Genomic DNA, 245456 nt, shown 5'->3' on the forward strand with positions numbered 1-245456 from the left:
TGTGCTAATTGGAACCACATGTTACGCATCTGCCCTCAAGGAGCCACCAAGTTAGTTAGACAGAGAATGTGTGTGTGTGTGTGTGTGTGTGTGTGTGTGTGTGTGTGTGTGTGTGTGTCTCAAGGAGGGAGGGAGAGTGTGTATGTGACAGCCAGGCTGCATTGGGTCTCACATATGAAGGACAGAAAAAATATAAGTGGGGAAGGAGATGTGAAGTGAAGGGAGTGGACAGAGGGAGGAGAAAAGGAGAGAAAAAGATGAAGGAGGAATGGAGAGATGGGGGAGGAAATTCTCTGTGGTTTGCTTTTGAGCAGGGAAGGGGCGTAGGAGGTGGGTGGGGACCAGGCAGAGATATAAATGCTGTTATGAAAAGAGACTGCCTCTCATAAGGTGTTTTCTAATGGCCGTGCTTATGTGATTAGCTTCCTTTTAGCCAGTGGGAGATGGAGTTTGTGTATTATTAGTTGATGCTTTGGGCTGGCAGCTCACCATTTCCAGCTGGAATTCTTCAGCACACACATTTTGTGGGTATTTTATATTTGTGTGTGGGCGGTATGAGGAGTCTCTGCGCTCATCATGTCTGTGTGTGTTTGTGCACTCACACAAAACCTTGCGTACAAGGAGTTCCCAACCCTCCTCTATTATTTACAATTCTCTTTCCGTCTCTCCTGCAATTACCCCACGTTCTCCCACTGCTGCACTGTTTGTCCCCAGTGATGCTTCTGTGTCCAGCTTACCTATCATGTGTCCATTCTCCTCAACGGTCTCTTATGCTGTATGTCAGTTTCTATGAGTTTCCCCTTTACACGCCCTCCCGCCCTTTATCACATGTCTAGCTGATGTGGATTCGCCTGCTGTCAGAGATTCTGGGGGAATCTTCTTCCCTGGAGGCATCCTGAGCACGCCACAGTAATGTGTATCAGCCTGACACCTGCTGGGGGAACTGGGGCACTGCAGTCTCACACTGGCGTTGAATGGAAGCCAGTTTGGCAGCAGAGAGATTTTTCCTGTGGGTGCCGAGTGAAGAGACCATGTTCTGTCACAAGTATGCAGGTTCTCATCCTGTCTAAATCACGCCTGGAATTTCTGCCTAATGGCGAAATGGTTTTTGCTTTGCGGGAACAACCACCCCCTCCACTGCAGGCCACACTTCATGTTTATAGAGTATCGGGGTGGATTTGTCCATGCATTATCACAAACCTAAATTATCAGAGATGTGCTTTAGAACAGGGAAAAAATCATACTGACTGTATAAAGAACTTTGTTTTTAGGAAATTTTTGCAAATGTTGATTATATTTGAAAGAATATGAACCAAAGTAGTTTAAAAGTAGCTTCATGTGTTGCCAGAAAGTGTAAGTAACGGCATGGAAGTCCAACTTTCCTCTCTCTGCAGCTACAGTAAATGGTTTTCTGAAGGGAACAGCTGTGTTCCCCTTGCAAAGGTCACATTTCAGAAAGGGATATTCCACCCTCTTATACAATATATATTTTTGTTTAATTTTTTTTTTTTTTTTTTTTTTAAAAAGCCTCTGGCTGTAGTTCTTTGTAAGGTCTTTTCCTATTACTGGGAGGCCTGGGGTGGCAAGGGCCTGGAACAGTATGTGTTTATTTGTTTGGTGTATTTTGTTAAAATTTGAAAGCTTGACAATAAAATATTTATAAAATTAATAAACGTGCAACATTTTAAGGTATACTGACAGAGGAAAAGTGTAAATCAATACGAAGTTATAATTTCTAAGTGCCCAGACAGAACGCAAATATACAGCATACTCTGCTGTTGCTCGTGGTCTATGCCTTTGGGTGTGAGCAATTAAAAATATTTACCTTGCATTCAAATGGCTTTCCACTTTTCCTTTGCTGAGAAAATCAGAATGCCCAGAGACGGAGAGAGAGACTGCGCCTCAGTGCAGATCGGAAATGATCCAAGATCAGGATATTAACTCTGAGCACTGAGGTATTATGAGCAGGTACTGACTCACATGAGCAGCGGGAGGCGGAGAGGGTGGTGCGGAAAGAAAGATGGGGAGGGAAATAAGAGGGCATCACATGGAGGGCTGGCGGAGAAATGGAGGGAATGGGGGGAGAAAAGTGGTGAAAAAATGCAGCATGAAAAAGAGAGAGGGAGAGAGAAGTATGGCACTTTAGAGAGGGAGGGGGAGAGGAACTGCTCATTCCAAGGTCTGGCTGCATTCCAGGCTGTCTGGCTCTGATTCTGACGGCCTCCTGTTTTTTTTTTTGTTTTTTTTTTGTCTTACCTCCAGACTGACTAGACCCAAGAGTTGCCTACTTCAAACTTTCCAAACTTCAGTCACCATGGCACCACCCGATGTTTGCAGCTGGCTGAAAAAGCACAGAAGAGCATTTCTCGTGTCATTCCAGCTTCCTTATTCCCCTCGCCGCTCAGAGCGAAAGCAACCTCCTGAAATGGCTCGAATGTGGAACAGCACGTGAACGCTGACCTTTTTTTCCTGCGTGTCACCTGCCTGAGAGCCGGCCACCAGGATGGGGTACGCTTTTTTTTCAGAGCGCAGCACCACAGTCACTGTGGAAATCTCTGAATGGAAATTCAGCAGATTTTTTTCTGTCCCAGTGGAAGTGGGGAGAGACTGGAAACATTCCTTGCGGGACAATAGGCTATCAAAGACCCCAGTGACCACTCCCTGTAGTTCACAGACATGAATCAGGCAGCAACAGGTTACACAACAGCTACTGCAGAGGTCTGATTGCAGGAGAGCCTTGCCTTTGGTTTCACAACCTGAATTAAGTGCAACGGCGCTTTGTTACAAGCTGAATGTCATGTGGTGATCTGTGAGTTGGTGGCAATTTTACGGAGGTGCCATGAGTCAGAGTAAAAAGTGCACGCTCGATGTTCACCGGAAAGACATCCATAGAAAACGTTATTTAGAGTTGAATTCAGCAAATAGCAAAGACATAGAAACCCTTTAGCCAGAAGGGTGACAGATCTGCTGATTATTTTCTCTATTTATAAATTGTATTAGGTGTATAAAATGTCAATTAATAACAATGACTGTCACAGTTCCCATCAACCCAAGGTGACATCATGAAATTGCTTGTTTTGTCAAAACAAGACTTCAAAACCTAAAGATGTTAATTTTTTTTTATCACACAAGATTAAGAAAAGCAGAAAATTCTCACACCCAAGAAGCCAAAACCATCAAATCTTTGGTATTGTTGTTTAAAAGCTGACTTTAATCACTGATCAGACATTAGACGAGTTGATTATCTGTTGAGTAATTAATCAATCAGTCAGTAAACTAATCATTTCAGCTCTAAGCATAGAGTATTGATAATGCAAAAGTGAGACTCTAACTAGTAAAATCTGAAATTCTTGAGTTAACTGTCTCACCCTACTGCCATTTTTACTGTAAAATAATGATAACATTTTCAACATGTTAAAATAAAAAATGTCAGAAAAAAATAAATGTCAGGGTAAGCTGACGTCAAAAGGAGTCAATAATAGACATGAGACTTCATCCTTGGTTCAAGCAATGATGACGCCTGAAAGTGTGATAAGATAAAGGCATGTGCTAGGCGAGTCACCCCGGGTATGTGTGGTGTGTGTGCGTGACACATAAAAGGATATTAAGTCATAGAAGTGGCTGATATGCAGGATGGGAGGTGTCATTTAACACCAGTTTGAGCGCGATCACATCCTCATTGTCAGGATGACGATCAGTCAGACTTGAGGAAGAGCCATAATATGTATTTACTCTCTATAATCAAGCGTACTAATCATGTACAGAGAGGCAGTCTAAGCCTTTGCATGTTTACTGCCTTAGTGCAAGGAAAATAACGATGTGGCAGCACACTTGGCAGACAGAATAATGTCTTTACAATCTGATCATCAGCTTTGCCTGTTGAGGCAAGTGAAGGAAAGGCATAAAACCAGTCTTATTTTGTTCCTGACAGTAAATAAAGCTACAATAGCAAACACTTTTCCACAGCCCAGGCCAGTTTGAAGACACTTTCTTCAGCCGTTATATGCCTCCTTGCGTTTAAAACCCACTTTTAGTGCCTGTATCTAATCAAGCCTCTAGCCCCATTATCTCTTCCTCCCTCTCGCTCCCTCATTCCCTCAGTCTGACCTTACAAGGAGAGGCAACAGGGTTGATGTCATTGACTGAAGAATGCTGCAAGAATCCAGAGAGAAAGGAGAGCAAGAGGAGGAGGAGGAGGAGGAGGAAGAGGAGGGGTATGATTGGACAGTCCTTGAACACACACACACACACACAGAGAGAGAGAGAGAGAGAGAGAGAGAGAGAGAGAGAGAGAGAGGTGCTGTTTACATAGTAATACACAAGTGCTGGGCCAAAGTCAAACGAGAAAGAACTTGTTTGGAAGGATGGTGTCATTCCTTTTCCAGACTGAAAAGCACAGGGGGAGGGTCTAATAGCTGGAGAGGGGAAGAGAGAAAGAGAACTTACCATTACAGTCAACTCTTACTCAGCCCAAACCAAGAGAAAAAGCAGAACAAAAGGAAGAGGGGGAAGGAAAAGAGAGATCCACACTGCAGCTGTGTTAACAGGGTAAGTATTGCTTGTACTTGTGGTGAATCAGGATAATAGTACTTTTTAGGGGGGCTGACTGCTACAGGTTACCTAATAAGGTAAAATCTTTTGTCAATCCAAGTGTCATGATGACACAGATTTACTGCTTACTGCTGCTGTTAACACCTCAGGGAATAGCATCTTTGCGAAGTGACAACTAGTGCAGATATGGCATCTGGCAGCGTTTTATGTGACATATAAAAACTACTGCAGACTGTGGTTGGAAGATACCTCCCGGTGGGTGTTGTTCCGCTGTCCCCCGAGCCGAGTTGTGAATGTGAACAAATCTCCCTGAACGTCGCTACAACAGCTGATGGATACAAACGATAAGGAACGTGCTATGCGGAAGCTCTAACAGGAAGTCCAGCTAAAAGTTGTCCAAGCTAGCTAGCTAGCAAGCTATGTAGCAATGCAGCTGTAAGCGTTTATGCACTTCAGAGAGTGACAAAATTAGCAAACTTAATGACAGCACCGTCGAGAGAAGTCGTATACTTTGCCATATGAGGTAAGAAAAAAATGGGGCGGCGTTTCGCCCCGTAAACTGACCGAAGCTTGTAACGATAGGAGTGGTAGGAGTGTGTGAAGCTACGCTACCGTCGGTGTGATGGATGATAAGGCAGGGAGGTTAACGGTTATCACAAAAGGTGGCTGGTCAGACTAGCAAGCCAGTGGCAGTTCTCATTCAACCACCGGCGAATTTAATGTCTCAGATAATATGTGTTGAAGCTACAACGCTGTCTGATTTAACCTGGAAATTGGACGTAAGACAGGCTAACGTTATGGGACGTCATTCACCTGAATACTATGTTGACTAACGTAACATTAACGTGAAGCTCTGATTTGCTTTCTTAGCCACCTAGCTAGTTTGTTACGTGTAGCTTTAGATATGAACACTGTTTTTTCCCTGTCTGCTAGTTACTGATAAAAGGCAATGTTTTATCAGCCCAAGCTGTTTGCCTTCATTTGGCGTGTTTGTGACCGCACACCCTCTGCTATCAGCTGTCAAAGCATTGCCAAACAGTGGGTTAACACTGCTCAATGGGGTGACATGGTGGGTGGGGCACCATGGTCCAGTATGTTACGGTATTTTATTGATAGTATAAGACAATTAAATATAAATCTGTGATGATATGGCATGTTTTACTGTTCTGTTGTGCCCATGTTGAGGCGGCCTGCAAGTATGGCTCTTTGTCTCATGCCATGAATGAGAGTGAAGAGATGTGCCACAGTTTTTTGCACTAATAAGGGGATGTTGGAGAGTACATGAGAAAATTATGGCAATTTTAGCATAGCATTTCTACAACTTAGAGAATCCTGTGATTATCAGTGTTTGTGCCTTGCCTCCTCAATTTGCCTTTTCATCAGCCAGATAGGAGGGGAGCCTCAACCCAAGCCCGCAGAAAGCTGTGTTTAAGAATAACTTATAACATGAAGGCTCTGGCTTGGGTTAGCTTGAGGTTAATGTGGTGCTCCTGTTTGAAAAGGCCGGGATTGTGGTCACTGACGCCTCAGTAAACCGGTGACGCAAATGAAAATCTGTGAATGAAGATGATCTATGAATGGCTTTATGCTTCCATTTGTGACTGGGGTGACAAGGAGTCCTCCTTAATTGTAGTCTGCATGAGTCTAGACACACAAGCTATTTTAGGGCATCCCTTAGCCCCAAATCACTGCATGTCTAGCTCCTTGATTGTGCCTCTCAGTGTCTTGTGACTCTTATTTGGCCTACATCATTCTACTGTACGTCAGTGCAAGCAGATAAGGTTATTTGGGTGAGAGTTTGACACGGAGGCCAATGGCTGATGCTATTACCAGTTTTGAAATGTTGCCTGTTCAGTCGTCCATCTAACTGTAGTCTGAGAGGGAGTGTAACACTGGTGCTCAATACATGTCCAGTGACCTGTAAGATTGGACTCAAAAGGGTTGTTTGTGCCCGCATTAGTGACCCCCGGCCTAGACACGCTTTCCCAGAAACTGGGTGTGCTATTAACATTAGAACAATAGAGAGTTTCATCAACAACACACTAGTCATGATACAATGACTGACCAAATGTGGAAGGAGTTAGGTACTGTCAGGAATTCAGGTTGTGGTTAACTGTTCGAGTACCTGCCTTTATAAATGCAGAATTAGCTTTCTGGTTTTAGTTTATTTCTTAATTGTTTTAGATGATTATTTTCTAAGATATATAGCAGGCAAAGCAGGAGTGAGCATATTACTAATTTCAGACCTTTACCTCTACTCGCGTTGTTTTCACTGAATTTATGTGGGCATAGTGGTACTTGAAAAAGATTTAACTACGTGACTCTGTACTCACATAATAGCTAGGTGTTTCTAGCAGTGAGTTTGCAGCTTGCGACCAACTGAATACCCCTCACCTGACATGCAAGCATGTAGGAGAACCTGCAGTGGTCACTAAAATTGCAAAAGGTGCTCTCTACAGCCAGTGTTTGGTTTGTCCATTCAGGGCTATTGTAGAAACATGGCCGTGCAACATGGTGGACTATGTGGAAGCTTCCTGTGTAGATATAAAGAACTCATTTTAAGGTAACGAAAACACAACGATTCTTAGTTTCAGGTAATTAATCAGTAAGGAAAACATAATCAGGAAAATTATTTTCCATTTCATTTCCATTTCCAGACACCCCCCCCCCCCCCCCGTAAATCCAACACACTGGACCTTTAAGTTCAGTGGGGCACCATGCTACAGCACTTCCATATATGACCTTTTAAAATGCAGCGGCACAGTATATAAACCAAATTTAGTTCCTCTGTAACCACAAAGTAATAAACCACTGCTGAGTTAAACAGCTTTCCTTTGAAAAGTCAGGTAAAGTCTTCCTCAACAGCTGCTGCATCACATGGTATGAGCCTTGACAGGAAAGAGGGTGTTCATGTGAAATGAGACAAAACACAAAGATAATAGAAAGTGTGCCACAAAAAGAGCTCAGTTTTGCTTTGTCTGTTTGCCTGGCTTAATAGGACTTAAAATGCTGAGTCTCAGGTCCATAGCCATGCTGTTTTTTTATATCCTTCAAGGCAGATAGGCTGATTGTATTCACCCTCTGTCCCATCTGTAAATCAGTCCCTGATAAAATGTAATGGAAACCAACTGGGTACCCAAACTAGGGTTGAGAACCACTTTTTTATCCTGTATAAGCCGTCTTGCTACATTATGTGGAGTTAATACAAAGTTAAGTTCAAAAGCTAAAGAGTGCAGTGTGTCATTTATGCTACACAATGCCATCCTCCATCACAGCTGAAAAGCAGAAATGATTAAATGCAGCCCCAAGTGATGTCATTCAGTTCAAGTGGTGGGTGACAGATGAATGATGAGGCTGAGGAAAGCACAAGAATAAAAGAGATAAAAATGGTCGTGTTTTGCCACAGAACTCGAGTCTATACATCAGATTGAGAGAGTGAGCCGAAACTTAACACAAACACTCGATCCTCATTTAATAAATAAACAATGTCCAAGAGGAAAACAGCAAAGAGAGGCTGAATGGAGAGAGAGAAAAAAAAGAAAAAGGTGATGTCATTGAGTTTTGAGCCCCAAATGTGTTCCTCAGCTGAGGGTTTCTCTCATCTCAAGGATCAGGTTTCAAGATAGATGTGCAGTAGGACGTCTGAAGCTGAGTGTGGAGCTGATCTCATCGTATTAAATCCCCCAGGCCCGTATCAAGGAACATATGGAACCTGACCACAAGTTATCATCACTGTTGAATAATTGAGTGGACTATTGCATATTGTCTCTTAGAAACAAGGTAGTTTAAGTACTCTAATGAAAACACTAAATCACAGTCCATACCTACCCTTGTCAAGTACTCCTTTTAGAAAGCCATTATAGAGCCAAGTGTTCTGCTTTGAGTTCACTGTTCATGTTCATATTTGCAAACCTTAATTAATCCAAGAGCTTTATCTTGACCGTAACCATTCAATCTGTTTTTTAAGTGTCCACTCCCATTCAACTTGAAGTAGGTCTTGATACGTGTTTAATGATTAGCCAGCTATTTTCCTAACACTTGTCCTTTGTTTCTCTCCTTTGGTTTGTTATTTTACTCTTCCATTGGTGCAGACTGCTCTGCCATAAGTTGCCCGTGTGCCTGCAGAAAGTTGGCAACCAGAACAGTTTGCATCTCCATTAGGGCCTCACCACCTCCCCTTATTGATTCATGGAGCAATTTTCTAAATTATTTAAGTGGGATAGTGAAGTGGAGCTAAGATTCTGTAGGTTGATGTTTTTGTAAGTCCACTTAAAGGACAGTGACATTTGAGAGTGAATCTCATGCCATTAGATTGTTTCTTCCACTGATTCTTCAATCAATAATTTTATTAGAGTGAGATCTCATCAGTAGGACTTATTCCCCTCATCAAACTTTTGTCTAGATCACAAAGCTGTAAGAAAATCAGCAACTGTAGCTGTTATTTGTCTAAGACGTATGAAAAATATGCCGTCTTACCTAATTGGACAATAAAACACACGGCGCTGTGTGGTTTAAATGGTGTGTAGCCAAGAGGTGTGATGCATCAGTGATTCTTAATGGGACATCTTAGACTTCACAGGTCAGTATATGGTTAAAAGTGTTCAAGAAGCTGGCTATGTCATGAGCACCAGAAATACTTTCGTGAGCTCTCAGGGTTTCTCGTCTTGTCAGAACTTGAAGTGTTGCGTGTGTGTCCCAACAAAGCGGAATCAGGATGAAACACTTCTATTAGTTTAGCTTTTCAGCTTTTACATAATCATTTTCAAGCCAGTGTCAGGCTTGATCTCTCCATTGAAGGGTTGTTTTCTTAAATGCAAACTGAATTATATCTAAAAGGTGAAAACCACGGAGGGCCTCTACTTTTTAAACCACAGTGCAAACAAAGTGTTTCTGTGGCTTTTGAGGATATCTCACCAATGATTGCTCAGCATAGTGTTCACAGGGGGATGTATGAATGTAACAACTTAAGATACATTAAGTTTAGTTAGGGAGTCCATTTTAAAGCCCTAATGTTAAAAAAAAAAAAAAAAAAGTAAGGCAAGACAATTGGTACTCCTTTACAGTTATTACTTTATCTTATTATTGAGTAGAAGTCCTGACAACATTATTAACACACTAGGACATGTATTTCCATTTTTAAGGAAAAAAAACCCTGTGCCGTGAAAGATACATTAAAGGTAATTCAAGTAAGCTGTATCAAGATGCATCAATGCAACCTTAATTGCTGTTGTGCTTTATTTGTTCTCCAGTCTGACTGACTATAGCAAACAAACAATGAATGAACATTTATTGAAGTACTTTTGAATAATAGATGACTGAGAGAATAGTCCTGCATACTTCTTAGTAGCTTTGACATTTACGGAGGCATCAGTGCTATGCGACCTTCATTAAGATGTAGAGAATAAATGCCACACCACAAAGAGATGGTAATTACATTGGAAAATGTTTTCTCCAATTTGCCTATTTTTTACCTCCTGCAAATCATTGTGTTACAGGTTATGTGTTGTGGCTGCATGACATTTAGCTTTTACAAGCTGTTAAAGGCTGCATAAATAATCCAAACATTGTTGCGTGAATCATTGACGCAGTTGGAATCATTATTATTATTATTGTTAGGAGTATGCAGCTATTTCAGAGAATTGAGGTAGAATAGTTAAACAGATTCAAGACAGCCAGTGTGTGCACAGGTGTGCGTGTCAGTGTATGTTTATGTGTGTTGGTGGAGGGGGTCAGTGTGAACAGCCATGCTTTTGACTAAAGGTCACGTTCAGGGCCGGTAGCCTTCAGGGAAATGTGTTCAGACTTTGCGAGGAATCTCGAATCACTGCAGTAACGTCAACATTTGTTTAACCACGAGCATGTGTGAGGTAAATATTTGAGCATCGCCTCTTTTTGACGCACCTCACATGAAGATGTTATGATAGTTGCTGCATCCTTGCCTCAAACTGATCTCCCTCTTACAGAACTTGCTATGATCGTGTTGTTATGTCGCTGCAAACAAGCATGTCTTAAATATTGTAAATTGTCTCTGGCATCGGGGAGTGCCGCTCTGTCTGCTCTGCATACATGGCCAGAGGAAATTTTCACACACTTTTCTCACAATCCGCTGCAGACTATTTGCCAACGTGTTTGTGTTTAAAGAGTAACACTGGATTTGCAGAATGCCTGCTGGTTATTTTCTTTTCCTTTTTTTTTTTTTTTTACTGCTATTTCACAAAATCCAGAAATAGTCCAAGACAGATTTTAAGAGACACTGTGAGCCACAATAAACCTCAATTTTAATTAGTTCTTTTGAGACTTAAGGGGTCAAGACAGCTGTGTTCCAGATGTAAAGTACACAATAGGTACTGGTCTACACTGTATTTGCAGTTGACAAACAAAAAGTTGGTGTTTTGTACCAACAGGAAATGCTGAACAATATGCACAGATTGAATCAATCAAACTGCAGCTTTCGGAAGCCATTGCCAGTTCTAAAGTTGGAAACAAAAATAAGATTTATTGCTCTTATTTTTTTACTTGTTCCCACCATTTCTAATTTTTAATTAGCTCTTCCCTTTCCATTTGGCAGTACACTGAAGGACAAACTATCCATTCACACAACTCTCATACATCAAATTTAGTCTGTATCCTCGAGTACAGTTAATTTTGTTAGGTTTTCAGTGTAAAGGCACTACATACTGCAAATCTGCTCACAATTAGCTTGTAGTTTGGAATTGTGACTGGCCAAATGTTTTGTTGATGTGTCATCCCCACTAATTCTCCAGAAAAAAGACCCGACATGCTGAGGCTGCCAAGGAATGTGAGCCCTTTGACTTCAGTCAGCTGATTAATGTTGGTTTCATTATGTGGGGTGTGAGAGTGAGACTCCTGGGTCTGCAGTTGTTTCGACTTCACCTGTGTCATACCTTTTGTTATAAGAATGAATATTGTTCTGTTATAGTTTAACTGTTGTCCATAATGTTTCTTGTGTTTAGCCTCAGATAAATACACAAAATGGAGGACTCCAGCAGCAGTAAGCCTTTCGTGATGACATCCTCTCTGAACTTCAAAGTCACCACCCCGTCCTTCTACAACCAGCCCAAAAAGTTTGCCTCTGTGGCACCACCACGGCCCAAAAGTCTGACGCCTCCCTCGGCTCCATCACCGACGCCGGTGGGCACAGCTGTGATAGGTCGAGTGGGAGATCTGCCTCCGCCGCCTCCTTCGCTCTGCGATGGTATTTGCATTATTTATGCTATTTTGTGAACCATTCTTAAGTAATATCCACTCTCAGTCAGCAGCCCTCCCCTATCCCACCCCCTGCTGCTTTTTGCAATACAGCATGCAGAGTGCCGCAGTTTAGTATATAATAAAACACGTCAGGTATGCAGTGCTTTTGTTGTAATGAGTTGTCTCTGAGGCATTGCATTGATGTACTGTAATTCCTGCCTTTTGGACATTACAGTGAAATGTCTCATACCTTTGCCTTTGAGCAAACTTTTTACTTTTCAGTTGTGAATAACTATACCAGTAGTATGACTATGAAGATGTCTGAGCTCTGTGTAAATCATGGACATAGACAGTCTTGATAAATGAAGGGTACCCTGTGGAGTTTTTGACCACTGTAAGTGCTACGGAGTAATGTTTTTACGAGTGGGTCCATGTTTTGTGTGTATTGAACACGTGCATGAGGGCACACATGCACAGGCAAGCAAACATGGATGTAAACAGTGCAGGATTTGAAATATTTAAAAAAAATCTCATTTCCAAATGTTTTCTAAGGGCGGAAATGCAGGAAAATCCACGGGGATGCACACGGGGAGCTTTGGTAACACTGAATCTAAACTAACATTTTCTTTGTTTATAAGGAAACTCCACAGGGCACCTTTAATGCAGGAAAACAGAGAACAGAATCCCACATCTACCAGGCAGGACTTGGCTGTCAAGTTAAGCAGCCACTAGTGGAACAGACCTCACAAACTGGCCAAATCCTCCCCACAGTGCTGTGTTTTATTTTTATTGTCCTGTTTGTTTTTTGCCGTACACTTATGATGTTAAAGCACTCAGTATATCTGAGTCACAGAAACCATGGTGTCGCAGCTTTTAACCAATCAACCCTCCTCATTTCTGTCAGACTTCCCACCCCCCCCTCCTCCTCCACTGGATGATGATTTGCCAGCCCCTCCCCCCGAATGCCAAACCACACCCACTGCCTCTGATGCCCCCCCTCCCGCCTTCCCCGCTCCACCTCCAGTGGCTGATGACCTGCCCCTCCCAGCTCCCCCCGAGGAGAACGCCTGTCTGCCCACCTCCCCCTCTCCCCCTCCTCCCCCACCCCCTCCACCACTCTCTGCCTCCGGTACCAGCATTCCCAGTGCTGCTGGGAACCCACAGGTGAGTCATGATGGAATCTTCACCAAATTAGGCTGAAGTTGCTTTGCCTGTCTGCATGTTTCTTCCTTTCACTGCATGTAAACGCATTTCAGTATAATTTGATCATCAGTTAGGACACTGGAGGACATTGTTGTGAGACCATAGTGGAGTGTTGGCAGGAAATACTGTCTTCCCACAAATTATATTAGCATTAGTCTGGGGTAAATCACCCAGTTTCATGCTTGTAACAGGATTATTGCCCATTTATGTAACTGAAATAGTTTTTAGGCGTGCAACGAAAGGTTTATTGTGGAGATGTTTATTGTAGGACTGCATTAATTGCAGCTTGTTTATTGGGCTACAAAGACGTCCATGTGGGGAATCATGTGTTGTTAGCCACTGTTGAAAAGTACAACAACCAAAGCAAACAATCCAGTGAATCAAAAATTACATAACTGAATAGTCCGTATTCCCTTTCATCCGACCAGGGAAGTGTAATTCAAATATCATTCATTTATTCATCGTCATCATTGATCACTTCATTCTTTCATTCTGGGTTTTCCACACCAGCAACTGCCAGAAGTCTTTGAAACAGTTGTTATATTTCATTCTGCATTTTGAATAGATAAAAGGACCAAACACTCATCTCATAGTCTGTGAACAATTTCTCATCCACCTTTTTATCCTTGTTCATCGTGGCCTCATTCTGTTTTGCTTCATCGGGATCACTTTACGTGTGTAAATAAATTGTGTCTTCCTCTGCCAGAGACTGATGGAGAAGCAGACTAGCTTCGATAAACAGCTTGACTCTCTAACTGACTTGCTGTCTGAGATGGAGACCAGGGGACCTTTCAACCCTAAGGTACAAAGCATTAAGATACTGATAGAAAAACGAGTAGATGAGAGGGAAGATGACAGCAGGCACTGACTCACAGGTGCCTCGCTGTAGAAAAAGAGAATGAGTCACAGAGAGGGAAGAAAGGGGGGAACAAAGCAAGGTAGGTCAGTGGAAATAGTTTGGAGAGATGCCAGGTTGGTTTCATTAGTCTCTCTTCATCTGTTCAGGTTGAAAGCTCACTGATAAGTGAAGTGCACACACAGCACAGCAGACCTGAAAGAGAAAACAAGAAGTGAGGTAGCTGGTGATTCACACTGAGAGAGGAGACACTTGCAGAGAGAGAGAGAGAGAGAGAGTGATGCACACAGAATTGAATGGAGAGCATGAGAGTGTGATGAAGCCAAAGTGTGCTGCCAGAGACCCAGTGAGAGGGCCATAAATGGAGAGTGTTTTTATCCAACTGGGAGGTACTGGATCAGGGCAGAATTACATTGGCTCAAAACCACAAAATAAAAGTCAGAAAGACGAAGCACTTCTGATAAGCTCAAACTGTGGAGCGCTTCCAGTGTTTACTTTAATCAAAGTACCTCATTCAGTATAATAAAAGTGTCTGCTGCAGCATTTCACTGTGCAGTGTAATACAGTAGTTTCTGAACTTCCCTCTGTTGAATTATAGTAAATGATAAATGGATGTTTTATGCTGCTGAACAAACTGAATGCTTGTTTAGAAGAGCCTCGTCTTTTTCTCTGTGCTTTGAGATGGTTTCATTATTGATGCTGTTGTTTTATCCACAGTTACCAAGCCAGTATCCTGCAGCACCAGCACCCAAGCCATCAGCTCCTCCCCCGACTGCTCCTAAACCAGCACTCTCCTTCCTCCCACCCCCCGAGATGGGAGACCGCCCACCTCCAGCACCCTGGGCAGAAGAACTCAAAGCCAGAACGAACCGACAAGCCAATCACAACAACTCTGCACCAAACTCTGCTGCTCAGCCATTTGCTAAGGCCCCGGCTGTGGCTCCCAAGTCTGGTTTCGGAGGAAGATTGGCGACATCATCAGCTACTCTGGCACAAAAACTGAACCAGAACCTGAACCAGACCGGCACCCCAATTAGTGTTGCATCAAAACCTTCCCCTCCCTCTGCGACCAGCTCTTTCCCTCCACCTCCCGCAGCTCCCCCTGCACCTCCTACACCACCAAACAATATGGCAGCTGCCCCGGCCTCTAATCACATAAAGAGTTCTCCCTTTGCCAGTCAGGTGAACGCAAACCAAAACCCTCCAGCTGCTGTGCCTCCTCCTCCTCAACCCAAGACGATGGAGTCACCCCGCTCCTCTTTTAGCCAGCCAATGAAAACTCCCCCTGCATCAACGGTATGTTCCACTTTGTTTTTGTCACTTAGAGACAACTTTTCACATTGTATATACAGTAGAAAAGGACAGGAATTACAAAGAGTTTAGTTTGTGGTCAACAGATGAGAATTATGCATTTTTAGACATGCTCGTGTTTCCAAAGGTAAACTGCTAAATCGGAAATAAATGCTCTGTAAGGCATGTTGTAACTATGTCAGTAATGTATATGCCTGTACTAATGGCTTGTGTGTGTGTGTGTGTGTGTGTGTGTGTGTGTGTGTGTGTGTGTGTGTGTGTGTGTGTACAAGCAGCCCTCACCCCCTGGCCCAGTTCCTATCCCAGGTGGAGGTGTTCCTCTGAATATGAGGGAAGTGGAGGAGCTGGAGAGAATGACCAAGGACTTCATTAAAGACATGGACACACACGCACCTGTCATCACCTCGCCTCCTACAGGTACACACACACACAAAGAGAGTGGTGGCTGTAATGTTGAATGTATTGCAGTAGTCGTTTCTCAATTAAACAGCTTGAAATGTGGGAAAACTCTGGAGATGAGAAAGAAACCATTCAGAGGTTTTCTGGCTGCTTGAGAAATGCAAAACATTTCTGGATGGAAAATGTATTCACAGTTCATTCTTACGTTCAACAATTTATGTGTCGTAGGCTTTTATTTATCTCTGCAGTGGGCCTCTGTTTACTGCTGCGGTCGCTCAAGTTCTTTCCTCCTTATCTGCTGTTTGCTAACAAATGTGTCCTTGTAGACCATTTAGCCACGTGTGTTGTATGAATGTCGTCAAAATAGTCTGTGCAACTGAACCAATACATCAGTTTATCACCTGTGGAAATTACTGTTTCAGTATAAAATTGTCCTCAATAATTAGGGGATTATGGGGGAATTAACACAAGCAGAGATCAGTAGGAAACAGATGCATTTGTGAATAATTTTGTTTATAAATCTTATTTTTTTAAACCCTTTCTCTGATCCACCCCTTCCCATTTTAGAGGTCTGTGGGAAGTGTGGCGAGGCTCTGTCGCGGACCCAGCCAGCAGTGAGGGCCATGGACAAACTCTTCCACTCCAACTGCTTCTGTTGCATGAGCTGCCATCGCCCCCTGCAGGGCATGCAGTTCTATGACAGGGACGGGTCACCTCAGTGTGAGGACTGCTATATGGTGAGGAGACACATGCTGATTGTCTTTTAGTACACAGTGTGCTTACAGGTGATTAACTAGTTCCGTGTCTTTTCCGTTCCTTCTGCTCCTTCTCAGAATTCCCTGGCGGTGTGTTCCCGATGCGGGGAGAAGATCACAGACCGTGTGTTAAAGGCCGTGGGCCAATGTTTCCACGCCCACTGTTTCCGCTGTAGCACCTGCTCCTGCGTACTTGAGGGGGCGCCTTTCATCACTGATGACAACAACAACCCCTACTGTGTCCAGGATTACCACAGGTAGTTACTGGCTGTTGATCCTTCGCAGATTAACCTAATGAAATATTACAGAAGCGATTAGTTTGCAATGCAGTACATGATACCAAACATAGGCTGGGACAAAATGTCTTTACCAGTAATTCCCCTGATTCTTATCTACGCAGTTTCTCAGCACAGGGAAGCATGTGTTTTGAGGATAAAACAAGTTTAGCAGTGTTTGTGTGGCCTCATTCATCCTACCCACCAGGAATACTGATCAAAGAGGTGATGCTGGAGGAAGGAAGCAGCAACAGCAACACTTCTTCCTCACTTCTTCCTTTCCATCTCTGATTAAAAAAACGTTTACGCAGCATGCTAATGTGTGGATAAAATAATTGGGTTTGACTAAGTCGATTAATCCCCTCTATCACGAGTTGACAGGCCCAGATGCAGCAAATTTGGTTGATTTTATGTGAATGTGTGTGAATTTGACTGAAGCCCATCGACTAACAGCCCGCTCTGTATTCCAGACGTTTCTCCCCTCTGTGTGTGAGCTGTAATGAACCCATCATTCCAGCTGCAGGCAGTGAGGAGACAGTCAGAGTGGTGGCTCTCGACAAGAACTTCCACCTCAAGTGTTACCGCTGTGAGGTAAGAAGTTTAAACTCAACACTTTATCAAAGTACACGTCACATAATGTATTCAGTAAACTCTAAAATGTAATTAAATGCAAATAAATAGATGAATTTCTTTGCTCTGTAGGATTGCGCTCGCCCGCTCTCCATAGAAGCGGATGAAAATGGCTGCTATCCATTGGATGGAAAGATCCTGTGTATGAAGTGTCACACCCAGCGAGCCAAGCAAGCTGCGCAGTGATTGGCTGATGCAGCATCACTCAGATAACTATGAACCAAATCCAAAAGCACAGGATTCATTCAGCTGCCGGTTTTGCCTTTGCAACAGGGCTTTATTTAGTATATGTGCGCAGGTGTGAGCGTGAATGTGCCGTGTGAAAAGGTATGTTTGCATGCAGATACAGTGTAGTATTCCCTTGTCTCCGTTCACTTCAGTGCAGAAGTAATGTACTGCATTGAAATACATGTCCCTGCCCTCATCTTTTATTCCCAATCTCCCCACTCTCCAATCTCTCATCTAGCCTTCTTTGTGTGCTAGAGCGTATTTTTTTGTGCCAATTCTGTGTTTACGCTAAAAATTTCCAGCATATCTTGCACAAGAACAGTTTGGTCAAAAGAGCAGTCTGATGAATATAAAGTTGCCTTTCTTTGTCTCTCCTCAGTATCATTAGTAGCACCACGTACTGAGATGTTTCCATCTTTCACTGGCTCGTCTCTCTCCCTGTGAGCATTGTTGCTATATCAATGTTGCTGAGACAGATTATTACCATGGAAAGAGGAGTATCAGGGACCATTCTGCAGATTTCACCACTCTCACTGGCTGTTTGTAGAGCATATTAACACTTTGGCAGTTGTTGTGCCTGCAAGCATGGTTAATGATGCTTTCCTACCTAGAAAGTGCTTCATATCAGCCAATCTACTCTGATAGCATTTTAAAGTCATCTAGGGCTAAACGTTGACTGCAAAAAAAAAAAAAAAGATGAAACCGTGAATGTCGCTCTTAGTTTTTTGTGATGTGAATTTGATCATTTAGTGGCATGCATTGATCACACATACTGTTTAAGGGCAAGATTAGAACAAAAGTCAGCCATTTTCTTCTCAAAAATAGTTCAGAGCTGATTTAACAGCGTATTTTTAGATGCATGCTTTTTGGATGCACAAATTTTGAACAAACGGATGAGCACAGATTTGCCAAGCACAGGTTCCATTCCAGGGATCTCCTAATTTAAAAGACGGTGGAGTTATAAATGCCAGCTGCATGGCTGAAAACAGGACCTACTATGTGATAGTTGCACAGTTCCATAGTGAAATAAAATATCCTTTTAGTGTCACTGTGACTCTAAAGCCCCTGCACATGATCAATTTAGTTAGTTTTTTTAAGTAGAAGCCATCTAGAAACATGATAGTAGCTTTTGATATGCAACCTCTGCTTTAAATAATATAATTTATGGACCTTTTTTAAAAAACTGAGTATTAAGGTTATGTGTGTACCACTACTAAAATAACAGCAGGATAATAAATCAGTAGAGGCATTAGCTTTGAGCTTTAGGTAACAGATGCTAAAAGAAAATAGTGACCAAATATTTCAAAGCTGTTGACAAGATTAAGGTTCATAAAACAGTTATTTGGGATTAAATGTTTGGACATTCATGTGGGGTTTTTTTGTCACCTTTTTGTGTTTGAGCCCAGTTTTTTTGGTCTGGATCGGTTCTAATGTTACAGTAAATACCACTATTCTTTCCACTATTCTTCTTTTGTACTCCAGTCTGTTCGTGTCAGTTATATACTGTTTTATTCTTATCTTACTGTACTGTGTTTCTTTGATAACAGTTATTTGGTTTCATTTTTAACCTGGAGATGTGCCTTCTCCACTATTGTATTCCATTGTTCCTTTTGAATTGAGCCTGGTTTGCAGCCACAGAAATTCATTCCACGACAAGAAAACAGTTGATTCTCGTGCTTGCATTGAACTTGGTGCAGTATAACACCAGAATGACTAACATGGCAATAGCCATTCAGCGTTGCATGCTAGCTGTGTAGGCGGTGGTGGCATTTCTTCTAGTATTATGTCTTGTTTGCACCAACTACTCCACCTATGTGGCCCTGCCTTTGTCATCACTATGTGATATTATACGTATGATGATGCCTTCGCAGTTGCATTTATCTGGCGTTTTGTTGTGTTCTGTCCTATTGTATAACATGTGGATGCCTTGTCTTTTCATATAACTTTTTTTTTTTATAAATTCTTGTTTGTTATTTGTGAATGTGTATATGTTTAAAAACATTATTTAGCCCCACCTCTACCCCTTTGGCTGTATCAAAAGATAAATAAACAAATAAAATGCTATATACCAAGCGTTTTTGTCTGCTTAACTGTCAGCTGTACACCTCTGGACACCTACAACAGAGGCAGTCATTGAGAAGCTGCACACAGTTGGAGTTTGTCATATTTGTTTTTGCCACCGTTCTCTCTCTGGACGGCGTCCATGTGACATCCATGAAACGTGTGTCCTCCCACACTCTCAATGATGTACTGCAATGTTAGAGGAGACGCCAAACCGCTCTATCAGTCGTTAACAGCCATGAGTTGCACTGATAATGACGACAGCCGTCAAATGCGCACGTGCATCTAAGAGTGTTTACGTTCCAGGAAGAGCTTGCCCTCATTCAAAGCAATGTAACAATGTCTACACAAAAGCCGCTTTTGGCCTTAACTTACCCGTCCCGGCCTTCCTGTTCTCAGGCCTTTGACACTGCAGACAGGAGGGATAGATAGTCCTCGTGTTGAGTTTCTCCAAGATTCACTAGCCACAAAACCACATGTATGTCCCCGTGCAGAACCATAGTCTTTGCTTGAGTAACTGTGCCCTGGAGAGGAGAGTGAGATGTGGCCAGCAGAGTTGTTTTTATCAGAGTCAGATGACGAGAGAAGTGAGTGATGAAAAGAGATAGAGAGCTGAGATGACAGTTGTTTGACGGCAGGAGGAGGGAGCACATGTGAAACAGCAAATGTAAAAGACAGAGGATGCAAGACGCTGGAGAAACACAGAGCAAGACGTCCATGTACTAAGAATGAGTGAAACTTCAAGAGAGCTTGAGGTAGGATCTTTCCAAAAACAGAAAGTTGGCTCGGTTGTTATGAACCTGTTATGGTCACATACTAATGAGGCCAGTATGAGTGTTTTAGTTGCTGGAAACTGCAGCAGAGTCATCTATGCTCAACGGAAATTATATTATTTAAATAATGCAGTTTGGTAAGGTGCTCAAATTGTCTTGCCTACAATGTTAATGATATTGATCCATATTTTTTATTAACTTTGGAAACATTAAGAGTGAGACAGAAAACATGCTGTACATAGACAACCTGATAGTTACATGCAGCATGAGTCTACTGAACTGTCATGTTTGAATAGTGAAGTACAAGACATCTAAGTGTAAAAAACAAAAACAAACATGAAATACAGGAATATCCACGTCGTAATGAGTTTGTTTGTCGCTCAAGTGGTGAGAATAGAAATTCCCAAGTAGTTCTCTGAGCAAATATTGAGAGGTCTCTTGGGCAGAGCAGTGGAAATTACTCAAGCTGTGATCAGTTGTGAAGAATTGATGTGTTTTGGGAACAAGTGGATGATCAGAAGTCTCTGGGATACCAGAAATCACTGTAGAGTCTTGTGGAAGTGTTGTGGGTCCAGTTCTACTAAAGACCTGTGACGAGAAACAACCACGTTCATGGACTCAAACTTTTAATATAAACACTTCTTAAGAGGCTTATCAATCAGGATGTTTGCTTGATGGTTTTGTAATTTTGATGCATGACAAATCTAAGGTGTCACCATGTGGTTTATAAGATGGGAAAAAGGGAAGAAAAAAAAAGTCAACCACACAAAAAATTATTTAATTTCTCAAATCTTCGCTTTTTCTTGATGTTTATTTAAATGAAACTGTTTGGTTAAGCTGCCCATAGACATAGCAACCTGTGATGAGGGGTCATGGGCATTGCTTAATTAGTGGGCTACATCATTCTCTCTAACATCTGCACTGGGCTTGTATGAGCACTGATCCTGGATTGTCCACATCAAATCATGTATATTTCTATATTTCTCCAATTAGAAAACAACATTGGAGCAACTACATACAAAATACATTTCCAACCATGTTATGGTCCTTCTGCTGACCCAGTTACACTCTTGTTTCACTTGGTCCCTTCCAGCCTCAGCTATCAGTCCAACCATCGTCACAGCCAGAACCTGAAAGGCAGCTTCAGCCTCCACCTCTATTTCAGCTGCCAGTACCCACCCAAGATCCCTCTGCGCCTCATCAACAAACCCAGCTCCAGCCTGAGCTCCAGCTGTCAGAGTCTGACCCTGAGCACCAAACAAAGCCAGTGTGGATAAACCATCGAAAGCTGCTTCTCTTCCTTTTGGGGTTCTCCTTATGTGCTGCCACTCTGGGACTAACATACTATATGCATCACAATCTTCGAAATCGGAGCAATAACCAGGCAGGCACTGGTAGGCGTTCATAGAAATACAATGACACAACAACGTGATGCAATCAATTCAGAATTTACCATTTTGCTTAATTCTTCTCGCTCTCTTTCCTGTAGAGACTCCATGTCTCTCCCCAGCCTGTCAGAGCGCCTCGGACCGTTTGTCCACGTCTGCTGATCCCTTCACACAGCCCTGTGATTACTTCCTGTTCACATGTGGATCTGACAGACTTTCAACAGACAGTGTGGGGAGACAATTAGGTCAGGGCATCCCTGGACATCCACGGAACAAGAAGGAAAACGCTGTGTGGCCAGAGAGGAGAGGACAAAGAAACGAGAGAGAAGACAGAAGACAAAAAGAGGAGAAAATACTGGACAGAAAAAGTGTGCTGCTGCAGTATCTCAGGGAGATTTTGGGTAGGAGTCTGCGAACAAAATGTCCTCTAACGTACACCACCCTGCATTTTATTGCTTTATCCAATCATATTTCTGTATAAGATTTATATCAGTGGGTTGTCTGAACTGTTTTTTTCTTCATCTGTCAGAATCAAAGGACAGACCAGGTAGCACAGCGGTGCAGAAGGCCAAAGGATTCTACCAGTCCTGTTTGGACACCAAATCCATTGACATCGCTGGAGCAGAGCCCTTCCTCACCCTCATCCAGAAAGTGAGATAATTATATGTCCCCTAGAGCGGCTGCAGAGCCTTGTTTAAATTAGACTGGATGGGCCACAGTGGGTGCAACAATTACATGTATTGATTTGTCACAAGAACTTAGCTGAGTTTTTCCCATCTGACAAAAGTACTCAAAAGCAGAAACTCACATATTTGTTGCTAATTGTCTCAGATCAGCGATGCATTATTTGTAAAAGGCACAATTTAAAGTTCATTTTAACATCTGTGTCCCTCTCTGTCTCTTCTGTTTTTGTGTTTAATCTCTGTCTCCGTCTCTCTGTGTATGCAGCTGGGAGGCTGGGCAGTATCGGGCCAGTGGAATCGGACTGATTTTAACTCCACCCTGAGCCTCCTAATGAGAGACTATGCCACCTTTCCATTTTTCAACCTCTATGTGGGCAAACACCCAAATGAAACTGCCCACGGGACAGCCAAAAGATACATACAGGCCAGTATCCATTAGGATAATTTGCAAGTCCTAACCTGCTCTTGGGAGCGCTGCCATAGCAAAGTAGGCTTTGTGTTATTGCTTTAACTCCAGTCTCCTCTTTGTCAACAGATTGATCAGCCAGAGCTTCTGATCCCGACTGAATGGAACAGCAAGTCGCAGAAGTCTCAAGCGAAAACTCAGGTTGATGACTTGGCCAGACCAATACTGATCCAAGGAAAAACTTTTAATGGAAACAATATTCATCCATCCCGCTAATGCATTCTTTTATCATTCCCCTGTCCCTTTTGGTCCAGACGCTACGTCCCTTCTTGGCATCCTGTCAGAGGTACCTGGCACTGCTGGGGGGCCCACCCAACAGCAGCATGATGCACGTGGGCACGTTCATCTCTCTGTCCTCTGAGCTCGCTGTGGCGGCTGCACCTCTGCGCTATCGTCTGTCAAAAGGGCAGCTCTATCAGCGCATGACCATCAAAGAGCTCCAGGTACTGGATGAGGAAGGTGTGTCGCTGTTCACACATACTGTGTCTGAATCCGCTGCGATGATTGATTTTCTTTATGTAAATATGTCAACAGCGCCAGGCCCCTGCCATTGATTGGTTGGGCTGTCTGCAGGCCGCTTTCCACCCACTGCCCCTCGTTGAAGATGATCATGTCTTTCTGCATAACTTAGCCTACATTGTGCAAATGTCCCGCATCATTGGCAAGTGGCTGAACAAGCATGAGCTGAGAAGCAGGTATTGTAAGTGACTCAAAATAACCCACACTCAAATATGCATTTTCCTTTTTTCTTTGTTGACCTTGTGCTGCCACACTTGATTCCACTCAGCGGCCCCCTTCATACTTACATGGTCTTCTATCTGCTGCACACCCTGATGCCTGCTCTAGACTCCAGATTTTCTGAAACGGCGAAGAATTTGTCTGTGGCTCTGGGTAACAGTGAAGGGGTGAGTCCACACACACATAGCCATCGGTGCTTTTGAAAAAGATGACATCTATGAGTTACATCTTCTTTATGGCCCTCTTCACCAGGAAGCCCCTCGCTGGAAACACTGTGTGTTAGAGACTGAGAGAGGATTTGACGTAGTCCTTTCAGACCTCCTCGCTGAAAGGACAGCACACAGAGAAGTAAGCAGGACACTGGGACGTAATTAATTAAGCAGCGATTGAATTTACAAGGCTGACATGAAGTGTATTTAAAATGTGTATTGTTCAACAGGCAGAGGAGATTATTCAAAATATCTTTTCCTCCTTCAAGTCCAAATTACGTGAACTCACGGGGACAGATCGGAAGTCTCTCCAGTTTGTCAGGAAAAAGGTAACATGCAAAACCTGTTATTGTGCATGTGCTTTTGAAACTGCATTTTGTTGATATTTTGCTGTCAGTAAAAGTCTGTCTTCCTCCAGGTTCAGTCTCTAATTCCTAGACTTTGGACTACAAAAGGGATCTCTAGTCTGGCTGATCTTGACCTGCTTTTTTCCAAGGTACTTTATAGACCTGTAACGGCTCTAACTGATTAAGTGTTTAAAGATTTTAACCTCTGTTTTAACCCCTGTTAACCCCATGTAAACTCACTTAAAGGGATACTTCAGATTATTCCAAGTGGCATTGAATGAGGTACTTTGTGTTGACCACCATCTACTGTAAGTAATACACTGACTATTCATAAGTACCTCATTCAACCCCACTTCAAATCATCTGAACTATCCCTTTAACTCAAAAAACAAAGGACACCGCTGGCCTGACATCCTGTATGATTCCAGGTGACAGTCAGCTCAGACAGCTTCTTCTCCAGCTACGTCCAGCTGCTGTCCTTGTGGCCAAAGAGGCGCAGTCAACTCTTGAGTGAGCAGGCTGAAGCGACTGACATGTAAGTGTCTCCCTTCGTTCTCAGATTTGAGAAACATGTTTGAGCATGTATTTAATGTTTTTGTTTTTGTTTTTTTTTGCTTTCTTTTAGTCTGTCTGTTGCTCCATTTCTCCTGGGTAATGAGCTCCTCTTTCCCATGGGAATGTTTGTCCCTCCTGTCTTCCATCCTACCTATCCTAGGTAAAGTCATACTGATTTTAAAAGCATTATTAATGTTTTTTAACATGAGATGTATTATTAAACATTCTAGTACATTTTTTTTTTTTTAACAGGGCAATGAATTATGGTGCAGTAGGTTTCCTTATGGCCAAAGATCTCCTCCACCTGATCCTGCCTGAAAGTAAGAGAAGCTCCCATTAGTCCACATCATGTTTAGGTTGCATACACAGTTAATTACCTTGGTAATATACTGTTTTTAAGACATCAGATCTGCCTTCTCTATGCTCTGCTTACAGATTGTTCACTGGAATATCATATTAATCTCTGTCGTGCTGTAGTTTATTCTCAGACTGAGGCGGTGCACGCTGTGGGGGAATGTGTGTGGGCTCACTACCTCGCTGTCGCAGAAAAAGCAGGCCGAGGTGGAGCGTTTTCTCTCTCAGCAGCGCAGCAGCAGGAGGTGTGGGTGCAGTATTCTGCACTGCAGATAGCATTGCAGGTTAGCAGCCATTTTCATGCTTTAGTCTCTGTGTGTGTGTACGACACGATTTGGCTCAAGCATCCACATGTTGTCCACGTCCTTCCTCAGGCTTATCAGCAGAGTCTGGAGAAGCACCCGGGTGACACTTCCATCTCAGGACTATCACACACTCGTCTGTTTCTCACATCTTTTTCTCAGGTACTGTGCTTCTATTATTAGGTTTCTTTTTTTCTCAGCTTCTTCTCAACCACTGATCCCATGTCTTTTCATCTATCTTTTCCAGGTTAACTGTGACTCTGACCCATACCATAAATTCATGCCCATGGAGCCCTCCTTTCTGATTACAGTCATTTGTGCCAAATCTAACCTGTGTCCTACAAACCTACAGTGCCACAACAAAACCCAGCAGCACTTGTTACAACCATGCTGAATGCACTCCCCTGACGACCAGCAGGTTTTGTGTTTGTAGTTACTGATTATTATGGATTGTCTGCCATCTATCAACGTGGTGCTGTAGAAATGAAGTGTACACTGTGGATGTTGGCAAACTGTTGTTACAATAAAGATCATTTACATAAGATATTTATGGTGAGAGTACCTGCAGTATGTAAGGTGACATTTTTTGTATCAGTAGGTATTGTTTAAATATGTTTGAATTTCCATATATTGCACAAGCTGTTAAGCATTCATGTAAATAAAATAAACATTTGAAAATTGATTGTCACTTCAGTTTCTCTTTATATTTGGCCATGGTTAAACCGATTACTTTTAAATGAGCTCCTAATTTAGCTGCAGCTTAGACTCCTGGTTTCCTCGTTTTCATATTTCTTTCTGAAGTATGAAGTAGGCTTACAGCAAATATGCAGAGTCTTTGGAGGAAAAGCAGGAGCCAAACTTTTGAACCAACTATTTTGGTAACTGATTAATCATTTTGGTCATTTTTCAAGGAAAATGTTGAACATTTTCTGGCTCCAGCTTCCTAAATGTAATGATGTTCTGCTCCTCTCTGGGCTCGAGGAAATTGTGATAAGCATTTTTCACAAATAATCTTGTTGACTAAATGATTAATTGTTAAAATAATCGTGAGATTAAACAATAATGTTCTCAGAGGGAAACCTGTGCACTTTATCATATTGTAATATTTTGTCTCCACTGTGCATCTTATTTCCTACTTTGAACTCTTCTCAGTTGATATGAAACAAAATCACTCTTCATTTGATTTCATATATTTTAATGTAACTGATAATCCAAAACTCTGTCATTGGTGTGATTGATAATGGTAGAAAACATTTCAAAAAGGGAACCCTGGCTACAGAAACTATGTATATCCCACATCATATTCCAGACACCATTATACAAGTATACACATACAGTGTGTAACAGGATATGTGTCTGTAGTCCACGTGGCATCACTGCTGAAATGGACATTTGGCCCAACGCTTCTGTTCATATCCATTTATAGTCCATTAAAAAAATGTCCATGTGCTCTACTGTCTCTGCCTGATCAACAGCAGTAGTTCAATGTCTGTTTGTCACAGGACACCCCACACTTCCTCAAAGGCAGAGCAAATCTTGGCAGAGGTCAGTGCTGCAGACAGGGGGTAGTTACTGATGGACACAGTCTTCTCTGTGTAGTCCACATTCACCTGGTTAAGACAGAGAGATCAGTAAGACATATATTTGACACTTACGGCAGTGAATCAGCTTCCATCTCGGGCCATTTCTCACCGCTCCGTGTGCAAATGCTCCAATCACCACAGCAGCCGGTCCCTCTGGTACCAAAGACCGAGGACAGACAGCCTCTCCAGCGGAGAAGGAGGTGGATATGCGGGGGCAGCCAGGAGGCAGGTGGTCAGACACTGGGTTTTTAATCATCCTCAGAAGCTTCTGTGGACCATCAGCAGCCCTGACACTCAACTTGTGCAGCAGCTGAACTAAGACATAAGAAGAAGAAGCAGAGAGAGGGATTAGGAGGAGAGGGGTAGTTAAGGATATATAACAATAACACACGTGAGTCAGACTGGCTAGTTTGCACTTAGTCTACAAAAAGATCAACTCCACATGCACAGCTCATACACAGAAAACATTCAACACTGGTAGTTTACCCATAAGGCCGCAGAAGCGAGTGAAGGTTCTTGGGATGCGGGTCTGTGGGTTGATCTCTATTAAGGCGTTTTTCTCTGTGTGGATGTAAACCTGCAACAGGCCTGCCCTGTTCAGTGGACTGTCCATTAACATGAGCAGGCACTGGTAAAAGATAATATGATATTCAAGTTATTTATACAGCGGTTTAGCACAGGCATTGAAGAACATTAGAAAAGGCTGTCAGACAGTATCAGAATCAGAATACTTTATTGATCCCTGAGGGGAAATTAGGAAATTTCAGTACAATAAGCAGGTACACCAGTGGGGCTTTTGATGGTAATTGTCAGATCAGCCAATATGTTTTTAAAGAAAAACCCAGGATGAAAAAACACTTTTGAGAAGGATCCCTTAAATTATGTTATTAAATAAACTTGTTAGTGCTCTCTGGTGGACAAACTATGTCATGGTGACATTGTGTCCAAAGTCTGACAAAGAAGACCATGTATTCAAGTTTTGCCTGACATATTGGCAAAACACCAAAAAGTATGTGTGGAGTTAAAATCAGCCATGATGCCAGTATATTAATCAGGCTCTACAAATTAAGTTTTACTCTTAAGGATGGATGACTAGCCTCTTTCCAGACCTCTGAATCTCTGTTAAATGTCAGATTAGTGGTACTTCCCTCTGACTTTTGTTAAACGATCGTGAAACGAGTTTTTACCTGATGTGTGATGTCCGGTCTTATATTTCCCGGATTCCTTCCACTTTTGACAATCATATTTTTGTGTTGGTCACAGTTTAACAGCTCAAAGGTTTTTCCGACCTGGGAAATACAAAACACACGAACAACAAAAATCGGTTGGAAATTAACTTACTGCATTCGTTACCTCAATTTAAAGGTATGGTTACTGATGTCACTTCCACTCATATCAGGTAGGGGCTGCATCATAACAAGACACAAACACGAGCCTGACGCTTTACCTTCACTGTTTCTAACGATGCTCCCTCCAGAATAACAACTAGTCTCCTCTCGGACATACGGTCGTGCAGGCTGCGGAGGTGTTTGGCTGGTTTTGGTTCATATTCGTCCAAATGTTCAAGACCACGCTTCTTCTCATTTGGAGTCGCCATGTTGCCTTCCTTCGGATGGACTGTCGCATAATGTGTACGTCACGACAAAAGTGCGCGTTCACGAGTGGGTAGCTTGTAACTGGTAAGTGCTCAGATTGTCGCCCTTTAACGTAGCTAACTACATTGTGTGTACTGTAAAAATGTAACAACATCTGATAATTTGTTGTTTTATATTTAAAAAATGGGCATATCCCCTACATCGTTTGTGTGTGCGCGCGATTGCCATTGCGTCACTTGTGTGCGCCGGACGTTCGTCTACAACGTGTTGCAGGAAAATTCACGTGTGGACATTTTTATCTTACGCTGTACAGTCAGAAGTTGGGTCAAAAAAGAGCAGATAAATTGGTGAGTATTTAAAGAATTGTTGTTAAGCTCAGTACTCAAAGACGAAGTCAGGCGGTTCGTGTGAACTGAGGTCATACACGTCACGCGGAGTTAGGTCAACTAATGTTCGTCGTGTAACTGGTCATTGAAGCTTATTCTGTCATTACTTTGTCACTGCAAACGTGCAAAAGCATTTGAGTGCTTTGTAATTTAACGTTTAGGGTAGCTGTGTCTCCAGCAATGTAATTCTGAATCCACATGAGCCACCAAAAAATCAAGTGGAATGTACAAATCCAAAATATGTAGATACGGTGAAATGAGTGTTGTATGAGACTCCTGAGTAAATTCCTCGACATTCCTTAACACTATCACTATTTCACAAAATAAGGTTTACCTGACCACTAACCACAAAACTACGATCAGGTGTTACATTAAGTAAATGCACTGCAGGTTAAAAGTCTTTGAGCATCCTTTTCTGCATCATTTGTTAAATCATAAGCAATGTCATTTAAAGTTATTGTTAAAAAACACAAAAATATTAGAAGTAAAGTATATCTGTAGATAAACTGAAAAAATGTATCAGATGTGACTTAGATTGTAATTGCTGTAATTAGACGCCTATTGAGAAGCATACAGACTGACTTATAATAGTTTTTCTTATCAAAGACAAGTCCTGTGAGGATATAAGAGCATCCCTATAATAGTATTCTTATAGGTGCTCTCTGCAATCTCTGGAGGAAGCAGAATTCAGCTCAGGACAGGAAAAAAAAAATCCTCCAGCAAATCCTCTGTCAAACAGAGGAAATGCTGGTTCACCCAAAACCTCTGTGAAAGTATGTTCTGCAGTTGTCTGCGTCTAGTCCCATTACAGCACAATGTAGTCTAAAGACAGCTCTAACCTGGGTTCATACACACTGACATTGTCATTTTGCACAGGCTTTGCAAAGACAAAACATTACTTCCCTCTGCTTTTCAGGATATTTGTGTAGCTCGGAGTCATGGGTCGGAAATTGGATCCCACCAACAAAGTGAAGAGAGGGCCGGGGAAGAAAGCCAGAAAGCAGCAAGGAGCAGAGACTGAGTTGGCCAAGTTTATAAATGATGGTGATTGTTGTGCTCTTTGTATCAGCTGTTTATAAAGACACACATTTCCTCTGTACCTTAAAGTTTAACAGCAACCATTTTTTCTTGCTGACTGCATCATAGTGGCTTGTTGCTCAAAGTGTTTTTTTTTCTGTTTGCAGAGGAAACAGGACCAAAACGGCTGTCAAGTAGGGGCAGGAAAAGGTAAAAGGCGACTGATTACATCACACAAAATGACACGACTCTGTATGCAAGTGACTCATTCACATTCATTTTACAGAGCTGCAAAAAGAGTCCAGAATACGAAGCCTAAAGATGCCTCTGAGAAACAGCCCAAGAAAGGTAACCACACCAGATGATTACTGTGTACACAAGTGCAGATAATCACTACCCAAAGAGCTGAAGGATGTGTGTGTGTGTCCGTGTGTGTGTCCTTGGCTTACCTGTTGTCACAGATGATACAAATAAAACAAAGATCCAAGGTGAAGTTTTGTGGCTTTTTAAGGGAGCAACAAATTAATTGTTTCTTACCACAGAATATGTTCGTGGCAGTTATTATCTTTTTCTTTTTCTCTGAAGGGTTCACCGATGACAACAGTAAATGGTTGAAACCAGCAAAGAGGAAGCGCAAAATCGATGAACCCGAAAGTGAGGATGACAGTGATGAGCACTGGGAGGAAGAGGAAGATGAGGAGGAAGAGGAGCAGCAGCAGCAGCAGCGGCAGCAGCAGCAGAAAAAGAAGGAAGGAAAAGACCAAGGAAAGAAGGGTGCCAAAATAGGCATGAAAGAAGTGGAGAAGGAGGAGGAGGAGGATGAAGATGATGAAGACGAAGATGATGAGGAAGATGACGACGATGATGATGACGACGATGATGAAATGGTTGATGACTATGGTACACTGGATGATGGCAGTGGTGACGAAGCAGCTGAAGAAGAAAGTGATGGAGAGGAAGTATGTGAAGAGTTCTGCTGTAACTTTTTACAAACCACCACTTTGATGTGTTTTTCTCTGTTTTAAACCAGAAATTTGACTGAAATTGTGAATTAAATGTCAAAATGTGTTTGTTGCCCAAACTGCAAATTTACAGATACAGTTCCTGATTTCTTTTAGAGTTTAGGGGCGTTAATGTGGTAAATATAAAGTTCGTATAATTAATTATTACTTTCTGCCTTTTTTTTTTTTTTTTTGTTCCCACATTTAGCTTCTTCCCATCGAGCGCGCAGCCAAGAAAGAGAAAAAGCTGAAGGAAACCATGGGTCTAGAGAGCGATGATGATGACGATGATGAGGAGGAAGATGATGATGATGAGGAGGAGGAGGAAAATAAATCGGATGCTGACATGGATGAGGAAGACACAATACAAACAAACATGGATGAGATTGATCAATTTAGGCTCCCAGGGGCAGAAGAAAGTGAGAAGGAAGGTGAGTGATTTCATTTTTTCCTCCTTTTTAAAAGCAGCAGATCTCATTGTTTTGCAAGAACTGGAAATACTTTTCTTATTTGCATTTTTTTAGGAGTCCTTCCTCTCGACCTGAAGGCGATCCATCAAAGAATTAAGGACAACATTGATGTCCTTTGTAATTTCTCAACAAAAAGGGAGGAGGGGAAAGAGAGAGCGGAGTACATCTCCCTTCTGAAGAAGGATCTCTGTACTTATTACAGCTACAACAACTTCCTCATTGAGAAATTAATTGACATTTTCCCTCTTTCAGAGGTGAGTGATTTCTTTTAGTTTAGTACCAAAAAAGCACATTGTCGTGACTGAGATTCTGATGTTCTTCTGTGTGTTAAGTTAAATTACAAAAATTAGGAAAAAATTATTATTTAGACCTTTTTTTTTTTTTTGCTTACAGCTGGTTGATTTCCTCGAGGCGAATGAAATTCACAGACCTGTCACTATTCGGACCAACACGCTAAAAACGAGGAGGCGGGACCTTGCACAGGTAAGTGCTCGGAGTGGGAGAACTGGATTAAATGGTCAGTCACAATATTTTAATTTCTTTATTCAAATATCAAAATTCAGTTCAAAGTCAATTCACTCAAAAGACAGACACATATATAATCTTTACAGCATTTAATGACACTATATGTCAAGGATATAACAATCATTACTTTTATATGCACACAAATTTTCTACTAATATTCCCAATATGACAATATTCTGTATTTTATAGGTGACGTTTAAATTGCTAATTCATCTTGGATATTCTAAATTAGGCCTTATTCCTTATGGAACATTTTCCGATTAAGACATGTGGGCTGTGCTGCTGTTACCTGGGCTTTAGGAGTTTTCTTTGGACATGTATGCAGCGCGTTCAGTTGGGTTTCTGTGAGTTCAATAAGTACAGTCAGCAGAACAAAAAGTGTGTTTTTTGTCCTTGTTTAGGCCTTAATCAACAGAGGAGTGAACCTCGATCCGCTGGGGAAATGGTCTAAAGTTGGGTTGGTCATCTATGACTCCTCTGTACCTGTAGGTAAGTTTCCATTGTCACATTCAGCTGTTTAAGCTCTGTTAGGGATCCTCTGTAGCTGCAGGAGCTTTCAAGATAAGAGATAAGACAGCACCTTATTGATCCCACTCCGGGGAAACTTGGTCACTGTCATTCTCTCTGTATTTTAAAACAGGTGCGACCCCAGAGTATCTGTCGGGTCAGTACATGCTGCAAGGAGCCTCCAGTTTCCTTCCGGTCATGGCGCTCTGTCCTCAGGAAGGAGAGTTAGTGTTGGACATGAGCGCAGCTCCAGGAGGCAAGACCACCTATATTGGTAAGATGTGCTGCAGTTATACTTTGTAGTTGACAGTAACTGTATGGGCTGTTTCAGACTGTGCAGTGCAGACTGATGGTAATTTGAATTATTGATTAATCTGCTTATCATTTTCTTGATTAATGGATTTGCTGTTTTTATTGAGTTTGTGAAAAATGTCCATTATAATTCGCCCAGCGTGATGTATTTAAATTCTTTATTTTATCTCACCCACAACCCAAAACCCAAAGCTGCTCAGTTTACTGTTTATTATATGACAAAGATGAGCGTCAGATTATTGCATTTGAGAAACTGGATCCAGTGAATTTTTGGCATTTGAACTTGAAAAATGATTACAACAATTAAGTGAATATTAAAATAGTTGCAGATTAATTTTGTGTGGATCAATGTACTGATTTAACGACTAACTGTTTGAGCTGTAAGGTAGGATCCATGCGAATCTATTTAACAATACATGTGAACACTCCACCTTCAGCTCAGCTGATGAGAAACACAGGAGTGATCGTGGCCAATGACGCCAACGCTGAAAGACTGAAGAGCGTGGTGGGAAACATCCACCGTCTGGGGGTCACCAACACTGTTGTCTGCAACTACGATGGACGGCAGTTCCCAAAGGTGACACTCATACATCTTTAGAGTCTCTGTGATCTGCATTTAGAGTTCGATTTCAGGCACTGACTTGTTAAAAAATACTGCCCACAGGTAATGGGTGGGTTTGACAGAGTGCTGCTCGATGCTCCGTGCTCAGGCACAGGAGTCATCGCTAAAGATCCAGCTGTGAAAACCAGTAAGGTAAAACATGTTCGCTGTGTTCTTTTACATCCATATAAATATATGTAGTTAGTTTTAGATTAGTGCTTAATATTTTTCCTTTGTCCTAACAGGACCAGGCAGACATCCATCGTTCTGCTCACTTGCAGAAAGAACTGATTCTATCTGCCATCGACTCTGTCAACGCCGAGTCCCCGACGGGAGGGTGTCTGATCTACTGCACATGTTCAATAATGGTATGTTTCCTGCATTCGCATCGAATTCCAGATTAGTTTTGTTTCACATCTTCTGCATTCATTCGTAGGGTTACATGTTATTAGCTGAAGGGTTTGGGTATTGATTTAAATGTATTCCACCAGGTGGAGGAGAATGAATGGGTGGTGGACTACGCCTTAAAGAAGAGGAACGTCAAATTAGTTCCCACTGGACTTGACTTTGGCAAGGAAGGCTTCACCAGGTAAATGAAATGACCATATGTGTGTTTTCACTCAGTGGATGAGTTATTTAAAGGCTCTGATCTTCAACTCTGAATTCATTTTTCCGTTATTTCAGGTTCAAAGAGCGTAGATTCCATCCTTCTCTGCGCCTCTCTCGCCGCTTTTACCCTCATTCCCACAATATGGATGGGTTTTTTGTGGCCAAGCTGAAGAAGTTCTCCAATGTAATTCCAACAGCACCAGCAGGAAAAGGTAACACTTCCTCTTATGAGCACAAGCCACCTTTCATCACGGTAGTTTCCTTGTTTAATGTGGACTCATCCTCTGTGTCTGTTATTTGTTTAGAAGAAGAAAATGCAGAAGCCCCTGAGGCCACAGTTGTTACAGACTCTCCTGAAGAGAAGCCATCCAAAAGTGGCAAGACAAAGCAGACCGTCCCCGGCAAGGCAGGCGGCTTGAAAGAGAAAGCCCAAGCCAATGGAACAGCAGCCAAGAAAACAGCAAACATCAAGCCAAAAGGCAAAAAGGACTCACCCGCTGGACCGAAGAAGGCAAAGATCGCCAAGATGGATGGAGGGACTGTGAAAGGGGCAAAGGCCAAGAAGCCTGCAGTGAAAACAGCTGATGATACTCAAGCATCAAAGGCTGAGAAAAAGGACGGGAACAGGTTTGAGAAAAAACAGGGCAAAAAGAGAATAACACCAATGAAAGCAAAGAAAAGAATGGGAAAGAATAAATTCAAAAAGTTGAAGCACATGTTGGAAAAACAAGACAGAGAGTGATGATGTGTCCCAGATTATGTAAGAACGCTGTAGAGTTCCTTATGGATCCAGATCACCGCCCGTCAACCGGTATTTTGCCTGCTGTGCTCTGTCGTCGTTTCAGAGCAGAGATACTGAACGTGTCAGATATGATTGTAAATCATATGTACAAATGAACTGGACTGGTCAATGATGCTGTCCCTCTAGTTTGGTTCTCCCTTTTTTATTTGTATTACAGAGTATTCAATATGTTTGTCTGTTGATTTAATTGCAGATTGTGGCAACTTCCTTAAATCTGTGAAACATAATAAATCTTTTAAGATTTTTCTCATCACTTGTTGGATTCATCATTCATCAGTGGGATTATTTGTCTTTACCATCACTGAGATCATTTGCTTCTTTGATGGATAAACGTTCAAGCCAGCTGTGAAAAACACAGCTTTCACTCAACTGGCTCTGTCACATTTCCAACATCTATAAATCTATTTTGAATGTATTTTTAAACATCCAAATTGACATCTGTGATTGAAATTCTCCATACAAGTCAGTGGTTCATTTTTATTACTCACAATGGAATAGAAAATGTCTTAAATCTGAATTTTGACCATTCAGGATGTAGTTAGATATATCCTGAATTAAAGTTCTGACTGATCATAAAGACGCTGCAGATGTCTTTAATGTCAGTCTTTAATATGTAACAGGGCCTCGCCATGTGCTAGTCAGCATTGATTACAATGATCAGTTTTACTTGAATAATACAAAACAGACTGGATGGGACTCTATACTGGAAAGTCTTTCACCACTGTTGTCAGGAGTGTGGAATCAACCAATCAGATTGGTCCATTTCGGACCGGAAGCTGTGTTGTTTACATTTTCTAAGATGGCGGCGGGGATGTATTTGGAGCATTATTTGGACAGTAAGCTGATTATTATGCGTTAAACATGCTGGAAAATGTTTGTACCTGCTTGGCTCGTTTGTACTTTGTCTTTCATTGTGTTATATAGTTAAAGGTTAACACGCGTGCGGAACAGACTGCTTTAACCGTTTCCTCACGGTCAGAGGGGTTTCGGCTCAGTCTATTTGCTGGGATGTCGTATTGAAGAAAGGATGCTCTTTTGAGATTGTATCGCACACATACTGTTATAGCCGCACATTATAAGCTACTTTAAATAAAGTTAAAGAGCCAAGTCATTTGTCTTTGTGTCCGTGGCTGTTGACTGCAATACTCGTGCATGCTAGCTCACGCGGTATCGTTAACGACAGCCGTAGCATCGTCCAGCGCATACGGTTACGCTTGATGTGGATCTCACTGAAAGTGGGATTAAACTGTTTGTTGTCTCCCCCTCCACCACGCCAGGCATAGAAAACTTGCCCTTCGAGCTGCAGAGAAACTTCAATTTGATGAGGGATCTAGATCAACGCACAGAGGGTGAGAACAATGAACTGCGTGATTGACTTGGATTTGAACCCTGAACTGTCGTCTGAGCTCCATGTAGAGGCAGAGACCTGTTAAAACACACCACTCCACATTTTGTCTCGTCTTTACACAGATTGGTCCAAAGGGATCCCAAGGCAAGTCTGCGGGGTCACAACGTGATTAAGGAATTAATTAAGCAGAAAAAACTGTTGTTTTTGTTTTGTTTTTTTTCTTGTGAAATACTGAATACTTTAACTTCTTCAGGCCACTCAAAGTCTTTGGATGAAACAATCCAAGACTGTGGAATCATTTTTTCATTGAACTGTCCACAGTAATGTCCTAACCTGAGTCACAAGTAGACATTATTCCATTTTCGGCTGTCATGAGCCAAAAGGTTTGGGATTCACTGATCTGCAGTAGTTCATCAGACTCAGTCAGATGTGAGTTTAAATTCACAAAATTTCTAGCCAGTATACTCGCTATTTCCTGTATTTCTCAACACAAGCAGGCATAAATAAAATGATTGCCCCTGCATGTAAAGTAAAACAGACACCTAAGATTTAAAGTACATTGTTGTTGAAATTATTTTCTGTATGTTTAATTGTACACAATCAAGTTATATCACATTTATAACATTGCTATAATGCTTGTACAGCCATTTTAGAAGTTTCACTCTTTGTCTCTTATAGATCTCAAAGGACAAATAGACTCTCTGGCTAAAGAGTACACAGCCAACGCCCGAACTCTTTCCTCTGAGCAAAAGCTGTCCATACTGAGGCAGATTCAGCAGTCTTACAGTAAATGCAAGGAGTTTGGAGATGATAAGGTGCAACTGGCCATGCAGACCTATGAAATGGTGAGTGTCCTAGAAATTACACGCATTTATGGAGAAAATGATAACATCCGCTGTGCTGGATGTACATGAAATATGTCCGTTGTGTTTTCTGCAGGTCGACAAACACATCAGACGTCTCGACACAGACCTGGCTCGGTTTGAGGCTGACCTGAAGGAAAAGCAGATTGAGAGCACAGACTATGATTCCACCTCCAGTAAGGGGAAGAAAGGTGTGCTGTCCATGATATTTGCTTAGAAGATTTTAGATTTTTTGCACCGAGGACTGTCAGGGCAGGCAAAACCAAACGTTGTGGGATTGTATGATTCCAGGTGACTCCAGACAGAAGGAAAAGAAGACGGCTAAAACAAGGTCCAAAGTGAAGAGTTCAGATGAGGATGGCAGTCCCAAGAGTGCACAGAAGAAAGTCAAACTCCTCCAGCCGTATGTTATGTGTTGACTTTTCATCCTTGAAGTCAATCATTTTTGGTTTGTTTTATGATCAGACTTTCATTCTCACTTGCGATGCTTTCTCTCCTTCATCAGAGGAGAATTCAACAGCCCCTCTACCAACTTTGGGAATGTGCACCCATCTGATGTGCTGGACATGCCAGTGGACCCCAACGAACCCACCTACTGTCTGTGCCATCAGGTCTCCTACGGCGAGATGATTGGCTGTGACAACACTGATGTGAGTTTTGTTTTATGGCGCCCTTTCAGCCTCAGTCAGGACTCGCTGAAGTCAGATGTCTCAGTTTACACCCGTCCAGACTACAATGCAATCCTGGAGTTTTCAAAATAAACGGGGTCAACAGCAGCGTTTCCAAAAGTCTCTAAAACGCTGAAGTGGTGTGGAGTTTAGGCATAAAACGTAGCAAAGTTACGCATTTACAATGAATAATTCTAGAACCATGTTTTATTGGAAGGAGTTTTGTAAAACATTCCCATGGGCAAGATCCATCTGCACAGTAATGACGTGTTACAGGAAGAGGAAAGGTGGAATCCCTTTTTGTGACTTGTCCCGTATAAAAACTAAAGAAAAAAATAATAAATGTAAGAACATAAAAGAACACAGAAAAAGTATTTAATTCAAGGGAAGGACCTACGACCAACTTTTGATTTTATGTGTATTTATTTAGATTAATATTAAATGCGAGTCACAACTATCACAAAGGTCAGGCAACAATATAGTTTTACGGTAATAACCTGAAATTGAGAAGATTAGATAACAATAATGATAAAAAGTAGGCTCAGGGTAAGACTAAGTTAACCAGATAAACGCAGCTTATGAAGTTTTGGAGTCCAGCAGTCTCCTCTTCTCTGTATAAGGTCACAGATGACAGCTAGTCATTAATTAGCAGACGCCATACTGCTCGTACTGTCTGTGATGTCTCCCCGTGAAAAGATTTATTGTGCTTTTGATCTGGTCTTTCGAATAGTTTTATCTTGACTAAGTGCTGCATTTGCCGGAATAATTAATGGCACATCATCGTTTTTTGTCTCCTCTCCAGTGCTCCATTGAGTGGTTCCATTTTGCATGCGTGGGTCTGACAACCAAACCAAGAGGCAAATGGTAAGAAAGTCAGTCTGTGAAATGGAGGCTGGACAGTCCTGTTTTCAATACGTGCCCTGAAAGTGTGAATAGTTACCAATTCAAGTCAGTCAGCTGAAGGTTTCTGCTGTGTTTCTATCTGTGCCATGCAGGTATTGTCCACGGTGCTCTCAAGACAGAAAGAGAAAATAAAAACAAGAGGTTGCCCTGGAACAAAATGTGGACACTGATCAGATGGAAATTGAGAAGAATATTTCTTCATTAGTTACTAGATTTTTTGTTTCTCATCTTCTTTAACATTTGGTGCTTTTTTTTTTTCTTTTTTTTTTGGTTTACATAATTTGCCTTGGTCTGATGCAGAGTGTGTGAAGGAGCCAAGTGGTTACAAAAGTATTTAAATATTAATTTTCTTTTTTTAAACGGTTAACAGTATTTTTTTTAATTACCTTTGGTGCTCTTATTGTGACTTCTTTTTTTACATTTTGTTTTACGAGTGAATAATAAACACACTACAACTGCCCCTAATGGTCTAACGGTTCCAAGTTGTCACAATACTTTTTACAGTATTCTCAAGTACAACTACAAAATTGAACACCGAAACACCATAGATCCATGGATCATTTTTTGCTTTGTTGTATAGTTAGTTTCTTGTACTTAGCCTGGAAACACTAGTTTTATGTTTTAAGTATAACAAGAGGGCAAAAGAATACGAAGACAAATGCTGCATCCCGTCAGTATTAGTCATCTGTGGTAGTGAGATAAACCATTTCATTTTAACATTTGATTGAGTGCTGTATAGAAAGTAAGACATTTTGTGAAAAGTATTGTCATTTCTGTAGCTGAAACATTGGTACAGGGGAGAGGGGGTGCTTGTGTTGTCAATCATTTGAATACAGCTACTACCTCAAAAAAAAAACTGCCTTTGTGTCTGTTTTTCATTAGACCGTGTCTGCTTTCCCATCGAAGAAAAAAAAAAGTCTGTTAGGAGGACATTTGGAAAAAGTCCTCTAGACGTCTGTTATTATGTTTATTATCATTATGAGGCAACTAGTGCCAATGGTTGTAGTTTTACTTAAGTAAAATTACCAATACTTTGGAAATACTTGACTCCTACATTCAAAACCTTACTTAACTGAAAGTATGTATAATCAACAAAATGTAAAAGTATCATTATGTAGTAAAATGTCCCTGTTGGTGTTTGGCTCTTATGATGTTATAATATTACTGTTGCATTAATGTGTGTGTTGCATTTTGCTGCTGTCGATGTTTAAAGTTGACCTCATTTTATCTACTTCATATACTGTTCAGTAGTTTAATCTGCAGCAATGCATCGTATTCTGTAATATCACACGTTTGTCGGTGGGTTTTTAAATAGTTAACTGATGTGAAGAAGAATTTTGCTAACTCTTAAAGGAACACTTAATCCTCCAGTATATCAGAAACGTTCAAAATCCCCTTATTTGCATGTACAGTACATGGGTTTCACTGGACAGGAAAGGTGGGATTAATTGTAATCTGAAAACAACAACAACAAAAAAAAAAAGTGAAGCTACTACTACTACTATAATGATAACGTGTTTTATAAGCTTCTTTTTCTCGACAGCTAAAAGAACTTGCAGGTGTAACAAGCCTGTAACACAAAGGGTTAAAAATATGGCACTACAGTGTGTTCACATAACAGTAAAGCCAAAAGGCAAAGGAATTAATCAAAAAAACAAAAAAACAAAAAAAGGAGTTATTAAAAGCAACAATTCCAGATTAATCCGCGTGGTGTCGGTGGCCTCGTGCTGTAATGTTCATCCTTCTCCAGTAGGTGGTAGTGTTGCGTGAAACTACCTGGCAACGAGGGCGCATGTATGTGACGTCAGAGCTTCAGTTCTTTGGCGCGATGTACAAACAAATTTGAAAGTCAGTGGATTCAAACCGCTTGTGGACGGTGGATAAAGCGCACTGTGCTTTTGTCTTCAGGGATTAAAACTGTGGCTAACAGCACCGCAGGCAGCACGGGTAAGCATTATGTTTCTAAGTCAGTAAAATAGAGTTGTTGGTTAAGTTTAGCTGCAGTCTTTGTGTTACAAACTTAAAGTACAGCCAACTACTTCAGTTACACAGTAGCGCTAGCCCAGCTAACGCTAGTTAGCCTGCTCATTTTACGAGGTCAGGGTTGCTGTTATTTTGTTTGATTCGCAACAACAAAGCTGTACTTTTTGGTTAATAGAAAGACTTGTTAAATTTTCCTACGTCGGTCATATCGACTACCTCTTGTTGGTAGGTTAGTGTTATTAACTGTAAGACGTTTTATTGAAGCACTTTAGCTTCCCAGCTAGGATCAGAAATATCTCTCGTTATCGTTAAATCACTTGTTGATATGATGATCAAAGATCCTAACGTTACCATGTATGTAAACACATTTCAACCACACATTGTAGTACAATCTTTAAGTTGTTATCGTTGTAAGTAAACTAATCTAATGTTTTCTCTTATTTTTTTTCCTGACGCAGAGATGTCGTGGGACTTTATTGTGCCTGTGTGTATCGATGACCTGTTGAAGACTGAGGGGATCAACCAGTACGTCGTCCAGGATGTGGTGCCCCCAAAACAGCTGCCATCCTATCTCAGCAGTAAGTAGTGAATTCGTACAAGTTCTGGAGCTGTTTTGTCAGACATTTTCATTTGAGCTTGTGTGTTTGCGACTTAAACTAAGGTGTTTGTCTCTCACACAGAATTCAAGGCAGCACTGAGAAGCCGGGGGCCTTTGTGTATACTGGAACACTTTGACACAGGCTACAGCGTACTACAGTAAGTATTGATCGTATGTAGCTTGCTGTAGTTATTGCTATTAAGAGCTGTATTTGTACAAACTTACTGTGTTTATGTTTTAAGGTGCTGTAACTCAGTGGAGTTGGGTGTGAAAGAGGATACTCTGGAATTACTCGTACAAGGTTAGAGCTTTTTATGTTTCTATATCTAAATCGACAAAAATACAACCTTGATGTGCCGGGGTGATCACACTTTATCTGGATTTTATTTTCCTTTCAGTGGTTAGTGGCCTAGCTGCTTCCCTGCCAGCGCTTCTCGCCTCCACCGCTGTGCCAGCTGCAGAACGCAAAGAGAAGCTTAATGCAGTTAAAATGAGTGTGTACCTGCTCTGCAAACTGACCGAGACCCTTGAGAGTGACTCCCACAGACAGAGCATTATCACAGCACCTGGGAAGGTACGGTTATACAGGGCGTAGCTAAGGAATACTTTAATGGCTGTTGCAGTCAATTGTTCTGTGTTTAACCTTTTTAAATGCCCGCTGATGAGATCACGGCAAGCTTTATGATCCAGTCAAACCAAGAGGTTGTTGTCTCTAGCCTGCTGTTAGATGGGTAGTCTTGGTAGTGTGGTGGAGTTTTATTGCACTGCTGTAAGGGCCCATCCACAGTAAACCTGTCACCTTCTACAACCTCTGTCCCCAAGAACAATGGGTCAGGACACGTGGGAGATGTCAAACAATGTGTGGATGTTTGTTTGTGTGTTGTATGAATGTACATGTATCAGCTGGCAAGAGAATATGGTCTCAATATAGTTGGTTTTGTGGGTATGAACTACTCTTTGGTAATCTGAGGGCATGTATTGTATTTTACTGCTTTGAGTTCAGTGTCTATGAAGCTTAACTGATCGAATTTATCAGCTTTTGCATGTCTTGCACAGGGTGGTAAAAAAGGCAAAGCTGGCGGAGAAGGACTGCTGCAGTGGGACACTGAGAGAGAAAAGGTGCTGCAGGCCCTCGTCCAGCTCCTCCAGCTGGATATCCGTTCTCTCTGGAACCTCTCCCTGGTGGAGGAGGAGTTCATCAGGTACTCTGCTGACTATGGATCTCTGAACAAGAGCACAATATCATTCTTATCTGTCTTAATTCAGTTAGTTGGTGTAGTTTCCCGCCTTTTTCTCTGGATCTCTGCCCAGCATTGATAATAGTGTCGCCTTAATTGGAACTTATTTGAAGATGATCTTTGCTTTTCCATTTATAATGTCACACAAAACCTAATAAGGTTGGGTGATCTTGAAGCTGTGTTAAATTGCTTCATTCGGTGCTTCCATTGTGAACACTTCTTCACAGTGCTAGCTTTTTACCTTCAACAGAAAGGATTTGCAGAGAATGTTTCTTAAAGAAGAGATTATTTTCTCCCCGTTCTTGTGTCAGTATGGCAGCTTTGAGCAGAAGATCACACAAAACAGTGTTCTTTTTTAGTGCTTAGCCTCAAGAACCATCACACATACAGTGTCTGTATGATTCTGCTAAATTTTCTAATTAATACAAAACTTTGTGTGGAAACTGTAGAATTTGATCTTGGCTTTAAGTCGTTTTTCATGCAGGTTTTACCACACCACAGTGTGAACAAGTCTATAATCCTTTTTCTGTCCCTTTTCTCTTTTAGCTGTGTGACCTGCTGCTGCTACAAACTGCTGGAGAACCCAACAATCAGCCACGTCAAGAGTAAACCCACCAGAGATTGTATAATCCATCTACTTGGGGTGCTAATCAGGAAATACAATCACCTCCTGGGTGAGTCTATCAGTCACATTCTGACAACATCACAAGACCTTAGTTATTCAGTTTATATAGCTGAATTTGGATTTCAGTAACATGGATTTTAGTTTATCCTCTCCATGAACAGGTGCAAGTGTAAAGGTGATCCAGTTGCTGCAACACTTCGAGCAGTTGTCATCTGTGTTTGCTCAGGCAGTGTCTGTGTGGAGCACAGAATATGGAGTCAGGGCTATCATAGGAGAAGTAATAAGGTCAGTATGCATAATATGGGTGCTTTGTGATTCTGTTTATGGAAATCGGATTCTTTGGCTGCAAATAACCATGTTTGAATAGAAGTTTATGCCTTGTTATTTTTCTCATTCCTATAGGGAGATTGGTCAGAGGTCCAGTGAGGAGCTTGCTAGAGAGGGGTCAGGAGTCAAGGCTTTTGCTTCCTTTCTTTCGGAGCTCAGTGCCCTGGTACCTGAATTGCTGATCCCCAACATTAGTGTGCTCATCACACACCTGGAAGGAGAGGTACTGCACACGTACTGCATGTTCATCCTGCTGACATCGAATTATTAATTTACAGCTCCTGAATGGTGCCCTGATTAGGCAATGATGTGGCATAAATGTTGATGTGACAATGTAAAGGAGTCATCTTAATATTAATGACTGATTGCTATGGTGGCCTTTATGGTTGAACATGAGTAACAGGGCAAGAGATAAGTCCCTATGAGAACACACACACTGCTTGATTGCGCTGGGAGTTTTCCATTCCCCACAAATCATTGCTCTTTGTGCCCTTCAAGGCTTTCTGTGTCGAGGTTTATGGAGTTTTGCCAGTCTGGGGAGAACTGAGCTGTGAGGTTCATAAATTTGCATTTAGTGCCATTAAGGTCCTATTATTATCTAGGTTGTGATTGGCTTGTGCAAAAATGTCGACACATAAAAAATGATGATGCAAAAGAGAGCACTTTCTTTTTATTGGACACATTTTCTGGCAGCGACTTCACAGCATCCAATAAAATTTAGTCTCCAGGTGTTGGTTATGATGTGAGTCTCAAAAAGGAACTCAAAGTGCAAAAAGTAATGTGTCAGTGCTCAAGTATGAATTTCTGCCTTTTTTTTGTGTTCAGGAAGTTCTGTTGCTCAGGTGCAGGTCACTTATTCCTCTAAGCTTTGCTATGATGATGCAACAATGTATCACTCAACACCAACACAAAAAGATGGAATAAAAAGCACAAACACTGCGATTCTTCATACAAACGTTTCTTCCACACGCGCACTCACATTCACATTCATAATTAAGTGTAGTGGTCTTCCTGTTCAGTTCACATTTTGCCCTGTGATGAGACCAAGGCGAATACGAGCTTACTGAATGAGAGCTGGTGTCTTCTTGCCTTGACTGACAGGTAATCTTGGCAGTGCAGGGGAGGATTCCTGCTCTGCTGTAAGGGCCTGCCTACAGTGACCCAGCTCGACCTATATTATTCTTCTACAGTCACAGTGGAATAATTAAAGGGATGAAGCTGACAGTGTGTGTGTGTGTGTGTGTGTGTGTGTTGTGTGTGTGTGTGAATGTGTGTAAGAGGCAAGGAGTTCACTCAGCTGTCTTTGCTGTTCAGTTAGCAATGAGTTGTGTCTTTGGTAATCTGAGGGCAGATATCAGAAACTCATCGGGACACAAAATAATATGTTTATACTCAAATATTCCATTTTATTTTTGCTCAGGTCACTCGAACACACACATGCGCATTCTGTTATTGCTGTTTTGCCATGAAATACCACAATGCAAAGATCATTGTTAAATAGTCCATGATCATAATTTTACTTACACAAAGACAAGGTTAGATGCAGACTTCACCCTTTCCCACTCTTTTCCAGAGCCATGCAATGCGTGTTGCTGTGTGTGAGGTGCTGGGAGAGATCCTTGTGCGGGTCCTGTGTGGTGATGGCTTAGACGAGTCTGGTAAAGCTGACCGTGACCGCTTCTTTGACACACTGCAGGAACATCTGCACGACACTCACTCCCATGTCAGGGCACGTGTGTTGCAGGTGTACACACGCATCGTCAACAGCAAAGTATGTTTTCATTGACTTATACTGTATCTGTAAATGCGTGTTATTAAAATCTCCGTTGATACTAAAAATTGTCTCTATGTTTAGGCACTGCCTCTGTGTAGGTACAGTGAGGTGATGGAGCTTGCTGTGGGACGACTGATGGACAAATCTATAAATGCAGTGAAGAGTGCCATCCAGTTGTTGGCAGCCTTCATTGCACACAACCCCTATAGCTGCAAGGTAACCAAAAGCAATATAATTTAGACCCAGAACAGCAGATATTATTCTTCAGATTTTACCATCTCAATGCAAAATGTCCTTCAGTTGAGCAGCGCAGATCTGAAGAAACCGCTGGAGAAAGAGACGGCTAAACTCAGAGAGATGAAAGAGAAACTGCAAGGAAAAGCACCAGGTGAGGGTGAACTCTGTCATCTTTCAAAAAATAAAATGTTCATTTTCTTCATGCTCAGTCATGTTTTGCCCCATGATGAGACCAAGGCAAATACGAGCTTACTGAATGAGAGCTGGTGTCTTCTTGCCTTGATTGGCAGGTAATCTTGGTAGTGTAGAGAAGGATTCCTGCTCTGCTGTAAGGGCCTGCCTACAGTGATTTGGCTTGTCCCCAAATTATTCCTTTAAAGTTACAGTGGAGTAATCACTGGGATGAAGCTGACAGTGTGTGTGGTTGTGTGTGTGTGTGTGTGTGTGTGTGTGTGTGTGTGTGTGTGTGTGTGTGTATGGTTGTGGTTGTGTATGTGTTTAAGAGGCAAGGAGTTCACCCAGCTCTCTTTGCCGTTCAGTCAGCCATGAGGTGCTTCTTTGGTAATCTGAGGGCGAAGCTCAGAAACTCATTTAAACCCAGCCGACCACGTCTGTCCCCGAAGAAAGTTGTCTCAAAATTCACACATGTAACTTTCAGCCATTTCACACAGTAAAATTTTGGATTTTTATGCAGTGCTAGGAGGTCATTTTTAGAGTTTGACTTGGTTTTAGTAAAAAGTAACGAGGTACCAAAAGTTTTGGAACGTGCAAAAAACTCAAAATCAAATGCAGGGGGAAGAATTTGATAACAGAAATCACTGCTGGAAAGCATTAGGGTTTTGATTTTGTTTGTCCACAAATGACAAACCAGGAAAACATTTCAAAATATGATCAAATGCTAGCACTCTAGAGCACATTACAATCCAGATTTGTAACCCCACAGTCTTTTTACTGTTCTGCCCTGCTGCTAATTGATTGATCAAAAAACCCTTTCTCTCAGTTGTTCCTCTGAAATTGTCTTTGTAGCTCCAACCTGAGCTGTTGTATTTTATTTTTCCTGTTTTTCTCCTTTCCCTCTCCCCTGGCAGTGGCAGTGATTAAAGCATCTGAGCTGTGGGCCGCCATGGAGCCTGAGCTGCTCGTCACTGTCAGGACGGAGCTCGAGCCCACAAGTGAAGCAGAGAAGGAGAAGCAGCAGCAGCAGCAGCAGCAGCAGGAGGAGGAGGATGAAGACAGGGATGTGGAGGAAGATGAGGAGGAAGGTGACGACAGAGCAACGGCAGTGAAGATTGCTCAGTACCTCCGTGTCAACAAGTACAGGTGATGCTAATCACCAGTGTTGGCCTTGGTAAAGGTTGACTGAAGTGTCACCACCTGAAGGATCTTTTTCTTCTGCCCTGTCCGTTAGCCAACAATTTGGTATGAAAATTTCTTTTTTTCCTCCCCTACAGGAACGCCGTGCGTCTTTGTGTCAGAGCCCACACCTGCTTCCCTGAATCTGAGATGTTCGCTTCTCTGTCCACTCTCACCCCTGAGACTTTAATGTATACACTGGCTCTGATTTTCAAAGGTAAAGCCTGCGCTCAGTTCATCTGGTGACGCTCATCAAAAGTGCTCTCTGATGTGAGCCTTAATGGAAGCCAGACGGAACACAATTAAGACTCCCTTCTTTATATTTCCTCTTGACTGAAAGATAATTTGAAATGAATTTCCTTCGTGTCAGTTCATTAAAACTGACTGGTCTGTAATATTTGCTGTGAGAGTAGAGGACATATTTTAGAGCAAAGAACACTACGCTTCTCAAATCAGCCGTCTCATTCGTAATATATTTCATAACACTAGATGACTGTGTGTGACACAACCTCCACCAACGCTTTGCTGCAGTTGTACAGTTATGCCAGGTACACATGTTGAGTCGCTACGAAAAGTTATATAAAAGAAGTGAACGGCTTGTTTCACATCCGTTGATAAACATGAGATGGACATGTTATGTGCCTTTTTGGATTTAGCCCCTCTGTTAGGACTGCTTTGGCATCCGGCAGTTCAGGTGGGAGAAGCTGTTCATCACAATGAAAAATTATTGATTTGAGCAGCACATAGCTGTATTTATATTATTATTGTTTAAGTTCGTCACTTCTAATTTGCAACACATAAGAAGCCAGTTGTATCATGGGAACGAAGTGCTGTTGAAGAACAAATATAGCAGCAGACAAGTGTGATTTTTGTACTTAAATACTTTTGTATTTAATTATACTTTCTACTATACTATAATTACTACATGTTTAAAACACACTGGCCCTGCAAAAATGAGACTCGTGTGCAAAGGCAGAACTTCATGGCTTACTCCTGCCATTAATGTAAATTTAACATTTGTCCTTACACACATGAAAAGCTTTACAGTGAAGAGAATAGATTAAACTTAATTATTAGATGGCAGCTGCAGCAAGTGTTGCAGTGCAGCAATGGAAAATGGTTTATTGGTTGAATCCCACTTTGATTGAAGGGTTTCAGCAGTACAAGATTTTCACAACACGATCACCATCTGGGAAAAATATCATGGTGAATGTCATTGAACAATTATTATTTTTGTTGTTGTTATTTTTATTGGTTACAAGGAATGAATTAACAAATGCCTGCCCCTCCACTCCCCACTTCAGGCTCTGAGGAGGACGCCGCTGAGATCAGCCAGAACTTACCACCAACCCCACAGAAAGAGGGGGAGAAGGAGGGGGAGGATGGGGAGCTGAAGAAGCAGGAGATGTTGGTGCAGTACCTGAGAGATACAGAAACCTTCGCTTTACAAGTGGAGAGAGCGATCTCTGTCATCAACTCCATGCTCTATTGGAAAACCACTTCAGGTAGAAGGCAGTGTTCACCAGAGGGCAAACTTATTCCAACATGTTCAATATTTTTGCGTTTGTCAGCTGAAGTCTTTGGTTCTAGTGGTCCAGGAGGCCGTGCAGTTTTGTGTGACCGTATGCGAGTTCAGCGTCGCCAATTCTATCAGCGGGGTGAGGAAGATGTTGCCTCTGGTCTGGTCAACCGACGCTGCCATTAAAGATGCTGTGGTTCAGGCCTACAGGCGCCTGTATCTGAACCCTCAGGGAGACACCGTCAGGTCCGTAAGAGTGCTTCACGCACATGAGACAAACATGAAGACCCTATTTTATAGAACAAGTACATCCATCCTCTTCTAGTCTGTCTGATGCCAGCTAATTCTACATTTATTAAACATAACCGACTGGCTGAAAGATGGGTGACCACAGAACATACTGTGAAGTGATTCGATAATCTTGCAGTATGCGTAGATGGTCAGAATTACTGGCAGGCCATGTTGTAATGCAAGCAAACCTAAAAACACTTTTGACAGATTTGTTTTGTGTTCTTAATTAGCCATCTCATCTTTCATTAGGATGAAAGCCCAGACTCTTGTGGACAGTCTGTCTGAGCTGATGGTGGATGCATCCCTGGGAACAATCCAATGTCTTGAGGAAATAGTGAGCAACTGTTATTACTCTCACGTTTCTGAACACAACTATGCAGAATACTGAGGGACATGTTTGCACCAGCCATAAAATCTATAGTGTACATGTATGTTTTCTTTACTTGTTGTGTACTGTATTTTGGATTTAATTGCCTTGTAAAAAAGCAGCTGGGGAGTCGTAACCTTGTAAACATGTTGCTGGTGGTTTCTTCAGGTGCAGGAGTTCTTTGGCAGTAGCAGCAGTCTCCAGTCCACTGTCGTGCAGGTGCTGTGGGAGAGGTTTACTGGCAAACGAGAAACTTCTGGCTTACACAGGCGAGCTGCAGTGTTACTGCTGGGTATGGCTGCACGGTAAGACATAGACTACTTTCAGTTTGCTCCTGAGAAACAATCTTCTTATGCCACGATGAATAAGAGATGTCATGCAAGTTTGCGAAAGGAGAGGTTCTAGCTTTTCCTGCCTTTGACTGGCTGTTAATTTTGGAAAAAGTTTCTTTGCTCTGAAGGAGCGGGCCAAAGTGGCTCATGAGACCAGATTGGCAGAATGACCCTTTCTCATAACACGTTCAGCTGCATTTACGTGTGACTGACTGTCTAAAATCTAATTATATTCCCATAATAAATTGTACTAAACTCTATGGGTGTGAAAATGCATTGTCTTAAAGCGAGAGTATTACTTTACTGAACCTATGAACATATCATGGTCCAATTCTGCAGAACTGAGTAGGAATAAACTCACTTTTACTAATTATCTGGTTTTCAGTCAGGTGGAAGTTGCAATAATCCCAAATAATGTGAAAGTCGCAGTTGAATGGCTAAATCTAAACTATAAACTTTATTTTTGTTGCAAATGGAAAAAAATATATTTTCATTATTTTTATTGCACATTAACATTTTTTATGAAAGAAGTAACAACTGACAGACGGCAGAATACATGCCTGTGTTCAAATGTGAACTTTTTCAGATTCAGGCACAAACTATAGGAACAGGACGTGGTTTCATCTATTGGCAGAAAATAAAACAAACTCCATTCTCATACCTCTCTGTTAGTTTGTTTAACAGGTTTTCAAAACCTTATGTAAAATCTGTGATATTATTGTATGCCGCATAAAGGCGCTTCCTTCTACATTCTGGTCCTGCCTCAGCTACTTGACATTCAGCAAATCCTCTCATTAGTCAGAATACAAGCTCAGCCTCGGCTCCTCGTCATTGTAATCGAAGTCACGACCATATAACTAGGCTCCTTGCCAGTGCATTTCACTGAATATATATATATTTTAGTGTTCCCCCTCAATCTACCTCAAAGACTGCACTGCTGTAGGGAAGAGTGAGCGAGCGAGAGAGTAAAGAGAGACTATCTGCAGTCCACCCACACTGCTGCCTCTCTTCATCCAGCCGACAGCATTCATAACCTATTAAATCTTACGTGCTTCTCCTAACCCATCCTCCTACACGCATTATCTGGGCAGCAGCCTAGCACTGGCAAGGCCAGCACACAGCAGTTGGGGTGATGTAGGTCAGAGATGTTGTTATTTCACTTTGCATAATCACACGATCATTTGAGAATGTAAAACACAGACTTAATGCGTCTTTGTAAAAATGTGTATTTTGAATGTATGTGTCTAACAGGGCCGAGAGGGAGGTGGTCCTCAGTAATCTGGACACTCTTTGTTCTGTGGCTCTCGGAGAGAAAGTGACTGAAGACTTTCTTCTGGCCAGAGACGCAGTTATCACCATCTGCAGCATCACTGATCACGTCAGGGTAAGAAGGCACAAACCATGGTTGACGTCGACCCTCGTCATTTCCCATTGCAGCTAATCCATGTTATGTTTCCATTTTGCTGCTGTATGAATTCTTATTATGGCACATTTTAATTATAGAGGCAGGAAGAACAGACTTTTGGTAGATATTGAGTATGTAGACATGGAGAGGGCTTCAGCACAATGTTAACATCATGGACTGCATTATTTCCACCAGCAATCAAAAGGCGCTCCGTTCAGACTGCCCCAGGAACATCAGCTCTTCACCTGCCTCACACAGGCCATCGCTGAAGGTAAATTCAGACAGATGTGTCCTTTGTTGAGGAATACTCTGTTTGTTCATCTCAGTCATCTCTTTGTTTCTGACTGAGTCTGTTGGTACTTGCTCCAGGTGTGGTGATGGAGGACCCATACTGGCAGAGCTTCATGGAGCAGGCTGTCCGTCTCATCTACTTCCTGGCTGAGTCCCCTGACCAGCTGTGCTCCCGGCTGCTCCAGCGCAGCGCTCGCCTCTTACAAGATCAGATTGCAGAAGGTGTCGAAATCAACAAGGATGCCGGCCAAATGCAAGATGGATCTCAAGAGTCCAATGAGCAGGGTGAACAAGGTGGGTGCCATTGTGTTTGCAGCTCCATGAACACAGTTTAACCTTTGCCGGTGCTCTTTGCTTTCTCAACACGCTCTTAATCACATGTGTCTGTGCGTGTTTCTGTCCTGCAGTGAACTGTGTCTGTCTGGCCCAGCTGTTGGCTCTGTGTGGCTGCGTGGCTTTCTGGCAGGTGTCTCACCTTGAGCGCAGTGTGAGCACTGAACTGCGGAGGAGGAGAGGGGAGACAGAGGAGAGGGAGGAAAAGGAGAAGGGCCCATCCAGCAAAGCCAAGGTAATGAGGTTGCAGAAACCTGTATATGACACCTGTACAGGTGTGTAAAACAGTCCAGCTCAAAGCCCTTGAAATGTAGTACATTAGCTAAAGTTAAACAGTTTTGTTGGAAATTCAGAACAAAAACACTTGACTGGCCATTATTTAGCACCATAACTTAGGAACAGAAGCGGAGATTGTGTCCATATTTCACATTTGGTCAGAAACTGAATTGGTAGCACTAATCTTGGGTGTCCACCTTGAAACTGCTCATTGTACAGATCCTCTGTGCTGCTGCGTTGAAGGTGTGCCTGAAGTACACACAATTTACAATTTGCAGACCTTCTGCAGCATGGTCTATATTTGAGGCATTGTGGTTCTGCTGACATTGAGCTTCAGGTGATTGTTGTTGCATGATGTGATGAAGCTCTCTATCATTCCTCTGTACTCGTCTGTAAAAATAGTCTCTAAGTGAAGACAGCATGTTTCTCACTGGGGATTATTCACTGGAGTCATACCTGTCAATATAGTGATAACTTATATTTTGCTCAAAAATTGACTTTATACCTTTTTAAATCCTGTTTTGTGTTTTTCTGTATTTCCCCTCACTCTGACATCTGTAGAACATGACATTAGTTAATTTTAATACAACTGAGAACATGACTGCAACAAATACTGGTAAAGAAGTCGTAAGATAATTTAATGTAGTTTCACTATTGTTGTGTCTTAATGATTTTAAATAAAGGCAATGGTCAATTACAATTCTTCCTCTGCACTGAGGAGCTGTATAGCGTGCAGCTGAGTATTGCTGCAGCAGGTGGTGCATCGAGCACGAACACCTCTGTGTGTCCTCATAGCTCACGCTCCATCTGCAGACGCTCATACGAGCACGAACAAAGCTTAAGAATGTAGATGTCATGCACTACCCAATTAGACTATCATCTGAGAAATGGCGTTCAACATAGAGCTACATTTGTTAGTTGATTGTCAAAAAATTTCTTCCTTATTTTTCTGTCAGTCGATTAACCGCTTGAGTCATTTTTCAAGCAAATAATCTGATGGTTCCAGCTTGTCGATTGTGAATATTTGCTGCTTTTCTGTCCATTATCGTTCACTGAATCTTTGGTTTTAGACCGTTGGCTTAATAAAAATAACGTGACATTTAACAGACAAAACAATTATTAATCAAGACAATGATCACTCATGAAAATGATCATTAGCTGCAGCCCTATTTCAGTGCTTACTGTAGTTACTGGGTTCTGATCAGGTGTCTCTGCTTGTCAGGCTTAAATGTCAGTTCCCTGTTTTTATAAGTTCTTCTGCAGACTCTTTAATGTTCCACTGAAGCCAAAACAACCCCCCGTGTGCTGAAAATCATCGGTCTCAGCAGGATGACGAGATGAGATTTATTTTAGTGACGCAGTCAGATGAGTGATGGCTCATAATTGTTCAGCCCATCAGGGAACAGGAAGATAAATGTCTCCTTAATTAGCACGAGAAGTTTTTGTTATAGTATTTTTTTCTGATTTTTGTCTTCGCTAAGCAGAAACAGAAAGTGGCACAGAGTAGCATACAACATAATCTGCAGGTTGGACTCAAACCTATGTGACATGTCAAGGATGAGAGGATTTTAGTGAGGATTTAGCTCATCAAATGACATTTCTTGAAATAAACTGGATCGACACTGGAGAGCCTCGAGGTTGCACAATCAGACTGAACTCTGTGTGCAGCAGAAGAGGACGGCCAAGGTGTGTTTCCCTGTTCCACATAGAAACCAATGGAAAAGAAAATCCTTCGTGACCGTGCCATTAGCAGAGTGCTACCAACCAGAAAGCTCTCGTGATGTGTTGGAGAGAAAAGTGTCTGTTTTGTGAAGCTTTTATGTTTTTCCAACAGCAAGCTGCTAATGAAAGTGCTATGGAGGAGGAGCTGGGCTTGATTGGCGCCTCTGCCGAGGATACGGAAGCTGAACTCATCAGAAAGATCTGCGAGACTGAATTGCTCGCTGGTAATAAGAAGCCCTTTGTCTTGTGTTTTTATGAGCTACGTTTAAAACCAACTCTTCGCCAGATTTTACAGTGTTTTCATCTATTTCTTAAACATCTTATCCCCATCCTTGCCGCTCTGCCTCTTTAGAGGAGAACCTGCTGTGTGCATTCCTTCCCCTGCTGGTGAGAGTCTGCAGCTCCCCAGGACGCTATTCCCACCCACAGCTCACCACTGCTGCCTGCCTGGCACTCTCTCAGTACATGATGATAAGGTAAACACATTACCTATTCCCATGTTGTCGCACCAAATGCATTATACTGACGGGTGTTTCTGTTATTTTGTCCACTTATATCAGTGAGGATAGGTTAAATAAAACACAACTCTCTGTATAGGGAAATCATGTTAAGACAAAATGCCAGCAGTACAGCCTCCAACATGATCATGAAGTTGAATCAACACCTCTCCAAAGTCAGTTTCACTTGTATAGCACGTTTCATGCACAGGTAAACTCAATGTGCTTCACAGTAAATTATGGAAAGCATTTAAAAACATTAGAGTCTTAGTCTTAAGATAATAAAAGTCTTAGGACTTTTAAAAGAAGATCCAGTCGCAGCAGATCTCAGAGAACAGCACCGTAGTGACTGAAGGCACCCGCACCGGATTTAATGATAGAGGATTAAAAACATGACCTTCGTAAAGGTAGGATTCACTGCAGGACTGCTGTGTTAGATTGCAGTAGTTTTAGCTAGCTGTACCGAATAAACAGGGTGTACATGTAGAGCTGAAAAAGTTGCGGGTTCATTCTTTGGGTCGATCGACTAATGATCTAAATCAAAATAGTCGATTAATCAGCCTAGGTCGTTCAAATGCCAAACATTTATAGAGACTTATTGTCTTTGTGTTTTGTACTGTTATTTGCCAAACAACAAAGCGCTTCAAGTAAGAAACTCACCCGAAGATTAAACCTGCAGTGTGGAACCTTTGTCTCCCCGTGCTGGCAGTGAGAGTAATTACACAAACACTGTCGATGCACGATAAGCTTCATTTTCACAGCGCCTAATCTGTTGAGCAGAAAAAAGGCTATGCTACTATGTGTTGGTGACACACACACACACACACACACACGTAGAAGAGGTCCTCAGACAGAGAGACAGCGCACTAGCAAGAGCTCATCACTTCAACAAACTCAGAAGTGCAACCACATGAGCAGATGAAGAAGACTTTGCGTGCACGGAGTCAGCTGTTCTGTTGGAAAAAAATGGAAAAGCTACGCTTCATTTCCATTTCAAGCATCGTAAACAAGCGTTTCCCAGAGAGTTGCGTCTGTCAGACACACTTTAACTGGTATGTTAGAGCTGCGTATGGAGACTGTCCAGCAGAAGATACGTTTGATGAAAAACTCGACAAATTGAATGTAACAGTCTTTCATTTGTATGTAAAAGTCCCACTCTGCAGCTCTAATAATAGTGTTGGTCAGTTGCAGCCTTTCATATATGACATTTCTACCTATAACATAACTTAAACAGAATGACCCATGTAGATTTTCAATGCTGTGATTTCTCTGTCCCTTCCATCAGCCCATCAGCGTGTGAGGAAAACATCCGTCTCATGTTCACGGTGCTGGAGCGCTCTGCTCTTCCTGTGGTCAGGGCGAATGCCATCATAGCCCTCGGAGACCTCACCGTCCGTTTTCCAAACATTTTGGAGCCCTGGACACAGAATCTCTATGCCAGGTAATGTCATGACTTATTCAGTTAAATCAGTGCAGCAATCTGAAATAAATTTGTCACAGTGGCAGCTCATGCTCATCATCTCCGCTCCACCGCACCGGTGGTTGTTTTCCAATTAAATGCACATTATCATCATATTCGTAGATTTGTTGTGTTCTGAGGAACAACCTACGCCTGATGGCTCAGCTGAGTGGGTGTACTGTCAATGATGTTTCCCCCTCTGCTCGCACACTTGAGCCATCTTCATCCGGATACCACCATCACCGCCATGTCTCAGTGTGTTGTTCCTCTCAGCCACTGAAGTGTTGCGGCTGTCACAATGCTCCACTGAGCCACATGATGGGAAAAGTTTACTCTTTCCATCATGACTTTTTAATGGGGGGAAACAAACTTTGAGAGGATCCATGTGGGAAAACTCTGATATCTGCCTTTTATTCTGACCTATGCAGTTGCCACAGAAACTGGTCAGAGCTTCATGGCCAGTAGAAAACCACCTCCACTGGTGACCCGGGGTGGAGCCTTGGACCGCCTTAGACGAGGGAACCTTTAGCCAGCGAACAGCTTAATTATTAGTGTGTTACAGATTGTGACTAGAACCAATGACTAGTGTGTAATTACACAGACCCGTTGGGCGAGCAGAAGGGAATCATTCTGAGTCAAGTCAAAGGTTCTACCAGGGTTCACGCTTTCATTTTAAAAAACACTTAATGGTTTCCGTCTGTTTCTCCACAGTCACGCTGTTTCCCTACAGACAACGTAGAAGCTGAAGTTGTTCTGTTTGATAAAGTGTGGTTTTAATTATAATGGTAGATAATGCTCACATTGAGGTGTTCCGCACATGTAAAACATTCTCTTTTTTTATGCGTCAGTGCCTTTCTAATGTTTTCTACCTGATAAGCATTTCATAGAGTTCCCTAATTGTCTCCCACACACCAACACCTCCACTGTTCTCAAGGCTGCTGTCCTGGAGCCTCCTGATAAGCGCATTAAGAATTAATTACCCTGTTCATTGCTGTTGTAAGCTCCTGCATTGGCATGGGGAAGTGCCATGTACCAGTGTCTGATCCTCTGCCAGGAGTCCTGCTCTCTGGCATAAATGAGAAATGGTTAATGAGTTTCTTTTGTTCGGTGGTTTTGGGTGAGGGTAAGTCTAAATTGGTCCCAGAATCCTATCAGATTGTCCTGCCACAGCCTGTCCAATCCCATTGTGTTCAGCCTGAAGCTGTGAGAGTTGTTTGGTTTCAGTAACGTTCTGCCTAATAACCCAGTCTTTACAGAAAGCTTACTTGGCTAGGACTGGGAAATAACAAATGCACAGGTGGCTAAGAATTTCTGGCAAGCGGCTTTAGGACTGGCAATGTCTGTCTGTCCTCCACTTTTGGTCCACTTTGCTTTTTACAGACATTCATGGTGCCCAGAGGCTGAAACCAGCGACATATTTCAATATTCCTCATTATTTATTTAAGACTTAGACACTCAGCTACTTCATCAGAATGTGAGTGTGTTTTGATCACACTTTACTGATCATGCTGGCAACATAAGCAACAGCCTCACAACAGTTTTCACATTTTGATTCACATGTCATTAAGCTCTGATTGGTCGTCTAAAATACCTTTTTGCAAATAAGCCCCACCTACTTAAAAAAAACTGGAGAAAAATACAAATCAGAAATGTGAAATAACCAAAACTTTGGCGGAAGATTGACACAGAGAGGACATTCCCATCAGCCCCAGCTGGACTTTGTGTTTGGTGCTAATAGCCAAATATCAGTATGCTAATGCTAAAATAATACAGTGCACATGGTCAACCTTATACCTGTTTAGTATCCACATTTTAACATTGCCATTGTTATCATGGTAGCTTGCCGATGTTAGCATTTAGCTCAAGCACCACTGTGCCAAAGCACAGCCTCACAGCTGTTGGGATGGCTGCAGACTGTCTTTACAGGAGAGGTAGAAAATTAATTAGCCAGTGATTTCACATCCTCTTCTCCTCTAGGCTCAGTGACGAGGTCCCTTCAGTGAGGCAGACAGCTGTGACAGTTCTTACTCAGTTGGTGCTTAAGGATGTGCTCAAGGTCAAGGGTCAAGTCAGCGAGGTGGCTGTGCTGCTAATTGACCCTGAGCCTCACATTACCAGCCTAGCCCTGAACTTCTTCAATGAGCTGGCCACCAAGGTACACACACACACACACACACACACACACACACACACACACACACACACTCACACTCACACTTGAATTGAGCCTGAATAATTGGGGATTTTTTTTTAACTGACCTCGGTGCTTCCCACCAGGACAACGCAATCTACAACCTGCTCCCAGACATCATCAGTCGCCTGTCCGACCCAGAGAGAGGCATGACCTCAGAGGACTTCAATACCATCATGAAGTGAGTTGATGGCTTTTCAGCATGCGTCTCATCCCATTTGCTGCCTTCGTCCACAGAGGATTTGTCCATACTGAGCAGCACTCAGCAGGCTCGGGACAAGTCGTGACTTGTTTGAGAAGCATTCGAGGAGAAAGTTGTCAGCTTAGCTATTCTGTGAGGGCTGTTTAGATGCTGTACTGTGCTCATGTGTGTGTGTTGTGTGTGTTTTCAGACAGTTATTCTCCTACATCACCAAAGAAAGGCAGACCGAGTCTCTGGTAGAGAAACTGTGTCAGCGCTTTAGAACAGCCAAGTGAGTACATCTCTACCTCCTCCTCCTTCTCATCTTCACACCTTTGACCTGCATCTTTTATGTGTTTTTTTTTTTCCCTTTATGTTTCCTTGCTCATTTCAGAGTCCGTCCTGCAGTATTTCATTTGCGCGAGATGTAGGGGCGGATGCGTGGGTAATTAGTGGGTGTTTTCTGTGTGAGGAGAGATAGACAATTACAGTTCACAGTTCAGTTCACCTATCACACACACTGACATCTTATTCGCTCATTTTGTCATGGAAACTGTCGTCCTATATAGTTGAGGAATGTAGATAGAACAATTGGTCCGGCCAGGCTTCAGTCTGCCTCTGACTCATGCTTCATCCATACTCAAAGGAAGGACGTTTTATATTACACAATGGCAAAGTGAATTTAGATACGAGAGGTTCCTGGAAAATGAGATTTGGTCCAAATGCCAGGGCAAAGCCATATTCATGAGTAATGAGCTCTTATGTTTAGGATCCAGAATTTCTATGCATTTCACATAGCTCCTAATCAGTTTAGTCCCTAATTGCCTTGACTCTCATCCTGCTTCTCTCCTCAGGACAGAGCGTCAGTGGTGCGACTTGGCCATGTCCCTGTCTCTGCTGTCCATGTGTGAGCGTGGATTCAAGAGACTGCAGGAATGCTGGGAGTGTTACAGCGACAAGCTAACGGAGTCTGGAGTCTACCAGCCTCTGCTCTCCATCACCGCCAAGCTCCGTCGCGGGGCCAAACCCCAGTTTAAGGTGCGACATGCGTCTCCACTTCCTGCGAGATGGGTTTTGAATTTTGATGTAATCTTGTGTGTTTACCGATGGCCGCTCCATGTTCCTCCAGGCCCAGGTAGAGGAATTTGAAAAACGGCTGACTGCGGTTCACACGAGAGGGCTGGAGAATGTAGAAAGTCCAGAGATGGACGAGGAGAACCAGAAACAAGGAGAGTCCACTGAGAAGACGGTCATGTGTACGCCTCAGTCCACCAGAGGCCGTCCCAGGACAAAGAGAGGTCAGTACTCATAGGACTTCACTTTGAAGGGTCCTCTGCAAACGTGCATGCAGAGAAACTTGATTTTGGTTCATGGTGAAAAGACGTTTTCCTGGTTTTGTTACAGGTCAAGCGAAGCCCTCCGTCAGCGGCCACAGCAGTGTCAGTTATGTGACGCCTCAGAAATCTCGCAAGTCCAAGAAACCTGTGATCACCTTCAGCAGTGATGAAGAGGAGGATGAAGAGGGTGAGTGCAGACATTTGAATAACATTCTCTTCAGTTGTTTGGAATTTAACATGGTTTTCCTTCATGTAATATAAATTAAAATAACATAAAGCATTTAATTAAGACTGCAACTACCAATTTGTATTATTCTTCTTTAATTGTTTGGTCTATCAAATAAAAAAATGCCTACAAATGCCCGTCATAATTCCTCGTTTATTGTCCAAAACCCAAAGACATTCGGTTTTCTGTCACACAAAACAAAGAAAAGCAACATAAACTCACATTTTAGACGCTGGAACGAGGCACTATTTGGCATTTTTGCCTGAAAATCCTAATTGTCAGAAGCTGCCTCTTGATTATTTTTGTGATTTATTATTTCGATTAACGGGTTCACTTGGTGGTATTACGTGTTACTTTGCCACAAAAGTAATACTGTATATTTTGGATCAATACAACAAAGCTCACAGTGTTGGGAGCACTGAGCGGAACCACGCGAGGAACCTGTCAAAGAAGATTTAGGACTGTTGCACCTCAGTGCGTTGCAGCAGCACTAATCCAAGATCTCCAGATGGGTTCAATAAAAAACAGCATGAAAGAAAGAAATCAATCAAATTGCTAACTTCCAAAAATAATGGCATAAAATGAGATAAGGTGGCGAGTATGTGGAATTTTGAATGTTCTCCTAATTAGATTATTATGATTCTGAAATACGTTGGTTCAGATGTTCAGACTGAACACTTAAACCATCCCTGGTCTTAGAGTCCAGCTTAACGGCCCGTGACTTTTCTTGCTTTTTCAACTTCTAACCTCCATTTGTTTTTTCATCAGATGCTGTCATGGCGGAGAGCGAGACCCCTAAAGTGACGACACCCATCGCCCGCACTTCCCGACGAGCTCGCCTCAGAAACTGATCCGTCGTCTGTTGTTTTGCTTTGTCTTTTTTTCTGTTTCCTTTTTAATCTTTCACCTGAAAAGATACATTTTTTTTTAACATATATTTTACATTTTTAAATCTTTTTATGTATGTTTTTAATGATGTTGGCACCACACTTAAGTAGTCTGATGACGTATCTGATGACATACAATCAAGACGTCTTTAATAAACCTGGTTTTGGTTTTTGACATGAGGTCTACGGCTGTCCATCTCTGTTTGAGCTGCATCACTCATCGGCCTCTCAGGCTGAAGAAAACTCCCGAGCTGACACTAACAAATGTGTGAAGGGTTGGGTGTCCGCTGGGTTATGTCAAGTAAATTTATACCATCATTACAAGCAGCTTTGAGTGTCTGCTTGTGTTATGTGTTTGGACAGCAGTGTTTAATGGCTTGTCACAGCTTGCCCAGACAGTGTTACTACCCCACATGCTTCTCCACTTCATTTTCCCTCTTTTCCTTTCTTCCAACATGTTCCGTCATATCAGATGTCAGTCTTTATCCGATGAGACGCTTTCACGCCGTTCCTCACTAGCGAACGTGGCTGCGTGTTGTTTATTTACAACCATGTTTTTTTTCCCGTCTTGTTCGGTTTGACACATTTGCTGTTGCCTAGTTGGCCGCCTCTGTTCTCCTGTAATCAATCTCTTTTGTAGGTCTCCCTCCGCTCTCTGCCTCCCTCCCATCCTCCTCCTCCTCCTCCTCCTCCTACTCTCCGTTGCCTACTTTTCCTCTTCCAGCTCTCCTCTCTTCACTGACATCTCATGCACGGTAGTTTAACCCCCCCATCCCTCCCTCCCCTCCCCACATTGCTAATCTCTCTCCTTTTCGCCTACTGCCTCTCCCACACGTCCTCTCCTAAAAGATGAGAGGGGTGCATTTCTGTACGTGTGATTGATATGTTATGTAAAGACACTTGCCAGCAACAGGCTAACAGTATGATTGCAGCAGCACTTAGGTTTTATCTGTGGACAAATTTGAGTTAAACGTATCGAGTGGGTGCAAAGTGCGCAAACATGAGTAAATTTGCTGTGTTTAGAACTTTATTCACTGCTGTACAAAGATGAGCTACTTGTTCCTGCTTGCTATGAAAACACATTTTGCTCACAGAGGCTGCCTTAATTTTTTAAAAAAGATATTCCCTGATTGCATGCCCAGTGTCTGACGTACATTTGTAATTGCTGGGGTTTATTTACTTGAAATAATCAGAGGCTGCTGAACTTTGAGGCCGGTGTGTTGGATCGTGCAGTTCCTGCGAGTGTTGTAATTTGGCGGCAGGGGGTACAGGGAGCAGATGGCACTGACAGACTGTAACTTACCCAACAGAGAGGGGAGGTCAGTGCTTGCTGGGAAAGACCACAGAGACAAAGGAGAGAGAGGGAGGCTGATCCGCACAGGGGGCATTGTTACCACATGGGAAATGTATAATTCAGATTAAGTCGTGACATAAAACACGTGAATCTTTCCAGCTAGTTCACTTCATAACTTCCTGGTCTCATTGATGAGGCGTTCGCTGACTGTTGCCCTCTGACCTTGGCTTTGTGCAACAGAGTGGCATCAGTATGGCTCACAGTGCACACAGTCACCTTGGCAATGACAATCGCTCTCTCCGAGGCTATGACATCACTCTAAAGAAAAGGAGATGAAGAGGAGGAAGATGAGGTGGGCGGGGGTGGATGGGTGGGTGTGGGGGGGGGGGGTGTCGTTTCTGACTCTACAAAACCTCTGCAGCATCCCAGCTGATGCCCCAACATTCAGCTCCTGCCAAGAGGACAGACGCAAGAGGAAGAAAATCATCCTTTTCAATTCCATCACGGAGCGAGGAGTAGGAGGAGTCAGCCGAGTGAGATAGTGATGCTCCCAGCAGGTGCCAACAAGTGAGAGGTAGCCGAGAACGAGGGCGATGGAGAAGAGTCTGTGAGAGCAGAAGACACCCAGAGCTCTGAGAGAAAAGCAACAACAGGTGAGCACGCCTCACATTTTCTTTTAGATGCTTAGATGCTCGTGTGTAACTCTTTATTTCGTAGTTATTGTACATTGCAATATTTATCACAATGAATGATACAGCACACACGTACATCTGCAAGCAACTGGAGGTGTAATTATGAAGTTAGAAAATCTAAACTTTGTGTTAAAATGAAAGGAAAACTAGTTATTTTTGAAACACCGACTGGTCCTTAAATTGGGAACTGATCAATGCAGCAAAGTTTTAATCTTGAATTAACGAGGAAATCTTTACATAAAAATTATAATATGTAATGAATTCATCTAGATTTAAAAGCCTAACCGGGGACGGGGGCTGTGAATTGGCTCCGGTTAGACGCCCTGAATGCATCTGTTGGGTCGCTCATCTGTAACAATGTCTGTGTGTGTGGTGCCGGTTAAATATACAAATAAAAATGAGTAGTTCCTTTACAGATTGACACAGATTGAGGGCTGGTGAAACTGTCTGCAAAGATGTTTGACTATTCAAACTACTAATTTATGTCATCAAGAGCACTCGCATCATTTTCCATCAAGGATTTTTCACAACCAGTATTTCATATTGACAGCGTGTATATTTGTGCATTCCTCCACATAACTGTGTCTGTGTTTGGGTGTTTGCAGCCAGTGTATTTTCAGTCCCACTGCTCCAGTTTCTCCTGTCTACCATCTCTGCTGCCATGCTGTGTCCTGTGCTCCTTTGTGCCACTCTGCTCCTCCTGACACCCCTGGAGATCACGGAGGCTCGCGCTCTGCACCCTTCTCCTGATGCTGTGCAGGTATGGGGGGAGGGGGATGCATAGAAAGGGAAGAGAAGAGCGGCTTGAGGGGACGGGGAGGAGGGAGCGAGAGCAGGAAAGAATAGGAGAGAGTAATGAAATGTATGACTGATTGAATTATTCTCCGTCGTACACTCCCTGACAATTAAATTGAATCTTTTTTTTCTCCTCCTGGAGTTTATGGAGCAGTTTCTGGAACGCTACAATGACCTTTTGACCCTGGACGACCTGGAGAACCTGTTGAACAGCCAGCCGGAAGAGCAGTCCACCTTCTCCTCAGGGGTCAAAGCAGCAGAGTACCCCAAATGGGCCGACGCACAAACACAGGCTGAGACCCCCTGGCTGCGCCTGCTGAAGGGGGCTATGGCCAATCAGAAGCGAGCGGAGCCAGACCGGTCAAGGAGGGGATGGAACCGGGGATGCTTTGGGCTGAAACTGGATCGGATCGGGTCCATGAGCGGTCTGGGCTGTTAGTGGAGAGGAACTAAAGACTGGTGGCATCCTTCTTAGGGTACAATAAGAGGAAGAGCGCACATGCAAAGGCGTTGACGTGCAGTGAAGGGTGTTTACATGCGTGTACACTACATGTAGTATGGTGTAAACTTGCAGCATTGCTAATGTGGTTTCATCCAGCGTAGGTACCATAGATCAGACGCTTCACACGATTGTGGCTGTTTTAACACAGCAGCTGTAGTTTATGCCAAGTGTAAGTATTAAACTGAGTATTAGAACATGTGAGCTGTGTTTACATCAAATGATCACCTTTGGTTGTCGGGCTTGTTTTTTAAGTAAACTGCCACTTTACGTGTTTCTAGCCGTGTCTGCGTACAGTAAATGTAAAAGTGTTTTTTTGGTCAGGGGATCGTGTGTAAAATCAGGTGGAATGGACGTGGATATCTAAAAATGATGGCACCTGTAATTCCTGCTGTTTGTTTTTATGTTTACTTATGATTTGCATGAATAAATGGATTTGACATTTGCTGTGTTCTGTTTTTTTTTTTCTAAGTGTGAGATTCACGTCCACTCCTGTCTCACACGTCAGTCCCAGTTTGTAGACTCTCTATTTACACGCGTCGGCTCAATTTGTCCTTCAAAGCGGAGCTTCAAATTCTCCTGACAGATATGTTTTTTTAAACTCTTGATGCTTTATTAAGTCATCCAATGGCCGTTGGAGGAAGTTTTATTTCTTCCCACATCATTCTGGAGTATGGTTGGCCAATCCTAATAAATGAATGCACGAAGACCCTCTGCAGCGTCCAAAACTGATTTCATTCTCACATTACTGCCAATTTCCCAAGGCAAAAATACTGAAACATTGTGCAGGGAAATGGAAATAAATTTATTAGTGCCTTTGACAGATAATCTCATACAATAATCCACTTGATATTTATAACTTATGTATGTATAAATATGATGCAATCGTGCATTTGGCAGTCTTTGTAGCAGCAATGTCCCCAGTTTGAGGACATGAATTCTTTTAAACTTGGAAGCAAAGCACAACGGACCAAATCAAGACACCCTGAACTGACAAATCGACCCCATCTCAGGGTACTTTAAATAGCTGTTCTGGAGCTTTCAATCATATCACACGATCTTCAGCAGATTTGTTCAGTCGTGTTAAGATTTATTTCTTTCACTGCAACATTCAATATTCATGACTGAATCAGAAATCAAAGTTAAAACATTTTTAGGATTTATTTGTAAAGACTTTAACACTCATAAACTGACTGTCTAAATCCTGATTGGTGCACAGAAGTACATGACATCACCTTTTTCTAACTGACCCCCTGACTTCAAACCAGTGAGGAGAGCAGAGACAGAAATTTCTGGAATGTGGGAAAAAAAAACTGTTCTATCTTTGGCAGAAAATTGTGTGTTCATGTTCATAATAAGAAGCTGATTGAGGAAATAAGTCGTCTGGTCCTTCAGCAACTTCCTGTCCATGTCGGCTTAGAAGTCGGAGTACAAAGTTCACTCTCAGCTTTGAACCAGACTACATTATCATGTGTTAGTGCCATTTTATCAGGAATGACGACAAAGCAGACTATCTGCAGATGAAGATCATGTGATATGACTGAACGCTCCAGAACAGCTACCAGATACACCTTGAGGTGTTTTGACAACTGCTGTTTCTGAGATCAAGATGGACCTCAGAACATCAAGACTGTTACAGATTACTGTTACAGGTTACCTGTCGGTGCATCAGTGGGTAAATCTGAATTAAATTTCAAAGATTTTCGTTACAACACTAGATGGCAGTCTCACTCCATCATGTGTTCATTTGCTCCTCAGCACACACAGTCGCCCTGTAGACTTTGCACTGGAGGTAAGTACAGGACACAAGTTGTGTAAATGTAGTTAAAGGCCTCTTTTGCGTGCACACTCACAGGTGCATAGATCACCAAACCTCAGCTCATACATGTTACTGTTCTGGCACTTTCTAAACAAGTAAACTGGAATAGAACCTTTGAGAAATTACACTAATTTACAGAAATGTTGCTGGAATTTTGCTTAAATGATGCTATGATTGCAGATGTAATCTTGTAATCTTACAGTGACCTTTACATTGAGCTAAAGTCATACTTCCCCCAGATATTTTATTCCATGGCCTCTCACTTCCCTCCCTACAGTGGGTAGAATTTGGCTGTTGTAATGTAGAAAGAGCATGTGATCTGTGTGAGGCGGCATTTACAGTACTGAGAGTACAACATGGACCAAGTGTTGACTAGCCAGGCAGCGTCTAATCTTAGCCCGACCTTTACTTCCCCTCTTTGACCTTAAGCTGAAAACCAGAGGCCAACACTGGCATGCACTCAGGATTGTGGTAGTTCAGCTATGCCCGGACGATTGGACTGCAGCCATAAAACACAGCAGCACTGTCCAGTTGTAGTGCAGAGCTACATGTCTGCTAGCCTGCTGCAAAACACACATGACCACATGATCTGCTGAGGCAGAAAATACAAGTCACCGAATGTCACCTTTTGTCAAGTTACACAGCCGATGTCTTGCACCTTCATGGTCTGCTGTGGTGTCAAGATGCCATATCATGGGTACGCTTTCAATTCACTGTCAACAGTGCCCGCTGGTGAAGCCCAGTGTGCAGCCAGGGGGGATATTTCCAACAGGATTCAACCTCCTGGTTTAAATTGACATTCTCATTATTTTGATTTATCATTCACACCATCCTCTGGAGTCACTTCTCTTCAAATGCTCACAAAGGAGTCAGACTCAGAACATGGACACATCCAGGGCTTGTCATTCTGTGCACAATTAAAACTAAAGACACATCGCAGAGTGCAGTACTTTCGTCCAGACAATTCAAACCATCTTTCAATCAAATGGGGTTTTTTTTAGCATTCATTTTCTTTTAGTCTTAGTCATTTCTGAATAAAAACTCGAGCGAGCGCACAAACTCAAGCAGACTGAAGACGCCTCCTCTGCACATGCGTAATGATCATGTGTTCATACTGAACGCTCAAGACTCAATTTTTGTCGTCTGCAGAGGAGATGGAGAGGCGGAGGAGGAAGGGCAGCTTTCCACAGTCACGGAGAGTCTGAAAGTGAAGGGTCATGGTCTTTGGACATGAAATGTCACAGTCAGTAAGACAGAGATTTGATCCCTCGGTTGCTCCCTCTGTCTGTATTTATTGAGAAGGTCAGTGAGGGACCCCTCTCTTTTTTCAGTCCACTATCTGTGGACTTTAATATCTGGGTATCTATATCCAGACCCCTTAAAGGTGAGGGAGGTGGAAACAGGCTTGAACTTCTGCTGAAAAAACATAAATCTGAACAACATATTTCAGAGTTTGATATAATTAGCAGAAGAAAGGAGATGGTAAGAGAGAAGCTTCTAGGCTTCAACTCACATGAAGTTGCAGAAGCCAGGTTGCATGTCTCTTTGCAGGCTGACGACCTTGACATTCAGAGGGGGCGGGCCGAGGAGCGGTGACCTATGAGGGGGGGTGTGGCTTTAAACTCGGGTTAATCATAAAAACACACAGCTTAACTTTGCTCTTCCCCACTCACACCCGGAGTCGCAAGACAAACTGAGGCGTCTCACAAACGGTAAAATACCTTCAATGATGAAATCATTCCAGTTAGACAGGGACAGGAACTGCAGGGCCTCGGCAGCAGGCTGCATGATGGGATAGCTTGATTTAGATCACCTGAGGATAATCTGCATGGACTTGATTGAACCCAATTTTAAAGTAACTGTGGTCATAAAGTTAAAAGAAATTGACTTTGCTTTATAGTCCTGTTTTAAATGTATTTCTCATGAGGACATGGAGATGTTTTTCAGTGTACGTAATCGGAAGATTTCACACTTGCAGGGAAAGTTCTGGTCTGCGGATTTGCATTGAAATTCACTTGGACTGTGGTCACAGCTTATCAGTACAATGCTTTTACGTGTTCACGTAAACTCTTTGCTTATCTCAGCGCACAATCTTAGAAACTGTCATCAAGTAAAGACTAATGTAGATGTAAATGTCGTAAATGTTGCTTTGTCAGTATTAAACAGGATGCATTATTCCTCCTCTTCCTTCTTTTCTCCTCTCATTTCTCCTTCCAGAGGACTAGAACAACCCAGGCAAAATGGTCAAAGTCGGTATCAATGGGTAAGCGCTCATTTCCATCCACTCACTTAACAGAATTAACCAAATCCCCTTAATTAGCACAACTAAATAAGCAAAACACACTCGGGTCAAATCAGTGTGCTCTCTGCACCCTCAATTCCCAATGCCACACCCCTCTCATCTGTGCACGCAGGCTGCATTTAACAGTGATTTACTGCAATGGCTGTCACCGTCTGTGCTTCCTAAAGTTTGTTTTGCAATATTAATATATATGTATCCAAATACTTACATATACACAAATACTTTGAACAACATATACTTGGATATAAAAGTAAAGAAAAGCTGATACAAAGACCTTAAAAACTCAAGACAAGATGATGACAGACAGTGTGTCAGTTTGAATTCCACACAACGGCGCCTCCGTACCTAATGAAAATTAACCACGTTACTGGAACACAGATGTTCAGACTGTCACGTAGGATATGACTAACAGTGAGTACTGAAATAAAACTGTAAAAAAACCCATAAAAGTCTGCAGGTTTTGTTGATACTAAAGACAGCTAAAAGATTAAGCTAATAATGCATGTGACACTTCAAAAGAATCCACAGGCCTCAGTGTGGAGGAAGAGCTCCATAAAAGCTGTCTTACGTCTATCTCTGAATGATTAAACCGGCCCAAAGTGTTGACTGTCTCGACCTCGTGCTCCCTTTTAATAGTGATTCCATGCAGCAGCTGAGGAAGAAGTGTTTCGTAATGGAGGCCATGCACAGATGCACATCCACCAACCTGTGGACAGTCCCCCAGCTTCGAACTTTACCCCCCAGCAGATAACAATGTGGGCTTCGACATGCAGGTCATTCAACAGTTTTTCTGCTGTCTGAAGCAAGCAGAAGAGCACCTGCGTAACACACATAATGTGACCTTAAAGTCTCCTATCTGTTTCATGGATCCGTTCTTTATCTCTCCACCCCTCTTCCTCCACCCCCCCCCCAGTGAGTGAGAACAGGGTGTATTTGTGCCAGGATTTTGGACCCGCGGTTAAAAAGTAACTCAGCTGCTTGATCAAACAACACACTGCCGTCACCAGGATTACCACATTAGAGGTTCATTTTGACTTCAGCCCCCAGAGAGGAGCATGTGAGAGCAACACACACCTCCCTCGGCCCCTCCTCCTGAACTTTGCCCTTCCTTTGGATGTGGTTTCAGGTCTCCTGGAGAGTTGTGTATCTCACATAAAGGAAAGAGCTGCAGCAGTAATGTGACATAGGCGGCGTTCAGGTTGATGTGAAAGTCAAAAACTCAATTTTACATTCACGACTCATTATTCCCCCCTCATAAGCATCTGGAGCTTCAGTCCACTGTGACCCCGAGACATGACCGTGATCATTCAGTGACATGGCATCATACCACCATCTAGAGGCCAAATTAAGAAACAACACTGTTCACTTTTCAGATTCGGCCGCATCGGTCGTCTGGTGACCCGTGCTGCTTTCACCTCCAAGAAGGTGGAGATCGTGGCCATCAATGACCCTTTCATCGACCTGGAGTACATGGTAAGTCAATAAGATTACTTGAAATATAAGACCTATGACATCATTCTTTTATAGGAGCTTGCAGTTTCTGGAAAATGAGAATCAGTCAAGAATCACAAAAGTCAAATGTGTGTTCATGTCATATCCTGACAAATTTACCTTCTATGCACACTGGCTTAATTAAATATGTAATGAAGGCTTTTGCTGTGTTTTATCTTTTATATGTAAACTTCAAATATAATCTTCTGCTTCGGTCAACTGCTGTAAAATGATGAAAACTGTCTCATCTCTTTACTCTTCCTCTTTTAGGTCTACATGTTCAAGTATGACTCCACCCACGGCCGCTTCAAGGGCGAGGTCAAGGTTGAGGGTGACAAGCTGGTCATCGACGGACACAAAATTACCGTTTTCCACGAGTGAGTTCACTTAACACGCTTTTAATGAAGGAAGCATGTTTAATGACAAGTTCACGCACACATCAGCAAACAGAAGAGCAAAGGAAGCATTTATTGACTCCCAACTTTTCTGTTCTCAGGAGGGACCCCGCTAACATCAAATGGGGTGAGGCTGGTGCCCAGTACGTGGTTGAGTCCACTGGTGTGTTCACCACCATCGAGAAGGCCTCCGTACGTGATCAATCCCGTCCCAAACCCTTTACAAAATGATCATGAGAAAAATTATGACATACGATGTGCAACTGGCCAAAAAGGTCATTGATTAAATGCTATTTCAAAACACACTGCAGGCTCACTTGAAGGGTGGCGCCAAGAGAGTCATCATCTCTGCACCCAGCGCTGACGCTCCCATGTTTGTTATGGGTGTCAACCATGAGAAGTACGACAAATCCCTCCCAGTTGTCAGGTAAGAATCAAAGTGTCTGTCTTGTAAATTTGATACTACAATCTGAAGGCTGTAGTTTGAACCCAGTTTTTCAATAATTGTGCGTTTTGCTTTTGGTTGAACTTGCATTCATTGTGCAAAGACATTTTTGAGACGTTGACATTTATTTTGTAAATCCTCAATTAACTAATGCTGTTACTTTGTCCCTTTACAGCAACGCCTCTTGCACAACCAACTGCCTGGCCCCCCTGGCCAAGGTCATCCATGACAACTTCGGCATCATTGAGGGCCTGATGGTGAGGATTAAAACACATCGCCTGCAAACAATCTGGCACAGAGATGTTCAGCAGCCCCTAAAACCAGATTAACAAACGGCCCAAAACGCCAACATGACATTACAAAGTTGCAGGGGTTAAGCCATATTTAATCATCTCCTTTCTCTCCTCTGCCCATCAGAGCACAGTTCATGCCATCACTGCCACCCAGAAGACCGTGGACGGTCCCTCCGGCAAGCTGTGGAGGGACGGACGTGGTGCCAGCCAGAACATCATCCCCGCCTCTACCGGTGCTGCCAAAGCTGTCGGCAAGGTCATCCCTGAGCTCAACGGGTCAGTGCCAACAACACATCACTTGATTGCTGTACAGTGTTGAAAGGAGCTGCACTAAACTTGGTGAATTTAGTTTGTGATATTTACAAACTGAATGTGTTTTACAGCAAGCTGACCGGCATGGCCTTCCGCGTCCCCACCCCCAACGTGTCAGTGGTTGACCTGACAGTCCGTCTGGAGAAACCCGTGAGTGACCACAACCACAAAGCATTCGTAACGTTTAATGGACTTAAATTGATTTGACTGTACCACTCAGCCTCCAAAAAAGCTAAGACACCGTCTACAACATAATGTGATCACTGTAATCCTTTTTGACTACTCTACTCAATCGAATTTAGTCCAAAGACAATATATTTAAAGTATTACCTCATCAACTACATTGATTTTTGTAAATATTTCGGGGTTGTAGGTCTGGTAATGTTTGTTATCTCGCTGTCAAATTCCACAAACAGCCCCAAAACAGGAATTCATTTATTCTAGTAACAAGTATTTCCAGCAGACTACAGTGCTCCTGCTCATGGTGATGGGCACTGTAGTTTAAGTCAGTCCCTTGTGTCCCATCCTTCTGTCATGAATGCTAACAAGTGCACCAAATGTGTATCAATCCATGACTGAAAATAGTCCCCAACAAATGCAAATGCATATTATAATCTTTTTACATGCAAGCTTTCCTTTTTGTGAAAGGATGCCAACCTACATTGTGCTCTTGCTCCACATCCTTTGTCTTTTTAATGTAACACTCACTGCTGTGTGCTTTGTCATGTCTGTCAATGCTTCATCACCCGTTTTGTCTTGCTTATATATTCATGACCTATTTTTTTCAAGGGGGCTTCAGGCTGAGTGTACAGACAAGGCAGGGTAGGCAGAAAGTATTGAGATTATCTGTGGATTTTAAGCTTTTCACAGCATTTGAAGAACAGAGAAATTTTGAACACCAGACTTAATTTTTAATAAGTTAGTAATTTTATGTACCATTAAATGTGATTTTAAGTGATAGCTAAATTCCCCTTGAATGCAAACAGAATCTTTTTTTTCCTCTCAACAGGCCAAATACGATGATATCAAGAAGGTTGTGAAGGCTGCAGCTGATGGACCCATGAAGGGCATTCTGGGATACACAGAGCACCAGGTGTGTGTTCGTCCCTCTCATCTCTGAACCTTAAACTGTTTGTCCATCAGTATCCTCCTTAATGCGGCGTCCTCTCTCTCTCTCTCTCTCCTGCAGGTCGTCTCCACAGACTTCAACGGCGACTGTCACTCCTCCATCTTTGATGCTGGCGCTGGCATCGCCCTCAACGACCACTTTGTCAAGCTGGTCTCATGGTACGCCTTCATCACAGAGTGCTTTCACTTCCTCATGTCTCTTTCCGGTGATGCACAATGACTCATTTTATTTCCTCCTTGCTTTTTAACCAGGTATGACAACGAGTTTGGATACAGCAACCGTGTCTGCGACCTGATGGCCCACATGGCTGCCAAGGAGTAAACCCAACCAGCCAATCCAGCGTCACTGCATTGTGCCACATCACCCACATTCTCCTGATGCCAGAGTTATATGTTTACAATAAGACATTGTATTATCTATGACTCTACCTGGTTCCATCTGATAGTCCACCCCCCGCTAGATGCCTGAGGAAAAGTCCCACAGAGAACAAACAAAGAAGATTTAGATTGGTGACCAATTATCACTTTTTTGTATTTGTTAAAGTCTCTGTTCTGTTCTTGTGTGAGAGATCTTGATGTGAGTCTGTCTGTAGTACTGAGGTACTGCAGGCAGTGGTGGAATAAAGTCCTCTGTTTGTGAGATTCATGTCCTCCTTTTCTCCTTTTGTCACTGCACAGCACAATTTTATAGAAGCGCTCCAGTGGGATTAATGCTCATATCATTAGGTGGATTCTTATGTAGGTCAGTGACTCAAGCAAACCCTCAGAGGTATCTCTCAACATATCCGATCAATGCCCTCCTGTGAGAATACACCAATGGCTCTTAATTGTTTGGTCTCTTGATTATGTGGCACCGTGGAGGATAATTAATGCTGGTTTGGCTGCTCAAATAGATTCTTGCTTTTGTAGAACAGTCACGTCATCCATTTAAAAAAAAATGTTCCCTCTGCAGAACTTTTAGCCCCGTTCAATACCTGGCCCAGCTGAGAGAGTACTGTAGCATGACTAACACCGCCTGACAAAAGCCCACTGCAGTGGCTCAATATGAGGCTTTCATGAATGATGCCTGCAGGTAATTTGGCAAAACCATTCAAACTATTCTAGAAATCTGCCCACTGATCATCTACGTTAGTCACCTTGGCCACGATGGAAGTACTTTTTACGCAAGTATTGTACTTAAATCCAATTTTGAGGTACTTTCTACTTCACTCCATTTATTCAGTACAGTTACTTTAATTTTGCATGATTATAGATTAAATGCGCTCAGGTGTTCTCAGTTATGTTGCTGTTCAGACCTGCTCAGGTTGAAGCTCTGCTGGGATTTTCGTGAGGTATGTGAGCCCTGTTAATGACTTAAATTATTATCTTTGATGCATAAGATAAACATATAAATCATCTTCTGGCCCCTTGAAGATGTTACCAGATGTTATCGTTTAACACTCAGAAAGGGACCATTTAGCATAGTGAGTGCTTTTTACTTCTGATACGTTTTTATGTAACTAAACCTCCTTTGAATTTTCTTGAAAAAGATTTGTGAATCGATTTGGATCCCAAGTGTTATGTGATGTCGATGGCTTTACGGCGTACACATTTATTTCTATCAGATCAAGAAAAAAAAAAGTTAATTTTGCTATTCCTCTAATATATAGCTCTTCAGTCAACCACAGAAATATTAGTAGAAATAGTCTGTTTGTGATCCCATCGGATTAGTTTTACTTCAGTTCGAGTTGAATTGAGGAGCAGATACCAAAGTTCACTTTGTTTATTTGTATGTCGGTGTTTTCTGACACCTTTACCCTAATGCAAAAACACCTGATTAGCTGTATGACATACTGTATGTGTATGTGTGTCATAAAGGACAAATTTATTCTGTGTCCTTGTTCCTTTGTGCACGTTCACAATGACAACAATGAGTATCATAATTAAAATGGTGTGTATCAGGACCCCAGTGACAGATGTGTGGATTCACAGGGATAATATGGATTCAGTGGAAATAAAGAAAGATAGTAGAGAGCTGGAGAGGAGATACAAGGCGGGACAGAGGTTAAACACCCTCAAATAGGCCCACTCCCCCCCACTCTCTCTCTCTCTCCTTCTCTCTCTCTGTCTCTCTCTCGCTCTCTCTCTCTCACACACACACACACACACACACACACACACACACACACACACACACACACACACACACACACACAGAGAGAGCTTCTGCGTGCCTCTCAATGATCATTTCTAAGCCAGATTGTCGACAGCAACTTTTCTCTCGAGCTCTCCAGAGAAATTCCACATGGATTTGCAGAGGGAGGGTTCAGATTAAGATTACACAAAAATATAAGATCATTCCTTTAAAGACCAGCTGGAGCCTACAGAGAGGGACAGACAGACAGACAGACAGACAGACAGGAGGACGGTGAGTAGTGATGCTTGTTTTTATAATGTGTTTTTCTGCAGAATTGGAAAAAAGAGAAATTAGAGAAATTTTGATTCTTTCAGGAAACCTTTGTTCTGACCGCTTGTCTTGTGTGACTGTTCATTTATCTTTTTTTTTTTTTTTTATCACCCTGTTGACCCCCTGTATCACTCACGAGACTCTGCTGGGATCATCATTAAGAGACCTTGTTTTTTCCCTAATGCCATCTGTAAAGGAAGATAATCAACAAGCCTTTATTTATTAAAATTAGTCATTTATTTATTTCAAGATCCTGGATACTGAAAATGTATTCATGACACAGATTGATGCCCCTCTGATTCACACGTTTGCCGGGGTGAGACTGAAACAATTACAATCAATGCTGTATTTGAAGAAATGTCAGATTTTCCCATTAAAGCTGCAAATTATGTTCTAACCAGAGCAGATTTGTCAGAAAGGAGGCAAGATGGAGTCACATGATCAGTTCGACCTGTATTCATTAAGTAATCGTCAGCTTTTTATATCATTATGCAACTAATAATGCTTTGTCAGAAAAAACTCATAGAAAAACAAGCTAAAGGATGCTGAAAAGTGAGGAGAGAGAAATTTGGGATGTGAGGTTTTTTTAGGGAAACAGATGAAAAGTATTGTTTTTTCATGCATTCGTCAATTTTGAGATTTTGGGTTATTTTGCTTCCATAATGTGTCTTCTTTCAGACTGGTGGAAAGAAAACATCCAAAATACACATTTGGGTGTTAATTTCTGTTCTGGACATTTATGCAAATTAATGCACATTTAAATGATAGCGGTAATGAATCGGGAGAGGCTCATGGTGATATCTGCTTCTACCATGTTCAATGTCTTATTTTTTGTCTGAAAATGGATGGAAAGACCTTTTTCTCATACTCTACGTCAGAAATCTCCACCTCAGCAGCACTTACATCCAACAAACCTTTCAGTTTTATTCCTCTCTATATTCTGAATGTTACTATAGAAGGGTTTGCTCATATATTATTCATAGCCTGATTTATATAACAATTTCTTCCCAAAACCAAGGTGAAAATTGATTTTTAAAATTAAAATATTATTTTGAATCTCACAGCTCTCCACTGTGAAATATCCACAGTCCCCCCCCCTCGCTGCCCTGTTTTACTCCATCCTGAGCTTCAGCTGCACATTAAGAGAGGAGCAGAGATTAAAAAAATGGAGTCAGTTAAAGCTGTGCAGAGATCAGGATAGTTTCCAGAATAACTCCTTTTCTCTTTGAAGCGTCAGGAGCTGCCTCTCCTCTCTGCATGCTGCTGTGGGTCAGAGCAGTGCATACATGGGAAAGAATGGCTCACAGAGGGGCTCCTGGTTGGTCCCCTCGTCCATCCACCCGCTGTTCCTCTCCCAGCTGCCCCCCTCTGCAGACCTGGCCGTCGCCGTCTTCCTCACCCTCACAGGTGAGCAAGAGAGCACTTTTATCATTGTGTCAGTCTCAGGTTCATTTTTGTCAGGAGAGGATATCGAGTCCAAAAAAAATGGATTTTAAATTCCAGTCAAGAGCCTGACTGTCTAAGAAACACTGAATCTATCATGCTAGTGTCTGCGACCTGATGGCCCACATGCAAAGTGTTAAGTTGTGATCAGAGGTGCAGCCACAACATTTTGGTTTTGAATTATTATATTCACACAGCACATAGTATGCCTTAGATAGAATGAAAAAGAAATCTGTCTTTAAACTTACTTAAAGGGACATTTTAATGGGAATATTGGTGTTCAAGTGATTAAAAGCCATTTTATCCTGCATATAACAACAGACATACTTCAAAAATCAAAATCCAACACTGTGCTGTGAAAATACTTTCTATGAGCTGTACGACCGGCTTATTAGTTACTCATGATGGGGATGAGAGAAGTTTTTTTTTTGTTCTTTGGTCAACACAAAAGACCAAACTAGACACGCGGTCTCATCAAAAGCTGAATTTAAAAAAAAAACAAAAAACACTTTCATCTAGCTGAGCAGAGAATCTTAAACATTACTTTCACTGCAACAAACCGATGAAGCTGCACATGAACAGATGCTCTCCTGTCACAGTCAAACTTGTTGATCCAAGTTGGGCTTTATCTGGCTCGATCTGCTCCCTGCTGAGTGTTCAGCAGAACGGAGAGCAGCTGGTTAGTGTGTCATAAAAAGGAAAATAGATGAATAATTGTGCACTGTGAAACCTTCTTGAGGCTCACTTCATGTAAGCATGCACAGCTGGTATTTGTGGGATTTAAAGACCACATTTACAGTGATAAGATGGACAAAAATGACATTCTTCAGCTCCTGCTATATGCTCTTCTCTGTACCTGTCTACTTCTTTTCCTGCAGGTGTCATATCAGTGCTGGGGAACAGCACGGTGTTGTTAGTCGGCTGTAGGAAAAGGAAGAAGCTCAGACCTCCAGAGCTCATGACCATCAACCTGGCTCTCTGTGATCTTGGCTTCAGCCTCTTGGGAGCGCCAGTTTTCATCATTTCCAGGTACAGAATACTTCAACCAATAAGCAGCCGGTGATGACAGTGTGAGTACAATACAAATAACATTGAGACCAGCAGCCATTTGTCAGAGACAGAAGGTGATGATCCATTAAGCCCCTCTCTCCCTCTGTCAGCCTGTGTCATGCCTGGGTGTTTGGGGAGACGGGGTGCCTTTGGTACGGCATCCTGGGCTTTGTGTTTGGCATCGGCTCTCTGCTCACCACCTGCCTCATCTCTGTGGACCGTTGCCTGAAGATCTGCTGCCTAAGATATGGCAAGTCTGACATCTTCTAGCACAGACCTAAACTGTACAATCCACACAGGCACTCTAAATCTGTCCGACTTCTGCTGAATACATTTCCAAGCCCATGTAGGTTTTTACAACCTTGCTTACATAACGCACTAATTCTAGTCTGTAAAAGAGTCTCCTTCTCTCTTACAAAAATACTGGTTTAAAGATTGAAATCAGTGAATGCTTAGGTAACACTAAAGCTCAATTAAACGTGATGTTTCAAGAAAATGGTGAGCTGATATGTCAAGAATTCCCATGAGGCTCAGTGCTCATTATGCTGACACATGAACACGCAGCTTCAAAGGGTCATTAAGTGCTCTGTATGCTTTTTGCCTCTCTAGGTCAATGGATTGAGAGGCGCCATGTGTCTCTGTCCATTGCGCTGATGTGGGTTTACACATTATTCTGGGCTCTACTGCCTGCTTTTGGCTTTGGAAGTTATGGACCAGAGCCTTATGGGACCAGCTGCACCATCAACTGGTGATCTCTGATCTCTGAACAGTGCTGTCTGATGTCCTGCTGTTTATGTTGCTGATTTCTACTCTACGCAGATGAACATGTATGTGATAACCAGTCTGCCCGTATCATTATTTCAAGGTGGAGAATGAGGTCGTCTCTAAATGACAGAATCTACATTTTCCTCATCCTGACGTTCTGCTTTGGATTTCCTACCCTCACCATCATCACTTCATATTTGGCCATCCTGCTGACGGTGAGGACTGCTGCTTCATGACATAATGGAGGATCTGGAAACTGTCTGTATTCTGTAATTATTTAGTTTTAATGTATTAGTCACTATTTTAAGCCACAGTGTGGATCATGACAAATTGCAACTCTGGCACCCCCTAGTGACAGTACTGAAAAAGACACTGTGGCAGCCAGCAATGCACACCTCCTCCTCCTCCTCCTCCTCCTCCTCCTCAGAGATCCAGGGGATTACCAAAGACAAAGTGTGAAAAAATGGCCTTTTGGCCCAGCTGCTCAGGGGTCCCAGGAGCCCAACATTCATTATGTGGCAATTAGCTTGTGGCATTTCAATGAATTAAGCCTCTTGTGATGAATGAAGCTATTTCTTTCAGGAGCTGGTTGTTAGACAGACTTAAATTCTGTGTGTATAATCAATAATATAGGTGAGTAACATAACAAGAACGGCCTCGGAGTGTTTTTCAAATCAATAACAAATCTAACAGATCTACCTATGGGTCTAACGCACAGATAAAGGCTCAGCTACCTGGGCTGGCCTGCACCATCCATACATATCACAAGGAAGGCAAACGCCTGTTCTTCCAGGTGTAACCAGAAAATAGTTGACATATGCGTTTGTAGTATGTAAAATATGTAAAAGATACTCAACCTGGACCAGTCTCACTCTGAGTGCCTCCGCTTCACAGTTTACGATTTTTGATCCATCAACACACAAACATAAGACACACAGCTGGACATAACAAATCACTTGAGATGCATGATTTTAGATTTTTGCCAATATCCAATATTTTCCAGCTCACTCCAACTTGATAACAAATACCAATATATGCACATTTTCTTTTACACCTAATTACAGAGGACATCTCCAGCAAAGATGTTCATTTCTGGCCAATATTTCATTTTAAAGTCTTTGCCGGTAACATGCCGATATTATCGTGTATTCCTACAAATCACAGCCAACCAGAATCACAGCCCACAAGATGCATACTGCCAGAGAAGCTGGGAATCATGCAAGGGTAGACCAGACAGGTGTGACGTGGCAAAGATGATCAGCCAACAAAAACCTGACAAAAGCAACACTTATGCTACCAGCTTTCACATATGTGTGTTGTGGTCTAATTATAAAACAGCAGCATTACCTGTTGCTTCTGTCTTCAGGTCTACAGGTCTAATCGCACTCTGGCATCTATACCGTCCTCCTCTGTCAGTCACACCAACAAAGACCTGAGACTTGCAAAGGTAAACTCATGAGGATCATTCTCCTTGGTCCACATCCTGCAGGAAAAATAAACCGTATGTCTATTCCAGATGGCTGCTGTGGTGTGCAGCACCTTCCTCCTGGCCTGGATGCCGTATGCCGCCGTGTCTCTGATGTCTGCACTCATTCCCAGAGATGAAGCACAAGGCACTTTGCAGACGGTGGTGGAGGAGTCCACTGGTGTCTCTCCAAATGCTCTAAAGCTCCTTGACATCCCCTCACTGCTCAACTGGACGGCTGCAGAATATTACAGACAAGTCTACTACAATCCTGAGAGCAAGTGGAGTGATGTGAGCAACATGAGTTCAGTCTCCATCGCTGATCTGAGTGACGCCATGTTCAGGTCCTCCCTGGGAAAACACGGGAAGCCGGTCTCCTCCCTTCCACCTGTGCTCACCTTGATCCCTGCTATGCTTGCCAAGTCCCACTGCATGATCAACCCCTTAATCTACCAGATCATGAACAGGGAGTTCAGGGACGATGTCTATGTGATGTTGTTTGGCCAAGAGATGGCAGAGAGGAGGCGAGTGCAGAGGAGGAACGGAAGCTTATGTGAAAGTAAGGAACACGAGTAAACTCTACCAGCTTCCACTGTTTCTTGGGCTTTGTCTTGTCCCATAAGGCTCTGATCCACATGTTCATCCTCCTTTTCTTCTCTTTTCTTTAAGGGAGCATCACCCTCTCCTACTGTCAGAGCTGGAGGAGGAAAAGGAGCAACCCCATGTCCTTGTCTGTGGGGAGAAAAGGCAGAAGACTGAAGAACTAGGGGAGCAGAAGAGGAACAGACTCCTGAGCAGACAGCATGTCAGTGCAGGCTGCTGCTTTGGACTTGGCCTCCTTGGACACTCAAGGTGACATTGAGAGAAACTGCAGCACCAGTGGACGGAGAGATCTGAGAGAGTCCACACCCAGCACTCTCACTGCCGACCGATTGAGATAGACAGATATATAGATAGATAGCCAAATTTTGTGCTGTGAAAATGTCTTATCCTTGGTCTAATCAGCCAAGATAAAAACCCTGTGTGGGTCTGCCATGGGTGTACCAGGGTCTTTAAGTTGCTAACTGCTCATGGAAGCATTGGATGAGCAACAATAAAAACAAATTATTTATAACTTATCAAACAAAACAACTGGATTTCTTTTCTTGTTGTCTTGTCATCTGCGCACAGTGTTTGAAAGCTCATGGTCACCGGCCTGTTTTTGGCTGTGGCTGTCAGGTTATCCTGCTCGTGGACCCTTACACCCTCCACCCACCTCCTCCTCTCTCATCCTGTGCTTCAGTACTGCTCCAGTGTAGCTGTGAGGTGATTTCATTCAACACATAGTACTTCAAGAATATGTGACACTCGGTATGTGCACAGTGATGTAAGTCCTAAAGGCAAAAGTTCGACATTTTGGGGGAATTTACGATTAGGAAGTTGCTGTTGCCAGACAGAAAATAGCGGGAGGTCACTGAACGCAACACCACGATAAAGAAACTAGTTGTCATTTTCACTCTTCAGCATTTGTACGGGCCCGACAAACGGGACATAACGTGCTAGCTAGTGAGCTTTATATATGTTGGTAATTTCAGCAGTTCTCTTGTTTCCAGTCTTTGTTATGCTAGTTTCAGATAAGGGGGGCGTATCTCTGTTATCAGGACCCGATTCCCCCGCATCACATCGGCACTCCCAACTCGTCACACACGAAGGCTTGGCCAGGACCCCCTGGTGTCACTTTAAAAGTCACTGGAGGACCCTTATGAATCACTTTCAACAAGCGAAGTCCGCGGTTGAGTCAGCAATAATAAAACTACAACTTCCGGTTAGCTATGTTCCGTTGGATTTTCAAAATAAAGCGCACTGAGAACAGTAACAAACACGTGCTGTGAAACAATCGCACATTGGTTAGATTAAAGCACCAAGACGACTTTTTTAGGTTGAGGAAAAGATCATAGTTTGCCTTATCAGAAATATACTAGGTACGTATGTCACTTACATGTGAAAGTACTTATACTGTATTCCTTCACTTACAAATCCCTGCGTCCTGGATGATAGCCCTATGCTACAATCCAGGGAACATAGGACCCTGGAAATGTCGGACCCTGGGAACATGGGACCCTTGTCATGATCCCACTGTGCCACAAAATTAAGGTGAACATATGACCCTTGGAACATATGAATGACTCCAAGCTAAGCTATTTGATCACTGACCAGTTGACACACTGAGGGCCTTTCGTGGCTCCAGACTTCAGTGTTCTGGGACAGGTGGCTGAGTTGTCCAGTTAGAAATGCAGCCTTGGGTTTAGTCCTATTTTAATAGCTTCATTGAGTATTTGAAGCTTTTATTTTAGATTGTGATTATCATTCAGTTTGGCTCATTTTTTTCCCCCAAATGTGGATTTATTTTGTGTATACCAAAGGTGAACACGTTAATACCGCTACGTGTCGTATTCCACAGAAAGCAAAGAGTTAAGGGATAAACGCTGCTTTAGTCGAGTATTTACGGTAGTCGAGCTCTTCCAATCCCGCAGCACTTTCTCCTGCCTGCGGTCACGTCTTGTTGCCAGAACTTCAGTGACGCGGTGACACTGGATTTCATTGTTATTCATTCACGCTCTGCGTCTTTTCCTTCGTTTAATTACGTTTATTTTGCAGAACATCGTACAGAGGCGCAGGTCCAGTGTTGCCGCATTTTCTATCCCTGGTCTCAGCCCTCCTGGAGTCGCTTTTTGATGTTTTGTCGCGCACGGTTAAGGCGCACTGATCCATCAGCCGACGTTAAGACCTCTCAGCTTTAAGGATAAGATTCTTATTTAGACACGGTTATATAATCGGGTAAACACTGGCGTTTTGAGCGCACATCTTTTGGGTACGTTTAACAGCGATTTGTTATTTATCAAGTCATTGTCTTCTGTTGTAGCAAGATATTTCCCGTCCGTGTTCATGCCAGATCTGCAGCGCTTTAGTTTTCCATACCATAGCATGAATCCTTTGTTGGGGGCCAATACGCATCTCCAACAGCATCCGCAGCAGAGCCAGGCTCCCGGACACCCAGACTCTCCCTCAGGCCTCCTGCCCGACACCGTTTTCGGTGGACCGGACCCGGCGTCTCTTCTTCTGGGCGAGCAGCCCGTCCCGGGGCCTGATCAGCCGGGGCCTGACTTCACCGCACCCTCACAGATCTCAGCTTACCTCCACCACAACCCCAGCAGCCACTACCAGCACCGCGCCGTGCCGCATCCTCCCGCAGCCATGGCTCTCAGAAACGACTTGGGTTCCAACATCAGCGTCCTCAAAACTCTCAACCTGAGGTTCAGATGCTTTTTGGCAAAAGTGCATGAATTAGAGCGCAGAAATAAGATTTTAGAGAAGCAGCTGCAGCAGGCGCTGGATGCCAACAAGGGCTGTCAAGGTGGATGCTGTGAGAGCAGGGCTCATACCCAGGAGGCAAGTGTGCAGACCGGATTTGTGGGGACCATATCGCTCAGGCCTGGCTCCCTCCCCTTTCACAACACCAACAACTCAGCCAGGAGGCCTACAACTCTCTTCACATCCCCACTCACAACAACCCTCCCGCCTGCAGCTGCAGAAAACTCCAGTTCAACCCAAACAAATACCACTTGCAACCCCGCCATCATCATCAGCCAGTCCTCTCCCTGTGTGGACTCCCCTGGTTCTAAAACTGCCCCCAACACTAGTGCAGGATTTGGGGGCTCCACCAACCCTCCTCCACGGTTCCTACCGGGCACCATCTGGTCCTACAACCACACCCGCAAGTTCGGCCCCGGTGCGGAACGCCTGACCAGCCCAGGAGTGTCCTGGGTGCACCCTGATGGAGTCGGGGTCCAGATCGACACCATCACCCCTGAGATCAGAGCCCTGTATAATGTCCTGGCCAAAGTGAAGAGGGAGAGAGACGAGTATAAACGCAGGTAAATGGAGTGAAATCCTTTTATTACACTTGTAACAGGCCTGCAGGGCACATGTAGTTTTCTTAAGTGTGTGTGATGCTCTTCTTTGGAGGAGTGAGCAGGGCCGTAAAGCAGCTGCAGACCAGCTGCCTCCAACACAAGCAGAGTCAGCAGAAAGCCTCTCCATCCATCACCTCCAGCCTGACCCTGCATCTGACCACAGAGACAGGTGCTGCTGCTAGAAATACATCCAAAATATTAACTCGTCATGGGCTAAATATAAAGAAGAATGAAAGTCAGAGCTTAATAGAGACATGTGATGATTGGTCTGTGGCACAAATGTTGCACTTCAAAGCTCCCGAGACCTTGACTCACCCGTGGGTGGCTTTAGTTTACAGGAATATTAGGGAAAATCCATCATGGATCAGAGCTCATGCTGATTGTACGGCAGATTTTCCTCTCGGGAAAAGAAGTCTCTCAAGATGAAAGATGATGATGTCATCAAAAGACAAAACCTGGAGGTGATCCAGAAAGGTCGCTTACTGAAACAAACCCTTTGATGCTTTGACAGCACCCATAGTGATGTTAACAGGGCGTAATATGGACATTTGTGATTCACAGCTGCAAGACTTACAAATGAGCTCAGATGATTAGTCTGTTATTGCAGTGCCTTTTGTAATTAATTGCTTTAATCTGAAACAGCCAGTGGTTCTAGTTGCTGGTTGTAGCTTGTTGTTGTTGTTCCAGTTTCCTATGAGAATTGAATATGTTTTGCATTTTGGAACAAAACAAGTAATTTGAAGAGGTCACTTTGGGAAATTCTGATGGCCATTTTACAATACTTTTGATATTTTATGGACAAAACAGCAGTTCATCAAGAAAATAATCTGCAGATTAATAATTCCTAATGAAAATAATCATTCGTTGCTTCCCGAGGATCACATCTCAAACAAAACTTCTCTGAACCCTCCATCACTTATTCATCGTCAGCGTACCAATTAACAACAGCGTGTCAGCCGATGACATCACCAGCTCAAATCTTGATGCTCTGATTTCCACTTTAGTGAGACGCTGTCTGTGTTTGCAGAGCAGAGGGACAGCACACTGTGAGCTTTCTTTTAGGCCTGATTTCCCCTTTATATTCTTGGAGAAAACAGCCCACATCTTGTAAATTCTGTCACGAATTTGAAGGATCCATGACTGTTATGGATTATCTGCCCTGAGTGAACTCCAGTAACCCCCCTGTTCCAGCACATTCATCACTGAGTTCCCTCATATTAGGTCCAAATGAGCAGCCATGCATTCTTCGCAGAGGAGATCCTGAGTGGGCTCTTTGTGAATGAGGGACGAGGACGACACAGACAGCCCAAGAGTGTGTGACATCAGACACAAGCTTTAGCCGTATGTAGAGACCCGCAGAGAGGATGACATTTTTGATTCTCTACCTGTGAATTAAGGTGTGTGACATGCCTCTTCCCACTCAGTGTTCAAACCGGTTTCACATCAGCCTTCTGGAAGGGGTCTGGGCTGTTTCTCTGCCTCTGTGAGCATCAGTTTATCGTGGGACAGTGGAGACATTTAAGCCTGTTTCCCCAAGTGAAAGTCGCTCCTTCATGTGTCATTTTCAGATCTATTTGAAAACCGAAACTCACCCATAAATTCATTTATCTTCAAACTTTTTTTTTTTTTTATCCTTCTCTTCCTCTTTTATCGATTCCAGTTTTGTTCTTTTTCTCAAGGACAACTTTTCTTTCTCCCATCCCCCTTTTCTTTCTCCCATCCCCAGCCTCTTTCCCCTTTACCCCCCCTCATGCCCCACACTCCCCACACTCTACCCACCACACTTTCATGTTCTCTTTCTCCACTTCCTCTCCCTCTCTCATGCTCTCTGCCTGTCTTCGCTCCCACTGCGCACCCCCCTCTCCACGCTCCACACTGTATCTGCAATGCACCATGCCCTGCAAGCTGTAACTGCTTGACGGGGGCTTGGCTTGCAGAAGGAAGCACTTCTCTGCTTTCTGCGTGCTCTCACCTTACCGATCAAACAAGCATCCTCTACGACAACAACACCTCCTGTTTCATGACTCAGTTTCTTTCAGATTTAGCATTCCCTAAAGGTGTCAATGTGCCGCAGCATTCTGCATTTCAAACAGCGTTTATATTGGAGGCTATAGACTCTGCAGTAGGCGGATTTCCCTTGGGCATGTGTGCTGTATGAAGTCACAGAATCTGAGATCACATACCGGGTCTGTGCTCAGGCTTTTAAGTATATTAAAGCTCAGATTCATGGACCAATCATCTGAGCTACAATTCATCAAACAAGCAATTCATCAGTGAGCGAATAAGCAAATCACTCACTCACTCACTCGGTCACACTTTTCCCATTTAAACCTGATGGTTTCATGCAACTTGTATCGCCACGTGTATCCTAATATAATTTAAGGAAACTGCATTTACATTTTATTAGCAGATCTACAGGCAATCAGCCAGCTTGAAATCCAATTTCCATTTCCAGCAGCCAGCGTTTAACCTCATGTCAGTCTTCCTTTTATAAACGATGGTGACTGATCCTGAAATTGCAGTTTTATATGGTGATTTTCTTTAAAGGTGCCCTTTGGAGTTTTCTTGTAAACAAACAAAAGCTCTGTTTACATTCAGTGTTACTCACCAAAATGGATTGTTTGTATCCTTGGCCTCTAACAAATGTGTTGAGTGTGTTTCCTTCCTCATGAAAGATTTACAGGGCAGATTTTTCGAAATCCACCGTTGTTTACATCCATGTTTACTTGCTAGCAGTCCTCTTCTTCCCTGTCTTTGGCGCTGCATTACTGCATATCTTTGCATGTTTCTGCCACATGTCGGCCAGTGGAATAATGTGAAACCATGACCCGTGGTTGTGTGCGCACACTAGATAAAAAGAAGGGGACCCACTCATTGAAAACAGCTCTGTAGCACGACTAGATGCTAAAAACTCCACAGGGAAGCTTTAAGCGAGTTAAGTGTCAAGTCAGATATGTTTTATTATGAGAAGATTCAGCAGTTGAGCCAGATGCCAGCCAGGCTGATTCATGGCCTTGCAGATATATTGGTATTGGTGTATATATGTCAACAGCAGTACAGAGACGCCAAACTCGGTTTGAGGCAGTTTAAAAACTGTGTCACCATTACATAGTTTGCCCACCAGAGTGGTTACTGATGTTAAACCAGTGGTTCCCAACCACTGTTCCACAGTACATAAGTGTGCCGTGAGAAATCATCAGGTGTGCCTTCGAAGATTATCCAATAGCTTTTTGGAATTGTTAACCTCCTCAGGTAGTTCAGTCCATCCTTTTCATCGCAGGTCCAGAAAATGCATAAATAGACCGTTTGTATGTGGGGACGAATAGAGTCAAATGTTTATATATGCACACTAATGAAGCCCATGGCCTGTATGTTCTTTGAAGTTGTTGTTTGTTCTCCGTCTACATTAAAACATGGACTAAAAAGATTGTTTGCTTCTTCTATTCATGTTTCTCTTAGATGGGAAGAAGAATACACTATGAGGATGGATCTGCAACAGAAAATTACAGACCTACAAGAGGTAACATTATGTAGGCCTGTGTGTGTGTGTGTGTGTGTGTGTGTGTGTGTGTGTATGTGTGTGTGTGTGTAGACATGGCTGGAGACAAACAATGCAGTGTGTCTTTGCTGAAGATGTCTTTCGGCCTTTACTTCACATCTGACTCATAAAACAACCAAAATAACACTTGTGTCACTTCACTGTGGCTTGAAAAGCTAACCTAAAAATACCACGAACATGCATGCCTTGTGTGTTTTCCTGGCCTCTCATTGGTTAAACAGCTTAGAAGTTTTCATTAAAGTGATGAGTTTAAATACAGTATTGTGCAGCTGGTACAGTGGGAGGCAGCTCTCTCTCTCTCTGCTGGCACTTGTCGTTTCCTCTGTATCATTACTACAGTAGTTCAGTTCAAGTCCTGACTCATACAAAGCCATTGCACTCTTTTGTAATTGGTTTTCTTTTTTCTTTGACTTCTGACCATCAACTAATTAACGTGCACGGACCATTTAAAAGTTAGATATTTTGAATAGAACAGAATATTTTTTGATCTGACTCTGGCACCGGCTGTCAGGTAGATTGACATACTTGTGCTTCCGACCAAGAAATGGTTTGTTGATTTCCTGTGTGCAAGTGTGTGTATGTGAGAGGGGGTGGGCCGGTAGGTGTGTGAATGTGTTCACACATAGTTGTGTATTTGACCGCACACTTACCATTGCCAGGAACCTGCACCTGATTGTGTTTAGCAGGCAGCACCACATTAAGATGAGACCACACGCAGCAAAACATCACTTGAGACTGAAAAGAGCCAGACCAATGCTGCAGCACATATGAATAAGTGAACAGGGAAAAGAGACAATTATGATGCCGTCAGACAAATCTAGAACTCCCCAGAGGAGATAATGCATTTAGGATTTTCATTGTTTTTGTGCGGTTTGCTGGTTTAGGCTTTTATTTTGTTGATGACTTCTGCTTGCAAAATGTAGCCTGTAATTTCCAATAAAGACAGAGGTGCATCTGCTCCACTGTGCGTGTGTGTGTGTGTGCCTGTTTGCACTTACATATACATGTGTGTTCTTTATGGCTTCCTTTATGTGTACAGGACCTGCAGGAGAGCGAAGGCTGTCAGGATGAGCTGGCTCTCAGAGTTCAGCAGCTGAAGGCAGAACTAGTTCTCTTCAAAGGCCTCATGAGCAATGTGGGTAAACAGTCACATACGCATAGAATTCAACTCATGAAGTGACTAAAGTACAAAACAAAACAAACCTGAATATTGATGGCATTGACTGACCCATAAGGCATTAGTACTTAATGTATTTACATCAATGATTAATTAGCATTTCTAAAGCATTAGATGGAAGTATTTTGCCTAATTTTGTTCTGGTTCCCTCCATCGTCTCTGTAGAACCTGTCGGAGTTGGACAGTAAGATCCAGGAGAAAGCCATGAAGGTGGACATGGACATCTGCCGCAGGATCGATATCACGGCTCGTCTCTGTGACGTAGCCCAGCAGAGGAACTGTGAAGATGTGATCCAGATGTACCAGGTACCATGAAGTTAATGTCTCACCTCTGGTTCTTTTCTAAAATCCTCTGGGTCACTTCCTGTGGTCTGATCCTCATTATTTCCCTGCAGGTTCCAAACAACCAAACATCCCATCCCTGCCGCCGGAAACAGACGCCCCTGTCCTTCAACGGGAGTGAGTGCGACGAACCCGTGAGCACGTCTGAAAGTGATGGGGGCGTCGTCAAAGAGGAAGAGCACTGTGGCTCATCAGCCAATCAGATCAACGAGGAGATGCAGAGGATGCTGAACCACCTGTGAGTGGTCTGACAATGAAATGTGATGAGTGTAAAGTTAGCGTCCATCAGTCCTGCACTTCTGATTATTATTTTTCTACGTTTGTTTTTATTTGAAGGCGGGAATGTGAGTTTGAGGACGACTGCGACAGTCTGGCCTGGGAGGAGACTGAAGAGACGCTGCTTCTTTGGGAGGATTTCCCAGGATGCACTCTGCCTCCTGACCCCACCCACCCGCCTGGAGAGGTAGGCTGTGGTCACATGATTTATTCCAGTGAGATGTCTGAGCTCTGGTTTTAAGGATTGGACCGAGAGCTAAATACATGGACAAACAAAGTGATGCAATCCGATACAGCAGCTGCAACAAATACGGACTTTGTGAAGCTTATAAAGCTTTGACTGTCAGAGAGGTGTTGATTCAACCGAATGAAACGCACCTTTACCTTCAATAGAATTACAGATTTCTCTAAGTTTGAACATTGTTGGACACATTTGAAATAGGTACATAGTAAGTGCTCAACTCAACAAAATATTTAACATTGATTTAGACGTTTTAATGCAAAATTGCATTTAAAAACACATTAAAACAAGTGAAACCAAACACAGGCACATCATGTTTGTTTTTTCTATCATTTCTATAAACCAGACCAATGTCTTCTTCAGTCGGTGCTTTTCTTGACATATTTCTCTGTGAGGACACTGAGAAAGCAGGATTTGTGCGTGTGCGTGTGCGCACATTTTTTTCACTTGCCCTCGTATAGACGCTGCATGTGTGTTGATAGTGTTGGTTCAGATTTCAAGGAAGCTTTTAAATCTCTGACGTCATGAGTGGAGCCGATCTGCAGTCGAATCCAGTGACCTTCGCAGCTCTGCTGTGGCAGGGCCGTCTCAGGACAAAACACTGCGCACACACACACACACACGCACACACTCACACCGATGCAGTGTCTGGTTTGTATTGGTGTACAATCTGTTTGTTTCCAAGAAATGCATGTAGGTGTTTGTTTTCATTCACTGGCTGTGTGCTGTTTGAACAGTCTGCTGTCCCTTTGAAGGGAGCAGCTGCATTAGTCAGTGAAATACGAGCTGATGGGAGCATAAAACCAGCTGCGCTTTAATAGTCGTGTAACTTCACTTAGTGTCTGATCGCGTGACGATTAGCACGCAAACACGTGCTCTGTTTGCTGCAGACGTAGTGAAAAGCTCTCTCCTCTCTCTCTCTCTCCACCAGGAGGACTGTCTGGAAAAGGTGATTAATGACACTGAATGTCTTTTCAAGTCCCGAGAGAAGGAATACCAGGAGACGATTGACCAGATTGAGGTCAGACACTTGCTCCACATTTTTAAATGACAAACCTTTTAATTGAATCAAAGATGCTCCGTGTTACTTGTTTTTTCTCGTGCCATTTGCATTGTGCAGTGAGATCCCAATAGGGCAGCTTGTCGGAGGTTTGTGCAGAGCTCTACACATTCACTAAAGATGATTCATATGATGACTCAGCATTAAGTGACACACAGATTTTGGTTTTTGAAATGTCCATCCTTTTGATGCTGCGGCATGTTGCTCTGATGAATTCCCCTTCACATGCATTTATCCTTCCTGTTTCTTGTTAAACTGCATTGTACTGTGGATTTTCATTTAATCTCTCACATGTGTAGTCAAACATCTCTAGAAATGATTCTTTACTTAGACATGACTTAAAATCCGAGTGAGGCTTAGCAGCAGTAATTTTCTCTGCATGTAGCCAGTAAATAAACATCAGTGAGCATTTTTATGGCAAACACATGTGGAGTATGTCTGACTGCGTGTCTTCTGACTCCAGCTGGAACTGGCCACAGCGAAGAGTGACATGAACCGACATCTGCACGAGTACATGGAGATGTGCTCGATGAAGCGAGGCCTGGATGTTCAGATGGAGACCTGCAGGAGGCTCATCACACAGAGTGGAGACAGGTAACACACACACACACACACACACACACACACACACACATACATTACTGTCTGTCAGTCTTGTGTGTTTATCCAGTGCAGTCCACATCAAAAGGAGATGAGGAGTAACACATGAAGGTCTGTTTTCGCCCGTCTTCGTTCTCTGTCTCTCACAGTAACCCTGCAGCACCTGTGTCCGCTGACGACAGTGACCAGAGAGAGAGCGACAGGTCTTCAGCGTCTCCACCGTCTTCCTCGAGCGCTGGGAGATCTTGACACTTCCTCACCCCGGCAGCAATGGCGGCTGCGGTCATGTGACCTCCACTGCGTCCAGCTACAGTACCACACCTACGCAATACACACCTGTAACCATGTAACCAACACCATGTTTACATATGGACCTGTTCCTTTACTGAGTCACACTGTTTATTCTTCCTGCTGGCCACGCAAATCTGGATTTCTGTCATCACTGCTCCGTGCAGATGTCACTGCCCTGCAGAGGCGAGGGGTCTCCTTGTAGCCGGACCCCATCATCTTGTGTTTGACAGCAGGAGTTAATCTTATGATTGTGCTGTGGAGATTCAGATGGTTGCAGATTCTGAATTTACTGTAAGTCATCGAGCTGATGCCCTTGTTGTGTGGTGAGGCAGCACAGTGCTGTAGGCTACAGGAAAGCATAGCATGACTTATTCACTCCACACACAATAAAGGAACACTTGATGACCCGAGCATCTGAAGCTAATCAATCGAATGCCTGCTGTAAGGTCACCAGAAGCTCATAAAGTCCGCTCCACAGAGATACACAGGCTGATAATTTACCTTCTTCCAGTGAACAAATGAAGCAAACAAAACAGACAGCAGGTCAGTTTGAGTCATGCAACTAAGGTGGAGTTAACTGAGTGTGTTTGACTGGGGAGTTTGATATTGATAATGATGCGCCTGAGTCTTTAAAGTCTAATAAGATGTCATGATTCAGCATTTTACTGCCTTACAGCTGCAGATTCTGAGCTTGCTTTGTATCTGCATACTAACAGATTAAACTGCAGGCAGAGCAAAGCTTAAATCATAAATAAAACATAAAATCTAGGCTTTATTTAGCAAAACTTAAAGTGGAATAATAATAATAAGAAGAAGAAGAAGAAGAAGAAAATTCTGAAAAAACATTAGGTGTGTGTATATTGGAGCAGCAGAGTTGTGTCTCATGCCTCCTCCTTCTTGCCAATATGAATTAGGTACAATACTGAAAACAGTCAACAGAACATTTTGGTCTTGGTGGTCTGTCATAATGATGATATCACTTCTTTATCTGCTGTGAATTAGCTGGATCCAAACAGGATTTTAAGACATGAACTGTGGATTTCCTCGCTCAGTAATCAATGAATAAATGGCCAAAATAGCTCATCGTGTCACATTGTATCCACTACAAGTTAACAATACATTTTAACAGTACTTATAATATTGGCTGTAAGCATCATTTTGGTGGAGATCAAACCACACTGACGGGTGCATCCCTCATACACGGAGAAATCCATCCTAGAATAGAAACCAGTCTCAGTGGGAGCTGTTGAAAATAAATAGCTGAGAAGGAGCAGATGAAGCATTTTCAAGGAAAGTTAGAACACCAACAAGGTTTACAACATTTCATAACTAGAACAAAACAAAAGCAAACATGAAATGCGTTGAACGTCGCGGGTAGAACCGTTGGAGGTGTGTATTTTCTATTATGGTGCTTCATAACAATCCTAAAGGTGTGTGAGAGGGAAGCATGTGTGTTATCAGTTTTAAATGTCGCCAAAGTCTCCATTTGTGTGCGGTTAAGATTCAGTCTGCACCCCCTTGAAGCTGATCTGGAGTCAGTGTTGGCTCTCAGTACTGTATGAATGCTGTAGTATAATGCTTGGATTAGAGTCGGGTTCCGTGTTGTTTGAGCTGAGCGGCGCGGCTGAGCAGAATCCCTGTAAGGATAGTAAAAGTAGAACAAAGGGATGGTCATGAAATAATGTAAGTTAGCCGTTGAGTGCCAAAATAAAATGGTCAGATTATAAATTAACAGGAAATTGCTGGAAAAAAAAGAATGATCAAATATAGCTGCCCAAGCTATTTCACCAAGGTGCTTGATATATATATAACTAAACCTATTTTTGAGCCTGTAAATGTTTGCACATAGAAAGGAAGAGCAAAGCAAAAATGTATATGAAACAATCAGCACTATTACTTGTAAAACAAAAAATGTTGACACGCTGGAAATAGAAAACTATATTTCTTCTATTCATATTTATCATCTTTTACATGTTGCAGGTGGGGTACTAGAATAAGAAGTTAACACAAACACATACCTCATTTTTACTTTGTTTATGTTTTTTTTTTTTCTGTGCACATTTAACCATGAACTTTAACTCCAACCCACTGCTACAGTAAAACATATGTTAGCATACTGCGGGGAATTGTCACATCAGGGGAACGCCCCCTGCCATCACTGCTCTATTATCAGCCACTGTTGTCTAAATATAGCCCTGGCTGTAGTTTCTTCTGTGTGGTTGAACCAGGTGAAATGTATTTCTTCCGCTTCTCCTGCGACTCGCACTTTGTTTCAGTAGTAGAGATGGTTGGAGGACATATTTGAAGCTCGTATAAACTCATGCATGTGTGGCTGTAGGAATCAGCTGAATGCTAATCGCGGCGTTTCACTGCTGTTTGAACACAGAAGGAGGATGTCAGAGATTAATTGCGTGAGACATAAAACACACCATTTCCCTTTGTATAGGTTTACTTTCACGCACTGAGTGAGTCTCTATGTATGCATGTGCCAGTGTGTGTGTTTTTGGGTGTTATGTCCGTATAGTGAGTGTTTTTAAAAAGACTTCCGGGGCAAATGTACAACATGAAGAAGAAGGAAACATTACAAGTTCAATTCGATGTTTATCTGTGCAAGAGAAATCTGAGACTGAGCTGTCTTTCGACAATAATCACCTCGAAAATTGTACATATTTAAATGACAATGGAGCTCTTTTTTCCATTGGTGCTCTTTCTTTATGAGTGTATGGGGTTGCCAAATAAAGTCAATTTAAAAATAACTCAAGTTAAACAAAAAAAGAACAACTGAAATGCAAATGCTTTAGCGAAATGACTGTACGATGGCTTTGATAATATATGTGTAAAGGAACTATAGCTTTGAATACATACTTGTGTTCAAAGACTGCAGCGGGAGAACGTCCACAGTCACACATCTGAAAAGAAACTTCTCAAAGTTTTCAATTAAAATATGACCTGATTGTTCTGTTTGCTTTCCAATGGAAACAATGGCAGTTAATGACAAAAAAAAAACATGTCTTTACAGATGAGAAAGCCTTACCACAAAATACTTTAATTCAATTTGTGTCTCATAACAATTTGCTGACTAGTATTGACTTGAGTTTTCCAGATGTGTGACTTTGCAGCTTTAAACATCAAGACAGTAATCTCGGCTAAAAAAAGCTTCGCTGCAGAGCTACAGTATGTAATGTGTCAAGAGAGACTGAAAGAATAAAAGATGCAACTCAGCAACATGAATGGGTGTGATTATTTGTTATTTCTGAGTATTTCCATTCAGCCTTTTCTGCCTGGAAAGTGAGTAAATGTGAGCACCATGAATGAAACTCTCCATTGTGCTGAGTTTGCGATGGAAATCTCACAGCGGGATATCTCAAAATGCGAGCGAACAAAATTAAAGCGCAGATCTGAAGTAAGTTTCTTCACTGCTTTTACTTTTCAGATTCAGATTTGAATCATACGACGAGTTGATAAAATGAGATGCATTTTAAAAATTAAACCAGTGACTACTGACATTTCTAACAGCAGCGCCTTGTGGAGACACATTTGTCACATTTCAGATGTCTTCGAGTTGTTATCAGTTTCACCAAAGAGGCAGTTCCCCTTAAACTCCTCAGAGGAAAGATTTCAGTAGCTGTCCGAAAGCCCTTAGACATCAAATTATTTAGTACATTACACACATTAAAAGCAAGTTAGAGGAAATCCCCAAACATCTGATAAAAATCATGTAGCAGAACTGTGTTTTTCGTCTTTCCTCTCTCATTAATCATCTCACGGCCTTTTGAGGGGGCCTGACCCTCAAGTTTGGAAGCTAAGCTAATATAATTGTAAAGCAGTAGCAGGGCCCACTCTTGAAGTCCACTTAGCTGATGATACTTCTGCATTACCACCACAGACTGTTTGCATATATACCACTAAGATTTTTTTTATTCCCTTTCTGGGTGAACTGACGCTTAACTTGACCTTCAGGTTCCATTAAGTCTAGGAAATCTAATTAAAAGTACTCACATATGATAAAAAAAAAAAATCCAAACATGTCATCAAATCAGAACCGTAAAGTACAAGATCTGCTCTTCCATCGTGTTGTTGACACGAGTTAACTGCACGGAGAAACAGTTTGTTCTTCGTCAGATCTTACAGTTTGCATGGAAAGTGATGAGGCTTTGATGCAGAAACGTTAGTCAGACTACGGACGGGTTGTGTGCGAGAGCTGAACATGTAAACAGGAGAACGGTAGAGATCAGTGGGCGGGAGAGACAGGAAGATGTCACCTGGTAAGGAAACAGTGACACAGAGGATGGGTAGAGTGAGTGAGAGGATAGAGAAAGAAAGAGTCACACCTTGAGGAAGTTAACAAAACAATCGAAGGAGAAGAAAAGACGCGTCAAACTGAAGGTAAAAATGATTGTTTTTCTGTTAAACTTCCATTGTATTTTAGTGTCACACCATATTTGTGACATGAGGAATTCGGCTGGTGCACTGCAGAAGGCTCCCTGCCTCTCACTGTGGTGTTTTTAGCTGACCGCTGATTATCTGCCATTTATTTGAATCCGCTCTCACCGCTTCTCCACAGGATGGGACTCGTGCAATGTTTTGTGATTGTCTTGATGTTGTCTGCACAGCTGGTGCTCACCGTCCCGATGGTAACGAAATCCTTCCTCTTCAGTTTATCTACCTCATGATTGTATAATCTAAAAAAAAAAATCTAATGTTGCCTTTCAAGTGTAAGATACAACTCAAACTGTTAAATGTATACACTGCGTATGTACACGTAGAAACACCTCAGGCAGGACTTTGCTGTAAAGTAGTGGTTCATGTGTAACTGTATTAACGTGTTAACAGACAGAGCTGCCCCGCTATTACACTATGGATGGCAGGATATGTCTAATGTGTCCTGCAGGTAAGAAAATCACAAGTTTCTTTAACTTCTGTATCTGTTTTTCTGTCTGTTCCTCTTTTAGCTTTGACTCACTGTTCTTAATGAATGAATCAGCAGCAGTTCATATTTGGACATTACTATGAAGCACTGAAGCGTACAGCATTTCTCTGCCTCTCTGCCTGTTTTTTTTTACAAGTTGGTGTCTTTGCCTTGATGAAAAATGACGCGTGCTGCACACTGAGTTGATGCTGTACGACCACATCCTTCATTAATATGCACTTTGGGCCAGCAGTGTCTGTCTGCTCTCCTTGTCATCCGGTTGTTCTCATTTGTTTCTTTCTGTTCTGTCAGGTGAGTTTCAGAAGTCTTGTACAGAGTGCAGGCCCTGTCCTCCTGGTAGATACACAACTAAGCTGAACCGAGAAGACAGCTGCCATTTCTGCTATGGAGACTGCAGACCAGGTAAAGAAACTATGAGTCATTTCTACCGAGTTAACGGTTTCATCCAATCCGTCAGGACTGACAGCGGTGACCTTTGGGGTTCTATAATAAACTGAGAATATATTAATCTCATTCTCTTTGCATTTCTAGAAATGACATATTTTGTGATTAAAATCCCTAAACTCTTCTCTACACTGTCTCAGATTATCATCTGAAGGTGGTTCAGAACTGCACCAGCACGTCCGATGTGAAGTGCATCTGTGAGGCGGGTTACACATGCACTGAGATGGTCCCCTTGTCAGACAACTGCAAATACTGTGCTAAAATCCAGGAAACAACCACAGCTGGTAAATACAAAGCAAGGCTCACTTTCAGTTCTGTCAGATCAGACAGGCATCAACCAGCAGGGGGCCTCATGATAAACTAAATATACTTCAGTTTCCACTGACTGGAGGGGAAGCTACACATGAGCAAGTTATAAAAAAAAGATCAGCTCAGTCTGAGCTCTGGGGTCTCCCCTCGCACTGTAAGAAATATTCTATACGTAGAATAGTAATACTAGTGAAAATACACCATTAAAACTACTGATAGTCCTGCATTGACTCATGCTTGACTAAATATAAGCAGATATTAGAAAGAATCAAGAAGGTCTCATGTACATCTTAAATACAGGTGATAAGAAATACTGAAATACTGCAAATCCACAAATAGATGTAGGTGATTTTGGGGCAGGGGGGTGGGGGGGTGCCATCCTCCTTCTCCATCCCCTGGTATTAGAGCAGAGCAGAGGGCTTGTTTACTTGAATATGTTACTCTTGTCTGTCTGACTCAGTGATCCTTCATCTGACTGAGGTTTGTGTAAGTTAGCACCTACAGCGCCGACCCTGTCTCTCATTAGCCTAACTGTGCTGTGTGTTGATTAATCCATGGTGCTGTCCGTGGTGCTAAAGCAGCAGATGCTTTGCAATTAGGACTTTTTCTCTCAGTCCCGCCCTTCAATCATCTTCATCTTGGATCTATAGTATTTTGTAAACTATACACCATAAGTACTTAATTCTCTATCTGTACTCTTTTGAGTAGTGTCACCTTCATGATCGAAGTGACAAGTTGAAATGTGTAGTCACAGACAAGCAAGAGGATCATAGAGACCCACTGCTACCTGTAGTATACCTGTAATATTCCTGTAACATTTCTATGATCATTCAGTAACATCTGCCATTTATAGCACATCTATGTGCAATTTGCTGCATTTACGCTGCTGCCATTGGTAAAAGAAGTCAGTGGGATTTTGTTGGCTCCTGTGTTTGAAATCTGTAACCGAACCTGTGATGTTTTTGTTCTCCAGCAGCAGCAGTCATTATCTCAGGAAAAGATAAACACACGCCTTCCTCAGCTTCCTCAGGACATAGCAGCACTCCTGCCACACCTTGCCGATTTCCCAAGTGAGTCATGGATTTCCCAAGATACAGTGCATAATAAATACCTCAGACAGTGGACTTCTGAAACTCCAGATTTACATGACACCCAAAGTCTAGATGACTCAGGCCCTCAGACTTACAGTGCGCTACATTAAGATTATTCTAGCATTCAGTACAGACGTTACAGATATTGTGATATATGCTGTCCTTGTTAATGGGCTCACATATTTGAGATACTGGAAATATTCAACACTTCCCCCTTATTTCACACAGCTGTGGCCCTCAGTCAGTCCCTGTGGCAGGAAATGGCACACATCTCAAAACAGGTGAGTGTTCCAGAAAAAGAGTGTGAGAATGTTTTGCTGTGTCGAGGCACAATGATCAATTATTAGCCACGCTAGCTGCATGCCGCTAAGACCAGTTATTCCAGATTGAAATGTCTCAACAAATATTATGTAGATTATCATGAAAGTTTGTATAGACATTCATGATCCCCAGAGGATGAATCCTGCTGACTCAGGTGATCCTGTGATTTTTCCTCTAGTGCCATGAGCAGGTTGACATTTTTAGCTTTTATTCAATTATCTAGATAGCTATTGCATGGAGTTCCTTGGAATTTGGTGCAGATGTGCATGGTGACCAGAGGATAAATCTGTTGATTTAGGTGATTCCATAATGACCAAATATCAGCAAATGAATGGTATTCCCTACAGCCTTAGCTGTGCTTTGTGATTAGTGATCATAAGCCAATAGTAGCAGGCTAACAGGCTAACCTATGTTACACCAGCAGCTTAGCATTGTCACTCTGCCTTTGTACAGCCTCACAGATCCACTTGCATAGCTGTAGTCCCTTAGTCTTGTTTCTTTTTTTCAGATGAGACGAGCAGTCAGCTGGCTGCCATCTTGTGTCCAGTGATTGTCATGGGATGCGTGATTCTTGTCATCCTGTTCTTCATTTGTCGCCCCAGAAATGAATCATGTTTCAAGCAAGGTAAGATGGTGTTTGCACCCAGGACAGGTTCAGTTTCTGGTGTCTCACTTAAATTAATCGAAGCCTTGAACTTCATGATCCCATCACTTCTGGGAAACAATAAACTGTTTGGTGACAGTCGTTAGAAATGACTGTGATAAGAAATGTGTCATTAGCTTTGCAGATACGTTGCAGTTGCTGTGTAAACCATATAGATGTTGATTCATAACTGGTGGACACGTGAAGAAACTGACTTTTCTTAATAATTTATTTGTCTACTGTTTTCCAGCTATTGCATTGCTTGTTCGCAGTGAGGTAAGTACTTCCAAGCTTAATCATGTATCTACATATAGGACATCACTTCTCTTTAAATTGGCCCACTCTGATGCATGTCTTCTTCTTTAGGGAGGTAGAGATGCTTCTCTCAAGTCAAAGGAGTCAACTCATCAGTTCCCCAGAGAGTCATTCAGTTCAAAGCAGCAGCCATCATCCCTTTCAGCAGCCAATCTGGGTACTGATGAGTGAAATGAAACCTCTCATGTGAATACTTGACTCACTTTGTGGGGTCATAAAGAAAATCAAAAATGCAAAAGATGCAGCTGTGTTAATGAGTTGAATTGTGCCTAATGTCCCCACTCTGTATGTTAATGTACTTGTATTAAAACATTCCTTTGAGTGCACTCTTTGTTTGTTTTTGTCTCTGTAGGCCCAGTCCATGTCCATAATCCGGGGACAGTCATCTTTAGCTTGCTCAGTCAGTTTACAGGCCAAGTTGGTCTAACTATTGAAGATGGGAAGACAGCTGAGAGAGGGAGCGGTGAAGAAGAAGAAGAAGACGAGAGAGACTGTCCTGTGTTTCATCCCACATCCTCTCCCAGCATTCATCTCTCTGAGGAGGAGAGGAGCGGAGAGATCGACAGCATTTTCTTTCCCTCCCAGGAGCAGGGGAAGGACTGCCACATGTCCAAAGAGGAGGCGCTATGATGCATCGTAAAAATGATTTGTGTCGGCGGTCATGATGGTGTCCAGACTGATCCTAAAAACATTCTTTTAAAAGGAAGGAACCGTAGCACTGTGAAACCACAGACGAGTGTGGAGAAGATTCTACTTCCTCTGGCAAACTATGAATCACAGCGTTGTACAGAGATAATTTTATCTGCAGGTTCTGGGAAAACTTGTGGTCGCCGCACACCAGAAACTTTAACTCTGGGAAGAGCAGCTGGAGGGTAATCTCCTTTTTAAGTTATAATTTAAAATGTCATGTAAATACTCTTTAATAAGCTCTGTCAGCTCTCTTTAAACTGTTGGACCTGAATGTTTAATGTTCAATGACATTTTTATTACAATAAAATTTTATTTTGAGTTAAGAAAGACTACGTAGAAATGCATCTAAGTTAAAAACATTCACATATATGTATAATACAACTGCGAAATTACAGCAAAAAGAGTATTTCTATATACATATATAAACATGAAGATGTGAAATATCTTTAACCTTTGTGTACCATCGTACATACGACTGCACAATTTCTAACTCATGCGTAACTGTGTCATACTTTTCAGTGTTTTTCAGATGCTTCATCTCCATGCTTTTTCATTTTTTTCCCCTTTATTGTATGTCGATCCGTCATGTTTCCTCTTGGTAACCAGTATCAGTCTTGTCTTGTACCAGTCAAATGTTTTGTCTGGTTCCATTCATCAGCATGGGCTGAGCAACGTTTGCCTCCATTTGTCATAAATGTCCAAAGCAAGGTGACATTTGCACGTCACTAAATGTTCGCTTGCAAATTTTTTGTTAATCCAAGTTCAGGATCTGTTTTGAGGTTGGTCACATTTCCTGCTTCCTGGACAGGCTTCGATACTTCTTCATCCTCGGATTCATGTGCTTTGGGCAAAAAGTAGCCTGAGCAACAAGACAATAGGAGAAATTAATTTCAGGAATTAGACTGAAATCACTTTAGATAATAATAATAATAAAAACATAAATTAATGCACATTATAAAATGATAAAAGTACAATGATCAGTGTAGCTCCTGTACTTGTGTATTGCTGCAGGGCTATCTGCTTCATAATAATAATCTACTAACCGTGCTTGGATTTGATCCAGCGTAGAAAGAGATGGATTTTTGTTCCAACAATGAATGTGATTGCTGCAGACAGGAGGCCAATTATTAACCAGACTGCATCTGAAAGAATGTGTAAGAGAGACATTTTTGAAACATTTAGATGAGCATCCACTGGAGAAAGAGTTAAATCATTTGCTTGTTTTTATTGGCACAGACTGTACCAGTGTCTTACGTTACCTCTGAGTGGTTTATGGGGTGTCCGGGGTGTGGTGAGGGTGACAAGTTTCAGGGCTGGAAGGAAGAGATTAAAAAAAAAAATCAGCTCAATGCAGACATTATTTAATAGTTCAGTGGAATATGAAACTGTTCATGGTTCAGATTAGTCAGTCACTCACTCTGAGGTCTCTTACTTTGAACACTGTGGTCAGGAAGTCAGGATTACTAATCACATAACACCATTTATAATTAACTTGTGTAACCTTGCATGTACGACCTTGGTCCATGGCCACTGCAGAGTAAACCACCAGATGCTTACGGAGATGTGAAGACAGAAACTTTAGAAGCTAAAATTCCTTTGCCAAATTCTTGGTAACTTTCACAAGAGGAGTGACAGAAAGCATCCTGACAGAAAACATCACAAATCGTAATGAGATGCGCACGGCCCAGCACAGGAAGGCTCTGCAGTGGGTGACAAAACCCGCACAGAACAGCGTCGACACCCATCTACTGATCATCAGTGATAACGGTGAGGTGTCTGTGCAGAACTCAAAGACAATAGACAAGAAGACAATACAAGACAATACCCACTCCAGCTGGTCACCCTGCTGCCCTCTGGCAAGCGAAGTATCTGCTGCTGTGCCACCAGACTGCAGAGCCGAGAGACCCCTCAACTCATCCTCCATCCAAAAAATATTCTATGACTTATTCTTTATTCATTCATTTACATCATTTTTGTTTTGTGGGGAGCATAAAGAGACTGCAACTAGTAGTATTTGTTGTAAAATGTTAAACAAGTTGACCTCATACGTTGTACCGAACTATTTCACTCGAACTTGGCGACCACTCCAGAATACTGTACAGTTTCTTGCTATGGTTACAATACTCTTCCATGCTACAACGTGCCACTGCAATAAACAGGGACGTAGCCACAATTCGGAGCCCCTTGAAAGAACAAAGACCCCTAGTGCTGTGCTGGCGTGAGGCGTAAATTCACTTGGAAATGATAATAATAATGTCCAAGAGGTGTGTTGATACTTAATTTATACTTTCACATCATATCATTTCACTTTGTTTAACACTATCAAATGGTGACGTTAGCTCTGAAGTGGCTAACGTTACATGGGTTATCAAATAATTTACCTTGAAATGTGACCTGATGTCCCTCTGAATTTTCACTACCCATTGTCTTTTCAGGTGCTGATCAACCGGGAAGTGGTGAAATGATTAACAATTTGTCAGATTCTCTATGTTTATATAACTTGGAACACAGCAGCACAACATTATCCTTCTTGTAACACCATTTGAGCTTCCCACCCTCGAGTGTGACAACAGGGGGAAATGGCTGCAGTGACAACGCGCTGTCTAAATCTGCAGAGTAGCTGTGACAGCTGAATCTACTGACCTCTACAGCAGCACTCTTAGCAAAACAAGCACAACAGTGACATATCATCATCACATACGTTAGCAAAACAATTGCCTATTTACATAACCAGCAGACACAAAGCAACATTCGCATTCATTTGGAGTTATTTTTCACGTTTCTCACTCTCCTTTTAGCTCTGTTTTGTCTGCTGGGCAGTAGCATAGAATTAATTTATGAGAGATTTTTAAATTGCAAAAAAAAAAAACAGTTTCCTCCTCCTGCTGGAAATTAGGTCAATGGAAATGGAGAGAGTGAACCAAAACAATAAAGTTACAGGTCGTAGAGCCAAAACCATGAACTGAAAGACACTAAAATGCTCTGTAGAGCTGAGGGGAACTGAGCTGATACGTCTTGTGGATTCGTCACTATGAGTGACTTCTTTCTCAAACAAGTAGTTATTTGACCCATCATTAATATAAAAACATTTGCTAGTGCAGCTTTAAAATAGCCAAGAGTTGAGTTCCACTACAGTCGTGACCACACCTCAAACAATAGCAGCAGTGATGAGCAAAAATTCTTGTGTGTGCTCTCATTTAATTCACAGCACTTGAGACACCACCAGCTAAAAGCCCTGTTTATTCTGCCCGCTAGTGGTGATTAGTGCAACCTGTGCACTCTGACATCACAGGCAAATGATGCTCTAAAGACCGCACCTCTGACCACATCCAACACTTTTGGTGCAACAGAAAGAACTGTTGTATGGTAACCTTTCATCCTGGTGTTTAGTTCATTTCCCAGGTGTTCTCCATTGTCTGTGTATTATTTGCTTACTCTGGTGTCCCTTGTCTGTCCACACCCACCCATAACAAAAACACTCATGCAAGCACATTTTAGAAATAGTTGCTGCTATTTCAACATCTATGTGTTAAATTTGGTTGAATGTGTGAAGTTTCCTACCTGTAGTGGATGGAGGGAGTGTGGGTTGGGTGGTGCTTGGTATCGGCACACACTGACTGCAGGGTTGGTCTATGCATTCGTAGCCGGCTTTACATTTGCACACAGCGTTGTGAGTGGGGCTACAGTGTGACTTATACTCCATGTTAGCTGACAAAAACAAAAACAAACAGTTGCTATTAAAGATGAACAATAATCAGAATTCTGAGTGTGTCAGCGTGTGTGTGACGAACACTCATACACCCAAAGTTCATCTTTGAAGTATGACACGAATCAGAAAATGAAAAGTGAGTCATAAACTAGACATGGCAGGTAATGGTTCTGGTTTTAAGTCATGAGGCAGTTATCACTTTTGATGCCTTTTCTTGAGAGGCAGCTGTTATTTCTCAGTGAAAGCTGTATTTCACTTTGATGAAACGTTTCTTTCTTACCACATGCGTCAACATGCGTGCTTCAATGAATTCATAAATTAGCAAAGAGAGTACTACTTATTTGAGCCCCATGAAACCTTCACAGTCATCACAGAACATGCAGGTTAGCAACCAGCCATGACATGACACTACAATCATATCTAGCTCTAATTTTGTGTCATTTAGGGTCATAGTTTAGAGAGAACTTCAGATCTTTACTCATGAACTGAAGTACCTACATGTGTTTAGTGCCTACAGCTAAAACTTAAAACCTCAATTACAGATGCATTTTCACTATGTTTGTTGGATGTAATTCCTTTATTACTGCATCGTTACCTTAAGTAACCCAGACAGCAAAATGTCTGCACAAGCACAATTTAAACTGAACATGTAGAGCAGATTGTCAAAAACTCAGCAGGTGAGGAATGAAGTCTTACATTTGACAATGCATGGTGTTATTGTTTTTGCTTGTCCTCCTCACTGTGCGGTCACATTTCACATAGAGCACTGACTCTGGAGATTTTGGAGCTGGCAAGGATTCTTAACCAAGGGTGGCTCTTTATCCCACTCAGTACACTCACACAAACGACTTCAGAAGTCTTCAGTTGGCTATTATTCTAAGATTCCTTTGTCGATCATCAAAGGATCTGCATGTAAATGAAGACGTCAGAAACAAGCATAAAAGCTGAGGGTGACTTCAGAGCAGTAGATATAGCTGATGAGAACTGAAAATGTTAAACTGGTGGAAAATAACAGCATAAAAGTTCAAAATCTGTGGCCTGATGCCTCCTTTGAAACTCCGCTTGCAAATCCTTGTGCGTCGTTCGCACCCTGACACAGATCAAAGAACCAGACCAAATAAACATTAATACTGTTGCAAGAGCAGCTTGTGAAATTTATGTGTGGGCTGAATCATTTCCACCTAAATTAGTTTCCATAGCCGTTAATTGACATAAAGCCCCTAAATGTGTAGGATTAGAGGTTTTTGACATTTTCAACACCCACCTTCACCCCCCCAGTTCAAAGAGCTATCAAAGAGTTCTGCAGGTAAGGTCAGACTCTGAAAGGTCTGACTTGCAGCTGCACTGTAGCATTGGATTGACATACGCTAGCCCCATTATAATATGTAAAGGAAAGCATCTTGGTGCACAAGTAAAAGCTAATCTCTGCTCAAATATTCATTCAGACAGACAGAGAATGACAAACTCACGTCTGTGTTTTCTCTCTTCTATGCTTTCCACGGTGACATTTAAAAATAAGCGAAACAGGCTGTTTTTTGCTCACCTGTAGCAGGGCAGAGACCTGAGTAATGACAAAGGATATGACATTTATGTCTGCTGCTCTTTCCGATGTTTACCACTTTTCTGAGTTTTTCTTTTTTCCACTGACATGACAATGGTCTGCTTTTTGAACCTCCTCCTGTCTTTGCCACTATTGGTGGGCTGTGCTGCTGATACTGCTGTCATTATGGTGAAAACAAGCTTCTGAGGCAGAATCCCACCATAATAACCCCTGAGCTGCTTCACAGAGGTTTCACAGACCCCTCCCATCCTAATCTCTCTCTGACTGTATCCCACCATGACAAACAGAATGGGAAACCCCCTTGTGTGTGTGACCTCAGGTTTGCACAGGCAAACTTCTCTGAAATTATGATCAACAGACAGAGTTGAGTAACAGCTAACAGCCATGTCTTCTCTAAGGTGCCGTCCGGTAGCTGGACAAAGTTGGTGGCCAGGACAAGAGAGATATGATGAATCACTCACATTTCTCGCTCAAAAGACAGAATCACAGACATCACACATGACATTCAAGAAGCAAACATGGAACCACAATGTTTGATGGGGGGCTGATATGACAGTGTTTTTATAGTACAGTGATTAATCACAGATATGACCACATGCCAGCTACTGCTCTGTGTTTCAGCTCTATCTCTTAAACATTTCTATCTTTCTTCTTCAACCTGCATGTCTGATAATGATAGGCTAGTAATCCTATTTGGGTATTGGCGTGGTACAGACATTAAATGTTTATTTTCTCAATACAATCTCCTGTATGAGCAACAGTTCACCCTTTTAAAGCGTCCTTGCATCTCTGTGGCTGTAGAATGATATGGCATTACATATGATGTCATATAAGCCATAGTAATATCATTGTTGCTACCCAGGCTGCTTCTAGGGTTGTCACACCATTCAGGTCTCACACATACTTAGCACCTCTCCCCAATAAGACAAAAGCTGTGAAATTACTCACATCTCTCGCAATTTTGACAAAAATCGCAGGTCATGTCCACGTTGTAGGAGTCAGTGTACCGCTCACCCTGACAAGGTTCACACTCAGTCTGACAGTTGACAGAACGCCGGACCAAATGTTCACCTGCAACACACACAGTAATTTACAGCTATAACCATCAAAACTACGAAATCTATCACGAAGAAGAGAAGTTATCGTACCTGGCGGGCACTTGTTACAGCAAAACTGGGGTTTGTCCACTGGCCAGGCATATTGTGTGTCATTGCACTTGGAGGAAACAAGCACAGGAGAGAAGAAAGACAGACTGCACAGGAAAGTGAAATAACACAGTGGCTGCATCTGGGAAGAAGAACACAAGAGGAAGAAGAAGAAGAAGAAGAAGAAGAAGAAGAAGAAGAAGAAGAAGAAGAAGAAGAGGAGGATGAGCAGGAAGAGGAGGAGCAGGAAAACAGTGATTTACTTGGTCAGATATATTCACACACGAACACCAGCAGACACTGAATGAAAAAACATGCATCTCTGAAAAAATGAGAAAGCGCTCACACAGGTCATGATAGACAGCATGTGGCAGTGAGACTACACGATATACTGTACGCACACACTTCAGATTCTAAGAAGAAGTAACACGCGATAGTGCTGACAGAGAAGTTCAGCCTTGAACCGATACAAACACTCGACTAACTTCACAGCCTACTGCGAGTAAGATCGCAGGAACACGAATGTGAGAATCCACTAACATTCAACATGACAGGACACTTGAATCTGACAGCTGAAAATGTCTTGTTAGAGCCTTAACTTACCATGGAGGAGAAGGTGAGGCAAGATGCAACCTGAGACCCTCTGAGTGTGAGACTGAGCAGGGGATCAGAAGTGTGTCAGGGGATTATTCATAAAATGTCACCGATGACTCATAACGAGAGCCAACACATTTACCACTGTAATCTCTCTGCCGTCCTCTCTCATCCTCTCTCCGTCTCTTTGCTGAGACCCCCTGGCTCTGCACAACAGCATGCCCTCCTCCAGCCCCCATTTCTTTCCACAGGCACTATCTCTCTCGTTTCATCCAAAATCAGGCTTTTGGGCTGCAAACAGTTGCTTTCTCTCTTTCTCTTACAGCAGCCTCTTGCTCTCCTCAGACATGAATGACCGGTTCATTTCAGTAAGAACATCATTTACCCAGCCATCCTGTCATTCTTACAGAAAGCTGTCGAGGAGATAAGCGTTATTCCAAGAACTGACATTGTGTTGATGGTGCTGCTCTGTGACATTATGACACACAGGAGTGACTAATACAAGGACATTTCTATTAACAATACAAATGTAATGATAACACCAAACTTTTTTCTTGTTAAAAGTGACATTAGTCATCTTGTCATGAATTTAAAAAATAAGATACTGAGATACAAACTGTACTGTGTGAATGACCTGACATGCAACATATTGTGAGGTGCAAATATGGTGCATATTCACCATGAGCAGCCTGTTGATGTGTATAACCTATATGTCAATATAAGGTGTTTTAATCCGGGTATTTTTATTAACACATGCAAACAAGACATTCATAGCAATGATGAACGAATACACGTCCAATAAAAGCATTGGCATTCATTCATAGACAGGCCTGAAATATGAGTAGAAACAGGGAGTGTACTTCAACTACAATTCCCCACAACTGCTGATCCAATGATGAAACAGTGGATCTTCTCCATGTTACCATTTGTTTTGCAATAGCAGAGGGTAATTTATGTTGGAATTACTCCCTACTACTTCAGAGTGTAATACTTTCTACCTGTGGTAGCAAAGATAAATATCTGTTTCTTCCACTGTGGCTTCAGTTGTCCACACGAGAGCAAAACGCTGCACAGACCATTGGTGGGGAATTCCTTCTATTACAGAAAAAACTAAATAAAGGTGTGAAAACTTTTTGTGTTGCTGCTTATTAGCAATAACCAACTAATTTGCATTTGTGTGAAGATGTTTCCCAAACACCTACTAAACCTTCTGACATCTTTTCTTGAGCGCCAGTGTCGCTTTTGAACAACCTAACAGGCAGAATAAAGCCTGAGAAACTCATAAATGTGTACCGGTAATTGGACCTACGTCACTTCGTTACCTATGGTAGAAACGTCGATATGACACGTATGAAAGGCACAAATTTAAAGTATCTATGGTTTGCAGAAACATACAATGCCAACATTTTATTCTAGTGACGGGGCCACAAAGCAGAGTAGTCTCCTGCTCAGCAACATCCTCATTAACCTGAATCATGGCAGGACTTCTGAGGCTCCTCTTTAACTCATCCACCATTCAGCTGTCATGTGCTCTGCTCGATGCCTCTGCCATTTTTCACAGAAACCAGCCAACAACACGTGACCTCCTGTCAACTGTGAAACAGGGCCTAAGGTTGACGAAGCAGCCTCAGACAGGGGCTGCCTCCAGGGCTCAGTGTGGCTCTCGGCGGGCAGCACCACTCAAACAGAGTGCAGAGATGACTGGAAGGGATGACTGAGCATCAAAATCACTGAGTGAGAGCAAACCTGGCCATGCTTATCTTGAGGTTTCAGTATTAGGCTGCTTGACTGTAAGGATTCGTATGTTCGATTAGAACTTCAGAGGAATCTTTGCCAGGAATATGCTGACCATGTTATGTTGAAGTAAACAGATACTTAACAAAAGCTATTTTTAACTTGACGAAAAATCTACATGCAGACTCAGAGCTGGGCTGTTGAGTCGTCACAGTTGGCACCACAGGCTGTATGAAACTTAACAATATGAGTGTTTGCACGTGCACGTATAAGAAGACCTACTTAAAGTGTGTATATGCCACATGTGGCGGTGCAGGCGTTTGACAGTTTATGTGCGCGTGACACACGTACACACACACAGAGAGAGAAGGGGGAAGAGCAGAACGACGAAGGATGTGGTTTTTCTGAGGAAGCACTTGTCTTGCTCTGCTGACTGAGCTCTTTCAAGCACTGTACAGGACGCAGTCACGTGAGACTACACTCTGCTGGCCTGCCGAATAAAGCACCAGCCGACTCCAGCCTATTCTTTGCTTTAATTATGGTGCCAGTAATTACAGTACAGTAAGTTTCACATTGTCTGCACTCCGCACAGAAATATACCTGAATTCAAGGCAAGTTTCCACGAAGAATGCAAAACACTTGTATTAAATGTTTGTCAGTGCCCATTAAAGGCCCCTAATTGAATAACTTAAAATCTTTTTCTGGTAGTTTCCATCCTTGTCTCTTTGTTTGTTTTGTTGCTGTATGAGGCAGAAATTAAGATTTAAAGGCAAATTCCTACTTTCCCTCTGCATTTTTCACATCAGAATAAGGTTAAGGAAAATCAAGGGGATATTTAAGTGGAGTTATTTAAATCTGGTGTATTTCCTCCTCTCATTAGACCTTGATTTCAAGGCCGTTTCATTAAGGAGAAATGAACGTAAATGTAGACGTAATGGCTCGTGGTAAAGATGTGTGGGCCGCCTGTGTTTGTGTAGAGATTAGACTCTGACAGGTTTCCGGGCGCTCACCTGTCTGATCATCACATGGACTTAAAGTGTGTCTTTCGGCCAACACTTCCCTTTGCCCAAGTCTTCCTCGCGATTCTTTGAAATCGGCTCGCGTCACGAGCCTATTTCCCGTTAGAGTCCGCCTCCGCTCGTGAGCTCTACGGAGAGGGGCACCGGCTCTGCCGCTCTGTTTTCAGGAAAATAAACTTGTATTAAGCTAAATATGCATTAATGTCGATACACGGACCCGGAGTGAAGAGTTTTCCTTCGCTGTAACAGCGGTTGATCAGGTAAGTGGAGGTAAAACACTTGTGCATGTCGGTTTGTGGGGACAGGAGATTCATATCAGTCTGAGGATAGCAGTGGGCGTTTTGTGGTGTCTAGGCAAATCGAAACCTTTAAGACAAGAAACAAAAACAGTAAAATCTACACTGTAGATTCAGCTTTTAACTGCGTCAACGTTGTCCGTGACGGCCGAAAGTCGAGTTTTGAAGGTTTTAAAGGGACTCTGTCAAAGTTCAGACCAGTTTCAGCGGCTCGGTGCGGCGGCGGAGAGCGAGGGGGGCTGAAGCAGCCGAACAAGTGGCGCAGACACGAAGAGGAAATATGTTCACCAAACCAGTTTGTTCTCGAAGTCTCCACGAACTACACAGTCCATAAAATAACCTTGCATACACATATGTGTGTTGAATGCCCTCACGTGAAAAGAGGATTTACGGCAGAGGACAGATGTGGAGACCGTCAGTGAGCCCGTGTACTGACAGCACAATTCCATTAATATCAAATTCCTTAAAAAACAAGTGAAGTCATAGTATTTAGTATTAAAACTGAATTTAATGCAGTGGTTTTACTTGATATCAAGATAACAAAGGGTTCTTTGCTCACCTGTAGCCGACCTTGGAGGTAGTTTCGTTTCATCCGCGTCGTTTTGATAAAAAAAAAATAAAAAAAACACTTGTGAAACTTCAGCCCACTCCCCAAGTACGATCAAATGGTTACGCAAGTTAGTCCACAGTCCTGTCAGCTGTTTTCATTTGAGCCCTCTGTTAAACAGAAAGAAAAACTTTCACAAAAAACTTCAGTGAATGTCATTGAACATGATTTACATCTGGGACACGTGGTTGGATCCAGATGTGGAGCCACGGGGGCACTGGCCCCCAGGACCCCCAGGACCCCCAGACCTCCACATAATACTGGCCGTGTAAAGTAGCAAAAAATCCTGTTCCAGCAGGGATGTTAGCTGGGTTTCCATCAAATGTATCACAAATTTTAACTGACTATCAAAACAATCAACAAAAGACGATGGCGATGTTTCCATCCACTACCTCAAGATAAGCAGTAGGTGGCGCCAATTCTCCAGTTGGAAAAACACTGCACCTCTGCAGAAGAAGATATAATTAAAGGAGCGCCAGTCAAACGTCAGATGGAGAAAAAAGAAAAAAACATGAAATAATTTCTGTGTTAATATGAGAACGGTTACACCAGATCTGATGAGATGTTTTAATCTGCAGGAACTGTTTCAAAACCAATTTCAAGCGAGCTGTCTCAAATCCTCAACGGGCATGATGATCATGAATGCCTTGTCACACCAACATGTGTTTGCATGTTACTGTTACTGTAAAATGCTAATATTTGGCATGCTAGCAGGCTAATCTTTCCATGTGAGTACAGCTTAGCCTGTTGGGAACAAGTATCCTGTCATTAACTGTAGTGTGCGACAAGCTGTGACCTGTTGGTGGTGTTAGATGAGGGCTGTGTCATGGGTCTGTGATCGTTCGTACGTAATTTGGCAATATGTTGGTATTTGCCAGTTGATCCGGTATTTTAACAAACGGCTGATCTTGCCATCCTCATAAGCCTGTAACACAATTAGCTAAAAAAATGTACTTTGTTGAGTAGTTTCTAACCCTTTTAACGTATGACGTAAACACAGATGAAATGATATTGATTAAGTTGTAATTTAAGGCTATTTAAGATGATAAATAATTAGTTTTAATGAGGAGTTTGTGAGGCTAGGGATTATTGTCTGTCCATCGTTCAGCAAAAGATCTGAGAGCTGTGAGTTGTAACACTACTACATTGGCTGTTAGAGATGATACACAGGGCATTTTCTTTGCAGGTGGCCTCAGATGGATTGAGTTAAACCTGTAAGATGATGGAGAGAGGCGTCCACAGAGGAAGATGGAATAAAAAAGCCCCCGTTGGCACAATACTGATCTTTATGGTAAGAAATCTTGATTTAATTCACTAAATACATGAAAAACTGCCTTGTGATGGACAATAAAGTTTTGGTTGTTTTGTATATTCATTCGTATTCTATGTTGCAGTGCATTGTCGTCCCCACTTTGACATTGTTGGAACCTTCAGAGGAGCAGACGTGTCCTCATGGGGACTATCTCAACGAAGAGGGAGTTTGTTGCAACAAATGCTCTCCAGGTATTGTTTGGCCGCATGATTGACCTGCTCACTACTGGAAATATCACACGGGCTGATGTCCTCTTCTGCTATTAAATCTATTAACTGTTGAAATGTTGACGTTTTCCAGGTTTTAAGCTTGTCGAAAAGTGTCACGCTGTGGGTCAGAGAAGTAACTGCACACCCTGTCCTCCTGGACAATACACAGACCAGATGAACTTCTCCCCCAACTGTAGACGCTGCAGACGCTGCAAAAGTAGAGTAACATTACCTATTTTTCTGAGTCGGCTTCACCTTTTTGATCTGATTTATTAGTGCAAGTGATGTTCTCATTCTTCACCTTTTCTCTCTGTTCCCACCGCAGCAAAGCATGATGTGCAGGTATCCGCATGCGAAAGACACCAGAACACTATCTGTCGCTGTGAGGATGGTTATTACAAACATGCCATTGACTCAGAAACATACGAGTGTCGCAGATGCAGACAGTGTGGACCTGATGAAAAGGAGAAAAAGACATGTAAGTCTTCATCTGGCAATGGAATAAATCCCACTAGTGCTTAGTTACGTTTGTACAAAGGCCTTGTGTTTATGGCTGCTGTGGCTCATCAACGATTCCCTCAGTTCAGCCTAAATGGAATTTTTCGTGTGTACAGGTACACCTGAGAACAACACTGTGTGTGAATGTACAGAGAACTACTACAGAGTCAACAACACATGTGAACCCTGCACAAAGTGAGTCTGCGAATGTATACGAGCTTCTGGTACATGCGTTGTTTCAGTCCTGCTGTTTCTGCTTTATTTCAAGTCGTTCATGGGGAAGTTGGTTTGTTGAATTGAAACTTGCAACACACGTCGGACTTTGTTCAGTCTTTCCATTCGTCGGCAAAAGAAGAAGAAGTTACAAGACACTTAAACTGGGTCACTGACATTTTAACATTTTAAAAACAATTGCTCATTTGTTAAATATACTGCGTCATGGGCTTCTGCCTCACCCAGTGTATTCCTGGTTCCCTTAAATATCTGGACGAAAATCCCTTTTGTGGTCCGACAGTACATATTCATGAATCTTTTAGATGTTCTTGTGCAACTCATAGATTTGAAACAGGTTGAAATCTTAAAAATCATCATCTGGGCAAGCTTTTCCTGGTTAGACGAAAATAAAACTGCTTACGTAGACGTTTGGATTTATCAGTGAAAAAATAAACAGTGTATAAAGTCAGTGGAGTGGAGCCCAAAAAGACTCATTTCAATGAGGAATGTGTCCAGTTATTAATTCAGACAGATATGAAGCATCGTCTCTGTGTAAATACGTTTTCCTTCGTCGTGGTGACTGTGAAACCGCAGCTTGAACTCATCGCTGGTCTGAAACAGCGTGACTGCCTTTGTGTTAATTGCTTCCTCTTTAAATGTGCTACTTCCTCCTCACTGTTGTGAAACATCCTCTTTGTTCTCCACAGTTGTATTGCGAAGTGCAAACATCATTGTTCAACGCCTCCTACTCTGAATACGACAGGTGAGCAGCAGAAAGTCTTCAATACTTTTGCTGATCTGTGAAAGAAACACATTCAGTAACTTTTTTTATTTTAACGTGTGTCCATCCTCATGTCTTGTTCCCTATGTGCCCCCTCCTATCATTGTGCAGCTCCTAAGGATTTACAGGGATATCTCATTAACGTAATTGGTGGCGCTGCAGTTGTGGCTCTGGTGATGTTGGTGCTGGTGGTTCTTCTCACCTACATGGTCACAAAACGGTCTATCAAGAAGAAGTTATTGAACTTGTCCTCCCAATCATCTGACATCTCCCAGGAATCGTGCAAGGTACACTGATCTAACTGTCTGTGCTTATGTTTCTCTGCTGCATGTGCGTCTATGGTCAGTAAATTTTGATCTGTCCTTGTCTTACAGCAGGTCCTGATCACCAGCGAGGAGCCTTCAAACAACAACAGTGTCAAGGCGGCTCTCCAAAGTCCTGTTAGTGAGCAGGAGCCGTTGTCCAATCTGCCCGACTGCATCCCCTTGGAAATCAAGCGTGAGTGTATTTTACACTGCACATAGCTCCTGACCAAAGGTCCAGTGTGTTCTGGCTCAAACATACAGAAAACTATTGTACTGACTCTTATCTCTTCCTCTCAACACAGCCCCTCCTCCCTTCTCAGTCCCTGACCTGATCTACGTGGTGCTGGATCTGGTTCCCGTGCTGCAGGTGAAGCAGCTGGTGCGTTCCCTCGGTGTGAAGGATACAGAGATCGAACAGGCAGAGCTGGACTACCGATCCTGCCGGGAGGCTCACTACCAGATGCTGAGGGTGTGGGCTGAGAGAGGGTCACACGCAGGTGGAATGCTACCCTTGTTGGAGGAGTTGTTAAATGAACTCAGAAAGATGCACCTGGGTCGGGCAGCCGAGGAGCTGCAGACAAAGTACAACATTCAGTGACTCTGCAACGTGAGCCAAGTGGAGCAAAAACCTTGTGAAACCAAGTATTGTTGCTTTAGAGACTCTCTAAAATCAGACAAATGAATGCGGTGCTATCACCTGAGCAGTTTTATGTCACTGCAGCCAGCTTTACGGAGCACTCTACCTCTCGCCCTGCCAATCACTCGCTCACATGACAGTGTCAAACTACTGAGAGTACATGGCTCTGGGAGGGAGAGTCACTGAAGATGTGATTTTGCACTGATAAATTCTGCTTTAAATTTGTAAAGAACATGTGTATTATATATCTGTTTTTGTAATCTTTAAGATACCTGGGAACTATGCTTATTCACTTTGTTGCACAGTTAGCTTAGCAAGACTGGAAACAGAGCAAAACACAGAGCTTTCCAGAAGCACAAGCATGACTCGTTTAAGTCCTGCTAGCTACTTTGGTATAGTATTTTTTTGATTATAATGTAATATTTTTGATTAGTAAGTCGTGATTCACTATGTGTACATCCACTCCACTTCAAAAGAATGTGAGTATGATAGTAGAGAAACATGCCCATCTGGCTGTATCAGCCCCGAACCCACGTGTCTTATATGAGTGTGTGTGTGCGCGCACTCAGCTGGGAGGTTGCGTCCTGCTGAGCAGAGAGCAGAGTCGTCACTGATTGCACAGACAAGGGACATCCTCATTGGCTGATTTCGGAAAACACCAGCGGCAGCAACATCACACATTTTTCTGATCAGTCAGGAATCGGCGTGGTTTTAAGTATTAAAAGCTATTTATAGGCTTTGAGGGCAAAAAAGCACAAGAAGCCTAGTTCACTACATGTTCACAATCTGGCAGGTAAACTCATTAAGATATGCTATAATTGAGATCAATGTAAATGATGGAATAGTGGCATTAAAATGTGCCAGAGGCTGCCAGATTTTTTTCCTGCCCTCGGTGTCCACTGGCCGGCTACGCCTTTTCTTTCCTGCAAAACAACTAGACTGGCTCTGTCCCAAAACTAACAAAATTCCCCTAGCAGCACCTTGAAAGCTCACTAATTAACATGCTACTTCTTGTTGGTTTAATCTGAACAAAAAACAAACTGTTAAAGGCTCAGTGTGCGGTTTTTACTGGGGGTTTTGTGCTGGAACTGTTTCCTGTGTGGGGGCAGTGAGCTGTAGAGGTGCAGGTAGATGCTTCTCTCAAATGTGTTTCTTTATTATCACCATTGTAATATGGAAATTTTATCAGAAAATATGCATTTATGATTAGAATTTTGTTGACTGTAACATATTTTTTTTTTTTTTGTGAGTGTTACCTGTATTCCTGCTCATTATCAGTTATCATCAGAATAAGGAAGTGCAAATTCTAAAGACTATTCAGCCATGAAGTTAAATGGTAATGTTTTAATAGCAGTTCCTGGTTATAGTGCTGAAACGTTTAAACATTAAACATTAAAATTTTATGGCACCAGTAACAGGCGAAGGAAGTTTGTAGTTCCTGCTTAATGCAGACCAGACCCCGTCCACTTCTCACAGGCGTTTCATAGCCACATTAGCATTCTTCCAAACCCCCTCAGATGAGCATTATTCATGGCTGTTAGCTAAAACAGGACACGCCTTGTCTCAGTATGCCTCAGCCAAACAACTTTTATAATACCAGTCTCGGCCTGCAGATTCAGATATGAATCAGTCGCACTCAGACAGACTGAGGACGTGTCATTCCAAAGCACTTTTAAGCTGTATGAAAGTGTATTATACTAAAAGAAGCTTTTACTGAGTGAACAATCAATGTCAGACAGTGTTAAGTAGTACATAAAAAATTGTGTTTATATCTGAACTTTAAATAAATATCATTTATTTTTATGTCTGTGTCTGAATTGTGCCATAGATTTGTCAGGAGGCTGCAGACGGCCGTCATCAGTCGGCTGAGAGCACCTGTGTGCACATTCCAGCGTGAAGCTTTAAACTCGAAATCCAATTTGTAACGGCGTTGTTCCTCCTGTATGTTTAAAGTCTTTATCTTTTCTTGGCCTGATTGTCTCATCATTCCTTTCCTGTAGCTACATTCTTGTCCCCTTCCCTATAATTAATATGTTCTTGCGTGCAAGCTCTGCCATTCCACTTCACTGTGCTATCACAGAACAGATTTTCATGGTCGATTTCACATCAGTGCTTCTCTTTTTGTCAAGTTAAGAGCAAAAACAACTGCTGATTTACTACAGATTTGCCATAAATGCACACAAGACCTCTCTTCCCCTCTTAAAATGATTTACTCCTGTTTGCTCAAGGTGATCAATAGGCCTGATTGACATGAAACAACAATAGATCACCCTCAAAGAAATCAGTCACCGCCTCCGCTCCACTAAGCACTGTTAAGTGCCACACATTAACCAGCCCTGAGCACTGATTTGTTGGCCGCAGAATCCAGTTGTTCCCGTCGGGCCAGTTGCAGAGGGCAGGGGTGCAGGTGAGAGCAGGAGAGGGAGGGACCCATCCAGGCCGAGTGAAAGAGGAGGAGAAAGCGAACAGAAACCAAAGATGACTGGGTGAAACAAAATGGATCCAACCAAGCCCAGGTAAAGTCTATAATTTTATCTGTTTAGAGTCATAGCTGGCACTTTAAAAAGGTGAGTGTGTGCAATACAGAAGAGGAGCGTTTTTACTTCATGTCTACAGTGAGTCTCTTTCATGTTGGAGCTGCTGTGTGGATCCACGGACTGCACCGTGACAGCTGTTTTGTTGGTTAACTGGGGCCATTAAACAAGCAGTCTTAGATCTGCTTTTATTGAGCTATCATCAATCTTTGACTGGGTGTTCCAAGTTTAATATCATCTAACATCTTGAGTGTGTTCCTGCGGGATACAGACAGTGATTGTAAACAACTCTGACAGTGATGAAAGCACTGCATCAGACCTTTGATGTTTGACAGCATAACCTGAGCAGATTAGCGCAGCGTACCTGTCTGCAGCATGTTTAATCGTGTGAGTGTGTTTGCTTTTGGAATAACTTCTACAAACTGTATAAATGTGATCATGAATGCCAGCTACAGCAGCAATCTCACACTGCACTTCCAGTAAGAAGCAGTGTCGTAACAGCAGTGATCTGGCCGTGGATGAAAAATGGCACTTCTCCAGTGGAAGCGTCAGTAAACAGAGAAATACTTTGCTGACATATTGTAGCTTCCAGGGAATGAAGACACATCCTTTTTCGCTGTAAATTCGCTGTAAGCGCTTAAATCTGCAGCAGGACGTACATTCTGTGAGCTGTGACAGTGTTTGGATGTGTGGGAACTGATGTTAGGTGCGTCCTGAAGTTGCACTTTGACGTATGGCTGCGTAACAGGAGCTGTAGCTATGTGAGACTATCGGTATCATGTTAAATGAATGTCACTGCAACAGTAATGATTTCTGCTCCTTTGACAGCTCAGTCATGACAGTCTTTAGAGAGAAACATGAGGCTTTGGAATAGTTCTTATCGCGGCATCCATTTCAACTGAAAATGTAACCAAAAAAAGGTCTATGTCTCTGTCTCTCTCTGTTCTTGTGACTTTGGGCTCAGGATGGCTTGCAAGACAAATCTAAACACAATAAGAAAGCAAAAAAAATCCTGCAGGAGGTTGAAAAAAAAATCACGTTTATTTATTTCTTTAGTTTACTTTGCTCTAATTCTAATTTGCTCTAATTTGGAATTTCTAATTCTCCCTTTTTTCTTGTGAGTTGCTGCATTATTGTGGATCTTCAGGCCTCTTGTGTTGATATATAATCATACAACAAAAGATTCAGACAGGCGCCCAGTAAGATCCTACTGATGTTAAGTTCTGTTTCATTGAATTTGTTAATGTTAAGGTAATCTATAAATTCCTACATAACCAGGCCTCTCAGGCGCTCAGTGACCTGATCTGTACTTCTAAAAGTTTATACTAAAGCTAAATAAAACAGACGTATAAATATTACCTTTACTTAAATGGGGGAAGGTCATTGAGAGCAAGTTCTCTTCTGGCAATGACTACGCATATATAATGCTTACATCTAAAAATTACAACGCATATAAAACAATAAAACTAAATTGCAGTACATATAAAGCAATAGAGCTACATGGCAGGACAACACTGTGATGTGCCGCTCTGTCTATCAAAAGAGATTTAAATCTGCTTGGGATCAAAGGATCATTTGATAATCCCTTCTGACATGTACTCAGTTGACAACAGCACAAAGACAATATATTTAATATTTAACCTCAGCGGCTTCATTGATTTTTGTAAATATCTGCTTATTCTGAATTTGACGAAGCAACACATTTCAAACAGGTTGGGACAGGAGCAACAAAAGACTGGAAAAGTTGTGAAATGCTCCAAAAACACTTGTTTGGATTATTCCACAGGTAATCAGGTTCATCGGTAACAGGTGTGAGTGTCATGAGCCGTCCTGGAAAGGCTCAGTCATTCTCAAGCGAGGATGGCGAGAGGTTCACCACTTTGTGAACACATGATTGTATAAAGGACGTTACTACATGGACTCAGGACCACTGATGTCAGGGTCTCAGGGTTTCTGTCTCAGTGACACGGTGGACTGTAAAGTGCATTTTTGTCGATCTTCAACTGGACAATTTTCAGTTGTGTGGATCAACACGTGGAAATGATTACCCACAGAACTCAAACTGGACCACCAAGTGGTTCAGTTTTTAAAAAGCGGTCACTCAAGTGGTGATGAATGATCTGGTGCTCGTTACTGACTGTCCAAGAAATTTTAGTCTAGCGTCATTTGCGTTTTGTGCTATTTTGTATTTTCCTCTTGAGTTTCAGGTATTTTGAATGGAGCTCAGTGGCCTCGCAAGCAGGCTTGGTATGTGCGGTGTTTGGCACTGGTTTGTGCTATACTTGTCCCTAAAAAAACAAAAACAACAACAGTATAATAAATTAGAAAAGGAAAGAAATGTCTTTGGTTTAGCTGTTCACCACTGGTGCACACATAAAACATGCTTTATCGCGAGGGGTCGGAAGCCAAAAAGGTTTGGAACCACAGTCTTAAAGGATGAACTACTTGGATTGTTTACAATAATTCAGCTTTCTCTCTTTTGTTGCTACCTGTGTTTGTTTGTTTATGTAGTATTTGTAAAGCTTTTAGCCCAGAAAAGAAAGTAAAATGACAAAGCACATTATGTCCCTCCATTCTGTCTTCCACGCTCCAGGCCTCCCTTGCAAAGCCTTTTGTCATAGCAAACTATTCTGCGCTGTGCCCGCACACACCTTATTTTGGCAATGAGTAACCCTGTGTGCTTATCCTCAGCCTTTCCTCAAAGGCACCACATGTAAACAACGGTGGGGGAAATGAATCACTGATGGGTGAAGCACTGGTGCCACGGCGAGACGGGGCGGACGGGGAGAGGCAGAGGGACGCGGAAACCAGAGAGCCAGACATTGTTAATGGGATGACAGCAGCTGCAGACATAAACAGTCACCACAGGGGGTCAGCAGACAAAAACAAGTCCAGTACGCCTGATTTCCAGGTGAGTGACATGAGACAGGAAAGTGAGGGTGGTGGCAGCTTCCTGTATTGACTTTGCAGTGGTGAAATGTAACTAAGTACGTTCAGTCAAGTTCATCGTATTTTACTTGTTTTGTGCTTTTTCTCCACTGCTTTCATTTGTACTCAGTCATTTTGCAGATTATTTTTCATATTAAAACAATGTCCATCTTCTGAAACGCATGCATTGTTCAGTGAAACAACAAGCAAAGTTTTTCCTTTGAAAACTGAAAAAAAATGTTTTAACCTTGTTTTAATGCAGATCAACGTGTTTAAACATTTTTATATTGAACTTTTTAATGACTCCAGAGCAGCAGCACTCCCTCATCATGTGAAAATGCTAAGAGATAACCTCTTTCGTGATTTGGCACTACGTAAATAAAACTGTCTTGACTTAATCTCTCTCATTTCAAGAAAAGCAAGTAAAAAATATTTTCACTGCACTATACATTTTTAGAACTCTACAATAGGAATTAATGTGTTTTCTTCGAAGGTCTTCACACAATGAAAGGCTCTTGTACATAAGTAAGATTCCAAATAATTCTCAAATACCAGACTGATGACCTTTTCCCTTTCCAGAGGCGGACCAAGCAGAAGGTCGTGACTGACTTTTCAACAATGACTAAGGGAGCATCTGCAGGAGCCAAACCCAGAGCTGCACTGAGACAGGTCCTGTTCAGCCAGGGAGTGTCTGAGAAAAACCCGCCGTCTGAGGTATTATGTTGTCTCCTGCTCATCACACTGCATGCTTAGAAACAAATACAGACTTGCTCTGACCGTGTCCACGCACTCAAACAACTGAAAGAAACCTGTAACATATGACCACAAGTATTCACAGCCGTTATTGATCTTTTCCAAGAAATCGTGACTTCAGATTTTCCTCCTTTTTTACTTCATGAGTTCTGTGTTTTTTTTCTTCCTGCTTGTGTTCATTCTTATGTTTGTCCTCCCTGTCTTGAACCACCCCTCAGGAGCGAGGTCAGCTGGACGTGTTGAAGCAGTATCTGGGGACTTACGCTGTGCCAGTCAGTCTAAAGTGGAGGTGGAAGGAGGAAAGTCAGGGAGCGACGCTGGAGAAGAACTGGACAGATATAGTGAACTCTCATTCGGTACCGTCCCTTATAAGATAACTTTGGCAATATTTTTATTGTTCTTACTGTGAAAAAAATCCCATGAACAGAGCAAAACCAACAATGAACTGATCCTATGAACAAGACCTAATATACTGTAGTTTATTAACTCAACTCAACTCAACTCAACTTTATTTATATAGCACTTTAAAAACAGCCACAGCTGAAACAAAGTGCTGTACATAAATAGACAAAACAATATAAAAACACTAAAATAAGTAAAATAAAACAGGAATAAACACTAAAATTAATGTTTTATTGTTTTTAAAAACAATCAAAAGCAATAAAACAATAAATAAAAGCAAGCCATAAAACACTAAAACAAAAGCAGAGTCTCGTGGGGTTGAAAGCCAAGGAATAAAAGTGGGTTTTAAGACGAGTTTTAAAAGTGGACAGTGATGGGGCTTGTCTAATGAGCAACGGTAGCTCATTCCCTAATTTAGGAGCCGCCACAGAGAAGGCTCTGTCCCCTTTGGGCTTTCGTTTTGATCTCGGTACCTCCAGGTGCAGCAGATCAGCTGACCTGAGGCACCGAGCAGGAGCATAGGGGTGAAGGAGCTCAGAGAGGTAAGGCGGGGCGAGACCATGTAAGGATTTAAAAACAAATAAAATAATCTTAAAATGGACCCTAAAGTGCACAGGCAGCCAGTGGAGGGAGGCCAGGATGGGAGTTATGTGCTCCCTCTTACACACTCCAGTTAAGAAGCGAGCGGCTGCGTTTTGCATCAGCTGGAGGCGTGCGAAGGAGGACTGGCTGACTCCAAAATAAAGTGCATTACAGTAATCCAGCCGAGATGTGATAAAGGCATGGATTACTGTTTCAAAGTGCTGTTGTGCAAGAAAAGGCTTCACCTTTGCCAGCTGACTAATCTGGAAAAAGCTGGACTTCACTACAGCACTAATATGCCGATCCAGTTTAAAATCACTGTCCATCTTAAAACCCAGATTTGAAACTGTTGGCTTTACATAGCCTGCCAAAGGGCCCAAGTCAACAGGAGGGGGTTCACAAAGGCCACTGGGGCCAAACACCATTACTTCTGTTTTTTTCTCATTGAAATTTAAGAAGTTCAAGGCCATCCAGGCTTTGATGTCTTCAAGACATGACAGAAGTGGTGTGAGGGAGAAGGCATTTTTCTTTTTCAGTGGCACATATATCTGACTGTCGTCAGCATAACAATGAAAAGAGATGCCATGCTTTCTAAGGATGGAGCCCAGAGGGAGTAAATACAGAGAGAAAAGCAGGGGCCCTAAAATTAACCCCTGTGGAACCCCATACAGCAGTGGAGCAGAGCTGGACTCCAAGGCTTACACTCATACTGCTGTCGGGCAGATAAGATTTGAACCACTCCAGTGTAGTACCACAGATGCCCACTAGATGACGTAGCCGAGCCACCAGGGTATTGTGGTCCACAGTGTCGAAAGCTGTAGTTAGGTCCAACAGAACCAGAATTACATGCTCACCAGAGTCATTAGCCAGGAGGATATCATTAAAAACTCTTTATGAAGCTGACTCTATGCATACTCTATGCAGAGTTTTAAAACAGGACTGAAAGACCTCCAGGACACCATGCTCATCCAGGAAAGACTTTAACTGAGCATGGACAACTTTCTCCAAGATTTTAGAAATAAAAGGCAACTTGGAGATGGGCCTAAAGTTGGCCAACATGCTGCCATCAAGGCCAGGTTTTTTAAGTAGGGGCTGCACCACTGCATGTTTAAAACTTAGGGGAACAACACCGGAAGACAGACTGCTGTTAATGATAGCTAAGACTGACTGCCCTATACTAGGGAAAACCTCTTTAAAAAGACGAGGAGAGACAACGACAGAGTCACAGGCTCAAACTTATCAAGAGCTACAGAAAATGGAACAGGGTCAGAGGGATCAGATGCAGGAGCTGGGATGAGAGCCCTAGCAGTAGCAACCTTATCAATAAAAAAGTGCAGGAAGCTATTGCACATTTCAGGAGATGCCTCCAAGCTGACAGGCTGTGGGGCATTAAAAACAGTGTCAATGGTTAGGGTTAGGGTAGGGTTTTAAATAACACACGTGGGTTGTGACGATTGGACTCAATGATGTTTGACAGGTATTTTCTTTGGTCTCTTTAACAGTGCTCTGGTAGCAGCGCCAACAGTCCTTTAGGATTTGGAAGGAAACCTGCAGCTTGTCCGTCTTCCACTTGCACTCAGCCTTGCGGCACTCCCGTCTAGCTGCGCGAGTTCTTTCATTAAACCAGGACTCAGATTTAGCTTTGGGCTGCACATGGTAATCACAATGGAGCTCCATTGTGATTACCATGACCAGCTAATTGTAGTTTACTTTGAGTCAATCCAACATGCACCATCCTGCTGGGTATAGTCACCTGGGCAACAAATCCACGGCTGAAAATAGTCCCAAACAAATCCACTATTTAGTCCTTGATGAATCACTACAGCGCACAGCTTTTTTTAGGATGGATTTAGGATTTTTTTATCATGATTTAATTACAAAATTATATTTAATGACCTGTTTCTAAAGATTTACACCCATTGTAGGAATAAATGGGTTCAGATCTTAGAGCTTAGAGTTTAACCAGTGCCAGTGGTGGAAGAGGTATTAATATCTTGTACTTCAGAGTAAAAATACTCTGTTAACAACTAAACAGTTACTGCATTAAAAAGTAGCAAAACTAAGTCAAGTATTAGCATCAAAATATACTTTGAGTATCACAAGGTACTCACCATACAAGATAGCCCATTTCAGAATCACATGCATTAATGTGTTCATCACTGTGATGGTGCAGCTGGTGAAGATGGAGATATAGTTTTTATAATCGTGGGTATTTAAACTGCACCTTCATGAATCATCTCTCATAACTGTCTCCTTTCCCTCCTCGTTCTTCTCTCCCCTGCTGTCTTTTTTTTTTTTTTCAGACGATGTCTAAGACGCAGAGACACCAGCAGGAGGCGCTGTGGGAGTTTGTCCATACTGAGCTCACCTACATCAACAAGCTGCTTATCATCAAAGATGTAATATGTCATTCTCTACCTGCTGTCGTAGTCTCATTTAAATACAGTATTTCTTCTTATGTGTGTCTGCTGAAAAGGGAGTTTCCACAGGATGTTTAACAAAGCTGTGTCTGCTTCTCGCAGTTGGTTATTGCAGCTCTTGTCAACCTGCACCAGCATGGATTCCTCCTGGAGGTCAGTGTGCAGCTTCATGTTGACTTCGACACAAACCTGCTGCACAACATGCTGAATCTAAAGACCAATTTTCCACTGCTCTGCATACCACTGACATACATTGACTAGCACAACAACAACATCCGCTCTGGCTTAGACAGAATACAACACGAGTGGAAAATACAGCACAACAGCAGATTTCCACTGAGAAGATGGAAAATGTCACAAAGCAGGGGAGTTAAACTGAACACATTTTGTTGTGTTTTTGACTTCCTGCTGTGACAGGTGACCCCCGAGCTGCTTTTCTCCAACCTTCCCTCCATCCTCATTGCACACCAGCTGTTCTGGCAGGAGGTGATTTACCCCATGTTACATGAAGTCCGGAGCACAGGCAAGCCCTTTGACCCCATGAGGCTGGAGGCCGGCTGCCTGCAGGTACGAATTCACTGTCTGCCATTACAAACACATTCAGAGGTGGGTGTCTGTGTGGGAATGTAACTAAGTACACTCGCTTGAGTACCTCACTTACAGTATTTCAGTTTTATGCCACTATGCTTATATTCTACTACATTTCAGGAGGAAATATTGTACTTTTCACTACATTTGTCTGACAGCAGATGTTACCAGTTACTTTGCAGATTAAGGTCCTGTCATGCATGTAGATTAGAATGGGATGTAATAGAGTAAATACAGCTGCCCAACAGCATATAAAATAGTTTCAAAAAAGCTTCAACTAAAACCAGCTGCAACATTAAAATGCTGATTACAAGGTGATTTAAGTCATCAGAAAAAATAAGCTAATGATATAAAATGAGCACTTTAACTTTTCATATTTGAAGTACATTTGGCTGATAGTGTCCTCTTTCCAACATTTAAAAAGAGCAAGCAAACATTTAATATGCATATTAAAACAACGTCTGGCGTAAAGGATGACATGTGAATAATCATTTTTGCCCTGTAATCCTTCTGGCCTCTCAAGACATGAGTAATTCTCTCCATTGCATAGATTCTGTGCACGTCAGCGCTGCCATTTCTTTCGTGGCCCATTTCTCAGAGGAGCATTTCTTATAAGACACCAGTAGTATTCTCCATTCAAGTTCTTCTTGCTTACTCAGGTGCATCAGCTCAAGCTTAAAAATAGATTTTGTTTGAAAGACAGTTTTCAGGATGCTTTGGATTTCAGCCTGAAATGAAGTCACAGGGGTAGGGACAACCCCAAAAGACACTAATGTGATTTATGTCTTTGTTCCCACCAAATCTCATTTGACTTGAATACAATTAAGAGAGTCCTCCACTGGTTTAGCATTGTGCTCCTATAACTCTGTCAGACTGTGTGTCATGTGTGACATGACATGTATTCTTCCTCTATGTAAAAACCTGGTGCCCACATGACCCATAATACAACTTGAGCACCACCAACAATTCGATTGGAGGTTCAGGTGTGCCTTGCTAGAAGCAGCTAATGTAGCGTCAAGATGCTTCCCTCAAGCAGAGATGAGGAGCAGGCTATAGATGTGTGGTAAGCTCTAAGTCTTCGGCCCCAGCTGAGGTTGACTCAAATGACTTGACTTCAATCTTCATTCGCCGCACCGGGTATCTATGCTTTTTTTTTTTTTTTTTTTTTTAAGAAATCAGATTTCACACACCTCCCTCTGGAGCCACAAAAGGCTTTATGCAACTTCTTTCACATATGCAGCAGTACCTGGTGGAGTTCCTCTTAAAGTAAAATTATGGATGCAGGATTCATGGAGGTGATGGAGCTTTTTCACGTTGTCATTAATCCTCCTTTTCTTTGTGCACCCAGTTCCATCAGCGCTTCTCCTCCTATCAGCATTACTGTTGGGAGGAGGAAAACAATCTTGAGTTCACACGCAGGCAGATGGAGAGCAACCCACATTTCCTCACTTTCGTCCAGGTACGCTAAGCAGCAGACGTTCATCTGCACATCTTGCACAGTCGTGAACACAAATACGCAGGAAACTTCACACACGTATACTGAAACACTGACACAGAGGCCATCATTACCATTCAGTGCACTTCAATGGAATTCAATGCAATGACTAACTGTTGTGTTATTAATGCTGGCACAGTGTGGTTTGTGATGCTTTCATAAACTTGTAGGCGACATGTCATACCCGCTTCCTGATGGGAAACCACTTGCTACACCAACGTCTTCTCCAAATGATTCAGACTTAACAGCGATTTTAAAGGATTCCCTGTTCACATAATTGAGGTCAAGACATTTCTGGGAATAGTAACTGCAAGAGAAGCGTGTCCTTTACACAAGGTCTGGATGACTAAAACTAAGAGTTTCAACAGCATATTCATGGAAACATGGAACCCTACATTTGCAATGCTGTCTTGTGTATAGAGCAACTTAGCGCCACTGTAAATGTGTTTGTTCAACACTTGCTTTTTCATTTATGTCATACCATCACACTTGTCAACCCGAGTGGGAGGTGATATATTTTTTGTTAAACAACACATCTTACTAGGAAATGGTACATGTTGGGCAGTGAAGGGTCTTCTCACCCAAATCAAACAAAACAGAAACATTGCATTTAGCTTTCGGCGTAGTTTGTGTTTTGCAGATATGGTTTTATTTGTCAAGACTTTGAGATATCAGTCTTCTGTCAGTCATCTGCCACCACTCCAACACTGTGGAAGTGAGTGAAAAAATACTGTCCTGGTATTTGGGGCAATCCACAGACATCCCTCTGAACAATTTTCTATCAGAAATGGCGAAAACTCTTCATAGTAAAGATTAAGAAGCACAAACAAAATATATTTCAAGTCAAAATCAACACAATGGATGAATCAAATCAAAACTATCTTTATGGCTAGATCCTATTTAGGCTACTGTAGGATGCTAATGGACACTAATTTGGGTGAACAGACCAATTCAGACTGTTTCGTGTTATGTTATTCATGGTTCCAAGCCACTATGTACTCTAATACAAAGAGTTTTTTATCAAAAGCACTGACTGCAATGTTCCTGTGTTTTCATATGTCCAGTGGGTGGAGACTCACCCTCAGTGTGAGCGGATGCGACTCGGGGACATGCAAGCCAAACCTCATCAGAGGATCACAAAGTACCCTCTTCTGCTCAAGGCTGTGCTGAAAACCACCCAGGACCCTGATGTACAGCACACACTCAGACGCATTGTGAGAAACCATTAAATCTTGAAGGCCTGTATCATTTCAAGGGATATCTTAAATTAAAAGCAATATAGTAAATATAGATTGCAGGTAGGCTGAAGCCTCTTATCTATATCCATCATGAAACCATTCAAATGGTAAATTCAACAAATGTGAATCCCATTTAAATTGTTAACCTGATAGTGATCCAAGTGTCTTCACACTATTGAGATCATTTTGAAGAGATGTTTCAGAATCTGCAAAAAGAGGATAATTTTTCTATAATCTCAGAATATCCCGTTATCAGAGTACCAAGAGGTCTTGGCATACAAAAAGCATTGGACACTGGGGAACCAGTGGGGAGTCCATTGTAATGAAAAATTTCCTCATATTATCTGAAATCTGTAAACCTGATCTTTATGAAAAAGCTGAGGTAAACTTTGAAATCATCAAAGCGGTTCAATTCAGCATGAATTATTGGTTTTCTGCAGAGCAACAAAAGTCCCACTGGCTCACGCCAGCCATCTTCTTTTTGCTCCTCTCCAGTTATCCAGTGTTAACAGTTTTTTGGACAGTATCAATGATTACCTGAGGCAAAAAGATGAGGAACTTGCTCTCAGCATCTCTGCTCAGAGGGTGGAGGGATACGAGGTGGAAGGAATAAATGAAGATATCGACAAGGTAAAATATGATTATTTTCTTTTAGATTCTGCATATTTTGTCCATGACAAACTTTTTGTGGCAGATTTTCTTGTGAATGTACTTGAGTACAAAACATCCTATTCCTAGATCATAGATCAACGTTTGCTCAACTAGACCTTCACTAGAGACAGAGTTAATATGACGGATTAGGAGACACTGGGCCACTGAGTGCAGACATGTAAAAGGCTCCCCGCTTTTGACTCGATGTAGTCTTTTTGTGTCTTTTTGCGTCATTTTGCATGTCTTCATTGTCATTGTATTGAAAAATTAACAATGAAGAATTAGGGAAACTGGTTTCAAAAACTCCTTTATTACAGCAAACAACAAATGTGACACAATTTTGTTTCTTCCACCTTCCTCATTACCAAACAGGATGTGAAAGTTCATTGATTCAAGATGTGAGAATTCAGATGTCAGACTGTCATTACAACACTAAACATTATAGGTTTCTGCCAAAGTAAACTAATGTTCACTCTCATATGTTTTGCTACTCTTACTTACTCATGATGGATTTCCTTGACAGCATGTCAGAGAGATCTGCCAGTTTGACCTAACATGCCCCATCAGAGGAGTAGGTCCTGAAGTTGTCCGTAAGCTGCTTCTGGAGGAGAACTTGAAGATTCGGGGGAGAAAAGACAGCAAGGTGGTGCAGATGCACTCAGTCAATGCACATTTAAATCTCTTCAGTACATCATTGTCATTACTTTTTAATGCTCTTGTCTTTCCTTGGTATGATGCAGCTGGAGGTGGTGGCTCTACTTTTCTCAGATGTGCTTCTAATGACCAAAGTCCAGAAGAAAGGAGAGCGGCTGAAGGTAGTTCGACCGCCTCTGGCCCTCGACAGAACGTACTGCATAGCGTTGAAAGATGGCTGTGAGTATGGACAAGACACGAGTCAGCTGGATTCTGAGTAAATATATTGGAGATCCCATAATCAGTCCTCTTCTTCTTTCAGGTTCATTTGTTCTCGTGGAGGTGGGTGAGCTTCGGAGTGCTATGAATGTCTACATATTTGCAGCCAGCACCTCAGAGAGCTGCTCCACATGGGTCTCCACCATCCACCAGGCGAAGGTGAAAATTCCTGACGAAATGTTTTGAAATGATACTGGTCTGAATTATGCCTTGCTAGCAGCGTGCAATGTCAGTTTGTTGGTAGACTGGCTGTCCAACACTTCCTGACTGAAATATGTCAGCAACTTTTGGATGGATTGCCATGAAATTTGGTCCGAACATTATGGTTCCTAGTGCTTGATCGCTGAAGACTTTGGTGATGTGCTGACTTTTGGTTGAGAATGAAAAGTCTCCACACCATTAAACTGACTGCCATGCAATTTAGTACACACATATAGTGCATGTCCCCCTCTTGATGAATTCTAGTCACTCTAGGACCCCTGGCCTTTTCCTCCAGCACCACCATTGGATCAATATTTGTTCAACACTTTGCACCTGAAACACTAATAAAATTTCCATCAGCATATTGTGTTTAGTGCTAATTGGCAAATGCTAACATGCTGACAGGCTAACCTAGGATGATGAACGTGGTAAACATTACATATACTTAACATCAGCATGTTAACATTCATGTTATGAGCATGTTAGCATACTCATGTTAGCATTTAGCACAAAGCATCACTGTGTATAAGTACAGTCTCACAGAGCTGTCAGAGTTGTCACCTGTAACATTATACCTACTCTGCTGAATGAAAGAATCTAAGTTTCTAAAAAAAAAAAATTACAAAAATCAGAGTCATTCATTGTTGAATGTTTCATTTATTTTATTTCTATATTATGTTGTCAGGAAACACTGAGGGGCTGGCGAGAGACAGAGCGTAACAGACAACTGGAAAGCTGGAAAATCCAACAGCTGGAGGCCAAACCTGTCACAGAGGTCAAGGTGGATGATACAGAGACAGAAGAAGAACCTCTTATGCAGTCAGGAAGAGAGACTTTTGTGGATGAATTTACCGAGGAGGAATTTATAATCCCCAAATCAATAAATGGGATGCTGCCATCTAAAGAAGCAGAGGAACAGTATCAGCCTCCATATGATGTGGCCACTATCAACACTGTTGTATCTTTTTTGCACTCCCAACCCAGTGACAACAAGCAGAAATTAATGCGGAAGAGCTGTGCTAGTCAGCAACTCAAAGGATACGAATGGATAGAAATGGGAGTGAGAAAACAACAAGTTGACATCCATACAGAGGAACCAGAGGAGATAGTTGAATTCCTCAGGACAAAGGAGCGAAGGGTGGCCGGGAACCACAGAGTGCAGTCTGCCCCTAATCTGGATCATTTCACTCACAGTATTGCAGCTCATCCATTCAAATACAACACAACTCGGCCACATACTCTCTTACTAGATGGATATCCAGATATTGACTACCCAATGGATGAAGATAGTAATTCACAACCTCCTTACCAACTCACAATATCCAGGGAGGGGCCTGAGATTTTGAGATCACCAAGTGAAGAAGGAATATCAACAGCGACAGACTCAGATTCCCAGTCTGTAAACCTGGACACCAGGAGAAATTCCAGCCACAGCCAGTCTGGAGACATGGAGACAACTCCAGAGGCCTGGAGTTTCTCCAAAAATTTGAAGTCACCCGGGTTACGGAGGAGGAGGCCAATAAGCACCCATCAGGGCTCCTCCACTGAGACATCTAGGCAGTTCTTCCAGGGCTCAGAACCAGCTTGGCCTGCTTCTTTTTCCAGCTCTGACTCAGACTACAAGCCAAATACCAAGAGGAACACTGTTCCTTTCACCAAAAGCTCAGATTCACATCGGGTGCTAAAGCTCGGCTCCCTGAAGCCAAACCAAGGGATGTTTTGGAACACGCAAGATAGAATCTCCCCAGACCCCCAAACATTGTCTGAATCTGAGCTGCCTGAGCTTAACTTCTATAACAAAAGGCTCAAAATGAAAAGCCAAAGCAGTTCCTCCATTCCTAACATCATTATTGAAGGAAGCCATGACCTTGAGCTGCCCTCCAGCAGTCTGTACACTTTAGCCCAGGTACGGGATCCACAATCCCCCATTGCAGGACACAATCCCAACGGTCACACCTCACCTCTGGAGGGTCTTTTGGAAAGAGCCAGAGAGAGAGATGGCTTGAAAAGAGACAGACATTTGAAAATGAGCAACTTGAGGTCAAAGTATCCTCCCCCTTCCCCCTTGTTTTCCACCACACCATCACCAGCGCCCAGTGATGGAGAAAGAGACACTGAGTGGGAGGAGGAGGTGGCGCTAATGAGACACAGAGCTCTCACAGTGAGTAAAGGGTGGAAGGAGCAGCTGGTGGATGGAGATGGAGATGAAGATGAGAAGAGGGACAGGTTAGTATGCCCTTAAGTGTCCTTCCCTTTCACCTTAGTCACTTCTTGACTGATGAACACATGTTCTGGGTAATGTCTGGATTTTATTTTGATAACTTTATTAATCCCATGAAGGGAAAAAGCATTTGGGTTCCCTTACACAAACCACGCGATCATTAGCCAGTTAGTCATTGTCAGACAAGAAACCATGCAAATATCACACACACACACACACACACACACACACACACACACACACACACACACACACGCACTCATTAAAACTGGCATGTGACTCAAGAGTGAAATTTCATCTTTCCAATTACACAATGACTTAAGTAGTCCCAGTCTTTGTCCCTGACAGCCACAGTTTTGCATGTAGAGCCTTAAATTTTCTAAGCAGCCATCTACAAAGAAAAGGCAAAACACAACAAAAAACCACAGGAGGAAAGGAAACACTACACAACAGGCTGGACTTTGGTACCATGTATTTGTATTCTCATGAAGGTCAGAGGTTAAACTCAGCTACACAGGAGCGTCCCTGGAGCTTGTGTTGATTCAGTATCTCACTCAAGGATACTTGAAAAGGGTGGAGGTCCTCTGTTTGAAAGAGGAGCTCCATCCTGCTGATCTACCTATTGCTGAAGTTCAAGTCAATGTCTCCATTTACTTGACAGACGTTTTGCTTCACCAGCTTTGAATAATAGACACGTTAGGATGCATGTTCTTTTCATACTTTGCTCTGTGCTGCTTAACTTTATTTGTTTCCCCCTCAGTTGGAAAATGTCTTTTTGCGCTGTCAGACCTTTACTATTGAAATTAGTTTTCAGCGTTGAGTAGGCTGGTAATGGACAGACTGTTCTGTGAGAATGGAAACTTAAAATTACCCTGCGGTCTTCGTGTTTCGAAGCACAGAGCAGGCAGAATGCTGTATCTCATAAAACTTTGCAGAAAATTTTGTCGAATATTTTAAATTGTGGATCATTTACATCAGAAACTCCACAAGACACTTCGACGGTTTCCTTGTTAAATAACCAATTTAATTACTTTTTACTTATCTAATTGCTAACATTATACAATATATTTATCAGAGCCTTAATTAAGCTCTTTGTCTATTTTAATGTTCTCATAATTTCTCTTGCAATTTTAAACACTGTTTAGGTATTTTATACTTTTTGGGCTCTTAATCAGCATGATTAAGATGCAGGCGATTATAATAATAAAATTACAATGCACTGTCCAACTTCATGCAGAGTGGCAGCTTTTGAAGGGAGACTGAGCCTGAGCACAAGAGGTCTTCAGTAGTCGGGAAAGTACTTGCACATTGTTACAAAATCATCTGTTTTCACCCTGTGTTTCCATCTCCTCTTCAGTGTTGTCTTTACGGACGGTGTAAATGTGGACTGGTCAGGTTGGTGCTTTGGTGATGATGACGTCTTGGATCATTTACACCCTGGAGTCGAGGGCCTTCTCGAGGGCATCAGTCGATCTTTGGCCTTTTGGGATCTGCACAGACATTCAGAGCAAGAAGACGGGGAGTGCGGTCAAATATAGCTCTGAGGCTGCACTGCAGAGTGGATCCAAAACTAGACTGCAAATGGACTGAATTATGCAAACTCAAAGTTCAGTCCATGAACGTCAACTACAGAGGGACAAAGTAATGCAGACAGTCTGCTTTTTTATGAAAAGCTGAAGCGCACAAAGTGAAAAAAGATCAAATAGAATAAAGAAACGTGTGTATCACTTCAATCTGGATTCATGGCCAATAATAACTCTGTAAAGAATGTAAAATAATGGAGTATATTTTTGTAATAATACATAAGCATGTGCTCACTGTTTTGTGTAAATATGATGAAATATTATTTTTTATAAATTACTGTGTATATTATTTATAGCAGTAATATTTTCCTCTCTCATTGACCTGAGAGTGATGTTTGGATATAATGTGATAAATAAAGCCAGCTTTATTTCTGATAAATGAATTTTATTTGTAAAACATTTTATTCTCAGTATGCACATGGAAACAAATCCTCACATATGGCTGAATAACTGAAAATAGTTACAAAGATAATATACAACATTTCAAATACTGCTACATCATCTGCTCAGAAAATACTGTATTTACAAAACTTGTGCAAACAAAAGTCTCCCAACGTATTGCAGGCATGAAGAAGCTGGGTCTCGCTTCAGTTCTGTGCTGTGAGGTCTGTCCTGCGATGCCTCTGCTTTGATGTGTCTTTACTTTTTCTCTCTCTTCCTTTCTCTCTCCTCCCGCTCATTGGAGGTGGTATGAACAATCGTCTCCAGCGCAGGGTACTGAAAGATCCTTTTCCTCTGTGGACAGAAGATATGCAAAATCGTTTAAATGAGCAACAAGAGTCAAACTCAAGAAGTGATGCATGAATGCATACATGTATGTATCTTTGATTAATATTTTGCGGGAGGTTTTTTAATATCTATAAGAATTAGAAATCAGTTAATGAGTTATGGTAATTTCTTTCCAGTCAAACTTTTATCATGAGACAAAGACAATAATTTCCCTTATTTCAAGATTTTGCAAGAAATGTAGAAACTGTCTCATACTTTGTTTTTTCTTTTTCTCCCCCCAAATACAAGTTTTTCAGTAGAATTTAACAAAGGAGGAAATGAGTTTTTGAACAACAGTAGTTTTCACAGCGCTGTGAACTATAGATATTTACCCTTTGGTGGTTCTTGCACATCTTAACCAAAACCAGCAGCAGAACCAGGAGGAGAAGGCTGAGACCGACCACAGCGGCGGTGTTATGTGAGGGGCTTGATGATTTTTGTCCACTCAGACCACCTGCAGGGAAAAACCATATAAACAGAGTCAGATAAAAGCACAATGTTTCATATTTGTATATATTAAACAAATTATAATTTTGCATCAGCATCAATGCAGTATATTCCAAAAAATATCAAAAGGCGACACAAAATATCTAAAGGCAGCACACGTATATATTTATTTGTGGCATGTAATTAAAAATAAAAAAACATCCAGAAGAGAGAACTTACTCATCAGCTGAATGTGGGACGTTACGTTTCCCAAAATGCCCTCTGTCCCGTAGAAACGACATGCCCATTCGCCTTGGTTCTCCTCTGACATTTTACTTATTCTCAGAGTCTTCCCCTTCTGGACGGACCCAAATGACTGGGTGCCGTTGAGGTCATAGACCACATGAACCCACTCGTAGTCGGTGACATCGCTCGAGTCGGACAGTTGGCAGGTCAGTGTCATGGCGCCTCTTTCCTTTGACGTGATTCTGCTGTCAACTGAGAGAAGAACAAGACAATAAAGTTGGCTTTTGATGACAAAGATTAATGTTACTCAAGCTTAAACTGAATCCATGGAGGCTTACTTTTGGCAACGACGAGCTGCATATCTCGAGTCAGCCGTTGTCCTTCTACAGTCCCAGAGCATCTGTACCGGCCCTCATCCTCAAACCCAACCTCTTTCAAACTGGCAGACTTATCCAGAGGGAACTGAGAGGACGGTGAGGATGGAGAGAAAGAGGCAGAAAGGTGACCAGGAGCGAGTCTAAAAATAGACTCAGGTTTGAGTTTCTCCCAGAGTGTGTTAGAGGGGGTTAAACCAGGGGAGAAGACACAGGGGAGTGTGACCGCAGACCCCACAGCAGCATACACTTTGGTATTGTCTTTGGATGGATGGATGATTCCTGTGACAGAAAGGCAATGAAAGATGAGATTTTAAGAACATCCGCCAAGGAAAAAAGATGAAGCACACAGCCTTTCTTCAAATAAAATAAAAATTCAGTTTTCTAAATCTCTCTTGAATCTTACCCTTCACGGTCAGAGCTGCCGAAGCTTGCCACTCTTTGTCCTTGTAGCCCATGACACAGGTCCAGTTTCCTGTCAGCCTCGCAGTTGCCTTTTCCCTCACAACACTTTCAACACCATTGCTGTTGAAGACGATTCCAGGCCGGGACATAAATGGGCTGTTGTTCAACATCCACTGGAACGCGGCTCCGTGAAGCCCAGGAGTCACGTTACAGGTGATTGTAACGTCATTCCCCCAAACGGGAACCAATGAAGAGATGGACACTGTTGAAGATACAGGCAAGGATTAGTTTGTTAACATATATTAAAGTTCATTTATGATCCAGATGTTACTCATACAGATGTAAGGGGAAAAGACTGCTTAGTCCAGAGGCTGCTCTATCAATATATTTTCAAGCTGAATCTTTGGCACTGTTTTAACAAATTCATGGAGTGGCCGCAGTACAGCTGAGACCTCTGTTACAGTGTACATTGTCAAAACATCTGGGGTTTTGAGGCTGCATCTAATTTTCTTACCTTCCATGATTCTGAGTATGACCACGTTCGCAGTAACCTGGCCTCCATAATCCACCATGCAAGTGTACCTTCCTCCATCCTCCTTCCTCACGCTGTTGATTTGCAAGCTGTAATCGCCTCTCTCAAACTGCGAATGGGGGCATCTTACGCGTTGGTTCTCTTTGGATAAGCTAGAAGCCCAGAACTGCATCCCACCCTTTTCCTTTCTCCAAACGGTGCTGTGGACAGAGGTGTCACAAACAATCCAGTGTCATCGGCACGTAGATGCAAGTCTTTAGTTTGAAGATGAAGGAGGGACTATTGGTGGAGCATGGGATTAGAGAGAATCTAAGGGATTTGTGGCCGGTGACATAAAGCAAAGATGGAAAAGGACATAGCCAAGCAGGGGCAGCAAACAAAAACTTTTGTCTTACCCTTTCTTGTCTTTAGTCCAGATGATGTTGGAGGGATATGGAGATGAAGGGCTGCATTTACAGGGTAGTACAGCCTGAGAGCCTGCTTCAGCAAACACCTCAGTTTCCTCACACTGAGCCCCTGAGGAAGAAACACAAAACGTTTAACTTTACAAAGAACATGTGCACCTTCAGCCTACAAAAACACATGTGTGTCTGATCAACATTCACCACCAAAGGTTTTAGAAAAAAAATTGTGGTAGAAAAATCAGAAATTTACCTGTCATAAGGACGGTCATCACCGCAAAGATGAAACACTCCAACAGCATCATCTTGTTGCTTTTGTTCTTGATGAATATTTCAGTTTGGGCTCTGCGCTGCCGTTAAAACGCAGCAACAAATTTCACTTCAGTCTGCCTCGCTTTAACTTCTAGCAGCTCGGTTTTCCACCTCTCAAAGCCTGTCTCTCTCTTTGTGTTCTTGTAAGTCGGTTTGATGAGGTATATATTGACGGGGGCGGAGGGTGGAGTGTTTCGAAGCTCCTCTGTAGATCATGTGACTTCACCTACAAACCAGGCTTTGATGTGGTCTGTCTGTGTCAGCTTGGAAACTGTAAGACAGAGATGTAAACAGGGAGACCCACCTCCTCCCACGGATTCTCTCTACTTCACCCTGTTCCCTTCTTCACATCAGTGTCCCAATATGTCACATTATTGCAAGCCAGAGCATACAGAAGTATAAATAAAAGTACAGTATATGGCCATGTGTAGTAGCATCTGCAGTATGTACTGTATTTGTACTTCAAAATATAGTTCATTTTTAGAAATGCTCTTATGCAAAATAAGAACTAAGTAATGTCACTGTCTTTCTCCACACATTTCTCTGAATGTTATTGTTTACAAATCACTTGAGGCTCATTCACGTGAGCTTGTGAGTTGTTGATTTGAAACTGCAACGCCAAACCCTGTCACTCCTTACGTCACTGCCAGTCACTTTTGTTTACAGCCGCCGGTTAACTCACAGGTCCCATCATGATCATCATCGTCACCTGTATGATGAGAACGACTCCATTTAGTGATACGGTGCCTTGTTCTGATGGATATTCATGAAAATGAATCATCCGCTTCTTTCTCGCTTCTCTGTTTTCCTTTTCGTCAGTTCTTACAACAGTGTCGCTACAATAGAAACAGGCCTACACTGCCAGTCAAACGTTTGGTTTGCGGCCTATATTTTAGCATATTTCACTGATTGTCAACCAAAGGCATTCATTGTAAATACTTTAAAATCTGAAAATATAGGTTCAAAGTAATAGCGAAAATGTCTTTGAACTGGTCCTGGTTCTGTTTGTGTTTTCAACATTAACTATATAATCAACTACTTTTTTTTTACCCTGACTGGTAACATTTAACTTAAACCTCCCGTTTAGCATTTAGAAGAAGTAATAAATATTTAATAATTCGTCTTCAACACACTAATGTAGTTGTGAACAGATAAGTTTTATTAATGTATTTGTCAAGAACTGATAATCCTCCTGTGCTGGTACATAGTACACAGTACACAGTATGAACAGAAAATGAATGATGACACAGTACAACACAGGTGTGATAATATGAAACATGTCTGCAAAGGAGAAGCTAAAACAGCTGAAGAACACGTTAAAATGCTTTTATATCTGTATCTGTATATGATGCTTTTTTATATCTGGGCACAACTACAGTGTGTTGTATCTGTGGTATATTTACCTGTATGTTACACACATGTACATACCTGTGAGTGTATACACATATTTATGATTTGGTTCTTCTCAATGCTCATCTGTGCAGTTCCAAAAAACACCTTGCCATATCAATATAAGACAATATAATATATTAAACATACAATATAAGAGATATACATTATCCATCGATCCATCTATGTTCATCGTCTTAGACTACGAGAGCTTGTGAGAGACAAAGATTTGGGTTCCCAATTAAACAATATAAGACACTTGTGACAGACGAAAGCAAAGCTGGTCTTACTGTGATGACTGAAACCTTACAGACAATAAAATGAGGAAAATTAAGAGAGTTCCACCTCATGTTTCAGGTGTTTCTGCATTTTTCAACAAACGAAGAAACTTGTAGAAACTTGGAAACACTAATTAAAAATGGTTTAAAAAGCCTGCTCTAAGATGAAAGCACTGCTTGATAGATAGACGTATAGATAGATACAGATAGATACATAGATGGGTAGATAGATACAGAAAGATATATACAACCGAGAATGTGTGGGTGAAACCACAGAGCTGTTGTTCATGATCTTGTGAAGACTTTTTCCTTGGTAAAAGCCATGTGACTGTTGGGTGAGTGATTCTGTAAGTCTTAAATCTTTTTATCTCGTCCACCTAGAGCTTCAACCTTACATCAAACACTGTGAGCCTTCAAATTTAAATCTCTGTCATATTTGTTTCAGGCTGTGGCTTCAAAAAAAAAAAGAACAATAAACTGTACAAACTGTACTTGTGAAGCTCAGTGTCGGGGGCATGCGTGTGTCACTGATTGTGAGGTGGTCTTTCCTAGAGCTCATGTTTAGTCACCTCCACTGTATCTGAATATGAGGTGAAAATACTGTGAAGGAAAATGCCCCTTGCATGGAAACAGTTCAGCTTTGAGTTTGAGGGAAAGCAGATGATTATGTTAATAAGGATGAGCTTGGAAAATAGTCAAATTGCCTCTGTAGAGGTTCAGCAAGTGAGTAGTTTGTTCCTGTGTCAAGTGCCACTGCATTATGTCAGTTCTTGTCACAATGCATTTTTTCAGCATTAACCCTTAATAAGCAATAAAGCACATGAAATTCTCAGGTGTAAGAGTTTGTGACTTATTGTAAACCCTGTGGCGGTTTAATTTCAATAACTGCTGCGATAATATATAGCAGTATGTATGTGTACGTGATGAAATATAATGTTCCACTGAGCTTTACTGGCAGAGGAAGCAGAGCACAGATAAAGAATGTGGCTCTGCTGAGAAGTTCTTTAATTTTGCTAAGTCAGCATTTTGCTCAGCAGCGTGTTGAGCGCTATATGGAAACATGACTGTGTATCTATGATGCAAAAGCAAAGTGCATCATAACTATTTATTTTGGAAAGAGTTCAGTGAAAAGCACGGCATCTTTTACATGCTTGTCTTTTATTCTCGCTCGCACTCTTCAGCAGGTGCTCCTTTCACCTCCTGCACATATAAATTGATTCATACTCAATCATTTGTATTGTGTTTCTTATTCTATTGTGGTTCCAAAGTATCTCAGCACAGAGGTTTTTGCACATGTAAAGGAAAGTCAAAAGCATTATTTTAATGCAGATTAAACGAAACACACAGCACACTTACAGAAAGACAGTAAGTCTTCTCTGCAGAGGACATTGCAGTGTGGTTTAAGTCACAGCTGGATGGAATCTAATGTTAAAAAAATGTTTTGTCTGGTTTAAATTTCCACGCACACTCGCTGACGTCTTAGCAAAAATGAAATAAAGACAAAGATCAGTTTTGGTGCACTTGTTTCTTTGAAAATGACAAAATATTCCATCCAAGCCTTTATAACAGTAAGACTGAAAGTATCAGTCCGTGTCTGTGCATCTGAATGTTTGTGGTGTGTGTGTGTGTGTGTGTGTGTGTGTGTGTGTGTTTGTGTGTGTGTGTGTGTGTGTGTGTGTGTGTGTGTGTGGGTGTGTGTGTGAAGAGGGAGAGAGAGAGGGTGTAACAGCCTTGATGTCTGCAGGTTTTCATGTTTTTATTCCAGCGAGTGGTTCGATGTCAGTGATTAAAACTGATCAGTCAAATCTGATATTCAACCTAAGAAATTTTCAATTATCCAGCACAAAAACACACTCACACACTCACACACACACACACACACACTCACACACACACACACACACACAAAACCACATAAATGTAACAATAGTGTTCCCACTTTTCTAAAAGTAATAGGATTTAAATGATGATATTGGATCAAAGAGAACTTAATCCAAAAGGGATTACATCCTCCTTTAAGTACACAAGTACTCAAAGCATGATGTAGACACATGTACACAAGATTTTCGTTGTGTAAGGGATCACTTATCTGATTTTCTTTGTCCCTCCCTTTCATAGATAAGCACCAGAACAATGTAAGATAGATATGTGTAACTCCATTACACAATTGGCCATTTTTGTTTTGCTAGCATGCAGAGGAGGCGTGTAACTAAGTAATTTCACTCAAATACTGTACTTAAGTACGCATTTTATGCAAGTTTATATTATAATTGTACAATATTGTGCTATTGTATGACTGACAGCTCCAGCTACAAATTACTTTTCATACCCTTCCTGTCCATGTGCCCTGTATCTGCAGATGTGGTCATTTTCAGTGTGAAGTTCTCTGATAAACTGCAGGGTTAAGCTTTCCTTTGTGGGTTGAGAAAATTCTCAGACATCTTAAGATAAAATAAACGATTTAGGCCCCTTGGATTAGAAGGAAAATGCATTTTTCCACAAAGCTTAAAACAGGCTGTTCTTCTGAGCTCATGGAGGATGCAGGATGCTACAAACATACAATGATCTTATGGAATATGATGTGTTGCTGTAGAATAAACGACCCAGCAGTATTTAAAAATACCTCAAGCATAAACATCCACAGCAGTAAAAAGCAACATACACTTTAATGCAGAAGTAATATTGATTCAAAAACATCATATAAACTAGTAAAACACTGCCAGATATAGTACTTGACATACTTTTACTTTAGTAAAGTTTTGAATGCAGAAGATTTACTTGCAGTGTAGTCGCCTATATATTGCTACTTTTTACTGAAGAAATGCTTCTTCTGTTTCACACTGCAAGCTTGTGGTTCTTTGGTCCTCTGGTACCATTACCTCCCTCTACTGGGTGAAAAAATGCTCGTGAAAAGGTGCAAAGACCGTCAAACGATTGTTTTTGCGCTGCTCTGACGACAATACGGTACTAACGCGTTGCATTGTGGGACACAGAGTAAGATGGACGCGGCCATCAGGACCATGTTGAAGTCTCAATAACTCATAGCTAGTTTTAAGTGTCATATCTCCGCATACGGCCATAATTTCTAGTTTGTTGCACTAATAAGGAAAGATTTAATTGGCACATGACCGCTGCTGGACGTGGACACTGGTAATGCTCATAACTCTTCGTTGCATGTAGCTAATGTTTTAGCTAATGCTAAAGCTAAGGGTCAGTGTAAAGTTATTTGAAAAGCTAACAAAGCTAACGTTGTGTTTGATAGAAAGTAAACGCATTGAACACGCCGTTATTACGCGTTGAATAACCACTTTACGTGAGTAAGATGAATTCCTTTCATGTGATGTTAATAGTTGATGTTTTATTTCAGAAAACGTGAGACATGTCTGTACTGGGAGGATTACTGAAAGCTGGAGCGTCCTTCTGTCAGTCTGCTGGGACTCTGCTCCACACAGCCAGGACCATTTCAACTGGTGAGTTACTGTAGCTCACTGAACATATAGCACAGGCAATAAAACAATTTTCTCTTATGAACTCTGCACAGTGTCCGCAGAATCAGGTCTCTTTCACACATAGAGGACACTTGTCCATGTCAGACATGTTCTCACTTACTGGGAATATGCTGTTTGATTTAGGTGAGGGGTGGAGTACCAGAGACTACGAAGCAGCTACTCTACACACTGGCAGTGTGTAAATACAGCTCCAGGGATAGCTCCCGTGCTGGAAAGGGTATTGCCAAATCTTTATTAGTGGACACATGTCTACCATCACATGGTGTATACCATCATACCACCCAACCCTACTCCAAACGTATTTGCAGGTATACACAAGTAAAGGAGAGTAAACAATAAGACGGAAAATGTGTAACAAGTAAAAAATTAGAAAGTCATAAACATCACGTGAGGTTGTAATGTGCATTAATGAGTTATGTCTGCAATTTACAAATAGTTTCATTATTATTAGTAGTATTATTATTATCATTATTTCAGATAATCAGTTGATCATTTAACATGCCTATTGCAATTTTCCCATAATGTTTTCTAAAACCCAAAAATGTCCAGTTTATAAAAGCAAAACCCTCAATTTTGAGAAGCTGGAACCAGTGAGTATTGAGCAATTCTTAAAAAAAAAAAAAAAAATACTTGTGATTAGTTTTATCTTGATTGATTAAGTAATTCATCTACTAATTGTAGCAACACTAAATGTGCAGAAGATACTGAGGTACTGAGCACTGACATGAAACAATGTGCTTTCTTCAGGAACATGCTGTCAGATCAAGATGCACGCCATCCCTCAGCTGAAGACAGTGGACAGGTGGACAGAGAAGAGGAGCATGTATGGAGTTTATGATAACATAGGCATCTTAGGTAAGTGCCCAGAACCACTTGATGCCCATTTTGTTGGTTTTGTTGAATGAAGTTTTTGGTTGATTGTCTCAGTGTGGAATAAAACTGTTAGGATGTAATATGCAACTATGGATTCAGATGTTTTTTATATCATCTGATTATGTTTCCTTGTTGGTGTAGAGGAATCAGAGAAATAAAGCCTTGTGTTAAGTCATGATATGAATTGCTAGACTTTTTCAGACAGTTTTACTATATGCTCAACTGCAGAAGAAGTCCTTAGCAGACTGTTTGAAAAGATAAATTGTGCATACATGAGGCGAATAAATGCGAGACCACTGAAACACCCCGGCTTTTGATCTGTACCCCAGTTCCCAACTCCTCACCAGCTGTGCTTTGCCCACACTTTGGCTTGCTCTCTCTCCCCTTTATCACACATACACTGTGCACAAACGAATCTTTCCCTTTGTGTCTGCAGGGGACTTCAAAGCTCATCCCAAAGACCTCATTGTGGCTCCCTGCTGGCTGAAGGCTTTCAAAGGCAATGAACTGCAGCGTCTAATTAGAAAGAAGAGGATGGTGGGAGACAGAATGATGACGCTGGACAGACACAACTTGGAGAAGAGGATCCGCTTCCTGTACAGACGCTTCAACCGCACTGGCAAACACCGCTAACATTGAACGATGAGGACTGCTGGAGTCTATCTGTGTGATTACATGCTGTTGAAGTGCTGTATATTGCCATTTTCCCCCAATTTATTATATTCATAAACACTGTGTGCTTTTCAGAGCATCATACTTCCTGTACTTCTGTTTAATGATTAACATATATGATGTAAAGGCCTGAAAATACATTGTAAAAATGGACTGGAAAAGAAGCCTTGTTTTATTACCTCTAACAAACATGAACTCCTTTGCCTCCCAGACAGCGACAAGCAGGTCATATTTGTTCTGTAGCTATAGAAAAAAATGCTATGATTATTTTTCTCTCAGGATAGAGAATCAGCTCCAACCCGCAGAGGTCAAAGGCCAGCAGTGCAGATCATAATGAACATCTCATTCTTAAAAACGGGGCTGTTAATATGCTCCTTTAACAACTTCCAGGAAGACCTTTCACAATATTTCAGAACCTGCCTGCAGGGATTTGCTCCCGTCCAGCCACATGAGCATCAGTGAGGTCAGGCTCTGGTGTTGCTGGTTCCAACCTGCTGTTCCAGTTCATCCTGAAGATGTTGGCTGGGGTTGAGGTCACGGCTCTGTACAGTTCAGTCAAGTCCTTGGATGCAAAACTGGCAAGGTCATTGCCTTTTGAACCTTGCTTTCTGCACAGAGTGGAAAACCTAAGACAGTAGCTTCCAACCTGGAGTCAAGAGGTACATCTGAGTGGTCATGGGGTGATTAAAAAAAGTTGTGTCTGCTGGAAAGTGTGGTTATTTTTTGTGTTTTGTATTAGTCTTTGTTTTTTTATTGTGAGAGATTGGATAGATAACAGCTCATAGACCTGCAACCTGTGACAAGGGATCGTGAGAAGAAGGAAATGCTTTGGTTAAAAGGATCACAAGTTCAAAAAGCTTTGGAAACACTGGGAATGGGTGTAATGTAATTTGTGCTTAATGGAACTAAAGGTCCAAGGCCAAAACACGAATAGAACCCCAGACCAGAAGTGCACAGGAGTAGACAAGGGTGTCCATATACTTTTGGCCACGGATTATATCTGTGCGTTTCTCTCCATAAAGAGGATCATATTTTGTTAGGTTTCACTTTTCTTTCCTCCAAATGGCCATTTTGTCATTAGACTTTCTCCTGTTTTTACTCACTGACTTCCCTCTCTTAATGCACATAGAGTCAAAATGGAAAATAGAGCAGAGGGTGCGTGAAGGAAGGAGTCTGTTCCGAATTAAACGAGAGGAAATGCAAAGGGTAACACTGTACGGGAGCAGTAGGAGGGGGGAAATGGGAGAATCCCAGGCCAGGGAGAAAACAGTCGAGTCAACACTCTGTAGGCATCCACTGTACCGCAGTGTCGTCCTGCCGCCCTATCCGACACCGAGCTGCAGTACTGCAAAGTGTAGGGAGAGAGAGAGAGGAGGGGAGGAGAGGGGAGGGGAGGGGAGGGGAGGGGGGTACCGCACTGTCGTTACGAGTCCAAGTGGAGAAGGCAGGAGGAGAGACGCATTATTGCAGTAGCCTACAGTGCCACAGCACTTCACGGGCGAAACTACCGCACTTCCCACAAGACGCACATCCATCCGCGCAGAGAGAGAGAGAGAGAGAGAGAGAGAGAGAGAGAGGTGGGGGTGACAGAAATCAAAGACAGACAACTGAATTCTCATGACTGGACTTTTTTTTTCCTCCTTAATTTTGAAATTGCAAGCATTCGCCAGTAGCTTTGAGAAGAAGCAACTGAACAACCAGCCAATCAACGCTGCGTCTCAGCATCCAGGAGCAGCTCTATAAGGACGCAGCATCACTTGGTGGAGCTGGAGGCAGCCGCGCAGGAATCTACGCGTCCGTGGATCTCCCTCGAATGGATTATCATTCAGAAGTACTTTTCTCCTGAGCTCGCGTCGCTCTCCTTCACTTCCTGCTCTCCAGTCCGGTCACACAGTGAATTATCGCCCGACCCGTTTACGTGCCTCGGTATTGCGGTACTTTGCTGACGACTTGCAGTATAAATGCACCGCTAGAAGATCGCTTCCACTGCGCCACGAGCCCCCCGCCTCAGTTTACAGTCAGCTCGGCACTTTGATCACTTTGCTGATTGAAAATTTGGACTTTCGTTTGGACCAGTGCCTAGAAATCATCGTCTTTTTTCTTTGATCCTGCTGTTTTTTTGTTTGTTTTTTGTACTTCAGACCCTCCCTCTCCTGCTTCACAGCCCTTCACCCCTCCTCCTCCTCCGCTGCCCGTGAGTCAGTTCAAACAGCTGCATAGAAGATGTGAGTATTAATGCGGCTTTTCTGCTGCGCTCTTTTCATTATAACTGCACGAAAAATCTCTCTCAAGCTGCTCTGAATGAATATATATTCAAACTAGTTTATTTCCTTGCATGTTTTTCCATGCATGTTGGGGGCAGGGGGTCTTAAACTGAACTGCTGCTGAATTTCTTTCAGCTTGATGGATTTTGCTGACGCAAGTAAAATGTTCCGTCACAGCATCACTAAATTATGTATGCAGGGGCTGACTGCTGCCACTCTAAAGCCTGGATAGAGTTATTTTGAGCTTTTTAGTTATTTCACTCCACATACCTAAAGAGAATAATAATATTTTGTTAATGCGTTGTGGTTCAGAGGCTTTCAGTTCACCATCATCACCAGGAACATTCATGTTAAAAAGACTGATGGTTCATGAGGTTAAGACCTTTTTCGTCCTGCTGCAGTGATTTGTATTAACTGTCGGTCAGGCCGGTCAGCGGCTGCTCCCCCCTAGGAGCTTGTTTGCTCAGTTTTAAACCTCCTGTACCCAGTCCCCCCACCCCCTGCTGGATTAACCCGTTCTCTGCACATCACTTTCCAGTCTTACCTCTTCTTCTCAGTCCCACCCAGCTCTCTGTAATCCATCACAAGAACTTCTCCCATCTTTTTTTTCCTCTCCTGCTCCCATTATTCATCCAGTATCTTCCTGGAGAGGATTTTCTGTTTCATTCATTTTCTTGCTCATTCTCTCCTCTTGCCTCCCCCCTTTACGTCCTACCATCTGCATTCCTCGTCCTACATCTCCACTCTCCCCTGCATAATGTGCAGTTTTCTCCTTTGGCTATGCGGAGGCTTTATCTCCCCTCCATTGTGCCTGTTAGTTACTCTTACCATAGATCACTCCTTCACTCCGATCTCACTTCCTTGTGCTTCTTCTCAGGTCTGCCCCAGATGCTGCCCCAGCTGGAGCCCCCGGTGCTCCAGGAGCCCCCGGTGCAGATGGAGCCCCAGGCGGGGGCCCTGCCCCTCCACCCAATACCAGCAGCAACCGCAGGCTACAGCAGACACAGGCCCAAGTCGAGGAGGTGAGCTGGCCCGAGCCAGACTAAGAGTTTGATGTTACAAGCAATGCGTCAGTATTAAAGCAGTTGGTGAGCCACATGACTTAATCATGAAATATCTACAGCGTATGCACAGCGCTTATACTGGACAAACAAGCATGTAAAATGTTTGTTGTTGCTCTCATGTTCTCTGGAAAGGTCTGGTCTTGTTAATATATGACAGTTTCTGTGCATTTTTCAAATGCATTGCATGGTTTATGGTATGGCTGCAGAAAACCCTTTGTCCCCTGTCTCGCTTTCCTTTAACCGTGCTTGTCATCCTCTTTGTCTCTCATCCCCACCACTGCCAAATGCTTTCTCATCCTCGCCACTGCGAGCTAGGTGGTGGATATCATGAGGGTGAACGTGGACAAGGTTTTGGAAAGGGACCAGAAGCTTTCAGAGCTGGATGACAGAGCGGATGCTCTCCAAGCCGGAGCCTCCCAGTTTGAAAGCTGCGCAGCCAAGCTAAAGAACAAGTACTGGTGGAAGAACTGCAAGGTGGGCGCATTAGTGTGGGTCCATTAAACAAATTGTTATTACTGAGTCTGAGTCTGTTAGCATGTGGTGTGGTACGTAGAGGTACGTATGCATATAGAGCTGGAAGAGAATTAAAAATGAAGTGCGAACCAGATCTTCAGCTCCTTTATTTTTAAAGCATCAAACGACTGTTCATGCTGAGGTGTGCTGAGGCGAACACACCGTGTCCATTGTGGGGACGCCGTCATCCTGCTCTCCACACGTTAATCTCTTAATGAGCTGCTGTGGAAGACTGAGCAGATGCTTTGGGGAAAATGGGGAAAAGAGGTCTGTTATTGTACAGTTTTCACTACACAGACTCAGAAATAAGAGGGTGCACAACTGAAGCACAACAAATGCAAAGAGTCTGAAGGGCCTTAAATGGTTTGTTGTTCAGATGTTTCTTTTTGAACTCATAGTCACAGTGCACCTTAACTTTCTTCATCAAAGCATGTCCCACTATAGTAAACTGTTTTCTCCTTGCAGATGATGATCATGATGGGTATCATTGGAGTCATTGTGGTTGGAATAATATTCTGTGAGTAGAAGATCATCTTGATACCTGTTTATGAAATATCTATACAGTAGAGCTCATCCATATAAGGAGAGCTCAGCTGCCTGTTCTCTATTTGATGAAGTGCTCTACTGGCAGATGCAAGAGACTGACTTCCTCCCCCTCTCTCCTTCATTTGCAGTGTACTTCTTCTACTGAGCTCAGCCCATCAATACACATGGATATGGACTTGAGAATGACATGAGAGGGAAGAGAAAAAAAAAAAAGAAACCCAAGCACCCCCTTTTATCCGTCCTCTCCTTCCTCTCATCACAGTCTTCCATCAAACCATCTTGCACTTATACATGACAGTAGTGTTTCTAGGTGTCTCTGCTCTCTTTTGTCCCTCTTTCCCTCCCTTCTTGTTGTTGCTTTCTTCCACCGGTTTGGCGTCAAGTCTCACTCACTCTCTCCCGTCTCTGTACCTCATGTATTATTGAAGGACGCAGCAGGCAGAGTGAAGGAGGGAGAAAGAAAGGGAAGGAGGGAGAGAGAATTCATGTGACACGGGGAACACACGGGGCTCGGCCCTCTGAGCAGAGCTACGGGGGGAAATGTACAATGTACAGAAAGGTGAATGTGTGCAGGGAGACTGAACCAGAGTTTGCTGTCCTTTCTACCCCAGGTACGCCAAAGCTTGTTCATAATACCTTTTTTGAGAGTCTTACATTTGTAAATTGATACTGACATACCCGACTAACACACTCCTTCTGTCACAACTGCTACCATCATTGCTACTTACTAACACAAGGTCATGTTAGATTAAGATTACGAACATTTTTGTTGTATGCGCGTGTGTGTATTTGTGATCCAGAGCATTGTAGCCAGTAGCTTTTTCCATGTTTAGCTGGTAGGCTTTTATTAGTAACCTTTTCATTTCCTTTCCTGTCCAACTTTCTCTCACGTAGTCTCTTATTTTTGCAACGTTCAGTAATGACAGTGAGAGTATAAGGAAAGGAAGAAGTGATTCAGGGAAAGGTAGTATGAGTACTGCAGCATTTCTGTCCTGTATAAATAAAACAAATTTAATTCTGGACTGATTATTGATAAAGTAGTTCTATAACTATGCTTCATTTCACCTTGGTTTTTGTACCTCAGGTGGTGGCATAGTAAGATGCACAGCAAGACAAACAGACAAGCAGCCACTAACAGACAATCTACTGTATACATGAACTGACTGCTCTGACCCAGAGGCAGGTCTCTGAGCTCTGAGGTGGACAGAGTCACAGCCATAGACAGATGAATGTGTAGCGTCACATTTCAAACAGGTACAAATGCCAACTTGTTTGGAAAGTTTTGCAGACAACGTGTCTGTTTGATTGTCGTTTAAGTTGACCTGATCTCCAACAAGCGGGAAAATGGGAAAAAGGACATAATGTAAAAACCCAGAGCCACCTGGCCCTCCCCTCTCCCCCCTCACTCACATAAATACAGACTCACCTGCAATATGGTAATGGCAAAAATGAGGTGTTTCTAACTTGCATGGCAAACGGTGTCCATAGTTTTGCCTCTTTGTGTGACCTGTGTATCTGCCATTTCTGAATCTAACTGCCGATTGTACATTTTCTTTTGTTAGTGGTTTAAAGGACCTGTGTATAATGTCTTTCTGATCTGATAATTACTGCTTATGCAATGCAATGATGCTCAAGAGTTTGCCAAATTTTGTTAATTTCACTTGCTTTTGAGAGAAAAAAAATTATATCCAGAGACTGCAAACAACTGCTACTGTAGTAAACTGTTAAAAACATGTGGTATTGTAGTACACATCTGTCAGATTATGCTCCGGAAAATGTGTTTATAAATTCTTTCAGGTTTTCTGGGGGGGTTGTTGGATATAAAAGAAAAGCAAATTTTCCGCTCTTCGGACTGATTTTGAGAGTTGATAACATTGAGAAAATATGAACAACCTTATGTGCAAAATGCATTGATGCATAATTGTAGCAGTTAGCCATAATTATCTGATGATACTGTGCAACAATATTATCAGGCAATTACCACATGAGATATGAGAACATGTTTTGTGATTTACAACCTGAAAATGCAGTAAGAGATGCAACGGGATTTGCGAAAACAAATGCATGCTTAACACTTTTGCTGATGCCAATAAACAAATCATCAACAGAACTGCGTGCTGACCTTTATGTTTTGACATACTGAGCCAATTTAAACCTTGTTGAAAAAAAAATTCTGCAATTGACTCTTCTTCAAGTGATGCCAGCTTTCTTAAAGCAATATACCGCTTCTGAATGAAAGAGAAACTTCAACAGAGCTTCAGATGTAATTCAAGAAATGTGTCATTAGTGATAATGTCAAATACCATAAACGACGTTACTGGGTCACAAAATCTTTCATTGTGAAACATAAATTACAAGAAGAGTAACGAAATCACACATCACACACAGAAACAAGCAAGAACCAGACATAAAAACACAGGCTACATTTAAATCAGTACCAATGAAAATAGTGCAACAAAAATGCTTTCCAGAAAAGAAACTACAACCCCTTAACATCCAGATTTCCCATCAGTTTACAATCTGCATGGGTTTGCTGCAACTTTGCACTAAAGCTGCGTGAAGTTTACACTGAGTCATTCAAACCCACAACTCCTTTTTATAGCTGCACCACTCCACCAAATGGAAATAGTCTAGATGTCTTGTGCATAATTTTATGCAAACTTTGCCTGCCATACACGAGGTCTTTGGAAATTTTGGAACTTCAGCTATGGACAATGTTTACAGTACATCAGCGGCAAACAAAATCACCACTTTAGAATGATCAGTGGAGCAAAGACAGTGCATATAAGCAGAAACAGTAACAAAGCAAGGATCACCTGGACGACTTCATCCTGTTTGAATCAGATCAGTAATCTCATGTCTCACTGCATGTTCTGTCACTGTTTAACAGCTCACTTCAGTTGTATTTCAGCTGCTTTAAGATGATAAGCTGCAACACTGTAAAACATGTTGACACATTAAAGCAGAAGTAGGTTTGTATACTGACACTCTGAATACTGAACAAGATCAATTATATATTAGACTCCACACACATTAACAAAGTCTGATTTGATATTTTCTTACAAAATAAAATTTGTGTGGACCAACAGTACAAAAGCTGGAGAAGCCGAGGGTTCCTGCTGCCAACACATGCGAGATTTAACGTGATCTTTACTATCTGCAATCTCCAGAGAGTAAAACAGAAACTTTAGTCCTCTGATGAGGTGACATCAAACACACTGGATACTGTGATGGAAGAAAGTTAGTAATGTTTCCCACAGCACTCAACAGGCATAACACATGTCAATAAGTCAGTATTATAGAAATTGCAGTGATAAAAGGTTTTTTTAAAAAAAGGTTCAAAAGCTTAGTTTGTGATTTAAGATGTGGGTCTTATGCCAGATGCTTAGAATCTGATATGTTGCAGGTTACACAAATGCAGCTTCCAATTTTGCTTTCTTCAGCTTCGCATAAACTGTTACCAACAATACTCAACAACAAATTTATAAAGCAAATAAATATACAGCAAAAAATTTAATTACAGTCATTTCCCCCAAATATTTGTATTCTTCAATTCAGCAGAAGGCAAGAAGAGTTAAGAGAAGCAGTGAGAGCTTCTAATGAAGTCAGTAATAACTTACAGACTCACAAATGACACAAAGGATGTTTTTCTAGGCTCAGTTTCAAATCAGGATTATCTACCAGAATATCTCTTATCTCATGACCTGGTAGAAGAAGAGCAGAGTGATGATCAGGAAACCCAGAATGAACCAATAGGAATCTGCAGACCGAAAGACACAGAGAACAGTTCAGGGTTTTTATACAGCGCATTAAGCACAAGATACAAGATACGTCTGTCATTTTTCCAACACACTTCTGAGACAAGAACTAAGCATTGGAAGGACGGCAGTGAAGGGTCGTAATGGGAAGTGAGCGAGGTTTCATCCATGGTGGGTTGGAAAAATGATAGATGCAAAACAAGATACAGTACACAAAAAGTAGTGCATATAAATAATCTCAAGACATAAAAAGCTTCTGTTTAATGTGCAAAATAAACATTATTATTCTGTTTTCTACTGTTTACTCTGGTGAAAAACTTCCTTCTGCTGTGATATGATCCAAAAGATTGTGACTTGACCTAAACTACAGGGTTAGGGTCAAAGCAACTATGTGTTATACTCTAATATTATAGGAAACAGAAACATAACCCCCATAAATCACAACATATCTTCACATATTGTTTTTTATACAGATTAAATTAATGAGACATAACCTGTTTATTAGTGAGCTTTAGATTTTTTTACATTTAGACAGAAACAGGCTAGCTGTTTCCCCCCACTTCCAGTCTGTAGCTTCATATTTTCAGCACAGATATAAGAGTGGTATTGATCTCCTAAATTAACTCTTGGCAGGATAAAGCTTCAAACGATTCCTTCAAAACACAACAACAACAACAACAAAAACAAACAGCCACACATGCAGTAAATCATACCTGGCTGTGGCCCTTCAACCACCAGACTGACGGAGAGAGGAGCGCTCAGGCCCGGGTGGGTCACCCTGCAGGTGATTTTGGTTCCAGGTGAAACAGTGGAGGGCACAGTGAGGTGAGATGACAGGGAATAAGTCCCATCACCGTGCTGCCGATGGCTGGACAGAGAGCCCTGATCTGGAAACACGACAGGCTCTGTGTCTGTCGGAGAGAGGTATGACCACTCCATCTGAAGGGCAGAGGAAAGCGGACAATTATGACCTGTGAATCAATCAACCAATCAAACTTTAATGAGGACTTTTCAGTAGTTTTGTGCCCCTGTATATATTTTTTAACACTTGTCCTATTCTATCTTTATTGTCTTGTTTTTACCTTTATATTATTTGCATATTTTTTTCAAATGATTATTAATTATATGTTTCATGTGTTAGTTTACTGTATTTATTTGCTTCATTAAGACTAGTTATTTATTTAGTTTCCACACTTCTGCTAGTCGTTAAATTTATTAACTTCATATTTTGGTTTATTTAGTAAAAACTGGGCAACACTATAGGTACCTCAGGTTAAATATAATTACCCAAGATTTCTTTGTTTTTTGTTTGCTTGCATGGATGAAGAAAACATTACATGCCTGTAGTGCATCAGTGGAATATATACAAACAGCCTCAACGCTTGAGATTAACACCTGTTGGTCATAGTCAGGCAGGATTATGTATTTCCCATCTCTGTTTAGCATCCACTGTAAGAATATAGTGCACTAGTTAGAGACCTTAGCATCCAGTGGGTAGTATTTAGCGCAGTGGCAGCTCAGTGTCTGGCGTGACGTTGTCTTCAAAACCAGCTTCTCCTCTGAGAGTGAAACATGGGGTGGTTCTGAAACAAAGAGCAACAGAGGAAGAGTTGACAGACCTTCTGTGGATTTTTCTGAATTGAGAGATTAGAGTGAAACTTACGAATAACGTGGAGTTGAATGATCTGCTGGGCATGGAAATGGCCTAAGCTGACAGTGCAGATGTAGGTCCCCTCATCCAAAACCTTCAGCTTGGCCAGGGTCACAGAGGCGTCACCCTCACCGACAACCTGGGCAATATTCATGCTTGAGCCCTTCCTTTCTGCATGCACTGAGGACAAAAAAGACAACAAGGAATTGACAAAAACACCTCAACTCAACCTAATTTCATGAGGCAATATCACCCTAGTTTATGTATTACATTTGATTTTTTTTGCTTATTGTGATGCCTTGTTGTAATGTAATGTTATATCACTGGTGTATGTTTGTTTGTATACTCCAAATATGTAGAGCTAAAGTTTATCATTTTGTTATAACTGCCGCTTGGCAAGGCTGCTTTTGTGACTGTGAAATTTGCAAACACTGTCCTCAAAACCTCACTAAAAATGAGCACTGAGAGTCCGTTTTCTTTTATTTATTCATGAACTTCCTCAGCACTGAAGCCAACTGGCACTAATGTACCATCATCAACACTCTCGGGGGCCACAAAAAGCAGATTTTAAATCCTCCTAAAGACCATAAATAAACCAGAAGAGACCAGGTACACCTGCTCACATATCACTTACCCACTGTGCTCCCTTCTGCATCATCCAACTTTGTCTTCATGTCAAGCACTTTCCGCCCTTTTCCTCTGTGCTGCAGTCGCCATTCAATGCCCACCTCCTGTGCTAAGGGTATCTCCGGCTGTCTGAATCCACAGTTGAGGACAACATCACCTCTAAGAGGTGCAGTTACAGACTTTATGTGGGAAAACACCAGGAATATCACTGAGGTACAGAGAGCAAAGACAACAACAGAGGAAAAAGTAGTGAGATTGATGTTACTGAATGGAAACGATGGAAACAATACAATAAGAATAAGTGAGATATTAAAGTCTGGATCTCACCCTCAGTCAGAAGCGTTCCGGTCTGGCTGAGAGGCAGGCCCAGTTTGTTTTGTATGAGGGTCGACTGGTCCTTTTCCACTGTCAGAGTCTGCAGAATCAGCGCGGTGCTGAACTCAATTCCCTCCACGTTAAGGGACACCATGAAATAAGCTGGATCTGAACTTCCCTGGGATCCACGGGGGGAGTAAAGGCTTATTTCACAAATCACCTCCTGCTCATTGCAGTCTGCATGGAGCAACACATCCACATTGGGGATCTCAGGTGATGTGACTGTCACAGAGGGATGAGAGAAGAAGTTTAACACAGGTTGTGCTTATATTACATCAGCCTTTATCAGCAGAGAAAGCAGGGCAAACCTTTGGCCTCTAACAGGATGGCATCTGGATCAGGGACTGAAGGTGGGACAAACGGAGTGAGCGCCTCAAGTGATTCGTCAGGAGCCACTGTGACGTCTCTTAAGACAAGAGTAGCGGGAGTCCGTGTGAAAAGGGCACCACCACCCATCCCACCCAATCCAGTTCCCTCCTCCACCAGGGTGCAGGAAAGGACCACATCTGCAACCCCATTACCTGAAAAACAAAGGGCAGATACACATCATAACATCATAAGGTAAACAAGCACCAGAAGATTACTGTTAAACAGAAGCAAGAGTAACACTTATTTTATGGGTCCATTATTTCCTCAAAATATGTTGAAAGTTTCCGGGAAATATAACTGAACTTGGTTCAAATTACAGGCAGAAACAGAAACAGTTCTGAGATTTAGTTTGTTTAGTTGTTTAGTCTTTTAAAGCAACTGCTTGTTTCCAGAAGAATTTACTTTGACAAACTGCTTCATTTAAACCCAAGTAAATATTCATTCATCATCCATTTAATACGCAAAGCTTTTTCCTTCGTATGTGCTGAACTGCAAGCAGTTTGCACTGCTACTTTTACAGCCACCAGCCTGCGTCAATATATACCCAAGATGAATGCTCTTACCACAAACGCACGTCAGGAAGCATCCAAGCACAACTACTTCAATCATCATCGTGGAGTCCGGTTTCCGTGTTCTTAGCGTTGTAGGCAAAGTTTAACGTTAAAACAACATGATAAAGATAAATAACTGCTGAGAACTTAAACGCACCGCCACTACTTTCACTTTTGATTTCAACAACTACGTGGAACAACAGATCATAATGTCACTACACGCGTGTTAAAGCCTTTTCTTCATCCCAGTGATGTCCACGTTGCAGTTGTATAGCAGCGATAGATATAATTTAACCTAATATTAAACTCTTGAGGTACCACATGAGCCGTCTCGCCGTCGGGAGCATGCGCGAAGGGCAGCCGTGAAGGAGTGAAAGCGAAAGCGAGCAGACAGGCTCGTCCAATGACGGAGCAGCAGGGCGCGAATCATGGGTCACTGGAAACAAGCGCTCAAGTCCGTCTGTCAGTGGATCAAGTTTACATTTTTAATATAAAGCAATTAAGGTCTCTATATAAACTATTTTTAAGCCGTTTGAGATAAGAGAGCGCCTAGAAATGTGTACATCATCATCAATGTCTATATTTCTATTAATGAAAGCAAAGTCTTGGACATCTTTGTCCATATAAGATACATGTACCTATACTTTGGCTAGAATAGAACACCTTAAAATGTGTACGTCATCATCAATATCTATATTTTGTATATGAGATCTAAATGTTGGCCCTCTATATTCATATTTAAGATATATGTACTTATATTTTGCTCTCTATCTTTATATTGAGACCATTTACTACATTTATCACCTTGTGTGTTATCTCACTATTAGCACTGACATCCTTGGTCTGAGATGACTGAAGTCGCAAATAACCTACTGAAGTGGCATATCGGCGTGTTCAGAATTTCACTGGCTATTTGAGTCATCAGCCATCTGAAAAATCGGTTGCAATTGGCTCAACCTGTAGATGGAAGAAGAGAAGGAGGCCCATCTGTTCTACTATTATAGCTTAAACAGCCTGAACTGACCAAATAAAGACAAAACCTAAGCTGCACACAAAGGGGAACCTATATACTGGCTGATCAGGCCATTTGTGAGACAAAGGAGACAACAAAAACAAACTTTCTCAACTAGACTACAAATAAAACAAAACAGGATGACTAGTCTGTCAGTCGGAATATTTTACACATCAACATAAAAAAAAACAAGAAAAACCCTGCTATAACTGAAAGAAATGGAGAAAATCCCAAACTAAACCTCCTAAATCCCCGCTGATGCTGCAGGCATGTGGTACAGTTCAATTGGCCGCTTCCTGTATTTATCAGCTCTGTTCAAGCAGCCACATCCAGTGATGGTCAGATGAAGCTTCTTGAAGCCTTCTGGCCAAATGGTTCACAATAAGATTCATTTCTCGAGGCTTCATGTGCTCACAAACCCCCCCCTGCTGGTCAAAGACTGTTAAACAGCCAGATATATTACAGGTAATTTTATCAATTTGTAATATACTCAAGACTGTCCTCTATTTTTGTTTAGTGTATTATTGGTATGTAGCATGACAATACAATGGAATTTATAATTATTTGTCAAATGTTTATCAATAAATAATTTTGTCAACGTTTCAATAACTCATAATGACAGGGGAACAATTGTTTTCACACTGTTGTAGTGTTTTAACAAGATAAGGGGCAGTTGATGTGCCTGTGAACATGAGGAGGGCAGTGAATTTGATCGTGCAACTTAAGGACTTCATTCATTTTTATTCGGAAACAAAATATGGGCTGGGTCCAGCCACATTCCCCTCATTATTTTCATGCAAAGCACGAAAATGCCTCAGCATGGATGAGGTGTTGTTGTTGTACCCCAGTTCTTTAGCACACAACAAACACTTCACCTTAGATTAAAAGAAAAGACAGAGAAAAATATAGTGCATTGCATAACAAACATAAAACATATGTAATAATGTTATGTAATAATGTTCCCACGCGGGGGAAACTTTCTCTTTCTCACAGGCTCCATCAAAATAAGCAGCAGTATAACAAAATGCACCTCTGTGTCACAAACTAACCAACAAATCGGCAACACTAACCCACAAAGTGTGAGCGGATCCATTGCGGTATACATGTTCATAAATCGCGCCGATACTCGAACCAATTCCTGAACCAACGACGCTTGGAACGTCATCAGTGACGTCACTTGCCCCAAACGACACAAGCGTCGATACGCGCTTCACCAAACACTTCCGGGAATTCGGTAGGACCCGTCACTAGCCACGTCTTTTGCTCGGTCTGGCCTGATGTCCCTACAGTAGCAGCCGCACCCTCAACACTGGTAATTCAAAAGTCAAACTGTTTGAACTTAAGGCAAACTAAACTGACAAAATGCAATGACTGCTCGGCAGGTAACTAAATGTGCGCGCTGCAAATAGAAACTAGCGTACAGTCAGCTTATACTAAATAAATATGTATGTGTCCTATGAAAAACAGCTGTGTCATCCTCTATGTGTTTGCTGTCTGCGTGTGCAATGTGGATGTCATGACGTCAAAAGGGCAACTAAATGAATAATTAAATGTCAGAAAGAAAACTAAGGTGAGTGTAGGAGGGTTACCAACATTCATGCAAGTTGTGTGGCAGCAGTTACAGCCATCACAGTTGGATATGGAAGGACTATATGAGCCAAGCTAGTCATCCTCATTTCTTTTTATTTGGCTATATTTGTCTCAGGTTTTGTGCAGCACACCAAGTTTATTAAAGTAGTGATGAAATATAATTAATTCAGTTCTCCTTCATGGTCTTGTTGATCCAGTCCAGGTAGTTGGTGACTCTGGTATAGATTCCATATGTTCCTGGCTGTCCACAATCAACCCCCCAGCTGACAATCCCAGCAGCCCAGAACCGTCCGTCATCCCTCAGAGCAAGGGGGCTTCCACTATCACCATGGCAGGAGTCCTGTCCGCCGCCAGGGACTCCAGCACAAAACATGTTATTTGTCAGACTTGGTAAGTTGTCGTTGTCCCTTCTCTTCTTCAGTGTATCAACTGAACTGCTGCATGTCTCCTGCTCCACCACAAGGAGGTGCACGTACTTCATCTTATTTGCTAAAATCCGTCGTTTGCCAGCTTCTGTAAGACCAAAACCTGACACCAGTCTGAAAAAAAAATGTAGAAGGGACAGTTATGGTGACCTCAATAGAAAGAGACAAGAAGCTGGACAAGATTCACATTCTGTCATAACAAGGGAGAGAGCAAAAGATGAGTAAAATGCAAGATAAAATGACTGAGTTCAGAAAAATATCTTTGATTTGTCCGTTGTTTCTTTACCCTATCTTGCCGGTAGTGTATGTGGCACCCTCTGCTGGCAAACATATTGGCATAATAGACGAGTTGAACGTGATTGGCTCTTGCAGTTTGATCAAGGCGATGTCATTGTTGAAGTCTAAGCCACTGGGGTTGTTGTATTCAGGGTGAATATGGATTGAAGCAGCCAACACAGGAGAGCCCAACAGGGTTTTAACATCAAAAAACCCCATGTAAATCTGCAAACCATCAGCAGGTAATGAATGCCCGTTAAAAACATGGAGGCAATGGGCATGCAGATAACACCTACAGTAGCCCACTTACCCGTACATCCTCTTTCAATACTGGATTTCCATTGTATGTTAGGACATGAGCCGCAGTCATAATCCAGCGGTCTGCAATCACCATGCCTCCTGCTCTTTGTCCATCTACACTCAGTAGCACATGCCAGGGTATAGTATTGTCTGGACCTTCAATGCTTCCAACGGTCCGCTGATAGGTAGAGATGAGTTTTGTGGGCTTGCCACAGACTGGAAGAGACAGTCATAAATTAAATTCACACAGACACAGACTTCATGGTTTAATTAAAGCATCCTAGTTTAGGTATCAAACTAGAGTTTCAGTACCAGGTATACATGTTGGAGTGACATCGGTATGGTTAGATCTCCACTTTCCATCTGCTTCACAGGTGAAACGAACTAAGTCCAGAGGGAACAAGATAATGGCATTTATTTGTCCTTAAGGTTTCTGGGGGCAAAAAAAATGCATATTTGGAATAATATGACAATTTCTCACCATTTGTGCCCTTAGAGAAAGAGTAAAATGGTTCATTGCAGTGATACTGAACAACAGAGCGGTACTGATTCTTTAAGCCAGATAGAAAGGTCATCCCTCCATTCAGCAAAGGTTTGGGTTCTCCACAATCCATTGCTGGAGAAAAACAAAACAAGGACATAATCATATTTGGCTTGTGTCTCACGAAATGTGTTTGATTCTGGTGATTTTTCTTTATGGAAGATAATATGGGCTCAAAACAGACATAGTTAAAGGAGAGTAGTTATAAGCTGATCACATAGGTGCAGGCTATCAGAAAACACTGTGAAGCAAAAGTCTCTCCCTTCGTCCCTCACCCTTTGTGCTGTAGTCCAGGCTCCAGCCATGACTCAGGCCTTCATTGTCAGTGTGGTAGTCCAGTCTGACAGTACTGGAATTTGTAGCTATCAGACCTGGACTCTTTCCACCACACAGCTTCATGGGCTCTCTGTCTGGGATGGTCACCTTTGTCAGGAGGAGGGGTAAAAAGTTAATTTGTATACACTGACGCATATCAGAGTCACCCTCTTTTTACAGTCAGTTGTTATAAGGAAGCCCCTGCCATTACCTGCAGCCAGTGATGTAGACACCTGGGACCTTGCTGAGTGTCCACACTCTCTATGTGGAAGTTGTCAGTGAAGTTTAGAGTGACAGTGAATCTGGGCTCCACAGAGATGATGTACTTGCAGGACAGAAAGGGAGGTGAAGGGTCAGGGTACCCTGGACTGGACAGACGTCCCTCATGCTTGTCAAATATACAACCACCGCAGGAGGCTGGACATTTGGTAAAAGCAAGTTTTATTCTAGCAAGCACAAGAGATTCAATGGTTCACCTCCAAACGAATGAATGAATGCATGAATGTCTTTTTTTACACTGGTTCAGCAGCATTAATGCTATTCTGTAACTACTGAGCTTCATAGGATGGCGGTACATACAAAGACACATGCATTTACTGTTGACAGTACTCACACAAACATGTGTGCTGGTCTAAATGAAGTTTGTAACCATAGTAGCAGGAGCAGTGGTAAGAACCAGGCGTGTTGATGCAGATCTGAGAGCAGAGTGGACCAGAGCCAGGGTCCTGTTTTGAACACTCATCCACATCTGAAAATGAGAAGGTGATTACAGGGAAAACCTCACCTAACTTTTGTGCACACTTTGGTGCACATCATTTTTTTTGGGTCAGGCACTCAGGCTAACACCAGGACATAGTGTGGTCTTGGTAAACGCAATCTTCCTTGTTGTCTTTGGTGTCTCCTTCACTGTCGTGCACTTGTTGATTTTAATTGAACTGACCAATATTACTCCAAAACACCATGTAATTATGTTTTAAGGTGGAATTTCTATTGAAGGATTAGAGTATAAAATGTATTGTAGTGGACAGGCAAGTGACCAAAAAAGCTTTACCTACTGCCTTGTAGATAGCAGCGAAGCCAATGTGCTGTTGGAGTTCTGCAGTGGAGTCATTTGTTTGGAATATGAGAGTCAGGCTGTTGCCTTGAGAAAGGATCGGCTCTTTGCCTGGGTGATCATTTGAATTTTCCTGCCCACAAAACTTCCCCAAGAACTTTTGATCATGGAGAACCTGAAAATTGCAAAGAGCGGAAAGAACATTGCAAGACCATAGATCATAACGAGGAACTCAAAGGTCAGTTAAAATGTTTGAAAAGGACTGATGTGGGATTGACTGGCCGTGAGCAGAAATGTTGGCGTTGTACCGGACCACTGTAATGACGATGTAGCAGAGCAACAAGGCAAAGCTTTTGATTTGCCAATCAATCTACGTTCCATCCGTCCTATGGTCATGAGCTTTGAGTAATAACGGAAAGAATGAAATTCTGGCCATAGGTGGCTGAAATGAGTTTCCTCCGTAGGATGGCTGGACTCACCCTTAGAGATATGGAGTGAGCTTGAATAACTACTACTCCTTTGAGTGGAAAGAAGCCAGTTGAGGCAGTAAGCATCCTGGTGCAGACCCAGAACATTCTGGAGGGATTATAAATCTCATCTGGCTTGGGAACATGAAAACATTTGCTGGGGAGAAGAATGTCTGAATTACCTTGCTTAGCCTGCTACCATTGACAGATACGCAGAAGAAAATGGATGGATTTATGGATGGATGGACAGATGAGAAAGATGATGGGGAAAGAAGCCAGTTGAGGCAGTAAGCATCCTGGTGCAGACCCAGAACATTCTGGAGGGATTATAAATCTCATCTGGCTTGGGAACATGAAAACATTTGCTGGGGAGAAGAATGTCTGAATTACCTTGCTTAGCCTGCTACCATTGACAGATACGCAGAAGAAAATGGATGGATTTATGGATGGATGGACAGATGAGAAAGATGATGGGGTCCCAGGTTCCAACTCCAGATCCCAGTTTGTGTAGATCATCAATACTCATGTCAAAGTTGAATGACAAATATTTGACTAAAATTTGGATTCTATACTTAAGTACAAAAACACTGATCTGTTGTTTGGAATATTGTATAATATTAGATTTCAAAATGGCTCTGACCGTGAGAGAGTCTTGATAGCAGCCCAAAGAAGCTTTAATATCCAGATGTGTTACAGACAGCTGGATCTGGTAGCCCTCAGGAACCCGGAGGTCCCATTGCTTCAGCAGGTTTGGAGGGTAAGGCCGTGGATACTGAGGGGACTGGACCTCCCCACATATTGCAGGCTGAGAGTTGAACAGCTGCCAGCACTCACTCACTGACCAACACAGAAACCTGGAATTGTGCACGAACAGAGCGTTGGAACTCAGGTGCTAGTCCAAAGTTGATGCAAACAGAAAAGAACAAAATGACACAATCAGTTTTAGCCTTTACTTTAGTTTTGTATCTGGTACTTTGAGAATTTGATCGCTTACAGTCAACTTTTAAAAACTGCTCACTGACAGTACTGTAGTGTAGTTCCAAGTTTTCAATTTGAAGTCTACATTTTTTTTTTTTGAAGATAGAATAATCATGAAGTTGAAAAAAATGACCAAACTTACGATATAACACAGTAGGTCCATCCCATGTCTGCAGTAAGTTTGCTGTACAAGTGTACCAATGTCGCACAGGCTGTGGCTTCTAGTATTCTGTAATGGAATTTAACCTCCAGGGTTTGTTTGTCTTGGCAAAAATAAATACAAGTATGAATTGTAAAAGAACAGGGCCAGTAATGGCTCATTAAGTTTGACAAACTGAACTTGAAGTATGTGGTGTAAAACACTGTGTGTACAGTAAAAAGCTGTGAGTATGAACACTGTGTACAGTACAATGAAGACCCAAAAAAGTCAGTGGAAGGAGAGCCTACTGTCTTTGTGAGTGAGAAGTGATCCAATGCTAACATACAATGTGAGACTGGCCAGTTGTAGTGCTGAATCCAAGTATCACCCAATTTGTTCCACTTAAGCTCTACAAAACGTTTTAATGTCTTTCGGTCATTGTTTTGGTTTTGCAGTCAAAATTACTGTTTCATTCAGCCTCACTGCTTCCATCATTCTCATTTCCTGCCACAGCAGACAGCTCTTTTTAGTAAGATTTATGGCAAAAAAAAAATCTTGCTAAACCCATTTTTTGCTACCTGTCGAGCACCACATGAAAGACAAAGTTAGAGACTATAGCTGGTGTACATAATGGAGCATTTAGCAGCTTAGGGACCACATATTTACCCAGTATTTGGTGGACTATACCAGAGCTAGAGAGTAAATACGCAAACACGACTCCAGATGAATGCCAATGTTACTCCATATCTGCTGGGTATGTAAATAAACTGTTTGCTAGCATTCGAGAGAATTTTAAAAGATGGCAATACAACTGCTGTGTGTGCAGCTTGTTCTGCTGCCTCAGAGTGGCCAAAAAAAAGAGATAAATAATGCTTCTTTTATTCATTTATAAAACATGAAGTGTGACTAGATGACCTCTGATGCAAGCAGCAGCCTACTTGTGACAGTTGACTGTGGGGTTATTGATAGACACTGTTATGCTTTATTGTGTGAATTGACTTGTGATGTACTTGCTCTAGATTTTTCGATAATTTCATTCTAACTCAAAGGAAAAAATTGCTTCACAACAAACTGTTTGGTTCGATCAACCTGTTTACCTGGCGCTCAAGTGTTATACGTTATACTACAACTTCTTTATATTCTAAGTTGGATAAGGAAGGACTATATGAGTCAAGCTCATCATCCTCATTTCTTTTTATTTGGCTATATTTGTCTCCGGTTTTGTTCAGCACACCAAGTTTTATTAAAGTAATGACAAGATATAGTAAATTCAGTTCTCCTGCATAGTCTGGTTGATCCAGTCCAGGTAGTTGGTCACTTTGGTATAGACTCCGTACATTCCCTGCTTTCCGCAAGCAACCCCCCAGCTGACAATCCCAGCAGCCCAGAACTGTCCGTCATCCCTCAGAGCGAGGGGGCTTCCACTGTCACCTTGGCAGGAGTCCTTCCCGCCTTCAGGGACTCCAGCACAAAACATGTTATTTGTCAGACTTGGTACGCTGTCCTTTGTCTTCCTTGCCACAGTGATTGAATCAGTGCACGTCTCCTGGTCCACCACAGGGAGCTGCACATACTTCAGCTTATTTGTTAAAATCCGTCGTTTGTCAATTTCTGTGACGCCAAAGCCTGACACCAGTCTGAAAAAAATGTAGCAGAGACAGTTAATGGAGAAGCAAGACAAGACTTAAATGTTGGAACAACAAAATGAAATATGCAAAATGAATTGTCTTAGTTCACAATAATCACATTTGAGAAAATTAAAAGAATAATATAAAGTTAATTATACAGCGAAATCCAGCCGTTTTTTTTTGTTTTTTTTTGTTACCCCATCATGCCAGTGATGTATGTGGCACCCTCTGCTGGCAAACATATTGGCATAATGGACGAGTTGAATGTGATTGGCTCTTGCAGTTTGATCAAAGCGATGTTATTATCAAAGTCTAAGCCACTGGGGTTGTTGTATCCAGGGTGAACATGGACTGAAGCAGCAAACAGGGGAGAGTTCTGCAGGGCTTTAACATGAGTGTGTCCCATGTAAATCTGCAGATCAACAGCATAGGAGTAAATGAGTGTCACTTCAAAAACATGGAGGCAATGAACATGTGGATAACAGCTAGAGCAGCCCACTTACCCGTACAGCCTCAGGTGATAGTGGTTCTCTTCCCTGTGTTAAAACATGAGCTGCAGTCATAAGCCAGCGGTCTGCGATCACCATAGCTCCTGCTCTTAGTCCATCTACACTCAGTAGCACTTGCCAGGGGATGGTATTGTCTGGAGCTTCTCTGCCTCCAATGATCCTCTGATAGGCAGAGATGAGTTTTGTGGGCTTGCCACAGACTGGAAGAGACAGTCATAAATTAAATTCACACAGACACAGACTTTATGGCTTAATTAAAGAATTTTAGTTTAGGCATCAAACTAGAGTTTCAGTACCAGGTATACATGTTGGAGTGACGTTGTGTTTGGATCTCCACTTTCCATCTGCTTCACAAGTGAAACTAACTGAAGAAAAGATGGAAGGTTTATCAAAAATGTTAATTTTTTATGAATTATATTTTGGAAAAATATATGTAAATATCTCACCATTTACACCCCCAGGGAGAGAGTAAAATGGTTCATTGCAGTGATACTGAACAACAGAACGGTACTGATTCTGAAAGGTCACCCCTCCATTGAGCAAAGGTTCGGGTTCTCCACAATCCATTACTGGAGAAGAACAAAACAAGGTCATATTCATATTTTACTTGTGACAAAGGACATGTGTTTGACTCCCTGTTCTTTATCTGTCCCAAAATAATTTTGGCTCAAAACAGACAAACCCTGGCATTGTGGCAGAGGGAGTTGCCACTGTCCATCTCTTTGACACATGGCCGAGAATTTCTTGATCTCTCGACCATCCTGCAAAATAAGGTGGATTGATTAAATTTAATATACTGGACAAATGTTCAATGTCTACATCACACATTGAAATACACAGAAAAGAAAATTATTCAATGTGTTTTTTTTTGTTTGTTTGTTTGTTTGTTTTTGTCTTAATAAATGGACGGTGAAAGAAAGAAAACAGCAAACCATCATCAGCCTGTATCCTCGCTTACAGGTCACATAGATGTAGTCTCTGAAGAAATATTCAGTTAAGACAGGAGTCATTCTGCCTTTAGCCACATTACCCGGAAACGGACATTTGACTTCTGGAAGGGACATAATACCAAAACATGAATCATATTGCTACAGTTCTACAACCGTTTCCGTCCACCAAGCAAAACATGATGTCTCTCTCCCTTCGTCCCTCACCATCTGTGTTGTAATGGAGGCTCCAGCCATGACTCAGGCCTTCATTGTCAGTGTGGTAGTCCAGTCTGACAGTACTGGAGTTTGTAGCTATCAGACCTGGACTCTTTCCACCACACAGCTTCATGGGCTCTCTGTCTGGGATGGTCACCTTTGTCGGGAGGAGGGGTAAAAAGTTAATTTATATACACTGACGCATATCAGAGTCACCCTCTTTTTACAGTCATTTGTTATAAGGAAGCCCTTTGCCATTACCTGCAGCCAGTGATGTAGACACCTGGGACCTTGCTGAGTGTTCACACTCTCTATGTGGAAGTTGTCAGTGAAATTTAGAGTGACAGTGAATCTGGGCTCCACAGAAATGATGTACTTGCAGGACAGAAAGGGAGGTGAAGGGTCAGGGTACCCTGGACTGGACAGACGTCCCTCATGCTGGTCAAATATACAGCTATCACAGGATACTGGACATGGGGCAAAAACAAGTGTTATTGAAGCAAGAACAAGAGATTCAATGGTTCGCCTCGAAATGAAAAGTCTTTTTTAATGCTATTCTGTAACTACTGGGCTTCACAGCATGACTTACATTAAAGAACATGCAAAGACACATGCATTTACTGTTTACAGTACTCACACAAACATGCGTGCTGGTCTAAATGAAGTTTGTAACCATAGTGGCAGGAGCAGTGGTAAGAACCAGGCGTGTTGATGCAGATCTGGGAGCAGAGTGGACCAGAGCCAGGGTCCTGTTTTGAACACTCATCCACATCTGAAAATGAGGAGGTGATTATAGGGATTTATCTATATCCATCTATCTGTCGATCTATACATGTATACACGTGTGTGTGTGTGTGTGTGTGTGTGTGTGTGTGTGTGTGTGTGTTTTAATTTCTGAATCTGAATAAGTCATCTTAAATTGATCATTGTTATAACCAGTGGTGCACATCATTTTTTTTTTTGGTCAGGTACTCAGGAGAATACAAGGACATAGTGTGGTCTTAGTAAACACAATCTTCCTTGTTGTCCTCTGTGTCTCCTTTACTGTCCTGCCCTTCATCTTCCTACATGGTAGATGATGAAGATCTTCCAATACCGGACATTTTGATTTATTCTTAGAGTGTTTTGACACTCTTATCTCCAGCTTCAAGAGATACTGTTGTTATTTATGTTTGTTGATTTTGAATGCACTGACCAATACTACTCCAAAAACACCACATAATTATGTTTTAAGGTGGAATTTCTCTTGAAGGGTTAGAGTATATAATGCATTGTATGGGAGAGGCAAGTGACCAGAAACGCTTTACCTACTGCCTTGTAGATAGCAGCGAAGCCAATGTGCTGTTGGAGTTCTGCAGTGGAGTCATTTGTCTGGAATATGAGAGTCAGACTGTTGTCTTGAGAAAGGATCGGCTCTTTGCCTGGGTGATCATTTGAATTTTCCTGCCCACAAAACTTCCCCAAGACCTTTTGATCATGGAGAACCTGAAAAGTGCAAAGAGCAGAAAGGACATTGCAAGACCATAGATCATAACGAGGAACTCAAAGGTCAGTTAAAATGTTTGTAAAGGACTGATGTGAGATTGACTGGCCATCAGCAGAAATGTTGGCATTGTACCGGACCACTGTATAATATTAGATTTCAAAATGGCTCTGACCGTCAGAGAGTCTTGATAGCAGCCCAAAGAAGCTTTAATATCCAGATGTGTTACAGATAGCTGGATCTGGTAGCCCCCAGGAACCCAGAGGTCCCATTGCTTCAGCAGGTTTGGAGGGTAAGGCCGTGGATACTGAGGGGACTGGACCTCCCCATGTATTACAGGCTGAGAGTTGAACAGCTGCCAGCACTCACTCACTGACCAACACAGAAACCTGGAATTGTGCATGAACAGAGCGTTGGAACTCAGGTGCTAGTCCAAAGTTGATGCAAACAGAAAAAGAACAAAATGACACAATCAGTTTTAGCCTTTACTTTAGTTTTGTATCTGGTAATTTGAGAATTTGATTGCTTACAGTCAACTTTTAAAAACTGCTCACTGACAGTACTGTAGTGTAGTTCCAAGTTTTCAATTTGAAGTCTACATGTTTTTGAAGATAGAAATTCATGGCATTGAAAAAAATCCCTAAAACGATAATCATGAAGTTGAAAAGATTGAGCAAACTTACCATATAACACAGTAGGTCCATCCCATGTCTGCAGTAAGTTTATCTCTGTGTTGCTGCAGCTTCAGGTAAAATGTCTCATGCACAAATGACCACTAATGTCACACTGGCTGTGGTTTGTAGTATTTTGCAATGGAATTTAACCTCCACGATTTGTTTATCTTGGCAAAAATAAAGGTATGAATTGTAAAAGAACAGGTTCAGTCATGGCTGTATACAGTAAGTCTAACAGGACTAAAAGAGTGAGAGGTTGAACAGAACGTGTCTACAGTAAAAAGTAAAAAGAGTATGGGCACAGTCCACAGTACAGTGAAGGCCCAAAAAAGTCAATGGAAGGAGACCTTACTGTCTTTGTGGGGTTATAAAGAGAGTAACTGGTGCTAAGAGTGCATAGTAGACATGAACACCAATAATGTATAATAGTGTCATCAGCCATAGTTCAAGGAGGTTACAGTGACTGACAATTATCAATTTGGTCAGACCGAGTGTAAGTGGATGCTAATTTGGTCATCATCTTTACCAGAGAGATCTGTGACTCAAGTGAGAAACATGCATGAAAAGGCAGAGGCAAGTCTGTATTGTGTTACTTTATTAAAAAAGAGCTTCTCTGAGATTTAAATACAATGCAGTGAATTTACATTTTCAGAGTGACATTCAGTAATTTTAGAATTTGCACTTCATCATTTTATCATTACTTGACTGATTGACTTAATTCCTAACTTTTTTGTGACACAGTATACTTTAGCACTTAAGATGGACTGTATGCAAGCAAAATGAGTTGTCTTTCCTTATTTCATTGTAAATTGTTTTTGTTTGTTTGTTTTTGCCTTTACTTTTATTACATCAACATTTTCACATCATGTTTTAATGGATTACAGTAAAATTCAGTTCTCCTGCATAGTCTGGTTGATCCAGTCCAGGTAGTTGATCACTTTGGTATAGACTCTGTATGTTCCCTGCTGTCCACAGTCAACCCCCCAGCTGACAATCCCAGCAGCCCAGAACTGTCCGTCATCACTCAGGGCGAAAGGCCCTCCACTGTCACCTAGACAGGAGTCCTTCCCACCTTCAGGGATTCCAGCACAAAACATGTTATTTGTCAGACTTGGTATGTTGTTCCTTGTCTTCTTCAGCTTATTGACTGAATCATGACATGTCTCTTGGTCCACCACAGGGAGCTGCACATATTTCAGCTTTGTTGCAGTTCGTGGGGGGTAAATTTCCATAATGCCAAAGCCTGACGTCAGTCTGAAAGAAAAAGAAAAAACTAGAACAGGCAGCAATGGTAAAGTCAGAAAATTAGAGTCTAGCTGCACAAGATTCACATGTTGGCACAAGGAGAAAAAAGCAAAAAGAAGGGTAAAATTCAAGATGGAGTGATTGAAGAAAATGAGTAAAATAATTAAAATGGATTGTATAGTGTCATGCAATGAGAAATCTTAGTTTCTTTACCCCATCACACCAGTGACATATGGGGCGCCCTCTGCTGGCAAACATATTGGCATAATAGACGAGTTGAATGTGATTGGCTCTTGCAGTTTGATCAAAGCGATGTCATTGTTGAAGTCTAAGCCACTGGGGTTGTTGTATTCAGGGTGAATATGGATTGACGCAGCCAACGCAGGAGACCTCAACAAGGCTTTAACATAAGTGCGTCCCATGTAAATCTGCAAAACAACAGCATAGGAGGAAATGTGTCAAATCAAAAACATGGAGGCAGTTGGCATGCAGGTAACATCTATTGCAGCCCACTTACCCGTACACGTTCTTTTGATACTGGTTTTCTATTATGTGTGAGGTCATGAGCTGCAGTCATAATCCAGCGGTCTGCGATCACCATCCCTCCCACTCTTATTCCACCGATATTCACTAACACTTGCCAGGGGATGGTATTGTCTGGCGCTTCTCCGCCTCCAATGATCCTCTGGTAGGTAGAGATGAGTTTTGTGGGCTTGCCACAGACTGGATGAGACAGACAAAAAATAACTTCACACAGACACAGACTTCATGTTTTAATTCAAACTTACTTAGATGAGGTATCAAAGGTTGTTTCAATACCAGGAATACATGTCGGAGTTATATTGTTGTTGGATCTCCACTTCCTGTCTGCTTCACAGGTGAAACTAACTGAAGACAAGAGGAAGATAATGGTATTAATTTTTAGTTAAAATTTGTATTAATAAATGAAATTTTGTATTAATGATATTTTTGGAATTGTATATGTAAATATCTCACTATTTACACCCCCAGGGAGAGAGTAAAATGGTTCATTACAGTGATACTGAATAACAGAACAGTACTGATTCTGAAAGCCAGACAGGTAGGTCACCCCTCCATTCAGCAAAGGTTTGGGCTCTCCACAGTCATTTACTGGAACACAAGGACATAGGAATAGTTTGCCAGTGAAAAAAAGAAAACATTAAACCATCATCGGCTTTAACGACATTACATTACATGACACTGGGTGGACATTTAATCTCTGGAAAGGACATTGGTAGCCAAACATTAAGCACACATCTGCAGTTGAAGATATGTGATTGTCACTGAATGTTACCATCAACCACACAAAACATGATGTCTCTTCCTTCGTCCCTCACCGTCTGTGTTGTAATGGAGGCTCCAGCCATGACTCAGGCCTTCATTGTCAGTGTGGTAGTCCAGTCTGACAGTATTGGAGTTTGTAGCTATCAGACCTGGACTCTTTCTACCACATAGCTTCATGGGTTCTCTGTCTGGGACGATCACCTTCGGGAGGAGGGGTAAAAAGTTAATTTATATACACTGACGCATATCAGAGTCACCCTCTTTTTTCACGGTCAATTGCTGTAAGGATCCCTTTGCCATTACCTGCAGCCAGTGATGTAGACACCTGGGACCTTGCTGAGTGTCCACACTCTCTATGTGGAAGTTGTCAGTGAAGTTTAGAGTGACAGTGAGTCTGGGCTCCACAGAGATGATGTACTTGCAGGACAGAAAGGGAGGTGAAGGGTCAGGGTACCTTGGACTAGATAGATGTCCCTCATGCTTGTCAAATATATCACCACCACAGGAGACTGGACACAGGGTAAAAGCAAGTGTTATTATAGAAAGAAGAGATTCAGCCATTCGCCTCAAAATACAACAATGTAACTACTGAGTTTCACAGCATGACTTACATTAAAGAACATGCAAAGACACATGCATTTACTGTTTACAGTACTCACACAAACATGTGCGCTGGTCTAAATGAAGTTTGTAACCATAGTGGCAGGAGCAGTAGTAAGAACCAGGTGTGTTGATGCAGATCTGAGAGCAGAGTGGACCAGAGCCAGGGTCCTGTTTTGAACACTCATCCATGTCTGAAGTTGAGAGGGTATTTAAAGGTATAACAGTAACTAAATATGAATTTATATTAATTAGGTCATATGTATGTATGTTCACACACACAAACACATATATACACGTATTTATACAGTTTAGATCTTGGAATCTTGGAGGTATATTCTGATCTGAATCAAGTTTTAATGCTCCTATTTCCAGCTCCAAGAGATAATGTCATATATTTTTGTTGATATTCCCTGCATTGCGGAAAAGAGGGATGCGATGAGAAAAGGTTTACCTATTGCCTTGTAGGTAGCAGAAAAGCCAATGTGTTGTTGGAGCTCTGGAGTGGACTCATTTGTTTGGAATATGAGAGTCAGGCTGTTGCTTTGAGAGAGGATTGACGCTTTGCCTGGGTGATCAGTTGAATTTTCTTGGCCACAAAACTTCCCCAAGACCTGTTGATCATAGAGAACCTGAAAAGTGTAAAGAGCAGAAAAGATATTGTGAGACAATTGATCGAAAGCTAGTCAGTCATACGAGATCAATTAGAGCTGTCGCAACAGACTCCCTGTGTATATTGAATTGAGAAATGGTGTATTTTATTGATTAAGAATTCAACTTTTCTGAAATCTGAAAATCATTTCTTTTTTCCAATATTACATGACATTGCTTCAAGCAGAACACAGAATTACGAAATAACATTTGTGCATGAGGACAGGGTGAGCCTATTGCAGCTTTGTATCACAACAGCTTGCTTTCTATCATATTTTGTCCCAGTCTGCTCGTTTCCCTGCAATACTCACTCTCATGCCATTTCATACCCTGCCAGTTCCTCCTGAACTGCAGTAACTTCTGGTCTCACCACCTGACTGCCCCACCCACCTGTTCTGACTTCCCTTCGACGACAGTACCACTGTAAGAAGAGTAGGTGTCTGTACTGCGGCAAGGCTATTTCATCTCCTCTTGCCCAGTAAAAGACAGAGCTTACCAGTAACCAGAAAGGCAAATCCAAAACTCAGAAATGTCCTCTTGTCATCAGTGTCTTGCCCAAGTCTTGCCCAGATCTCTTAGGAGTCTTTCATGTCTTTGCTGTGTCATTGATATTCACCTGAGGACATCCCCACCCTAGGCCAACTCCCTGTCCACCCTTGAGACCCAGCTCTGGAGAAATATGTCAGCTACCCGTTGGCAGCAGGAATCATCCATCCCTCCTTATCTCCAGTGGGTGTAGGCCTTTTTTTCATGGATAAGAGGGACACGTCCCTGCATCAACTGCTGAGTTCTGAACAACATAACCATCAAGAACAGGTACCCATTCCTACTTCTTTCCTTTGCCTTTGAGCTTCTTCAGACAGCCTCTATTTTTCCAGCTTGATGTCAGAAATGCTTACCACCTTGTTTGCATCACCGAGGGGGATAACTACAAGACGGCTTTTAACACACCTCATGACCATTATGTGTATGCTCCACGCTCCACTACCACCCTGGCCAAAGAGTTTGGCCATCCATGATGGATGTTCCTCTGAGGGTGCAGTCCAGATAATTTGCTACCCATTTCGTGGGTCCCTTCTCCATATCTGAGGTCAGTTACTCAGCCGCCATCCACCCTTGTCTGCTCTGATCCATGCCCTGTTCCCAATTCAAGACCTCAGTTTTTTACACGTCAGTTGTGTAGTCAAATTTAAGTAGTAAAATTTAGACTAGAATCTGGGTGCTGGGCTTGAACACAGAAACATTGATCTATTGTTTGGAATATTGCAGAATGTTTGCTTTCAATGTTGCTCTGACCGTCAGAGAGTCTTGATAGCAGCCCGAAGAGGCTTTGATATCCAGGTGTGTGAAAGACAGCTGGATCTGGTAGCCGTCAGGAACCCAGAGGTCCCATTGCTTCAGCAGGTTGGGAAGATAAGGCTGGGGGTACTGAGGGGACCGGACCTCTCCATACATTACAGCCTCAGCGTTGGGCAACTGCCAGGACTCACTCACTGACAAACACAGGATCCTGGAATTGTGTATAAACAGAGCATTGGAGCTGAGGTGCTAGTCCAAAGTTGACGCAAATAGAAAAAGGACAAACAGACTGACACATTTTTTTTTTACATCCGCATGGTATTACTTTAGCTTTGTATAAGGTACTTCGAGAAATTGGTCACTACTAATCAACCTTACACACTGCACATAGACACTGCTGTAGTATAGTTCCACACTGATACTAGATATACACTGCATTTTTAAAGTAGAAATTCATAAAAAGAAAGATTCATTAAAACACATGAATGTGTGAAAATGAGACCAAGCTTACCATGTAACAGAGTAGGTCCATCCCATGTTTCTTATAAATTTATCTCAGTGTGACTGCAGCCTTAGGCAAAATGTCTGATCCACAAATGGACCATTAATGTCAGACAGGCTGTGGTTTGTAGTATTTTGCAATGGAATTTAACCTCCAGGATTTGTTTGTCTTGGCAAAAATAAATGCAGGTATGAATTGTAAAAGAACAGGGATAATAAAGGCTCAGTAAGTTTGACTCACCCAGCAGAGTGTGTGTACAGTAAAAAGTTCTGGAGTAAGAGCGCAGTTCACTGTACAGGGAAGACCCAAAAAAGGGAATGGAAGGGTCTTTGTGAGTTCATGTAGAGACGTGAAGTAACTAGTACTCACAGTATATAGTAGACATGCACAGCAACCTCAGCCATAGCGCAAGGTGTTAAAGTGACTGACAAATACGAAGTTTTGGGAATTGAAGTGGATCCAGTTAATCTTTACCAGAGAAGAGACATGTGACCAATCTGAGTATGAAAGGCACATGCAAGTCTGTATTATGTCACTTTATTCGAAAAAGCGAGATTTAGTACAACGTAGTGACTTTACAATCAGAATGGCATTAATTCAGTGATTTTAAGAAGTTTGGAAATGGTACTAATTATAGTAAGTAGAAATTTGCACTGAATAATTATCTTTGTGACACAATATGCATTAACCCTGCAGGAAGAGTATATTTTGACCAAAATGTGTGCTCTTTTTCTCTGTTTTATTGAAGATGTTTTTGTTACTTCTGTTGCATCAACATTTTCACAGCATGTTTTAATGGATTACAGTAAAATTCAGTTCTCCTGCATAGTCTGGTTGATCCAGTTCAGGTAGTTGGTGACCTTGGTGTAGACTCCGTATGTTCCCTGCCGTCCGCAGTCAACTCCCCAGCTGACAATCCCAGCAGCCCAGAACCGTCCATCATCACTCAGGGTGAAGGGCCCTCCACTGTCACCTTGGCAGGAGTCCTTCCCACCTTCAGGGACTCCAGCACAAAACATGTTATTTGTCAGATTTGGTACGCTGTCCTTTGTCTTCCTTGCCACAGTGATTGAATCAGTGCACGTCTCCTGGTCCACCACAGGGAGCTGCACATACTTCAGCTTGTTTGTTAAAATCCGTCGTTTGTCAATTTCTGTGAGGCCAAAGCCTGACACCAGTCTGAAAAAAAAAAAAGAAAAAAGTTCAACAGTTATTGTGAACTCATCAGAAAAAGCACATCAGGCTCTCCTGCTTATAGGGTTGTGGACTGAGTTCAGTTCACTAAACCAAAAGCAGAGAAAATAAATATAAAATGAGTTATATTGTCTTGTGAGATGAAACACAGCCATTTGTTTCTTTACCCCATCATGCCAGTAGTGTATGTGGCACCCTCTGCTGGCAAACATATTGGCATAATGGATGAGTTGAATGTGATTGAGTCCTGCATTTTGATCAAGGCAATGTCATTGTTGAAGTCTAAGCCACTGGGGTTCTTGTATCCAGGGTGAACATGGACTGAGGCAGCAAACAGGGGAGAGTTCTGCAGGGTTTTAACATCAGTGAGTCCCATGTATATCTGCAAATCAACAGCACAGAAGGAAATAAATGTCACTTCAAAAACATGGAGGCAGTGGATATGTGTGTAACAGCTAGAGCAGCCCACTTACCCGTACAGTCTGGTTTGATGCTACAATTCCATTATGTGTTAGAACATGAGCTGCAGTCATAATCCAGCGGTCTGCAATCACCATACCTCCTGCTCTTTGTCCATCTACACTCAGTAGCACTTGCCAGGGGATGGTATCGTCCGGAGCCTCTCTGCCTCCAATGATCCTCTGGTAGGCAGAGATGAGTTTGGTGGGCTGGCCACAGACTGAATAGGATATAGACGTATATGTATGTATAAAGTTTAACACAAGACATCAAGCTCCAATTAACAAAAGGTTTTGACCAAGATCTAGATTAGCAAAAGCAATACCTGGTATACATGTTGGACTGAAAACAACATCATTGTTGGACCTCCACTTTCTGTCTGCTTCACAGGTGAAACTAACTGAAGAGGAGAGGATAAAAGGAAAATGTGTTTTTCAGCTAGGTGTTTAATTTCTCATTAGGAATCTGTAGCTTTGCATATTTTAGCCCATTTACTGCAAATCATACATACATTTCTCCACAGCTAACCACTTTGCCAATACTGCGCTTTACAAATGTATACCTGTAAATGCTTTTTAAAATGCACCTTGTATTAAGTGTATTTCCAGGCTTCTGTTGGTTTCCATTAATTTTGTGTATTCACCACATTAAACATGATTATACAACTAAAACATGTTTCAAGAGTCTGCTAATGGAAACCGATGGTTGGTAAGGAATGGTAGGAAAAACAGTCATCAGAAAAACAGCACATCATAGAACACTGTATGTAAATATCTCACTGTTTAAACCCCCAAGGAGAGAGTAAAATGGCTCATTGCAGTGATACTGAACGACAGAAAGGTACTGATTCTGAAAGCCAGACAGGAAGGTCACCCCTCCATTCAGCAAAGGTTTGGGTTCTCCACAATCAATTACTGGAGAAAAAAACAAAACAGAGACACAGGAAATGATTGAGAAAACTTAATTTGTGGTTCAATCAGACATTAGTTTCCATTAATTTTCCAATTTTTTGAGCTTAAAGGTACCATACTGTGGCATTCTGGCAGAGGAAGGTGCCATTGTCCATTGTTTTGGCACATGGTAGAGAAACTCTTGATCTCCTGCCCGTTCTGACAGAGAAAAGAGGGGAACCGATAAAATATCAGCGCAGGATTTGTTTTTATATCACAAACAGAGACAAATATTCAAGTGCCCTTTGTTGATGTTGAGCATTAGACATTGTAAGTTTCATCCAACCATCATCAGCTTGTATCCTTGGTCACAGCGTGCATAGATGTAGTCTCTGTAGAGATATTCGGTCAAGAAAGGCATGACCCTGCCCTTAGCTATATTACCAGGAAATGGACACTTCACTCCTGGAAACACCATAGACACACAGACATGTAACATCAGCTGCACATCTGTAATTATCCAATTATAAGTTACACTCAGACACTTGGACTGGTAAATGTATTTCACTGAGTGCCCAAATGTTTTGACAATGGTGTTCATGACCTGGCAGGGCCATTAATTGCAGTTTAATTGCTTATTGGCTTATTTCTAGTCCCATTCCTCTCTCCCTCACTGTGTGTGGTGTAGTCCATGCTCCAACCGTTGCTCAGGCCCTCATCATCAGTGTGGTATTCCAGCGTGACCCTGTTGGAGTTTGTGTCTATAAGACCTGGACTCTCTCCACCACACAGCTTCATGGGCTCTTGGCCTGGAATGGTTACCTTTTAAGAGAGGAGGAGTACACCGCTCATTTACTGTAAAACATTTCTGTTCAGTGCTCCATCTATTTCTAATTATTGATATAAAAATATAAAGTGTGTGTGTAAGATGCTTGTCATTACTTGCAACCAGTGATGAGGGCAGCTTGCGCCTTGCTGAGTGTCCACACTCTCGATGTGGAAGTTGTCAGTGAAGTTAAGAGAGACAGTGAAGCCAGATTCTACAGAAATGATGTACTGACAGGACACAGCATGAAGTGGGGGGTTAGGGTATCCTGGACTGAACAGATGCCCCTCTGGCTCATCAAATATACCACCGTTGCAGGATACTGGGAAATCACAAAAGGAGGAAATCATTCAGGTTCACCTCTGAACGAAGAGTCAGTGCTCATCACTCAACTCCATTGGCTCCATCATCATTGCGTTACCTCAATCAGCTGGGAAAGATCATGGTCTATATTAATACACAAAAAGTCAGCAGTGACGTCGCAAGATTTTTTAGCGCATTTAACTGAAATTACAATCTTTCCCTAACTTTTAGCACAGTGCTTTTGTCATCTAAATCTAAACACAGAGAGCAGTCTGGACGTGATTCCTGGATTCTAGTGTCATAGTCCTACTCACAGAACATAATCCAAGCAGCAATTATGCTTGCCACCATAACATAATTATGAAAACAATTTTGTAACACACAAACAGCATTTCTAGGAGACATGGTGTCATAAAGGGTCAGTTCCTTTAAGTATTTCTGAATGAAGTTGTTCCACGCTGCTGCTCATCCTGGTGTCTCTAATGTGTACATACTGCACACAGGAAGCATGTATCTGCACAATACTCACACAAACAGGTGCGCTGGTCTGAGCGAAGCTCAAAGCCGTGGTGACAGGAGCAGAGGTATGAGCCAAGGGTGTTGAGGCAGATCTGAGAGCAGAGTGGGCCTGAGCCATCTAAAGGCTCTGGTGCAGCGCACTCATCTATGTCTGATGATGAAAGAGACACTGTTAGTGGGAGGTGGACCAGTAGCAGAGTGAAGGGCCAGAAAAGCTGACAGAAGATGGACAACTGCTACCTATTGCCTGGTACTGAGCGGAGAAGCCCACGTTCTGGTGGCGCTCTGGGTTGTTGTCATCTGTCTGGAAAATGAGGGTGAGTTTATTGCCTGGAGACAACATGGGGTGGCTGCCCGGGTGATTCCCATCAGCAGAATTCTCATGGCCACAGAACTTTCCCAGAACCTCATCACCATAGAGAACCTGAAGTATCATCAGAGAGAACCTGAAGCATCATCAGAGAGAACCTGAAGCATCACCAGAGAGAAAATCCCAAGGAAGGAACATTTGAAAACGAGTCTGCACTTGGTTATGCAGACATATTTAGAAAGTTATTCATTACTAAAATGCTGATAAGGACATGGTACAACACACAGCACTTATCAGCAGCAGAATCTGTAGAAGTGTTGCAATTGAGTCACCAAACTTTGAGCCAAAGTTGCAAGTCCCAAGTCTTCTATGTTTGAATTTGAGTCTTCAGTCTCAAGTCCTTTCATTACTCAAAGGTACAATATGTCAGAATGTGAAATAACTTACATGTATGAATCACTTTGTACTGCCAATGTGTGATCCGATTGTAACGTAACTGACTCACTTAGACTGATAAAGTCATTTGCCAAGAGCAAGGTAGTTAATGTCACGGAGCAAATACCCCAAATAAAATACTGGAACATTGCAGATAGTGATGTTATACTAAATATGAGTGTAATTTATTTTCCAGCATTCAGCGGTCATTTCAGCATTCAGTCTCGTTGCTTTGTCATGTCACTGTTGAAGCCCATGATGCTCACTCATGCCTACGGAGTGCGAGACAAGCAACAGCTGACAGCATTTAATGGCCATCGCTGTCATTAATGGCAAGGATTTTCTGAAAGTGGTGGAGACAAAAACAGAGGTAAAAGTGAACATTTATCTGGTGGACAGATTGCACAGCTCTGAATGCTAATGTTAGGTCATGTGTGTTGGATGTGGAAATAAGTAACTGCTTGCTGACACATTTGTTATACATTTATAAAGTTACAAATGCCCATGTTGTGTTTATACATTGTTGCACTGCCTTTAAGTAGCCAAATAAAAATCTAAATCATTGTGGGCTTAAGCCCTCTTGAAGACTTGTATTTGAGTTTTACTAATCTCGTGCTGTTCTTCTTATTTCAGCTATTTTGCAATACCCATCATGTATCATACTGGGATACAGCACGTCTTGGCAATAACAGAGAAACATGGAGAGGTAGGTATCTAGTTTCCAGAGAAAGTGTTTCAGGTAAAGTCATCCTTATTCAAGCCTCAGTGGTCAGTTGTCAAAACTGGCACTGGAATTATACTTCAGTTTAGAGCTCAAACATTACAAACACTGGTCTGTTGTGATATCATGTGTTGAAATATGACTCTGACTGTAAGGGCGTCGTAATGGCAGCCTGCAGAAGCTTCAATGTCCAGGTGTGTGAAGGTGAGTCGGATCTGGTAGCCCTCGGGCACACTGAGGTCCCACTGCTCCAGCAGGTTGGGAGGGTAAGGCTGAGGATACTGGGGGGAATGGACCTCCCCGTGCATTAGAGGCTCTGGCTCCGGCAGCCGTCTGCACTCCCCCACTGACACATACAGAAACCTGGAAAGGTGAGGGGACAGAGAGAGTTCGATCTGTTTATCAGTTTGTGGTTGTCTGAGCTGCTGGTCCAAAGTTGATGCAAACAGAAAAAGAGCAAACACAGTGACACAATCAGCACAGCTGTTGCAACCATATAATACTGTCGTGGGCTTTATATATGGCATACTGAGACGGATCAGTCAACCTATAAGACACTGCTCTTCTATGATGTTGGTTGTACAGAAGGTAACACAATGGTGTGAGAAGCAGCTCTACAGTTTTAGCAGATGTACACAGTGGATTTTGGAGTGAAGCTAGAAATTATGATTCATGACCAAAAAAAAAAACAATTTAAGGACAAAATGCCAATGTATGTAAAATTGCATCTAAACTCACCAGATGATGCAGAAGGTCCACCCCATCTTTGCATTAAATACCAAATCTGCGAGTGGACGGATCCGCTGTTGCAGGAGCAAATGTCTCACAATCAAGTGAAACATTAATGTCACAAAGTGTGTCATTTCTAGTGTTTGGCAACTCACTGCGTTAATGCCGGGAATATGCCTTGTTTGACTTGGCAAAATCAAATAAGCGCTTGGCTTTGAATCGCAGAGAACGGGGTGGATGCTGGAAATATTGCCTCTAAAACAAGAGAATTAGGAACTAAACACCTTCAGTGCAAACTCATCTTATTATTTTTAGATTACTATCTACTGAGAAGAGCTTAATAAAGAACTAGCCTGGTTGTGTAAAGAGCTCTCAAGCTGTATCTCCATAGTTCAAACTGCGGCTCATTCACCCTTGAACCTCATGTTACCACTAGAGGGATGTTTTTTTCAGCATCCTCGTACACATGCAATCCCCTTTCTCTTGAGACCAGGCAGACATGTTGGTAAAACATTCAGATGTCATAATATTGGACAAAGCAGCTGATCAAGCCAGGTGATTGTAATGTGAACACATTGTTCTCTTTGCCTTCAAAGCAACATCAAATTGAGACCATAATGAAATAAATACATGGGGCAGAATAATACAAATCAAAAACACCACTAAGTGGTGGTAGAGGACTGTTTGCTCTCAAACGCTGCAGCCTTGGAGAGGAAGTGACATCAGAACATGTGTTTTCAAGGGAACAGCTTTGAACAAGATTTGTTTGTAGATGCGGAAACTTGTGTTTACTTCAAAAGTGGGCAAAGGAAGTGGTTAAAAGGATTACATGAAAAAAAGCCACAAGAGTTGCCGGGAAAACGTGTGTAATGGTCTACCATTAACACTGAACGCTGAACATGTGCATTTCACATGTGTAGCTCTTGCAGGCTGTTGGTATTTAAAAGCATGACTGAGGGGAATTAAAACTGCAAACAACAACATGAGTTATGGAAATTATTTTTTGACACGCATCAACACATTAGCCTGATGTAATGCGTTATCAGAGAAACACACTGCACTGAAAATCATTTAAGTACCATTTTATTTGTGTTTTTCCATACATTTGCTGTATCGTGACATATATCAATAAGAAAAAGTGCCATTTCAATATCATAACATGATGTATAGATGATTAAAGAACTTAAAGTATTCCAGCATATGGACGTGCTGAGCGAACACTTGTTTTTCTGTCCATCTGAGCTGTTAATGATTAAAAGACAAATATGCAGTATATTATCAAGTTGATTAAAACACACATCCTCTGCAGTTGATTTGCAAATTCCTTTAATACAGAAGTTCATAATGTGATCAGAGCTTTATGTTACTAATGTCAGTACCTTTGATTAAGAGACTATAGTCTTTATTTTCATATACATTGGAGATCTGAATCAGTCCTGAAATGGATTACATTATTATGGTTAGCAGATAAGTATTTTTCTCCCTCACCTTTCCTCTAAGACTTTTCTATTTTATCTATTGTGTCCTTAATCCAGTCAACATAATTCTTCACCTTGGTATAATAACCCTTGTGCTGCCCATCACGACAGGGGGGTCCCCAGGACACAATGCCGGTCAGAGAGTAAGGCTCACTGCCTTCACTCAACATAGGCGAAACAAACGGACCCCCGCTGTCTTTCTGGCAGCTGTCCTTTCCTGGTGCTCCAGCACAGAACATGTTATTAGTGAAAATCATGCGTTTCCTATTTGATGTGGAAGGTGTGTCCTGACACCGTGTGAGGGAGTAGACGCCAATATGAGCGTATTTTAACATGTAAGACGTGACAAAACCAGTTGTCCCTTCTGTCTTCCCCCAGCCTGATATTGTGCCTTGCTCATGTTCCACCAAGGTCCTGTTTGCCTCTGGCAGACAAATAGGAAGCAGGTTTGGGCCTAAATTCACCCTGGAAGCTAATCTGATAAGAGCAATGTCATTGTCAAAATTGGTGCGTTCTGCAGTGTCCTTGACGTAGTTAGGATGAATTATGATCCTCTCACTGTCCATGACAACGACATTAGAAAACCTATTTGATGTTGTTCTTCCATCTACAAGCCCACCATACAGGCGCAAAGAGGTGTCCTCTACATTTTCTACAACATGAGCTGCTGTGACAGCCCATCTGTCATTGATCAGCGATGCTCCTCCTCTTCTCGGCGATTTTATCAAGAGATGCCAAGGTATTTGTCCCAGGTTTGCATTCTGACCTCCCAGAATTCTGCCTACACTCGTTGTTTGTCTTTCAGGCGTCCCGCACACTGAAATACACAGAGTCATCAACAGATACTCGTAAAAAAGGAAATGTCACCAAAGGAACGATGGATATTATAAGAAACACATTTAAAGTGGTACCTTCGACGCATTTCGGCATCTCCGTCTTGCCTCTGCTGGATATCCATTCACCATTTGCGTTGCAAGTGTACGTGTCTGAATGATTGAGGAAAGCGTGTGAGTAAAGGCAGAAAACTTTGCATGCTTAAAAGTTAGTTTAGGAAAAGAAACAGAACAGGGAGACAAATGTCCATATAATCACCATCTCCTTCCAGTGTGTAGTACTTTGAGCGGCAGTTAAGCTGGATCTGGTCTTTATACTGAGTGTGAGGGTTATCTGAGCCCACCAACTGAAGGATGCCATCTTCTGGGATATTGGGAAAACCGCAGTCCACCGCTACACATGACAATATGTGAAAAAAAAAGCATTGTGAAAGAAAGTCCACGTGAAACAAAACAAGAAATTCAAAAAATCTTCTGAAAAAATAAATTAGTGACAGACGCACGTTCACAGATGTAATTGGGAGTCCATATTCCTGTAGTCTGGCATGTCGTCATGTACTGCGATGACAGGGTCTGGGTGCCTTGCTACTTTGCAAATGGAGAACTGAATTAGCTTGATAGTGGCTAAATACAACAAACACATTAAAGCTCCTGGTTTTCTGTCTCACTCACAGTGTTCACAACATAGCCGAGCTCACAAGTGACTGCCACTGTTTGACCCTGATGATATTCTGGTTGCTGAGGAGTCGCGGTGGAGTGTGGGGTCACCACTGCTGGACACACCTTGTCTGCAATTAACATGTGAAAAGAACAATAATTTGAGTTCAGTTTTCAACAAACTTCATCTCAAACATTCTTTTCTCGTTGTGCCGCAGGTGAAGAGGCTGCAGTACCTCTGGTCTTGAAGTGGAGAGTGAAGCCTTTGTTAGTGCCAAAGCCATCGGAGGTGAAGCGGATGTGGACATGATTTGAGTGAGTGAGGAGGGGAGATGGGGGAGGCGTGTGGCCACAGAATGGCCCCAGAGTCCCAGAGGGAGTCTCAATCTGCAAACAAAGCAACATGGTAATGTCAACAAGACATATGTTTCCGGATATGTGTGTGTGTCCTCCAGCATGTACAGTGCAGATAACAATTAGTCACCCCAAATATGAAATAGAAAATACATGTTTGCATCGGTCATCGCCGTCCCTAATTCAACACTCTGAAGTCAAAGCATCATTGGTTTCACCAGGCGGCTGAATTTTAAGTTTTGTTGAGTCATTATTGTCGTAAAACCTACACAATGAAGACAAAGGAACACTCCAAACAACTCTGTGAAAAGGCGATGGAAAAGTATTAGTCAGGGGCTGGACACAAACTCCCACGTCACTGAACATCGCTTGGAGTACAGTTAAATTACTCAATAAGAAAGGGGAAGGCACAGCTGGGACAGGCTGTCCTCAAGAACTGACTGACTGTGGAAGAAGGGGACAAGTGAGGGAAGCCACCAGGAGAGTTTGCCAGTAAGTACATGGGAGACTCCAAAGTCAGCAGGAAGAAGGTACTCTGGTCTGCTGAGACCAAAACGGAGCTTTTTTGGCCATCAAACTTAACACCATGTTACACCACACATCACTGTAAACTTATCATCCCCACTGTGAAGCATGATGGTGGCAGCATCATGGGGATGTTTCTCTGCAGCACGACCTGGAAAGCCTGTGAAGGCATGGGGTGAAATAAATTGAGCAAGATATGGGGAAATCCTGGAGGAAAACCTGATGCAGTCTGCAAGAGAAATAGAAATTATTGAGAATCGAGAAATTTTGAGTGTATATGCACTGTAGGCAAAGGAAAAAAATCCCAAAATGTGTCACACTGACACACCAGAAAATGGCCAAAGGGGGAGTTGTACTAGTTGTCAAATCCACAGTTTCAACACTTTCGGCTGACCTTCCTCTTTGTTCCGTGCACTGTAAAGTTATGAGTTTCAGGGCGGCACACCTCCACAAGCAATTACATATTGTGACTCGACACCTACCCTCAGTGCGTCTATGCATTGGCCATCAGGGCTTTGCTCTACATCAAAATCTTCAGAGAAGTGCAGCTCCAGCTGCAGGTGGTCATCCACAGACAGTGTGTGCTGACAGTTGGCGTTCTCTGCGTATGAAGCAGGCCAGGAGGGACTGGATATGTAACCTTGTTTCAGGCCTGACAGATCCTCAGAACAGCTCACTGTGTTGAAGATAAGAGTTCATCATCATCACCATCATCATTTTAATCAACATAAGAATTTCACAATCAGCCTTCTTCTCATGTAACCATTATTTGCTCGCTTCTGCTTCCTCTATTTTCCCATTCTCACTTCATGTTTCAATTTTGCTCCTTCTTCCTTGACTTGTCTCGTTCTGAGCACGGTGATAACGAAATTATTTGTACCAGTGCAAGTGTGTTTGTCCTGGTCTAGGTGGTAACCATGGCGACAGGAACAGTAGTACCCTCCGATGAAGTTGTGGCAGAACTGCGTGCATCCGTTGTCAGGGTCGTCGTGACATTCGTCAAAGTCTGAGGGAGCAAATCAATTAAAGGTCAGATGCAGAAAAGCACGTCGCACAAGACAAATTAAAGGTTCGCTCTTTTGATGGTTTCTGGGGTTCCTGATCATTGTGGGATATTTAGGAGATATTAAAGTTACATCCTGACCTGAACTGAGCCCAGAAAGGCCTCCTTCCTCTTACTCTTTGGTCTTTAAGTTATCATTAGGAGCTCTAGTATAGAGCTATGTATTCCACCTATCACTATCTATAATAGTGGTGATGATTCACTCCTTCAAAGCTGCTTTTCCTTTAACCCCAAGACATACACATGTAGCAACATACTAACCTCCATGAAAATGACTTCATAAAGGAATAGTTAAACATTTGGGAAAATACTTTCTTGCAGTGACTTAGATGGGAAAAACATCATCAGTCATTTACTAAAGTGCAGTCAAGATTGTGTTAACTGAGGCTGTTCAGATACAGATGAGACATTAGTCACCGCAGCCCTGTCAGCACCTTTGAAGTGAAACTCAAAGTCTCAGTGCTAAGCACTCTTTAGAGGTGTGTGCTGATTATTTCTGTTTCATTTATGACATGAAAAACAAGTCGAACTGTTTCCGAGTCAGTTTTCACAGCTATAAACTGCAACCATTGTGAATTGTTGCCTTAAAATATCACCCTCCGAACAGCTTACAAAAATATTCACAATGATGAAATACAGGCATGTACAAACTGGGATCACCTGGGGATTATGGAAAATTGAAATGGGCACAAATACAATGGAGTTTAGTGGGATTTATACAACTCAGTATTTGACTTGTTTTTCTCGTCTGTCTCACCTCGATTGGTATAAAATCCTCTGAAGCCGGTGTGCCTCTTGGTGTTTGAGTAGTCGGAGTGGAAGGAGAGAGAGAGGCAGCCACCCGAGGAGGAGAGGAGCAAGGGATTTACACTGGACTGAAGCTCCTCAAATTCCCTTTCGCCACACAGTACGGAAATTAGGTTTCCATTTGAATAGACCTGGACAAAGACAAAATCAGAAAATTATGTTTTAGAGGATACAGTAACTGTACTGACATCAGTTAGAAACCCTGACTTCTTAAAGTAGAAACATTTAAAGTCTATCTTGACCCCTGACCTTCACAGCATCGTTTTCACAGTCTTGGCTGTCCTCAAGATCCAGATGGATGAGCCTGATGGAGAGGATGTGGCCTTTGGGGGCACACCTGCTCCAGTTTAGACTGGCATGAGGCAAGTATCCACTGGGATACCCCGGAGACTCCACCCATCCCAGCAGCATCGAGGAGGCCGAGTGGGAGAGCAGGAGAAGCAGGAGACTGAAGAATGGAAGATAAGAAAATTCAAGGGAAGGCGTGAAAGGGAAAGGAGGAGCAAGTGAAGAGGGCGCAGAAGGTTAAGAAAGAAAAGGTCTTATCCAGTTATACTAGAAATGACTCTAACCCAGCCAAAGACAATGACGCATAAATCACAAAATGACAATGCTGTAACGAGATCCGTGAACATCCTTCCATCTCTACTTGTCTATTGCAAATCATTATAATGTATTAATGTCTTTGTTTATGGTCACAAAAGGAAAAAAAAATCCAAGCCCACCTTAATCTTAGCATCATGATCCGATCAAATCTCTTCACAAATAAACTACCTCACCATCTCTCCTTCCCCTTTTCATTATAAATTGCTTTCTATCCCTCGCTCTTCCTCGCTGCCCCCCTTTCTCTCGCGCTCATATTTTGCAAACGCAGGCATTTTATAAATCTATTTGTAGATAGTTTTTTGTATGTTTGCCGTGACGAAGGGGTGGATGTGGGTAAGTGGAACGGCTTGAAGACGGGCTGGGCCAAAGACTTCTCGGATCCACTGTTCCTACATGATCTCTTTGCAGTTTTAGCTCAACAACATCCCTGCACCACTGGGACAAAGGTTCAGTAAAAACAATGGAGATGGAGTGAAAGGAAAGGGCGTAGAGGAGAGAGGAAATCTCTCATTGTGCTGCTGTGCTTTGTGTAGTTAAGAGTGCCAAAATCAGCCTTTGGTCCTGTAGCTATGCGGAAACACACACACACACACACACACACACACACACACACGGCTTGCCTCGCAGCAAAAGGGCTAGCACAGGAAGGAAATGAGGAGAGACAGAAAGAGACTGAGAGAGAAAGAGACAGAGACAGAGACAGAGAGAGAGAAAGAGGGGGGAAAACAGCAGATAAGGGTCACTGGGGTTTTCCACCGTGTAGGATTAGAAGAGACATGAGAAGTAGGTAAGGCAGAGTGAGGAGGGGAAACTTATAACGTAGTCACAGACCGATCAGACAGCAGAAAGAGAGTGGAGCTAGAAGAATGTGAGCAGTGAAGGAGAGAAAAAGATCATCAGAAAAAGAGGAAGGGGAAAGATTGTGCACCTTGAGTGATGCTCAGTAGGCTGAGATAAATTAAAGAGCTGTCATTTTAAAGGTCAGGCGCAGGTTTAAGGGAAGAGTGTACAGGAAGACCGTCATTGTAGACTTGAGCTCAGTTATTTTAGACACGGGTGGAGGACTGTAATCGAATGGGCAACAAATGAGTGAGATGAATTGCACAAATGAGGATAAGTACATCAGTAAAGATGGGAGATGCTGTGATCGCTGTCCTGCAGGTCAGTCAACACCATAAAGTTTCTCTTTGGATAACAAACTTCAATACTGGACTGTTCAGCTTTTCAGCTTTACTCACAAAGTGTATTTGAATTACAGCCTGATGTTCTGTTCTTTTCAGGATGGTACAGGAAAGCTGAGTGTGATGGCACGAAGGCGACCGAGTGTGACGAATGTAGACGCGGATTCTACACGGCCACAAAAAATCACTTGACTAACTGTCACGTCTGCAGGGACTGCAGCCCCAGTAAGTCGCACACACTGTAAATGCATGAACGCACACACTGTTCCTGTACTGCGAACACAAGCGGTTCCTTCCTCTTCTCCCCCCTGCTGCCTTTTCAGAGAGTACAAATGTACATATGTTTTGCAAATCCCCTTTTCTAAAAATCTTCCTCTTTTCCATTTTTAACAAATTAACCCCTGCTAACCTGCCAGTAGGGTCAGCAGGGTCAGCTGTGCTGCCAAACTTTGCCTTTAGTTATGAAATATTGTGTATATCAGGCTGTTTTGGGGAAATATGTTCTAAATATTTCTAAGTGACAGGGGAAAATCCAGATCAGACGACAGAATGAACAGTAAGAGCTGGCTGGAGATGTGACAGCTCGACAGTATTGTACTGATGAATAGAGAAATTGAATTTAGGCCACCTTTGGATGATTTGTATATGTGTATAAATAGGTAATAAATGTTTTAGAACATGGTAAGGATTTGCTTATGAGCTTATTTAAGTGTGCAACCTATCCTTGTATATAATATGGTTTCAATGAAGAGCTGCAACAAGTCTGATCATTAAGATATGACGCTGTCAGTGTGGAATAAGATGATTTAACCCTCATGCACAAGTTACTGGCCGCAGCCTCGTGCATTGCCTTTGCACTGATTCTGGTGCAAAAGCGGCTTGACGGCAGTGGAGACAGCTGTGACACTTTGGTGTCAAGTGAAAAACTGACTTTCAAACAGAGAATGTGCCTGACTCAGCCGGCTTTACATTTTCACAAATAACAAGATGAATCTGAACTGATTATTCAAGTTTGTTATTCACGTTCAGCAGTGGTTAGCATTGCTGCTTCACAGTAAGAAGGTTCTGGGTTCAAACCTGCCAGCTGGTTGGGGCCCTACAGTATAACACTGACAGGGGCGTTTTGCTGAATAACAAGTAGGTTTGCATTTGATACTGTAAGTACATTTTGCTGTTAATGTACTTATGTGCAGTTACTTAAGTACGTATGAGAAAAATTTTGTGGAGTTTGCATGTTCTCCATGTGTCTGCACGGGCTTCCTCCAGGTGCTTCAGCTTCCTCCCTCCCATTGTCCAAACATTCTGTGTGTCAGCCCTGTGATGAACTGGCGACCTGTCCAAAGTGAAACCCACCAATGCCCAATGGCCAAATCTTTACGCACAAAACTTTAACCTAAAAAATATGGGGGAGATCTCTGTTGGAGTAACACAAAATGGCTCCCTCTTCCAGCACAGACTATATCTCTCTTTGTCTCTCTCAGGTAACAACCAGAGGAAAGTAGAGGACTGTACAGCCAAGAAGGACACAGTGTGTGAGTGTGTGACTGGTTTCTACTGCAGCAATGAGCACTGTGACCACTGCCGGCTGGTGACCCACTGCACCCTGGGCGAAGGGGTCAAGGTTCGAGGTAGGCCTCCTTCGTAAAATGCAAAACAAATGATCGTGTATGCATTAACTTGCCGAAATACAGTACAAACTGGAGAGACTCCACATCTCATTACTTCTTTGCAGCCACTCGTACCAATGACACAATCTGTGCTCCATGTGAGGCAGGGACCTACAGCAACGTCACAGATTTCCACTCGCCCTGCCAGACACATACCAGGTCAGACTGCGTCTCCACTATTACTGTTATTACTATTATTGAAGCTGAAGGAGGATGTCGATGTATGTAATGTGATCAAATGTGACTGAATCATTCATGAGTCATCCATCGACATACAGCAGAAATGAGTGGTTTTGTTTCGGTTGACATCCTCGGTCGACAAACCTGAAACATTCCACAGCCCACCTACTGTAACTGTATGTCAGCCACACTGAAGGAATGGTGTAACTGCTTCTTGAGCTTGCCAGTAAAGTTTTACTGTGACAAATTGGCCAAAACTAACAAAACACGCTCTCATGTTTTCCCATTATCAGTTAGTAGAAATACTTCACAGCGTGTAGATATTTATCTGTTTGTCTTTATATGTTGCTTTCAGATGTGAGGACATCGGAAGAGTGTTGAAAACTCCAGGAACCCGAACAACTGACGTCCTCTGCGGTGACTTCAAAACTCGTAAGTCTCCATTTTTACCTTTGGGCCGTTGTTTCACATGCATATAATCTCTTTAGATCTTAAATTGTTTTGCTTTAAAAGCATGTAACTTGTGCAATGCAGCCAGATGCTGTCAGTGATTCAGTGACTTCCTGCTGACCTTCAGTTCCTAAATGTCATATGACCAAATGTCATTAAGAGAGGAAGCAGAAGTAGTGCGGATGGGAAGTCATTCCAAAGTAACAGAGTAATGGTGTGAAACACTTGCAATGAGTGAGTCTCTGACATGAGATGGGGGTGATTTTGCCACTGTGGCTGACAGTAAAGGGTCAGGAGCTGGTGGAGACCAAAAACAGAGCTCGGGTGGTTCTGTGTATCGAGCCATCTGTAACAAGGACAAACAATAGAAATAGAACACAGGTCCCATAAGAGTTAACATATATCCAAATAAAGCATTCATGATTCGTACACAGGAGTCATAATCTATTTTTCTTAGCCAGGGCTGCCCTCCAATTTTAAAAATATTTTGTGGAAGGTAAAAATGCTCTTTAAATATCCATACCTGTTGATAATTTTGCATAATCTGAGCATGGCGTGCAGAGAAAAACTTTACACAGGAAGTGAGTTCATTAAACACACAATACAATAGGTGTTTGCGTTTGACCTGTGGCCCACCGTTAACTTTCAGTTTTGGCAATGTAATGGAAGAAGTGTGGACACCTTTCCAAGTAAATACTAAAACAAAACCCAGCCAACAAAATTAGGCCAGCACAAACAACAAAGGTCAAAGTACCCACTCGAGTGACAGCAGCTGAGTTTTGTTTTTCAGTCTCCGGAAGTGAAGAGGGGTGAGAATGGGGGGAATTTGCTGAAGGTATTCAATGTTAATATCTGCCACATTTAGACGTATACATGATCTTGCGAAGGCTCAGAGAATGACAGGAATGATACAGTATTAATATGCATTTATTAACTCCCTCCACATCAATTATGGATGATTCATAAGAGGAGTTATAGTTGTTGACGAATACAAAAATGTATGTAATAAAATAATCCCACCTTGCAACTACATTGTAGTGTGTTATAAACGGCTTATTAAATGTTCATATACTGCTCAGAAATTTAGATGAGGTGTTACTGCTCTGATACCATTCTGATCATCATCTACCAATAACTGCGTGAATTAATCATATTAATCATAATAGTGGAGACTGCAGGAAGTTCGTTTTATAGTCGTTCTGTTCATTCCCTGTTGACAGTGTTTTTAATGAGGAAACACAAGCAGTATTCAGTAATCACTCCCACTTTATTTACCAGAAGAACAGGCTAATTGAAATGCATTCGGGCACATGTAAAAACCCCTCTGTCTCTGTTTATCAGACTGTCACTGGATATTACCCGCAGGCCTGTGGTCAGGACTCGTGTTGACCGCACTCGTCCTGTTTGGTCTCCTCTGCTGGAAGGGAAAACGCAAGTCATATAAAGCAGGTGAGTACGTCTTACATGTGTGGGTGTGTTTCATCATTGTTTTTCACACACTTTTGTTCTTGTACTCTTAAAAAAGTCCTCCCGAAGAGGCAGTGAAGCAGTGTACAGGCTTGCCTACATGCTGGCAGTCTATGCATCTTGCTATCCACAACTGTGAGAAACAGTTTGCTTTGAAGTCAAACAGTTGAAGGTCACTGCTTATGTCTTGCAAACACACCCACCCACTGCTTCCTATACAGTGAATTTACTTTACATACCTGATTTTCTAATATTAAATAGAATTTAAGTGTGGTCTGGAGTTCACTTGTGTAAAAGACGTCTTCCACCTTCTGTTGTTTTTTGCACAAAAGCAGAGTACCTATGAGTTAGTATAACCCTGGCAGTTAAATAAGAAGGTGTAATGTGATGCTACACAAGCTCAACAAGTATGACAAACTGAATGAGGAAACCACATCCTGTACATATTCACACTGACACAGTTTTTTGGTATAATGTGACGCACACTTCACAGGCAGCCGACTCATACAGAGAAACAGGACTTATGTATGCGGCACAGTCTCATAATTGATTGCTTTGGCTGACGTCGTATTTCATTGACATTTACTGTATTTCCAGCGAAGCAGTGTGCCAATACTGGAATTTACAGATGAAATACAATGAATGAGAGAGGGTTGGGCCTCAAGAACAAGTGTGTTGTTCTGCTAATCTGACAGTAACATCTGTGCTTCCAGTCAAAGGTTGTCAGTTTAAAGAACCTGCACCAGTGTTAGAAAAGATTTGTGGTCACGTTGGTTATGTTTCCAGCAATGTTCAGATGTTCACTGTGAGAGGTAAGACGTCGAGGTCAGTGAGAGTGTCTGTTCTCATCACGATGTATCTGTGTTTTATTCAAATCTTAAGATGTCAGCATGTAGGTTTCTTCAAAGGGTTATGTTCCTTCTCAGAGTAGTATCGTGCCATGTTCATAGTTTTGGTTTTGTCTGCTGAGAGATCGTGTTTAAGATTTTTACTGCCAGCCCAAGACAACAGAGGTGAACAGATTTTGATTTGTCAGCTGAAAGCACTATTTTTTTTGGAACTGAACCTATTTGTCTTTTTCTAAAGGTGAGCTAAAGTCCCCCTCAACTCAAAGTAGTCTTTTGCTCATAATCTCACAGTTTGAGCTTCGCTGTTTGATGTTTGAGCTTCGCTGTGCAGAATGATGCATGTGCAGAGTTTGACGGCAGAAGTCGGCTTTTGCATTCAAAGCTTCAAAGGGCTCACAGTTTCCCTGCGCTCACCTTAAATCCGAGTTCAAGACGTGTACGCATGAGCAGCATTTTTTTGTGACATCACAAATGGTCCAATATGCAACTTACACAGGTGTGATGTGGAAAGTTCCAGTTCACTCAGTCTGAGAACGGGATATTCAGTGGGAGTAGGAGAAATCATACAGGGGTGCCCAAACTTTTTCCCTTGGAGGGGCAAAAGTGAAACTCAATGCTACTAAGATCCTAAGTTCTCTTCTCTCTCTTATATATGCACACACACGCACACGCACACACACACACACACACACACACGCACACACACACACACACACACACACACACACACACAATTGCTTTTAATTTAATGCTAGGAAGCCTCTGTGTATGGCAGTATGTGTACACCTCTGTATGGTGGGCCAACTTTGGCCCATGGGTCCTGCTTTGGGCAGCTCTATAATAGTAAAATGATGTTGCCAGATTTATCCATTAGGGGCCATTCAATTAGCTGTAGCTTTGTCGTAATGCTTAGGGCATGCCTTAACCTCCACAGATATTGTGCTTCAGTGGCGCATATTACCAAACAAATTAGCAATTAATCAAATTACCACAAACAAAGTGACACACAGCGAATACAGGGAACTTTGGGGCCCCTGAGGGTCAGTTTCCAGCTTGGTTAGTTGGTCATCCAGCACTGCTCCCTGTCAGTTTTAAAGGTTGCTGTAAAGATAAGATAAAACTTTATTGATACCACGCCGACAAATTAAGCTGTTGCAGACAACAAGAATAAAAAGGAAACGTAGAAAAAGAACAAACAGACAATAAAAGGGGATACAAAATAAAATCTGTTATATATAAGTACATTATATACAAAAAGAGGACGGCTCAGTGTCTCAGTGGAAAATTTTGAATTGCACATGGTGATATAAAATAGTGTTTTTGTACTATTGCACAGTAGAAGACATAGAACACAGTAAAAAAAATGTAATATTGCACAAGATATTTGCACAGATGTAATGGATAACATCAAATGTTAAACATAAATAAGAGAGTATCACGTTGTGATGTGAAACAGCATCAACTCAGTGCTACATTAAATGATGCTGGAGTTAAACAGTCTGAAACTTAGTGTCACAGAAAGCTGTCAGTTTTGTGATACTGACACAAAAAGAATATAAAAAGGTGTGTATTTACCCATGTAATGGTAAAATGATGACTGAATGGAAGATACTGAGCATACACACAGTATGAACAGCAGAAAATGATGAATTATACTGCAGGGGCGGATTGGCACGTTTTTTTCGCCCCAAAACCTTGACACCATTGGAATCTATTGTAATTGCTGTGAGTCAAATCTTACCACAGCGTCTTTCTCTGCGAAAAAGGAAACTACGAACCTTTAAAAACCGCCTTTCAAGTCTCCAGGAGTGTGAGTGATACTCCAAAAAGATAAAATTTAAGGAGTATCACTCTAATATTGAGTCACACTGAGCTGTTTGAATTTCACAAATTTGTTAATGTAGACGTATGAAGAACTTTTCCCGGAAACGAAGTTGCTCAGCACGTCACAGATATTCATCAGTATCATACTTCTAACTCACTTCATCGCTGACTGCGTCATTTTTGAGAGATTACGGTGCCACCTATAGGCCAATCAATACCACTGCACATGACAAGTTACCAAGACCAAGTTCCAAATACTATAAGTCAGTCTGTACTGCACTTGATATGTTTGGATTAATTCAAACTGTTCATCATGATCAGAATCCTTGTAGAAATAATTTTGAATTTTCTTGTTTTTGACCCTCTTTGTGATATCCTCTGTGTGTAACAGCCAGCTCCATTGTTCCTGTCACCTTGGTTGAAATGATCCCAGCAGTTCCTGACTGTCCGCTGGACCTTCCCTTACCGTCCATAGAGCGGAACGGCTACTGCCAAGAGAGCTGCACCGTGGATGCCTGCGATTTGACACTTTTTAACCCAGGTGATAAATCCCTGAACAAGATTGCAGTATTCTACAAAATGATTGTGTGTATATGTGTCGTATTTAAGTATTTGTGGCCGTTTTTATGCCTTTATTAGAGGTTTTGATAGTGGAGAGATGGGAGGACAGGAGGGTAGAGAGGTCCCCAGCTGGACTCAAGCCAGGGACATGGTGGATCACGGTGCCTTTGGCCCTAAGCCATGGATGCACCCCAAAATGTTCTCAAGTTGCACGTGCATGGATTTACAGCATGCACACTTCAGGGGAAAACACTCATGTCCTGCTCAGAAAGTCACTTACATTACTTTTTCTCCCAGCTGTTAGAATGTCTGCAGGGATTTTTGCGTAGAATCAAGGTGAAATAAGTACAAATTGGTGGCAAACCAAAGGAAAACCTGAATAAAGGAGTGGCGAAACATGAAAAATGCTGATGCTTCCATACAGGGCGGAGGGTTTGAAAGACTCTGACAATCTATACCAAAGAGCACTGAAGCTGTTCTGGCAGCTTGAGCCAAAACACTTCATGTTGGTTTTCCTTTTAAATTGTCAACCATCTGTATATTAAAGTGAAAAATGGATCCCTTTTTCCTGAACTAGTTTATATGAATTTTCCATGCTCCTAAATGCTTTCAGCCCCATTAAGATGGCCATAAATCACAAAGTGCAAAGCACATTTGATGTAACATTACTTTGAAGGATGGTAACGCTGAACATTGATTTTATTATCCTCCTCAGATGTGGTCAGTGGCAGCACACAAGACAGCATGGACAGCTGCCATCCTATAACTCCACTGAAGGCTTCAATGTCATTCTCTGAATCCAGCCACAAGAACGGAAGCGCTGGATACTGCACCGGCAACTTCCTCAGGATCTACTCAGAGCCGCAGGAGGACGAGTGGTGTGGGACATAACTTAGTTAATGCCGGTGTGACAGAGTACTGTTCCAACAATACTTAACCCACAACCCAGAGTCTGTCATCAGACTTTAAACTGGGCTTATTTATACCACAGAAAAGAGTCCACTGCCCCCTGCAGGACTTTAATGAGAATTTCAGCTCAGGTGATGTGTTACACTTACAGTGGAGTTCACAGGTGCAGCTCAGCACTTGTGTCATTTCCTTTGATGTGAATTAGTCAGTAAGGAGCTCCACAAGTAAAGGCAGCTCTGTCTGTGGCTTTGAGCTACAGCTCAGCGGAGTCTCTATTTAAGATATAACTGCGTTTATATTCTGTATGTTTCTTTCTTTGGGCAAATCTCATGAAAAGATCAAAACTGACGATGAATGTACCAATGCGTAGTGACAGCCTGATGTGGCTTATTGCTCTTTGGCATGGACCGCCATTGTCCAAAGACTATTACAAACACATCAGTGACACATATTGTTGCACTGGGTGACATTTTCCTTCATTATCACGAACATGGGCACTGTAGTTTACTATGAGTCAATCTCACATTCTGCGGCTGTAAATATATCATTGATGTGAATCCACAGCAGAACATAGACCCTAAGAAATGCCCTGTTTAATCCTGTTGGAGTTACGTTGCTCAAAGCTACAGTCCCCAGCTGTTTTAGACAATGACAGCCTTTTTTCAATGAATCTCCATATTTATGGCCTCCTTTTTAAAATGAGACATTGAGACAGACTGACCCATCGGCGGTCTTTTCATGGGATTTGTTGACAAGAACAGTATAAAATAAGTCTTGGCTTATCCTTTCATCTGTGTCTTTGTAATTATATTTTAAAGGATGTCTAATTTATACTACTTATACTATTGTTCCAGCCCGGTGGCAAACTGTACATGACAAAGTCTGTTTATCTTCTTTTAAAAGTACCGTGTAATATGAACTTTGACCACTCAAGTTAAATATTTATAAATCTTTAAAATATGCACCAGCAAAACCACACATGCTACTGACATTTAAAACTTGAAGAATGATGTATTAAAGATGCAGCAGTGACGCCGACAGATGTGTGATTTGTTTATAACATTGTGAAGATAGATAGTGCAATATGAGGAAGCATGTTGGGAATGTTTACACAAGCAACTCTGCTCCGCCGCTCTCTTCTCAGTTAGTACCATCAGACAGAAACAAGACCGTGTACAGATTAGTATTTTCACAGACATTCATGTCAAAATAATGTTGATTATAATAGAAAAAAACTAGAGACATAATTCAAATCTTGTACCAAGTAAAGAACTACATTCTATTATGAAAAAAAATGTGGTTATTTACTAACACATTTTCAGTTACTTCAATCAGCCTTCTTGAAGACTTGCTTGGCAACCACATCTTGAACTCTCATCTCCTGCAGAGAGGAAAAAGATCAATGAGGTGGGGGCAGGGGAGGGGGGGGGGGTGTTAATGAATAGTGACAATCAATAAGACAGTTTGGCACATCAAAGGAGGGTTAAAGGAGTGATGCACAGACCTGGGACTGTGTCCAAAATACAGTCTCATTTCCCCCCTCCCCCCCTCCCTCCCTCTCCTCATCCCTTGACCTCCTAATCCGTCTCCCACTCCCTCACCATCTACTTCTCTCCCCCCTTCCTCCTCCGGCTCCCCCTCACTCACTCTTCATTAGCCTCTCGCTGCTCCCCTCTCCTGCTTTGTGTGTAACCTTTAAAATCCAACATTTTATCCTCGCTGGCATTTCTTTCCCAATTCTCTCCTGAGTTTTTTTTCGACACAACAACAACACATTGTTTTGTCCTTGCGGCAGCGGGGGTATTAGAAATCCTGTGAGAGCTATTTAGTGGAACAATACTGATTGTTTGAAATCTTAATCGGCGCTGACAGATAATCTATAAGCTCGAATTCTTTTCAAAGCGAAATGTGCAGGACCAATCCTCTCCCTCGGTCCGGCGTTATTGTAGCACTTTAATAAGACGTGCATTCAAGAGTCTTCTGCCTCTTTTGTGTTTGCCTTTCTTTGTGGGGGGTTTTCTCCCCTCGGGCATGCACAAAGCTCCACAAACCTTTTGGAAAAGAACTTATTCCCACAAAGAAGGAGTAGTGCCATTGAATAAGGCCACGAGTAACTCCCAAACCCGGTCCTATTTGCATGTTCTCCCTCATTTAGCATATCAGCTTTGGCATCTTTTTCCTTTCACATTTTCTTGTTCCTTGTTCCGTATCCCCCCTCCCTCCCTCTTCCTCTCTTCTTTTCACTCCATCCATACATCCTCACCAAGTGCAGCTTGTCGTTCTCCAGCCAGTGTGTCCAGCCTCGGCCTTCTTTCTCGCCTCGCTGTACACAGATCAGTTTCTCTCCTTCCCAGCTCACTGTAGTCTGCATGAGCACAGAGATGCTGTGTTACCGTGTGCAATTAGTATGTAAAGCAGCTCAACACGTTCAATCACACGCGGACATGAGTCTTTGTGAGGGCGAAAGGGTGGCCGAGAGTTCAAAGCCTTTCATCTTCCTTCTCTGCTGCTTCCGTTTGCGCTTTTTTCCTTTGTTTTGTGAGATAATGCTGCTAGTTCTGATTCATGCACTAGTTTCCTGACTGGATTTGTAAACGGAAGACTATTAAAGTGTGCGTTTTTTTTAATTCGTTGCTCTCTCTTACACACACACACACACATCGCAGGCTGAAGCTGGGATCTAAGCAGCAGGGGGTGACTGCAACACAACATCACAGCGGTAGGTGGGTCGACTTTCCTCAGACATTCCAGCACACAAAGCAATCTCGTATAACAAGAAACGATACTGTCTATTCACTGTATCAGCAGGCCTGTGCGCATGTCCGAACAAGTCAGAAGTCAGAAAAAAACACAACACACACCTGTAGGGCTGCAACTAATGATTATTTTCACTGTCGATTGATCTTATTTTATCAATGGTGAAACATGTCGAGCAGTGTTTCTTAAAGGCAAAGATGATGTCCGCAAATGTCTCCTTTTGTCCTCAGCCAAAGATATTCAGTTTAATATCACAGAGGAGTAACCAGCTCTACACACCTGACAGGTACGGCCGTCCACTGGCCCCAGGTCTTCAGTGAACTCTTTTCCGATAGTGAAATCCATGTTGAAGTTCTTGAAGGTGGTGAGGGTGCGGATCTTCATGGCCCCTGTGGACGGGTCGTGGGTGATCTCTTTGGTGGGCTTCAACAGGCACACAATCTTCCTCAGAGCGAAATTAATATCTGAGGAGGTAATTCATGAGAAAGTTAATCCAACATGAGCTTGTTTTGAAAGGGGCCTGTCACACAGATAGAGTGAATACACCCTGTGTGTGTGTGTGTGTGTGTGTGTGTGTGTGTGTGTGTGTGTGCGCGCGCGTGAGTGTGTGTGTGTCCGGGTCATACAGAGGACAAGGTGGTGACTCCATTACTCTAATATGTTCTGCAGCAAATGATCCACATCATGAAATCAATGATTGAGGCTTACTGAAAAAGATGAGCTCAAAGCGACAGAAGTGCGCAGGCTTGTTGAAAATACAGGACAAAGAACGCCTGAGTGTGCGTGTCATAGAGGAGACGTTTCACTGCGTTTGTTGTGCGATTTGCTAAAGTGTTGCTCTTTGGTAAAAAGCGCACCGATGTGACTGAACAGTCTTACCCAAAGCTGCGAGGTAGGCGTCCATATTTTCCTGCTCCACCATATGATACGTGCCAGTGTAATCAGGTTTAGACATTTTGTTCCTTCCAAAACTCCAGACCAGCTGAAATCTCTACTTTCCCTCCTGATTTTTTTTCTCTCGAGTCTGGATCCAACAGATGAGCTGCCGCCTTGTTTGAGATCACTTTCACTTACGCAACGTTGCCTGGGCTGGACGGGAATGCGCGTAAAATGAGGCCGTTGTGCTGCACGGTGCCTGAAGCTCGGCGGCTGCTGCTGCACACTATGTGATCCCCGTCTGTGGTGGAGACTCAGTCGGTTTAGGAAACCGCTTCCAATCAGCTGTGACTCATCCGGAGGTTTTCTACAGGACCACATGCAGGGGGAGGTTCATGCATCCTCCCTAACGCGCTGCTCAAAGGGATCAGTTGCGGGCAGAGGCGGTGCTTTCGATCCTGAAAACATGTGGTGTGGTGGGTGGGTTAACAGTCTCAGTGGAGGAAGTACTCAGAATTCACAATTTGCATATACATTTAAACGTGTGTGCATACATTCAAAAAGTAAAAAATGAGAAGTTTTCGAAATAAATAAATAAATAAATAAAATCAGAGTGGAAAAAGTAAAAGTACTCATGTAGAATGGCTCATTTCTCAATGATATCTATTATTTAAAGCTGCAGTAGGTAAGATGGAGAATTGAGCAGACTTAGCCAGAAAATTTGAACCACCACAACTTCCACGTCACTCCCCCTCCCTCTCCGCTGCACTCATGCCCACCAAGCCCCTCCTCCCTGCGGGGTCTGAGCGGCTGCCGTGACAACCAGTAAGGTTAGCCTTAGCATCGGAAACAAACTAACTCTGCCGAGCCGCTACATCACAGTGGCTAACATACCGTACGCGCTGTGAAGTGTTACTGTAACAATCACCATATTAGCTTTATGGTTATTTGTTATCTGAGCCATATATGCTGTTGGCGGTATGGGCAGTTTCTCCTTTGCGGGTGACTGTTGCTCCGCCATAGCTTTCACTAGCCCAGCCGGTAGCATGGAGGGAGGGGGCGCTTCGCAGCGTGTGTGAGTAGTGATTGAAAGATGTCAGACACTCCCTCAGACGCTCCTCTGGCTCTGATTGGTTGTCTTGTGTCGGGCGCGGTGGATTCTTGCAAATAGGTGGGACCAATGGAGCCGATTTTCTTTTTCACAGATTACTTTCATGTACTGCCGGTAGGGACAGTTTTAGCAATTATGACAAAAAATTACTTTTATACAAGTTACCTACTGCAGCTTTAATTACAATTAGGACTGCATCGATTTAAACATTACTTAATGCTGCAGTTGGCAAAGGCAGAGCTTATTTTTCACTGAATATGCTGCTGTGTGGCCTTTGAATTCCAGCAAAAGATCAATGAAGTTTAATCTTTATTCATAATGTTACATCATTATTTATTTGTTAATTATATTTTGTGTTACTATCTGAATCTGCAAAAGTAACCAATCATATAAATGTGATGGAGTAAAATGTGCAATGTTTCCCTCTGAACTGTGGTGGAGTAGAAGTATGAAGTAGCAGAAAATCCCAAGTAAACTACACATACTTCAAAACTGTGCTTAAGTATAGTACTTGAGTGAATGTACTTAGTTACTTTCCAGCGCTGGTTATCTCAAGGCAAAAGGGAAAGTTTTATTTCAGATTGACACACTCCTATTCAAACCCAGGAAAACACTCTGCATTCTGCAACACTGGTGCAGAAATACTGTACAACTCACTTTCCCAGTACGATACAGTTAAAAGGCCAAATCTGTGTAATTTGGCTGCATAATCAGCAGGCTAGTTCAAAAGAGTAATGCATGAGTTTGATTTCTAAACGATCGATCAGCATTTTTGTGTTTGTGAATGATTTAAATACAGATGTAGGAGAGACAATGCCACCACGAGGTCCAGCAAACGCTGAGGTTCAGAGTTCATTCTTGACCTTGGAAACAACAGTTAAGAAAACACTGATAGGACAAAATTAGTGTCTGAAACACTGATGTAATCTAACCTTTAACACCACACTGTCTGCTGTTGGTGTTAAATAAACTTGTGAGCTGATAACGTGTGTTATCAGCTCATCATGTGTTATTTGAGAAAGAAAAGCTGAACTGAAATTAAAAAAAAATGACACAACCAAGTGTTTTCACATGTTCTGGCTTTATTTTCAACAAATGCATCAAACAAGCATTCCTGTGACACAACAGATGTCACCTCTGATTTTACTCCTTAATCTTTCTTTTGTTTAAAGACTCCAATAAAAGACAGATTCTTAAAAAAAAAAACAAAAAAAAAACAGTGGCTGCATAAATATAACAACATGACGTACTTTGATAAAACTCTCTGAGTCTCTTCTATCTTTTCCTCACCGAGCCACTTTTCTTCTCGGGCTTCTGCTTCTTCACGTCTTTCTTTACTTTCGACAAGTTCTCGTAAACGTCCTCCTTGTTTCTGGAAACAGACGAAGAAGAAGCTGATCAGAGATTTCCTCCATCCTGTATATTTTTATAGGCCAACCAACATTGATGAGACACAGTTTTGCTAGAAGTGAATCACAGACACTGGAGAGGGTAATGAGCCATGAATCAATCACTCAAAGCTGGCAGCCAACTATTCAGCGCTCCAAGTGGGTCAAAGTTTTCAGTGTTTGGGGCTGATTGTTCAGTGTTGTGTGCTGTTTCATCTTTTCTAACCGGTTAATTAGGACATTGCTCAGTTCAAAGGGGCAGAGGTCACAAAAACATGATTCAGACAGCAGACCAGAGAGAAGCTGGGTGTCTTCTATTTGTTTGCACACTCTAAAAAATATGTAAAGTTGTCTTGTTTATCTATTAAAGGGACATTCCACCAGTATCTTCTGCTGCTTTCTGAAGTTTGAAAAATAACCCAGATGATGTCACCTGATGTCTTTAGCTGGATTATTTAGAGACTAAAAATCAGGGTCTCTCACCATCTGTTGTTTTGATTTTAGTCTTGCATAAGCTGACATATCTCCATACTTTGTCTGAGCACTGGAGGAGGCTCTCACTGCAGCCATTAGCATTCTAGTATAGAAGTACTTCTTTGAACCCATCACAGTCGTCTTTGAGGTGACGTAACCTCGCAAATTGGTGTCTGGGGACTTGTTTTAGTGGAACATCTGCTCGTGGGGAGGCGAGTCCTGGCATTGACATGGCTAAATCCCTGCAAAAGAACTAAGTCAGACCTGCACTATTCAAATCTTAATCAAAACATGCCATTTTCAGTGTGCAGGGTTAGGGTTATGGTGGAATAGACCGCCGTTGGCAGGCTTATACCAACAGCCTGCCACACAACACTTTGTGAATAAAATGAAAACAAAACCATTTGTTAAAATGAATCATTTTTTTCAGTGTTGTCCCCAGGATGTAAAAAAAACGCAATGAAACTGAGTCCAGCTGCAACTACAATGCATCCTCCCTCCACCCACAGCTCCTCTGAGACTGAAATGAGACTGCTGACATACGGCTGAAGACGCTGACTGAGCCATGTGTCTGAATAGAAACTAGGGCGGCAGTGTGAGGTTCAGAGGAGCCATGTGAATTTATCAGGGACATCCAACTCCTACACTCTGTCTCACACACATACGCATACACACACATCCGCCCACTCACTTTGAGACCTTCCTGCTCGCTGGTTGGTGCTTGAGTTGCAGATTTCCATACTCTGTCTCGGTTTCCTGGGGGAAGACAGAAACAGAGACATGTGGGGTAAGACTGGAGGATGACTCAAACACAGATCGGGGTCATGTGACTGGTTTGTCTATGTGGTTGATGTTTTCTGCCTCTGGGTCAACGTTCATCTTTCACAAGCCGTTCTCTGATAACATATCATTGTGATGGGACCGAACTGATTGGCTCTGGTGTTCAAACCAGCAGTCCAAGGCCTGCTGACACACATATATCTATTTTCTTCCCTTGAAACTTGCTCCTGTTTCTATTTCAGCCACAAGAAAAGACTAATTCCTGTGTTTGATCATCTGTCTCTGCCTTCTTCCTGGATTTTCTGTCCCTGTTGCTCACCATGTAGGCGTCTTTGACCTTGGAGGTCTGAATGTACTCAGACACAGACAGGTAGATGAACTTGTACTGGGCCTCTGTCTGCACCATGCCAGAGCGCTGCTCTCGCACCATCTGGATGTATTTTGGGATGTCAATATCACAGTCCTGACCTACAGAGGGAGGTGAGAAGGGAAAGCATTGAGAAAAAAAAAAACTTTGGATGGTTTTGTTTTTACTAATACATTTCTCAGGAACTGATTTCTTAAGAATATGTTTTACCTAAAGTGTCAATAGTCTCGATGATCATGTCAATCACCACGATCGTGCCTGTTCGACCAATTCCAGCACTGCACAGATTCACAGAAGGAGCAAAGTTAATATACGTTTTGATCAGTAAGACTTGTTAAACAAAAACTGAACTTCATCAACTGCCCTAATGAAAAGCCTACAGTCATGCTAGCAGCTCTAAAGGCTAAATCCTAATGCTAGCATTTTCACAATGACAATGTTTACACGCTGATGTTTAGCAGGTTTAATGTTCGCCTTCTTAGTTTAGCATTTTAACATACTCATAAAAAAAAAAACCCCTCATGACACAAAAAGGACAGCTGAGGTTAATGTCAGTTTTGCAGATATTTGTTCATAAACCAAAAATCCAAAGCAAAATCACAATTTTGACCTGAGGCTGGCGCTAGATGAAAAGTCAGACGATCAAGTTATTAAAAGTCAACTTTAACATTTCACTGAAAACCACACATGTGAGTGTTACGGCGGCACCAGAGGAGACAGTCAGTGTTAATCCTGAAAAAATCCTCCTTACATTGGTTTATTTTTTGTCTGACTTTTCTCTGATCTGTGTTTTTTTATTGTGAAAATATTAGTTATATCGCTTCAGGCCACTAAAAAACCTCACTCATCACTCTGTTCACAGCTCAAACATATGCAACCTGTGACAAGGGTCCCTCAGTAAATAATGGTTCCCTTTAAGGCGTCACATGTCCAGTGTTGGGAACAATTGTGTTGAGGGAAAGTATGGGACATGTTGTTACTGCTGTGCAGCTCCGTGAACATGCTTACATACCAAAATACTTACACAAGCGTCATATAATCGTTTAAAAAACAAGTTTTAAAGAAGTACAAGTGGCCTCAGTACTCCTCACATCACACGGGGGAAATTCCAGAAGGATAAACTGTCAGTTGACTCAAAACCGTTTGTTCAGCTACAACTAATCTTAATCCTGAAACTATGATATTTTAATCTTAAACCTCAGTTTTATCACTGAAGTAATCATTTCAAAATGTGAGCGTTGGTAAACGTGGTGCTGTGTACACAAGTTGCAGTACGTCACACATTTAAAGTCTGAGGATTTACGACCTCCCTGACATGTGGTGTGACCCACCATTTGGCAAAACCTCCATCTGGGGAGACATATTGATAATCAATTAACTGTTTGGATCATTTATCAAGCAGAGAAGCTAAAGGTTTGCTGCTTCCAGCCTCTGAAAGGTGAGGATCTGCTGAGTTTCTCTGTGTTATATTATATTATTTTAAATTGAGCTCTCTGGGACATTGCAATGGGCACTTTTTTCTGACTTTTATTGTTCCCAACCTGGGGTGCCCACTCCTCACTGGGTGTCAGCAAAGCTTCATGGAGGTTTGCAGGGCCTATTTTATTTTAAAGGATGTAAGAAAACTTAAAATAATACAGATATAGTAGGCCTTTATATCAGTATCTCATGTATTTTTTGATTTTGTCTAAAAAAAAAAAAGAGGCCTATTTGGTATGTATGGTTGTTAAAAAAGAAAAAGAAAAAATAATACTACAGAGAATTGCATGAGAAGTTCCTAAAAATGAAAACAATAAAACAATAAAAACATGAATATTCACAGGAAACAATCCACTCAAAATTCATCTGAATCACTCATTTTACACAAACTTCCTGCAGTTATTGTTGAGCTGGGCTAATCGTACAGTTTACCAGACAAACATCCATAAATTATGTCACTTAGTCAGGGGTCATCATAACAACATCCCCACAGTCTGTATACTGGGTCTCCACCCAGGCTGCACTGAGGCATTGGGGCTGCAGCTGTGTGGTACCTGCAGTGGATGATCATGGGTCCAGCATCAGGGTGTTCAGCCTGTTTAGTGTTCACTTGGTTGAGGAAGCTGAGGACACCACCAGGCTCCTGAGGGACGCCGTGGTCAGGCCAGCTCATGTACTGGTAGTGCCAGATGGTACGGCTATGTTTTGGCTGTGAAAGAGAATAAGTTACGTGAGCGCAACGATAAAAAGTCTTTAAGTCTGCACGGCACGTACACCGACACGTGTCTGGAGGTTACCTTGTCCAAAGGAGCGATCTCCAAAACTCGGACTTTGTAGTCAGTAGCTTCCCTCTCTGATGTATTGGTCACCAAGTACAGACCCATCTCCTTGGAGCTCATAGGGTCTGGCCAGTATGGCACACATTTATTCTGCACAAAAATAAAGAACAAATCAAGTAAATTTTCACTTAAGCTGCAGGGTCCATATCCTGAAGAAACCTCTGTGCGCATTCTGCTTGTCTTTGTAATTATTTATAGCATTTTGTGTATTTTTAATGTTTAGATTGTCTGACCTCTGAATCGCTCTCACACTTTAAAATTTATTGTGTTTATCTTATCGAACGAAAAGTCAATGAAGTAGATGAGGCTGTTTTGATACCGACCCGCCCTTTCTCAACCTCTCTTGTGGTCATGACGATCACCCTCGTGTTCTCCTGCCATACCATCTGCCAGAAATCGTTGACAGTTGACGCGAGGCAGCCCTGGGTGGCGATGTAAACTTTCTGATCTCCGGACTCCCACAGGGTGTTCTGCAAACACACAGTGAACGCCGTGAGCGATGACACACAGAATATCTGACAGCTGTGTTTGTTACTATAGGACAGTGACTTCGGACACTTACTCTCACGTAGTTGGCGTTGATGTAATCTGAACCCACAACATCAGGATCAGCGTTCTGCAGGATGACCCTGGTGTCATTGACTGGTGGAAACAAGTGGACGGAGCGAAGAGACGGTGGGACAGAGGGAGAGCATTAATGGCTCATGTCGGTGATATCAAAATGTGGATTTATCCCTGAAAAATCCACATTGGTCATTTTAGAGAATAATGAATGAGGGAAGATGGAAAAACTCACAGGGAAGAATGTTCTTGTATCTGTTTTTGCTCTTATTTTCAGGCCTCTGGCCTTCCTCTCTGCTCTTCTTCACCTTTGCCTCCAGCTTTTGAAGAGCCTGGCAGGACAGAGAGACGACGTTATCGAGTAGTTTTTCTACTGTTAGTGGACAAACTGTGACTTCCTGGTGCAACTACCAATGAAACATCACAAAGAGCTGAAGCTTTTCTTTTCTTCAAAAATGCAAAATATTCCCGATTTCCATCTTCTTCATTTTGAGGATTTGTTGCTTTTCTCTTCTATGTTTTATACCATTAACTGAGTATGTCAGACAAAACAGACAATGTGGAGATGTCACACTGATCTCTGGGAAATACGATGGTCATTTTCTGACTCTTTATCAGTGGTGCAGTGTAAGTGATTATGTTTATTTAAGTATTTTCATTTTCTGATACTTTATATGTCTACTCCACCAAAGCTCAGAGGCAAATACTGCACTTTTAACTCCACTACATTTATTTGCAAACTGAGATTACAAACATACAATATAAATCAACTAATGTATGTTGATGCATTATTATGGATTCAGCTGCAGCTCAGTATTTAAAGTAACTACAAGTAGGTCCATCAATAGGTCAAACATTAGTGATGTTTTACATATGAATACTTAGAATTCAATAACATATTAATAATTATTCTGATATGCCATTTTGCATTATGGGTACTGTTACTTTTGGTACTTCAAGTATATTTTGTTCCTAGTACTTTTACTTAAGTAGTATTTTGGTTGCAGGACTTTCAGTTGTAACAGAGTATTTTTACACTTTGGTAATTACTACTTTTAATTAAATAAAACATCTGGGCTCTTCCTGCACGACTGCATTAACAAGTGAGAAAATAATGGTCGGAGAAATGATAATGAATAGAATCATAATCATTAGTTTCAGACTTTTCACCACCACCTGCAGTTTATTTGAGTTAAATGTGGCCTCTGCAGGTAGTTTCTCCACTTCCTTTCACTCAAAAGTGTTTTTAAGCATCTGGTGTTTTAAGTACAATTAATTTGGTCACTCTTCCAGTGTGAGCGCAGTTATTATGTAATATGGCATTGAGACATGTTCCTCCACCACAAGATGGTAGTATTGTACCTCTGGCTTTGCTCACAGTGAGGAAGTAGTCTGGAGATTTCAAAGGTTCTCTGACATTTACTTTGTCACAGTTTAGGACAACCCTGCAGACCTCAGACACATCATCCTGGCATGAAACAGTCATGGTGAACCGAACGGTGACGGGTCAAATCTTACGTCAAACTCCTCCCAGAAGCCCGCCTTGCTCTTCTCCCCCTCACTCTCCTGCTGCTCTGAGGTCTGGTCCAGCTGTTTCACCCTGCTGTCAATATCTGCTGCATTCACTCTGGTGGAGTAATACGGCTGTCACGACAGACAGACAGACAGAGAGAGAGAGAGAGAGAGAGAGGAAAAATCTTATAATAGAGATGAAAGACAAAGAGGAGCCAATGAGCGCAACTCAGAATATCATCATCATCAGTCAGGCCACATTAAGACGAGCTCAAAGACGTGAGTAATATTTCCTATCTGTGGGCTGTGCTGCTCGTCTTTTAAAATAATACACAATGATCTTTTTTCACCGCTCACTGACATTCAGTTTGTCGAAAACTAAATGTGATATGAGTTTTCTGCCCAGTTCACCTGTTTGAAATGCACCCAGTTCCCAGACATCTCCTCAATGCCTTTGCGTTTGTAGTACTCCACCAAGTCTGTGAGTGTGTCAAACATCTCTGAGCCTCCCACTGTATACCTGTCATTCTGAACACACAATAAACAAACAAACAGAAGAAATCATGCACAAAATGAAAGCACGGGTACCTTAATAAAAGAGGATAAATAGATATTTAGATAATAGATACTAGAGATCAACAGCACCTGAAGAGTAGTTTTTCTGTGACATAGACTCAAAGTATAATATGCACAAAAAAGGCCTTTTTTAATCAAATAAAAGGCTCACAGTACTTGTAAAATTAGTTTCATTATGTAAAAGGCATGAATGCACGCTGATGTATTCACATTCATCTGGTACCAACAGCAGCTAACAGACTGAGGTTCAGAGCCGAGCGCAGGCGGGAAACTCACCTGATCTTTGCCACGCGCTCATGAAAAGGCCTCTGTGACCCTTCCAGTAATCTCACACTAATCTGCACCAAAACAATGGCTCCCATTTAAGCGAGGCCTGAACTGTGTTTTCTATGAAGTGAACCTCCGCTAGAAATAAAATGCAAAGGCCGCGATGGTGACTGATGACTATGAAAAAGAGTCTGAGAGACGGCGCTGTGACCTGTTGCTGCACTGTGAAGATCATTAGCAGTCTTGCAGAGTGAGTGTAAACATCTAATGATGATCAGGATATGTTTTTTTTTTTTTTTCTCCTCTGAAATAAAGCAGTTTCTTTGTACTTGAGAACAACTGTTGAGTACTGACGTAAAACTGTGGCTGACACTTATGAACAAAAGCACAGTTGAAACATGAGCAACAGCCTGTCATTGCATAAGAGGGGAAATGAGAGTGTAAACCTATTTGAAAGAGCACAACTTCGGGAATGCCCCTCAGTATTTCTACATAATGTGAATTCTGACTATTCAAAGACTGACCAAAAACAATCCCACAGTTTCATGCATTGTCTCGCGTGCCTCAGACACACATGGTGACGCAAACACAAGGACGGGCGCGCACCTGGCACATTATCTTAATGTGAGAGACCCTCCTGGCTCCAGTTTTGGTCCTCTCGTTCGTCAGCACAGACAGGACAAAGTCTCCGGGCTTGGACAGCGACTCTCTGACCAGGAAGGTGTCCGGCTCGTCTCGCGTCACGAGCAGCTTCTCTGCGTTGGGCCCAGACAGGTGACCGTGGTACCACCTGACACACAAAAGGCACTGATGGTTCGTGATGCAGCCTCTGAGACACGTGCACTTCTTGAATAATATTCATGCTTTCAGCTAAATTTGTGTTTTTTTTTGTTTTTTTTACAGTTCACTTCTGTGACCTGCAAAAACGTCTGTCACGCTGACATTTTGCACACAGCAACCAAAAGTAAACACAGACAAAACATCATCTCCCCTTGTTTTCTCTGCCTACTATTTGAGCAGAGCACCGTTACTGCAGCGTATCAGTCTATTCAAGGCTAAGCGGTTGTCAGACACTCACTGATGTGGTACACTTGCCTGTTGTGCACACTACACAGTGAGTAGAAATAGAAAGCCACAACAGAATCAGGTGCATTATGGTGGACGGTTAAAAACAGCATGTACAGATGTTGCTGTTACATGCAGGTCGTATTTCTGTCCATCACTGTACTCGGTGTGTGTGTGTTTGTGGAGAGTGTGCGAATTAGTGAATCCACACACAGTCATGTTAGGTTGTGACTTAATTTTAGGCACAGTTCTCGATTTCTTCTTCTAAACTTCCTGCTTTGCGGTCGGAAAATTTCTGATGACAGATTTCGTGGCTGAAGAGGACAAAGTATTTATAGCCTGATCCCCCCGCCCCCCCGCCCCCCCTTTCGATATGTAGCATCCACAGATACCTCCACCACCACCACCCCTCCCCTCCCTCCACCACACACTATGTCTGCTCTCTTTATGACTTTTGCACATGCTTTTAATGATTCAGTTCTTTGCTTTACATACTTGTAAAATCACAGTTTATGTTTTTACACCTACTGAAATTTGACTACAGTTGCATGAAGCATCTGCTGCAAAACAAAAAAAAAGAGGTAGCAATGGTGCAGGTCTGCAGAAGCTAAAGAGCAGCCTGTGCAGAGCAGTACTTGATGGAGTACTGCGCAGTAAGTGGACAAGTTTAAGACAACAATTTAATGAGCTGATCATATTTAACCTCTTTTCTGAGAAGAGATCAAGGTGCCAGATACATGAGAACAAACATCAAGACAATCGTGACCCACTGAGCGGTGTGTAAGCATGCTCTGAGATGAGAGAGAGAGAGATTGGGTGAGATGAGGAAGGCAGCGAGTGAGCAAGAACATGATGGAGTGTGCAATAGAGGAAGACAAATAGGGTCTGGCCATTGCTCTCAAAAGTGTCAAAACTTAAAGTTTCCAACCGCAACAACAAAAGGGAAGTTAGACAACTGACAGAGAGAGAGGGACGGGGGGTGAGGGGGGTGAGGGCAGAGCTTCCAGCTAGGGTGAAGTACACAGTCACACACACACACGATAGAAAGTAGTGTCCTCCTTGACTCATGAAAGGAGTGGAACTGTACAAGTTTATTTATCACTATTAGTTGGACATTAACCTACTTTAAGCAGCCTGCAGTTACGCAACATTTCCAGCTGGGAGACAAACTCTATCCATCGACAACTTAACACCACCTCCAGCAGCAATGTCATGGCAGTCAAATGTACAATGTAGGTAAATGAGGGTGCACACGCTATAGAGAAATTTTTTTTTAAATGCATCTGACAAACCGTCTGGAGGAGTCTTTGCTCTGCACGCAAACACGCACGATAGCAAATTATCTGTAATGTTATCTAGTAGCTATATTTAGCAAACAGAGAGATGCTCAGAAGGTGATGACAGCTGCCGTCAGTACAACTAAAAATAGAAGTTAACGAGTGTTTAAAGCAAAAGTCCTGCTTTCAAAAAGCTTAGTTTAAGGTTACATTTTAGAAATTGCAATTGAGAGTAATCACTGTGGAGAACAGTTTCTGTTAAATGCTGATGTTAACATTTAAAGTATCCCAAATTCAAGTCCTGTATTTCTGGGAGTTGTAATGCTTCCAGAATATTTACCAGATGACCTCTATACTCTAAAACAGCAGGGCTGTTCCTGTAAAGCGTACGTTCTAGACATAAAAGAGAACTTCCCGTCCTGAGTTTATCTAATGTCGGATGTAAAACCCTAATCTGCGAGGCGAGCAGTAACTACGAGCCAACAGACAGAAAAAGCACTGACATAAAAAAGCACAATATTTCCCTCTGAGAAAAAATGGGACCACCGCAAGTGAAGTAAGCACTTCATTCAGTGTGGAAATGCTCTTTTGTGTCTCCGTTTTGGAAATGAGTAATCAAGTGGCAGGTAGTTGCATAAATCATTTCCAGAATCTCCCTCATATGTATTTATTGAGAAACTGCTCTCTCGGATCACTGGACTCTCACGGACATGTCTGCTGTCACTTTAAGGATCGTTCTCCACCGTTAAGAGGCGAGGACAAAGCCTGACTTTGCAGAATGGTTGAAACATCATCGATCGCAAGGACTAATAATCATTAAAGTGAAGTTTTTCAATTTATATAAAGATGGAAGCATAATAACTGACTGACCTCACTTTATCAGTATCTGCTGGTCTTAAGTGGAAATGTGTGACCTGTTACCTTCTCTTCAATGATTTTGTTCTGTATTATATTCTTTATGGACTGGAAAAGCCTCACTGTGATGTTTGACCTTCACTGTGCAGAACGATGTGCGCAGAGTTTGACACCAGAAAGCTGTTTTCACACTTATCTGCCAAAGGTGGAAAGTTTCCCTTTCCTCACCTTAAAGTCGAGTTTAGCACGTGAAGCCTCATACCAGCATGACAACAGCACAACTAGTCTGGCTACCAATCGCGGTCTAACATGCGGCTAACACATGATGTGGAAAGTTGAAACCTCCAGTTCAATTATACTGAGAATGCAATCCAATCACCAGAATAAATGTTGGCACTGTACAGTTCTGCAAAGCACGGATATGTTGAAACTTTACATTTCTTTACGTTTCAGGGCTGTGGTTGAGGTCTGGTTTGGTTTAGGCACAAAAACCACCTGGTTAGGGTTCAGAAAAGATCGCGTTTTGGCTTAAAATACCCGGTTTTGTCACCACAAATGCGGCTCAAAAGTGTCACAGCTCGAACGATGGTCTGCTACCTGTCAATCATCTCACCAAGCTGTTACACAACCATCATCCCCTCCCCCTCCTGCTGAGAAAGTCAGCCCATGTACATGTATGGTAATCTGAACTACAACACTTTGATACCTATTGCAGAAACATTGATATGACACGTATGAAACGTACAAATTTCACATGTCCGTGGTTTGCAGAAACGTACAATGCTGACATTTTATTCTGGAGACCGAGCTGAAAAATGTGCTTTTCAGCTGAAGTAGCAGACATCTTGTATGTATTAGCTATCCTGTGAAATGAATATTTGCTCTTAGATCTTGGATTTATAATGTAATGTTAGAAAACCCTCAGCAGACATCAATTAATACTCAAAGTGGAGTATTTTCATATGACTTTAGACATGTCTGCAGGCGATCTTTAATTAGAAAACTCGAATTAGAAAAACATTTCTGTGTGAAACGCAGCAGAGAAAAAGTCTCACAAACCGAAATATGCAAGAAAAGTACTTGAGTAGATGTCCTTATAACGTCGACCCTGCTCACACGTAGCGCAGCAGTGAGGCAGATGTGGGAATCAAGTCAGGACAGCTGTGGGCTCTTTTTGTCTGAAGTGTGGGTGTTTATTTTCACTGACTCACATTCTGACAAAGATGCTATTACACCAAAATTACTCAAAAGCTGCTTTATTTTCCCCAGAGGAAAGTGCTTAAACCCCATGGAATATCAAACCTACGAATGACGCGTCTCATCCCCAGTGAATAAACAACCGCTAGAGGAGATAAAGCTCATCATAGCCGGCTATAGTTGGCTTAACAACCTAACCAAACCTTATGTGTCTTAACCTGAGAGTGTAGGCGGAGGCAGCTCAGAGAAGCCAGTGAGTGTGGGCCACAATAACCTACTGGGGGTTTAACAGTGAGCCTGGAGGTTGAAGAAAGACTGCACAGACCTCTCTGTGGTGGGGTCGGAGCAGTTGAGGGGGTATTTGAGCTCGATGATGGTGCCGTCCTTGTCCTGCAGGATGCCGTTCTCCGCTGTGTAGTAATCCACCAACTCCGACAGGGTGGCAAACTTCTCCCCACCATACAGGTCATAGTAGTCCCCTGTGTTCTGGATCCGGATGTGGGTTACCAGATCGGCCACCCTGAGGAGACGCAACAGTCACATCACACCAACCGTCAAAGTTTTTCCTCGATGATGACGATGACAGAAAAGATCTCTATCTCTAGGTCTTTTAGGTATGAAAGCTGAAGCTGCACAATAATGTTTCTTCAACCTTTACCTGCTTCAAAAGCCAAAACGACAAGAAATGTTTTAGCCTTCAGGCCACAAATCAGATCCTCAGAGAGCTTTATTTGATTTTCACAGATTCCGCAGCTGAACCAAATGCATGTATAACACACTGCATATAGTAACTATATTTGTCTGTTTCCCTGTTCCTTTTGATGCTACAGAAATGAAATGAACGCATTCACACCGGCTCTGACTCTTTCCTACTTCTCGGGCGTAGCTGCATGCTAGTGGAAGCAGTCCAATGCCGCGGTGGTGTCTGTGCACATGTGTAGCTCAGCTAGTGGCATGGCGGAGAGGACAGCCTTTATGTCATTGATGTATTGACATAATTTTGAATTTGTGGGTGACAAGTGACAAGAAATTACAGTGAAATGCAAATTGTGCCTGGTTGACACGTGTCTGCCAGCCGCAAAGAGCTCGACTTCAGTTCTGAAGAAGCACCTGCAAACCAAGCAGCCTCAGTTTCTATTTTCTTTCATGGACTTCAAATAATTCAGCTTTTTTCATTGTAGTAGTAGTTCTAGCCTGCAAGTTGTAGATTACAGATGAGGCTTTGTAACAACAGTGGAGTCAGTGCATTTAAAGGTAGATGGACAGAAGGCTACGAGCCCCACATGTGACCAAAATGGATAACGGATTGCAAAGGGGTTTTCATTTCTGGTACTCTAATGAGTTACTTTTCTCAGTAGGTAACAAGCTATTTTTTTTTTAAATGGCCGCAATCTTGTAATGTAATAAGCGACTTTTAACAGTAACGTTACCCAACACTGTCTATGACACACAGATGTGAACTTTCAGTAACCGCACTCCGTGTTCTCCATCATGCAAAGACAGTTTACACAGCAGTTCTCTTAACTTTTATCAGATTAATTAAGAGCTTCTCTCAACTTCCTCTATATCAGGGATGACCAGGAAGTTTGATGTACATAGTTGTTGGGAAACAATTAGAGTAAAACTGTTCAATCATCCAGCAGACAGTAATACAGGTAACACCGTGATGAAAACAAAATATCTGCAAACCTTTTCTTTTTCGAGGGTCAATTTAGAGCCAACGTCAGCGTGGAACTTAGAAGTTGAATACAAAAACATCACGTTCATGCAGCTAAAGGCTCCAGAGAAAAGCCCAGAAGCTGTTTCTTTACCCTGCACAGATGCTGGAAGGGTAGGGCGAGTATGAAATGCTGCTATTGACTTTTTCACCGCAGGGGTCAATTAATCAGAAAATCTAAACAACAGGAAACTGACAACTGCCATCCTGTGATCGATAACATACTGATCTCATTTAAGCAATCCGAGTTAACAACCAACACCTACACTGCTGCCTGCTTTAACGGCCTGAACACGACTGTATTATTATTATTTTATCGTCATTTGTAAAAGCATTTTCATTTTAATTTAGTCTTTCACGTTGTGAATGACAACCAGATCAACTAAATCTGAAAGCTAGACATATAAAAAAGTATCAGCATTTATCTGTAGAATTCAGCGCAGTGATAAAATATCATTATATATATTCACATTATCAGCACATCTTTGTCCCAAAGTCATAAAGTTTTATAATAGTAAGTAAATGGAAGTTTTGTAATAAAGTTTATAGGCAGCAGATTAATTTAGAAAGCAAATAAAAGTAAATTAAAATACAGTCAAGGTAAGAGTTCAGTGTTTGCATCGGGGTTCCCCCCGAGCTGAACATTCATTTATTTATCACCTATCAAGTTCTCCATATTATACATAAACAGGACTTCTTGTCATTTATTTTCTGCTGTAAGGTTTGATAAGTGGAGGAGTCACACGTGTGCGCTCACAGCACAGTTTAATAGTCTAATGAGCCGTGGAGTCAGAAAAGTAATAATTACCTGACAGACAGGGAGAAATCTCCTACGTTTTTCTTGCTGGGTCGAGCCAAAAAGCTGCCATGAATGCCTCGAGTCTTCAGCATTTCCTCGGCCTCCAGGCCTGTGATGTCTCTGTGGAACCATCTGCGTCGACACACAGGTTGTACAAAGTCAAAACACGCTCAACATGAATATAACTGCGTCCAGCACACAGGCAAACACTGCAGATGAGACTTGCTACAGATAGATATAAATACACACACCGTTAGATACACATACACACCCAGTACTATTTCCACACATTCATCTCAGTGGAACACAGTGAGGACACATCACCGCTAACTTGTGATGAGAGTCGGACGTTCGAATTAATCAATTAATTGTTACTTATTCTAGAAAATGTAAATCCTGTATTATCGATTGCTCTCATTCTGTAGCAAACACAGCCCTGGCTACAGATGAAAGGAAAGATTATTTAATTCACTTTTAACAACATTATTAGATCTATTTTAACACCTTCGTAGACACTTTCACCTACGACCCAATCAAGGTCTGCCTTTCGGACTAGAACACCACAGTAGCAGAAATCCTCTCATTACACTGTTCATCTACATCTATAACCCAAATAAATCCAGTAAAGCTCTGACGAGAAAGCCCTTTCAGCAATTCTGTGACCTTCAATTCCTCAGCAAAACATAGCTGCATCAGCGCAGATTGATTATCGACTATTTTATCGTTTCCTGGAGCCGTTTGAGGGTGGAAAAAGTGTCTTGTGGTCAAACTTGGCTCACAGCCTCTGAGCTAACCACCAAAAATATATGAAGACATACAAAAACATATCAACCAAATATTCAATACAAGCCAGCCGGCTGCTTTCCAAAAAGTCTGTACTTGTGATTCAGTGATTAAGGCCGCAGTGTTAAAATGTAAAATTTGAAACTCCAAATCTTATAGAGTACACCTTTTAAATGTGGGAATTCCTGTTTATGCACTTGTTTTGACAGGTTGTGTTTGCACTTGAACATGTGTTTCCGCCTCGAAACGGCTTTTATATAACCTTGATTCCAAAAAAGTTGGGACGCTGTAGAAAACCTCAATAAAACCAGAATGAAGTCATTTGCAAATGAACTATGATTACTGACAACAGCTTTAAAAAGTGTTCTTGAGCCCATGTAGTAACATCCTTTATACAATCATGTGTTCACAAAGCCGCGAGCCTCGCTCCATCCTCGCTTGTGAACAACTGAGCCTTTCCAGGATGCCCCTTTCATACCCAATCATGCTTCTATCACCTGCTACCAATCAACCTGTTTACCTGTGGAATGACCCAAACAGGTGTTTTTGGAGCATTCCACATCTTTCCCAGTCTTTAGCTGCTCCTGTCCCAACTTGTTTGAAACATGTTGCTGCCATCAAATTCAGAATAAGCAGATATTAAGAAAAATCAATGACGCTGATGAGGTCAAACATTAAATATATTGTCTTTGTATTGTTGTCAATCGAGTACATGTCAAGAAGAATTAGCAAATTATCACATTCGGCTTTATTTGTGCTTTACACATCAGCCCAACTTTTGTGGAATCTGGGTTGTACAAATGTTCATATTCAGCCTTGCTCAAAGTAAAGGGAACCTTGTAAAGAAACCTTTAAACAGCTTGAACACAGAGGATAGCAAAAAAAATAGTGTTCCTCACTCAACCACTGAACTAAAACATCATTTCTGACACACGCAAGCAGACACTGAACAGCACACGACGTGTCAGAAATCACATGATGGAGGAACAGAGCAGGATGAGTCGACAGCTGGGGAAAGAGAGAGAAGGAGGAATGGAAACAGAGAAGTTGTCATGACGCCTTGCACAAAGCGAAGAGTACACAAGAAGAGTTGACTAACGGAGCCGCGTATTGTCCAGCGGGGGCTTGACTCACCGAACCATGATGCTTCTTCACTTCTTCTGGGACCAAAGACAAGGAGAGTGATTGGTGAGAGTCACCTCTAGCCTTCGCATGTACACACTCAAAAGTTCTTTATCTCTGATTTCAAGAGACAGCCAGTCCCTCAACACTTCCTCAATTTACAGCTGCACTCGCTTAGAAAGAAGATAACTCACTCTCATTTTCATGTTTTTGCTCTTTCACACACTTACTCTACTTTCAGGCATTTACATATATCCATGTAATATGAAAACTCTACCTCTGTGTATCACGGCACATTCACAAAACAGCCCTCGAACTACCTGCGCTCTCCTCCTGGTCTCCTTCTACGCTTGCCTCCACCCAATCCTCTTCCTATCCAGCCCCTCTCCGTCCCGATAGCAAAGCAGGTAAACACTTACTCTTCTCAGCTGCCTCTGAAAACAAATGACACTCGCCGAGGCGTTCAGAGTGCATACGTCTCGCTCTCCTCCTCCTCTCTCTCTTTTGCTCTCCCCTTCCTTCCTTTTTACATCTCCTTTCACAAAATAGTGAAAGCAAGACAGGAACCAAAATAGCTGACAGGCCGGAATTCCTCCAACAGATAGAGACTTTTTTTAGAGGCAGTCAAAACAAAAACTCATCATACTTAAGAGCAGAGTAGGTTTAAACTCTGAAAACTTGCTCTGCGAAGCTCCATCGCACCGTTTTCTGTGCAGGTGTCCACGAATAGCTCAGCAGAGATGGTTCAAACTGTTCCATCCATAATGTGAAGCATGAGCGAGAGTCCAGTAATTGCACCTCAGTAGTTAGAGGAACACGGAAAATCCAAAAAATTGACAGTCCCTTTGCAGACCAGCCCACATGTTGTCTCTCAGTCTCTCGATTTGCAAAGCTTTTCCCCTTTGTCTGCCCACCTGTCTGCTACTACTGTTGTCAGTTTGTTCTTCACTTCCAGGTGTCTATGTGTGTGTGTGTGTATGTGTGAATATACACAAAAAGGTCAAAGTCACAGAGCACTTCCTTATTGGCAATTCAACCTTCCCCCCTCTCTGTATTCGTGCGTCTGTGAGAACTGCTTTCATCTGGTAAACCATTTGCAACTGTGAACTCACCAGACTACCGAGGCAACAACGCTAAGCTACAACAGTTTTTATTTAAACTTCAGTCCAATTTTAATCCCTGCTGTCAACAAGAAGCCTGCAGAGGGTTGCAAGAGACATTAGTTTCCCCATAATGCAACACAAGTCCACTGCACCACGAGGAAGGCTTGGCTGCACTGCAAAACTAACACAAGCCACAAAGACGCGAACCTTTTATAACCTGTGAAACAAGTAAGGCCAATCTGCATTTAACTTGCAAATTAGATTTACCTGCAAGAGGAGATATTTGAATGCATGACGACCACAGTGCGTCAGTTAGAAACACACTCTGAACTGTAAAACCATGTTATTATTAGTGTTGCTACAAAAAAAACTGAAAGAAAAGCTACAAACTGAGTGGAAAGGCTAGAATAATACTGCATGCTGTAGCTCCACCCCAACCCTCTACACACACACACACACACTCACACACGCACGCACGCACGCACGCACGCACGCACACAGCAGTGCAGGTGTCATTCATCGTGGTTAACGCCAGCTATTGCATTATTCGCCTCACAGAGAATATCACCCACTCTATCACTGTTCAACAGTTGAGTCTGGTTTGGCTTCTCTTCCCATGTGACAACAGAGCTGCACTTCTCAGGCTGCAGGACGAACGCAGTGAGGTGACAAACAACACACACAGACACACACACACACACACACACATCACGGCCCTCAGGGTGACAACAAACTCATGAGACTGCAACTCAGGAGACTGTTGCAATGCATCAAACGGTGTCTGTTCAGAGTTTACTGTACATGCTGTTCGGTTCCTTCCCTCTTCTGTTCACACCTGTGAGATATATATATATATACACACACACACACACACATATATATATATATATATACACACACACACACACATATATATATATATAAATGTATAAATGTATGCTCACATTATCCATTTCATCTGGTGCAGTTTCTAAGGTGTATATTTCTCTCAGCTATGCAATAACCCTATTTATTATCTATATTGGCGACAGTACTTTTATAAACTGTGTATATTGTGCATATACATAGTCGTAGTACTTCTCAGGTGCAAGACGTCATCAGTTTTCTCATAAGAATATTAGCAACAGTACTTTTTATGGCAGTAGGATTTTTATGGCATTTATTATTTTTTAGAATCTGTACAAATTATACATAGTTGTTTGTCTATTCTGTACCCTGTATACTTTTTATTTTGGCCTCCTTTTTGCTCAGGAGACACGAGTTGAAACAGTTGAAAAGCACACCACAGGAGGTTTTCACTTCGACAAGACACTCACCTACACGACATTATAGGGGCTCACTGGCAGTCTAGACTCGTCTGCACCCTGCGTGTGAAGTGATGGGCTGAATCCAGGCTCCCCTCGGTGTTGTTGTCTGATGATGTTCAGTAAAAGTCACAGAAAGAGTCAGGTTACATTGGCAGAAGCTGATGCATTTCTCCAGTCCAGGTTTGCTCCCCTTGTTCTGACTTCCTGTGCTCACTTGCGTCCTGCCTCGCTCACGATTAAGCTCCAACTCTCTCTCATGATAAGATATCAGGCTTCATTACCAGCCCAGCCAATCCTCCCGCCCTGTAATTTACTCCAATTTTCTTAATTACGTGACTATCTGTGGGAGAAAATGTGCCTGTTCCTGTCCCCTATTTCCCCTGCTCCTCCTCTCACGACCTCCTTCATGTGCAAAGGATCTCCCGTGTTCACATTTCACCTGAAAAATCCACATTTGCCTCTATGTAAATACCACCTTGTCTTTCGAGGCTGCATGCAAAGCACGCCAGGCTCTTTATGCTCAGCATTTGTTTTGTCTGAACAGTTGAATTCTCCTAAACTGATGTCAGACAGACGTCTTTCTTCAATGAACAAAGGAGACCAGTTAAACATAAACAAAAATGCAAACAAATGCAGGGATCATTGAATGGCTTGAAGACATAGTGAAGAAGTATGTGATTCATATGTTTCAGCCCTCACAGCCGCCACCTCACAATCCGGTTGAATGTCTATGGGAAAGATTAGGAGCAGTGTCTTGGACCAGTAGAGTTCAAGATGCTTCAAGAGCCTATGAAATGAGCGTTGAAGCTCCTCCTGCCTCCTTTGTCACCAAATTTTTCAGCCTTTACTTTGAAAAAAGTCTGAGCCAGCAGCTCGATACTTACGAACAGTGTTGGTTTCAGCTAAATGCTACATGCATGCTAACATGCTCACACTGATAATGTGTTTAGCAGGCATGATGTTTATCATGTTCACCATCTTAGTTTTGCATGATAGCATGCTAACAATTGCTAATTTGCAGCTGATGCTGATGGGATTTTAATTAGTTTAGCAGATAATTGGTCAAACACTTAAGTGTTAAATTGAGTGTGTGCATTAGTATGGTGGTTTTGAGCCTTATCATGTTAATGATTATATTTGGGATATGGTTATTCAGATCCCTGTGTCCATGAACATCACTGTATCTGGGTTTCTGTTCATGTGTCTGCAGGTGAGTCTTGATTTCTCTCCACTTCAGCCACTATGAGATGGTTCAGAAACCTGGATCAGCGTACTCCAGGTAGTAAATCCAGGTTTCTCAAAATCAGGATAAGGTGCTTACGTGCACGAAATATAACCAGGATAGTCCAAAATCCTGATGGTAACCAGGACACTAGCATGCACGTTAACTCCCACTATCATCTGCAGGGCCATGACGCCAATGTGACAAAACATAAGCTCAGAACTGCTTCAAAAAAACTGACAAAAACCTTGAAAAACTGCTGACTTTTTAATGTAGTCCATAAAAACAAACAGCAATGATAAAAACAACGAGGTGGTAATAATATTCAACAATGTAAAACAACGTAACAACGGACAGTAAGAAATTAAATTAATTTAAGATTGCTATCATTCTCAGAGCCATCCCATGTACCTAAAAGCTGTGGAGCTATTGCATGTCTGTATTTCGGGCAAACACGGGTGAGTTTCCAGGGAGCAAATCTGTGGTGTAGTTAGGAATGTCTAGGTGCTGGCTGGGGTGTGAGCACAGACAGCTGATCCTGGATCGGGTCACCCGACGAGAGAGGTGGAGGTTTGGGATGGAGTGAAATGACGCAGGAGGAGGTAACAGATCTGACTGGCTGATAGAAAAGTGACAGTAACAGTTTCTCATTGTCAGGGGCATTCTGCAGTAGAGGTGCACATTAATATGCCCTATTTTATACATACATACATACAGGAAACTCGCACACACTCTCCCTCTACACACACATATACAGGTGAGGACATTTAGAGCTGAATTACTTTAAAAAAAAAAAAAAAAGTTTCACAATTTTCTAAAGGTGAAAATGAGCACAATAAAATCCCTTGAATTCTTTAATAATCCAAAAAATTACTACAAAGCACCAGTATACTCCAAACATGCTGCTTCCTCTCCTGTCTAGCTTCTTCAGCTTCATGTTACATATAATTACAAACACACGTTTGACCCTGCTGTGAAGACAGACCAGGACAGGTCGGTGGAGCTTCCCGCAGTTCGACAGTGCTCAGGTTACAGGAGTTACATCTGAATCCCAGTGGAGGAGAAAGACTCGTCTCTAGTCTGTCACAGAAAGAAGTGATTCTTCCATTCGCTCCCATCCTACATCGACAGTCTTTCCAAATCAAAGTCCAGCAGCGCACCTGATGCTCTTCTGAGTCCAGAGATGGGTTGTGGGTGCAGAACGAGGAGGACTAACCTGACTGTGCTGTACATGGTGGTTGAAGGGGAGGACGTCTGCTACATGGCGGTGAGGTGAAGGCTGGCCTCAGTCAGTAAGAGTGAAACGTGCGAGGTGACTGGTCAGCGCGGCACCTGCATCTGTTGTGAGGTCTGTGATTGGTTCTGAGCCGTGACCTCGGGGCCCCGGCTGGCCAGTCGGCTGAGGATGTTTCTCTCTGACATTTGCAGCCGCACAGCGACAGGGGGTATCCTGGCGATGGTGGCCGGGAGACGTGTGACGTCAGCCTTCATGTCGCTCAGGAGTTCCTCGAGCTGTTTGAGAACTGGTATACAACACGTAAATGAGCTATGAGCACCACCGCGACAATCCAAAGGAAGAATTGTTTGAGGGTTTTAGTGAGTTTGTCTGGTGAAATTTAAGGACTCGATATCATCATATTTTAGCATTAAGATGCAGTCCGACCAGTTTCTGGTGGAGTGGCAAAGAGGAGGAGGGGACAGGAAATAGTGTGGACAGGACTGTAGACCTGAACTATAGCGGCTAACATGGCTAGCAGGCTAACAACAGCAGTCTACAAAGCTGTAAAGCATTTATTAATCTGCATCTACTTTGCCTAATCATTTGTCATTTTCCAAGCAACATTTGGTGGTTCCAGCTTCTCAGATGTGATTACTTCCTGCTTTTCTCAGTTTCATATTATTGTGAAGTGAAGATGTTGGTGTTTTGGATTGTACCGGGTGGTTGCACAGTTTACTTCCTGAATAGGTAATGAGAAGTTGTCCTTGCTCAAACATGGAAGCTGCTGTTTGTTGATGGTTACGTTAGCAGCCACAATTAGGGCCCATAAATTCAAACATTTATGTTCACATACTAGCTCCCTTTTCTCTTCTCCTGGTACTGTCATGACTGACTGTAAAATTCAAGCTAAATGAATATTACTGTGAGATGACAGCACAGAATATCTAAAACTATTCTCCTGCCAAGATTTGAAAAAACGAAGGTTGCACAGTCATATGAAATATAACAGTGATCAAACCATACACATTTGTTTATGTACACAAATGAATTATTCCATGTAAGTGTTGTAAAATATTTAAACTGTGCTATTTTCTAACACAGTTATCACACTGTGAAATCTCACACTGCTGCAACCCAACAACAAGTATGTTTTCCAGGTCCATAAGAACCTATACCTGTCCCTTTTAGTCTTCCCTATGTTTTACCTTTATGTAGTACTGCATTGGCAGGCTTGTTTCCAGACATGGACTCCTTGCTGAGGTGCTGGTGGGACTCGGCGAGACACTCCACCTCACTGAAGCGAGTGTTGAGGGCCATGGAGGGGTGGGACGGGTCCTCTGTCATGTTCAGGTAAGCCGCCCTGCGCAACTGCTCCTCGATCACCAAAGCCTGCTCCAGCAACTACACAGGAAACACAGACGCACAACACGCCCGGTGAGGTATGATAGAAACGCAGACAGGCAGAAACACACACACGCTCAGGGGAAAGGTGTGAGAACAGTGAGCACGCTCAGTTCACCTTGAACCTGCGGGCCAGAAACTTGTTCTTGATCTCCAGGAAGTTTCCTCTGCTCATCTCCCCTTTGAAGGGCTCATTGAGGATGGCAAACCTCACATCGTTCTGCACATCCTGCCACCGAGCGTAGCCGTGTCTGAGAGGCGCAGAGGTCAAGTGTAACAACATTATTGTCTTGCGGGGGTCTGAGGATTATAGTATGCCGTTTTCTCAAACAGGTTTTAAGGACGATAACTGCTGATTATTGTGTAGGCATGACACTTTAAGACGTCAGCAAGTAAAGCTGCGCACTACAAAATATTCCTAACCGTAAATATTTAAGTTAACTGTCTCTTTTGCCATAAAAGAAGAAACAAATGAGTGAAAATGTGAGTGAAAATGCAGCATGGCCTTGGTGTGCTTCATAACGGCAGCTAATGATAACACACACACATTGACAACCAACTCACGAATCAGTCGACTAGTCATTTCAGCTCTAACGTGACAGGAAAACAGCTGTTTTCTGGATCTGTGCCTCTAACAAATTGTCAGTTTGAAAGGATACTGTATGATGCCAGCCAGCAGCCAGTAGTCATGGCGACGGTGCCAAATCTCAAAGGTCTTCTTGGTGACGGTGGCTGCCCTCTCTTCATTCTGCCACAGAGAGTGGAGCTCTGGGAGGGAGGACAGACGGGTCAAAACACACACAAACGACAGACGAAAAAGGCGATGAAAAAACGCGTCTGTGTGCGACTTGGTCCACCTGTGAATCCGCCGTCAGCGATGTTGAACATGAACCTCTGCTTGGTGTCTTTTTTCTTCTCTTCACTGACGTTAACCACCGGCGCAGCTGTTGTTCCCTCTTTGGTGTTCTCTCCGTTCTGCAATTTGCCAGATTCGTCTGTTTTCACGGCGTCCTTCTCCTCTTTTTGCTCTGTGGGGAAACAACAGAAACATGTCAGCAGCAAAGTTTAGGATTCATTATGTAGACATGAGTGAAAGTCAACGGTTGAAAGTTTGTCGAGTCTATTTACGTTTAGACATTTAGCTTTGCCTTATGTCTCCATCTGAGTTTACTTTTGTACTTTCAGTGCAAAGTGTGCGTGCGTGTTGACATGTTTGCACCTTTCATCTCCTCTGTTGGTGAACTGGTGTCCATCTTCTCATCTTTTCCCTCCTCAGCTGAAGCAAGAGAAGCACTGTTAGAGGAACAGAATGAACAGGGAAAAGGACAAAGTGGACAACAGTTTGAACAGCTGCCTCACCTTTAGTCTTGTCCTCCTCTGAATCCGCCTTGCCCTCCGAACCTTCACCCTTGACCTCAGCAGGAGTATCCTTCTCCACCTCTGAAGTCTTGTCCTTCTCTTCCTTCTCCTTGTTTGCATCTTCATCCTCCTTCTCCTTCCCTTCATCTCCATTTCCTGCCTCCTTCTCTTTCTCCTCCTTCGCCATAGTGGGGTCTACCTCTCCTTCTTTCTTTTCAAGGACGGGGGATTTTTCAGACTCATCTGGGATTTCAATAATCTATGGGAGAGAGGGGGTAGCCAGTTTCAAATTAAAAATATCTGCTGAGTCAGGTATAACGTTACTGCTCAAAACTTATTAAGACTGTACAAGAAAAATGGGATGAATATAAAAGCAGAATTTACCTCCGGATCATCTGCCTTCTTGGCTCCTTTGCCATCCTCAACCTCCTTCTTCATGTCTTCCTTGTCGTCCGATTTAGACAAATCCTCTGAAAAAACAGAACATGCATGTCAACAACAGGTATGCAAAGACTGTATTTATATTCTGTCTCTGAGGCTTAATGGTGGAATAAGGAAAAAAAAAAGTGTGTCTCATGGCCTGTTATCACTTGTTTCATGTTTTTCTGGCCAGTGAATCCTGACAGTCAGAGAAATACTATTAAATGATAACAAAATATCTTTCAGTGCAACTGTTCACAACTTCCAGGGGTATGATTATAATTATTTAAATTTAAAGTTAAAGTTTATTTTAAGTTTCAGTTTGGGTAAAAGTTGAGGCAAAGCATGTCGTGCTGGGGTTAGAGCACAGAGTAAAAGGAAATGCATGCCAGTAAATTTTCTAAATTGTAGGAAATCACAGGGAATTTTAGATTTTAAGTTAATAATAAAAAATCAAGTGTGAAGTGTGTGTGTGTGTGTGTGTGTATGTGTGTACCTGGGACAGGAGTGTTGGGCTGCGTGTCTGCAGGGGTTCCAGTAGATGGAGTCTTTGGGTCTTCTCCAGCAGCCAAAGCTGCAGCCCGTTTGTTCTCCTCCAGCTCTGCCATCCAGGGCATTGACCACTGACCGTTCACATGCTCAAACTCCTGCACCTGTTAGTCAACACGTGAACCCATCAGCCCGTAAGTCATTAAATACTTATATTATTTCAACATATTTTGTACAGTTTCTTTTCTAACTGGTAAATCATACCTTTTTCCTTATAAGTGACATCACACCAATACGGGTGAGCACGTGCTGCCTTGACAGACCCTCGCGTGGGACACCGTCCGCGAAGGTCTCAGCTCCATCAGCCCCCGGTTCACAAAGGTGACGCATGAACAGAGACACATAGGCCCTGTGAACACGGGTTAAGAAGAAGATGGAGGGATGTCATCGAAAGCACATTTGGAAAACATCAAAATCTCCCAGAAAAAGGCAAAGAAAACACACTGCAAATCAAACAAAACAACTCACGAATGCTAAAAAGCGTTAAAGGGAGATTTAAATCAGTTTACAATATTCTGTGCTACAAAAACATTTTATGTCACAGTACCAAAAAAGTACTGAGGTTGAATTTGTCGCATTGAGACTCACTTGAATTCTTTCTCAGACTTCCCTCGGAGGTCCCTGACCAGCCACTGGTTGGTGAAAGCATCCTGGGGAGGCATCCCATAACGCATCACTGCGTTCAGGAAAGCCTTCCTCTGTCGTGCATTGAAGCCCAAAACCTGACAGGTAAAACAAAAAAAAGGTCAAGATGTTTGCAAATTACGTGCTTTAAAGAAATAATAGAAAGTACAGTGATGATACTCAATAAACAGTCAAATTTCAAGCCATTTATCCCAGTCACTCATTCGTCATCTGTAGGATCTCACCTCGATGTTCCCGCCCACTCTGGCCAACAGTGGAGGCAGAGGTTTGTCCCGATCGTTCCTCAGCCCCTTACGATTTGGTCTGCGGGCATTCGCTAAAAATGAAATGCACACAGTTAGTCCATCTGAGACTCATTAAAGGCAGTTTCACTGAATGAAGGTTAAAAGTAAAAAAGCCAATGATGCATTGTCGTGTGTGCTCTTAACATCCTAAAGTCGCTCTGTGAAGATGATCCACTTACAGCTCATCGCGGCACACTCTGATCCTGAAGCTGTCCCTCCTCACAACCTGTCAGCACTTCTACACTAAATGCTTCTTCTTGAAGCATAAAGCTTTCAAAACATTAACAACTGAAAGCAGTGTTGTGGTACAGAACATTTAATGAAACAGGGCCATAATTAAGTCAAACCAAAATAACACTAAATCAAAATACGTACATTGTTGTGTGCTCATAAAGGAACTGCAGAATATGGAAAGAAAATAATCTGTCCTAAAACAGTCCTGACACAAATGTGCAAATATGCAAAACAAAGTGCATTTCACAAGAACTTCATCAACAGTTATCTCTTTCAAGTGCGAGCAGACACTGCTGATTTCACTGTTCTTTTCCTGATTCTTTGCCTTTTTCCTTCTCTTTTCCTCCTTTTTCTCTTTCTCTCCGTCCTTTCTCGCCCCTGTACGCTTAATGCAGATGATGCAGTAACAACTGAGCTGTTGAGGTTGTCGATGAGGGTTTCATAGCTGTCCTCTTAATGTGAACAGGCATCTGCAGAGGTGGTTTGAAGGATGTTAGTGGAAAAAAAAACTGTGCCTCAAACAGTGGAGATTCCTTGTTAACAGGAAGGTGGACAGCCGTGTCTCAAGCTTTGTTGGGACCAAATCTCAATGGAACCATGTCCATCTTCTCGTAGGCTAAGAGCGGGTGTATTCACAGTCTGTCTTACCAGTACCTCCTCTCTTAACAGCAGTGATGAGAACAGCAGGCCTTACCTTCACTTCGCTCGTCAAAGTCCTCGTCACCCTCCTCCGAGGCCACCGAGTAGTCCGATTGGTTATCAGACTGATCCTCCTGCCAGTCTAAAGGGAGCACAGACAGAGGGGGGAGGGGGGAGAAAACTCTTCATTAGCTGGACAGAATCTTACTGAGAGAGGAGATAATGTGCATCCAAACTCCTCGTGGAGCTGCAGCCTGTTTAAATTCATGCCAGCCAGACTTTTAGCCAGGAGGGGGAGCCACTGCTTCAGCACTACATTTTTCCAAATAATCAGAAATCAACATGGGAATAGTTTTATCATTAAAATCCAGCATAACTGATGTGCTGAGACTGAACTGAACGTACAACAAAACACATAGAAAGGCAGAACTTATTCTTAACATATATGAATTCAATTCTGACTGTTGTTTGCCTCCTTTGGTCTGAAACCACAGTGACTTCTGGCTCGCATGCGTTCTCTGCCCAATTACAAATAACTCACAGTATGAAAAAAAAAAAAATCACAAGGTACAACATTCAACATAACACACATAACACACAGTGACTAAGAATCTGTTTGATTTTTTTTCAGGTAAATATTTTAAGATAGAAATATCTTTAAACCGTCTGCTGCTGCTGTCTTTGTTATCCTGTCTTCACTTGGCTGTCATGAGTCTGTATAAAGTGGGCCAAAGGGGCTGATGAGGGAGACTGTTTAGTATTGTTCGATCTCATTCTGGGTTTTCATCAGTAAACTTTAACATTACTTTATTGCTCGACTTTTAGAGCAAATATAAACATGCAGCAGTATTGCAATTTTTTTGTGAAATATTACTGAATCTTTACAAATCTGACGTTAAAGGAGATTTGAGCAAAGCCTCGTTAAGAGCCCAAAGGCTACATTCATTACAAAAGCAGTGGCTGGTTGCTTTGGGCTTAGAAAGGAGTCCCGCCATTATGTTTTTTTTTTTTTTAAGTCACTCAGCAAACTCTGTACCTACTGCGGGTCTGATGCCGATCTGCTCCTGCTCCTTGTCGATGGATTCTAATTGTTTTAAACATGCTTCAAACACAGCACACAACTAACATGTTTCTACAGCCAATCTCAAGCCACAAAACAAAAACTTCATGCCATGCACTCACTAGCTGTCCTACGTTACACCAACACCACACAAACACAAGTCCGCCAACACCACCGCACAGCACAAGAAGAGGTTGCATTATATATTGTTCTGTACCCTGTCTAATACCTCGGTCCTCCTGGGAGCCGTCATTGTAGTTGACTGGCTTTCGAGTTCTTTTGCCTTTGCCCAGATTTCGGGCGAGATCCTCCTGCTGCTGCTCATAATGGTGACGGAGCAGCTTCTCCCAGTAATCAGGATCAACACTTTCCTCCTGCTTGATCACCTCCCTTTCCACCTCCTCCTCCTCAACGAAAGAGCAGAGTAATTATTATGAGAATGAACATAAAAACGTGTCTCGTTAAAGTTGAATAACAATGTCAGGTCTAGTCCAAAGCTGTCGGACCTTTTTGACAGACATCCCCTACCAAGGTGTCAAAAAGCTGAACCAACACAATTAACTTGTATTAAGTCATACATTCATAGAGACACATTTCGTAGGCCATCATACCTCATCGTCTTCGTCTTTGACCACATACTGGGCTACTTTAAAGGAGCTGAGGTACTCGTTCATGCTCTGGAGCTCAGTGTCGTCTGTGGCATCCTGGTTCCTGTCTAGCAAACGGTCAATTGCTTGGTCATCGTAGTGGATCACACTGCTGTCATCCTCCTTGTTGTCCCCTGAAGGCAGAATAAGTCAAACAGAAAGGGGCTACAGTTATTCCCTGTAACATCTGTCAGATCAGACATCAGGCATCCCAGTGGTAGAGTGGTCTTTCCACCTCAGTCTCTCCCCATTTTCAGCCTCTATCTCCAATTGGTGGAGATTATTGATGTGCCTAATGGGAATGGCGAACTCATCGCTTCCTGTGTGTGTGTGTGAGTTGGCACAGTGTAGGATTTAATATTTTTGGATAACAGCGTTTAGTGGTCCATAAAGGACCAATGTGCAGGATTTGGTGGCATCTAGAGTGAGGTTATAGATTGCAAATAACTGCATAGCCCTCCCTTTCCCAGCATGTAGGAGAACCTACAGTGGCCATGAAACTCATGAAAAACACAAAAGGCTACTGTTTGATTTGTCCATTCTGGGCTACTGTAGAAATATGGTGGTGCAACCTGGCAGACTCCATGTTAGAGGATAAGAGACTAAACAGACTGCTAAATAACAGACTTTCCATAAAAACAAAGATGGTACTCCATTTGATAAAGAGGAGTGGGGCGAGGAGTGTTCCCTGTCATCTCTACATCTTCACTCAACTTCACTCAAATAGGTAGGTACCGAGGCCTTCATTGCATTCTGCAGCACTTTCAAACAAACAATAAGTAATAACAGACTGCTAAACAGTGGCGATGTGTGTGTGTGTGTGTGTGGGGGGGTGCTCCATTTCTAATTCTCGCTCAGTCCAACTGTGGCTGCTTCAAGTAGATAGACAGATGCTTAAGATAGCAAAATTATAAAATTATTGTGTTCTGGGGAGATTTTTTAAATAGCAGCAGTGCTAATCATTTAGCAGCTGTGCACCGCTGCATACAGGGAAACACTGATTTACAAATTGTAGCACCTCTTGTTTTTACAACACTCTAAAATTATCTAGCTGCTTTTTTAATGTTTGAAAAATGTTTATAGTAAAAATCCAGATAAAGTAAATGATTGACAATAGATCAATCTGGCAGCGGGTTAAAGTCGACTCACCTTCTCCGACTTCATCCTTGAACAGCTCTTCAGTTCCAAACTTGAGGATGTCATCGAGCTCCTGTTTGGACATGGAGCCCGTCTTGGAGCCGAGACCAGGTCTCACCACAAGATGGGTGAGCATCATCTTCTTCTTCGCCACCTGGTAGAAGGAAGAAGGTGAAAGACAAACAAGCAGTGAGCGGGTGACCACAACATCCTGACATGGTTGATGTGAAAGTTCCTGCAGTGTTCTTCTCAGCAGACCTGAGTGATCCTCTCCTCCACTGACGCTTTGGTAACAAAGCGATAAATCATCACTTTCCTGTTCTGGCCGATACGGTGAGCTCTGCTGAAAGCCTATAGAGCACAAACAACATAATCACCAAATCATCCAGACAAACAAACATGCTGACATGGATGCTAGGTTACGGCTGGGGTTTGCAAACCTGGATGTCATTGTGGGGGTTCCAGTCAGAGTCATAGATGATGACGGTGTCAGCAGAGGCCAGATTGATGCCCAAACCACCAGCTCTGGTAGAGAGGAGGAAAGCAAACTGAGGGGCACCGGGAGCTGTTCAGATGAACAACAGAAAAAGAAGCATAGAGAGAAGGAAAGTTAGAGCACTGATAGCATAACACAGCAGCTGTTTTTAAGCAAAATAAACAGTATATGTACGTATATGTCCCACCATTAAAGCGGTCGATGGCTTCCTGTCTCAAGTTGCCAGTGACTCCTCCATCAATTCTTTCATATTTGTAGCCTTCATTCTCCAGGAAGTCCTCCAGCAGGTCCAGCATTTTGGTCATCTGGGAGAAGACCAGAACCCTGTGGCCCCCCTCCTTCAGCTTCTTCATCATCTTCTGGAGCAGCATCAGTTTTCCTGAAGACTTGGTCAGAGCATTGCCCTCATACATGCCATTTGGAAGCTTCGGGGCCTCCTACAATCCAGAAGAGAAATCTGAATAAACTGACTGCGTGTTTCAATAAACAGACATCGTTAAGAGCTACGACACAACATGCACCTCCAGAGGAAACTTTAGAGATGAATTGTGTAAAAAGACTTGGATCCTACTGTGGCTGCTGCAGGAAAGAGGTAGGGGTGATTGCAGCACTTCTTCAGGTCCATCACCACGTTGAGCAGAGAGACTTGGTTTCCTCCTCCGCGAGTGTTCAGGGCCTCAAAGTTACGTGTCAGGATGAACTTGTAGTATTTCCTGGGTTAAAACAAAGAAAAAGAGAGATCAGAGAAAAGAAAATATACTTTACAAGTGTTCAGAAGTCAGATTTTATACCCTGCATTACTCAGAACTTATAGAAATGAATAATGTCCATCCATCCCGTCTTCAATACCGTATGTAGCCTGCTTTAATTTCATGAGTGCACGCTTAACAACTGTTAAAAGATATCGCCACACATCGTCTCTTAGCTTACTTCTGCATGGGGCTCAGCTCCACTCTAACAATGAGCTCGGTCTTTGAAGGCATGTGTTTGAAAACATCAGCCTTCAGCCTCCTGAGCATGTGTGGTCCCAGCATGTCATGGAGCTTCTTGATCTGGTCCTCTTTGGCAATGTCTGCAAACTCCTCCAGAAACCCTTCCAGGTTGCTGAAGAGAAAAAGAGAAAGAAATACATAAATACAGGGTCAGTGTTGGTGTTTTCTTCGCATCTGCAATACAGCCACACATGCTATGGCCACATGTGGGGCTACTCACTTGAATCTCTCTGGCGTCAGGAAGTTCAGCAAGTGGAAGAGCTCCTCCAGGTTGTTCTGAAGAGGAGTGCCAGTTAGCAGCAGCTTGTGCTGCAACGGGTAGTTGTTCAGCACTCGGAAGAACTAAGAAGGGACAAAAAAAAACATTAGATTATGGGCATTGTGATTAATAATAAGAGGAATAAAAATACAGCAAGAAGCAGTAGCTAGCATTATCATGTGCAACACAGCAGTGATTCATCCACAAACTCATTTTTGATCAGAATAACTGGACAAACAACCACTTGTAAAAAGTATTCTGTTTTCACCTTGGACTGGTTGTTTTTGAGTCTGTGAGCCTCGTCCACAACCAGACAGGCCCACTCAATGGAGCCCAGCACAGCCTGATCAATGGTAATCAACTCATAGGATGTCAGCAGGACGTGGAACTTGACCGGTGAGTCTTTCTGTAAAGGACAGAGAGAGAAGGACATTAGTTGAGCAGCCAAACGATGAACGAAGGAGGCACAGAAACATTAAGGCAGCAAGCAAGTGTTTCCACTGGTAATATATGGTACCACAAACCAAAACTTCTTGTTCAAAGTTTGAAGAATTTGGCAGCGTTTGCATTTTTGTTATGTAAATTCCTACCACTGCAGCTATTAATACAGTGCAGGACAGCAAGTGTTATAATGCAGGGCACCAATTCAACCTCCTTCTTCACTCCCTTCAATGTTCTCTTTTGATGTCATCCTTTTTGCTACTTTGTCCTTACCTTCATCTTGGATGCTTTTTTCCCTCCTCGGATGGCATTTCCCTCAAAGGAGAACTCGTTTTCTCTGATGACAGCCCTGCTGTCTTTGTCCCCTACGTAGGTCACCACGTACATGTCAGGGGCCCACATCTCAAACTCTCTTTCCCAGTTAATGATGGTGGACAGGGGAGCGCTAACCAGGAAGGGACCTTTGGAGTGACCCTATAAACAGGAAGACAAAATCAGCATGAACATGGAAAGATGTTATATATAGACAGCACTTCTATCTAAAGAGCTTTACAGGTGCTGGCCTTTCAATCTGGGGCAATTTGGGGTTCTTGCCTTGTGGATCGAACGGCCAACCCTGTGATCAGTAGCTACCCAGGCTACCTGCTGATCCACAGCAGCAGTTTATTAGATAAACTACAACATATGTAAACAGCTGCATCTGTCTTGCCCTGCCTTTAGGATAGAGTTCCTTACTTGGAACTCATCCCCTTTAATGGACAGAGTTACTGTGTGTCACATGTCTGAAACCCAACCCACTAACACTGACTGACAGGGGAGGGCAGACTGGACAAAACAGGGACAGGAACTTGCAGGAAATACATTGTATTTCATTTTATATTTTACATTTCAGCATAAATAGGCTTACATTAAGCTTTCGCCTTAAGAATTACACAAAAGTAAATAACTAAGAAAAGCAATCATACACACGGTTCTTACCTCCTTGTACAATGAGTAGAGGAAGACAGCAGTCTGCACAGTCTTGCCTAAACCCATTTCATCAGCCAGGATTGTGTCTGTGGCCTGAGCCCAAGAAAACCTCAGCCAGTTCAACCCCTCCAGCTGGTAGGGATGCAGAGTGCCTCCTGTGCTGTCCAGATAGTCGGGCTGCCGATCAAACTTGATGGTGGGCTGGAAGCAAGAAACCAAGAAGAATATCAATCCCACATCTGTCCTAATTCAGGCTACTTTTATTCTGCCAAGGGAATAGGCTTGACAGCAATGCTTCATTTTATCATTAATAATCCACTTGACTGTTGCAAAAATGATATATGGCAGAATCAGGTTCACATGAAGGCTGTGTTGTTTTTTTAGGTACAAAGTTTGAAAATACTTACATCTACAACTGGATTAGCAGGTGGTCGCTCTGCCTTCTTGACTTTGACTGCCTTCTTCAGCTTCTTCCCAGGCCTGCCCTCCTCACCCACCATCAACTCTCTTCAAAAACAACAAAAACATACTTAAAACTGCATTTGTGTAACCATGAAGAAGATGAATTAGCTGACATTATGTAAATTTCTGCAAACCTGTGATTCCAGTATGTCTGTTTGTAGGTGTCAAACTCTGGGATGTCCATGTCTTCGCTCTCCCAGGTTGACTGGTCATAGGGCAGATCTCTCCATTTGATCAAGTAATGCACGTTGTTCTTCTTATCAACACTAATATGGAAAAGAAAATGTGAAGGAAATATGGAGTTATGATAAAGCACTACTACTGCTGCCAGAATAAGTCTTAAACATGCATTTTTGTCTGCATACAATTAACTGTCTTTGTCAACATGATGTTTTTATTAGTCTTCCTTGTGGAGTTCAATTATATTGCAATGTTGATAGATTTTCTAGTTTCACTTTTCAATACTATTTCTCATTTTCATGAGTTATAAGCAATGAAGCACAAAATCTTAAAACTAGTAACTACAGCAATGTGCATCAACATCAGACACAATAATAACTTTCATCAATTTCAAGACTAAAATACAAGTTCAGTCTGATGCTTCCACACAAATTAAACGTATCTTTAAATCTGTTTATAGGGGAAATGTGTATTTCATATGAGATGATGTGTCCTACCTGTGGTTGAGGATGCGGTGGATCATTAGCCACTCCATTTTGACTCCATAGCGATAAAACTCCTCCTCCATGTGGACAAAGAGAGGATCCTTGTTCTTCCTCTTGGTGCTCTTGTCATCATCACCCTCTCCTCCGAAATCCACAGGTGGAGGTTCGTCCATGTCAGTTTTCCTCTGGTAGTTACGGAACATCACCTGGCAGTTCAGCTCCAGCTGCGGAGGAGCGGCAGGGAGGTGGAGAAAGGAGCATTGAGTTAGTGTGTGTCTTTTGCGTATGGGAGGGAAGTGCACAGAAAATCCATCCTCTGAACTACAGGTGGATGCAGCTTCAGAAAGCGTGTGGTACCTGCAGCTCCAGCACCCAGGAGCAGTGCCAGTAGGACATATTGCACCATTTGACAAAGAACTCCCTCTCCCTGCGGCCCGCCATCGGTGGGGGATCAGGAGCATCAGCAGGGAGGTCAGCAGGCCGAGGGACAGGCGTGGGCGCTGGTGGCTCCCCCCATCGCCATGTTAAAACCTTCTGGACTTTGCCCTTCATCGGTGGACACTGTTACGAAGTAAGGCAAGGAAATAATTTAGGACAGGATGCTCATTAATGAACAGAAGCAATTTGCCACTGATAAGAGAAAAAATGAAATAAATGTTTTTTTAGGACGTGAGAAATCAGCACAATAAAAACTAAAACAGTGCCATGGTTAATATAAAATACTGTAGGTGTGCACAAGATGGGATCTGCATCCCCACGCACACCCACGTGAGCACATGCACGCGCAGACTCACATGCACCAGTGCACACCACTCACCTTGCAGCGGGGGCAGATCCATTCTCCATTGGGGATTTCAGGGAGAGGAGGGTTGAGGCAGTGGATGTGGTAGGAGGAGGGGCAGGTGTCACAGCAAAGCAGCTCCCCTCCATCCTTACACACCCGGCAGAACTCAATGTGGTGGTCGTCTTCTTCTTCCACCCCTTCATCCCGCCTGTCCTCCTCATCCTCCCCGTCGGCCTCAGAGAGATCATCTCTGGCCTCCCACTGGATCCCCTCCTTCTCCTGGTGGCAGAATTACAGACAGAGGGAGGTGGTGCGTGAGGGGGAGGAGAGGGGCAGACAGGCAGGGAAGGTATGCGGAACGGAATGAAAGGAAAAAAAGGGAGGGGTGTGGGGTGATTTTCAAGAGCGCCAGGAGTGGGGGGGGGCATTGCGTGCGTGTGCATGTTTGCGTGTGGAGCCATAGTGGAGGGAGGGAGGGAGGGAGGGAGGGAGTGGGAGGGAAAAGAAGAGGAAATGGGGGATGGGGGGTGGGTGAGACGTGTGGTGGGGAATAGGAGAGGATAGACAGGAACATGAGTAAAAGGGTTGGGGGGGGGGGCGGGGGGGCAGGCAGCAAAGGACAAAGAGAACATAAAAAATTTGTTAAAATCACTATTAACCCAGTCCACTCCCCAACAATCAACCCTCCCGTCAGCACAACTTCCCAGTAATGCACTTCAACATATTTTACGGCCAGGTGTAATTTTTGGCCTGCTGTTTCATTCTCCAAGAATCAGGACCAGTCTTCTCTTACACACAACATAACGGCCTTCCTTCACAGCACTGAGAGGTGAGCTTACGGTACTCACACAGTGCGGGCAGCTCCACTTGCCCTCGGGTGCTTTCTCCATGTCAGGGTCCAGACAGACCATGTGATAAGCTCTGGGACAGGTGTCACACAGAATGATTTCTCCTCCTTGCTGGCACACCTCACAGTAGTCCTGGTGGTCTGTCTCATAGCCATCGCCGTCCTCCGTCTCCACTGGAAGAACGTGTCCACAGAAAATGAGAGAAATGAGATTCAGAGGCTGGTACGTGGCCTTCACTTCGGCCTAGACTTTGATCTTACTCAACAAAACAAAACTTCCTGCCTTAAGCTGCCGTCTGGTTTTAAATCTCTGCCCAGCACTGGTGCACCGATAACACAATTTTTATTTTAGCAATATTTCCACGCCAACCTTTCTTCTTCTTCTTTGCACTCTTGGGTTTCTTCTTGGGGCGGCTGCTGCGGTTGGAGCCATCGGACACGGAGAAGCTCCCATCATCAAAATCACTGTCAACATCTGGTTCATCTTCATCACTCTGACAGTGAAACAGTGAGACAATGTACAATATAGTACATTATGAATATTCAGATTTAAGGATCAAAGCCAGCCAAAAGCTACAGAACAGAAAAATAGGGTGGTGCATGAAGTATCTTACAGAGGAGCGCTTCCTCTTGCTATTAAGGCCCCCTAGTTTGATCTTGAGTGGAGCCACCTTCTTGGGTTTGGGTTTGGGTGGAGGTTTAGGAGTGGGCTTCGACTTCTTGCGTGCGTTGGGACCTGAGAAGACACAGACATTAAAGTTGAATCAAGACACAATTCAGGTATTTAGATAAATATTTCAGCAGCAGCTTTTCATATAATAAACACAACAATATAATAAAAAATCTATTTTGTTCTAACAGAGCTGCCTTGATCCTCACACATAATCATGGTAAGCCTAGTAATCATGCTCCACATTTCTACTACTTTACCTTTGCCCTCTTTGGTCTTGGCCTTGCGGAGTGGAGGTGCCGGGGCTGCTGGGGGGACAGCAGGTGCAGGAGCAGCGGCAGGAGTCGGTGCAGGTGAAGGAGCAGCAACTGTCTCTGACCCTCCGTCTGTCCCTGCCACCACCATGCTCTCCACAGCTGCAGCCACATTGGCAGCTGCCAGGGCTGCATTGGCAGTGGCGCAACCCTAAAAGGGGACACAGCACAGAGTGAGAAACTGTCAAACTCACAAGAGGACAGCGATTATGACTGACAAGACTCGTGCATTATAAGTCAGACTTCCAACCTTGTTCATAACTGCAATACCTTCAGAGGGTTGTTGGTGCTGAATTCTCTCCACTTAGCCATCATTAAAGTCATCATCTTGGACACAGCAATTTTGGGGTTCTTAGCTGCGATTAACGGCCTAAGGACATGAAAGTTACAAGAAATTGTGATTATTTTTACTTTCATATATGCAGAGTCTCTTTTTAATCAGGTAAAGAAAAATAATAATATCTACTGTTAACATAAAGGGGTTTTCTCACCTGACAAACTGGCTGAAGGCCTTGTAATTAGTGAGGGAGCTGTAGTCTTCCTGAGTAAAGACATGGTCAATGTCTTTCATGCCCCAGGCCTCCAGCAGCTGGGTGGAGCTTTTCGGCTGAGCCGGGAGGAGAGGCATTGAGAAGATCAGCCAGGAGGAGGTTAGTTTGTTATGTTTGCGCTAGAGGATTCAACTATCCACTCTGCAGGTGAGTCTGAATGAATCTTTACCTGGCAATCGTCGTCATCGTCGTCATCGTCTTCTGGTTCGGGATCTTTGCGTTTGCTCTTCGAGCTGGACGTGCCTCCTTTCTCTGCTCCCGCACCTCCTTTCTTCTTATCTTTGGCAGAGCTGGAGCGTTTCTTCTTTTTCCTCCCCGGAGCATAGTCGCTTCCTTCACTCTCTGACCGCACACCTCCCTCGTCTGCATCTCTCTCTGCTGCTTCTACTCCAATCAGGTGCTCCGGGGAGCTGACTGGCAACTCCTGCAAGACATCGCAAGCATGCAAGCCATTCTGAAAATTACAAGAAGATACTGGAACTTACACACTTTATATAGAAATTATAAACTTAAGTGTAATCCTTTATTTGATTTCTAGTGATTATTAGACCAGTCTATTGAGGTGGTAAAGTCATCCATGGAGCCGCATTGGTCAGTGCATGACTGACCTCTAATCAGTTCCTTAATCGACGGGTCGATTGACAGGAATTAGTTGAGAACAATTTTAATCATTAAGTCATGTTTTTCACCATTGTTAAAGCAAAAATGTCAAATCGTTTACTGTTACCGACTAGGGAAACAGGAGTTTGGTATTTATCCTTAAAAAATGTTGAATTGAATATAACAGTTGATGATTAATTTTCTGTTGATCGACGTATCGTTGCAGCACTACATCATATCATAACAAACTTACTATCTTTGGTTTTTGGACTGTGTGCCCTGTCTCACAAATGAGCATTGTGAATGTGTCTGTGAATGTGGCTGCAAAAAGAAGATCACTTTGTGATGTTTTGTGAAAGTCCTGTGTATCTGTGGATCCTAAACTGAGCCCAATGACTCACAGGGGTCCCTTGTAATTGGTTTAGTGTGCACCATTAGGCAGCCAATAAACTCCCCCAGCTGTGACCCCAAGTGGTGAGTTGACAGTTGCAGAATTGTTTCACTTAGCAGGTCAAATCTGACAAAAATCTCATACCATGGGGTTTCCTGCGACAGCCATAACAATCCAATTTTGAGATGAAAAGTTTGGGGAAAAAACAGCAAACTAACCTCTCTGATGGGTCTCTGCCTCTTGCTGCTCCTGCTCTCTCGGCTGCTCTTCTTGGCTTTCTTCTTCTTCTTCGACTTGGGTACCTCGTCTACGTCAGACACAGCATCCTCCGGCTCTTCCTCACCTGCGGGTGACGTGCTTTAATTAGTCAGAAAGGACAGTGTACACGCGGACAGGAGGCACTGCTGCAGGCCAGAGGGGGGGAAAGAGCAAACCGCGTGCTGGCACGACTTGGCAAATGTCCGTGCACGCCCGCACACACACACACGCACCGCGAATGCCACAACAGCACAGGTTGAAACTTATCGGTTCTCTGTCTTTGAAACTTTGACAGTTCATGCCCGCACTCAGGATCACACACGTGATGTTTGGGGAATACGAGGGGCTGTAAAATGAACGACGAAACTATCAACACTTGCTCGACAAGTTAGCTAACTAAGCTAATCTATGACGGCGAGTGACGGACGGCCCGAGCCGACTACTCCTGGCTAGCTTAAGCTAACGTTAGCCTCGGCGAGCTCAAGTGACAGAGATGGACCTTCTTCAGAGGAAAAAAGGCGAGCTTACCGTGAAGAAGTGAGTGCTCGTCCGCGGCTCCAAAGTCTTCCCTCTCATCCTCACTGCCCGACATTTTCCCAGCGTTTTAATTTTATTTCTTGCTGGTCGAATTAATCCCCCCTAAACCTTGCTCCTCGGTCGGCGAGGGAGGAGGGAAAATGACGTGGGACTGTTGGAGAATGGACCGGGGGTGTCCAGGAAGGGAGGGGGCGGTGGGTGCTGGAAAAAAATAAATAATAATAAATGGCATTTGGCTGGTTGCTATTCCTTGCTTATTCCTTGTTATTTACATTGCATCCAATTGGCCACCTGCGTGTTCAAACAAGTTGGATAACTAGATTGTGAACGCTTTGACATTATCTGTTGTTGATTTGCAGGTATTTTTCTACACAGGAGTGAATGAAGTTAAGTGTGGCATCCATCATTATTTCAAGTATGAGCGGCAAATTCGCTGTCGAGTTAAAACAATACACCTAAGAAAAGTTTAAGCATGGAAACCTTACCTTCACACATTAGAAACTTACTGTAGTGTGTGTAATAGTCCCGGGTCGAGGTGTGCTCTCTCTCGGTGCAAGAATTAATACAAGTCGGGCTGTTAGTGCGGCAGTTGTTGTCATTTAGTGTTCATTCATTAAGGCCGGCTGAACCAATGATCAGCGAAATTAAAAAAACGAGCCGTCAAATGACCCAAAACACGTTGCTCCGTCCCCCTCTTCTCTCTCCCCCAACCTTACAGGCAGAGCTTAGCTAACATCCTCACAAACACACAAAGGGGGCAGACATCCCATAATAATCCCCCCCTCCCACACTCACACAGGACTCTGCATAGTTACCTCGCAACGGACAGACCATAATACTCAGCCTGCCCCCACCCCCCTCCAACCACGCGCGCGAGCGCACGCACGTACGCACGTACACTACCACTAGCCTACTAGACATGCATGCACCAGGCTCATTGCATGCACACTCCTTCCCCTTTCCACTAGAAGTCCCAGCCCCCTTAGCAACCCCGTTGTCATGGTGACACCCCCTCCCTGCGCTCCATGGCAGACCATAATACTCCAGCAGGAGCAGCATACATCCCATAATATACAACTCCTAAAAAGACAAGAAAGAAAAAATACTAGTCACATGGTCTCCAAGGGAGCTCAAGTCCACTGGTGACAGACCATAATACTCACTGAGCATCCACCTGGGAGTGAGCATGACTATGCCAAGAAGTCAAAGACTTTGGTTCAGTCCACACAGGTAGACTGCAGGCTTACATGTGCTGTGTGCAGGCCAAACATGCCTGCTGAGCTTGGTGGCAAACAGAACTGGATGTGTGTCAAATACTTTGATGATGCCTACAGCCCTGCTCAGCATCCCTGATGGAGGCTGAGGCCTCCCGTCACAGTGGTGTTATTACAGCCAGACTGCACCACATCTGCCTGAGCAACCAAGAAGACTGAAATCTGACTGCTGACGTTCGGTCCTTCAAGTGCAACAGAGGCCAACAGGTGTCCAAAGACACACAAGTGATGGCAAGTGTGCATCATGCCGGTATCTTGGTCTGGTGTTATGGGATGCAGGTCAAAGGTGAATAAATGGATCCATCAAACATGCAAAATGTTGCCTTCAAGTTCAGTTTGAAATGCAGTAAATAAATACTGTCAAATGTGAAAGTTAGGTTTTTCACTGGTATGAGAACTGCCAAAATGTGCCATTCAAGGATCTGAGCAGAGGCAACACATCAACTGCAGATGGCCTTTATGCTGTTCAAAAGAGAAAAATGTCAAATAAATTAACTAAACCATCCATTACCTGCCTATTTCAGCTGCACTTCTCTACACTTAGTCCTGGTGCTGGAACACATTGTAGCTTTATGCTGTTTACTTTCTAAAATCTTTTAAAAATAAAAGTGGGCTAAATGGTCATTTTGGCTCAGCAGGGTCTGTTTTGTTCATATCACTGTTTCAAAGTAAAAGCACTTGAATGTGCAACAAGCTGAAATAAGAGCTCAGAAGCAGCACTTGAAAGCCACACGTGAGTCTGATCAATCTGAATACAGACTTATTGATACACCCCTCTCTTAGCTGCACTTCTTTCTCACACTGAATAAGATTTAAGTATGTGCAATAATGATGCTTACAACCCTGCACAGCATCCCTGACGCAGGCTGAGGCCCTCTGTCACAATGGTGTTATTAAAGCTAGACGGCAACACATGCTGTATGACTCATTGACCAAGAAGACTGGGATCCATCGTCAAGTCCTTCAAGTGTAACAAAGGCCAACAGGTGCACAAAGACACAGGAGTGACGTCAGAAGACACCAGGGTCTTCGTCTGATATTGTGGGATGCAAAATGTTGCCTTCAAGTTGAATTTGTAATGCAGTAAATAAGACTTGAGCTGCTGCACACAAGAGACACATCAAAGCAGTTAAATGAGAAAGTTGTTTGTTTGTTTGTTTGTTTTTTATTAAATGTAGTAGAATTGCCAAAATCTGATAGCACCGGTAACATACACTGTACAAAAGAAAAAGTGTCAAATTAATTCATGAAAACATCCTTAACAGGGTCAAAAGTTTCTCTAAAGTGCTACAGTTGATTCATAAAGACATACACACAATTGCTGCCTTCAGGGTCTGTTTGGAGTACATTAAATAAGACTTGAGCTGCTGCACATTGGATCATAACAGTAAATATAACTGGGATTAAATGTCTGTTTCCATAGTACTAGAATTGCCAAGACATGATGTGGAACTACAGAAGATAATTATACTTTACAAAGGAAGAAGTGTTTAATAACTTAACTAAAACACCCATTACAGGCCTACTGCAGCGTCTCAAGACTTTGTTCTGGTGCTGCAGCACATTGTAGCTTAATGCTGCTTGATTTCTAAACACTTAAAAAAAAAAAAAAAAGACAGAAAACTGGCTGCTGACGATGCTTCAGGCTTTGCACGGTTTGTTTTGTTCTTACCAATATTTTAAAGTAAAAACACTTGAATGTTCAACAAGTACTATTTCAAATGTCTGAACTCAAATAAGAGCTTAGAAGGAGCACTTGAAGGCCACACGTGAGTCTAATCATGATGCTGCACACTGAAACACTGTTAGAGGCATTCGGTTGGTTACAGTATACCTCTTTGAACATGTACACACACACACACACACACACATACAGAGAGAGAGAGAGAGAGAGAAAGAGAGAGAGAGAGAGAGAGAGAGAGAGAGAGAGAGGCATTTGACTATACACAGACTTTTTGGCTGCTGTCAAATGATATCTCCAAAAAAAATAAAAAATAAAAAAATAAAAATGATTCTTAAAATTAAAATTAACCCCTTAAAGATTTTTCATTTTGTCTCCCCTTAAGTAGCCTTTAAAGTCATTAAATTATCTCATCTCACACTGTCACTATCATATACAGTAAAAGCCTGAATCCAAGAAGTTGAGCTGCTGTGTAAAGCACAACTAAAACAAAACGTGATACTTTGCTAATCTTTTCTGCCAGATGCACATTTGAAAACAGTAGAAACACAATATATTTAATATTTTACCTCATCAGCTTCATTGATTTTTCTTAATATCTGCTTATTCTAAATTTGATGCAGCAACACGTTTCAAACAGGTTGGGACAGGAGCAACTAAAGACTGAGAAAGATGTGGAATGCCCCAAAAACACCTGTTTGGATCATTCCACAGGTAAACAGGTTCACTGGTCACAGGTGATAGTATCATGATTGGGTATGAAAGGGACATCCTGGAAAGGTTCGGTCATTCACAAGTGAGGATGCAGCAAGATTCACCACTTTGTGAACACGTGATTGATATAAATGATATTGCTACATGGGCTTGAGACCATTGTTGGTAAACACAACTCGTTAGCTAATGATTGCACTCTGTATTTATTCACGTTTTACACAGTTTCCCAGCTGTTTTGTAATCGGTGTTGTAAATTCCATATCATTTAGTCCCAGCTGTTTTCTGAAGCTTTATGAAGTTTACACGGAGGGAAAAATGAAAACAATCCATGCTTCATGCCGATATAATTTTTTTCAATTAGCTATAGGCCTATTGTGCATAATTTTTATAAACATTTACACAAAATTCAGCCTGAAATTTTAGGATCTCTATTTGGATTTAAAATACAGCTCTGTTGGTTTGAACAGTGTTTGGCTGCACACCAAGAGCTTTGTAATGACTTACTGATCCACTGGCAGGCTGTTGCTTGTTAAAGCGTATGTAAGACAAGCTACCATTGAGACTGACAGACATGGATTACTATACTGCAATTACACACTGTATTTTAATTAGATTTTCTACATTTTAAATGCGTATCGTGGTTTTTAAGGATGCATAGGTGCTTTCATTTCAGATGATAAAACTGTGTAACAATAATATTCATTTACAGGGATGTGATCAGTAACTTCTTAACTAGTACCTTTGGACTTATAGGACTGTGTTTTGTTCCCTGGAGGCCAGAAATGCATTTCTGGATTGTGGAAACTCAAGACAATGTTCAGCTCTTTAGTCACATTAATTCTAGTCTTCTCGGGTTCGTAGTAACAAAGATTTCTCTTGTATCAGAGATGGTGCTTTCTGCACAGTGGGTTCAGTCGACGTGGTAAGAGAACAGGGCAGACACAGTCAAAATGTGAGCCCAGAGGCCTTCAACTGCTTCCTCTTCCACGATGGCCACTGCAGTATTCCCCACTGTGCAGTACATGCAGATCGCATAGCAACAAAGGCCTATGTCTGGCCGTTGTCTGTTACTATCGCTTGAATGCCCCTTACACATGCATGTATGCGCGTGCACAGGCACTCACGTGCAACGCGTCACCAACACCTCCTCCTACTCCCTCTATCCCATATGCACAGCTATCTTTCCACCTCACATGCACTGAACCCCCCCACCCCACCCCACCCCCCCCCCAACACCACCATCATTCCATAATATTCATGGGTCGTCCATTCCCTCTGCCCCCTCCCCCCATGTGCACACAGCTCACCGCCCACTCTGCCACCCTCACTTCCCTGCCTGACAACACCATGGCCGGCCATCCCATAATATTCATGCACACGCTCCACGCACACTCATACACAGCAGTGCATTCAGCTCTTTGTTGGCAGAGATGCCTGAGCAATGTGAGCGTGCTCATGCACAGCAGTCATGTTTCTGCCTGCTATGATTATTCCATCCGCGCCCAGACTGCTGAGGCAGGTAGCCCTCAAGTGCAGGGAAGCAACAAAGCAAATGAAGGAGAGAGCAAAAGGTGGTGGGTCACACTTCTGCCTCATGATGACCTTGAGCAGAAATATGTTCATGAAGTCCAGAATCACCCCGAGGCAACCATCTGAAGGAGGCCTATCGTCCATCCCATGGTCAGCATCAGCGGACAAAGTAAGATGAGTTCAGAGTTGCCCCAACTCTCAGCAGAGTCTCTCAAAGTCTGCTGCTACCTTCCACTATAACAGAGGGAAAGCAAGTCATCTCAACATGTATGTCATGCTGAAGCTTTAACAAGCATCTCTCCAGGCTCTGCAACCTGGCTACAGTCAATCAGTACTGGACCATTTCAGCATGATAAAATGTCCATAAAATGGGGGAAAGATAAAGATAAAAAAAAAAGAGGGCAAGTTATTTACGAGAGAGGGGTGAAGGGATGAGCATAACAGAGGCGCCGGACATGACAGTGGCCAGCTCATCACCATGGCGTTGCTGTGGGAGACAGCGGAAGACGTCACTTGGAGAAACAGGGGACACAAAGGAGGAATACGACATGAGGAGGACGAAAAAAAAGGAGGGAAGGGGGCCTACAAGAAACCTGTCTTTGCAGATATAGACAGTGGAAGGCGTGTGTGCGTATGTGTGTGAGAGAGAGGGTGTGTGGATGGCGATGATCATTTACTCAGGAGCTGGGTGTCAGAGGGTTCAGGTAAATGGGCCACCAAATCCTGGACAGGGACCGCGACAGAGTCTGCAAATGTTTGGTTCCAGCGCAGCACTGACTCATCTGATTCAACAAATGAGCCCTAAGAGCAGTAAATACGTTTCATCAGGTGTGACAAGGCTGTGCCACAACCTTTTTTTTTTTTACCTTACCGGCCTCTGGGATTAGAAAGAAATGTCTTCGAGGTTCAATTTATTCATCCATAAAATTAAGAAAATTACAAAGCCGGGGGGGAACAAAAGGTATTTTTTTTTACTGCAATGTAACTTAAGATAGCCACAGTTAGCCCTAAAGCTAAGGATTACCCACTTCTTCCTACCTGTGTGAATTTCTCTTTTTTATGCTTTAATATCTTGGTAACTGAGTTTGCTATACCCCATAAATGAAGCAGTAGCTCAAAACACCAGATAAACTCGCTCACTCAAAGCTAACTAGCCTAGTTTAAAAACACATCCAGGTTAACCCTCTGAGTGTGGTGGAATTTCTGTGATTTCCTGTGATTAAAGTACATTTAAATGTTTTACATAACATGTATTCACTGTATTAGTTCATCATCAATTCAAATGGAGAAAAACACTGGAATACTTGCAGACTGACAATGACTTTCTTTTTCTTTGGGAGGCGAAGGGATAATCAGCATGAAAAGGATCAAAATGAAGGTTATGCAATTCATAAGTAGGCAGCCCTCAGAGGTAGTATATTCCACAATAAAGAACCATTTAAACAACAGCATAAACTTAGGACTCAGTCAGAGTTTACATCTTCCTCACAAATTTCTGTTTGTGTCATATCCCCTGTGGAATAAAAGACAAATAATGCAACTACAGCTAAACATATATTGATAAAAAAAGTAAAAGCAGAGCTGCAACACGTCCTTTATCTACAGATAAAATCACATCATGCGTTATGAAGTTCCTGTGTTGTCCTACCAGTTACATACTGGTCTTAGAAGAGTGGGAGATTCTCTGTGACGTTACATCACTGGCTAAACAGAAAGAGGACAAATAACTGCTGTCAATAAAGATTAATTGTGCAATATGGGCTATATATTATACAGTGAGTTCCTCAGTGCTTGTATAAATTAATAAAACATAGTTTACAGTATTTTAGGACCCAACTCTCTACTTTTAAATCCGCACAAATAATGTCATTCATTTTTTTCCTCATGTGTCACAAACCTGCTTTGTTATTCTTTACTGCCTTTTCCTAACCCCAGTGTAACACCCTCTCCTTATGCCCTCCTTCCCCTCCTATCTCGTGATTTATTTGCCCCAGTTCCAATATTTGTCGGCAGTGTGTTTTCTTCCCCTTGTCTAAATGTCACCCCTTCTTCTAAGACAATATAGGGAGTGGGAGAGAGGGAGAACGAGAGGGCAAATGCGGGGGAGATAGAGGAAGGGGAAGGGGGGGGCGACTCGTAAAATGAGCAACAAAGTTTGGGAAAATTAAACATTAGGTAAGACACTTTTTCACATGCATGTACATATACGTGGAAAGAGAA

The 245456-nt window shown here is 42.4% G+C and overlaps 26 protein-coding genes, 1 long non-coding RNA gene and 3 other non-coding genes across 46 annotated transcripts; 18 read left to right on the forward strand and 12 right to left on the reverse strand.

The window, feature by feature from the left end:
* Positions 1-4290: 4290 nt before the first annotated feature.
* Positions 4291-19482, forward strand: zyx (zyxin). Of its 2 annotated transcripts, none has more exons than XM_076737072.1 (10): positions 4291-4548; positions 11526-11767; positions 12665-12924; positions 13670-13765; positions 14537-15115; positions 15406-15547; positions 16097-16266; positions 16363-16541; positions 17030-17150; positions 17262-19482. In XM_076737072.1, the coding sequence occupies exons 2-10, from the start codon at positions 11545-11547 to the stop codon at positions 17373-17375; spliced, it is 1884 nt and encodes a 627-aa protein (XP_076593187.1). In that variant the 5' UTR covers positions 4291-4548; positions 11526-11544; the 3' UTR covers positions 17376-19482. The 2 variants fall into 2 exon arrangements, with proteins under 2 accessions (XP_076593187.1, XP_076593186.1); XM_076737071.1 differs by lacking the exon at positions 4291-4548 and adding an exon at positions 4873-5074.
* LOC143324514 (uncharacterized) lies at positions 13763-20007 on the reverse strand. Of its 2 annotated transcripts, none has more exons than XR_013077469.1 (3): positions 19854-20007; positions 15413-15474; positions 13763-14014 (listed from the first exon to the last, which is right to left on the reverse strand). It is a non-coding gene; the product is annotated as an uncharacterized LOC143324514 (long non-coding RNA). The 2 variants fall into 2 exon arrangements; XR_013077470.1 differs by lacking the exon at positions 19854-20007 and adding an exon at positions 16313-16378.
* A 22-nt stretch (positions 20008-20029) lies between these two features.
* kel (Kell metallo-endopeptidase (Kell blood group)) lies at positions 20030-25973 on the forward strand. 3 transcript variants are annotated; one of them, XM_076737069.1, is made up of 18 exons: positions 20030-20233; positions 21345-21645; positions 21741-22040; positions 22169-22290; positions 22588-22746; positions 22858-22929; positions 23043-23231; positions 23323-23483; positions 23576-23693; positions 23779-23874; positions 23966-24064; positions 24154-24231; positions 24511-24617; positions 24708-24797; positions 24890-24957; positions 25115-25275; positions 25366-25455; positions 25541-25973. In XM_076737069.1, the coding sequence occupies exons 1-18, from the start codon at positions 20207-20209 to the stop codon at positions 25685-25687; spliced, it is 2385 nt and encodes a 794-aa protein (XP_076593184.1). In that variant the 5' UTR covers positions 20030-20206; the 3' UTR covers positions 25688-25973. The 3 variants fall into 3 exon arrangements, with proteins under 3 accessions (XP_076593184.1, XP_076593183.1, XP_076593182.1); XM_076737068.1 differs by having other exon boundaries at positions 20114-20233; positions 23323-23488; positions 23635-23693; positions 25115-25455; XM_076737067.1 differs by having other exon boundaries at positions 20114-20233; positions 25115-25455.
* A 501-nt stretch (positions 25974-26474) lies between these two features.
* Positions 26475-28496, reverse strand: emg1 (EMG1 N1-specific pseudouridine methyltransferase). Its single transcript, XM_076737612.1, has 5 exons — positions 28324-28496; positions 28064-28165; positions 27363-27504; positions 26986-27191; positions 26475-26903 (listed from the first exon to the last, which is right to left on the reverse strand). Exons 1-5 carry the CDS (start codon positions 28471-28473, stop codon positions 26790-26792), a joined length of 714 nt encoding a protein of 237 aa, XP_076593727.1. The 5' UTR covers positions 28474-28496; the 3' UTR covers positions 26475-26789.
* A 201-nt stretch (positions 28497-28697) lies between these two features.
* On the forward strand, positions 28698-34946 carry nop2 (NOP2 nucleolar protein homolog (yeast)). Its single transcript, XM_076738211.1, has 16 exons — positions 28698-28818; positions 29774-29901; positions 30042-30084; positions 30161-30222; positions 30460-30833; positions 31084-31306; positions 31400-31599; positions 31739-31828; positions 32272-32359; positions 32511-32651; positions 33127-33266; positions 33354-33443; positions 33536-33658; positions 33782-33879; positions 33975-34111; positions 34205-34946. Exons 2-16 carry the CDS (start codon positions 29796-29798, stop codon positions 34639-34641), a joined length of 2352 nt encoding a protein of 783 aa, XP_076594326.1. The 5' UTR covers positions 28698-28818; positions 29774-29795; the 3' UTR covers positions 34642-34946.
* Positions 34947-35464: 518 nt separating this feature from the next.
* On the forward strand, positions 35465-40126 carry ing4 (inhibitor of growth family, member 4). Its single transcript, XM_076737398.1, has 8 exons — positions 35465-35537; positions 35979-36050; positions 36728-36894; positions 36989-37103; positions 37204-37315; positions 37418-37562; positions 38383-38444; positions 38576-40126. The coding sequence occupies exons 1-8, from the start codon at positions 35501-35503 to the stop codon at positions 38613-38615; spliced, it is 750 nt and encodes a 249-aa protein (XP_076593513.1). The 5' UTR covers positions 35465-35500; the 3' UTR covers positions 38616-40126.
* Positions 40127-40211: 85 nt separating this feature from the next.
* On the forward strand, positions 40212-60114 carry ncapd2 (non-SMC condensin I complex, subunit D2). Of its 2 annotated transcripts, XM_076737397.1 has the most exons (32): positions 40212-40430; positions 40925-41044; positions 41147-41222; positions 41307-41365; positions 41463-41638; positions 42121-42266; positions 42849-42976; positions 43089-43212; positions 43330-43477; positions 44828-45025; positions 45110-45244; positions 45329-45416; positions 46354-46585; positions 46717-46835; positions 47923-48123; positions 48209-48383; positions 48678-48762; positions 48964-49100; positions 50379-50511; positions 50728-50803; positions 50902-51117; positions 51231-51391; positions 53267-53378; positions 53507-53630; positions 54937-55092; positions 57088-57265; positions 57388-57482; positions 57694-57774; positions 58337-58520; positions 58612-58780; positions 58887-59006; positions 59814-60114. In XM_076737397.1, the coding sequence occupies exons 2-32, from the start codon at positions 40927-40929 to the stop codon at positions 59894-59896; spliced, it is 4233 nt and encodes a 1410-aa protein (XP_076593512.1). In that variant the 5' UTR covers positions 40212-40430; positions 40925-40926; the 3' UTR covers positions 59897-60114. The 2 variants fall into 2 exon arrangements, with proteins under 2 accessions (XP_076593512.1, XP_076593511.1); XM_076737396.1 differs by lacking the exon at positions 40212-40430 and having other exon boundaries at positions 40755-41044.
* Positions 41718-42038, forward strand: LOC143325317 (small nucleolar RNA U85). Its single transcript, XR_013077518.1, has one exon. It is a non-coding gene; the product is annotated as a small nucleolar RNA U85 (small nucleolar RNA).
* Positions 44284-44604, forward strand: LOC143325318 (small nucleolar RNA U85). The gene has a single exon (XR_013077519.1). It is a non-coding gene; the product is annotated as a small nucleolar RNA U85 (small nucleolar RNA).
* On the forward strand, positions 45484-45840 carry LOC143325319 (small nucleolar RNA U85). Its single transcript, XR_013077520.1, has one exon. It is a non-coding gene; the product is annotated as a small nucleolar RNA U85 (small nucleolar RNA).
* Positions 60115-61535: 1421 nt separating the features above from the next.
* nppcl (natriuretic peptide C-like) lies at positions 61536-63657 on the forward strand. The gene is made up of 3 exons (XM_076738288.1): positions 61536-61879; positions 62524-62678; positions 62856-63657. The coding sequence occupies exons 2-3, from the start codon at positions 62580-62582 to the stop codon at positions 63150-63152; spliced, it is 396 nt and encodes a 131-aa protein (XP_076594403.1). The 5' UTR covers positions 61536-61879; positions 62524-62579; the 3' UTR covers positions 63153-63657.
* Positions 63658-66694: 3037 nt separating this feature from the next.
* gapdh (glyceraldehyde-3-phosphate dehydrogenase) lies at positions 66695-72041 on the forward strand. The gene is made up of 12 exons (XM_076737306.1): positions 66695-66743; positions 67249-67294; positions 68707-68806; positions 69095-69201; positions 69321-69411; positions 69531-69646; positions 69840-69921; positions 70082-70233; positions 70341-70419; positions 71279-71362; positions 71459-71556; positions 71650-72041. Exons 2-12 carry the CDS (start codon positions 67272-67274, stop codon positions 71717-71719), a joined length of 1002 nt encoding a protein of 333 aa, XP_076593421.1. The 5' UTR covers positions 66695-66743; positions 67249-67271; the 3' UTR covers positions 71720-72041.
* A 1611-nt stretch (positions 72042-73652) lies between these two features.
* On the forward strand, positions 73653-79451 carry opn9 (opsin 9). Of its 2 annotated transcripts, none has more exons than XM_076737408.1 (9): positions 73653-73804; positions 75075-75250; positions 76165-76315; positions 76447-76586; positions 76946-77084; positions 77202-77316; positions 78468-78548; positions 78618-79125; positions 79236-79451. In XM_076737408.1, exons 2-9 carry the CDS (start codon positions 75130-75132, stop codon positions 79331-79333), a joined length of 1353 nt encoding a protein of 450 aa, XP_076593523.1. In that variant the 5' UTR covers positions 73653-73804; positions 75075-75129; the 3' UTR covers positions 79334-79451. The 2 variants fall into 2 exon arrangements, with proteins under 2 accessions (XP_076593523.1, XP_076593522.1); XM_076737407.1 differs by having other exon boundaries at positions 73727-73820.
* A 1639-nt stretch (positions 79452-81090) lies between these two features.
* Positions 81091-93290, forward strand: iffo1b (intermediate filament family orphan 1b). The gene is made up of 9 exons (XM_076736584.1): positions 81091-82480; positions 85979-86039; positions 87118-87213; positions 87421-87561; positions 87651-87835; positions 87934-88060; positions 89046-89135; positions 89638-89768; positions 89924-93290. The coding sequence occupies exons 1-9, from the start codon at positions 81492-81494 to the stop codon at positions 90021-90023; spliced, it is 1920 nt and encodes a 639-aa protein (XP_076592699.1). The 5' UTR covers positions 81091-81491; the 3' UTR covers positions 90024-93290.
* Positions 93291-94348: 1058 nt separating this feature from the next.
* On the forward strand, positions 94349-99137 carry LOC143324251 (uncharacterized). The gene is made up of 11 exons (XM_076736588.1): positions 94349-94451; positions 94630-94699; positions 94899-94956; positions 95287-95397; positions 95580-95723; positions 96722-96818; positions 97068-97120; positions 97669-97785; positions 98054-98079; positions 98170-98275; positions 98471-99137. Exons 2-11 carry the CDS (start codon positions 94631-94633, stop codon positions 98746-98748), a joined length of 1059 nt encoding a protein of 352 aa, XP_076592703.1. The 5' UTR covers positions 94349-94451; position 94630; the 3' UTR covers positions 98749-99137.
* LOC143324252 (uncharacterized) lies at positions 99107-109551 on the reverse strand. 2 transcript variants are annotated; one of them, XM_076736589.1, is made up of 7 exons: positions 109426-109551; positions 105227-105365; positions 105027-105149; positions 102370-102516; positions 100068-100121; positions 99852-99950; positions 99107-99667 (listed from the first exon to the last, which is right to left on the reverse strand). In XM_076736589.1, exons 1-7 carry the CDS (start codon positions 109456-109458, stop codon positions 99534-99536), a joined length of 729 nt encoding a protein of 242 aa, XP_076592704.1. In that variant the 5' UTR covers positions 109459-109551; the 3' UTR covers positions 99107-99533. The 2 variants fall into 2 exon arrangements, with proteins under 2 accessions (XP_076592704.1, XP_076592705.1); XM_076736590.1 differs by lacking the exon at positions 109426-109551 and adding an exon at positions 105827-105898.
* On the forward strand, positions 108675-115231 carry tnfrsf1a (tumor necrosis factor receptor superfamily, member 1a). 2 transcript variants are annotated; one of them, XM_076736586.1, is made up of 10 exons: positions 108675-108830; positions 110660-110764; positions 110868-110976; positions 111086-111211; positions 111320-111472; positions 111609-111687; positions 112413-112468; positions 112598-112773; positions 112861-112984; positions 113094-115231. In XM_076736586.1, the coding sequence occupies exons 2-10, from the start codon at positions 110693-110695 to the stop codon at positions 113387-113389; spliced, it is 1191 nt and encodes a 396-aa protein (XP_076592701.1). In that variant the 5' UTR covers positions 108675-108830; positions 110660-110692; the 3' UTR covers positions 113390-115231. The 2 variants fall into 2 exon arrangements, with proteins under 2 accessions (XP_076592701.1, XP_076592702.1); XM_076736587.1 differs by having other exon boundaries at positions 112864-112984.
* A 664-nt stretch (positions 115232-115895) lies between these two features.
* plekhg6 (pleckstrin homology domain containing, family G (with RhoGef domain) member 6) lies at positions 115896-131907 on the forward strand. Its single transcript, XM_076737728.1, has 15 exons — positions 115896-115944; positions 118654-118873; positions 119470-119604; positions 119862-119999; positions 122931-123026; positions 123150-123200; positions 123465-123614; positions 124984-125094; positions 126195-126344; positions 126864-126998; positions 127543-127662; positions 127760-127892; positions 127975-128090; positions 128818-130358; positions 131711-131907. Exons 1-15 carry the CDS (start codon positions 115925-115927, stop codon positions 131889-131891), a joined length of 3297 nt encoding a protein of 1098 aa, XP_076593843.1. The 5' UTR covers positions 115896-115924; the 3' UTR covers positions 131892-131907.
* A 654-nt stretch (positions 131908-132561) lies between these two features.
* On the reverse strand, positions 132562-135415 carry lag3 (lymphocyte activating 3). The gene is made up of 8 exons (XM_076738065.1): positions 135342-135415; positions 135083-135203; positions 134670-134887; positions 134157-134417; positions 133715-134032; positions 133371-133628; positions 133037-133158; positions 132562-132671 (listed from the first exon to the last, which is right to left on the reverse strand). The coding sequence occupies exons 1-8, from the start codon at positions 135391-135393 to the stop codon at positions 132576-132578; spliced, it is 1446 nt and encodes a 481-aa protein (XP_076594180.1). The 5' UTR covers positions 135394-135415; the 3' UTR covers positions 132562-132575.
* A 4629-nt stretch (positions 135416-140044) lies between these two features.
* On the forward strand, positions 140045-142828 carry mrpl51 (mitochondrial ribosomal protein L51). The gene is made up of 4 exons (XM_076737324.1): positions 140045-140217; positions 140435-140537; positions 141324-141431; positions 141886-142828. Exons 2-4 carry the CDS (start codon positions 140447-140449, stop codon positions 142080-142082), a joined length of 396 nt encoding a protein of 131 aa, XP_076593439.1. The 5' UTR covers positions 140045-140217; positions 140435-140446; the 3' UTR covers positions 142083-142828.
* Positions 142829-143426: 598 nt separating this feature from the next.
* vamp1b (vesicle associated membrane protein 1b) lies at positions 143427-148618 on the forward strand. Its single transcript, XM_076736998.1, has 5 exons — positions 143427-144346; positions 145263-145407; positions 145765-145923; positions 146428-146479; positions 146637-148618. Coding segments are annotated over exons 1-5 (375 nt in total). The 5' UTR covers positions 143427-144344; the 3' UTR covers positions 146654-148618.
* Positions 148619-148928: 310 nt separating this feature from the next.
* Positions 148929-154182, reverse strand: tapbpl (TAP binding protein like). Its single transcript, XM_076737539.1, has 8 exons — positions 153852-154182; positions 153228-153440; positions 152872-153141; positions 152552-152752; positions 151930-152097; positions 151746-151849; positions 150980-151205; positions 148929-150268 (listed from the first exon to the last, which is right to left on the reverse strand). Exons 1-8 carry the CDS (start codon positions 153898-153900, stop codon positions 150201-150203), a joined length of 1299 nt encoding a protein of 432 aa, XP_076593654.1. The 5' UTR covers positions 153901-154182; the 3' UTR covers positions 148929-150200.
* A 2425-nt stretch (positions 154183-156607) lies between these two features.
* On the reverse strand, positions 156608-166410 carry LOC143324356 (ovochymase-2-like). Its single transcript, XM_076736745.1, has 24 exons — positions 166385-166410; positions 165877-166090; positions 165526-165703; positions 164856-164990; positions 164480-164685; positions 164228-164375; positions 164006-164124; positions 163756-163834; positions 163520-163642; positions 163370-163438; positions 163068-163273; positions 162762-162976; positions 162368-162573; positions 160940-161060; positions 160460-160673; positions 159350-159527; positions 158912-159046; positions 158510-158715; positions 158224-158406; positions 157924-158155; positions 157755-157826; positions 157453-157658; positions 157153-157367; positions 156608-156980 (listed from the first exon to the last, which is right to left on the reverse strand). Exons 1-24 carry the CDS (start codon positions 166408-166410, stop codon positions 156608-156610), a joined length of 4059 nt encoding a protein of 1352 aa, XP_076592860.1.
* Positions 166411-167265: 855 nt separating this feature from the next.
* Positions 167266-172012, reverse strand: LOC143324357 (complement C1r-A subcomponent-like). Its single transcript, XM_076736746.1, has 11 exons — positions 171987-172012; positions 171473-171686; positions 169980-170157; positions 169585-169719; positions 169229-169434; positions 168979-169126; positions 168617-168751; positions 168440-168508; positions 168138-168343; positions 167834-168048; positions 167266-167629 (listed from the first exon to the last, which is right to left on the reverse strand). The coding sequence occupies exons 1-11, from the start codon at positions 172010-172012 to the stop codon at positions 167266-167268; spliced, it is 1896 nt and encodes a 631-aa protein (XP_076592861.1).
* Positions 172013-172789: 777 nt separating this feature from the next.
* On the reverse strand, positions 172790-178398 carry LOC143324181 (complement C1r-A subcomponent-like). Its single transcript, XM_076736460.1, has 12 exons — positions 178373-178398; positions 177784-177997; positions 176409-176592; positions 176179-176319; positions 175463-175668; positions 175195-175342; positions 174867-174985; positions 174661-174739; positions 173956-174030; positions 173645-173850; positions 173339-173553; positions 172790-173156 (listed from the first exon to the last, which is right to left on the reverse strand). The coding sequence occupies exons 1-12, from the start codon at positions 178396-178398 to the stop codon at positions 172790-172792; spliced, it is 1980 nt and encodes a 659-aa protein (XP_076592575.1).
* A 1032-nt stretch (positions 178399-179430) lies between these two features.
* c1s.2 (complement component 1, s subcomponent .2) lies at positions 179431-184897 on the reverse strand. The gene is made up of 11 exons (XM_076736459.1): positions 184806-184897; positions 184330-184528; positions 184031-184211; positions 183091-183216; positions 182693-182886; positions 181568-181718; positions 181347-181462; positions 181178-181259; positions 180934-181068; positions 180753-180827; positions 179431-180658 (listed from the first exon to the last, which is right to left on the reverse strand). Exons 1-11 carry the CDS (start codon positions 184820-184822, stop codon positions 179859-179861), a joined length of 2076 nt encoding a protein of 691 aa, XP_076592574.1. The 5' UTR covers positions 184823-184897; the 3' UTR covers positions 179431-179858.
* A 90-nt stretch (positions 184898-184987) lies between these two features.
* On the forward strand, positions 184988-195068 carry LOC143324183 (tumor necrosis factor receptor superfamily member 5). Its single transcript, XM_076736467.1, has 8 exons — positions 184988-185847; positions 185967-186092; positions 187349-187495; positions 187600-187693; positions 188070-188146; positions 189506-189613; positions 192695-192844; positions 193580-195068. The coding sequence occupies exons 1-8, from the start codon at positions 185772-185774 to the stop codon at positions 193753-193755; spliced, it is 954 nt and encodes a 317-aa protein (XP_076592582.1). The 5' UTR covers positions 184988-185771; the 3' UTR covers positions 193756-195068.
* On the reverse strand, positions 194814-197834 carry rbp5 (retinol binding protein 1a, cellular). The gene is made up of 4 exons (XM_076736468.1): positions 197410-197834; positions 196810-196994; positions 196037-196138; positions 194814-195154 (listed from the first exon to the last, which is right to left on the reverse strand). Exons 1-4 carry the CDS (start codon positions 197483-197485, stop codon positions 195101-195103), a joined length of 417 nt encoding a protein of 138 aa, XP_076592583.1. The 5' UTR covers positions 197486-197834; the 3' UTR covers positions 194814-195100.
* Positions 197835-199585: 1751 nt separating this feature from the next.
* Positions 199586-218185, reverse strand: ptpn6 (protein tyrosine phosphatase non-receptor type 6). Of its 6 annotated transcripts, none has more exons than XM_076736466.1 (16): positions 215995-216331; positions 215588-215610; positions 213680-213802; positions 211480-211674; positions 207367-207550; positions 206329-206445; positions 205924-206049; positions 204641-204737; positions 204407-204486; positions 204168-204314; positions 203803-203934; positions 203560-203714; positions 201737-201804; positions 201479-201627; positions 201071-201135; positions 199586-199889 (listed from the first exon to the last, which is right to left on the reverse strand). In XM_076736466.1, the coding sequence occupies exons 2-16, from the start codon at positions 215593-215595 to the stop codon at positions 199793-199795; spliced, it is 1743 nt and encodes a 580-aa protein (XP_076592581.1). In that variant the 5' UTR covers positions 215596-215610; positions 215995-216331; the 3' UTR covers positions 199586-199792. The 6 variants fall into 6 exon arrangements, with proteins under 6 accessions (XP_076592581.1, XP_076592580.1, XP_076592578.1 ...); XM_076736465.1 differs by having other exon boundaries at positions 215588-215613; XM_076736463.1 differs by having other exon boundaries at positions 215896-216331.
* A 1276-nt stretch (positions 218186-219461) lies between these two features.
* Positions 219462-238779, reverse strand: chd4b (chromodomain helicase DNA binding protein 4b). Of its 4 annotated transcripts, none has more exons than XM_076736712.1 (40): positions 238544-238779; positions 238029-238238; positions 237461-237585; positions 236421-236675; positions 236192-236307; positions 235971-236070; positions 235647-235851; positions 235331-235452; positions 235087-235210; positions 234718-234890; positions 233903-234148; positions 233443-233646; positions 233098-233309; positions 232555-232686; positions 232366-232465; positions 231968-232159; positions 231263-231463; positions 230817-230954; positions 230510-230631; positions 230228-230401; positions 229869-230010; positions 229485-229734; positions 229242-229366; positions 229060-229152; positions 228814-228955; positions 227629-227798; positions 227247-227421; positions 226013-226099; positions 225025-225116; positions 224744-224877; positions 224360-224504; positions 224103-224259; positions 223571-223656; positions 223187-223445; positions 223047-223103; positions 222685-222855; positions 222487-222595; positions 221946-222078; positions 221632-221827; positions 219462-220730 (listed from the first exon to the last, which is right to left on the reverse strand). In XM_076736712.1, the coding sequence occupies exons 2-40, from the start codon at positions 238090-238092 to the stop codon at positions 220528-220530; spliced, it is 5931 nt and encodes a 1976-aa protein (XP_076592827.1). In that variant the 5' UTR covers positions 238093-238238; positions 238544-238779; the 3' UTR covers positions 219462-220527. The 4 variants fall into 4 exon arrangements, with proteins under 4 accessions (XP_076592827.1, XP_076592824.1, XP_076592825.1 ...); XM_076736709.1 differs by having other exon boundaries at positions 227235-227421; XM_076736710.1 differs by having other exon boundaries at positions 227247-227424.
* Between the last annotated feature and the right edge of the window lie 6677 nt (positions 238780-245456).

This window comes from Chaetodon auriga, chromosome 8, assembly GCF_051107435.1.
Source record: "Chaetodon auriga isolate fChaAug3 chromosome 8, fChaAug3.hap1, whole genome shotgun sequence".
In the NCBI taxonomy this organism is placed as follows: Eukaryota; Metazoa; Chordata; class Actinopteri; order Chaetodontiformes; family Chaetodontidae; genus Chaetodon; species Chaetodon auriga.

Bases quoted from the DNA above. Each gene is read 5' to 3' on its own strand.
- zyx (XM_076737072.1), top strand. From the start codon at position 11,545: ATGGAGGACTCCAGCAGCAGTAAGCCTTTCGTGATGACATCCTCTCTG. The intron at 11,768-12,664 runs GTATTTGCATTA...CATTTCTGTCAG, and splicing joins GCCTCCTTCGCTCTGCGATG to ACTTCCCACCCCCCCCTCCT. The intron at 13,766-14,536 runs GTACAAAGCATT...TTTTATCCACAG, and splicing joins GGGGACCTTTCAACCCTAAG to TTACCAAGCCAGTATCCTGC.
- kel (XM_076737067.1), top strand. From the start codon at position 20,207: ATGAGTGAAACTTCAAGAGAGCTTGAG. The intron at 22,930-23,042 runs GTTGATGACTTG...CTTTTGGTCCAG, and splicing joins AGTCTCAAGCGAAAACTCAG to ACGCTACGTCCCTTCTTGGC. The intron at 25,456-25,540 runs GTACTGTGCTTC...TATCTTTTCCAG, and splicing joins TTCTCACATCTTTTTCTCAG to GTTAACTGTGACTCTGACCC.
- emg1 (XM_076737612.1), bottom strand. From the start codon at position 28,473: ATGGCGACTCCAAATGAGAAGAAGCGTGGTCTTGAACATTTGGACGAA. The intron at 28,166-28,323 runs GTAAAGCGTCAG...TGTATTTCCCAG, and splicing joins CATCGTTAGAAACAGTGAAG to GTCGGAAAAACCTTTGAGCT. The intron at 27,505-28,063 runs GTAAAAACTCGT...ATCTTTTACCAG, and splicing joins GACCGGACATCACACATCAG to TGCCTGCTCATGTTAATGGA.
- nop2 (XM_076738211.1), top strand. From the start codon at position 29,796: ATGGGTCGGAAATTGGATCCCACCAACAAAGTGAAGAGAGGGCCGGGG. The intron at 30,223-30,459 runs GTAACCACACCA...TTTTCTCTGAAG, and splicing joins TGAGAAACAGCCCAAGAAAG to GGTTCACCGATGACAACAGT. The intron at 32,360-32,510 runs GTAAGTTTCCAT...ATTTTAAAACAG, and splicing joins TGACTCCTCTGTACCTGTAG to GTGCGACCCCAGAGTATCTG.
- ing4 (XM_076737398.1), top strand. From the start codon at position 35,501: ATGGCGGCGGGGATGTATTTGGAGCATTATTTGGACA. The intron at 36,051-36,727 runs GTGAGAACAATG...TGTCTCTTATAG, and splicing joins TCTAGATCAACGCACAGAGG to ATCTCAAAGGACAAATAGAC. The intron at 37,316-37,417 runs GTATGTTATGTG...CTCCTTCATCAG, and splicing joins AAAGTCAAACTCCTCCAGCC to AGGAGAATTCAACAGCCCCT.
- ncapd2 (XM_076737396.1), top strand. From the start codon at position 40,894: ATGTTTTCTCTTATTTTTTTTCCTGACGCAGAGATGTCGTGGGACTTT. The intron at 45,245-45,328 runs GTAACCAAAAGC...AATGTCCTTCAG, and splicing joins ACAACCCCTATAGCTGCAAG to TTGAGCAGCGCAGATCTGAA. The intron at 48,384-48,677 runs GTCCGTAAGAGT...ATCTTTCATTAG, and splicing joins CCTCAGGGAGACACCGTCAG to GATGAAAGCCCAGACTCTTG.
- nppcl (XM_076738288.1), top strand. From the start codon at position 62,580: ATGCTGTGTCCTGTGCTCCTTTGTGCCACTCTGCTCCTCCTGACACCC. The intron at 62,679-62,855 runs GTATGGGGGGAG...CTCCTCCTGGAG, and splicing joins CTTCTCCTGATGCTGTGCAG to TTTATGGAGCAGTTTCTGGA.
- gapdh (XM_076737306.1), top strand. From the start codon at position 67,272: ATGGTCAAAGTCGGTATCAATGG. The intron at 67,295-68,706 runs GTAAGCGCTCAT...TTCACTTTTCAG, and splicing joins GTCAAAGTCGGTATCAATGG to ATTCGGCCGCATCGGTCGTC. The intron at 69,412-69,530 runs GTACGTGATCAA...AACACACTGCAG, and splicing joins CCACCATCGAGAAGGCCTCC to GCTCACTTGAAGGGTGGCGC.
- opn9 (XM_076737408.1), top strand. From the start codon at position 75,130: ATGGGAAAGAATGGCTCACAGAGGGGCTCCTGGTTGGTCCCCTCGTCC. The intron at 76,587-76,945 runs GCAAGTCTGACA...TTGCCTCTCTAG, and splicing joins GATCTGCTGCCTAAGATATG to GTCAATGGATTGAGAGGCGC. The intron at 78,549-78,617 runs GTAAACTCATGA...TGTCTATTCCAG, and splicing joins AAGACCTGAGACTTGCAAAG to ATGGCTGCTGTGGTGTGCAG.
- iffo1b (XM_076736584.1), top strand. From the start codon at position 81,492: ATGCCAGATCTGCAGCGCTTTAGTTTTCCATACCATAGCATGAATCCT. The intron at 87,836-87,933 runs GTGAGTGGTCTG...TTTTATTTGAAG, and splicing joins CAGAGGATGCTGAACCACCT to GCGGGAATGTGAGTTTGAGG. The intron at 89,769-89,923 runs GTAACACACACA...TGTCTCTCACAG, and splicing joins ATCACACAGAGTGGAGACAG to TAACCCTGCAGCACCTGTGT.
- LOC143324251 (XM_076736588.1), top strand. From the start codon at position 94,631: ATGGGACTCGTGCAATGTTTTGTGATTGTCTTGATGTTGTCTGCACAG. The intron at 97,121-97,668 runs GTGAGTGTTCCA...TCTTTTTTTCAG, and splicing joins TGGCACACATCTCAAAACAG to ATGAGACGAGCAGTCAGCTG. The intron at 97,786-98,053 runs GTAAGATGGTGT...ACTGTTTTCCAG, and splicing joins TGAATCATGTTTCAAGCAAG to CTATTGCATTGCTTGTTCGC.
- LOC143324252 (XM_076736589.1), bottom strand. From the start codon at position 109,458: ATGAAACGAAACTACCTCCAAGGTCGGCTACAG. The intron at 105,366-109,425 runs GTGAGCAAAGAA...TCTTCTTCCCAG, and splicing joins ACCTCCAAGGTCGGCTACAG to ATGCAGCCACTGTGTTATTT. The intron at 102,517-105,026 runs GTGAGTAATTTC...TGTTTTTGTCAG, and splicing joins TTGTCAAAATTGCGAGAGAT to CTAACATGGAGTATAAGTCA.
- tnfrsf1a (XM_076736586.1), top strand. From the start codon at position 110,693: ATGATGGAGAGAGGCGTCCACAGAGGAAGATGGAATAAAAAAGCCCCC. The intron at 111,473-111,608 runs GTAAGTCTTCAT...TCGTGTGTACAG, and splicing joins TGAAAAGGAGAAAAAGACAT to GTACACCTGAGAACAACACT. The intron at 112,985-113,093 runs GTGAGTGTATTT...CTCTCAACACAG, and splicing joins CATCCCCTTGGAAATCAAGC to CCCCTCCTCCCTTCTCAGTC.
- plekhg6 (XM_076737728.1), top strand. From the start codon at position 115,925: ATGGATCCAACCAAGCCCAG. The intron at 120,000-122,930 runs GTACCGTCCCTT...TTTTTTTTTCAG, and splicing joins ATATAGTGAACTCTCATTCG to ACGATGTCTAAGACGCAGAG. The intron at 123,201-123,464 runs GTCAGTGTGCAG...CTGCTGTGACAG, and splicing joins AGCATGGATTCCTCCTGGAG to GTGACCCCCGAGCTGCTTTT.
- lag3 (XM_076738065.1), bottom strand. From the start codon at position 135,393: ATGATGCTGTTGGAGTGTTTCATCTTTGCGGTGATGACCGTCCTTATG. The intron at 135,204-135,341 runs GTAAATTTCTGA...TTTCTTCCTCAG, and splicing joins GATGACCGTCCTTATGACAG to GGGCTCAGTGTGAGGAAACT. The intron at 134,888-135,082 runs GTAAGACAAAAG...CTCTGTCCACAG, and splicing joins TGGACTAAAGACAAGAAAGG to CACCGTTTGGAGAAAGGAAA.
- mrpl51 (XM_076737324.1), top strand. From the start codon at position 140,447: ATGTCTGTACTGGGAGGATTACTGAAAGCTGGAGCGTCCTTCTGTCAG. The intron at 140,538-141,323 runs GTGAGTTACTGT...TGCTTTCTTCAG, and splicing joins AGCCAGGACCATTTCAACTG to GAACATGCTGTCAGATCAAG. The intron at 141,432-141,885 runs GTAAGTGCCCAG...TTGTGTCTGCAG, and splicing joins TGATAACATAGGCATCTTAG to GGGACTTCAAAGCTCATCCC.
- vamp1b (XM_076736998.1), top strand. The intron at 145,408-145,764 runs GTGAGCTGGCCC...ACTGCGAGCTAG, and splicing joins CACAGGCCCAAGTCGAGGAG to GTGGTGGATATCATGAGGGT. The intron at 145,924-146,427 runs GTGGGCGCATTA...TTCTCCTTGCAG, and splicing joins ACTGGTGGAAGAACTGCAAG to ATGATGATCATGATGGGTAT.
- tapbpl (XM_076737539.1), bottom strand. From the start codon at position 153,900: ATGATGATTGAAGTAGTTGTGCTTGGATGCTTCCTGACGTGCGTTTGT. The intron at 153,441-153,851 runs GTAAGAGCATTC...TTTGTTTTTCAG, and splicing joins CTTCCTGACGTGCGTTTGTG to GTAATGGGGTTGCAGATGTG. The intron at 151,850-151,929 runs GTAAGTTTCACT...TCTTTGTTTCAG, and splicing joins CATTCAACTCCACGTTATTC to AACCACCCCATGTTTCACTC.
- LOC143324356 (XM_076736745.1), bottom strand. From the start codon at position 166,410: ATGGGATGGACCTACTGTGTTATATG. The intron at 163,274-163,369 runs GTACTGAAACTC...TGTCTCTTCCAG, and splicing joins CACTCCAACATGTATACCTG to TCTGTGGCAAGCCCACAAAA. The intron at 156,981-157,152 runs GTAAAGAAACAA...TTTTTTTTTCAG, and splicing joins TACACTACCGGCAAGATAGG to ACTGGTGTCAGGTTTTGGTC.
- LOC143324357 (XM_076736746.1), bottom strand. From the start codon at position 172,012: ATGGGATGGACCTACTCTGTTACATG. The intron at 169,720-169,979 runs GTAAACCTTTTC...TCTCAACTTCAG, and splicing joins TGCTACCTACAAGGCAATAG to ACATGGATGAGTGTTCAAAA. The intron at 169,435-169,584 runs GTGAGTACTGTA...CCCTGTGTCCAG, and splicing joins AGACCAGCGCACATGTTTGT to TCTCCTGTGGTGGTGATATA.
- LOC143324181 (XM_076736460.1), bottom strand. From the start codon at position 178,398: ATGGGGTGGACCTTCTGCATCATCTG. The intron at 175,669-176,178 runs GTGAGTATTGTG...GTGATTTCCCAG, and splicing joins AGACCAGCGCACCTGTTTGT to TATCCTGCAACGGTGGTATA. The intron at 174,031-174,660 runs GTATGGTACCTT...TCTCCTCTTCAG, and splicing joins TCCTCTGCCAGAATGCCACA to TTAGTTTCACCTGTGAAGCA.
- c1s.2 (XM_076736459.1), bottom strand. The intron at 183,217-184,030 runs GTGAGACAGACG...TTGCTCCCTCAG, and splicing joins AGGATTTTATACCAATCGAG to ACTTTGACGAATGTCACGAC. The intron at 181,463-181,567 runs GTACTGCAGCCT...TGTTAATTGCAG, and splicing joins TCTCCACTTCAAGACCAGAG to ACAAGGTGTGTCCAGCAGTG.
- LOC143324183 (XM_076736467.1), top strand. From the start codon at position 185,772: ATGAGTGAGATGAATTGCACAAATGAGGATAAGTACATCAGTAAAGAT. The intron at 187,496-187,599 runs GTAGGCCTCCTT...ACTTCTTTGCAG, and splicing joins CGAAGGGGTCAAGGTTCGAG to CCACTCGTACCAATGACACA. The intron at 187,694-188,069 runs GTCAGACTGCGT...TGTTGCTTTCAG, and splicing joins CCCTGCCAGACACATACCAG to ATGTGAGGACATCGGAAGAG.
- rbp5 (XM_076736468.1), bottom strand. From the start codon at position 197,485: ATGTCTAAACCTGATTACACTGGCACGTATCATATGGTGGAGCAGGAA. The intron at 196,995-197,409 runs GTAAGACTGTTC...TTACCTCCTCAG, and splicing joins CGCCTACCTCGCAGCTTTGG to ATATTAATTTCGCTCTGAGG. The intron at 195,155-196,036 runs GTGAGGATGTAT...TCCTCTCTGCAG, and splicing joins AGAACGACAAGCTGCACTTG to GAGATGAGAGTTCAAGATGT.
- ptpn6 (XM_076736461.1), bottom strand. The intron at 204,315-204,406 runs GTAAGTGTCCGA...GTGTGTTTGCAG, and splicing joins TCAACGCCAACTACGTGAGA to AACACCCTGTGGGAGTCCGG. The intron at 203,935-204,167 runs GTCGGTATCAAA...ATTTTTGTGCAG, and splicing joins GAGAGGTTGAGAAAGGGCGG to AATAAATGTGTGCCATACTG.
- chd4b (XM_076736708.1), bottom strand. From the start codon at position 238,092: ATGTCGGGCAGTGAGGATGAGAGGGAAGACTTTGGAGCCGCGGACGAG. The intron at 230,955-231,262 runs GTAAGGACAAAG...TGTCCTTTACAG, and splicing joins AAAAAGCATCCAAGATGAAG to AAAGACTCACCGGTCAAGTT. The intron at 230,011-230,227 runs GTAAGCTAAGAG...GTTTTAACCCAG, and splicing joins GAGCTGAGCCCCATGCAGAA to GAAATACTACAAGTTCATCC.